Source organism: Mixophyes fleayi, chromosome 8 (genome assembly GCF_038048845.1).
Source record: "Mixophyes fleayi isolate aMixFle1 chromosome 8, aMixFle1.hap1, whole genome shotgun sequence".
NCBI classification, from domain to species: domain Eukaryota; kingdom Metazoa; phylum Chordata; class Amphibia; order Anura; family Limnodynastidae; genus Mixophyes; species Mixophyes fleayi.
Window position 1 is genome coordinate 118200923 of NC_134409.1, and position 288358 is coordinate 118489280.

Sequence of the window (288358 nt, forward strand, 5' to 3'; positions counted from 1 at the left end):
CCCATGCCGACCCCTGTCCAAGCCAAAAGCGCCTACAATGGGCATGTGGGCGCCAGAACTGGACCATAGAGCAATGGAAGAAGCTGGCCTGGTCTGATGCATCACGTTTTCTTTTACATCATGTGGACGGCCGGGTGCATATGCATTGTTTACCTGTTGAAAAGTTGGTACCAAGGTGCACTATGGGAAGAAGGCAAGCCGGTGAAGACAGTGTGATGTTCTGGGCAATGTTCTGCTACTTTGACACATACTACCCTCCAGGCACGGGCTGGCAGGTTTCAGCCCGGGGGGGCGCACAGGCGGCCGCATCACGTGACACGCATTATGACGCGGCCACATCGCGTGTCATGTGATGCGGCCACCTGTGCGCTGACGCGGCCGCATCGCGTGACAAGTGATGTGGCCGCCGGTAAAATTAAGCAATTACTGCATCCGCGGGGGGGGGGGGGGCTGGCCCGCTAGCCGTTAGACTGAGCGGCCCGCTGCCCCCCAGTCCAGCCCACCCCTGACACCCTCTGACAGTGTGGAAAAATTCCAAGTTATAAATAGACATAGCGCCTGTCATTTTTTCATTATGCCACAGGAGCTACTGCAGTCATGAACAGAAATTTTTATTTACTAGGTTCTTTTTTTGGGGGGGACAAACACGGACCCTGGGATTAATTTTGCTATGTATTTTTTTATGGACAGCCATGGGCCCTGGGATTAATTTTAATATGTATTTTTCTTTATGGACAACCACGGACCATTGGAATTATTACAGATGAAGAACCTGGTGGTTGGTGAGTATTAGTGGGGAATTTTATGCTGCTAGCACTAGAGTTAATCTGTTTGGGGAAGGGTAAGGGGAAGGCCTCAGGCTACAAGTTGGTGTTTATTTTTTCTTAATATTATCAATTTTGTGCCGGACCCTCCGGCTTTATGACCGTTGGGTCCACTGGCATTGCCTGTTGAATGTCCACATTGTGGTCAACGACATTGCTACTGTCGACAGTAACAATGTCACCAATTTAAACATGTCAACAGATTGAATATGTCTACATTTAAACTGTCACAATTTTGATGTCAACAGTATAAATGTCGACATATTCACCATTGCCTTATCATACCCAACCCAATGAGACGGGGGTTTGGCCTGCTAGGTACCACTTTTCGTCCATATTGTGTTTTACATTGCTTGGATTGGATTGTGTTAACCATGTATTTAGGTATTTTATGCTCTTTGTACAATTCTTAAATGTTGCTAGGTGGGGATGCCCACACTGCTACTATTATGTAAACATGCCTTTATTTGTGTACTGTACTGTTAGTTGTGTAATATGCCTCCTGGCTTTTGCATCTATACACCAGCAGCAAGTGCCCAACATGTGCTGGAATCAAACACTGCAGGCTACCTGTAAATGAGCTGAGATACTGGATAAAAAGGTCCACACACAGCCCTTGCTAAGTGGAAACCCAATTCCAGTTGTGGGTGTGGGCTAACGGAAGGCCCATCTGAAGACACCCCCCCATAGGAAATGGATGTCTTAAAAGATGCAGACACAGAGAGATGGGGGTCTCTCAAAAGGACAGTGCTAAATAGGAGTCACTACTCCTGTCATACTGGTTCAGGATCATGTCCTGTGTGGACATTGAAGTCTCTGCAGACTTTGTTTTCTTTATGAACCTGAAAAAGCATGATGACATTGAGCCCAGTCCTTACCACATGGGTAGAGGAGTGAAGCCTGGCTCAGCAGCTGGGATTGTGCATTGCAGTGACTAAGACAAAGAAGCTGGTGAAGTATAGGAGTGTGTAGTTTGCAGTCTGGTCTGAAATTGTTGCATTTTTGCTATTATTTTGTGTGCTTTGTGTATATTCTCATATATATACATATATAATTTATAAGGGCACATAATTCTCTAGGTGCTTCCCTTAGGTGATTTATTTAACCCATGTTGGGTTAAACCCTGGGGCTATGGGCAGATGAGTTGGCTGTCAGGAGAAACAGGGCTAAACATTACCCCACTATCCTCACAGCTCCTGCATTTTTTTTATTTTCTTTTTTTAATCTTGAAATTGAAATCTTCTTCCTTTAAATACTGACCAACTAAACAATACAATTCATATTTGCAGCACAGTGGCTGTAGGGCAGCACAGTGGCTAAGTGGTTAGCACTTCTGCCTCACAGCTCTGGGGTCATGAGTTCAATTCCCGACCTTGGCCTTATTTGTGTGGAGTTTGTATGTTCTCCCCGTGTTTGCGTGGGTTTTCTCCGGGTGCTCCGGTTTCCTCCCACATTCCAAAAACATACTGGTAGGTTAATTGGCTGCTATCAATTTGACCCTAGTCTCTCTCTCCATTTCTGTGTGTGTGTTAGGAAATTTAGACTGTAAGCTCCAATGGGGCAGGGACTGATGTGAATGAGTTCTCTGTACAGCGCTGCAGAATTAGTGGAGCTATATAAATAAATGGTGATGATGATGATATTTGTACTTTTGTTAGATTAAATCTTACCAGGTATTTTTATTCTCTGGAATTTAAAATGACTATATTTTGAGAAGTATTTAGTATTTCAAATGCTAAACTGTATAACCAAATTCAGTACATATGTCACAATGGGACTTGTAGTTCTCCAAGGTCGACCGATCCTGATCAGTTCATTACTTGAATCTCATTGTTTTGGTTTGTTGTAAACAAAGCACACATCAAATGGTAGTGAAATCCTTCCTGTTGTGTGAAATATTTAGTCCTGACTTTATTTAATTTTCTAGATCATCATTATCTGTTACACATTATAGAGATAAAGATAAGTTAACACGTTCAAGTTCAATTTGATCAGGACGTAAAAACTGGTGGTGTTTTGTCTGAAATCCAGTATGGTTCAGTGACACATTATCAGTGACAGTAATCTACTATCACACAAGTGCAAAATACTTACTGAGGTATCATGCATGGTAAGGCAGGCCAAGGTACAGTGGATAGGAATCACATTTCCAAGTAAAAATAAACCGTCAGAGTGCTTAATATCACAGCCCATATAAAGTTGCCAGAAATCAAAGTGCTTAAAAATATATTTTAATCAATATCAATAAAAATAGGCAACATACCATGTACTAGGAATAAGTACACTTGTGAGTCCCAACCAATTTTGCCATAGAGACTTGCAAAGCCGAATGGGTCGACTAGTGGCTGGCATGTGGCCTAATTTTAATTATGCTGAATGTGTATTGCATTTACCTAGGATATTGGCTTTAGTTGGTCACATATGAGCTGATCTTTGTGTTAAATGCAAACGCCGGCCAACGGGACCCATTCAGCCACAAGTGTGGTAGCCAAATTTTGTAGTTTGACCACACAGGCTGAAAGGTCGGATCACTTAGTCTGATCTATTAGTACAGTCAAAAGATGACCACACAAAGGCCTATAGTGGTGATCTATTGTCATCTTCCCTCCACATTTACCAATAATTTGGATCTGATTTTCAGCTGGCATCTTGGTCATTTTCGGGATAGGCACATTGTGCTAATTGGCTGATATCGGCTGCAATATTGCAGTGCTTTGCACAACATAACAGGTATATTTATATCAGGATATCAGTATCAATCAGTGTTTATGAGTTCAAACATTTTACGACAATTCTAAGGTCAGGAGCATAAGCCAGAACCATAAAATACAGGCTCAAAGTCAAAAGCAAATTGTACACAAGCATCAACTGCAGAGTTGCTCTTACATATAGTAATTTTGTTAGGCAGGTTGGTCATCTGGGACAAAACAACCAATAAACATCAATCAGATGTGAATTTGGATTAGACGAAAATTCTGACGGCCAATGACTACAATCTGCCAGTGTGTGCCGTATTCATCTCTCTGCATTAATATGCCCCCATGTGAATTGTTCTCTTGGGGATCCAAGCCCATACAATCTGTCCAATTCGGTCATCCCCCTGTGTGGCCTTATTATGCAAAGATTATGCTATTGTGCATTGATTGACATGAAGCCAGTCATGTCTCATCAAATATTATTAACTCAAAATGCATACACTCTCTGTGACGTAACTGTCCACTATGGCTTAAAGAGTGTAAAATTCAGTAATCAGAGTTGGCATAATGCTATAAATGGTGGTAATCCCAGGTAGGGTTAGATCACACTGTTTGGATAGTTCTCCCCAAGTTGAGTTCTTCTTCAATTTAAACAGATACGGTACAAGATGGGAATGAGCATGCACAGAAATAAAACTTTTTTTTCTTATTCCTTACAAAAATCACTTTTGGCTCAACCACTTAATGAAGAAGCTATGTACAGAAGGGTTCCCTGCTGGATCCAATTCATTTTGCTTGAAGTTGTGCTACACAAAGATCTCTAATAGACTTGACATTCCAGGAAGGGTAAACAACTTAAAGGCACAGTAGGTCTAAGTTCCTTAAGGGTTAATCGCTGTATGGGGACAGGTCTACAAGAAAGGGTTACATACCTCCAATGTCACACGAGAGACAAGGGATGCAACATTTTCAGAGCTGAATGCATCTGGTGTGACTTCTGCCTATCACTGCGGTAGCAATTAAGCTCTCACGATTGCAAGCTCTGGATAAGCGCAGCATCCAAGTGCTCTAGTGTGACTCCATCACAAGTTGATTTTGTCTGGAACCGTTTGTTAATTTGTCTCCTAAGGTGTAAATTATTTATTTTTTTAGCAGTGAAAACTCAAGAGGTTTCTCCACATGAAATAAGCAGAAAAGAATTAGGCTGGGTACACACTATTGTGTTTTCAGTCGATTATCAGGCAAGTCTGACGATAAACGACTGGTTGGCCCGATATAACAGTAGTGTGTACCCTGCAACGAGGAGCGATTATTGTTTCAAAGCACATAATATTGTTGAACGAGATTTTTAAACTGAAATAAAAATCTCGTTCAACGATGGAACAATGCAATGGTGTTCCAATTCTGCAGTTTGTATGCACTCTGCAGAATTGGAACGACAATTTAGCTGGTGTCCGGGGATTCGGTGCACTTATCAGTGGAACAGTGCAGTTTTTTCGTTGGCTGCAGGACGGAGGTGACCGAGGAACTGTTTTCTGTCAAGTAAATAAATTTGGGTTTACATGTGACACTAAAAGCCAATAGAATTATTCCCTCCAACCCCTGTAAATGACCTCCGGCTACCTATTGACACTAGAGGGTAAATGTATCAAAGTGCGAGTTTGCAACTCCAGCGATTTTCTCGGGAGAGTTGAAACTCGCTGATGTATGAAGCTGAGTTTTCATACAAAATCGCCAGAGTTCTGGTTCTGTCAAAATCGCTACTTGCAAAATCGCCAGAGATCAAACTCCCGACTGTTTGCCACTGCAGCTATACAAGTCTCCAATGTATGAAGCTGTGAGTTAGCAAACTCAGGTTTGCTTCTAAACACGCCAGATACAACACGCTGCTCGATAGCAGCGTGTTGTATCAACACATCACTGTTACACTGCCCTGGCAGTGTTAAAAAGTTTCAACTCTCCCGAGAAAATCGCTGGAGTTGCAAACTCGCACTTTGATACATTTACCCCTAGGACAGCTGTTACTTTGCCTTGCCTGAACATTCCGGGATGAGCTGCAGCCGTTGGTTATGAAAGGTGAAGAACAAAGATCTGAAGGTAATAGTGAATAGTGTGTACAATCTGCATGCTGATCGGGACTTTTACTGTCATTGGTAAAATCATTGTTGTTGTTAATTCCTGTAGCGTGTACCCAGTCTAAGATGTAATAATGACTGTGATCCCCTTCTCATATAAAAAGGAAACTGAAAAACAAAAATATGGAAACACCAAACCTTATTTAAATTTCTAAAAGAGTGTTATTATTCCTATATTTTCCACTAATGATATTAAAGTTTGTTTATATACTTGTTCTTATACAATAGAATGCTAACTAAATATCTACTTCTAAATTTTTAAAAAATCACTAATAATGTAATACAATAATAATAATCCTGTTGATTTCCTTTTGATCCTCCTGAACTCCAGATATAAATGCCTAATGTCACATGGTCATAGACGGGAAGGTTGTTTACGTTGCTGCTTTGTGTTACGTCTTCATGTTGAAAGTTAATAGGTTGCTCCCTATCATTCTTATATACCTTCACACTTTAAAGGTTTAATGACAGATGTATTTCTGCTCCTATAAATTGTTTTTCTGTTGTGGAGTGCATCTACATGTTCCAAAAAGCTTCCCATTGAGAGTATTTACTAACCCAAAAAATCTAAATTCCCTAACACACACACAGACAGACTAGGGTCAATTTGTTAGCAGCCAATTGACCTACTAGTATGTTTTTGGAGTGTGGGAGGAAACCAGAGCACCCGGAGGAAACCCATATACCTAACCCTTCCCCTCTGAAGATGTAGACAGTGCAGTAAAGGTAAGGGATGCATACACGCTATTAACTAGCAAAGGATTCTAAGTAGGATATGGTTTATATTTGCAAAATACACTACCAAAGTGGATTTTTCCTTGACATATATGTTTGTGAATGAAAAGCAGTGTTTGTACAATTTTCGAATGTAGGTACAAGGGAAGTCATTGTAATATGTGGGTTTGGCAGAATCTGTAGGGATATGATTATATATAGATATATATACAAGTGGAGGGCATACTGCAAAGTACAGGGCTGATATGGGTGATAGTATTACTGCTTTCACTGTTGAATAAATTGTAATGTGTAGGTTATTACTCATACAGGTAGGTGAATAATTAATTGTCAAGTGTGTGTGTTTTTTGTTATTATAACGGTTTGTGTATTTCTGTGTTAGTGCCATGTTTGTATATGTGTGTTAGTGGAGTGTCTGTGTGTTAAGCTGGGTACAGACTACAGAATTTTCCACCAACTTTTTATGCCGATCGATTTTACATGCGATCGATGGTCCGATCACTCGGTCCATGGACTGCATACACATTACCTTAGGGATAAAGGGAAGAGCGGCCGTCCCGTTAGCGACTTTTTACAGCCATGTTGTCGTGAGTAATGAATTTGATTTCGTACACACTGAAGCAACATTTGCGGGGCATGTAACGATATACCAAAGACATTAGCATAAAGGGGCAGAGCTTTCACTATAGTTAACACCCAAAACTGCATAACAAGAGAAGGCAACACTGTCTCTTCATTCATTCCTATTTTTTATCCTACAATGAATACAGTAGAAGAAGAAAAAGCAACTGCACTTTTTCATGTATGCACCAATCAGAAAGAACTTACCGTATATGTGAACGAATGTACAGCTATAAACGATTGTAAAATCCCTTCATATGTAATGGTCCTGTACGGTTTAAAGTTATAGCAAAAAATCTCTGTACAGAAGGTTATTATACACGAATAGGCATCACCCACAATGCTCCATTCTCTGCGGGCATCATCGCTGATTGGTCCACTGCAGAAACAAACGCCCATGTCTGAGTGTATAAAATTACAGAGGAACCTGTCTGGCGCAGAGGAACGTGAGAAAATGGCGGGTGAGGAGAAGGTGTCAGTGGGGGTTTCAGCTATGGAGACGGAGACAGAGTCAGAGATGGTGCTGGTGCTGGAAGGAACAAAAAATGTTGAAAAAGTTAAGGTGGGGGATGGAGATGCTCAAGAAGAGCAAAGAGCAAGGCCAATGAGCCCAAGAAAGGTGGAGATGATGGTAAAAGTACTGGACCAGTATGACTATGACATGAAAAAAGTGAGTAGCACGTGTAGTGTACCTGTTTGAAGTACTTTATGTATTTCATTCTAGTTTCACACGAAGCAATGCAAACGCCTAATTTGTAACATAGATTTTTCAAGTCAGAACGAAGAATTAATGGTAAGAAGGCCTGTTTAGATACCAATAATACCACTAAAAAATTGATGTTGAATACCAAGATATGAAAGAAGTTATACACAAAGGTATTTCAGTGAACATGTATATACAACTAAATGCTTTGGGCACATACCTGTACCGTTATAATAACCAAAATGGCGTCTGTTTTCCAGAATATATGGAGGTTAAGCCCGCTATTATTGCGATTGTGCCAGAGGGACCACAACATAAACTGATCTTGAGAAGTGCGCAAGGTGAGCAAATGAGAGTATTTCTGGTGTTGGATATAGATTACAGATATATAAGTTTAATAGTAAACATTTTTTATTTCCTTGTTTTGTAGGTAAAGAAATCAAAGAGAATATAAACCCAAGCAACATCAAGAAAAAAATTAAAAACCTTGAGAAAAAGTTTGTTGAAATGTGTATGCTGTTTGGAACTGTTCTGCCACAAACCACTAGCACTTTTAGGGGAGTATTCTATTGTTAGCGAGACTGGTGAAAATCCCGCGCTCAAAAAATATTACCGTTAATACGGTAATTACTCGCTGAATTTCAGCTGAAATGCAGCGAGTAAATTACCGTATTAACGGTATTTACGTGCAAAACGGTAATATTTTTTTGAGCACGGGATTTTCACCCATCTCGCTAACAATTGAATACCTCCCTATAAGTGTAATACTATTTTTTTCACTTGTCATATTCTGCAATAAATTTTTTGGTACTTTTTCATGCAATAATACTATTGCATTAACACTGTGTGGTTTATTGTGGGTATTTTACAAATATTAGTTAATAAAGGTTATTATGATGTAAGTTTAATAGTTTATAAAGGTATACGTTTATAAGGGTAAATATGAATAGGTTCCCAATATAGATGCAAAGGGTAATAACACACACTTTACACAAGTGTAATGGTCTACAACCAGACAGGTGCAATACACATGTATACAAAATACAAGTCAGTGATGTGCGGATACCGCACCATGGTGGACTGGTACAGGCATCACAAATTTACATACACACGCCCCCCAGGTCGAGGAAGTATTGGAGGATTGTCGTGGATCAGTCGGAAGTTTATACACACTACACAGCGGAAAGGATATTGGAACAACAATATTGAGCGGTACGACCAACCAAATGAGGGGACAATCATCCATTTGGGCAGACTTTCGACCATCGAGTCACTACACACACTGACCCGACTTTCAAATGAGCGGTCGCATGTCGGCTGGTTGAGCCGATTATTGGACAAAAACCCTGTAGTGTGTACCCAGCTTTAGTGAATGTCACAGTCAGGGAGCAGTTACTTGCCAGACAGGAAATTACTCCTTTACAGAGCAGGTGCTGTCTGACTTGATACACTCTGAGGTAAATCACCAGATTTAAAACAATCATAGAATTCTTTATATTCGATTCTAACACAAGCTATTTTAACATTATAAGCTAAAAATAAAATAATGAACATATCTGTGACAGCCTGCTGTCTTACTGAATACCAGGCAATAGAGGAAAAGTGTGTAATCCATTCACAAAAGAAGAGTATAATACAATTATAATTTTACGGGATTTGGAAACATTTACAAAAGTGTTTTGAGAGCTTAGATATGCTTTAATGTAGACCTATCATCCCATCTAAAAGCTACAAAATGTAACTGTCACGTGGATCTCACCCGCTTGCTCAATCAAAACAAAGATGATTCGATGTTGTGAGAAGTTGGCACCCGTAGTTCACTTTTGTGGCACAGTGCCTCCACCTCCCCCAGAGGAAAACTCTTGACAGGAAATATTAATTGTGAACAATAGAAGATTAAAAACATAAAGTGCAACTCCCATAGTGTATTATTGACTCATAATATCATCATATCATAGATATAAAAGTACCAGGTAAAAAAAAATATATCCAGGTCATATTACAGCTCCATCTTCAGTCTCTAGGAGATCTATCTGGATGATAAATCCTGTTCCCAGATATTGGCACCTACCCAGCATCCTTCTCACCAATGACTTGCGTTGGCTGAACAACGGAGTGTTTGTAATGAAAGCACCTGTGGCATAAGGATTAAAATAGGTTTTAGTTTCCTTCAAACAACTTGTATACTTTGATATGTACCTCTACTTATTACAGTATCAATTATTGCTTTGTCAGGAACATAAAGAGCTGCATTATTTGCCAAATTGTCACAAACTTGCAGGAAAAAAGCTCAAGGGCAATGTACTATAAACTTGGAAATCAAACAGAATTTCCAATACAACAACCAGAGACTCACATATCACCCAATGAAGGAAAGTGCTGGCATTGTCTAGCAACAAAAGTGTTGCAGAGAGGTGGAATCTAAACATGCACACAAGTGTAAATGTCACATCAACATCTAACCTCATACCATTTTAGAACCACCTCTGATAGGGGCTGATTGGGAACTTAAAGTGACTCTGGAAAAAATTATTGAAGTGGCCTCTTGTGAGCGGGTCCAAATCAACTGTGGGGCCAACACAAAAGTATGCAGGATTTTGAAGTACTGGAAGTTGGTTGTAGTAACATTTAGGAAAACCTAGATGTAATGATGCAATACTCAGTAGGTTATTTCTAAAGCACTGCAGGGCAAAAGCTGCCAGTCCTGTGTTATAAAATTACATGAATTCTTTTGCGTAATCTGCAACTGGTTTATGCCTCTGTGCTCCAACTTGTTTAGTTGCCTACACATCCTTCCAAAATTCCCTTCATAGAAACATATCTGACTTTTTTTCACAAGTTTAACTATTATGAAACATGTTGGCACAACCGTATTTGATCAGTCTGCCAGAGCAGCATATGACCACCGCACTGTTGCATCTTTCTCTGACATCATGAGATGTAAACTACCAGTTAAATCTCTTTAATATATAAAAATGTGTACTTTGTGTTTCAAAAAATGCATTTAAAATTATCCTTATAATAAATGGCTATCCAGTGCAAACACCACAAAGGTGAACCTCCCAACTGTCCTTTGAGTTGGACCAAATCCTGACTAAGTGAGACAGTCACCCAAATTCGGGACTGCCCAACTAGATACAGGACAGTTGGCAGACTGTACTACTCTCTCCTAGCTGTTCTTGTCACTTTCACCACCTGTGGCTGCTTGTCTGTATCCTGGAATGTTGGAGGCCCTATTTGAAAAAAAAAAAATGGGTACATGAAATTTAAAAAAACTCCAACCAGCCCCGGCATTAAATCAATAGCACCCACATTTAATAATTAGGCCTCCCTCCAGTCCCAGCATTAAACTAATAGTACATGCAATTGATGGATAGATCTATTATCTATCCCTCTAACCATCCCTGACATTAAAGTAATAGTATTCCCATTTAATAAAAAACCTATTTCCCTCCTTCCAAACAGCCCCAGCAATTAATTAATAGCATTTACATTCAATATAACAATTTCCTCACAACCATCCAACATTAAATAATTATTAATCACATTTAATAAATAGCCCCCATACCACCCCATCATTAAAATACACAGCCCACCAATAAATTAAATTCCTCCACCTTCACCCGACAAATACAATAGCACCCATTAAATGATTAGCCCCCACCTAAACTCCACCATTATATTAATAGCCTACCTTCCGCCAACTGCAATTAAAATTCCCCCACTCCCTCACACATTATAGTAACATACACCCCTCTTCCCTCACACATTATAGCAGGTACCCTTCCTTACAATATGGTATAGGCAGCCCCCTACCTATAATTGTGCATGGCAGCCCTCTCTCCCCCCCTATAGTTTTGGAAGGCAGCCCCCCTCTCCATCCCAGTAGTTTTGTATGGCAGTCCCCCTCTCCCTCCCTATAGTTTTATATGGCAGCCCCCTCTCCCTCCCTATAGTTTTATATGGCAGCCCCCCTCTCCCTCCCTATAGTTTTATATGGCAGCCCCCCTCTCCCCCCTATAGTTTTGGAAGGCAGCCCCCCTCTCCATCCCTGTAGTTTTGTATGGCAGCCCGCCTCTCCCTCCCTATAGTTTTATATGGCAGCCCCCCTCTCCCTTGCTATAGTTTTGTGTAACACCCCCCCTCTCCATAACTATAGTTTTGTATGGCAGCTCCCTTCTCCATCCCCATGGTTTTGTATGGCAGCCCCCCTCTCCATCCCTATAGTTCTGTATGGCAGTCCTCCTCCCTATAGTTTGGTATGGCAGACAGGAAGTGAAGACTTCCTATTTCGTGTTATTACATTTCTAGGCTCGCCCACTAACCTTCCCGCAAGGGGGAGATCCATCTCAGCGAGAATGCAAAACTGAGACGGATCCTTGGCTAAAAAAGTGCTTTTTGTGCTGATGAGTTGAACTTACATCTGACTCTAAATCAGGCCCGAAATGTCTAATTGTTTAGATAAGAACAGAAAGCCAAAATGCAAAGTAGTGGTAGGAGAAGAGATGCTGGCACAATAGGGTTCGATCCCTAGTAGATATACGATATTTTACAGGTAAAGATAATCAGTTTATTACTTTGTTGGTTCCAGTAAGTCATCTAGTTATTCACATATATTTTTACTTATTTTTTTGGGGGGTGTCAAGTTTTACGGCCTACAAACTGCCAATTTTGACAGCCCTACAAAGTAGACCTCACCATCTTTCATCCTCCCGTCTCTATCTCACCCACTCTTGCTTCAATAGCCCATTTAATTAAAAAACATTTTTTCTATTTAAAGTTATTATAACATAATTAATTTTTTTCACATTTTTAAACTATTTTTTTTATTTTTCCCCCTATTTTTTAAGTTAAATAAAAATCACCAATTGCTCTTCCAACAACGGTTTTCATTTAAGTCTGTCTACTGCTTGGGGGATCTTCTCCTGTCTGTCATGGTGGGTGCTCTTGCAGGTCCAGCAAATCAAGCTGGAGTGAGAGAGAGGAAGAGTGGAAGAAGATCTCACCTTGTAAATGTTCCACCTCTAACCCTAGAACCTGTGAGCCCGCTCGTCACCTTCAGGGTATCACACACGCCCATAGCCCACCCCTTGGCACAAATACGTATAGTAGTCAATCCAATATTTTGCATTCATTTGTCTAATTACCACTAAACTGATAAATAAATTTACAGTATCTGGTTGCAGTATATTATAGCACCTTTCTGATATTTACAGAGTAATTAAAAAAACTACATAGTATAATTAATTAACTAATTTATTAAAAATTAAATAAATATAAATTTGTCTCATTTGAGATCAGAAGAGATATTGGAAGTTATTGGAATGGAAGGCTGTGATAGGAGTAGCAAGGTCGGGGTGGTAGGGGGATCTAGAGGATTTTGAATGGTAGCTATATGTCCATTGCTTGATTCTCTATCTGAGCAATCTTTCTTGGAAGTCTCCCCAATTTCTATCTGTGTCTGGTCCCTTTTCATTGCAACATACTTAGTGCCCCTTTGACTTTCTATCTGAGCAATCTTTGCTGGAGGGGCGGATGTCTCCCCAATTTCTATCTGTGTCTGGTCCCTTTTCTTCGCAGCATACTTGGTCCCTTTGACTTTCTATCTGAGCAATCTTTGCTGGAGGGGCGGATGACTCCCCAAATTAGAGCTGTTCCAGGACTCTTTTCTTTCCAGCATTCATTTTGGCCCATAGATGGTGCGGATATCCCCAAAGTGTATCTGTGTTGTCTGTAACTATTGTTTGACCAGAAGGATCCTCTATTGGGGAGAGGTAAACTGGACAGCTTCTGTTAGAGGCCTTACACACCGACCCTGTGGTAAGTTTGCTAAAGTTGTCCTTGTTGCAGACAGGTCTTTTAAAAAGTTTGCGATAATGCTCATTCTGCTTCTCACTGTAGCTGACACACTGTAGCTGGCGGTAGCGTCTCCTGTTCAGCTCCGCCACTCAGAGTACAATGCGCACTGGCTCCTTATACGTCCGCCCTCTATCAGAGCTCTGACTGGCCTCATAGAACGTCTGTCAGAGTCATAACACCGGTTACCAAGGCGACAAGACTAGCGATATCTGCACGTGAATTATTATTGAGCCATCACCATGCAACCCTATAGAAATATTTATGAATGAACTGTGAAAAGCCAGGAGTATGTGAAACATCTGACACATAGCACCGCTTAGTTAACTTTCCCGGAGGTCTAAAAAAATGATAACATTTTTTTGTCAAACTTTAGTAAATAATGATACTGAGCAGTGCCCATATACTGTTGAAGCGAATAGCAATGCTTCCTTCCGTGGTGCAAGGACTTCCTCTAGAAATGTGCCATTTTGTGCTTTGTAAATTTCCTCCCCTAGGGAAGGTTCCTATATGGCCTTTTCCTTAATTTTCTTTTCCTTACATCAGTTATACACATCAAAATACAGAAGTGGAAGCTGCTCAATCAATTTATAGGCTATAGCAGGTGCGTGAAAGGGTGGGGCTATCCTAAAAGGAACAAACACACAAAATTTTCCCCCAGCACTCTGCTATAGCCAGAAAAAGACCTGGCATTTCTACTGTAAATAAAAATGCAAAAGTCTTAGGTGCACACATTTGCAAATGTATGTTAAAGCCACCCGCCACTCCACAGCGCTTTTGGTAATAGGGTGGTCCTAACTCTAAACAATGAGAGTCCCATATATTTGGGCCATACATATGTGTTTTTAAATTGAGAGCTAACTTACCAAAGAGGTACCCCAGAAGCCTCCAAACAGCAATTCAGTGCCAGTACCCCCTCTCAGCTACTGACGCCAACATGCCTCTCAGACATGCCTCTTATACACATCAGTCAGTTACATACATCAGTCAGTTATACACATCTGCGGGCAGCACGGTGGCTCAGTGGTTAGCACTTCTACCTCACAGCACTGGAGTCATGAGTTCGATTCCCGACCATGGCCTTATCTGTGTGGAGTTTGTATGTTCTCCCCGTGTTTGTGTGGGTTTTCTCCAGGTGCTCTGGTTTCCTCCCACACTCCATAAACATATTAGTAAATTAATTGGCTTCTATTATATTAACCTTTGTCTCTCTTGATATGTGTGTGTGTTAGGGAATTTAGATTGTAAACTCCAACGGGTCAGGGACTGATGTGAATTAGTTCTCTATGCAGCGCTGCGGAATTAATGGCGCTATATAAAAAAAATTGATGATGCTGATGAATTTGGATCTGTATATTTGTAAAATTCAGTGGTCTTCACAACTGTAGTCCCCACTTCTATTATAATACAGAATGCACAAGAGAAAATTTCCAAACACAAATTCAATGGCAAGTTTGAGGAGGAATTGCTAACCTGCTATGCTATTCTAATAATAAATTGTGTATTCATGATTAAAATGACCTGTTCTATCACACTCATCCTCTAATTACTAGAGCTGATTGGCAGAGAGAGGAGACTTTTGTGCCATGGAAAGAAGCAGATCATGGACATGTCATTGCCTTTTATATCACACACAGTCTATCCTCGACCAGATCTCTAAATGCACATGAACACGCAGGTATATATGGGTGCAACACTGCTCCCCTCCACCCCCTTTCCTTATGGCGGTCTGTTCCAGATACCGTCATTTTCTCTGGCAGTTGCTCCATCATCGTTTACTGATGTCTGTTAAAATAGCTGACTGGTTTTATCATAGGGAAACCCCATTATAATAAATAATGACCATTGATGATGCAGATTGCTAACTCCAAAACTGGTCTGTTATGTTATTGTATTTTAATAAACATATTTCCAATTATTTTACCTGCTTGTCTAAAGGAATTAACCTGAAAGATGAGCTTTCCGTTCAGTTATTCACCATTGCTCGGTAACATGTTTATTGAGATTGCTGTGAACAAGGGTATTAAAGACCTGAAAACTTTCCTGTTGCTTGGTGCACCCATTCCAAATTTTTCTAAAGATGTCCTGATTGCCACATCAGAGCAAATCTGGTACTAAGTAACACCTGGAAATCGAGTGGACTGATTTAAGAATGAAGGGTTCAATAAAATATTGATATTTTTCTTTATTTAAAGGGCCTGGCCACATTGCATCATTCATCACAAATGGATTGGATGCAAGCATCATGTGACCTCCCCTGGGACGCCATTTTGGTTAGTTGTACCCATTGCTGCTGAATCCCCTGGACAGACCCCCAACATTTTTACCTTGATACCTTTTTAAGGTATTTGTGTATCTCAGAGGTAGCTTGTTTACAGTTTTATGGTTCTACACTATGGAACACACATGGAGACTTTATTGACTCATGGACAATTGCCAATAATTGGCATCATTTATTTTTGAAGCCTTTCTTAACTTTTTTAGTAAACAAAATAAATCACACACAAATATTATGCTTACTTTATTTTGCATCGATTTGACACATAATACAGCAACAAGTGGCACCAGTTGCACATCATATAAATCCAGTGTGGGCATAGAAAGATGTGATAAGGGAGACACAACAAAACGGCCGCCAGCAACAACAGATCCTGTGTTATTTTGTTATTCCCTCAGAGGGAGTCGGAGGCAGTAATATGTCCTGTAATAAACAAATGTAAAAAACAAGTAAACCCACTTATTGAACACTAATATATAATAAAGTTAGCGTTTTACAATATATCCTAAATTATGGAAGATATGAACTCACTCTGTGAAACATATCTGTAGAATTGCTGCGACTTACAGTCTCCTTGCTAACAGAAGTGCATTACAGATTGGTGAATTCACCTATAATGATCATTAACAGGTTATATCATTTCCAGTTTGAGGAGGAATTGCTAATCTGCTATGCTTCGTTGTTTCAGCTTTTTTACCCAAGTCACCAGCCTTATAGTCATTAACTGTTGACAAATAATAGATGACATTATATTTTTGAATAAAAAAATAGATTTTTCTACCTGGGGAACCATTGCTGATTCAGATGATGAAGAATCCCCTCGTTTACTGGATCGACCCTGAAAATGTAAAATATTACCAGCTATAGTAAAAGTCACCTGGTAATTGCACATTGTATTAAATATTCTATCTATAAGTGTTTGACAAAGCCGTCGGCAATACTACTTTGATATTTGATAGAGATGGGGTGTGATATCTCAGGGGTTAATGGTACATTAGTGGATGTAGCCAGTTTAAGTTTCTCCAAACTTAGTCATTACACCACTACTTTAAAAGGTTATACTTTAATGTCAATTAAAAATTAATGTTTATATAGTAATTTACTTGGGACATGGTTAGGGAGAGTAAATGTTTAAGGGCCTGATTCATTAAGGAACTTAAATTAAGAAGTTTCTTATTTAAGTCTTCTGGACAAAACCATGTCACAATGCAAGGGGTGAAAATTAGTTTTCTGTTTTGCACATAAGTTAAATACAGACTGTTTTTTCCTGTAACACACAAATATCAACTTTAAATTTCAGTGTACAAATAAGCTATCAAGTGCTACATGAAAAAACAGTCAATATTTAACTTATGTGCAAAGCAGAAAACTAATTTTCACCCCTTGCATTGTAACATGGTTTTGTCCAGGAGGCTTAAATAAGAAACTTCTTAATTTAAGATCCTTAATGAATCAGGCCCTAATTGTTTAGATAAGAACAGGAAGCCAAAGTGCAGACTTGCATTAGCAGAACGGTAGGAGAGATGCTGACACAATAGAGTTCGTTCCCTAGAAGAAAAAGTTCAGATTACATCACAACATTTAGAATAGGACATGTCTTTTTTAGGATCCATGTTCTTCTTGGTAAGCCTTTTGATTGTATTCAGTCTCTGTCCCCCTCTATCTCCCACTGGCTGCTGTGTATTATTGGATATAAAGTATTTTATCCTCACCTGAACAGGTTTAATAGTGTATAGAAAACTTAGTGTAGAATAGAATAACAGAGGAGTGTGTAGAGATATTCATGTATAGCAATAAAAGTCAAATGTATCAATTGGTGGATGGCAGCCAATCGGGTTGTTGCTCCAAGTTAGATAGGGTATGAATAAAATGATTAGGGAAGTCCAAATGCGTCCTTTCCCCAACCAGGGAAACAGAGGAGGTCCCATTTTTGAGCAATGTGTTATCCACACATTGCTACCTGATGATATTTGTAGAAGGTAAAAAGATTGGTCTTCCTCAAAATTCTATTGCAAAGGCAATAGGCTTACTACGTACAATCAGGGTGAGACTAGCACACAGAAAGGTCGATATCACAAAGAAAAAAACTAGGTGAGATTTTGCTTTTCAAATTGTTGTCCAATAAGTACAACGTCAAAATATGTTATTTGTACAATGTGCATTACAATTATTTAGAACACAATTTTATTAAGTCACTTCTTGATAAATATGTGTTACGTGATATTTTCGCAACATCTTCAATCTACGTCACTGGATGCTTCTAATGCAGAGCTGAACTTGGCATTATATTATTAGTATATACAGGACTGGGTGCTTCTAGATGTGGGAGCATCCTGCTTCTGGTTACCACAATAACGAAGAGTAGGATTCTGCAAAAGTCTAAAAATCTAAGTAATCTAAGTAATTCTCTAGTAGCCCACTAAGAAATGACATTTTAAATGAACCAACCCTTAACTTCTGGTTCTCAATGGCATCACTGTCGTCCTCACGATCACATCTCCCAGAAGAACAAAGTCCGTCTCCACCATGTTTCTTCCCTACTATGGCCAAGAAGTCGGAAGCATCATATTTTTTCACAAAAGCTAATAAGAGATAAAATACTGCTTTTAGTTACAATTGAGAGAGTGAGGCACACTTCATTTATTAGAGGCATGTTAATTGGATATGGAATAAAAGGTAATATATATTTGTTTCACGTGCTAGAGACTCACCTACAGGAGATACCTTGTGCACAAAATTCTCCTTTATGTATTTGCTGACACATAGTGATATATAGATTGTTTGTTTTAGGGTGAAGGACTATTTTTTTTATTTTGCTTTCACATACTCAGTGGTCTTAATTGTCCTGGCTGCACTTTTTCAAATGATTTTATTTACTTGTACACATTTCATTAATTTAAAGGAGCACGTCTTGGTTCCACTGATTTCTAGTGTCTGAGAGACTCTTTGTTCAAAAGGTTTAAAAAAAAATTAAAATATTAACTCGAAGAAGTGACCTGGTCAGTGCATAGTTGCCCCCCCTAAAACAGGTTTTAAGATGATTCACCCAGAGTTCCAGCACAGAACACCAACCTACAGAGCTCCCCATTAAAATCCTTAACGGATGCTATTCCTTGCTAAGTGATTGATACAAGCCATAAATGTGGCAAAATTGAAAGGAGTTAATTTGCAAATATGGTGGTGGAGAAAAGGGCGGGCAGTACGACATCTACCATGCAACTATGGGACATCCGTAAACGGAGGGACAACCAAAACACACCCTGGGCACTCATATCTACCTTATTGGGACCATCTGTCCCGGGCACTACAGAACCCGCAAACCTTCTGGCCCAAAGGAACACAACCACCAGTAAACCGACAGGAGCGGTACTTGGATCAAGACTATAGTCGACTCATCGTAGAGAGGGGGGTTCAGCGTGCCCAATACTGTAATGTGCGCCCCAACCACTGACTGTCAACTGCACTGCTTTATCCAGCAAGATGCCATCCAGGATCTCCACCAGCATGCCAATATACCAGGAACTGTACACCGTTACCATAAAACAGCCTGAAAATCCATAACAGGCACCTGAAGTTCAGCCAACCGGGGAGGGTGGGCAGACAACTTCCTGAACTCAAGAGACTGATTTACTCCTTGTCCATCAACATTACAGACTATACCTAGCCCTCCCCTGTAATATCAGATAGGCATACTAAAGTTAAACTTTTGACCCTAGAGGACTAGCTACAGTTTAGTGACACAGCCTCAGATTTTAATTTTCTTCATGACTACTTCGGTCTTCAGTTCTTATTGTAAGCTCATTGAACTAACCTTCAATTTGCAGGTTAATTGTACAGAAATCCCATATCTATATTTTCTTGCACAGCCTTTCCACCCCCTTTGCAGGTCTGTTTTACACCTTTGCCGGCTCATCACAGGCTCTCACGTTTGCAGGCTTATTGACCAGACCACCCGCTATTTGTGCATACTTATTGCAGAAACTTTCCCCAGGAATTTGCTGGTTCACACCAGAAACACCCATCTACAGTATCATTGCACAGACCCCCCTCTATAGGCTTATTACAGAGACCACCACATTTGTATGCCTATTACAGACCCTCACCCTGTGGCTTCAGCATAGCGGGGTCAAACAAACTATTTTGATCGTAGGGATTACAACTTTACCTTTCACTAAAATATATATATTTTATGTTGATATATATTGTACAAATACTATATACTTGCAAAAAATTATGAACAGGTCCTGCTCTGGAAAAAGGCTACAAATTGCACTGGTCTGCAAATAGGATCTGGCGTGTGCAGTGCTAGAAATGGCTTTTTAAAAGTTTTTTTTCCATCTTTTAACAGTAAGACATCTATCCATCAAAGCCCTAAAACCGTCGATCTCATCTCTTATCCAATGTCCCTGTCAATATTGTTTGACTCGGTAACTGAAAGCTCTGCTAGATGATAAACATTTATTTCAAGACCCTTGGTACTGATCCTCTTAGGATACCACATGCATCTGCATTGCTAAGGCATATTGTGAACACGGTGAGATAACATACAGTAGACTAAGTATGATATAATAAAACGTATATATAATATTTATGCGAAAACTATTCTCTTATCATATCAGTAGCATAAAGGAAAGCAAGAAGGACATTTACATTACTAACCTGATTGTGTAAAATAGGAAACAAGGCAATAGCAAACACAAAGAGCCAACAGAAGCTTCATGTCTCCGTGTGCTGCTGACTCAGCTGCAGATCCTTTTATACCTGCTGGTATTCAGCCACCAGATATATGTAACTGGCTACGAGCTGCCAGTGACGTTGGGATTAAACTTTATTATGTTATCAATACTTCTTTGCACATACAGATTCCTCTGTTGAAGGATGAGGGATGTGTTTCAGAGACCAGGTGGATTTTACATTATATAAAGGCTGAGATTTAAATAAAAAAAAAAATACCAGGGAAGAAATTTTTGACTTCATGGTTAACCCATATATTTCACATATTTAACACTCAGGGCTAGATTTACTAAGCTGCGGGTTTGAAAAAGTGGGGATGTTGCCTATAGCAACCATTCAGATTCTAGCTTTCATATATTTAGTACTTTCTACAAAATGACAGCTAGAATCTGATTGGTTGCTATAGGCAACATCCCCACTTTTTCAAACCCGCAGCTTATTAAATCTAGCCCTCAGTCTTTAATTTTCACATGGAGCATCATTTTTTTCCCCCCAGAGTATCCTAAGCAGAGTTTATCAACATGTGGCACCCAGGATTAGACAGTTTAGAGGGATCCTTCAGTCTGTTACATTTAACTGACAATGGAGTAGTCCTTCATTGTGTATTTGGGTTTTATGCATGTTATATATGAATACAGTCGCGACCAAAAATATTTATTGTAGCTTATTCAATACAGAAATCCATAAGTGGCCGAACAAAATGTTTGGCACTTTTAAAAAGTAGTTATAAATAATTAGATTTCAGACAGGTGATTATTTTTCACATTGGAACTAAATTCACCTGTGGTGATTAGCAGGTGCCTGCAATATAAAAATCACTCAATAAACAAGGTTGGATACAGAGAAAGACTCACTCTCCGTTATGTGTCAGTAGGTGTACTGCAATAAGCAGGTAGAAAAGAAAGGAGGATTGTCTGAGGAGGTCAGACAGAAGACTGGAAAACCTTAAGGCTGAATTCCATCTCCAGAGACCTTGATGTTCCCACTTCCATATTGCTATGTTGTTACATCTTGCTTGTTGCACGCTAAATTATATTGCACCATGATTACCCAGAGATTTGGGCCCCTTCTTTGGCATGTACACAGCACAACCACTCACAGATAGGGCTAAACATCTTGTGAGTGAGGTCTGAGCTCTTATAACGCCAACTGTTCTCGCATTGCACAAATACATAAAATGTTTTTTTTATGCTGGCTACACATGTGCTGATTGGCCTCAGTGATCAGTGTCAGGATTTGTTTCCAATTTGGTTACACGTGTCGGTGGCCAAATTGGACAGATGCAGCCCATTGGTGGTGATGCTGAGGAGTGTCTTGATTACAAGAGGCCTATTAGTGCTGTGAGCAGATAATCATCATTTATTTATATAGCACCACTAATCCCGCAGCGCTGTACAGAGAACTCACTCACATCAATCCCTGCCCCATTGGGGCTTACAATCTAAATCCTCTAACATACACACACACACACACACACACACACACACACACACACACAGACAGAGAGAGACTAAGGGCAAATTAATAGCAGCTAATTAACCTACCAGTATGTTTTTGGAGTGTGGGAGGAAACCAGAGCACCCTGAGGAAACCCACACAAACACTGGGAGAACATACAACCTCCACACAGATGAGGCCATGGTTGGGAATCAAACTCATGTGCTGTGAGGCAGAAGTGCTAACCAATGAGCCACCGTTGATCACAAAACCAGCCAGACATTGATCACCAGCTGACTGTACTTTTGGGCTTGCCAGAAAATAATCTGAGTGATGGAGATGTTGCAATGTGTGGATAGCCCTAGATTTGTTTTAAATTTGACAATATTCATAAGAACAGATCAAAGAAAAAATATTGTCATATAATATTTATTTGATTTGTAGCTCATTAAGATTCTGGCAATAATTCTCTTCATTTTGACGATTGTTATCTTTTTGTGAATAAGACATTATGGGATGAATTCGCAAAAGTTTACTTTTTTAATAGTGTTACAATGGCTCTTCTGCTGTTGACTTCCGAAATAAAGAAAATCTTCATGCATTTGTTGTTTTACAAGAAATAGGCAGTTTATGTACATGTACGGAAGCAACCATTGAGTTAAAATAAAATGTATATAATAATATTCCACACTAAAAAAAATAAACATTTAATTGCAAGATTTTGTTTTTAAATCACAAGTATTCTGGTGGTGTTCAGGGGTGTAATTATGGCTATTGAATTCACATGAGGCTGGGGGGGGCTCAGTGCAAGTCTGAAATTAACTAAAGGGGGGGGGGGTGTATGGGCATGTCATGTTGTTAAACTGATCATATTTAATTAAAAATTGCAAATTACTATTTGCATTGATATATTATATAATGGTTATAATTTATTATGTAATGTAACATATCTTTAATTTTATGGCCTTCAATGTATATATTTTTTGCATTCTTATTATATAACAGTGGCAACTCTACATAGAAGGTTTATTTTTTTTCTTTAAATAGCATCATGCATCTGATCGACATTTTTGTTAGCTGTCCTTCTACAAATCATCATCTCTTTTTCAAATTCTCTCTAGAGTTTTGAAAATATGGCTGCCAGATTCACAGACACAGGGGCACATTTATCATTTATTGGGAAAAATGAGAAATACTTAACAATCCTTATCGCATGGATAAAGATTGATGTATTTCTCAAATTTCTGAAAAATGGAACACAGAAACAGCAGTTCCGAAAAACTGCTGTTTCTGGGATAAAACAAATCATACTTACCCCCCTCTTCGGGACGCGGTGTCTCCGGATCTCCTACTGGTCCTCTTCGTTCCTCTTCTTTCTTCAATTGGGAACGTGCAGTTCAAACAACTGCACATGCGCACAATGATCCCCGCTGTGTCTCTGCAACTATCGTTGCAGAGAGCGAACAGTGAGTGACAGGGAGGGATCATGTGATCCCTCCACACATGCGCTGTCCAGCTCTGCTCTACGGAGCAGAGCTGACAGCATTAGATTCTTTCAATTTTGATAATGTACGCCAGCTTCAGCTGTTACATGACAAGTGACTTGTTAGATTGCGGCCAGAGCAGTCACCATACTGCTGAATGGTGACTGCTCGCAAAAACGATCAGGAGTGTAAAGCAGCAGATATCCTTGATATCTGCTGCAATGCAACTTTAATAAATTTGCGGAGGGCACATCGGGACCTGATTTCCACGGTAAGTGCATGATAGTGCACTACCGTGATTTCTTAAATATGCCCCACAGTCTCACAGGTCTCGGCATTTCATGTGAAGGCAGAGATGGGAGAAGGAGAGGGAGGATTTTACATTACAAAGAACAGCCAGAGAAAGAGGGCTGTTCCGAAACATCTCTGCTCACTACATCACGTGCCATGTGACTGTGGTTGTCATGGCATTCCATTACACTGTGCAGAATTATAAGTCATTAATAGCTGCCTGAAGAAACAAACTGAGGGAAAATGGTAATTACCAAACTGCTTCTCATAGCCTGCCATATGAAGTGTGTTTTTTAAAACATAAATTACTGTTTTCATGGGACTGCTGCTTTAATTGTAATTATTATCTTCATAGTAAATATTTACTGGACTTTTATGCCAATTAGATTTTAATTCAATTGTTTGGGTAGATATCAATCTAATATGGTAGACAGATTTTTTAAAATTAATTTTCTGTACCTTATAATGTAAATTAGGTGCCTTTTGTGTAGTTATATGGTAATAAACCTGTCTATATTTTATTGCTGTAAAATTATGCTTCTAATTTAACACAATGTAACTTTGCATCTTTGTACAAATTCTCTACACTGTGACTTCTATCATTTATGGGTTCCAAATATTCAAACCACTAAGCCACCATGTTGAAAGGTGGCGCACAGGAACATACAAACTCCTCATAGATAAGACCATGGGTGGGAATTGAACTCATAACCCCAGTGCTGTAAGGCAGAAGTGCTAACCACCTAGCTACTGTGTTGCCCATATATATATATATCTGTATCTATATCTGTATATATATATATATATATATATATATATATATATATATATATAAATAAATTGCTCACAATTTTATTTTTAGTGACCTTCTGTATTTGTCATTCAAAAACTACTTTCTGTCCTGGTAAATAGGATTAAAGTGAGAGAAGATTGAGCAGAATTTAATACATCTTTATAATAAGGCTTGATTACATTGGCTGTATTACAGAACACAAGGTCCTATTCAATTCTGGATCTTCAGAAATAGAAAACGCGGCCCTTAGTTCTTTTCAGCTGTCTCTAGATACTTTATACCTCTGCAAAATTCAGGAGACACACTTAAAGTCTGATTAATTAAAGAAACGTAAGCTTTTCAGATAATCTCCTTATTTTCCGAATACCTTTTAATATTGTCTTGCGCTAAGTTCCAATGGATATATATTTACTGAGGCACCCGATTCCCGACTCAGGTAGCAAAGAGAATATAATAATGATCTGACAGACAGAAGATTGTTTTGAATCAGTCCAGTCCATGCATTACTGTTAAATTGCATTTTAGTATTCAAAGGGATTAAAAGAAAAACTTATAAAATACAAGTATTATACAACAATAATAGTCAACTGAGGGCATGGCCAGATAAGCGGTTTATCTCACTGCATGCCAAGGAGAGCACAAAAACAGGCAACAAGGCTCACTGGAATTGACAGCAATATGAGCAAGGATGGCATACCGAGAAAGGATAAAAGAGGGGGAAGCACGAGAAATTGAAACCGGAAAGTAACAATAAGGTAGAAAAAATATCAAATTCAGTAGAAGAAAGTACTTAAATCTTTAATTTGAGATCTCATTTATTAACAGTAGAAGAGGAAACACTACTTAAAATGGGGTTTAATTTTTACCTACACAGAACATTAATCAATTTGAAACAAATATGTTAGGTAATTCAAGGCAAGAATATGTTGAATATATACAGAGTAACCGATGATCAGATACAGAGGAAACACAGTTAGTAACTGATTAATGAGCACAGAACATGTCAAGTCATGGTAGTCTTAGACAGCTGTAGCAATTAAAAGATCTTCAGAGACACTAGCAGTATGTAGTACTTCAAACAGTAAAATAACAGTTAGTAGACAATAGTATGCACAGTTGCAATCTTGGTAATGGAGGATATCCAATATTTCTGATCACCTAAACGCAGCAAAAGTCCAAGGTCAACTGAGACAAGCCCAGAGCCACTCAGTGCAGTATCAGCAGGCAGAGAAATGTGGAAACATTTCCTTCCTAGCCAGCAAACAATTGTTTCATATAAGCAGTTCTATGGTCAAGCTGCAGTACTCACAGAATCAGCGGGCAAACAGAGATGTAAAATGAAGAGTGGAAATACGTCCCAGCTGTCCCTCATGCCGGGACAAGCTCCCGGATAATCAGGATAGTCCCCTAAAATCAGGACTATCCTGATAGAATCTGGACAGTTGAGTGGTAAAGGTGTATTATTTTAGTAACCATTGGAGGCAAAAATACAAACAATGGTTGAATATTTTTATTTATAAAGCGCTTCAACAGAAACATACATGAAAAATGAAAATTTTCTGTTTTTTAACATTCAACAAAGTACAGGGTGCTGAATAATTTAGAAAAATAAATAAAAAAAATAAAACTTGAATCTATATATAAATATATATATATTTTTTCAAAACATTTTTATTGAAGATGTTCAAACATTCATCATACAATACTGTTCGTTTCATAAAGAAAGAGAAACATTCAATAGTAAATACAATCAATATATATATATATATATATATATATATATATATATAAATATTGTTACATCTTTTATAGATTCTACTTGAGGAGGTTTAACAACACCACGTCACAGACACTCAAAGATATATGTCTCATATTAATATATAATAGGACTGTAACATGGAACAGGACAAAACTGCAATAGTGATAACATTAGTGATGAGAATAAATATGCCACCATCTCTCAATGAGAGGAGCATTCACAACATTACAGTTTCCCCTCCCCCAACCCATCATCAGGGTGCGGAGGGACCAGAGGAAGAGGACAGGCCCGCCCTATTATCCTGTACAAAAATTGGAGGGTCACGGAGGAATACCCTTGTTTCATACCACAGTGTCTGGTGAAAGCATTCATAAAGTTGATTTCGTAGTTGGGAGGGTAGGATATTAATATATCTTTCCCAAGTCTCAAAAAAATTTGCGAGTTAGAGTACTCTTCTGGAGAGAAGCCTCCAGCCAGTCCATTCTCAGGAGAAAGTACATTTTTTCTTTAAATAGTTCAAGTGTTGGACGGGAGTTCTGGATCCACATATGGAGGATCGATTTCCTAGCCACTGCAGATATTGCCATAAGCAACCTTCTTCTCCCTACCGAGGTTCGCGTATCAGAAGGCAAAATACCCAGTATTGCCCAATAAATATATATTTAAATATACTGTCTATTGTATGTATCTATATTGATCCTTATAAACATTCCATGTCCACTTTTATTAGGTATACCTGAACACCTGCTAGTTAATGAAAATATCTAACCAGCCAATCATGGTGCAGAAACTCAATGCATAAAAGCATACAGAAATCAGGGGTTGGCAGGGGCTGGAGGGCATCTGCTCCCTGGGACGATCCCATAGTGGGCTGGGTCACTGGGCTACCTGCATTTTTTTCCCTTTAAAATGTTCTTAAGAGGCTGCTGAGTCGAGTCTTGCCCCACGGGCTACAATTTGCCAGCCCTCCCCTGGCAGACATAATCAAAAATAAAAATTGTAGTTCAGACCAAAGGCCAAAATGGAGAAGAGATGTGATCTAAGTGACTGTTACTGTGGAATGATTGTTAGTGCCATACGGGTTGTTTCAGGACCTCAGAAACTGCTGATCTCTTGGGATTTTTACACACAACAGTCTGTAGAGTTTATAGAGACTGGTGCTCAAAACCAGAGCGGCAGTTCTGTGGGTGGAAACACCTTATTAATGAGCGATGTCATAAGAGAAAGGCCTGCCGGTTCAAGCTGACAGGAAGTTGACAGTAACTTAATTAACTAGATTAGCTTTTCAAATGTTGTCTTATACTATATCTGAACCCACTAGCCCTAGGCGTTCCCTTCTTCCCTCTTCCAGCTTTAAACAAACAAACAAAACAAAAGAGAAACACTTTCTAACTTAGTACTGAAAAAGTTAATGCTAACCATGATAGAAAGGTGTCAGAACACACAGGGCATCACAGCTTGCAGCGTATGGGGCTGCGTAGCAGCAGTCCGGTCAGAGTGTCCATGCTGACCCTTGTCCACCACTGAAAGTGCCTACAAGAGGCACGTGAGCACCAGAACTGGACCATGGAGCAATAGAAGGTGGCCTGCTCTGATGAATCACATTTTCTTTTACATCATGTGGACTCTTTCAGCAGGATAATACGCTCCGTCACACTGCAAAAATTGTTCATTGATTGTTTGAGGAACATGACAAAGAGTTCAAGGTGTTGAATTTGTCTCTCATTGTACCGGCTGGTCCTGTATAATTGAGGCACCCTTGTTCTCCATATTCAACTCAGTGAACTGTGCCTGAGACAGTCAATTCTCTGCTGGGGATTGGAGAACTACTACCTGAGTAGCAGAAAGGAGTAAAGATAACTCTGTCCAGGTTTGAGAGGCAGTAGTAGAGCTCTGGTTTGATTTTACAGGTAAACTTCCTTTCAGGGCCTTAAATAGGGCTGTGCGACAAGGGCGACCGCCCAGGGCGCAACACTGAAGGGGGGGCGCAATTTAGGAATATTTTAGGTGAATTTGGTTAAAATTGAGGGCCTGGGGGGGCGGCATTTGTCTTTCTCGCCCAGGGCACTAGAATTCTAACTTACGGCTCTGCTTCCTTTAGACTCTGATGACATTGAGAAACTAGGCTCATTGATGGCATTGAGAAAAGTCTCTGCACTAACATATCGTAAACTTTTGTCATAAATCTTCATCCTGTAAAATTATATTACAATAATTCGGGGGCACTGTTCCTACTGATAACTTTTTCACAACATTAGTAAATTTTGGATTACCAAATGCTGGACTTATCCTTATCTTATTTATATAGATTCACTATTGGTTTCAAATTCATTAGGTCTATTAAAAAATGCTACTACCCATTCAAACCATTTATCTCCCAATTACTAACTACTTGAGTACCTGTAAAATTTATACATATAACATTTTCATTAAACACATGTGGAAACAATTGCAAATGAGGTGGTTGTGTTTCATTATATTCGCCAGATGTGGGACATCCTTTTGGTAAATTAATTAACTCAGTTTATATTTAAAGGTGCACTTAACAATTCTAAATTTCCATGTCCATTTGGTGATTGCAAACATATCAACAATTAGTTTGATTAACTATTAGTCTTATCATATTATAATATAAATCTATAGGATGATGATTTGGAAATTGTTCTGGATCCTCCTTACGCATTTTACCCTTTATTCTTCAAGATGATGGCCACAATATCGGCAAATACACATTTCAATTGGCAGTTTTTCCCCACAATCATCCTCTTTACCATCAATTATCTCTGTTTACTCTATGATTATACATTTCTTGATCTAGTGGAAACCTTTCCTTTTCTATGAGTACAGTAGATGATGGAGGCAGATCTGGGACCTTATAATTACCTGTTGAAAATTTTTCAGTATCATTGCCAGGTCTTGCCATTGGGAAATTTTTAGCAAATGTCCATGGGAAAAAATGTTGGCGATAAATAGTAATGATAAAGTCAAACCACTCATAACAACTACTAGAATGTTAATGTCTCTCTTCTTTTCTTCACTCTTCTGGGTTAAATTCTTCTTTCCGCACCATGCCATTTTCAGAATCCTCAAATAAACTGGCTATATCAAGACCAACAACTTTATTATTTACTGCTTGCTCTTGGGTCTCCGTATCTGCTATCTGATGCGTGAATCCAAGAATCTCTTTCAGCAACTTTCAATGTTGTTAGCAATACTTGGAAAGGTCCTTCCCATCGAGTTGTGAAACAACCAGATTTTAAAAAGTATATTCTCCTGGCTTTATCTCATGACAGTTCTCAGTTGGTATCTGTAGTGCAATTAATTTCAATATCTCTTGTTGCTTCTATAACTGTTTACTCTTTTGTATCAGGTACTTCACTCTTGTGCACTTATAATGACATATGGCTGTGTTCCAAACAAAATCTCCTATGGCGAAAGATTAAATGGGCGCCTGGGAGTGGGTTAGATACTGAGCATTACCGGAGGTAAAGCTTCTGGCCAAGCCATTCCTGTGTCCTTTATTACTTTACTCAGTTTGTTCTTGATTATGCCATTAAATCTTTCAACCTTACCACGTGCTTGTGGTCTATATACCGATCAGCCACAACATTAAAACCACTGACAAGTGAATAACATTGATTATCTTGTTACAATTGGACCTGTCTTGGGGTGGGATATATTAGGCAGCAAGTGAACAGTCAGTTCTGGAAGTTGATGTAATTGAAGCAGGAAAAATGGGATCTGAGCGACTTTGACAAAGGCCAAATTGTGATGGCTAGACAACTGGATGAGAGCATCTCCAAAATGGCAAGTCTTGTGGGGTGTTCCTGATATGCGGTGGCTAGTACCTACCAAAAGTGGTCCAAGGAAGTACAGCCGCTGAACCTGCGACAGGGTCATAGGCGCTCAAGGCTCATTGACGTAAGGAACTGTGGTATACCATATCTACACATAAATTATTGTACTCGATTTTTTTATATGCATAGTGCTGTACAACTTGCAGCTTCTACCCAGCTAAAAAAACATGTGACCAGACACAAGAACATACTGCAAAGTATGACATTTTGGCATTTGAATAAAGTTAATTTATATTACCTGGAATTGGCCCTCTGCAGGAGGCATATGTGATGGTTCTACAGATATGGCTTTACTCGGGTTCTTCCTCAGGCAATAAAGCATGAAGCAGCCTCTTAACCTGCTTGAGAAGAGAAACCACGCACACACCAGTAGGCCGTAACAAGTCTACTCCTACCATCCTTGCCTAAATGAGTCAGACCAAGGACTGTTTTTGCCAGTACTGATAGGTAAGCCTTTGGGGCCACTGGTCTACCTTTACCATCTCTCCACATACCACTGGTATCTTGAACACATACCTTTAACTTCCAGAGGGCAACTTTCTGTGGATAACAAAATTCTGCATTCTGATTAATTTCTGATCAGTAATTAACTGAAGCAAGATCAAAATTGTGTCCTGTGACGAAATGTTAGTTAGTAATGGTCTACTTACTACATATTTTGCAACCTTTTATTACCCAGTACAATTGGATCAATATTACCTGTATGAGTTTGGCACTTAATCACTACTACATGCGATGGTAACTGAATACCATATAACCATTTCTTTACGTGTTAAGCATGTGCTATTGGAGTACAAACTCCAGTTGGAAAGCCTCTAAACTGCCACAATGCACCAAATACATACCTACTGCCTGTATAGATGTTTACTCTTTTACCTTGTGCCAACTGCCACACTCTTGTAAGCACTACTAACTCAGCTCTCTGGGCAGAATGTGGGGTACCTATAGCCTTCACTTCAACAATACAATCATCTGTTACCACTGCATACCCTGAACACAATTCTCCAGTCTCAGTTTGCCTTTGGCAACTACCATCCATATAAAAAGTGACATCTGCTTCTGGTAAGGGTGTATCCTTAATGTCAGGTCTTAAAGGTTTGGTCCAAAAATGTCAAACAGTCATGACTGGGCATTAAATCAGCAGGAATCTGACAATTCAGTGCACAACAAAGAAAATGGCTTTAAATAATCTGGACTAATTAATGCAGGGATATGTACCAAAGCATCAATGACTATAAAAGGTTAATTTTTCTGAAAAATAGATTTCAGTGGAAAAAAGCCAGCCAGAAATACAAGATGCACCTCAAAGCTTCCTAGAGAGAATTGCCTACACTAGCCTTAGACGCTTCCATTCGCAAACAACCTATTGGATCCTTTTCAGTCAGGCTTTCGCTCTCAATACTGCACAGAGACTGCATTGGCTAAGGTTGTCAATGATTTGATCACTGCTAAAAACAAAGGCCATTACTCTCTTCTAATTCAATTGGATCTCTCTGCTGCTTTCAACACTGTTTACCACTTTTTTCTTATACAAACGCTACAATCTTTAGGTCTTCAAGACACTGTTCTATCCACCCACCAACAGAAGTTACCCACCTGACATTTCTATTTCTGTTGACAACCTGACCATAAAGCCCAGCCCGCAAGCTAGCTGCCTAGGTGTGATCCTTGACTCGCAACTATCCTTTGTTCCCCACATCGACTGTATGTCTAAATCATATTACATAAATGTAAAAAACATTTCCAGAATATGCACATATCTCACACAAGACACTGCAAATACATTAATTCATGCACTAATCATCTCCTGCATTGACTATTGCAATTTCCTCCTTACTTGTCTTCTCCTAAACAGACTGAAACCCCTACAATCTATTTTGCACGCAGCAGCCAGACTGATTTTCTTTGAAAATCGTTCTTCCTCTGCTGAGCCACTCTGACAGTCTTTACATTGGTTGCCTATTTTTTACAGAATCTCACATAAAATTCTTCTACTAACATACAAGGCCATCAACAAATCTGCCCCAACATACATCTCCTCACCTTGTCTCAAAATATCTCCCAACTTGACAACTACATTCTGCACAAGATCTGAGTCTCTCATCCACTCTCATTACATCCTCCCATTCCCAGGTACAGGACTTTTTTTTCGAGCTGCACCCACTCTGTGGAATTCCATCCCTCGCACACAATAAGACTTTCCTCTAGTCTACAAACTTTCTCTGAAAACCCACCTCTTCAGGCAAGGTTATAATATTCCTCAACCACCCTCTTAACCTCACTAGGCTACCACCCTTTACACAATTTATACAAGGCAACTACCCTCTGACCCCAGATCAAAATTGCTTTGTGACTAGATGACATAGCATACAAATCACTTTTTATCCTTTGCAATCTGGCTGGACCATTATGCAGTATGTAGATTTTAGCTCATGTATCTGACACCCATTGACCCACAGATTGTAAGCTTGCGAGCAGGGCCCTCTTACCTCTTTGTCTGTTTTACCCAGTATTGTTTATTGCTGTTTGTCCCCAATTGTAAAGCACTACGTAATTTGCTGGCGCTATATAAATAAATGTTGTTGATGATGATGATGTACTGTTTGAAAAAAAAAAGCATAAATTTGTTTACCTTTTTCAAACAGTCAACCGTTCAACTTCCATCAAATATTGCAAAGCCAGCATCCAAAACGTATTCTTCCAGACAAAAACTGTGATAGGAAATTCTGGAAGAGCACCCAATAATTTAGACAATAATTGAATGTTCATACCAAAAGAATCAAAAGAAAATTAAAGTGTTATAATGGTTTTCTTTACAAAAATAATAGCGTGTGCATATAACACATGTGATATCTTGCTTCAATTCTGAATGCAATACTAGTTTTTCTATAAGCAGATACTTTTGAGAGAATCAAGAGAAAGGAGTGGTTTAAAATAAGACCAGTCTCATCATTTTGAAATATTCAAGGCTCATCCATCTAGGTTAACATCTGGGCTAGTCCTGTGGGTATGACTTACTGCTCGGCACTCTGGGAGATTTTTTTGAACAACGAATTCCTTTGTCCAACAGTTTCAGAACTGTCCAAAACCAGTTATCCTTGTAACATGTGGCAGTTAACTTCTCAAATCATTATAGACATTGGTATTAACATCTAGTGCCCTCTACTGTCCTCTTAATAAAATGCATACATTAAACATTTTAAAAAGTAACATATTTATGTTCATTCTACAATCTACTATTACATGTATATTTGAATAACTTCATTCAAATATAATTTTCTTTAACACCTGATACAGTAGATACAATATATCCACGTTTTGCCCCTCTACAGAATACAGGCTGATCTATAGTAACTTCAGTTTTTAATATTTAGCATACTGACCTTTCCTATAATGATGCTTACACTGGTAGTTTGAATTTTTCTTTATTACTTAAAGGAACAATATTCCTAAAATATAACTTAAGATCATATACAAGCAAATATAGATAGAATAAACAGCACAGGCTCTTAGTTTCAAAGCTGCCTATGTATGGTAACTCCTATCCACAACGGAGTTAAATCAAAGATACAATGGCTAAAACATAAATACCACACTTCAGACGGCGCTAAAAAACAATCCTAATTTAAAGTAAGTAATCACATATATAGTAGTATGTAATTCCCTTTCTAGAATCAACATGGAAGTCCAAATTATCGGTATATTGAAAACCGAGCTAGCTACAATATTCAAAGATAGAGCAGCAATATAACTCCCACAATAGTAGTCACTTTCAAATAATACGTGGATCAATTCTTCAAAACATCACGGTGTCCCCTTAGGGAATGCACTCACCAGACCTCCGTGATCAAACTGCGGGAAATCTTTCCACGATGACGGCTTCACTCCGGAGTTCACTCTCCAATGCTGTCACTGTTATCCGAGCTGCCCCGCTACTTCCAGGACACGATCTGAACGGACACACTCACCAAGCGGAGATGAGGCTCTCCCAATCAGTGATTAATCAATACCGCAAAAAGCTCCTGATGTATGAGAGCCAGTATCCGACCATATGATTCTTCTTGTAATCACTTTCTCGGTCTGTATTTCCTCAAATACACATATATAAGTTCCGCAATCTGACATCAGGTGCAGTCACAGACTCACTCTCTGCAAGGGAGCAGTCTGGAGACAGACATCTAGTTCAACTGTAATTCTTGATGGTAAAATAAACCTGCTCAGTATGTGTGTGCTACATGCAGAAGCAGGTAATTTTCCTTGCATGTAAAACAAGCTGCAGTTGCACCACTTACATCACATCATGGTTTGTCCAGGTGAAAATTTGTACCTTTTACTGAATATGCTCCTAGGTCTAAATGAGGTCCTGAGAGAGCAGGCTGATAGTACCAGTTACTGTAAGCTGAGCGCTCTCTATAAGCTTGGGCAGCACAGTGGCTCAGTGGTAGCACTGCTGTCTCACAGCACTAGGGTCATGAGGGTCATGAGTTTGATTCCTGACCATGGAGTTTGTATGTTCTCCCCGTGTTTGCGTGGGTTTCCTCCGGGAGCTCCGGTTTCCTCCCACATTCCAAAAACATATTAGTAGGTTAATTGGCTGCTATCAAATTGACCCTAATCTCTCTCTCTCTGTCTGTGTATGTTAGGGAGTTTGGACTGTAAGCTCCAATGGGGCAGGGACTGATGTGAGTACAGCGCTGCGGAATTAGTAGTGCTATATAAATAGCTGATGATGATGATGATATGCCTGGTGGAGATAATTGGCAGCAACATGGAGAGAGAAGGGGGTGTCTGGACAAAGTTATCCTAGCTCATGTTGCTGTGTAATATGGTGAACAACTAATTATGTTGTGCTGCTTTATATGCTGAATAGCAGCTATTTTACACAGCTCAGTTTCTTAGCAAAGCAAAATAAATAAAATACATAACTTGCTGCAATAGGCACTTTTTTTTGCCAAATTATGACAATGATTGTAATTGCTGTCTTAATGTCATATTTTTACAATTGCAACCAATGTAAAAAAATGTACATGACAAAGTGGGATGGCACAGCAAAAATATGCATACAATTTACAGAGAAAAAACAACTGTACCAAGCTAGTATGGACATAAATACACACGGTGGCTCAGTGGTTAGCACGTCTGCCTCACAGCACTGGGGTCATGAGTTGGATTCCCGACCATGGCCTTATCTGTGTGGAGTTTGTATGTTCTCCCCGTGTTTGCGTGGGTTTCCTCCCACACTCCAAAAACATACTAGTAGGTTAATTGGCTGCTATTAAATTGCTCTTAACCTCTCTTGGTTTGTGTGTGTGTGTATGTTAGGGGATTTAGACTGTAAGCTACAATGGGGCAGGGACTGATGTGAGTGAGTTCTCTGTGTAGCGCTGCGGAATTAGTGGTGCTATATAAATAAAATAGATGATGATGATGAAAGTATGTAAGTTGAACCCCCCCTCCTAAAAATAAAAGCAACACCAAACAAACAGAATCAAAGTGCGCTTGTGAGAATTAGATTTTTATTACAGTCATGAGAAGTATTCCTGGTAACAGGTCACAGTTAAAGCAGAATATACTCAATAAAAAATATGTACAACATTTATTTGACCTACCTGAACAAAATCTAACTTTTCAAATAATCTACTGTGCTCCTCATATCAGCCCAGTGACACACACACAGTACAAGAGCACACATGAAATGCCCTGTGGGCCTCTATGCGAGCGTACTTGTCCACACAGTGGAGACAGCCATTGTATAGGTCATACCGATCCATGAGAATGTAATCTATCGATTCACCTGGAACCAATGACATCACTGAGACAGACACAACGTGACATATTTATGAAAGGGTGAAAACCCCGCTGGCAATAGGGCTCATTTTCGGTTCAGCCAATTCATCAAAGCAGCTACCGCCAGCAATAGTATTGTTACCACTAGCAAATTCAGACCGAGTTAGGATTTCCCCCATGCCTTTGTCTTATTTGGAAGCCTCTTACCTGTTTTTTTATCTCCCTCTCAGAATAGCGAGAAGAGAAATTAATTAGAAAAATGTATCAGACTTTGAATTAAGCTTGTTTTTAAATGCATAAATGTTTTAAAATATTTTTTATTTTTTAAATACACTTTATTGCCACAATATTTTTTTTTGCTTATCACCCCGAACATTCTCTTAATAATGAATATGCCCCGAAGTGTCATCTATTTCAGTGATGTCACTAGTCCTAGTGTATCAATACGACAATATCAATGCCTCATATTATGTGTAGGCCAAGGGGTACACTTGAGTGAAAACATAAAAGACTATCTAAATATAGTAAAGGATTGATGAAAAAATACTTTATTACAAGCCACCAGTGAAAAAGGAGATACAAACATATAGATTTATTTTTTGTATTCAAGCTTAAGTTAAAATTTCACGCTCACGAGAGTTTAACAAATATATTAATGGTACATATGGCAGGAAAATCATATGCATATTTAAATACTGTTAATATTGGGCAAGACACATTTATATGATGTGCAAAAGATGATCATTTCGTACTACCTGAAGTATCATTATATGAGCACATAAGCATTGAGTAACATTTTTCTATTGTTGGTTTATCACAATTAACTGTGAAAGTGGAAGGTTTCCTATTATCACTATTTCACTAGTTCACTAATTGTGAAATGCTGATAATAGCTTAAAGGGCCACTACATGTAAATACCAGTTCATCCAATATAAAAAGCAATATTATACGATTACCACTGTAGCAAACCTTCCACAAATCATGGCAATTAGCTGCATGCTATTACCATATGTTATCAGCAGGCACACACATTTTCCCTGGAGAGTCTTATAAAAAAATATATGTCCCCACCTTCCCACCATTTTGTCAGAGTTCCTCAGTTCTTGTCTTAAGCAGCTAATATGTTTGCATATGTATTTGTGAATGTAGCTCATTTGAATAAATTAAACACTTTTTTTGTTAATGTGGTCCTATAACCCTCCCACCGGAGACCCAGGGGCTGCCATATGTAGCTGTTTATCTGTAACAATACCGCCAAATTAATTTTGCCAACCACCGTTAACTGGTGGCGGAGGAGGTGTGTAAGCGGGAGGTCCAATCACAATATTTGGCTAATATTTGAAAGCGCTCTGCTTGGTTCTAAGAAGAGCAAAGTGGGGTCCAGTTCTGAGCAGTCAATGCACAGTACCGTTCATGTCCAGATCAGCTTGGAGGCCCCGGGAGGCAACATTGGCGATGTACTGTTCTGTTTTTTAGCATGTACACTGCTTTCAAAAACATAAAGAAAACTCTCCCTAGTTCATGTTTGTTTTGCCATAGCCACCCACTGTGCAATGAGACTCATGCTTTATTAGTCATTAGCAAAGTGCTCTTTAACACAGAATAACTCACGGCTGGGATTATAGTATGATGCTATGTACACAAATATGGTGTAATCCATGGTAACCAATCAATTATTTGCTTTCAATCTACAACCCGTGCAAGATAAAAGACAAAATCTGATTGGTAGGTATGGGTCATAACACAATTGTGCTCATTACATTGTATTATTATAGCATAGGCAAACCGAGGGGGGGGGGTCCTAGTGCCTGGAACCCCCCCCCCCCCAGCCTGGGGCACTGTATAATTGAGGTGGCTGGACCCTGCTCTTGCTTCACACAGCTCTGCTTGAAAAGGGAAAGCTGAGTGCACCTAACAGTAGTGGACGCACCATTGCCCAAGTATATTATGAGGATAGGAAGAGTTGAAGAGCAGCCAAGCACTGTCTAAAATTATAGCCACGCCCCCATGCATGCTGGTAACGCCCACTGGTGGCATGGTGTGGAAACCAACCTCTACAAATCCTGCATTTGCCCCTGTATAGCTGCAACTACTGTCATAGCTGGATCATTTACGAGGAAATCTAGGCTATGGCCTAGGGCACTGAGTGGCCCAGAGTACCCTAACCCAATTTTATGTTTTTTTTAACCAATGAGTATGGGGGGCGCTGGGTCAGAGGGCCCAAACCAGTATGTTGCCTAGAGCACCAAGGAGTCTTAATTCGGCTCTACCTACTGAAAACTTTACTAGTATGCTTCTCTCCCTAGCCAGAGCCCAGATAAAGCCGTTTGAACAGGGGCTCTGTCGGCCATCTTGATTGCAACATGTAGATGAATCTTTTGCTCACACTCTTCCCCCCAAGCTTTCAGCCAGGGCTGTGAGAGGAATGGAGGGAGGAGCACGCTAGTAACAATTTTTCAGTAGCCGATAGTGAACCTTAAACAAGAACTCCATATACATTTTATATTTAATGGCTTAGCCCCCTTGCCCCTGGAACTGTCCAATCAATGCTATCAAAACACTTCGGTAACAGCTGTACCTACTGAACCCTCTCCAAAGTGACGAGTCCGGGAGAACGGATCGGTACCAGCAGCGGCAGTGTGAGTAACCTTGGAAGTGTGGTGGTGCTTGATGCAAGACCAGGGGTTCTGCTACTTGTGGTCCAAGAGGATTATAGCTAAAATAAATAATTTAACTGGACATTTTATTTAAATACATTCTTATATTTCTTTATTTCTTAATATACCAGTGGTACCATACAAGGCAGACATATTAAGGGAAATTACAAAAAATACATTGTTACTCTTAAAAAGTGCAGTTTAACCACAAGGTTTATGAAGGTGTGAGCCCTTAACCACAGATAATTCTTCATTTATAAGCAAAAACAAAAAAGGCATATAAGATCTGAACATACTGTACATGATATTGGCTGTTGGTCCAATGACAACCGCATGATGAAGATAATGCCCGTACATAATGTTATACAGTGTGTACCAATAAATGTCTTCCTCTCTGTACTAGATTGTTTGCGTTTTGTGAAAATGTGCATCAGTAGATGTCCCCTGGAAAGGGTTAACTTTTAAAATCCTTAACAATATCACATAAGTTGGCTTTCATTACTACAACTGAAATATTGACAATAGCATTATGTAGCATAAGAACATAGGAGTAAGTAATAATTATCATGAAACTGAGTAACATAAAACACTATTACACCGTAGATCTCTAGCCCTAAAACCCCCCCAAAACAAAACGAATAATCAACAAAACAAAAACAAACAATATAAAAGTACACAGGTACAAAAAGAACTTGTTGCTTAACATAGTTAATAATATTACAAGATCGATCATTAAACCAAAACCGCACCACAATATTCACAATAACAATAGTAGTAGTAAATTATATTGCAATCATTATCCTTTCATTCCCAATAGAATCTACATAGCTAATAAACAAAGAAAATCCAATCACCATTTAAGCTGACCATAAGTAATACAATAAAATATTGTGCAGAGCGGATAACAAAATATAGTTCTGGAGGACAAATACTGTTAATGATCATGGGTAAAATACAATATTACCTGACCAATACATTATGGTGAAGATAGTCTTTCCAAATTAAAAATGTAGCAGTGCATACTTTTGATGTTGTTTCTTAAATTAATATGTTTGGATGTTTGTTTAAAGATCTGTTTAATACATAGAAAAGCAGTAGTGTAATTTCTGCCAGATGTGCAATTATGAATGTAACCAGTAGATGGCAGCACAACTAAACACAGCAATGAATACATACGACTTAAAATACGAAGTGCACTGACTGCGCGCCACAGAATGTTTCGGTTTTGCACCTTTGTACCTAGATGCACTCCAAGGTGCCCACCTGTGCTCCGCTCTAGAGACAAGTACTCAACTAGAATTGTGTCTAGAAAAAACTCAAGAAACGCACTGTGCAAAAGTCACATCAAGTCCAACTTCCAACCACTTTAGAACCAATCAATTTCAGTAAATTCGTCTTTTCTGTACTTTTCCTAAAATACTGCTCGGTTTAGCCTCTTTCATGGCTTAAGTTAATCATGTGAGGGGACATCATGACTGTTTTTATTACATGTGGCACTTTTACATGTTTAAAGCTTTTGTATATTAGATAAAATATGCCTAAAAATGCGCTTCTCTGACGAAGTTCAACTTTAAGGTGCAAAATGCGTCAAAAGTAAAGGATTAGACCCAGGGCCGGATGAAGGGAATGGAGGCCCCTGGGCTAAGGGGGCCTCCATTCCCCAGTGAGGCCCCCAATGTGAGCTGCCTGCCGCCCCCCGCGAGGCCCCCCCCACGCGCTTACCTGTCAGTGCAGTCCTCCTTCCACGGCGCGCTGTAAGCTCCGAGATCTCCTCAGTAAGCAGATTTTCTGAGCGCCGGGGACGGATGACTGCACTGACAGTGCTCAGCAGCATTGATTGGGCTGGAGGCGCCCCCGGACCGATCAATAATGCTGCTGAGGACTTTGAAGGGCCCCCTGGATGCCCGAGGCCCCTGGGCTATAGCCCAGTTAGACTTCGGGTTAATCCGGCCCTGATTAGTCCTGAGGGAAAAACTTAAGTCCTTTAGTGGAATGGAAATGGTTGTGCGCTTTTCCACACAGCAAGAAACGCCCCTCAAAATAATCTTGCTACACAAATGGAACCTTGATTTTGCATTGCTCCATAATATTAGGCGCACTGAGACCGCTTACTCTGTACTTCGCAAGGAACACTTTCAACCACACAACTTCTCCCATGGACCGATGCAAACTTGTATACCATGGCAAATGTTGCCGTTTTACTCCGCAAACCAGTGTGCTTTGGTGTAAAACTAGGCACCCCAGCTCCACATGGGGGCGCCCAACGCCACAGTCGTTACACATTCAAAATAAACTCAAAAGTATTTCAGCAGTATAAGTGTTAATAGAAATGTAGAACATTTTACTTCATTACCTAAGGACATGATTGGAATATACTGGATTATTGTAAGTGAATATCCACTTTCAGTGAAAATGTATTTTAGTATTTACAACGCCAATCGAAATTTTTTAATAATATGTTATTAAAATACATAGGGGCTCATGTTAAGTTGAACGCAAATTGCGTTTCTGGCATGTAATGCATGTTATACCCCAGAAATGCAATTTGCGTTCAACTGAACATGAGCCCCATAATGTTTAGAGGACACTTTTGCGTCTTCTTTTCACAACAGACTTATCAGTCCTCAGCTCCATGGTGGAATTATCAGCCACCTAAGACTGACCAAAAAATAAATACAATGAGGAAGAGGTTAGTGTCAAACAATGGACACTGAAAGCAGAAAGCTCAGTCAGATCTTCTAAACTGTTAGGCTGGGTACACACTTCAGAAAATTTCTCCCGATGCGATATATCTGTAATGATTTTACCAACAACTGAAAATCCCGATCAGCAGCCGATTCCTGTGTACACACTATACACGTTTTACATGATTTACATTCAGATCTGTGATCTTCATATGTCATAACCATCGGCTGAAAAGATCGTGACTCTGTAAACACTATGGAGATCTGCCTACACAAGCTGGTTGTGAGTGCTTACACACTGCAGAATTTGCCCGACGTTGTTCCATCGTTTATAGAGATTTTTAGTCCGTTTATAAAATCAAATCAAACGATACGATGTGCTTGAAGCGATAAAACATGATTGTGCGAGCGTACACACTAATGCTATGCCGGAACTAGCTGTCGTTTATCGTGTGCAAAACCTGTAGCGTGTACCCTGCTTAAGTATTTCCAATAACATTGTTTTTGAAAGCATTCCGGGACGGAGCGGTATGTTTAACTGAGGTTGAAAATTCAGCTGATAAGCTGACGTCTAAAAAATGCCAAGAAAGTTATGAAATGCTAGATTTCTCATGACATCAATTTCATGTGTACAATTTTGATCTGAGATAAACATAAATTCATTAAATGCTGCTGGACATTCTAAGGGTGAAAGCACACTGGCCATCAGATCTATGTTCTGTTCAATAACAGTAGAATGGAACGAAATGTGACTCAAACGTAACTTTAAAAATGGAAGATAGTTGTTCCCTACACACAGAACTTTAAAAGTACATCATGGGCTCCAATGGTGATGCTCAGGGCCGCCGAGAGGGGGGGGGAGCGGGTACAGTTTACCCGGGCCCGGCCATGCCAGGGGGCCCGGGCCGGGCCCTCGCTGCTAATTAAATTTATTTTTATTTTTTTATTATTTTTCTCTGTTGCGCTATTTTTTTTAAAACTTTTTTTATTTATTTTTCCCGCGGGGGGGGGGGGGGGGGGGGGGTTCATGGGAGCTGGAAGAAAAAAAAATAAAAATAAAAAATACTCACGTGATCGCGCGGCGCCGTGTCCCTCCTCTCCTCCATTCACACTGACTGCTGGGCGTGACGTCATCAAGTCACGCCTGTCAGTCAGTGAGGAGCGCCGCAGCCAGCAGGAAGAAAGAAGACAGAAGAGGAGACAGAAGAGCAGAAAAGAAAAGAAAGAAGTTGACAAAAGGTAAGTAAAGAAACGGAGAGGCAAGGGGAGGAAAACAGGGAGGGACAGTACTATAAAGAAAGGGGACAGAGAAACAGAGGAGGAAAAAAAGGAGAGAGCCACAGAGTAATAAAAAAAAAAGTGGGAGAGAGGAACAGAGGAGGAAAAAAAGGAGAGAGCCACAGGGGAATAAAAAAAAATTGGGGAGAGAGGAACAGAGGAGGGAAAAAAAGTGGGAGAGAGGAACAGAGGAGGAAAAAAAAGTGGGAGAGAGGAACAGAGGAGGAAAAAAAAGTGGGAGAGAGGAACAGAGGAGGAAAAAAAGGAGAGAGCCACAGGGGAATAAAAAAAAATTGGGGAGAGAGGAACAGAGGAGGGAAAAAAAGTGGGAGAGAGGAACAGAGGAGGAAAAAAAAGTGGGAGAGAGGAACAGAGGAGGAAAAAAAGGAGAGAGCCACAGGGTAATAAAAAAAAATTGGGGAGAGAGGAACAGAGGAGGGAAAAAAAGTGGGAGAGAGGAACAGAGGAGGAAAAAAAAGTGGGAGAGAGGAACAGAGGAGGAAAAAAAAGTGGGAGAGAGGAACAGAGGAGGAAAAAAAGGAGAGAGCCACAGGGGAATAAAAAAAAATTGGGGAGAGAGGAACAGAGGAGGGAAAAAAAGTGGGAGAGAGGAACAGAGGAGGAAAAAAAAGTGGGAGAGAGGAACAGAGGAGGAAAAAAAGGAGAGAGCCACAGGGTAATAAAAAAAAATTGGGGAGAGAGGAACAGAGGACGGAAAAAAAGTGGGAGAGAGGAACAGAGGAGGAAAAAAAAGTGGGAGAGAGGAACAGAGGAGGAAAAAAAGGAGAGAGCCACAGGGTAATAAAAAAAAATTGGGGAGAGAGGAACAGAGGACGGAAAAAAAGTGGGAGAGAGGAACAGAGGAGGAAAAAAAAGTGGGAGAGAGGAACAGAGGAGGAAAAAAAGGAGAGAGCCACAGGGGAATAAAAAAAAATTGGGGAGAGAGGAACAGAGGAGGGAAAAAAAGTGGGAGAGAGGAACAGAGGAGGAAAAAAAGGAGAGAGCCACAGGGGAATAAAAAAAAATTGGGGAGAGAGGAACAGAGGAGGGAAAAAAAGTGGGAGAGAGGAACAGAGGAGGAAAAAAAAGTGGGAGAGAGGAACAGAGGAGGAAAAAAAGGAGAGAGCCACAGGGTAATAAAAAAAAATTGGGGAGAGAGGAACAGAGGACGGAAAAAAAGTGGGAGAGAGGAACAGAGGAGGAAAAAAAAGTGGGAGAGAGGAACAGAGGAGGAAAAAAAGGAGAGAGCCACAGGGGAATAAAAAAAAATTGGGGAGAGAGGAACAGAGGAGGGAAAAAAAGTGGGAGAGAGGAACAGAGGAGGAAAAAAAGGAGAGAGCCACAGAGGAATAAAAAAAAATTGGGGAGAGAGGAACAGAGGAGGGAAAAAAAGTGGGAGAGAGGAACAGAGGAGGGAAAAAAAGTGGGAGAGAGGAACAGAGGAGGAAAAAAAAGTGGGAGAGAGGAACAGAGGAGGAAAAAAAAGTGGGAGAGAGGAACAGAGGAGGAAAAAAGTGGGAGAGAGGAACAGAGGAATAAAAAAAGTGGGAGAGAGGCACAAAGTAAAAAAGAAGGGGGAAAAGCAGCATGGAGGTCGCAGTGTGAGCATAAGGGGGTACAGTGTAGTTGTGATGAAGGGGCACAGTATTGTGTGTGTGATGGCACAGGGGGCTTGTTGCAATGTAGTGTGTGTGAGGTAGGTGGCGGCTAATTAATGGGCGCTATTTTGTTTGTAGGGTGATGGTGAGGCAATTTAATAGTAGGGACTATTAATTTAAGATGGGGTGGTTTGGGGGCTATTGAATGTTGGGGTGAGTTTAGGGAGAATGAGGTCTATTTATTAAATGTGACTATGAATTATTTAATGGCAGTGATGGTTGCGGGAAATAGGTATTGCTGGGGCTGTTTGCAGGAAGGGAAATAGGTTTATTTATTAAATGTAAATAGTATTATTTTAATGTTGGGGCTGGAGGAAGGCCTAATTATTAATCGTGGGTGCTATTGATTTAACGCCGGGGCTGGCTGTAATTTTCTAAATGTAGCCATTTTTTTTTCAAAATAGGTCCTTCAACATTTCTGGATCCGGACAAGCCACAACTAAAGAAACCAGCAGCCACAGGTGGAGAAAGTGAGAAGAACAGGTAGGAGAGAGCAGCACAGTGTGTGAAATGTTGTGATTCTAGTAGGGACAATACCAATTTTTGGTGAATGTTGTGCCCAATGTAAGGTGTAGGCCAAGACTGAACTGTTTGTGTACACACTGCATTGTTTGTATACTACACTGTGGTGGTAGATGTCCTGAAAGTCAGGAGTGCTTGAACATATGTGACGCTCCGGCGAATTGAGAGCCTAGTGGTTTTTATGTTAGCCACGCCCCAATGGCACGTTTGCCACGCCCCAAAATGCATGACCACACCTCCCAAAATTTTTGCACCGCCGTTTGGCTAGCTACGCCCCTGAATGCATGACCATACATATAATTTTTTTTGCGCCGCCATAAGGCGGCGCAAAAAAATTTGGGGGTTTATCTGACTATGAGGGGGGCCTAGGGCCACTTATGTGGCCACTCGAGACAATAGCGAATGCTCGATGGAGCATGGCTGGTAAAAAAATACTGCAAGAGGCGTCTATGCCCTGCTGATAATTCACTCTGCATTGCCCTGAGTGGCCGTTTACATGTGATCACCATAGGGACCTATGATCCCATTTTAAAGTTCTCTTTGAGCTGCATTCTGTTCAGTTCAATGCGAGTTGAACAAAACGCAGATCAAGCGCAGGGACAACGTGGTGTTAGGGTCTATCAGCTATTAATAATTTTCATACGTGACTTGGGGCTAGATTTACTAAACTGCGGGTGGAGATGTTGCCTATAGCAACCAATCAGATTCTAGCTGCCATTTATTTAGTGCATTCTACAACATGACAGCTAGACTCTGATTGGTTGCTATAGGCAACACCTCCACTTTTTCAAACCCACAGTTTAGTAACCATACCCCTTGGTCTGCGATATGTAGCCAGTGAAACTAGCGGCTCCCAACAGATTTCATTTAATCAATTATTAACAGTAAACTAGAAGTAAAAATGTAATACGTGTTGTTTAATGTTAAATTAACTTGCCTTATTTTAAGGAAAATCCAAAGTTAATATGATGATTACCATTTAAGTCTACCCCCCAAAATTTATATAGAGAGAAAAGAAAACAAGCCACAGATCTGTCGCTAGATAAATCTTTACAAAATGTTCCTGTCAAAATCTGGCAATAAGGCACCTACGTTAAAATAATTTTTTCTTCTAATATGCATCAACCATCGTGTCCAATGAGATATAAAAATAAACTTATTTTGAAAGTTTCAGCCAATATTATACAGTGAAACCTCACAGCAGCCTATTGTGGTTTCTCAAGTTGCTCCATGTTAACCTTATGGCTGACGTTTTACCTTTGAGAAGTATTGATTTGTTAGCAGTGGGAATTAGAAACCTATTTTCAGAAATGCCAAGCCAATATAACGAGAGAAGTGATGGAATATAATACAATTACACTGAACGTTATCTATAGGTTATGTTCTTTTCTGAAGGAGGATATTTTATAGGTAAATAATATAATACGGATGCACCCAATCCAGGATTCAATTTTGGATTCAGCCAGATCCCAAGGATATGGGGCCTGATTCATTAAGGATCTTAACTTAAGAAACTTCTTATTTCAGTCTCCTGGACAAAACCATGTTACAATGCAAGGGGTGCAAATTAGTATTCTGTTTTGCACATAAGTTAAATACTGACTGTTTTTTCATGTAGCACACAAATATCAACTTTAAATTTCAGTGTACAAATAAGCTATCAAGTATCTGTGTGCTACTTGATAAAACAGTCAGTATTTAACTTATGTGCAAAACAGAATACTAATTTGCACCCCTTGCATTGTAACATGGTTTTGTCCAGGAGACTGAAATAAGAAGTTTCTTAAGTTAAGATCCTTAATGAATCAGGCCCAGATGGTGATTTAAATCCTGCACAATAGAATTATTACATCCATGGGCTAAAATTAACAAAATGTAACATTTAGGATGTTCCTGTTTATGTCTGGTATGAAAATGATGATTTGTCTATGGTTTAGCAGAATCTTTTAGAATAAGGGTTCAATATTTAGTCTAATTCTAAAGTATGCCTTTAGTGTATGCCTTATAAATGGACTAATCCCCATATGTTTCATAGTTAGTCAGATAATGGGAAATGTTAACCTTATCCAGATATTCTGGGAAATGTGTTAATAATGAAGACAAAAAGTTTGGTTTTCACAATAGGGGAGCTGCAGTTTAATCTTGTTTTAGGGTAGGTGCCTGTTGGGGGTTGTCTAATGTACCTCTCTTTCTGCCAGACACTAATTAGAACTTTCAATATAAACAATGTAAAAGCCACATTATTTGCTCATTTAGTCCCAATACTCATCTCTGCCCAAAATTTGTTCTAAATCTGGACACACATTCTGCAAAATTGGGCAATTGGTGTAACTCAAAAACAAGCACAATGCCTGATAGTGATACATTTGGTTTGGTTTGGAAGATTAGCTCTATCAGACTGGTTGAGAATAATATTTTGGTGGGTCCCTCTCCCGGGAATCCCTCCATTCTCAGTATTTAGAAGGGTCCTGACACTTGCATAGAACCAGGATCTTTGCCTTTATTAACACAAAGCTAATGTACAATATCCCATAACAACCAGTCAGCAATTGGCTGAGATCGATCAAGTGCAATTTACACAAGAGAAAGAAACTGTATGATTGGTTATTTGGGGCTCTTGGATATTTGTTAGTAACTAACCCCCAATATGGTGTTATTTAAAGACAAATTCCACGTTTAATTCTGGATGGAAATTCAATAAGTTCTGCTGTCATACAGAATAATACTAACCTGGGTACTGGTGTTTCTCTTGACTTTGCGCCCTCTAGTGGCCCAGAAATGATCTCCATCTAACTCAAGCATTGCTCCACCATTAGAACACTCTTTGTGATTGGTTGACCCCAGGTAAGAAATATCAATTTAGGCAACACACCTGTATAAAGCAAAATATTTCTACAAGCTCTTACTTTTATTTTTCAATAAATCTGACATTACTTGAGGATTTGTGAGTACGGGCTGCCACCTTCGATTCAAAAGAATCTTATTTAAGATGTAACCCCGCATTTGTGTTGATTCATTGTATTTGAACCCTAAGTAAGCAGCATTTTGTATTAAAGCATCATTTATTGAATTCCACCAAAAGCTTAAGTTTGCATTGAGTTATCCTTTGTCTTTATAATTACCTTTGAATCCCAATAATTACAATATTTCAGTAGTTGAATAAAGTCTGTCTGTAAGTATCTGGCATACAATTCTGAAGATAAAGCTACAATCATCCCATTAATACATAAAGTGCAATTTAGTATTTCAATGTCACAACCGGGCAAAATCAAGATATTAAAGGTCCAGTTTACTTCGTTAAAAAAATACTTTCTGATGTCTTTAATAAACTGTGGTGCAAATACTATATCTCTATTGATTTATTTTGATTAGAAGACTACATACAAAAATAGCCGGCATCACAGAGACACCAAAATAAATATATGTTCTATTTAATTGCACAGGAGTAAACCAAAATGTGATCGGGCCCTACTGTTAAAGGGGAAGGATCATTAAATGAAGCTCACTGTTGAGTGTTTTGATGGTACTGTCAATGCTAGGAGTGCTATGATTAGACGGCTGCATTTTTGCTGCACCAATGACGGCACTCCTATTGATTAACAAGGTCAGGGGCGCACGCAGGATTTTTAAGGGGGGGTTTCTACCCCCCACCAAAAAAATAAGAAAAGCGAGAGCTGCTGCGCGTGCGCCAGCACATGCCCAGCAGCTCCATTTCGGCAGCACTGTACTATACAGCAGACGCGGCGCTGTCAAGGAAGCATCCGCGGTGGTGCTGTATACAATATTCTTTGGTGCTGTCAAAGAAGCGTCCGCGGCGGTGCTGTATACAATACAGCACCGCCGCGGACGCTTCTTTGACAGCGCCGCGGCTGCTGTATAGTACAGTGCCGCTATGTAGGGGCACTTCTTTAGCGGAGGGAAGGGGTTTCTGGAGACCCAGAAACCCCCGCCTGCGTGCGCCCCTGATGGTGTTAGGGAAATTACAGTATGTTTGGTTGCCATACAATGCAAGAAATCTACTCACAGTATGCCATGTTATTAAGCCCCATAACGTGTTGCAGTTCAGATGCAAGAGTGGAGAGATTTCATACAGAAACAGTGGTACAAAACTTTGTCATTGAACTCCTTCGTTCTCCCAAAAAGGGAGTGTGAAATGTATATACAGAATAGCTCTGACTGGAAGTCAAGAGATGACACAATGTGGTCATGGGTTGGGGGTGGGGTGGTACAGGCCATTGAAAGGGGCACACTTGCCACAATTCAATGTTTATGCAAAACATCAAATCCGCCTGGTAGCTTCAACGAACTGTGAGGACAACACCCTCTTAGGCGGCTAAAAATGCATTTGCTGACAAAGTTTGTACAATTCATTCATTATTCCCTGTTCCACGTGATAGAAAGAGATCATGTGACCTCCTTGCGCTCAAACATATACAAGGGAACTGTGTTAGAAATCTTGGAATTGTTTGCACTGTGTGAACAGAACTTATTTTTATTGAATTGGGGAAGATTTGCTCTACTTGAATATATCTACTCACAGTAACTTCAAAATGGCCTTTACTGCATTATTAGACCTTTAAATATTCTGTTTACCTAAGCAAAAGAGATGCTAATCTAGGGCAGAAGATTAATGCACAATGGGCAGTGAGATAACTTTGTTATGGTATATAGTAGCTCTATAATGTTTAACGTGTGATGATCCATTCCCTTTACTGATATTTATTCGTTTTATATCATTAAGGCTTGATTACATACTGGCTTTATCAATGCCTGAGAAATCCTCCAGTGTACATCCCAAATTAAATTCAGCAACATCCAGTCATAGTATGACTTTAGGAAACCATATTAGACTTCCATACTGCTTGTTCTTGTACTAGTCACCTGCAAGGTTAAGAATGAGTACGCTTATTCACTAATACACTAAGATCCTGTGGTTGTTTTATGCAGGTAATACCACATTGTACTAATATGGTAATAGGAATGTACTAATCATGGGCTGGTAACCTTACAGCAAAGATGCTTTGTCTGGTCATGTGATACCTCACATGGCCGTTACAGATGATTGCGCAACACTCAAAGTACGTATCTTGGTATATGACGTACAGAACATGTATGCAGTAAATCCAGCCTACGGAAATGTATGTGTTTTGTTTCCCAGGCTCTGTACCAGGTGTCCCCATCACAGCTGTCACTGGATTTACAGCACACAGATTTCAGTGATCACCTACAAAGCAGCTGATGTCTCTCCATTGCTGAGGCACATGGAAAGTGAGGACAACACATTAGCTCAGCCATGAATCTCCGCAGCCATGTGCAGTTGTGTGAGGATATTGCCATTGGTGTTAGGGCTAAGCATCATGTACTAAACACTGTGGCAGGTAAGTACAGAGCGTTATATCACTTCTGTGGATACAATCTCGTGGGTGTTTTTGCAGTTGGGATAAGGGATCGTTCCTTGCAAAAAAACACATCTGTAATGTTAGCCAAGTACACAATTGCCCAGGTGCCGTCAGACATCCAGCTTCACATAGAATTGAATTCCCGGTTGGCAAATTTTACACTACTCTCTCGTCGCTCGGAAGAGTCGTTCTTCTTCTCAGGTTTTCTTTCACTTTTATAAACTCTGGCGCATGACCCTCTTCTTTAGGCTCCTGCTCCTCTTTTTCAAGCTGGTCAAAACAAGAAACAATAAAATTAACTCAAAGCAAACCTCATACCTTGTAGGGACTTATCTAGTCCAACAATACAGAATAAGTCATGTGACACAGGTGAGCAGAGTTTATTGAGTACACGAAGTTCACATAGATCAGCTGCCCCGGGGTGAAGATACAGGAGGCAATTTATGGATCATTAAACTGCCAGTGTAAATTCAGCTCCGTTTCCACCACGCGTATGGTTTTGCGCAAATGCGCCGATATTTCCCAAAAGAGCGTGAGTTTACAGAACAAAAGGGTAACATTTGTTGAGGAACAGCAGCTTGCACAGGCCAAGCGCCACGTGTTCTATTTCATGATTAATAGCTATAAATGAGGCTAAACTGAGCAGCACTTAAAGGGCTGATAAAGTGGGAGGAGTTTAAGCTTTTTTGTGATGTTTGCACTTTCGCCCAGGGCACCTCTTCATGTATTTCCACCACTCTGCACACACAGATGCACTTGTAGTTTGTGGAGAGTGGAGGGTAGGCGGCACCTTGATGCGCTTTGTGTGGACTTACAATGCACCTTGTAAATGACTTTTAATTTGTGAATTGTTAAGAGTCCCTTATTGGTCTGCCCAAAGCACATCAAGGTCCACCCCTTTCAAGAAATTAAACTATTCCATTTTCTCCTATAACAGGGCTCGGTCCAGACTTATATATGACTTACATGAATTGTGAGTGGACATTGGTCCTGTTTTATCAGTGTCACATTTGTGTGAAGCTTGTTAGTTACCGACTTTCTCGTAGTGCGTCTAGAAATGTACTTCTCTGCCGAGGTGCAACGTAAAGGTGCAAAGGTGCAAAGTGTGACCCATTAAAAATATTGGTAGGATGACACTTGAAGACTGCCGGCTCTGAGCTGATTCAAAGTTCAGGTCTATTTGCCGAGTGAAAATGGCCAAGCAACTTTCCGTACAGCAAACAAGGCCATTAAAAATAGCCCTCTCGTTCCCTTTATCTCTTTTCAATAATCCCATAATGGGCTCGGGGACACGGAAGGTAAATCTAGCCAATGGCAAAGCTGTCCATAGCTCTGCCATACAGCTCTATGGAACAGCTTAGTCCTCCGGAGAAGAGGAGCGGTACGAGCCAGCTCTTGGCTTCAGGTTTACTATACACTTATTTTAAATAACAATGGCTCCACTAAATCTGGAGTTGTCCTTTAAATAGCATCTTAATGTATTAATTTCTCTGCCCAGTAGCAAAAACATTTTATACCTTCCGTCACGAGTCGCGGTGGTGCCTCAAGCCGCCGCGACTCACTGTGCCCGCAGGATGCGTCCTGGCCGTCTTTATGACGACCGGGGTGTCACTTCCTGTTTTCGCCCCGGCCGTTGTCTAAGCAACGGTTGGGGCGCTGCAAACTTGTAGCGCCGCGGCGTTAAGGGCAGCCGGGCGCGTGCGCAACTTTAGGAATCCTCATTAATTAACCAGCCCCATAGGCTGATTTACCCCAGGCTGTATCCTGTTTCCTATTGCCAGTCTCTGTATATTAGGCAGGGAGGGCTTAGCCTCCCTGCCGGTTATAGTTTCCAGGGTCTGTGTGCTAGCCTGCTCCTGTGCTCTGAACCACTTTTGCTGTTGGGTTTCTTGTGTATGACCCTTGGCCCTGTTTATTGGATTTGATTCTTGCCTGTTGCCCTGACCTTTGCTTCGTTTCTGGATCCTCCTAGTTTGCTGCCAGCCCTGACACCTTGCCTGATACTGATCATGGTACCTGTTTCGGACCCAAGACCTCGGCCAGTTTCTGACCACGCTTGATTCTTCACCCCACTACTCTGCGCTACGGTACGTTCATAAACCTGTACTACTCTGAGTATAAGACCTGGGGGCATCCGAGTACCTGTGAGCATCCGTGTACCTGTGAGCATAACGAGCTCTACGGGAAAGGCGGCTGCTATAGGTGAAGACCTCTCCATCTTATTCTACTGGTTTATGATAAGACCGTTAGCCGTAACACCTTCTTGGCCAGACCAGTTTCCACATTAATAGAACATCAGTAATAATTCTAAGTGAATTTTGTATTGTTTTATTTTTAGCACAAACAGGGCTTTATTTTGTTAGCATTTTGTAATACAAATCTCTATATTTCATTTCTAATATTTATACCAGATAGGTGTAGTGCATAAGGGTTGAGAAGTCACAGGATGCTTACCACCCTATATTAATACAGTCACACCGTCTGTGTGTGTCTGCGTTACTATATAGAGTTATATGGATGGAGAATCGGGTACCTGTTCGAGCCTCTGCTGTCTCTTTAACAATTCCTGTTCAAACGGAGACTGCAGTTTCTTGCTCTCCTCTTCCTCCCTCTTCTGCTGGATGACCTTGTCTCTTCGCCGATTCTCCAGCACTCGCTGCAACTCTGGCTTTTTGTCAATGCTCAGACCTCTGGGAGGAACAAACGGGGGTTTGTTAGAAGAGAGACATGATAGAGACCCATCACATTCTCCTAGGCTGAGGTATCATGACATATCATAATAGACTTCAAAAGGAACTATCTCCACTGTTGGCAGCTCTTTATGAAGATGATGGCATAGAAAATGACTAATTATGTTCATGGTTTTATAAAGCAGTAACCTAAGAAAAAGACATTTCTCAGGCACTTAGTTGTATTCTACAAAATTACCTGTTAAATTAAGCAATATTTAAGACCAATTTGCATTATTGATATATAAAATCTCCAGGCTTTTGATGGTTATGGTGGGTAAAAGAGTTTAGGAAACACTATAATGACCATGGTCTGGGAATTGTGTTATTGGCTTTTGGTGTATGTAAATGTACTGTATGTCAGTTAGACAAGAACATAGAGCATTGCAGCAGTCTTGTATTACATTGTTCTACCACTAGAGGGTGCAACTACATAGTGTAACAGCACAACAGAATGTTACAGGTTTTATTTAATCACGACTGCGAATTATTCTTTTGATTGTGACAAAAACATTCCCTGTAGCAATATTCTATGCCCCTTTTGTCTGGGATGATGGGCCATGAGAATCACAATTTGACACCCATATAGATATATGAGGCAGAACCAAAGTACCACATGAGCTCTGTATTGTTGCTGCAATTAGATCTACTTAACTGCTTCACCGATGGAACAGCAGGGACTCTATATACCAGTGTTGGCTAACCTGTGACACTCCAGGAAACTACAAGTCCCAGCATGCTTTGCCAATATATAGCAGCTTATTGCTGGAAGGGTATGCTGGGACTTGTAGTTTCACAACATCTGGAGTGTCACAGGTTAGCCAACACTGCTATATACAGCAGCAAACCTGGTGAGAATATGGTGCTGCACCAAAGTTCTCAGTCCTTAGAAACCAGGACTCCAAGTGCAGATATTACCCCCCTCTTTCCCAGGCGACACCATGCACCATACTGGGGGTCCAGAAAAAATAGACGGCAACTTGGTACTCAGATATCGCAGACTTGCTTGGAAGACAGATCTGTAATTTATACTAAATGAGACCTACAGGACTCTGAGCTGTATTATTTTGCTACATTTAAATGTGAACATGTCAGGTGCAAATGAAAAGGTTACTTGTCAGGCAGGATTCCCAATGACCTTATTGCTTGACTAAACAAAGATCAATAATAAGCTGACTAATGCTTTTCTAAGACAATAGATGCCCCACGTTGGCTCTGGTAAGGATCCTGTACTGAACAGTCAATACTTTCACCCCCAAAACAGAATTATTATTATTTATTTACAATGCGCCACTAAATTACACTTTGCTGTACATATAATATATACATATAATATAATATAACATAAAATGTCATTCACATCAGTCCCTGCCGCATTGGAGCTTACAGTCTAAATTCCATAGCACGCGCACACTAGGGTTAATTCTGACAGCAGCCAATTCACCTACTAGTATGTTTTTGGACTGTGTGAGGAACAGGAAAAAACCCACAAACATCTAAGTTCCAAGTTAATCACAGAACAGTAAAACAACGAGAGTGAGATGCCTAATTTTTTACTTAAGCAAGGTAAAAAAAAGGGTGATACTAAGGGGAGATGGAGGGATAAGGGAGTGAGTCCTCTAAAGCAATGAAAAGTTGTAGTCTGACTGGGAAGAGATTGATCTTAGACCAACAGTGAGAGGGGATTGTTAAGGTGAGTCCATGGCCCCACATTCTGTGGATTGAAGCTGACAAAACCTCAGGACATTGGGGGTAGAAGGGGAAGTAGGAAATAGTTAGGTTGTGGAGGTTCCACATCAACTAGAGAGAATATAAGACTGCGAACATCCAATCAAAATCTCTGAAACGTTGGACAGGTCCACCAAATATGTAAGAAGGAGCCAGCCTCTTGACAGCCTCTCCAATAAAGCGGGGGTTAGGGTACATCTTCTGTAGCTTGGTTGGAACTAGGTACCAACAGTATAACAATTTATACACATTTTCCTTGATTTGAAAAGTGATAGAGGATTTGGCTGCCCCTAATCAGATGTCCGACCAGTCTTCCTCGTCCAGCTCCCCACTAAGATCCCTTTCCAAATTCACGAGAAGATTTTGCTGTTGTGCTTGCTGTTAGTTCTGTATGGTACAGGGATGAGATAGGGCCACTGGACCAGGGACTGCTCAGGCAGAGCTGTTCCAATGTGGTTAATGATCTTACAGAAATGAAAAATGTTGAATTTGAAGGTATTGATGGAAGACGTAGGTAGGGAGGTCAAGTATGTCTTGGAGATGTTCAAAAGTAGGGCATACTCCTCTTTGTGGACCATTACGAATCTAATGTTTGACCTCACCCAAGAGAGGAAGACGTTAAGGCCTGGGGGAAGTTGGGGTTGTGCCAAAGTGGAATGAGAGGAGATGGCGAGGGGGCTATATTATAACTCATATTGCAACAAGACCAGATTGTGAGGGACAGATTAATTGTAAATTGGAAGAGAGCTTCTGGGGACCAACTGGAATGAGTAGACAAAAGAATTGCAGATGTGTATGATGTAGGAAGGGAAGCAGATTCAATATTTATCCAATTCCGAGACCTGAGATCACTGGACACACTGAGCTAATTGTGAAGTATTTTTGAGATTAGCGGCAGCTAGTCCACCAGTTTATCCTGAAAGTTGCAGTATGCATACAACAGAATGAGATGATCATCATTTGTGAAGTCACGAAGGTCCTTGGAGGTATATTAACTGTTAATGGTTGAAATAAGTATAAAAACCTCAGGAGTATATTCATTTTAACTAAAGTCACTGGCCAGTACAAGAGATATATTATCTATCCAAGGCAGCAAAATCAGATTTGACAGCTGAAACAGAGATCCTGGACTCTTGGTGACGTATATTCCTAAATACTTCAATTTAGATGATTTGCCATTTGAGTTAAAAATGTATCTTTAATATTTTTTTTTGTGGGAGAAGGAAGAAGTTCAAGATCACTGTTTTGTCTGAGTTCATTTTAAAGTTTGAGAGGGAGTCGAATTGGAGCAATTCATTGAAACCGTCTGGGAGTGATGTCATTGGTTTTGCAGATAGAAATAAGGATATCATTAGCATATAAAGTTATTTTGTGCACACCATGTCCTACTTTAATTACTGAGATGTCATCATTCTGTTGGATCCTGGCGGCTAGTAGATAGATGGTGAGGGTGAAAATGAGTGGGGAACGTGCGCATCCTGGACGGGGTGCCACTTGTAATGGAAAAAGACGAGGAGAGAGACCCGTTGACTAAAACTGAGGCGGAGGGATTGCAGTAGAAAGCTGAAAACTCAGTGAGGGGTTCACCCTCAAATCCATAGAATTCTGAGGTACTCATCATAAAAGGCCAACCAATGCAATCTCATCGCCTAGGGCCATTAGTAGCGAGGGGGTCTTAGTGGAATTGATGTGGCGAACGAGACAGACCACTCTCTTGGTATTGTGCAGAGCTTGTCGTCCAGCAACACATCCAACCTCATCCGGATTGATCATTCTGGGAGCCGGACATTAAGCCTATTGGCAAGTAATTTAGCAAAGATCTTTAGGACTACGTTCAGAAGAGAGATCTGTAATTCCCACAGAGCGAGGGATCCTTGACTATCTTATGAATAAATGAAATAGTACTTCAACACAGCTGAAAACAAAACAAACACGTAATAATAATAATATATATATATATATATATATATATATATATATATATATATATAGATGGATAGTGTTACTATACTAGAAACCTTTGGAGCCAACTTAGAAGATCATCCATAGTGATTTATAACCAGACCCAAAAGAGGGTCAATCATACGAGTAAGAGGAAAAGGAGAATTTGAGTCAGTAAAAAGTGGGACATATTGAAAGTATGCCCATGTCACAAGTGTGCCACCAGACACACACAGAATTACATCAGAAGTGCAGACTGAAATACTGCACACTACACAGACGGGCTCTGGTACTTTATACCCACCTTACTTTCCTCTCTGCGCCCCTGTATGTAGGACGCAGGAACGTAACATAGTTGCCCAATGAAAATAAATAATAAACAAGAACAGCTGTGAGAGATCACATCTGATATGATGGGCAACTGATATGTGTACATACTAAACATTTATAAGAGCAGGCATCCTTTATAACCCCTTTGCTGACGGGGCTTTTTGCACAAATGTGCACATTTTGGGATAGTAAAATTTCAACATCAATATTAGTCATTTGTCTGTGCAGTACCTACACACATTATACCTTTATCTTTATAAGGCATCTTAGTTTCTGGAAGACTGGAATGCACAGTACTTTGCAACATGTGATAAAATAATGGAAAAACCACATTTTTCATACCAGATAAAAGTTTTGAGGAAGTTTACATAACATATCTACTATATCTGCTGAACAACTCAAGGTCTTCTCAAGGTGGTAACACATTTTTTTTGTATGTAAATATTAACCTATACAGGCTTTTTTAAGTCTTGTAGTGTAGTAGGTATACTACTATTATCATTATTATCGTAGATTTGTAAGGTGCCACAGTGCTCCGCAGTGTCATACAGTAGGGAAAACAGGACATACATAAAACAGGGACATACATAAAATAGGGACATACAAGGTGAGCAAATTAAATGCAGACATGAAAACAAAGAGTATGGAGAACCCTGCTCATTAGAGAGCTTACATTGTAAGTGGAAGAGGGCACAGCTGAAACAAGAGGAGCAAATGTGGCTCAGAGTGGAGATTGGGATAGTTGTGAGGGTGCATTAGTGTGAATAGTGTTATCAGAGATAAGGTCACCTCTGAAAAAGAGATCGGTTTTCAAAGAGCATCTAAAGATTTGAAGGCTGTGGGAAAGTCTGATTGAGCATGGTAGGGAATTCCATAAGTGGGGAGCAGCACAGAATTCTTGTAGGTGGGAGTGAGAGGTGGTTACCAAAGACGAGACAAGGCGCAGGTCAGAGGTAGATCTAAGATGGCGGGAGGGAAAATATTTTGATATGAGATTTGAGATGTATGCAGGGGTAGTGTTGTTGAGGGCTTTGTAGGTAAGGGTGAGTTATCTGAATTTGATTCTGGAGGACACAGGGAGCCAGTGTAGGGATTTGCAAAGTGGTGCAGCAGATGTGGAGCGGTGAGAGAGGAAGATCAGTCTTGCAGCAGCATTTAGGATGGATTGCAGTGTGGATATATGGGTGTCAGGAATGCCAGATAGCAGGAGGTTGCAATAGTCAAGACGGGATATGATGAGAGAATGGATAAGAGTTTTGGTAGCATGTTGAGTAAGAACAGGGTAAAAAAAGAAAAAATAAGAACAGTATATTGTGTTGAGATCTCCAGAAGGGGCTCCACAGTTGGAAAGGAGGGACTCCTCTGTTTCAATCACGGTAGGGACTTATCCTTGGGTTCTTTCCCCTACTGTGTGGACTGGTTCGGACTCTCTATGGCGGAATCACACATGTGTGTACAGTCCTTGCAGTAAAGGGGTTAAACTGTTTTCTAATATACATGTGATAAATAAATAAATAAATAATGGAATAATGCACAATAACATATATTCATAAACTTGTATGTGTAATAAAAACAATAAAGAAGCTAAAGTTCATCTGTGAAAGAAATTCCACTCAAAGTTAAGGTTATATGTAGTACGTAAAATGTTCTCCATGATTTTAATCTAGTTAATATTTGTGATTAAACAATCATGGCTCCATAGAGTGGTTTAATTTTATTTATCGGCCAGAAGAGATCTGGCACATGTCAATATATGGGTTGTCAACTGTCTCGATTGAAGGAAATTGAGGCCATAGAACAAAACATTATAACTGTTTTTAGTGCAAGTAGTAATAAATATAAGGAACGTGTAACTTGCAGCTACCTGAAGATCTCAGCATTGTTATTATTGCAGATTTGATCCCCACTCCAAACTCTCTATCTAATTTGGTGAGGCAGAGTTTACATACAAGCACAATGTTGTAGGTCATTTATCATGGGAAAGTAGGCATATGCTGTGTATGTTTAGTTTCCAATGCATTATAACACATAATCATGTACTGCCCATCTTAATCCAAGCCTGACTGCTCATAAAATATACCTTACGAAATAAAAATTTCTAAGGTGATGAATTAAAAAGCCAAGACCAGTGGGTGCTCTATGTATTCACAACGTTGTCAAACAGAAAGCCTACCTCCGATGGTTCATGAGTAGTTCCCGATGGAGCTCCTGATGACTTCTAGATGCTTTTACAGGATTCAGGAGCTTCTTAGGCTTGATAAGCTCAGTGTTGCCTTCAAGATAATCAGGATGAGCCAGAATACTCCCTATATCAGGTGGCTCCCTCTGTATATCAGAGTACATGGAGGCTGCAGAGAGGAAATAGATGTGAGATGGCAATGTGACAATATCGTAGCACTGACTGACTTACTGCTTAAAGGATAACTGCACCCATTAACTAATATCCCAGAAATATAAAAAAAAACACCACATACAGTACAAGTAATATACTGGTAGATCACTATTCTAAGGGGACCCCATGCTGCAAGTTCCCATGCTATTGAATTAGTAGGCATAGCCTAGTGCTGGTATTGGCATTTTCTGGGAGAACCCCGTGTTTTTCTCTCCTCCGATTTTGCAGATACTAGCCCTCGTTGGGGGTGGAACATTTTTTTAAATGTATTTATTTAGATAACATACACACCTATGCAGACGTCAGTCGTCATCACCAGATTGATAATGATGGGCCTGATTCATTAAGGATCTTAACTTCAGAAACTTCTTATTTCAGTCTCCTGGACAAAACCATGTTACAATGCAAGGGGTGCAAATTAGTATTCTGTTTTTGCACAAATACTGCCTGTTTTTTCATGTAACACACAAATACTTGATAGCTTATTTGTACACTGAAATTTAAAGTTGATATCTGTGTGCTACATGAAAAAACAGTCAGTATTTAACTTATGTGCAAAACAGAATACTAATTTGCACCCCTTGCATTGTTACATGGTTTTGTCCAGGAGACTGAAATAAGAAGTTTCTCAAGTTAAGATCCTTAATGAATCAGGCCCGATATCTCTTCCGAATGATATGTTTAAAGTATTTCATATGCTTACAGCGTATCATACGTATATCTTACGCCATTGTATGCAATTTACGTACTCTGCAGTCTCGCTGGACTCTTAAGATACCTGCAGCTCTGCATGCTATGCAAATGGCTTGGTTTTTATTTCTATTTTCCAATAATAGTGTTTATTATAAATTTTTCGAGTACAGAAAACAAAAGCAAATGGGCAACTTGCATGTCTTTAACAGACGCAATTTACGTTTTTTACGTTTTTGGTATAAATTACGTTCAACTCTACATCAAGCCCTGGCTTGACGGACCATGAACGCACTAGCCTACACTGATGGTCCATTAAAGTGTGTACTGACATCACTATATAGATCTCTCATTACACAGTGGTAGAAGCTGCAGCGACAGTATGAAAAAACTGCCTGTGTATATCAACAAAAAGACATAGTAAAACATCTTGTAACAGATAATATATAATAAAGCAAGTCTTTCCTGCAAGTTGGATATTTGTTTCCTTAAAGTGTGTGATATAATACAGTAGAGTACGGTTTTTAATCCAGTCTGAGTGGGCCCTTTAGCATCTAGCAATGAATTGATGCAATTTACATTCATCCACATTGTTCCATGAATTAAACATGAATTTCTTGTTAAAATTAACCTAGTGGCTGCGGTATAGATAAGCGTTATTCACTGGCAGAAACATTTCAGCAATACACAGGAGTATACTTCAATTTACATGTAATTAAAAAATAAATCATTCACTAACGAAAGCGAGCGAGAGAAAAAGTAGCAAGGCTTATGTAATACAAGTGCTAACTGCAAATGTGCAGTAACCAGCAGCAACCGGCTGGAATTTATTATAAATCACTTATTTTTTCAAATTCAGCTTGTTGCCTTTGCCATTGACTATGGCAACATTTAGGTGTGCTAGTAGGATCTAATTCAGGTAAAACAATTAGAAGTTGCTAAAATTGTTATAAATACAAGTATTAAACATTTACATAGTATTAAACAATTCAATAATAATAAATATGATACAGTAATATATATGATTGATTGTTAAAGGTGAAAGAAACTTCTAATTTCTTCTCTATTCAAATCATATTTCAACATTTTCACCTGGCCTACTTGTCTAATACAATTCTAAGCAGATAATTATATAGGTTTTCCACCGCTTAGCTTAGAAAATTATTTCTAGACCTATGATTTACTTCTTACACTCTTTTTACAATATGCTTTGCTCCTAGCAGGGGAAGGGGGGCAAATTTTAGCCTGGGGGCAAGACTCAACTAAGCAGCCTATTAGGAAAATTTTAAAGGAAAAAAAAATGCAGCCTGTCCCTGACTCCTAGACAAGTAGAGAAATATTATCCTGGGAGGTTCTTTAGTAATATTGGAAAGTAAAGTCGAATATAGCATCCCAGTGAACTGTGCATCATGCAGTATTGTATAATATTTATTATTCCTGAACTGACAGATACTATTTATATTTGCATTATCTATTTTACCTATGGATTGGATATATGTTGTATAACTGATATCCTAAGTTGTTCTGCAACATAATTTTATCAGATTACTGCCATTAGAAATTTAACAGGGAAAGCAGAAGCAATCATCACATTGTGAAATAGTATATATATAAAGCACTGATAAAGTGGTAAATGACAGACATGTATGTCCCAGGCTTTCGGTCTAATATGCTTTAAAACCCCAGGGAGAGCTTCCCAAACATTGTGTTCAAATGAAGGAAAAGCCGGTACAAGAGTCCCTGGGGTTATGAATGGAGAGAGGAGGTCGGGCTCCATTCCAGGGCTTCCATACCAGACACTCTGCTGGTAATCAGGGGTTGCACCCAATGAGGTGCTGTTAAAAGGCTGCATGGCAGTTTATTCAGTCTCTCAGCCTGAGGAGCAGGTCAGATGCCTGCGGAGAGGAAATTTGAAACCAGTAAGTGCTGTTTTTTTGTGTCCATACGACACAAGGTCCTTCACTTGAGAGAGGGTGTTCCTGTATATTAGTTAGACGCTGGACAATTTAGGATTTTGTTATGTTTTTTTGTTTATTTTTGATGCCGGTGAATAAATCTAGCTGAGGCTAATTGAACCAAGACACTGGATTGGTGCAATATATTCGACTGATGCGCGTAAAGTGCAGCCGCCTAACCCCAGGAGATGGTACCCGTAACCTGATCTATATATATATATATATATATATATATATATATATATATATTATATATGAGAAGGTTTCCATTCCATTTCAGATCCTGATCTAAGTTGTATGTCATCACAAGAAATGTTCACCCTTTCTAACTAATCTTTAGGAAGCATTTAAGGGCTCTATGTAACAGGGCAAAGACTCTCCTTCATATTGCCTTTAGACAGCTGTTTTGGATGGCTCTAGTTTGGGGCGTGGATGGGCAATTTAAAAAATGTGTTTTTTTGGAGATTCTTGCTACTTTTACAAAATGAATTCAACAATGATATACTGTATACCCTTATTTTATTCTGTGTATGATAACATTTACTGGGATACCAAATATGTGCACTTTATTCAATGTTTGGTGTAAGTTTTGAATCATACTATAGATTTTTTGCATTTTAATTTAACTATATTTTTCTTTATTTTTACTTGACATTTTATTGTAGGGTTTAAGTTTGACAAAACAAGTGATTGGACAAAACAAAAAATGCACATTGTAATTAATTTGAAGAGTAGTAGAACAAGTCTATTAAGGGTACTAGCATAATTCATAACAATAAGAACAAAATAATAATTAAATACAAATAACAAAGAAAGCAAGTGAAATAATAATAAGGATGAAGAATGGCAAACAGCGGGAGTGCTAAGAAATTAAGAAGAGAGACAAGCGGGTATAGACACAATAGTTCCATAGATGTCGTTAAGGGAAGTTCTCATTCCTTCCATAGGAGAGAGGGACGTGAGATGCCAAACGGAATGCTTGTTTTGGAAGATGTTCTGTGTAACAATGCTAACCAATGATAGAGTGGAATAGGGAAGCTCAACCCCCTATCCATAAAAATTGAAAATGTGTTCATGTCCACCACAATAAGATAACATCTACCACACAATGGAGAAGTCTTATATATATATATATATATATATATATATATATATATATATATGTTTGAATTGATATGGCACATAAGGTATCACGAAAACTTTGTAAAAGTTCTTTGTCCACAATGCACAAGGAAGATTTAGCCAAATTCCAAAGAATCCCTTACCGGTCTTCTGTAGATAGCTCTTATGAAAGCCTTGACCCCCATTTGGTCATCTGTTTGGTTTTCCAGACTGGTGGGTATATACGGCAATAAGGCTATAAAGCTAAAGTAGAGTCTTGTCCAGCATGGTGGCTTAGTGGTTAGCACTTCTGCCTCACAGCACTGGGATCATGAGTTCGATTCCCAACCATGACCTTATCTGTGTGGAGTTTGTATGTTCTGCCCGTGTTTGCATGGGTTTCCTCTGGGTACTCCGGTTTCCTCCCACATTCCAAAAACATACTAGTAGGTTAATTGGCTGCTATAAAATTGGCCTTAGTCTCTCTCTGATTGTATGTATGTTAGGGAATTTAGATTGTAAGCTCCTATGGGACAGGGACTGATATGAGTGAGTTCTCTGTACAGCGCTGCGGAATCAGTAGCACTCTAAAAATAGCTGATGATGATGATTTGGATGACTGTAGAGAGTTGTCATTAAAAGTTCTAAGCCTCTATAACATTTAGGAAGTTTTTTTTCACGAAAGGAACCAGCTGTATCGAAGCTCTTCAGACTGCGGTGAGATCAGCAGATACTTCAGATCTTGCAGTGGAATAATTTTATATAAATGAAAAATGTCTGCAACTGTGTGAAATTGTTGAAAAGACTGCCAATGGAAAGAAGAAAGATAAAGCCAAGGTGGAAAATGAGGGTTTCCAAGGTGTTCTATGTTGGTGTTGCGCAGAGCGGTGAAGATGACATCCCAAACGTTCTGTGAGCATTTTAGAGTAGGACAAGAGTGAGGATCCGGCACAACACAGGCTACGGACATCAGCTGGCAGTGCACCATCAACACTAACAACTGGAGGGCCATCATGTTACACAGCAAAAACATACTACACAACACAACAAAAACATACTACACAACACAACTCTCTCATATAACACTTACTGCACACTCACCACTTCTGCTTAATGCCAATGCAATCAGGATTCAGTCTTTATAAAACGCTTACTCCTACCAAGCTATGAACCAGCAAAGTTTCCATTTGTATTTTTGTGTTGGTGCTTCAAAGAATCTTGTTTTGTTTGCCTGACTTCAGCTTTGTCCCTCAGATTCCGCCTTCTCCAACCCATCGACTTCGTTCCTCATGACCTATCCTCTCAGGGCTAAGTAGCTTGGTCCAATGTGGTGTGCTTCTGATGACTACCCCAGCCAATTGGTTCTCTCCTAGGAGCAACCACCACTGCGGCAATTAGCATAATATGAGTGTGTTTTGTGAAGAGGCTGCACCCACAGATAATCAACTGACATTTGGGTTATAATTAATTTTCTAGCTGTACCCACTTGCAGGGGCATAATTGCATTTGCCAATATGTCAATTGAACAAAGGCAGCTTTGTAGCAACCCAAAAGTTAAGGAATGTTAAAGCTTCCCTCCTTCCTCTTGCAGGTCAGGACCTCCAGGCTAATGTAATGTTTTTTTTCCCCACACAAAGCCCATAGCTGAATGCTGGAAATGCAGAAGTAGACATGGCAAGATAACAATTTTGAAGGTGTTTATTTGGCCAAGATAGACCGATATCTCTCAAAACTGCAAGGATATTTGTTCCTCATGGAGATGCTATGATTGTAGAACAAAGTATTGATCTAGGAATTTGCCCAACATTATAGAGGGTATATAAGCCACATCTCCAGTATACTAGTGCCTGTTTTGTTATTTTTTAAATAAAATTAACTTTTTATCCTTGTCATAGCCTTTTAATCATCATTCATCAAATGAGCCATTAATTTGCCTCTTGGTATTGCTAGTTGTTTTAGGATACGATGACTGGAGGTTGTAGAATAGTTCTTAGATTGTATGCTCCTTTGAGCAGGGTCATCTCTCCTCCTGTCTTCACCACTTTTAACTCTGCTCTCCAGCTACCTAGCCCTCCTCCTCAAGGACCCTCTTCCCCCGTCCCCTCTCGCTCCCTCCTCTCCCCTCTGGGGGTCTCCCTGTCATCCGTGCTGTCTCACCTCGTATTGTAATTTAGTTTGTCCCTGTATGGCGCTACGGACACCTAGTGGCGCCCTATAAATAAAAATTAATAATAATAATAGTTCCTTCTAGAACGGCGATAATAGAGCTATGATCTTTAATTATTTGCATTCTCTGTCTTTGAATTCTGAACCCATGCTGAATTAGTAATCCTCTAATAACAGACTCGTGGGCAGCCCATAAGAGAGTAGTATAGAACAGCCAGTGTACAGTTAAGAAGAAATAGTCATCTACATCTTCTGAAACAGCTTGATATGGCTGGTTGATAATGGAAATATACATTAAGTTGCCATTTATCTTTTGGTTGGCCTCTCGAGCAATTAGAGAGAATAATTTCCACTATATTGTCATCAGACTAGGTAACTGGATGGACATGAGAGCTACAAAGATGAGAGAGGCCAAAATCATTAACAAATACATAGTCATTATGGCTACTGAAGTCAGGCAGAGCCGAGAAGAAGGTGTCCTCTATGCCAGAGGGATTAAGTAGAAGCCAAGTAGATAATATTTCAGAACTCGGGCGGTAAGCTTAGATATAGCAGATCTATCAAGGAGAGGATGCACATGTAGATGAAATGCACCTCCAAAGACTATAACACCTGCAAAATTAGTATCCAGTATGCAAACCATTTCTATAAAAAACTCAGAGTTTTCTGAACTCGGTAGCATATAAATTTACACTTTGTGTTAGCAGTTCTGTCAGAATTAAAGGACGACCTGTAGGCCATATTTTCATCAGACAGATCAGTGGAGCAGGATAGTGACACCTTTATTTTTGTACAGTCAAAAGCCTGGTGAACTCGGGAGCTGTATAGTGAGTCTGCTCTAGAAATACCATATCTTCCTTGATTCGAGTATAGCCATCGGGCACTTTGCAACTTCTGAGTATTATTTAGGCCTTTAACATTAGCGGCCTGATACAGTAAGGAACACAAATGCCGGTACGTGCCATATTTTGCGTAAAATCGATCACAAATTACCTTTACTATAGCCTACAAATTCATGGGCGGAACAGGGAGGGGAATGGGCGTATGCACGTAGTCAATGTACATTAAGGGAGCGCGCCAAGGTTGAGCGCAAGGTACATGTTTTTCTGCCGTATCACCGGCACCAGCTACAGGTCGGGTATAAGTGCCGATCACTAATGATGGAGGTCATGTATCAATGCCAGAACATATGTTTGCAATCAAGAACAACTGCAAAAATGCATTTTATGTACAATAGACATTCCTAAAATCCTCAGAAAGTAATTTATGGGGGAGAAAAAATTGAAAGAAAACTTTATTTTAATGTTTTGCCATTAATGACTAATGTCTATTATTAACTGGTGACAGTAATAATTGTTTTTTTTTACTTAATTCTTAATCTTTAATCTTTACATCCGCTTCATGTTGAATACAGACGTACTTATGCCCAATTTACGTGCGTTTTTTTAAAAAACGTTCATTTTGCGTGCCTTAATGAATCAGGCCCGATGTATGATTACTTTAACGGAATTCCATTAAGATCAACCATTCCATCAGAATCAATCACAGCCACGAGTGTAAGACTATGAGAAGCATCAAACAGAATTCATAATACTTTATAGCAGCGGTGAAGAGCTCACGTTAGTATGAACCAGTCCAGGGAAGTGATGACCATGGGAGGGTGGACTGGAGGGAAAGTAGTAGGTGAGTAGAAAGACAAACATGACTACGGAAGGAAAGATAGCACAAAAGAGAGGATAAAAGCGGAAGAAGAAACAAAAGAAGACGTGAGAAACAAGACAAAATCTGACAGATTTATAGGGACCTGCTTATAAAGACTTAAATTACAAGAAAGATAGATACCAAAAGGAAAATAGTTTAGCAGACTGCTCCAGTAAGGGGGGAGGTGACATCATGAGTCACGTAACATGTTCTGTATGTCAGTAATATAGAACAAATGCATAATAAGAATTTCCCAAAGAGAAGGACCTCTAAATAATGGAGGCAAAGATTGGCATCATACATAGAAAAGCAAAGTGGTTATAGTCAGTGGTGGACGTGGTTGGTTATACGGTGGTATGTCACACCGCCACTTCTCCTACTTCCTTCATTGTAAAACTATCAAATCCCATTCAATTACATTTTCCATACCGCCACCTCTAAATTTCCACTTCAATCACTGGGTATAACGGAATAAGGTACAACAAATATCAGATTAACATATTGTAAAACCAATCACTAGACATAAAAAAATATGTATATCCCAACAACTGCTTAATAAAACTATACACCTGTAGTGATCTGAATTAATCTTATAATAACATAAATGGAAATTCAACCATTGTATAACGAGCGGCTTATTAGGTAATAATGAATCAGTGAGCCACAATATACAGGGCTTATGTGTGATTAGTAACATTTCAATCAAAGTGACCAGGGTATAGGAAGAGGGGAGAAAGGGAGAGGCATAGAGAGAGAGTAAGGACGTAAAAAGAAGTAGGGTAAAAAGGCAAATAAGTGGAGCAGAATAAGGACAGGATAAGGAAGAGAATGGGAAAAGAAACGGAAGTGAAATGAAGAAAAAGAGTGGAGAAAGAAAAGTAGGGGAAAGGGGAAGGTGAGAAGAAAAAGGAAAATAAAATAAAAAGCAGCGGGCGTTGTAGGAAGGAAGTGGAAGGAGGGATTGAGAAGGGAAAAGAAGGGAAAAAGGAGAAGCTAGGAGGAGAGAAGAGGGTAAAAGGAAAATACAGAGAAAGAGAGAGGAAAAGAGAAGGATGAAGGTATATGAAAAAAAGGAAACAACAAGGTATTTTAAAAATAAAGAACATTATACATGAGGCTATAAAACAGGGTCAGTAGTTGACGTTATATGCAATACAAAAGTTATATGTCAATAACTGTCATAGTAAGGTGATCATCTTAATAGTAATGATCATGATACAACATACAGCAGGAATCTCTACTTCTGTAGTGGGGAAATCAAGAAACTTAATCATAACACTTGTTGTTGAAGCGTCAATGAGAAGGAATAAACTTTATGTCCATTTGAAAAATGTAGTTATGAAATTGATTAAGCAATTAATTCCTGAGATACACATTTGATTTTTAGTAAATTTGGGACATCTGGGAGTAAATGTATTAACATGCGGGTTCTTCAACACCCGCGAGTTCAGCGTCTTCGGCGATTAAATTTAAAGCGTCGCTGCATTGTAAAGGGAAACTTCCCTGCATGTAAATACATTTACCCCCTGGTAAGTTAGGAACGCCTACAATGCTATAGCAAAATTTATAATCATACTTGAAGTATTGACCTTGGCCCACTCTGGCTGCAGGAAAAAAGTCAACGCTGGTAAATCCTATAACAGCAACGCCCAGAGGCCAAGGAGGTGTAAAGAATGCTTTTGTTCCTTGAGACCTCCAAGATAAATTTCTTAGCTGTTGTGATCAATAGCATGTGGGAACAGAAAGTGGATCTGTCTTTCAGGAATTACATCAGTGATCAGGAATAGAGAGATCTTCTACTGGCCAATGTGGTAGGAGAAATATCAGAATAAATGTGATTTAGAGCTCGCTGGTAGGTATAATTACTCTCTGGTTTAAGATTAGTGAGGATAGTCTTCTACTAGTAGTAATGGAGACAGAGGGTAACGGTTGTGGGGGTGTCAACAGAGCATCCATTGCTTAGGAAGCTGGTGAGCCACTCTCCAAGGCTACTGGAATGCTTTGTTGAGTCTGAAAATGGGTGGCTTAATACAGATGGCAGGGCTAGTGATATAACTCCGAGCTAACTGACATGCTATGCTTTATTTTATAACTGTTTTGCCCTGTATTGAATCACATTAGAACAGTATCTTAAAGATGTGGGATTTGCCTTTGGTTCTCTATAATGGAGAGGGAGGAAATTCTCACTTCCATTTGACCAATACACTAGAGAACATCAGGGGATAGTTGGAGTATGAGTTGTGAAATCTGCCTTCATGCTTCATATATGAAATTTTCAATTTTGGTGTCTGGTTCACACTCCCTTTAATAACTAGGGTGTTTAGTTCCCCTCTAACACACAAGTCCGACAGGCCTTTAATTTGCTGTGATGCATTAATTATCGACCTCTTTATAACTTGAAACTATATTTGTCTGTGAAGTTTCAGTCATTTGATCCGTCTAAGACACAGCATAACAAAATACTTAGAGGAACCCAAAGGCCATTACTAAAGTCACCTAATACCATTACTTATTAACGGTCTCCAATGGATTGTGCTCTAACAAGCACAGTTATTATACATTTAATTTTCCATCTGGGTAGCAAACATGAATAATGCAGAGTACAGAGAGTGAGTAGGTGAAGCCGGCACCTACGGCTGTACAAATGCTAATACTAGACTGGTAAGCAATCACATGCATATATAAGATACTGTAGAATCTCTTTTTATTAAAGCAGACAAAACACAACAAATTCAATATGCAAACAGTAAGTTCAGTATTACTTGATAATATATGTTTTTATTCAAGGTGTCTTGTTTCAATGCAGTATTGATAAATATATTTTAAATATTATAAATATGAGTTTATTTTATATTGTTTGTTTATGGCTTTGTCAAGGCTTAAAATTATGTTTTTCTGCCAAATTGCAGCTTAGTCTCATACGTGACAAGAATTGACCTGGAATATGATACCATTAAAAAGATATCCATTTGGGGACCTCTTAAAGGGGCACTAACAAAATGTTCTGAAATTTATTGTGGGCAGCATGGTGGCTAAGTGGTTAGCACTTCTGCCTTACAGCACTGGGGTCATGAGTTCAATTCCCATCCATGGCCTTATTTGTGAGGAGTTTGTATGTTCTCCCTGTGTTTGTGTGGGTTTCCTCTGGGTGCTCCGGTTTCCTCCCACACGCCAAAAAAAAAAATACTGGTAGGTTAATTGGCTGCTAACAAATTAACCCTAGTCTGTGTGTGTGTGTGTGTCCTTCTGTGTGTGTGTGTGTGTGTGTTAAGGAATTTAGACAGGTACTGATGTGAGTGAGTTCTCTGTACAGCGCTGCGGAATTAGTGGCGCTATATAAATAAATGGTGATGATGATGATTGTGTGTAGTAAAATGGAATGAATATGCTGACCAGTGTTATGTCACCTCTAAGTATAAGCTAACAATGCTCAAAGTTTTGAAAACTGTTTCTCAAACCAGATCTAAAGTTTGAAAATTTGATGTAAATTCTCGAAGTTTCGATCAACTGAAAATTCAAGCTACATTCAAGCACCTCAAAAGAGGTTTGTTCACAAGCAAGCCACTTTGCATGCAGCCGAACCAGTTCAAATATGTTTGAGTTTAAATGGATACAATTTAACCTATTCCTAGGGGGAGATTCAATGTGGCGTGCGAACATCGCGTTGCGCACATTGACGGAAATTAGTAGAAATTTCTGCTCCTTTTCGGTGCGAGGAAAAATGAGTGTCGATTTCTATCAAATCTCCGACACAAGGTGTCTCGCGGACGTTCCGATGACACCTTGCGGCTAATTGAATATCCCCCCTAATGTGAGAATCGTTTTTTGAAGACAGTAATCTTTGCTGTTCAAATTAAAAAATGCTAAAATGCTATGCAATAGAGCCATTTAAGCTTAATTGGCAATGCTTCAAAGTTATTTTGACAATTTTAAAGCAAGCCGCAAATTTATAACTGCAATATCTAATCAGCCCTCGAAGTGGCGAAATGCAATCACATTTCAAACCAAAGTTTTTGAGCATGTCTAATACAGGCTATGAGCAAACGTAGGGAGTTGTGTCTTCCACCTGTCTGCTCTCAATCCTATTTTCGGACCTGTCCACACAACTAATGACATTATTCTCAAACTCCCAATGATGTCACACATATACACTGCCAATAGCCCCCAAAACCACGCTATCGTATGGTGAGAGGATTATCACGCCCCTTAATTAGATAGACAGGAAGGTTCTAGGGGGAGAAAAACAGTAGCTGAGAAGCAATAGCTGAAAACTGAATGGTGAGCTCAGCAAGAGGTCTTACTAGCACCATCACAGAAACTATATTAAGTCCTATATTAAGGACATACTTGCCAACTCTCCCTGAATGTCAGGGAGACTCCATGAAATAGGGGTGATCTCCCTCACTCCCTGAAGAGTCTGGCATTCTCCCTGATGCTGAGCCAGTACAAGACGTGGTTGGCTTCACCATCTGTGGTATGATGACACAGTTCAGAAATTGTGTCCTATGTCCATGTATTGATGCCTATGAAGGTGGCCATTTTCATGGAGACCAAGATCTAATCATAGACTGACAGGTAAGACAACATGACTTCAGTAATGGAGACAGAAATGTAAAAGACACTTCAGTCTCTAGAGATTCATTAGCTGATTTTCTTTAAGCATAGTTGCCAACTCTCCCGGAATGTCCAGGAGACTCCCGCATTTCTGAGAGACCTCAAAATGATGCGATTTGTCAAGCCCCGCCCCCTCACGCCCACCTCCCCTGGGATTTCTCTGAAGCCAACGAGGAAAAGTTGGCAAGTATGATTAAGGATCTTTTTATACATTCATCCCTAAATATTTACATCATGCTTACTTATTTCTACTGTTTCCAGAAGATGCGGAGGCAAGCTAAGAAATTAAGAAGTGGGCAGAGCTGGATCATGTGATTCTTGTCATGAAGTGGGTGGGGCAATTGTGTCATCAAGCCTGAATCAACTCAGTAAACATTGAGTGACAGGGGTATGATGTCACAGTTGTCGATATCATGTTCCAGACACTCTGGGTCTGAATGAAGTCCGAATATTTTTTAAAACAGCATGGAGCTTGACTGCAGTTCTGGCCATATTCAAATACGAGCGTATCTCAAGATTTGAATCTTGGTGTAAGTATGCTCTGAATAAACGGTACTTGCCGTACAGAGACAGACAGAGCAGACAGCAGTTAATGCACATGCATACGTACAATAAAAGGTAACATTACAACACAAAAAAAGTGTAATATAAAATAAAAGAATAACTCTTAACAGTGTAATCATTTATAGAAATTCTTTTTTTTTCTTTTATATTAAAGATGCATGCATTGCGTACTGTACATACAATGAGCCTGATTCATGAAGGAAAGTAAAGCTGAAAAATGAGTAACTTTGTAGATTGGCACAACTATGTTACAATGCAAGGGGTGCAAATGAGTTTATTATTTTGCACACAAGGAAAATGCTGGCTGTTTTTCATGTAGGATGCAAATACTTGGCAGCTTTATTTTTACACTGATATTAAAAGTTGATCTAGGATATGCCCTACCACAACTATAAATCTGTCCTCACATTTTAAATCTACCTCCCCCTCCAATACAACATGGTTTTGCCAAGTTTCAAACCTACTCCTGTTTTTTGCTTTACTTTCCTTAATGAATCAGGCCCAATGTGTTTTTATAGTCTGTGTTGCTTGCATACACAAGCAACACAGTGCTAGCTAGTGGCATGCATGTGTGCATTTTTTAAATAGTGATGACTGTCGTGGTAGTCATCACTATCAGTCGGCATTTACACCTACCCTGTAGTGGATGCAAATGATATGACTGCAGGGGCAAAAGCAGGATTTGTAGAGGGGGGTTTTCACACCATGCCACCAGTGGGCGTGACCAGCATGCATGGGGGCGTGGCTATAATTTTAGACAGTGCTTGGCTGCTCTCCAACTCTTCCTATCCCCATATATACACGGGCAATGCTGCATGGACTACTGTTCATCATTATCATGGACTACTGTTAGGTGCATGCAGCTCTCCCTTTTCAAGCAGAGCCGTGTGAAGCAAGGGGCAGGGTCCAGCCACCTCAATTATACAGTGCCCCAGGCTTGGAGGGGGGTTTCCAGGCACTAGGAAATAGAAAACCTTCCCAAATATAGTATTTTTTCTTATTCTACAGTGTACTTTGCCAAAGGTAAAAATCACCTATTGCCCTTTCCTTTCTGTGTAAAAACATAAACCACCTTCACCCAAATGTGTGGCATCCCCATATCTCCCAATAATCCTGATTTTTATGGGACATACCCAATTTGAAGTGACCAAAAGCAATGAAGAGGGGTTGAGCAGAGCTTGACAAAATATGGTTGCCACAATGACCAGAAAATACAGCCTGGTGACTGCTATACAGGAGGCACCTGGCCATCACTGGTCTCCCTGTACCGGTCCTGTCTGAGCCGTAGCATTGCATGCCTGGGACGGTTGGGAAAGGAGAAGGGAGAGGGCAGGTAGAGGTGTGACAGACAGTCTGGCAGCAAATAAAAAATAACCAGCTGTACATACATTTTCTGGAGCATACTTGCCAACTTTGGCAAAGAGTGCTCCAGGAAATCGGGGGCAGGTGGGTGTGTTGGTGGCAGGACCCAGTGGATCGCATCCTGCCCCTAAACAGCAATCACATTTTCTGACCAATTACAGCAGGGGGCGGGCCACAATGATGCACGAAGTCCTGCCCCCACCACTTTACTACTGAGGTCGTTAGGAACCGGGAGATTGCCCTGCTCTCCCAGGAGTCCGGGAGAACTTCCAGAAGTTCAGGAGTCTCCCGGACATTCCGGATAAGTAGGCAACTATTTCTTAGTGTCACAAGAGAGACATGACCATAGATTACCACCACTGCAGACACGGTTAAAGCTAGCTAGCCTGTTCTGTTTCAACATGGTCCTGCTCTCTGCTAGCGCAGCCGGCCCCTGGGAGCCACCTTACAGACAGAACAGGTTAAAAAAATAAATTCTTAGAAATTGTGGCTCCTAAGTTTTGGTTCTGACTCCTAGTTCTCAGAGAAGTCCTGTAATGTATAAAAGTCATTGGAGGCAAAATACACACAAACCTGAAAATCTACTCATCTAATCTGATGGTCATCTTTCAAAAACAAGTTATTGTTGTTTTGACATCATCTCCAATCTGTACACTGTTTGCACTTTTCTAATGTACCAGCATAGAATCTGCATGAAAATCATTCCCTCAACTTCTGGTTTGCCGTCGCTAAAGCTACTTATAACAGTGGATCTTTGTTTGACAACAATAGTTAAAACATTTGTATTCCTCCAGTCACCGGCTGAATGGTGTAATGCAGATTCCTTAAGGCCTGGCTTCCTATCTTAAAGAAAGCGTTTTTTATTTCATCATTTTCAATGGTCTGAGTGAATCTGTCAGAGATGAAGGCGGTTTGGCCGTGTATAAAGGAGCTGGCCGTGTGGTGGAGAGAGAACTCTGGCCCCAAGCCCAGATACAAAGAGAAAATCTCTCACGGGACTCGCTAAGCACATTGGTTCTGCCTGCACTGTGTACTTGAACAACACAGAACGGCTATAGACCAATAAGATGGACCTTGTATTGAGAGGACTTTCAAATACACCACTTGTGGGTGCTCTGGAAAAAGTCTGTTCTGACAGTCAATATTGAATTATGCTGATGCACTGGTCTAAAGCACTTCTGATGGATCCTTCAGACGGAGATTATAAAGAAATAAAATATAAATAAAATATCATTCACTTTACTGTTTTTTTTTTTAATATAAATTGTTTTTGATGAAGCAGTTGTGGATTTTCCTAGGTATACAGAGGGGTGGGGTACGTATACCCGATGACTACCACCCCGACAAGAATGGGAGTGCCATACAAATAACTATCACTGCGAAGGTGACTATACATCTATATACCTTTATACAGATGTGCAGCATTTGCGATAAGTGTTATAGTCGTCACGTGTGAATTGCAAATCAAAAGTACAAAAGTGTGTGGGCCACCACGGAGCATTGGCCCGCCACTAATAGGGGAAGGGTTAGTGTCTGCAGCAGAAGTGCAAGGCCTTCCCCCAGCCAACTCCCCCTCCACACTCCTCAGACATTGTATGAAAAAGATAGCGGGAATTATTTACAGTGAAATACATTTAAACCTAGTATGCAAAATGTATCTATTTTTTTTTCAAGTATCTGTCAGTGCTGGTTTGGGATACATATATTATAGCAGTTTATTCTGTACGTAGCATGCATTGCATGATAAACTTGTATGAAGGATTTTGCATGCAACCTTCAGTAAGAACTAGTATCACTCAGCTATTTTTAAAATCTACTGTAATGTAACTAGAAAAACATCATCCCCAGTGATCACCGTCATATCTGAAATATTTTCTGTTTTGCTATGTTGCCAAAATCATTACATATATATATATATATATATATATATATATATATATATATATATATATATATATATATATATATATATATATATTGTGGCAAGAGCCCGCTACAGGTGAAGCACACGCGAACAACTTCTTCCTTTTTATGGTTCTTTATTGTCAGGATGGTAATAATGTTTTGACACAGTATACTTGCACAGCAATTATGGAGACCCTATACGCTTACTATACATAGTCCAGCTCTCTGTCCAGATCAGCCAGCTAGCCCAGCGTTGATCTCCCTGAACAATGAAACAAGCAGGGTTTTATACCTGACACTCCTCCCACAGGCCTAGCTTGATGGGCAGGTGACACACCCACCTTACCTTTAAAAGGAAACGCCCATCCCTGGCTCTGTTTAGACTAAGACACACCCTGTCTGTTTGCTGAGAGGAAGCAGCTTTTAAATCCTGTAAATTAACACACTCCAAACTACACATATGTTTTTACCTGGTTTAACCTCCACCTAGGTACATAACTGTGCCAATGTTTTATTCTGTTTGTATACTTGATCTGCCTCTTGTCAGAAAAATGCCTCCCTTTGTTACAATATATATATATATATATATATATATATATATATATATATATATGTGTATGTATATTTGTAAAAGATATGAGCATCAAATGAGCATTTAGCAACTTGCATTTTAAGTCTAGTGTCTAAAAATAGGTCAATGATTTATATTACATAATTGCACATTAGAGTCTATGACAGCAGCTTGTGAGTCCAAAAACAATTTGAGACTAATACCATAAAAATTACAGCAAATGAACTCTATACAATGAAGACTATTCTGAACATACATTGTCACGAGATCCAGGCTGTGGTGTTCCTTGAGCTTAATGATGGTTTTTAGTCAAAAGCAAAATTATAGACATCAAACAGAGCTCTATGAACTCTAGTCCTTTGAGAGATATCTATAGCTCACAAGGGGTCTATTTATATTAGGAGAAAGGCCATAACTCTGGCAAAAACTGACTTTTCGCCATAGACTGGTCTTCTCTCTATCAAAGGCTACCACAATGCTATCACGCAGCCCCAGTGAGTGAACAGATTCACCATTCAAAGATTTGGCAAACCAATTTAAGGATAGTACTGTCACAATCCTCCTATCGCTATCCCACTCTTAGAATGGGTACACACCACAGTTTTTTCACCCGATTATCGTGCCAATCACGCGATAAACGACCGTAAGATCGATATTGCATTAGTACGCACCAACGATCATGTTTTATTGTTCCAAACCACATTGTATCATCTGATTTTATAACCGGACTAAAAATCTTGATGGAACAATGTCGGGAAAATTCTATGGTGTGTAAGCACTCACAACCAACAGTGTAGGCAAATCTCTAAAGAGTTTACAGAGTCACAATCTCTTCAGCCGATGGTTATGACAGAGGAAGAGCACAGATCTGAAGGTAAATCTTGTAAAATGTGTATAATGTATACACATGAATCGGCACGCTGATCGAGACTTTTTTATCCCCCCAGTCCTTGGTAAAATCATTAACAATATCAGGAGAAGTTTTCTGTAGTGTGTACCCAGTCTTAGGATGGTTATAGCAGAGGAAATTAATAAAAAAAATATGTTTTATTTATTTATTTATTTAAATAAAGCAATTTATTCTAATGGCTGCAAAGCATTAATTGTATTTAATATTTTTCTATATTTTTTTTAACATCTTATTTTATTTTTTTTCTATTATTATTTTTCTTACTAATCGAAATTGCAGCCCAATGCCAGTCAGTACCGCCGGGGAACTGACTATCACCCAGCTGTTTCGGCGATATTGTCAAAGTAAACTGCGTCAATAATAGATTTTGTTTTGCTATGAAAATCTTTGTTATCGCTGCATCGTAGTAATTAGGCCAGCAAACCTGGTACTGAATAGGAACTGCCATTTTAGCCAGATAGGCATACTTGCCAACTCTCCCTGAATGTCAGGAAGACTCCCTGAAATAGGGGTGATCTCCCTCACTCCCTGAAGAGTCTGGCATTCTCTCTGATGCTGAGCCAGTACAAGACGTGGTTGGCTTCGCCATCTGTGGCATGATGACACAGTTCAGAAATTGTGTCCTATGTCTATGTATTGATGCCTATGGAGGTTGCCATTGTCATGGAGACCAAGATTTAATCAAAGACTGACAGGTAAGACAACATGACTTCAGAAATGGAGACACAAATGTAAAAGACACTTCAGTCTCTAGAGATTCATTAGCTGCATTTCTTTAACGCATTGTTGCCTACTCTCCCGAAATGTACGGGAGACTCCTGCATTCCGGGAGAGCAGAGCAACCTCCCAGTTCTTGCCCCTGCAATAGATAAGTGGTGGGGGGGGGGGATGCTTAATGACACAAATATCGCATCATCTTAACCCCGCTCCCTGCTGTAATTGGCCAAAATTATGACAAACGCCCACCTCCCCCGGGATCTCCCTGAAGCCAACAAGTTAAAGTTGGCAAGTATGCAGTTAGGGCGTGGATTTTACCAGTACAAAATAACATTTGGCTGATTGAGAGGGCTGGTATTGTATGGGGACAAAAGGTTTGGTGATAATTAATATGTGATTATCCCACTCGGCCCATAAATGTCACAACAATATCAACTCATTTTACCTTCCAGCTAAATTCTAAAGTTTTCTGTGAAATGTCTTGTTATGCAAATGCTGGAAATATAAAGTAAATATGATTTACTGATATGGAAGCAGCCACCCTGGCAAAGAATATGAGTCCACAGAGCTGGCAGATATAACTGTTAAAAATGAACATTTGTTAGGATGTACACAGATGGCACTGTCAGTGCAGAGAGGATGGGGGGAGGGGGTCTGTAGGGAGATATACTAAGTGGGCTTAACAGCTACAGTCCAATGATTAGCAAAATGGTCCAGAATTTTATGTTCATTTATTTCTCAACAGCTAGGCAAGAGAATTATCCACATTTCATCAAGATAATTCTTGGCTACAGGGCTTAGTGGTTAGCACTTCTATCTCACAGCGCTGGGGTCATGAGTTCAATTTCCGACTATGGCCTTATCTGTGTGGCGTTTGTATGTTCTCCCCGAGTTTGCGTGGGTTTCCTCCTGGTGCTCCTGGTGCTCCGGTTTCCTCCCACACAATAACATAATTAACGTAGGTTAATGGTTTGCTATCAAAAATTTTTACTCTAGTCTCTCTCTCTCGCTCTCTGTCTGTCTGTGTATGTTAGGGAATTTAGACTGTACGCTCCAATGGGGCAGGGACTGAAGTGAATGAGTTCTCTGTACAGCGCTGCGGAATCAGTGGCGCTATATAAATAAATGGTGATGATGATGGTTAACATTTGGCTAAAATGTTCTCTAAGATGTTAATATTTGTTTTAATTTCCATGTAACTGTTTACAGTGAATGCTAAGTGATGGTGACAATTTGGTACCAAAGCTCTGTAATTGTGCAAGCACTGGTGAATGCTGCCAATAGTTTGGTGTTAGATCACCAGTCATGGCAACTGTTTGGAAGCAGAAGACAATTAGTGCAAAATCTTCAGGAATCTCCGGAATGACAAAGAGACTCACGAATTTTGACCACTGGGAGTGTAGGCCACACTCCCAGATCCCGTTTCTCTTAATTGTGAAGAGGGTGGCGGTCCTTGATGGCACGATTTGCATAAGCAGGTCCTGCCTCCATTGCGTGAGGAGGCAATTCTATGTCATGTCTTGCTGTTACCACCTATTCCTGGTTTATATCTCATGAGCTCTATCAATCTCCAAATGGCAGTGTGTCAGAGGGAGGGCTAATCACAAGACCACCCCCACCCCTGGAACAAACAGTGAAGGCTTTGGGAAAATGCCTGAATAGAGAAGCCCCCAGGGCTCCGGCTAGGAGCAGGGGCCATGTAGGAATATATTTTTCTGGTAATGCAGCTGTAAGGCATAGGAAATACTTATAAATAAGTTATACTTCTTATTAAGTTGGAGGTTCCCCTTCTACTGACTGAATTGTGGCATAACAGCCAGCTAAACAAAAGTCTAGAAAGTTGAGGAAGAGGAAGTGAAGGGGTCGGAGTTGGAGAGAATCTGGGGCCTGATTCATTAAGGATCTTAACTTAAGAAACTTCTTATTTCAGTCTCCTGGACAACACCATGTTACAATGCAAGGAGTGCAAATTAGTATTCTGTTTTGCACATAAGTTAAATACTGACTGTTTTTTTCATGTAGCACACAAATATCAACTTTAAATTTCAGTGTACCAATAAGCTATCAAGTATTTGTGTGCTACATGATAAAACAGTCAGTATTTAACTTATGTGCAAAACAGAATACTAATTTGCACCCCTTGCATTGTAACATAGTTTTGTCTAGGAGACTGAAATAAGAAGTTTCTTAAGTTAAGATCCTTAATGAATCAGGCCCCTGGTGTGGAAAGTGCGACAGTGCTGAGAGGAGCAGGCAGAGATCCTGAGCGGCAAAGACAGCCAGGAAAGAGGTTTATAGAAACAGAGAAAGAAGAACAGGAGAACAAGTGAGGCTGCGATCAGAGAACCAGTGAGCAGAGTACTAAGAACTGCTAAAGAAAAGTGGGGAAGTTTACAAACAAACCAGGGAAGAATACAAATGAGTCTTGTTGTGATGAATCTCAACAGATTAACAATCAAAGTCAGGACTGCAGCTAAATCAGAGAGTCCCACAGTGGTGAGACACACTGCATGTAAGCTAGCAAGCAAATTGCAGCCTTGAGAGAGAAACAGAGATAATCCCTAACAGTGATATAGTCTGTGTCACAATCTGCAGAAGAGCGAACGCTGTAAAAGGGAATTTGTTGCTGCAAGTTAGAAATCATTTCAGCAATTGTGAAACATTGAAGTTCTGACAAATGTGTCATCTGTAGACGTACTGGCTGCCTGAAAAGTGAAGACATGGAAACTGTGCTACTGGGTGCTGCATTGTCAGCAACAAGAGAATTCTGACAAGAAAACACAGAGAACATTTACGGCCTAAGTCAAAACCAGACCTAGTGTCCTCTAGAAGTCAGCTATATTTTGCCCCATTGCATCAGCCAGACATTTTGCCAAGCACTATCTAAAATTATAGCCACACCCCGAAGTGTGCTGGCCACGCCCACTGGTGGTGTGGCATGGAAACCCCTCTCTATAAATCCTGCGTGTGCCCCTGCAAAGGTAATATTTTGGGATGTATGGATAAGGGCTGGATGTATGAACTCTGTTTCAACTATAGGAGCATCATTTTTATCCGTTTTAGAGGAGCCTCATATCCCTATTTTGTTGCTTTTTAATGGTTTTCAAATATTTGATTAAAAAAAAATATAATATAATTTTCCAACTTACTTGAAAAACAAAACAATCTCACAATAGTGGAACTGAATGTTCCATTCTGGACTTCCCTGCGCATGCGCGAGCCAGCTAGCTACCTCATTAATGCACGTACCCCTAGTGACACTGCTCCAGTTTAGTCAAGGATGCTGATTATTACTTGGCTGCCCTGGTGATATCTTTTTGATAAATTGTGGTGTTAAGTGCTGGTGAGATAATCGCTGTTTTTGCCAGGAGTCCTGTTGATAAATAGGCCCTTGGGTCCTGGGCTCCACTAATATTTTCCATTCCAATTCCAATATGTTCCTCAATTCTCACACGAACGAAGCGAGGTATTTCTTTGTTGTCCCACAGCACTCACAGACCTATTTATGAAAGCCTCACCGCACATGCTCATTGTGCATTCTCTCCTGGATAAACCATTTAGAGAGCTGATAGCATTTCAGCACCTTGGACAGTGATGGTGACAGTGGGGTCTGACACTGGCTGACCCCTAAGTCAGCAGCACATGTTCCTGCAGGACCTCAGTAGTGATAGAGTTACGGTAGGTGATAGAGGAGGGGAAGCTGGTTGAATAGATCAGTTAGTAAATTATCAAGTTGCAAGTTTCCGGCAGGTTTGAAACGTGTAGATGTTGTTGCCTATAGCAACCAATCAGAGTCTAGTTATCATTTATTTAGTATATGCTACAAAATGACAGCTAGAATCTGATTGGTTGCTATAGGCAACATCTCCACTTTTCAAACCCGCCGGAAACTCGCAGCTTGATACATTTACCCCCGGATTTCATGTAGAAGTGAGTCAGCACCGCAGTACATGCAGAGGGTGTGAGCTCAGCATGGTGACTTATGTGACTTCAGTATGAGCAGGCAGAACCCCAATATTCCGGTGATATCAAAGGTTTGGGAGCTCATCAAGGTAAAAGAAGGCGATGAGGATTGAGGGCAAGGAGACATCATACAAAGCACAATTTACAACTTCCCAACAGCCCAAAATACCTTGTTGCACTTTAATATTCTGCACACACCCTGCTGCTCCCTAACAGATCCTGATGTTAGGCACATTGTACAATCTCCATACAGACCCTATTACTGGGTGATCCCTTGAACACTTATCTCTTGTATTGCTCTGCCTGACAGTGAGCACGGGATGGAGGGCGGGGAGCACGCAGCCTCTTCACTGATTCTCTTCTCTGGCGGGGCTCAAATCTATGCTGATGACTGGCTAACCCCATCCACAGATAGCATTTACTTTTCTAGAGTTAAACAAACCAAGCAACGAAAAGTTCACCTATGGAGACGGCGGTGCTAGACAAAAATGGGAATTAGTGCTGATCCCGGAGTTAGCCCTTTAATAAATCAAATGATGCTTTAAATAAGCCTTACCTCAGGCTTATCTCAGAATGATAAATAGACCTCTCATTGTTGAAACACCTAATTGGTTGCTATGGGCAACAGCAGCTCTTCCACACAGGTACTAGCAGAACTGTTGGCATATAGGAGCGCTAATGCTCCATCGCCTAATAAACTCGAGTTGACATGGTTACTGTTTCCCCAGTGGTCTGGAAGTGGGGCAGCCTTACAATGTCCGTGATGCGCTACTGCGCATGCGCGGGTCCTAATAAGTTTGGTTTTGCGCCGTTACTTCCAATACAGACACAGAAGAGACAAGTCGCAGCATTACTAGCTGCGTGCCACAAGTTATATAAGTCCCCCAAAAGCATATATATGTGAACCAGAGGCTCCCTACTCTGCCCACAATACACATTGCTGCCACAATAGACTGCACGGCTGTGCATTATAGTAAAACTGCCTCTATCTGTATATCATACATAAGAATGCATCTGCATACCAGTATATCTACAAGAGGATACAAGCATATACAAGTACTGCATGTAATCTGTATTGCCTGGTTGCTGCAACTATTGTTACTGCTGAATACTGCTGTACTACAAGCAACTGTGAGTAACTACATTCATCTGTTGTTTTCATCTTTAACTAAACAGCAACCTGTTTAAGTTACAAAAGCTTTGTTGCTTAACATCCGCATTAACACCGCTGAACACCTTTAGTAACACCAGAAAGTATAACCAACAAGAACAGTTTTCATAAATGTTCCCCGATGTCTCAACAGAACAATTCACTGCATTCCATCTCTAATGCAGCTTCCCAGTTCTTCACACGGTTTACATTAATAACTAGCATATTCTCCTCATTCTTATATGCTTGTTTCTGTACCAAAAAAAAATGGCATTTACTAATATAAGGCTGCATGTGAGCTTACTTTACCCCTGTTCTTTGTTGTATTTGCAAAATATAATTTCCATCACATGCTGTACTCTCTCTTCCAGACCTTGTGGAGTCTCACACGTCACCTCTATTTCATATATCACAATTACAGACCTAACATGTAGGATATGTGTCTTGAACTAAAAAAAAAAGCTCACTGTTCTCTGATGCTCTCCTTTTCAGTTTTATACTGGTGTTACCTTAGAGACTGAACTGGGCACACACATTGCAATATGGCAACTGGCATTGAGCAACTAAGAATAGGGACAGTTGGCAAATAAGAGATGACTCTCCAGCTTTTGTGGAACTACAAGTCCTAGCATGCCTTGCATGGCAACGGAACATGTATCTTCAGATCAGCTAGAGAGTCACCAGTTACCTGAGAGTTACCGGAGACTGACAGCTGCATAGCAGGGGCATACGTCATAATTCCCTACTCTCCCGGCATGTCTGGGAGACTTTTTGGGAGCTCTCCGTACTCCCAGGAGAGCAGGGCAAACGCCCGCATCCTGCCCGGTTCGTGGGTGGAGTGAGTGGGAGCGGGGCAAATTGCATCATCCTGGCCTTGCCCCTGCTATAAAAGGCCAAAATTGGTATAGTATTGCAGGGGGTGGGGCCTAATGATGCGATTAGCGTGGTCACGCCCCCAAGACACGGCCAACTTTGGAGATCTCCCGGAGTGGTGATCTCCAAAGTTGGCAAGTATGGTAAATTTGTGGAAAGCGTGACAATGCAATCATCATGGCCCCAATCCGAATCCATAGCAATTAAAGTCTTTTGCGCAGTGGGGCAATGACGTGATTTGTATGGCATTGTGTCATCGTGCAGTGGGGCTGAAACAACCTTCAACATGAAATTAAATATATAGTAATGTTTGAAAAACACAATACTCTTGAGAAATGACTTGAACTGCTCCAATTTAGGCACTAAAGTCCCGAATTGAGGGGGATGTCCAGACCTGCCTCGGGTCAGGACTTTTTCCCTCAATTCCACGGCAGCTTGGAGGTGTGCTGCTGACAATTGCCCCGTCAATGCCATGCCTATCAGTGGCAGGGGTGCACAGCTTTGAGGAGGCGTTTTGGTTGTTTCTAGGGGAGGGCCGAGCCCCCATGTAGCGTTACAACGCCTCCTTCTCGCACTTACGCTGCCACTTTGCGGTGTCCCGCACCCAATTTCCTGATTCAAAACATCTTATAGTTGGGAAGTACGGGATTCACCTTCATCACGTCATTATATATAGCATGGACATGTATGCTTATATGATTGTAAATGCAAATCAAACTTACTGCAAAATATCTCAGTTTTGATAAACACATTAACTTAATGTCTAATCTGCCCACGACACAGAAACCAAGAAGACTTCCAACCACTCCTAAAAGTCTAATACTTTTACTTATCTTGAGTACTTGATTTTGAAACAAAGAATGACTGGAATGTGACTTGGAAAAGGTAATTAACGAGCTGGATAGAATTTCAAAGTCACTACTCTCTACAGACTGGGAGATTAAGCAGCTGCTGCTGTTTCTTATACTTTTTAGCAAATAAGGATAAATATTGTGTGCACATATGATGTGAACTCTGTGGAGTAAATAAAGAAATATAAAATATATGTCATCTAGATGCTAAATTCCATGTTTAGATCTGGTTCATTTTCTTTATACTAAAAGCACAGATACCCAAGAGCAAAAAAAGTGTAAAAACACAACAAGTACAAAGGGGTGTGGCCCTCCTTTTGGCCCCTGGCCATCCTGCCATTGGGTTCCTTAGTGTTCATGGGTCTTCAGGCCCCTTTCTGAGGTTACCCTGGGGTGGGGGAATCAATTTGGGTATCCAACAAAGCTTTACCCACATAACTAAGGGGTTATTATATATATATATTAAGGGGCCACCTCCAGCAATAGTAGTGTCGGTGAAGAGCTTGGGGAAGCCTATTCACCAAGGATCACGGTGGTCACACATAATATGTACCGCCACATTACTTGTTATTTTATCGCCATCTCAGGAGAAACTGACTTTGAGTGAGAACCTTTGTCTCAGATACACATAAATGTAACGGATATGTATAATAATAGATTTAAGCAACAATGTTACTATTTATCTGTTGTACGTAGTACAAAACTTCAAAAATGATAACAAACTGATCAGATTATGAATATATAGGTCGTACTAGAAATTCCCAGGGGCACCGTGCAGCAAATCACATCATCACGGTCCGCCCCCAGTGCAGCGATTTGCATTATCGCATGGCGGAGCCTCCGCCCACTTCCCTAGGTAATCCGGGAGAGTTCCCAGGTCTTCTGGGAGTAGGGGAGAACTCACTGACAGTATAGCTACAGTATAAAGCATGTGATCATGTGTCATGTACTGACCCCATTTTGCATGCAATTATCACATGTCAGGAAGAACACATGAGAAGATTGGTTATCCTGAGCTTATGCTTTATAATGCTATATATATCAATCAGGTAATTACTGTACAGCTGAGATTTCTAGAGCAGGATTTTGTATTTAGGATTCCTTATACCATTTTCACATTGCCCCCTCGGCAATATCCCGGGTATATGAACCCGGGATATTGCCGGGGGAAAGAGCCTCCCACCCCGGCAAATTACCAGGTCGACCGGGTTCACACTGAACCTGGGTCTCCATGGCAACATCACAAGAGCAGCTCTGATTGGCTCCTCTTGTGATGTAAGTTTTTCTTTGTCTTTTATGTTTTCAATAGGTTTCGGTGACTGCAGGCTACTCGGCTCGGACCCGGGACTAACCCTCCAAAAGACCCGGGTCTAATTCCTAGGTCATCCTACCCAGGAATTAGCAGTGGACCCGTTCACACTCAGCCTCGACCCGGGTCGTCGGGGCTTGCCCCGGCAATAACCCAAATTTTTGAGGCAATGTGAACGGGGTAGTAGTAACATTTTAGTCCACACCCACTTTTCGTTATGACATGCCTCCTTTTCACCACACAATAACCCTCTATCACCGTGCTGTGGCAGCCAACGCTGCAATACAACTATGACAACTACGGTACAATATAACATTTGTAGAAGTATTATGCCGTTGTCCATATATAAATAATGAGATTCACAATTTCAGCATCATTGTACAATTGCATTGCCAGCTTCGTTGTCAGTCCACTGCATACACCCCATTGCATTTTGTTTTATAATTATGCCCCCTTATTTACCTGAAAATAATTATGCTCCCAGGCGGCACTGTAGTCCTTTCCTGTCACTACTCCTCTCATGTTGTCAGTCACTACACTACAATGATTAGATGAATGGAGTCACTTGGGGTCAGTTATTGCAGCTCGGCCAGTGACTGGAGTGCTGGGGGAATTGGGAAGATGTTAGTGGCTAAGAGGTGAGAAACTCTTCTTTGCCATGCCTGGGATTATGTTGCCTGAGATAAGATTCTCACCTAGCCTCACGGGAGGAGTGGCCCTGTGCCCACCCTCAGTTAAACCTCTGCCAGCAAGTATATACAACCGTCCCTGTTGAAAACAATAACTGTTTTGTCACATCCACCATCTGAGAAATCACAGCTACAGAGAGCAGCCTGGGGCAGGTTTACTGACATCACTGCTGATATTACGTAAGACTCATTGATTATTCTGGAACAACAACAATGTTTAAATAGTGCACTGCAGAACCACAGTCAGAATGTGGTGACCTCTGTTACAAGTAGTTACTGTAGTGCAGTTCTCAAACAATGATGGCTTCTACATTACAGATTTTACATTACTAAATTATTTTTATTATTATTATCATTTATTTGTTAGGCGCCACAAGGTATCCGCAGCGCCGCACACATTACTAACAGTAGACTATACAGGGTGAAACCATACAGAACAATGAACAAAAAGTACCAATACTTCAGAAAATCCGGCCAGTCATATGCAGTAAAGACGGAGCGGAAGAACAGGTATGGAGACTGGAGGGGAGAGGGCCCTGCTCATACGAGCTTACATCCTAAGGGAGGGTAAACAGACCAGGCACAAGAGGAGCCAGTTGAGGCAAGAGGAGAGAAGGGAGGACGAGCAAATTGTGGAGATGGGGGTTAAGGAGATGGTTGGTAGGCTTTGAGGAAGAGGTGAGTTTTGAGTGCACGTTTGAAGGAGGACAGAGTAGGAGAGAGACGGATGGAACGAGGGAGGTCGTTCCAGAGAAGGGGGGCTGCACGGGAAAAGTCTTGGATTCTGGAGTGGGAAGAGGTGATAAGGGTGGAGGAGAGGCGGCGGTCGTTGGCCGAGCGCAGGGAGCGGGCGGGAGTGTGAATGGAGAGGAGGTTAGAGATATAAATGGCAGTAGAGTTGGAGAGAGCCTTGTAAGTGGTGGTGAGGAGTTTGAAAAGGATTCTGTAGGGGAAGGGGAGCCAGTGTAAGGCAAGGCAGAGAGGGGAGGCAGAGGAGGAGCGGCGTGAGAGGAAGATGAGTCTTGCGGCCGCATTGAGTATAGAGCGGAGGGGGGAGAGACTGGAGTGGGGGAGGCCAGTGAGGAGGAGGTTACAATAATCAAGGCAGGAGATGATGAGTACGTGGATGATAGTTTTGGTGGCATCCTGAGAGAGGAAAGGATGGATGCAGGCGATGTTGCGTAGTTGGAAGCGACAGGCTTGGTCAAGGGAATGAATGTGGGGGGCAAAAGAGAGAGAGGAGTCGAGGGTGACACCCAGGCAGCGAAGTTGGGTGACAGAGGAGATGGTGGTGTTGTTGACGACAATAGAGAGGTCATCGTGCGATGGGTGTCTGGGCGGAGGAAAGACAATGAGTTCAGTTTTAGAGATATTGATTTTGAGAAAGCGAGCAGACATCCAGGAAGAGATGGCGGAGAGGCAGTCGGATACCCGAGCGAGGACGGTGGAGGAAAGATCAGGAGAGGAGATATAGAGTTGAATGTCATCAGCATAAAGGTGATACTGAAGACCGAAGGAGGAGATGAGAGCACCAAGGGAGGAAGTGTAGAGTGTAAATTCCTTGTGACTGAGACAAGTGATTTAATCTGACAATGTTTTTAAGACAGACCTGTTTGTCCACCTGTGTAACCATTTTGCAAACCTGGAAAAATGTGCTCTTTTCCTATTCAGCGTGATCAAACATGCAAAACAGTGTTTCAGTGGACCTTGTGAAACCAGTTCTTTTCAATTTGTTGTATTATGGCTTCTAAATTTCCAAAAATCTGCAGCATAATGACTCAAAGTGGTCTTGTGGTAGTTCAACTCCCCAGAAAGACAGTGTTAGAATATCACCGGGCCCCATGGCAAAAATTTTGAGGGGTTCAGTGATACGTAACCATCCATTCTGGAAGATGCCGCTCTGTTCTTCTAAGCATTGACCTCTAGAAAACCTGGCCAGTATTGTCAGGCAATCCTCACAGTTATGCCCCACAATGCATTGTCTACTCCGGCGGAAGTTACATCACTGCTTAATGGACTAACTATCCCCTCTCTATATTTCATAGAGAACTGTCAAAGAGAACTGCTTTCTGGTCCAAAGAGGGTGTTATATGATAGTGCTTCCAAACACCTGGCGCTCCCTATGTTCCTACATTCCTTTGATGAATCCTCAGGCCGATCGCTGTACAACCCAACAATTGGCTTTAACACCTGCTTTACACTATGGTGTGTTTCAACGCTTTATAAGAAAAAAATTCATTTGAATTTTCAGGAACTTACCAGAAGTAAAGATTTTTCTTTACTTTTTAATTCACTGTAATTCACTATAAAAGAAACGTAAAATCCCAACATCATATCTATAATGCTAAACTTGATATAGCAGAATTGAACAAGGTGAAAAATACTTATTTTACATTTACCCCGTTTTCTATGATTAATGTTATTACAGAAATCAAGAAAAGTTAGGACATATGTTTTGTTAGTGACCATACATGTAGTTTATGTTTTGTCAACATTTAAGTTTCCATGGAATTGAAATATAGAGATATATAACCGTTGTGTACATCTGGACAAAATGCTACATAAATATTATATTACGCTAAATATAGTTTTAGCAAAATAGTAGTAAACAAAAAAGGCCTGATCTATGGTAGCACAGACGTGTATTTGCATGATGTAAAGAGGTCTCTTAGAGCAAGATTAATGCCCTGCGCATGCAGACAACTTATACTTGCCAACTCTCCCGGAATGTCCCGGAGACTCCCGAAACCCGGGTAGGTCTCCCGGACTCCCGGGAGAGCAGACAAGTATCCCGCATACTGGAATTTACTTTGCAAAATGACGCAATTTGCGATTTGTCGCAGGGGCGGGGCCAAAATGACACAATTGACCACACACACCGCCCCCCTCCTGCCCTCCAACCACGCCTCCTGCCCCGGATCTCCCGGAATTCTGTTTTCAAAGGTTGGCAAGTATGACTTATGTCCATACTTAGAGTTGTCTTAGAGGTGTCTTGTACTTGCAGCTTCTTGTACTTGGAGAGTTGAATTCTTGAGGATTTACATGCAAGTGCAGTACAGTAAGGGTTTGAGATGTGTCTTATTTTTAGCTACATGGATCCAGATAACACGCTAGTTACCAGATGTATATTTTTCACCTGCATAAACCAAATCAAGTTTAGCAGATTGTTGCATCTTTGCTCGAGGTACTCTGTACTCTAGATTTACGTTTGCACATATTTTAAATTGCATATTCACTTATACATAAATGGGGTATCTTTATTTAACTCAAAACTTACATTCAACCCTAAGGACACATACTCACTGGTGTTTTACATGCGTTTCTAAGAGTAGTAAAATCTCTATTACAATGCAAGTAAAATTGCCAATGCTAGTGTAGACGTAGATACATGCATTTTACATAGGTCTGCTACTGGACCCACTAAGCTCTGTTGTCAGTGTCCTGGACCACGTGTGCAAGCTGCCTACTCTATTACCCCAGTCAAGGGTGCAGCAGAGGTGCAACAATCTGCTAATACTTCTAGATCCATCTCAAAACTTCCAATCCCTCCAAACTTATCCACATCTCCGCACTACCCTCCCTCCCCGGTTCCTGAGCACTCTCTAATGTGAGATCTGTTTGTAACAAACTCACATCCATCCATGATCTATTCATTTCAAAATCTCTCAACCTCCTAGACATTACAGAAACCTACATGGCTTACCACTGACAGCACATACCCTGCAGCTCTCCCCTACAGGGGACTGTCCCTCACCCACACTCTCAGACCCAGAGAGAGAGTAAGTGGTGGAGCAGGCATCCTAATTTCAGTACACTGCACCTTCAGAATCATGTCCCCAAAAACCTCCCTCACCTTCTCTTCCTTTGAAACCCACACCATCTATCTATTCTCCCAGGCCCAGTTTCCTAAATCCACTTCAAATTGCTCACCCTCACTTACAGAGCCTACAACTACACCACCCATTCATACATTTCATATGTCATCCCTCACACCCTCTCTGATTGGCTTATTAGCTGTGCCTTGCTTGTTAATTTTACTATGGTGACCCCCCCTGTTCGCTATATGTTACCGGATTTTTGGCTTGTCCTTTAAAAAAAAATAAGATAACAATACAACTTCATAGTTCAGACTTGGAATAGTTCTTTGGATAATGTTGGGCTTAGGTTTAAAAGTTGCAGCACAGACTTAGGACTTCGCAAAACATTAGTACTATATAAAGCAGGCCTGGTCAACCTGTGACTATCCAGGTGTTGTGAAACTACAAGCCCCAGCATGCTTTGCCAGTAGGTAGCCAGCCAATAGCTGACAGGGCATGCTGGAACTAGTAGTTTTACAACACCTGGAGAGCCACAGGTTGTCCAGGAATGAAAAGGATATTAATAACATAATAAGGTTAAGGTTAATATTATTTTTTTATATGATCCAGGAGATTTTAGGATCAAATAATTAATGTGGTGAGATGATTCACATAGGGGAATACCCCTATGTATAATAATACAGCCCTAGGCCTGTGTGGCCTGTCCACAAATTCGGGCCTCCTCTTTTGCCTTCCTAGTACCTAAGGGGTAGTGATATATGCACTCTCCTGTCCAGACTCCTTATATAGGAAGATTAATTGTAAACCCCCAATTTCTGGTGGCCCTAGGAAAATACCCCTCTTGCCCTTTACTAAGACGGCCTCGTAGACACTGAAAATAAACACAGTGTTTGTAACACAAACTTTCTCAATCATTCCCTCAAGTACTCTACTCAAGACAAATGTTTAACTTTAACACAGGTGACTGGGCCTGGAGTGTTACAGCGAAATCTGCAGAAAACCACCAGTTGTCCAGGCAGAAGCTTGAGAAGCTTAATTATTTATTATACAATAGAAATGATCATTTATATTACTAAATAAAAGTTCCATCTTATTCTGTGTTAACAGAGCAATCCATACCCACTCAGGCCACACAAAAAAAATTCAATTAACACAACAGCTCCTAAACATACGCGTTCTCTCCGTTACACAGAACAAAACTGATCCTATGTTACATTAAGCAATGACCCAGCAAGCTCTAGAGCTGAAAGCACCCCGTGGATTAAGTATGGTTACATTCAGGATTTAATTTAAGATGAAAGAAAACAACAACCAATTTTGCTGATTAGTTTTGTTAGCATAAAAACCTGCAGCACCGAACAAAAACAAACACTGCTAATGCTATCAAGATGTAAAAAGATGAGCAAAGCCAAAACAAGCAGCACAGAGAAATCCCTGGGACAGCCAGGGACCTTACACCCTGCTGACCTCAAATCTACTAAAGTAAACTGCACGTACATGGATTTCCAGTTTCCCTATAGAAATATCTGAAATAATAAGAGGATTTGCATACTTCTTTCCTATAATGTGTTATATGTGATGCTTAGAATTATATATATATATATATATGTATATATATGTATATATATATATATATATATATATATATATATATATATTTGTTTTTTCTTTATTTTTGCACAATGGCAAACACTTCAAACAGGGATAAGTGTCTATACTATAGTGACTTAGCAGCAGGTATGAGATTCAACAGGGATTCCCACTTCAAAGGCAGCGATGAACTATACTTCTCATCAGTTCTGATGCTACATTCTACTTCTCCCTTCTCTCCATGAAACATTTATCCGTTTTACCCCTCCACCGAGGAGCCCAGGTCAAGCCATCACATGCCTGGACAAAATCAGCATATTAAACAGGGGATAGCTTAATTAATCTTGCAGACCTTGGCACCAAGCATTAAGCAGCAATTATACATTCACTGTAGGCTGTGAACAGATGACTTCACTGGGAGCTGCTGCAAAACCACATGGAATCAGAACTGTCAATCACTATCCTGCTCAGTCTGGTATGATCTCATCATGAAGCTGGAGAGTGACAATAACAGTTGTGTTTCCCAAGGTGTTCTGCAGCAGCAAGACTGAGCCAGATCAGTGGGAATACAATGTCTTCTTGATCACAGAACAGTGTGTCCCAGGTTATGGGATGAATACAGAATGAAACACCTGCTTACCAGACTTGACCAGCATCGCTCTGTGCATCCCAGTCCCTGCAGAATCAGGCACTCTCACCCGGTCAAACCACTTCTGTGACATGACTGCACCCCCTTCCGTGCTCCCCCCCACCCCACACTATGGACTACTTCTTCTGCCTGCCTCCAGCCCTGCAGCCGTGTGCACGGTCAGTGACAGGGAACTGCAGAGCTCTCACTTGTGCAAGATGTTTTCTGTGAGAGCAGGCTGTCACATGACTGTGGTACTGTATAGCCGGAGCCCTCCCCTGCTGCCAGCATTCAGCTATAACAAAACCATTTCTCCGGGACTCTGCAATATTGCAGAATTAGAAGCCCACACAATGTGCAGATCATTGCATCCTTCCAGGGCTGTGTTGCTTCTTTCTAAAAATTCCTATCGCAGAAGCAAAAAGGAAACATCACACTTTGCAGATCATGTCATGATTACAGCTCACTGCTGCTACTTTCTAATGATTTATATTGTTACATCATAAGGAGACCACACATTGTGCAGATTATTGCATCCTTCCAGCTCTCTGCTGTTTCTAACGATTTTTATCGCAGAGGCACAAGGATCATTTCATCTATACAGCTCAGTGCTGTTACTTTCTAAGGGGCATATTTAACAATAACTATTTTTTTGCTATGATCATTTTCATTCCTTATCGCAATGATAAGGAATGAAGGATTGTGGCCATTTATTAAAAGTGTTTTGTGGGAACAGCAGACACAATAAATGGCAGTCCCTGTGATCACTACAGTTTACCTGTCCCCTATCTCCCCTATGGTCAGGGGCAGGCTGGGCTGGGGTGCCAGGGGCCAGTCCCATAGTGGGCTACTTTGAGCTGGGTCACTGGACCACTTGCATTTTTTTCCTTTGAAAATAGGCTGCTGAGTCAAGTCTTGTTCCCCAGGATGGTCACTATCTGCCTATGGTCACTATCGCAAAGTGGTCACCTTTGTATCTTTGTGATAGTAACCAGAGGGGAGAGCAGGTAAGCTCTGGTGAGGGATCTGAAGATCTCTCTACCACAATGCTCTCCCCATAGGCTTCAGTGTCTATCACTATCTTCTTTGATTTTCGGAACTTGATAAATCACGCAAAATAGCAGTCCCCATAGGTTTTGCGTACAAAGACAGTGGGACCGCAACAGATATCGGAGGATCGGAGATATCTGCTGCAATTCTATTTTTACAGACAACAGTGTTACCTAATAATGCCTGAACACTACAGTTTTCAGAGGATTTTCAGTTCTCTCACTTAAATAGGCCCCTTAGTGTTTGATGCTTTTGCGCTTTTAACATATGTAGGAAAAGATGCACGTAGCAAGGTGTACTTACCTGCATATTTTCAGTAGGACGCGCACAGTTGTCAATGTACATCTAGCTCAAAACAAGTACCGTTTGCATCAAGTGTATGTCAGACACAGTAAGTGTGTATACTTACGCCCTAGGTGTACGCACAGGGCGTAGGACGCCGTCTCTGTGCTTTTCAGCAAAATTACTGGTGCTGCCAGCACTCCAATGAGCTGACAGCGTCAGTGAGTGAGTCACTCAGTGACTCACAAGATGTATGGGCATCCCCTTCCCTTTGTGCCCTAATTATCTCCGCCCCCAGAGGAGCTGAGGACGGAACGGTAAGTTGTACATGTGCTATATAAAATGTGCTATATAATATACACCGTCCTTAGGGCACTTCTATTTGGCATAATAGGAATTGGGAGCACAACTGTGTGGCATAATATGAACTGGGGGCATTACTATGTGGTATAATATGAACTGGGGGCATTACTGTGTGGTATAATATGAACTGGGGGCATTACTGTGTGCCATAATATGAACTGCGAATAGTAGGGGGCAGCTCACATTCTCATTTGGTAAGTTCATTTCACCTGAAGGACCCTTTGCTTTAAGATGTTCTAAGGGCTCCTTTAAAATCTGCTCGGAAAACTTTTTACATTAACCTGGTAAACTAAATAACATCTTAATCTTTGGCAGATGCCAGAAAACACTCCCGATCGACACTGTGCCATGGCACAGAATATCCCGCTTTAGATTTCCCTGGGTGCACATCCAAAAAAAATTTGCTGCATACGCCTATGACTTACGTCCCACAATAGTGGTGAAAATGGGCAGAGATGTATCTTGACAGTGTTAGTAGTGAAAGCTAAACTCACATTACCCTATTTGTACATAATATAATAATGTAATGAACTGTCATATACACAACAAAGAATAGTATTTGGACAGTGTTATTAATAAATGTGAAATCTGCTTTTATCATATAAAGTATAATTAAATACAAACATCTGTTGTTTTTCCTATAAACCAACTGGGTATCTTCTTTCTTGCCGTGTCCAAATGGAAATATTAATTAATTAATGCAAATAGACAAGTGCTGCTTCATTTAGTATAGCAGCCACAGTATTGAATTATGTACTATCAGCAGAGCCGGATTAACAATAGGGCTAAAGGGGCTACAGCCCAGGGACCTCGAGCAGCTGGGGGCAGCTAACAGCAAATGTTATGCTGTTAGCTGACTGCTGTCACTGTAGGACTTACGCGGAGCGCAGTAATCACCTTACTGAGGAGATCTCGTGAGACTGAGGCTATGAGTTATAGTCTCACTCTCACGAGATCTCCTCAGTAAGGAGATTACTGCGCGCCGCGTGAGTGCTACAGGGAGTGGAACAACGGAAGGAGGTAAGTTCCCTTAATCCGGCCCTGACTATCAGTGGTAGAGGTTAAGACACAATCAGCCAATCAGAGGCTGCTGGCTAATACAATAGCCATCATTATCATTGTGTACATTTGTACCGGTGCTCCAGCACCTGCAGGAATGATGCCTCCTGACCAGCTTATCTGCAAATGCATCCACATTTAATTGTCTCACATTTACATGAACGCACCCTTAATGTACTCCGCCTAGGCTTTGCCCGCCGCTTGCCTCCCCAGTTTGGCATAAGGAGATGCAAGTCAAAGATATGCAAAAACTATATACAAACGTATGCATACATATATTTGGTGCTCATTCACAGCATAACAATGCGTAGCTTACGCAAAATACGTTCAACTCTAAATTAGCGCCACAATGTGTGGATCACTACATCTTATCAGGTTTGAATCCCTGCTTTCTAAAGATTCATGTAGCAGGAGAACTGAGCCCACACAACACATAGACCGTTACGTCCTTCAAGCCCTCTGCTGTTACTTTCTAGCAGTTTTATTAATCAAGGGAATTCGTAGCCCATGAGTGTGAGACATTTATGAACAAGTAGTGCAGGTCATAAGGCTTGCAAGCCTAATTGCGTTGTCACAATCGTTAATCGCAAGTCTGTTTTATATTATTACAGGTCCTTGCATAATTAATCATGGAAATATGGCATCTTTGTGAAATGGAAATATATTTGATTATATTGGGAGCTGGACCTGGCTGTATTCAAGGTCATTCCTTCTCCTTATGCAGCCTGAGCTGCTTTTTCCTGTTGCCCCTTGACCCTCCGTACAAGGCATTTGTCCACTTCTCTCAACATTAATTGCTGCACTTCTTATATAGGGGCATATTGATTAATTAACAGGGTTTTGCCCCATCAATTAGCATCTGTCATCTCAATGATGAAAGATGATTTTTCCGGGACCGCGCTTCTGATAGGAGGCTGTCCTGATGATGATTTCACATACCTTAAAATTCTCGTTGTACGTCTCTTCTCTCTGGTCACTATGGCAACGTTTCTTGATGCATTCTTGACCTAAGGACCTAAGATATATTTGCGAAAGTGACCAAAGGGGGGAGCAGGTAAGCTGCGGTGAGGGATCCGAAGATCCCTCCTTAATTTTCGGAACTTGGTAAATCACTCAAAATAGCAGTCCTCATAGGAACCTATAGGGACTGCTTTTGCGTACGATAACAGTGGGACCACAGTAGATATCGGAAAGGGGCATCCAGCCTGCCAGGGAGGGATCAGAAGACCCTCTCCGGAGGTGGTTTACAGGTAAAAGCTACTAAAGCCATCTTCAAATGGTGTTAGCAATTGAAGAGAAGCTCAGAAAAGCTAAGCTTGTAAGAACATATTTAATTGCCCCATTTCACCCTCCCCTTAGCTAACTATGATTTTTACTTAGGTGAATGCTCTGCGACATCTCTTGCATTGCACTATTGATAAATAAATTTGCCACAGTACGGCGAAAACAGACATTTTCACAGGATCTAAGGCTGAGAAAGGAATGATTAACAGGCCCCTATATGAGAAGTGTGTAGTGGAAGACAGTGGGAGTAGAAAGGGTACAGGAATGGGATATATCCCCTCTTGTGCCCCATACCTCATCCAGTCCATTAGTTGTCACAGCGCACTCCTCAATCAATACAGCATGGTGCACATAATGGTCACTGTTTGTTCCTTCTTCATTTGAGGGTGTTTGTTATGGAATGTTGGATGCACTGGATTAGAAGATTTTATTTTGCAGGGTGGGATGTTATAAGCTGCACGGGGAGGAGAGTACACATGTTTGAAGGCGTGTTTTTCAGGATTCCTTACAGCTTTTTAAGAGCACCAACGCTACAGAAATTTACAAAAGTGGCTTAAATCTTACTTGGTCCTCATATCTACATTCAATGCAATGCTGTTTTCTCAGTCTAGGTGCATTAAATAAGTATATCAATGTATTTAAAACATAAATTTATGGCATTTGAAGTAAAAGCAGCTGTGATGTCCATTTACTGAGGGAACCCATTACACAGCTGATTTATGTCTGATTTGTGTTTGAACACACTGATAACGTACTTTGAGGTGGAAGTACGAGATTATGGAAATATTGTAGTGCAGAGAATTATAGTAGAGGAATTAGGTAAAAGAAAGGCTGATGTAACACCATTAAACTCCACCCTTTGGGAGGGGATCGGGAGTAAGTGGCGGGATTGGAGGATTAATTGAAAAAAACTGATACATCGCTGACTGAGATATAACCACTAAATTAAAATGAAACAATCCTAATTGGATTATGACGTTACACTAGAGGGAAAACAAGTGACAGGATAGGAGGATTAAAATAGAACTCGGTCAATAAAGTAGTGAGTTTATTGAGAGGAATTCAATAAATTCCTGTGAGATGCATATATGGTAAGATGATAAAGATCTTTGCTGGTACACTGTGGTCTGAACTCGATAAGTTTACCCAGTTACATAGACCTGAGACATTAACGGGTGAAGAAAGAAGTGTCCGTGTTGAGTCCAAGACCTTTGAGTCTGGGCCTTGTCCAGCAACTGACTACGGTGTGAAAGGAAATCTGATATTTGATGTGCCGCCAATTGGCATGCTAGGCAGAGTTCCAAGACAGCAACTAGTGAGAGCTAAACTGAGTCACAGAGACAGAGAGTGCGTTTAGGAGTATACTGTGCCCCAAACTGGAAACTCTCTATTTGTATTATAGTGTTTCCACTTATCTCCCCATTTTTATTATTGTGATTCTGTTAACCATTGTGCAATGCTACATTCTTTCATAATAAATTGACTCAAGCTGCGAGTAGAGTCACATGAACGGTAAGAGCGGGGAAACTGTAACATAAGTGTTACTATGTTCAGAGGATGAGAGACAATAAAGTTCAGTGTAAATGACCTGGAAATGTAAAGATCAGGAGAGAAAGCTGCTATGGGGCAGAGTAAGAGTGATTGTGGCAGCACGGTGGCTTAGTGGTTAGCACTTCTGCCTCACAGCACTGGGTCATAAGTTTGATTCCCAATCATGGCCTTATCTGTGTGGAGTTTATGTGTTCTCCCTGTGTTTGTGTGGGTTTGCTCCGGTTTCCTTCCACACTACAAAAACAAACTTGTAGGTTAATTGTCTGCTATTAAATTGACCCTAGTCTCTCTCTCTGTCTGTGTGTGTTAGGGAATTTAGACTGTAAGCTCCAATGGGGCAGGGACTGATGTGAGAGAGTTCTCTGTACAGCGCTGCAGAGTTAGTGGTGCTATATAAATAGCTGATGATGATGATTATCCTCAAAGCATCAAGTGTTAACTCTGGGTAACAACATTATTGTACAGCTGCATTTTATCTTTTATCTTTAAGCTTGTGCAGGAAGTGTTTAATAAAATTTTATTGAGACATGGTCTGTCACCCATGATTATACCAACTATATTGAACTGACATACTTATTATAGTCCATTATCTAAATGTTTCCAAACACGCATGTGCAAAGAGCCCTTTTCTAAGAAGCCACGGGCCGGAGCTAGCCTGAAGATACCCTGAGCAGAAGACAGTGGCTCCTAGGGTAGGTACATGTTCCCTGGGGGCCTCAGGTGATCTTTCCCTGTTGGACAACCACCCCCCGTTGGGCCCAACGCCATAGATGCTGCTCCCCTGCTTCTTACATTCTGTGGAGTGGGGCGTCATCTTCTCTTCTTGGGAGTGTGAAGTTGGGTTATGACATTGTCGCACTCCCAGATCATTACCGTCATGGAGAGACAGCAGCTTGGAGCTTCACAGGTAAAAAGCTGCCGGATGCAGGTGTGGCCGTGAACCACCGTGAACATAATGCTACATATCAACTTATCTTTTACAGAGTTAACTTATCTGGATATGGAAACATGTTTTGCTTTAATTGAATAAGATTAGGTTGGTCTTTGAAAGATTTGGCCTCATGGTGCTTTTCTATTTTGGGTCAAACTTTTGCATAAGGCTTCCTGTACACGTGTGCGTACTAATTGGTGGTGTTGGAGTGTTCTCCACAGAGTAGGGGAGCTAGACAGGTCTGACTGCTAATACCCTTATTGATAACATTAGTGACAGAACCACTGTCCATCCTAAACTGGTGACATAGTGAAAGATTGCCATTGTGTTAATATAACAAGCTTGTCTATTTAGCAGATATACAAAGATAGACAAAGATCTTGAAACGATTGAAGCCATTGGAAAGTTCTCTAGTCCTAGACAGCACAGGTTGAAGTCTGTCCTATTTCCCTGAGATGCGTTGGACCAGATACACATCTCCATGCTAGAAGTAGGTGACGTTTACGTATGTAAGCACAATCATCCACTAAAATCTCAGACAGTTCACAAACCTGTTAAGTCAACTATTGACAAATTAATTCACAAACTCTACCCCTGTCTTAAATATTTTTATTATTTTAAAACTCTTCCTCCTGTATAGAACTGCCCTTTTGCGTATCCTGTATGTGCCCGTCACAGATCTGCATAGGATAAACTTGCTATTTTTGTGGGGTTTATCCACAACCCCTCCATCCTGATTGGAGAGAGCCACTCTTAGGACATCCAGGGCAAGAGGAGGTATGGTTCTGCCCTAATTACAGCTTTATTACATAGCTGCACATTTGATGAGTCCAGGCACACTTTTCTGACACCTCCTGCTTAAAACCCAAAAAGTCAGAAGGATCGTGAGGCCCCGCTTTCACGGTCTGTATTTATACTGAAAATCAAGATCAAGCGAGCTTTTGCACTTCTACTTCTGATGAGTCCAGGCAGACCCTGATAGCCCTACTAATCTCATGGAAGCAACCTTAATTGGATCCTATGTCGCACTGGAAATTTGGTGTATTGCGATACAGGGTATGTGCTAACCATGGTGGCGTAGTGGTTAGAACTTCTGCCTTACAGCACTGTGGTCATGAGTTCAATTCCCGACCATGGCCTTATCTGTGAGAAGTTTGTATGTTCTCCCCATGTTTGTGTGGGCTTCCTCCGGGTGCTCCGGTTTCCTCCCACACTCCAAAAACATACTGGTAGGTTAATTGGCTGCTAACATATTGACCCTAGTCTGTCTCTCTGTCTGTGTGTGTGTTAGGGAATTTAGACTGTAAGCCCCAATGGGACAGGGACTGATGTGAGTGAGTTCTCTGTACAACGCTGTGGAATTAGTGGCGCTATATAAATAAATGGTGATGATGGTGACAATGATGAATCATTGCACTAGTTTTATTCCAGCGGTCATACAGATGATTATACCAAGCCTTTTGCTACAGGGGATAAGGGACACATTTAATCAATATATATTCTATTATGGAGAAATTATTGGCTTCCAGAGACTTGCATGACTTTGAAGTCTGGTCTCGGAGTGGCATTAAGTAAAATCAGTAGATATTTTTTTTAAAAAAACTTTCATTTTCTTTCTCAAATAGCACTAAATGAGATTAATTTAGTCTGTAATCATACTAGGGAAGCCTCTAGATGGGTACCCCTTAAAAAGTTTGTGTCTACATTTTACCAAGCTTTATAACAGCAATTTTCATTCCTATTAGATTAATTATTTGTAAAATGGAAGAGAGAATCTCCAATAAGAAGGAGGAGCTGAGTGAGGACACATTCTCATACTTGCTTTCTAATGTATATAGTGCTAGAATCCTGATACAAGCCAAGTGGCTTCAAAACCTTTATTAAGCATCCGCTAAGTTGAGGGATGTTATTTATAGAAATCTGTGAGCGATGCAAAATTGAGGTTAGTTCTTTCATCCATACAGCGTTGGAATGCCATGCTACAAATTCTTAAATTGAGAAATGGTTTCCCAAGAATTGTATCTCCAGAGATCGGCCAGTTGGTGTTAAAAAATTATTTGGAGTGGGGGCAACTAGGGGAACTGGCATGTGAGCAGATGCTTGCAACCTGAGATGCAATTCAGTTCCAAAACACTGGGATCACACAGGGACCCAAACAAGTGCAGTTATGCTGCCCAAAAAAGCAGCAGAGCAGAGTAATCAGCCACAGAAGATCATCAGGCGTGCTGAATCTGGGGAACAATCGGTCATCTGGCCCAGACATGAGGCTGAGGACTCTCATTGGGCTGCAAACACTGAGCCCTCAATCACAGATGTGCTATAAGCTATATTTCAGCATGTTAGTTTGCATTGAAACAGCACAATAGGCCTTATATTACTCAGACAAGACATAGGTCATGCTGGCAACAATCAGCGAAACCTCTAGTAATTTTCAGAAAAACATCCTACTTTACTAAATAAAATTGGTACTCAGAGAATTGGCTATAAAGGAACAATTTTTGTTTTGTTGGCTTTCCAAAAAGAGCAGTCATTCAAGCAGAAGATAAATTCTTTACCCACATTTTCTCAGAGAAAATAGGTCACCTTGATACCTGGGTGATCGACTACCTTCAATATTGCTATACTGTGTACAACCATCTAAGCCGGACATGATAATGCTGGCTCAAGGATCATTGCATCTCACTAATGCGCTTAATTTTGCTGAATAAAACTATTTTCAGTTATATGAAAAAATGTGTTTTTCCCAAAAAGTGGAGGCGTTGCCCATAGCAACCAACCAGATTCTTGCTACTATTTATCTAGTACATTATAGAAAAATATAGCTAAATTCTGATTGGTCGCTATGGGCAACACCTCAACTGTTCCGTTTTAGAATGTTCAATCAATCTACCCCCGAATCTTAAAAACTTCTCTCTTGGAACAAAGTACTCATTTGTATTATTTGCAATAGAGATAAAACTCATTGCCTAACTAGAGCGGAATAAGAAAAACATAGTAGGATAGTGCCTTGTTGAAATGGAAGAGATTTAAAAAAAAAATAAAATCTATGTATTTAGATGCTATGTTAATATATTTAGTGCAACTCCAAACATAGTTGCAGGACATGCTAGGAGTAATGAATCAATTTGGAAAATACTCTTTTCTAAAAATCAACTTGGACAAATCAATTTTATTTTGAGTAGATACTGGAATGCAAATTCAATATTTCCTTGTAATCTGTTAAGGACACATACTTTTAAATACCTAGGCATAACTTTACTACAGTTCTAGAACCTATGACCTATCACCTGACCTATGACCTATCCCCTGAAAAAAAATCCAATTGGGACGATACACCTGATTATTCCATTACCCAAGCTAAATAATAATTTCTATCATTCACCACCCCCATAATTAATATTTAAAACAATTTGTAAGCTGATTACCCAACTAATATGGGACGTGTCTCAACTCAACTGTACAATGCAGTGAACAACCGCTATGGCAGAATTATCACTGCCACATTATCATCTATACTTTTTAACTGCCCAGATTCACCATGTGTGTCACTGGCTACAAGCCCAGGCTGAGACATCAGCTGTGGCATCGGAGGAGCCAATTGCTGGATCACTGAATGCCACGGACGAATCTCTTGTAATGTGCTCCTCATCAGCATATAAATATATCACGCTCAATGGGTCTGTTTGTAGTGCAAGGAGGGATGCTTATAAACTGGTATACATCCATAGGCATTAATAAACCTTTACTCCATCATTATAGACATGCCTGAATTAGCAATACTTCTGAATAAACCTTGATAGGAGTGCCATGGTATCACCACTGTAGGAAATTTGTACAGGGATGGGAAACTAGATGACTAGATGACTTTGCAGCTGAATTTGGAGAGCCACTAGCCGCCTTTCTGTAGTATGCTCAAATTAGCCTTGCTCTGGCGGCGTAACTTAGAAATATAACCCCCACAATACAGACATTCAGATTGGAGAATTCTTATCATAAGTCCTAAAAAATTAAATTACTTTCACCTGCAAACAATTGGTCAATAAATGGTATAAGGCCCCATGGGGAGAAGAGGAATGGAAAGAGGTTTTGGAGCTTCCTAAGAGATTAACCATCAGTGCAAGAAATCAATATATAACAAAGAGACTTTATAAAATTAAATGAATAACTATCTATGCATGTGAGAGAAGCCTGATTAATACTAATACCTTTATATACCGCCCATGGGACTGTATACACATCCAAACACACTGGAGAGACAGACTTCACAGATTACATCTAGAAATACCCTTCCTTAAAAATTACATACTTTCACAGAGGATGTTTTTCCAAATTCAACAAAACTTGGGACCCATGCATACAAAGTACACATAGGGGGAATTCAATCCCCCCCCGAAGTAGCGCAGTGTTAAACCTACTACCGTTATTACGATAAATTTAACCCGGCTTTCTGCTCACAGCTCAGGAAGCCGGCGTTGAATCTACCGTAATAACGGTATTTAAGCGCACTATTAAGTTATAACGAATAATAGTGTGCAGGCCGCGTTACTTTTTACAGTAACGCGCCCAATTGAATTCCCCCCATACAGTTCAATAATGTATAAATGTCTCCATGTAACAGTTTAAAATGATTAACTTAATGTGCAATATATATAATGGCTAACTAAATGTGCATTTTATGGACACTGTGAAGCCTTATAACGTGTAACTTTATTTGATTATCATAATTCCATTGGAAACTGTTAGTTATTTGGGATTTGGTTCCTTGTTCAAATTATACACTTGTTCACAATTACATTATTTATTGTTATTATACTGTGTAAAATGTAAATAAGAGAGGAAGAAATGGATGTTTCCACATCTTGAAATTACATATTTGTGGGCAATACCCCCCAAAAATTAAATCATTGGTTGTCGATTGAGGTGTGAATGACCTATATGGTTTACTTGTCTTTTTATGCATTATGTTAAAATGTTATAGATAATAGCTATTAACCTATTCAAGACTGGAGGTGGTTTACATCTCTAAGACCCATATTTATGGTTTTGTGGAGCATTTATTTATCACTGATTACTTTTCTTATTTCATATTCGACTCAAGCAAGTTTTTTATTGTTTCAGGAGATCTATGTTTTTTTTGCAGCATATTGAAATATATAGCTTTTTATTTTACATCCATTACCTGGGGAAAACAGATTAAATAAATAAATATACTTTCCCATCATTTTTCCAGTGTTACTTTTAAACATTCAGAGCGATCCCAACAGTAATCCTGAAATATATTAGTTTAGCTTTCTCGAGTACAGAGACACCAAATAAGTGCAGTTATAATCAAGTCTAAGGGAGTTATAGGGAGAGTATAATATACTGTTTATATTATTGTACTTTTTCTTTTTTCACAATTAAATTAGTTCTCTCCTATTTTATTACTAATAAATCCAATGCAATCTGGGTCCATTATTAACTGTAATGTCAGTTACTATTAGATCTATGTCAGTGTGGATTTAATAGTCATCATACTATGGCAGTGGGGAGCATCAGACAGCCCTAAGAAGCGGCCCTCCGAGCCTTTGCCTGCGGCTCACAGCTGCTCCCTGCTTTACTGTCAGATTTGTTTGTTACAGCTGGTAACACGTGCTTAAAATCCCTTCTGATGTGTTATTACAGATAGGTGTCTCTTATTCAATAACTTATTGCTCAGATTAAGGATAATGTGTGACCCCTTGGAAAGTTAAATAGCCGCCAATGTAGCCCCTGAAGTGTAGCAGTTTGCTCTATTGAAAGTTTAAACTTTCAATTTCCAATGGAATCATAAACAAATAAAGATACATGTTATAAGGCTTCATAGGATATTAATTATCCATCTTCGATTAGAAATGAACATCAGTGCACCCGGAGGAAACCCACGCGAACACGGGGAGAACATTCAAACTCCACACAGATAAGGCCATGGTCGGGAATTGAACTTATGACACCAATGCTGGGAGGCAGATGTGCTAACCACTGAGCCACTGTGCTACCCAAGCATGCTCAGGGCCTCGTGTTTTACCCCTGCTACCTACTATAACCCGCCAACCAAGTTCTACTATGTAACTGTCCTTATTTAATGAGCACAATACGGCTGAGGCACAAAACAGTGCCACGGCAGCACGGTGGCTTAGTGGTTAGCACTTCTGCCTCACAGCACTGGGGTCAAGAGTTCAATTCCCGACCATGGCCATATCCATATCTGTGCGGAGTTTGTATGTTCTTCCCGTGTTTGCGTGGGTTTCCTCCGGGTGCTCCGGTTTCCTCCCACACTCCAAAAACATACTTTTAGCTTAATTGGCTGCTATCAAATTGACCCTAGTCTGTCTGTGTGTGTGTGTTAGGAAATTTAGACTGTAAGCCCCAATGGGGCAGGGACTGATGTGAGTCAGTTCTCTGTACAGCGCTGCGGAATTAGTGGCGCTATATAAATGGATGATGATGATTTGCGCAGGTGCCCCAAGGTTTCTGCCACAGAGCAGTACATAAACGACATTTCATTTTGTGGAGTGAGCTAATAGAAATGAAGCATAGGAGAGGTGAGGGTACATTTTTAGAGGCATCCCTTGTCATGTGGACATTCAGTTATTTAAACTCCATAAAGGATTTGATGTTTGCACCACTTACCCTATATTTTTAACGGAACACATTTTGCACCATCCAGTTGAATTTTGTCAGCAGTGCATTTTTTCGGTGCACTATTCCCAACATAAAAAAACAAAAGTCCTGATGTCCTCATTACTCTCACATACATGAGGCTACACCGAGCATTTTCTTATGAGAAAAGTGTGAACTAGAAGAATGACGTGGTTCTAAAGTGGAAGGAAGTTGGACTTTTGTGTGACGGTTACATTTTTCACTTTCCTGCCTCTCCACAAAGCTAGACACACTTCTATTTTGTGGAGGTGTCTTCTGAGAGCAGAGTAGAGGCCTCATTTTCAGTTAGGAGCAAAGCAAAGAAAAGGAGCAACTTTGCACCTGGACAAACCGTGTTACAATACAAGGGGTACAAATTGACTTATTTTTTGCACACAAGGAAAATACTGGCTGTTTTTTTATGTAGTACAAAAATACTTGATAGCTTTATTTTTTTACACTGAAATTAAAGTTGATCTATGATATGCCGTATCCCAACTATAAATCTGTCCCTACGTTTTAAATGTACCTCCCCCTCTAATGCAACATGGTTTTTCCAAGGTGCAAATTTGCTCCTTTTCTTTGCATTGCTCCTAACTCAAAATCAGGCCCTAGGTGTGCACCTTGATAGGCACTGAGCACACCATCTGGTTGCACTAGTGCAAAACCAAAGTGTTCTGTGCAGCCCATCCAGTAATCTTCATAAATGAGATCAACAGAGGGTGGTCAATGAGGTGTGATTCTGCAGCCCTTCTCTCCTAACAATACATGTATGTAACATTTGTCCTGTCATTATGGCCTCAATCCAGCTATAGCTACATTGCAATTGAAAGGCTTTATAGTATGCTGGGAAGGTCTTCATAAAAAATAATAAGGCGTGTCCTGATAAAAGTATTGTCAATTAACCAGTCTATAATTACATTGACTCAGTGCCAATTATACTGTGATTATATCCTAACACAAGGAAAGCAAGATAGAAAATATTATGGAAGAATTCTAAATCTTGCCTGGCCCTGAAACTAGTGAGAAGCCACTCGGTGGTTATGTAGGTCTACCATCTGCAGACCAATGTTTTTATCCTTTTTAGAAAACTTCTAACATGAAATATTTCCACAATAATGGGGTATGTGTTGGAAATGGAGAAGTCTACTACAAGAACAAGTTTGAAAGTAATATATATCAACGGCTGCATATTACCGACCTCAAAAATATAGATATAGTAAGGTAAGTGTTTATACTAAATGTTCATCTTGTCACACCCCTGTGAGGGGAACAGGGGTTCTAGAGCAGGCCTGTCCAACCTGTGGCCCTCCAGGTGTTGTGAAACTACAAGCCCCAGCATGCTTTGCCAGTAGACAACCAGTTGATAACTGGAAGGACATGCTGGGACTTGTAGTTTCACAACACCTGGAGGGCCGCAGGTTGGACAGGCCTGTTCTAGAGCATCTGGGGGTAAATTTATCAAGCTGCAGGTTTGGAAAAGTGGAGATGTTGCCAATAGCAACCAATCACATTCTAGCTATCATTTATTTAGTACATTCTACAAAATGACAGCTATAATCTGATTGGTTGCTACAGGCAACATCTCCACTTTTTAGAACCCGCAGCTTGATAAATTTACCCCTTGGTGTACTTAAGCAGATCTTGGTAGAGGTCGGATAGAAGTGGACATGGATTCTGGATGAAGTTTGTTTTTCAAATGTTGGGAATTATGGCTTTGCAGCAGATTGCCATGTTCAGAGTTAGCCACTTCTCTGTGTGAACAGGCAGAGCATGACTGACAATCCTGCAGAATTACTCTGCAGAAATGCATTGTGTGGCTTCGGTGATCCTTTCATTGAGGCAGGATCAGTGATGTCACAGTTTTTTTTTTAAATATATCAGATAGAAATTTAAATTACATGTTCATATTTCAAAAAAATGTTTCCAGTAAATTTTCTTTGACCATGAGGGAACAGAGTTTTCTTGGTGACGCATTAGCTCTTCATGGCTGCACTGGGCACCAGGAATGACATTGGAATAACAAAAGCACAAGTAAGATCTGTAGTTCTGTTTGTGCAAATCTTTTCTCTCGCCTGTCAGTAGCTTGTACATGCCAAGGTACAACTTGTTCTCATAATGCTGCTCAGTATAGGCCCATTGCCACGGCAACGAGAATAATTACATGCCATTGGGAAGCCTCTTAATATATATATAGCAGGACTGGTGGGCGAGAAGTTTTTCCCTGTTGATTGACAGCTCTGTGCTACAGCTTGGAGTTGCTAAGGATTTATTGAAATCACAGGTCATTTATTGCTGTTTATCTGTTCATTATCTTCACACTTCGTTTGCAATTATTTTCTGGGATTTTCTAAAAAATCAGCTTGGTTCAGTATTGGAAATAATGCACCAGTGTTAGATTTCTGAGAATGGTCTATTTTTGGTAAAGCAGATTTCTGTTTTGCCAAAACAGTTTATAATATCAGTAGCTTGTGTGTCACCCTGCACTAAGGGTGGGCATTGATGCAAGTCAGTAGAAATGAAATACTGCTAGTAAGCTATTTGCAGGAACTGAGTTCCCTTAAACAAATTTTAAGATGTGACTTTCCTTACAAGGGACAAACGCAGGATTTGAGGATTTGTAGAGGGGGATTTCCACACCATGCCACCAGTGGGCATGACCAGCATGCATGGGGGCAGGGCTATAATTTTAGACAGTGCTTGGATGCTCTCCAACTCTTCCTATCCCCATAATATACATGGGCAATGCTGCGTGGACTACTGTTAGGTGCACGCAGCTCTCCCTTTTCAAGCAGACCTGTGTGAAGCTGGAGCAGAGTCCAACCACTCAATTATACAGTGCCACAGCCTTAGATGGGGGTTTCCAGGCACTAGAAAACCCCCGCCTCGGTTTGCCTATGCTCCCATCCCCTTATGACACCCCTCTCCCCAATACGGTCTTTTTGTTGTTGCATGTTGCTGTCTTAACAGCAACCAGTACTAATCTCTACATACACGTTATCATGCCTCTCTATTACATTGCAATGCAGTTTTACATAACACATTTAGTCACATTTAGTACTATAATGCATGGGGCAGGCTAGGCAGGGAGGCAGGGGATATCTGCCCCCCGGGCCGATCCCATAGTGGGCTACCTATGGCTGGGTCTCTGTGCCACCTACTTTTTTTCCTTTAAAATATGCTGCTGAGTTGAGTCTTTCCCCCCCGGGGCTAAAATTGGCCTGCCCTCCCCTGCTATAATGTACTATAAAATCAATTTCCATGCAAGTTGTATATCTGTCAAAATTCCAGTTTGTAAAATTAGGACAAATTAGGTTAATCCTCCTTAACAACTCAATATTCTTTCAAAACCATGCCTGATACACCTGATACACCAAAACCACCTTTTGGTTGTTAACAATCAGGATCGTTGGCAGCTAAACTATTACCAGAAACCAGCTGCCTGAATCTATGCACCAATTAATCAGAGCTAGATTCAGGGGTCTTAACTACTGCAATTTAGGAGGCAGAGTGTCAGAATAAACCCATTTTAGGACTTTTCCTGATCCTATGTATGAAATGTTCTGCAAAATACAAATCAATCTCTAGAAAGATTAATAAGTCTTATCATATGTAATGGTAAAAGGAACTCTACACAAAAAGGATTCATGTGGGTTTGGTTGGAATCTTTTAGTTTACATTTGTATCTATTTGAATCTATTTCTGATCAGCAGTCCCCAGTTTTAGTCCTTTTCTCTGTAGCCACAATGTTTAGGATAGAGGCCACAACCTGATCAAAATATGGGGTGTAGCTTTCTTTATTGTGACTAACTTAGGCTTAAGTAACAAAACAACGGAGTCCTGCTTGCTCCCATGGCCCATGAAAATCCACTTTACTATTTTCACTGTTACCCTCCCTTTGTCTGTTTCGTTAATTTTATATGTTATGGAATATAGAGGTGTCCAGCATCCCGTTTAGCACAGGTCCTGGAGCTTATGGTAATGTCTCTAACACATGGTTTGCAATCATACTGGAGATTTCTTGTCCAAACCGAGTAGAGCTCTAGAATAAAGAAATATATTGATAATCATCTCTTGGCTGCTGTATGTTCTCAGTCTAAGGAGAAATTATCTCTTACACACATCTAACTAGATCTTCGCCATTCTTGTTCTTGTTCATTGGACTCAGTGGTCAAAGTGTATTGGAATGGAATGCAATAGTTTTGCAATGAAGGCAATAGGAATAGTACTGATTGCACTGTAATATATGGCTGCATGGTTTATAATGAAGAGTGAGAATGGTTACAGCCTTGATCAAATGATTAATTTCCCTGCTATAGACACTCTGGGGTATGTTTACTAAACTGCGGGTTTGAAAAAGTGGAGATGTTGCCTATAGCAACCAATCATATTCTACATGTCATTTTGTAGAATGTACTAAATAAATAACAACTAGAATCTGATTGGTTGCTATAGGCAACATCTTCACTTTTTCAAAACCGTAGTTTAGTACATATACCCCTCTAGCTTATATTAAACAATGATATATAAAATCTTTTCCATAGCCTGCTTATGAAATGAAGTAAGAAACAGACTTTTACTAACCACATTATAGTATATGAAACTATATAAACGTATATAAACTTATTATAATAGGCGTAGTATTAAGTTCTGAAATAAGAGTGAAAAAGAGTAATGAATTTGTGACATTCATGTAGAGTACAAAACTAACACTATACGGCCAAAAGTATGTGGACACCAAAACATCATTCTTAAAACATGGGCATTAATATAGAGTTGGTCCCCCCTGTTGCTATAACAGCCTCCTCTCTTCTTGGAAGGCTTTTTCTACTAGATTTTGGGACATAAGTGCAGGGATTCGCATCCATGCAGCCACAAGAACATTAGTGAGGTCAGGCACTGCTGTATACCATAATACCTGGCTCGCAGTCAGCGTTCCAATTCATCCCAAAGGTATTCAATGGGGTTGAGGCCAGAGCTCTGTGCAGGCCAGACAAATTCTTCCACAACAAACTCTGGAAATGATTCTTTGATGGACCCTGCTTTCTGCATGGGGGCATTGTCCTGGTGAAACAGGAAAAGGCCCTTCCCAAACTGTTGCCACAAAGTTTGAAGCACACAATTCTCTAAAATGTCATTAAGATTTCCCTTCATTGTAACTAAAGGGCCCAGTTCAGACCATGAAAACAGACCAGGCCATTATTCCTCCTCCACCAAACTTTACAGTTGACAGTAACACCTTTTGGTAGGAAGTGTTCTCCTGGCATCCACTAATTCCAGATTTATCCATTAGGCTGCAAAATGCTTTAGCGTCGTTTGTTACTGCAGAGAACATATTTCCACTGCTTCAAAGTCCAAAGGCGGTGTGCTTTACACCACTCCAGTGGACGTTTATCATAGTGCATGGTGAACTGAGGCTTGTGTGCGGCCATGGAGAACCAATCCATGAAGCTCCCAATGAACAGATATTGTGCTCTGGCTACTTCCAGAGGCAGTTTGGAACTTGTAGCGTTGCAACCGAGAACAGACTGTGAGCTTGTGTGGCCTAACGCTTCGTGTCTGAGCTGTTGTTGCCCCTAGATCTTTCTTCTTCACAATAACAACACTTATAGTCCACTGGGGCAGCTCTAACAGTGTAAAGATTTGCTGAACTGACTTGGAAAGGTGGCATCCTATGACTGTGCCACGTTGAAAGTCACTGAGCTCTTCAGTATGAACCATTCGACTGCTAATGTTTGACTGTGGAGATTGCATGGCTGTATGCTTGATTTATGAACCTGTTATCAATGGTTGTGGTTGAAATGACCAAATACACTAGTTAGAAGGGGTATCCATATATTTTTGCCCATGTAGTGTATGTGCCATCTATCTGTCATGAGACTGCAACCCCTTAGCCAGCTCCAGCAACCCCTATGTTCCTAAGCGGTAATTCCACTCAAAATGGAATTTTCAAAATATTAGAAGTTATACCACATCCCAATGGGGCCCATTGTAAATGTGGTTTAGTAGGTCGCTGGTTGTTTTGAGCATACAATGAGTCGCCCTACTGGTTCCTGTTCTCCTGCTTCTCAGAATACCTATAAACCACCCTAATCTGCCCATTATCCAACTGAAATGTATTAGCATCAGCAAAAAACGGCATCTTCATGCATATAGACATCATCTACACAGAACCAGAAGACACAACCGTAAAGACTTACAATACAAATGATCACGTGCAAATGTTCACATTTTTGAACTTATACTTTTTTCAGTCTCTTACATTTCACCAGTAAGATATATGTTTTCAATATGTATACAATTATTTTAACAAAAATCAGTTTTCTGATACTTTTCCTCATCAGAGATAACTGAGAGCAAATCATTGAAATTCATTGAAATATTTACACTTTTGCTGAAGTAATGATTCTTTACTGTAAGAGCAGTAACACAATTGACTCAATAAACTGGTGTTGATGGTATATTACAGTGAGTAAACCTCTGGCCTATTTTAAATTGATTTATAAATGTTTCTAATATTTTTATGAAAACAATTTGTACTGAACACATGATGATGTACTACAATAAATTAATTAGAGCATCTTGTATCCAACCAACCAATATCAAAAGATTACCAAGCTGCACAGTGAGGCCAGGTAAGCAAGAGAGTGCCCAAATAAAGCTCTAAATAATTATCCAGTGTTCACAGTGCAGTAATGAATACTAAGCCACTATAGCTTTATTCCACAAACTCTTACCTGAGCCATTTATTACATGTTTTCCATAGTCATTATGGAACTTGGCCTGGAGAGAGTATTCCTTCTGTAAAAGAGCAGACGTATGCATTTAATGGTTTTCAGTTCACACAAAATTATACTATAGAGAGATTATTATTATTATTTGCAATCTGAAGTCTTTTTCAATGAAAAATATAAATTGTACCTGTCACCCTGAATAAAATTTCGTGACTCATATATACGGACATAGATCATACCCACTGTTTGTGCAGGAAATGATTACTTTCCCAGTTATCACTCTATGGGGGGAAATAAATTAGCAGCGAGTTTCCTCCGAACATCGTGACTACGTTCTTTTTCCGGAACCGTAACACCGTAGATTTCTCCTCGTACCCCTATGGAGGGTACCGCGGAGGGCCTTCGCTACCGTTCCGGAGGCACTCCAAGGCTAATAGAATATGCCCCCATGTTTTAATATGCCTCATCTTCATCATCATCATCATCATCTATTTATTTATTTATATAGCGCCACTAATTCCGCAGCTTGCAGTTATTGCCTGCCTTATTCTAATAGTTCCACTATGCAAATGAGAGAGGTTTATAGCCTCTTGTTTATAGCGAATAATACCTTCTAAGGGGATCTTCACGCAGCAAACCCATTTTACATAACATGCTGAGTCGCACTTATCTTACTCCACATGTTATGGAAAATGCAAGCATTTTTTGGGCACACTTTACCTCTGCGTTTTTTGGCAGAGCTTCTAAAGCTGGAAAAGCGCCCGTGTGACAGCACCCTAAGTCAATGTTTGCTTCCAGAACCTGTTCGTTACCTTGATACTTTCGCTGACACAATCTACCCTGATAATGAATGTCACAATCTGAAGTATCACAGACCCATTCATTGTCCACAGAACACTGTTAAATATTAGCTGGAGAGCTAGCGGCCACCATATAACAAATAAATCAGAAATACAATATCAGTGTGCTATATCTTGTGTTAACAATGCTTTAAAACTCAATATTCATACAGGTGTGATTAGGGAGGTCATAACTATTTAATGACTGCTCCACTATCCTATTGCACTAGTGAAAAATAAATTATTTTTGATGTGTTATAAAGGACGCTGAACATTGCAAACTATCCGTTTGCAGTCAGTGTGAATTGGATCTAATAGTAGTTTGTGTCGATAGCATGATATTTACTAAAGACAAATGTTATGTGTCATTGCTTTCGTGATGAATTTAGGCCATCAATGAGGATAAACCAAGCAGTATTTTAGGAGAAAAACACTTAATTGGAAGAATAGGGAAGTTTCTAAGTGACCGAAGATTGGACTTTTTCTATCATCAAGTGCATGTTGTTAATAAGGTCCAGGGATGCAGATTAACCCCCTTGACACACTAAAATATGCTTGAATAGAAAATATGACTCAGAGAAAACAGTAATTCAGATGATAGAAGGAAAATGTGCATAAGTTTAATCCTTAAAATTTGCAGCCCCTAATTTCTCCTGCCTGAGTCTGCCTAATTATACAACAGTCTCTGCTTAATTCATGTAATATTGTACATGTCTTCTTGCACTGGCTATGTACGTGAGTGCTGGATCCAGGGCCAGATTAATGGAATGGAGGCCCCTGGGCTAAGGGCGCCTCCATTCCCCCGTGAGGCCCCAATATGAGCCACCCGCCGCCCCCCCCCAAGCGCTTACCTGTCAGTTCAGTCCTCTGTCCCCGGCTGGCTGTAAGCTCCTTACTGAGGAGATCTCGCGAGAGTTCACTCGCGAGATCTCCTCAGTAAACAGAGTACTGAGCGCCGGGGACGGAGGACTGAACTGACAGTGCTCAGCAGCATTGATCAGGCTGGGGGCGCCCCCGGACCGATCAATAATGCTGCTGAAAACTTTGAAGGGCCCCCTGGATGCCCGAGGCCCCTGGGCTATAGCCCAGTTAGACCTCGGGTTAATCCGGCCCTGGCTGGATTGTATCATACCATTCAAAGAGATATGTTTCTATATAGGGAGTAGAGATCGTGTTAGAAAGTGAGTTTCAGGTATCCAAAATTAGTTAATTAATTTCAGTGTTTAATCTTATCTGCTTCAACATTTTTCAAAGCATAAAAGTATGACACCGGAAAACTTGATGATGATTATGTATTATTACAAATGGATCATATACTAATTGTACTTACAAAGTAGCGTGTAAATTACAGATTGGATACATTTGCTCATTAGATCTCCCCCATAGTCATATACAGTTACAATCCAACTCCCCGGCTAGCTAGGGCTCTGATCACCAAACTGATTGTGATTGGCGACAATATGGAACTGTGTGTGCAGTCTGTTCAGATTAATGAGTCAAGTGAAGCAAATCTGTGCTGCTCTCTGAGTACACATATTGCTGTCATCACAAGTCACTGCTTATATGGAGACATCTGCAAAGCCTCTTCTCATTAACACTATCCCTGCTGGAGCCAATAGGTGGCCGCGTGGGTTATCCATGGAACTGCTACTGAAGCGAAACCGAGTGTCATCTGAACGCCATATGAACTAAATAGTTATTTTTTTTATTCTAATTAGAATGAATAATGTTTTGTTGAGCTGTATTCTATTGACATAAATTACTTTGACATTCTCCATATGTACACATTTTACTTGTTTTGAACTTAGGAAGGGCCATTTATAAAAAAAAATATGTCCATGCAATGCATATGTCGTTTTGTGATGTCATCCACCTATTTTCTGCCCATTTACACAGGAATCACATGGATCTACAAACCATGGTAGTAGTATTTGTGGGGCTGCGAAACCTTTATATCTTTTGATGGGGAAGTTGGGTGGATGTGGGAGTTTCCAGATAAATGTGTGATAGGTTATTCATGCAGAAATACAATCTATTTTCCTGGGACTAGGTATTTAAATGAGTTTGAAGGCAGAGAATTCATTTAAGGGGGCGTTTCCTAGACTGCTTTTTTATGAGGGCTCAGGAGCAGGGCCATCTTAACAACATTATGGGCCCCCGGGCAAAGTAGTGTACCGGGGCCCCTACCTACATACACATATATAGATATAGATAGATATAGATATGTATATCAAATCACTTTTTTAAAATGTACTAGCTCAATGACCCTTGAAGTACAGCAACTAAAAAATCAAATCCCCCCTACACTTACCTTTTAATCGCTCTGTTCTCCGATTGCACCCCTTCTTCTCTTCTTTTTTCTTATTCTGTGTCTTTTGCTTCTTTGAATCCTCGCTGTTGCTTGCTTTTCCGTTACTTCTCGCATCTTGGCTCCTCTGTGCTTAGCTCCTCAATGTAAATGTTGGGTGTGATTATGTCACATTCAGAGCGAGCGCAGCACAGAGGAGAAGAACAGGGAAGGAGTCGGATCGCCACTTGACCTGACCGCGTGACCGCAAAAGGTAAGTTTCATTTTTGCAGGATTTTTTTTTTGCAGGATTATTTATTCTAATTTAGAACCCTGCCTATGGGACCCCCTTGCCCGTGGGGCCCCCGGGCACCTGCCCATCGTGCCCAGTGGAAAAGACTTCCCTGCTCAGGAGGGTTCAGTAATTCACAGTCATCCTACACTTGCAGAAGTATGTCTTTTTTTTTTTACCAACCAGGTCCATTTGATGCAGGTAAGCACATTTATATGAGCACAGATACATATGCAGCAGGCCCAACTCTACCATTAGTCAGCTTTAGGCAGATGCCTAGGTTGCTGGGCTCTAACTGGTCACCCTAGGTAGTTGCCTAGGGTCGGCACTTATTCAATCTAATGCTGTGCTGCGGCCGCTGAGCTTAACTTCCACAGCCGCCGTCCGCCACACAACTTTAGATCCAGGGGAGGGGTGGCATTTGGAAACCCCTCTCCCCCAGGCACACTGCCGATGTGACGCACTGTCCTGCTTGCCCCACCCCCCCTCTTCCTCACTGACTGTCGGATGTGACGTCATCATCACATCCCGACGCTGTCAGTGAGGAGCTAAACAGAGAGGAGCCGCTGCCTGAAGAAAAGACATTTGTCTAGGGATCCAAAACACCTTGCACCGGCCTGTACATATGTAAAACCTTCAAAAACATAGATATAATCCATATGATAAAAAGAGTCCCAATGCCCACAATAATGAAAAAAGTAGGTGCTTTGCAATTTTACAGGGGAAGTTTCCAAAACTGGAACCTGGGAGTTGACCTATGTATGTGTTAGGCACACAAATAAACTAAATATGCTGCACATTCTCACATTCTGATAGTTTGCTGTTAGTAAATGACTTTTATGCATATTTGTATGTAATATTCTTGACTCAGAGATGCAGTGTTCAAAGATTCTTATTTGGCAATTCCGAGCAGCATTTTCTACTTGTCGTTAGTATTTCCTTGTGAGGTTAATATGTCATCTATTTCACTGGGGGGTTATTTTGCCTGCCTTTATATCAACAATATTTACAAAAGGCTGATGGCAAGTTGAAGAGAGCACGGCTCAAGCAAATGGGCAGCGCAAGTTGTATGCTGCAGCGCAAGTTGTATGCCCTCGTGCATGCACACTTTGGGTGTATTTTAGCCCTGGCAGAGGGGCCAGGATAATGATCCCTACTGTTCTGCTAATCAGGAGATGTTTAGGCTATACCAGCTGTCTGGCACAACAGCGTTTTCTTCCACACTAGAGTGCAATTGATTGTCATATGATCAAACTTTTGTTTAATACAATCAGCAGCCTGTAATAAATAATTGCCTACTCTCCTTGAATACCCGGGAGACTCCCAAATTTTGGGGAGTCCTCACAGATGCTCGGGAGTCACAGTCACCCTCCCACATCACTAGAGAAGTGGACGGGAGACATGAAGACGTGAATCGCTGTGAAACGCGTCATCATGGCCCCACTTTCTGCTCCATGATGATGTGATTCGCTGCATTGCTCAGTGGGTGGGGGGCTGTGATGATGTGAAACACGTCACCACACCCCCTGCGCTTGTCACTTGGACCTCCCTTCAGGGGTTTCCTCGTGGGTATGTCAAAATACTGTATTTGTATGTTCTAACATAGCGAAATGGTAGATGGAGCACCACGGTGGCTCAGTGGTTAGCACTTCTGCCTCACAGCACTGGGGTCATGAGTTCAATTCCCAGAGCCTTATCTGTGTGGAGTTTGTGTGTTCTCTCCGTGTTTGCGTGGGTTTCCTCCTGATGCTCCGGTTTCCTCCCACACTCCAAAAACATACTAGTTGGTTAATTGGCTACTGACAAAAAATAACCCTAGTCTGTGTTTGTGTGTGTGTTAGGGAATTTAGGTTGTAAGTCCCAATGAGACAGGGACTGATGTGAATGACAAATATTCTATGTACAACACTGCAGAATTGGTGGTGCTATATAAATAATGATAATGAAGGAGCAGTGTATAATCCAAACTATTCCTGTTTGTTCTAAAAAAAAAAAAAGAAATTGAAAATAATTGCATGCTATGCAATGTCTCTTGATGGTTTTCTAATAATATGCTTCAGTTTTACTGACTGGGATAAAGTATACCTGACATACTGCTTCTAGACTGACTTTGTCATCTACATTACTAAACAGTACGTGTTAAAAGTAAGAGAAACAAACAGCCTTTGTATTTCTCCATTGCTCCCTGAAGTCAATTTACAGAGACAATCTGGTTGCTAGGAGATTTCTCATGAATAAGTGCAAGCTCCATGTGGTTCACAAACTCCGTCATTTATTAGCAAATTATAGCAAAGAGAAAAAAAAATTAAACATTTTGGAAGTATTTCCCTTTAGTATAGAGATATACAGCATATTTGTGATTTATTTTGGGACTCGGCAAAATAAACTCCCACTGAGGACCGCGACAGGCATCTTAGAAGAAACAAGAGCATTTAAACTTTTCTCAGAGATGGTTACTAAGGTATATTGTATCCTGATCTTAGAAAAGCGAGTTTGGATTTGATTCAAACACAGAACAGTTCATTTATTCAACGTACAAATTGGCTGATTTGGCCAGCCATTTGGGTTATTCCAGGATACGCATTTAGTTAAAATAATGTGATGAGGAAATTAAATGATCAGAAATTAAAACAAATCTTTTTTTTCCATGCAAACAGATTTGTTTAATTCTACATCTGTGTAATATTCTGACAGCAATTATATGTATGGGATAGTGCACTTACTACTATAAATTATATACATATTAGAAGTTACTGAGGAAAATATAAAGCCAATAGCCTGTAGTACGAGTGCTTTATTGTAGATTGCAGTAATACTGTTTATATTCCTAATAATAGGAGGGGGGGGGCATTGTCCCTTATAATACACAAGTTTCTTAGTAAACACTGGTGTGACTACATCAGTCATTACAGATATTGGGGTTAATTTAGTGGTGGACATATGTTTGTTTTTTTGAGTAAAATGCGCATTTCCCTGCTATACAAAAATGCATACAGACATATGCAAATCATATATAGACTCAGGCGCGGATCTAGATGTATACTTAGGGGGGCGCTGACACTGTGATTGGTGGGCCACACCCCATCTTTTTTTTTTTATTTTAACCAAAATTTGTATTGAAATTTTTTACATTATTGAAAAACAACACACCACACCCCCTCTTTCACTTCTAGCGGGGGTTGGCTGCCTGCGGCCACACACTATGTACGATTCTCGGCCTGCCACTCGACCCCAAGGCCCATGTACATAGTCTGCGGCTGTAAGTGGCCTGCCCCTGCTAGGGGAGGTGGGGGTGGCGATTGCCCCCTTTGGATCCGCCACTATTAGACTATTGTGTATCATTGACTTGCGTCTCCTTACACCTGGAGCGTTGGTACAGGGATGGGCACATGTAGACTATGTAAAGCAGGGGCGGATTGGCCATAGACCTTACAGGGAAGTTTCCCGGTATTGATGGCCTAACGAGGCCACCTCAGATTTTCCCGGGGGGCGCGTTTGGATGCGGTGGGGGGAGGCACGTACAGGAAAGCAATCTAAAATATTGGTGTTAAGTGGGCAGCAACAGGCAGCCAATTGCTAGGCTCCCATGGTGCTGTTCGGCAGACAGGAAGTCTGACTTCACTTCCTGTCTGCCTGATGTGAGAAGAGACGCTGCTCAGAGCAACTGAAGGTAAGTGAGGGGGCTTAGTATACTATACTATACTAAGGGGGGTCCTATACTATACTAAGGGGGACTACCTATACTATACTAAGGGGGACTACCTATACTATGCTATACTAAGGGGGACTACCTATACTATACTAAGGGGGACTACCTATACTATACTAAGGGGTGGCTGCCTATACTATACTAAGGGGAGCTACCTATACTATACTAAGGGGGACTACCTATACTATGCTATACTAAGGGGGACTACCTATACTATACTAAGGGGTGGCTGCCTATACTATACTAAGGGGGGCTACCTATACTATACTAAGGGGTGGCTGCCTATACTATACTAAGGGGAGCTACCTATACTATACTAAGGGGGACTACCTATACTATGCTATACTAAGGGGGACTACCTATACTATACTAAGGGGTGGCTGCCTATACTATACTAAGGGGGACTACCTATACTATACTAAGGTGGACTACCTATACTATGCTATACTAAGGGGGACTACCTATACTATACTAAGGGGTGGCTGCCTATACTATACTAAGGGGAGCTACCTATACTATACTAAGGGGGACTACCTATACTATGCTATACTAAGGGGGACTACCTATACTATACTAAGGGGGACTACCTATACTATACTAAGGGGTGGCTGCCTATACTATACTAAGGGGGGCTACCTATACTATACTAAGGGGGGCAACCTATACTATACTATTGGGGGGCTACCTATACTATACTATACTAAGAGGGGGCTGCCTATAGTATACTATACATTTGCCCTGCATGGCTTTAGAGATGACCCACTGTGTGTAAAGTCATCACATCTAGGTTTTCCTGAATGTTACTACAACCAAATTCCTGTAGTTCTAAATCCCGCATACTTTTGTGTTGGCCCCACCTACAGTTATTTTGGTCCCGCCGACATGAGGCCCCTTCAATAATTTTTTCCAGGGCCACTTTAAGTTCCCAATCCGCCCCTGATGTAAAGCAAGGGTGTGTAATTGCGACACTATTAGATGTTGATGCATATATGCTTTATAGGAGGGGTGTCTCTTGTGCATGACGTTGGGCTTGTACACTGATTCGCAATGACGATAACTCAGCAGCACTATCTAGACACATATGACTGGTGCATTGTGGATATACGTTTAGCTGATAGTACTTAAATCATTACTGTTGTGGCTATATTACATCAAGTTGTAGCAGTCTGTTCGGATTACTTAATTGACATTTCCATTTGTACAACTGCAGGAAAGATGATTTTCATTTGAATTGTAAAAGGGAAAACAACAGATGTCTGTATTTAATTTCATTTTTATATTTGTATTTACTATTTGTTTTTGTATTTAACTAATTTTATATGGAAAATGCAACTTTTACTTTTTTTCACGTTTATTAATAACTATGAAGACACTATACTCTGTTATTCATATGACACTTTGTTACATTGTTATATTGGGTATTAGTGTAATGCAACTTTAGCATTTAATACTAACACTGTACAGTCACAGTTATATGCCATCTTTATGCCTTCTCTATGCCATCAGTATACCCACTTGTTCGCGTGACACACGTCAGAGACAACTGTTACTGTTTTTAAGCCGGGCGCATCTTCAGATGCGTCAGACTCAACGTAGGAATGTAAATACGCTTCTATTTAAAGTAGTGGCTGGACTTTGTGTTTTATAATGAGTGTGTGATATCATTTTGGGGGATTTTAGTCATTACTACTAGAGATGGGCGGGTCCGGTTCTCCGAGAACCGAACCCACCCGAACTTTGGGTATCTGAGTACCGAGCTGAGCAGCTCGGTACTCTCCCGCCCATTCCGAATCCAAATCGAGGCCGAACGTCATTGTGACGTCGTCGGATCTCGGGACTCGGTTCTCGCGATACTTCAACTTTATAAATACACGCCTCCACAGCAATCCATCGCCATTTGACAGAGGGAGAGAGCAGGGTGTAGTCATAGGCTAATTAGAGCAGGGACAGAGAATACCATATTGTTCTTGCAATTGCTCTAACCAAAATCGCTAGTGCAGAGAGGAGGATAGAGGTTTATTATTTTTTCTTCATATTTGGCACTCCCCAGCGCTTTTGGGGTGTCCCCCATAATTGTGCATTAATATTTCTGGCTGTCAAAAGTCATATCTGTCAGCAGTATCTACTAAATAATTTGTAGCACACCTCAGTGTTTTTGGGGTGTCCTCCCTAATTGTGCATTAATATTTCTGGCTGTCAAAAGTCATATCTGTCAGCAGTATCTACTCAATAATTTTTAGCACTCCTCAGTGTTTTTGGGGTGTCCTCCCTAATTGTGCATTAATATTTCTGGCTGTCAAAAGTCATATCTGTCAGCAGTATCTACTCAATAATTTTTAGCACTCCTCAGTGTTTTTGGGGTGTCCTCCCTAATTGTGCATTAATATTTCTGGCTGTCAAAAGTCATATCTGTCAGCAGTATCTACTCAATAATTTTTAGCACTCCTCAGTGTTTTTGGGGTGTCCTCCCTAATTGTGCATTAATATTTCTGGCTGTCAAAAGTCATATCTGTCAGCAGTATCTACTCAATAATTTTTAGCACTCCTCAGTGTTTTTGGGGTGTCCTCCCTAATTGTGCATTAATATTTCTGGCGGTCAAAAGTCATATCTGTCAGCAGTATCTACTCAATAATTTTTAGCACTCCTCAGTGTTTTTGGGGTGTCCTCCCTAATTGTGCATTAATATTTCTGGCTGTCAAAAGTCATATCTGTCAGCAGTATCTACTCAATAATTTTTAGCACTCCTCAGTGTTTTTGGGGTGTCCTCCCTAATTGTGCATTAATATTTCTGGCTGTCAAAAGTCATATCTGTCAGCAGTATCTACTCAATAATTTTTAGCACTCCTCAGTGGTTTGCGCTCAGAATGGATTCAAAGCAGTCCACATATGATCTAAATGAGCAACCAGGTTCTGTCACCAGTCCTGATGTTAGTGTTCCCAGTACGTCATCTGGCCAAGGCGATGTCAAACAACAGAGTGTTTTCAAATTAGTGCAAAAAACAAAAACCAAAAAAAAATTTACTGTATTGAAGCGAAAAAGAAGTGTAACTGAGCAAAAGTTAAGTGACGATAAAAAAAAAATTGCAAGCATGCCATTCTACACACGCAGTGGCAAAGAGAGAATGAGGCCTTCACCTTTGGCTATTAGTGGCAGATCCCAAAAAGTTACCCAGGCTACAATTGGTGCACAACTACTGTTACGCGTCAAAGCTGAGCTGCAAGATACCAGTGAGGCATTACAGGAGAATATTTGCTCTGATTCACAAATGACAACAATCCCTGTGGAGAGTCCATCCAACAGTGGGATGTCTAATCGTGAGCATTCTGCTGATGTGTGCCTTAATAGCCCGAGTGTAGCCGGTGATACCCAAATTGAGGATGCCACTTTGGAATTAGAAGAGGATGAGGGGGAGATTTGTGTAGGCGACGAGGGCGCTAATGAGGATGTTGATGAGGATGAGGTTGTTTGTGTAAGTCCTGCACCAGTGGCAGCAGTTCTGGCACGTGACAAGAAAAAGGCCATTGTCATGCCTGGGCATAAAACAAAAAAATCCACTTCTTATGTGTGGAATTATTTCTACCCAAATCCAGACAACAATTGTATAGCCATTTGTAGTGTATGTGAAGCCACAGTCAGTCGAGGGAGGGACCTTAACCATCTTGGAACCTCGTCTATGTTACGCCATTTAACGAGAGTTCATGGCAAAGTGTTGGGAAAAGCTGAAAGTTCTTCCCAAAAGAATACAAGCACTCCCTCATCAGCTAAGACCCTCCGCTCACCGACATACCGACGGCTACAAAATACACCCACCACACCATCCTCATCAATATCCTCAGTAGCGCTCGGAGTTAGCCCGGCATCCCACTTAAGGCTGGATGACTCCGGCACTATTATTGATTCCTCTGAAGAAAGCGTTAGTCCTGCTGCTGCTGTTGCTGCTGCTGGGGGTGAATCGTCATCCCATAGGCAGGTGAATAAAATGAGCAGTCCTACATTTCAGCAATTAACTGTGAAACAATCATTTGCGAGGGGAAGCAAATATGACAGCAGTCACCCAGTCGCCAAGCGAATCACAGACGCCATGGCTGCCATGTTAGTGTTAGATCTGCGTCCAATCTCCACAATAAACGCAGCTGGTTTTTCACAGTTAATTGAGGTTTTGTGTCCGCGTTACAGAATTCCATCGCGACACCATTTCTCCCGTAAAGCTATTCCACAACTATACCAAAAAGTGTGTAAAAATGTAGAGATTGCGCTAAAAAATGCCATTCTGCCCACTGTTCACTTAACCACAGATATGTGGACAAGTGGAAGTGGCCAAACCAAAGACTATATGACTGTGACAGCCCACTGGGTTGGTCATTCACCTTCACCAACAGGAACAGCAGCAGCATGTACACCACTACTTAACATTTGTCACAGGCAGGCCACTCTTTGTATCACCGGCTTCACTAACAGGCATACGGCTGACAATTTGTTACGCAAACTGAGAGATGTGATTGATGCATGGCTTATACCACTCGGACTCTCCCCAGGGTATGTCATTTCAGATAACGCCAACAATATAGTGCGAGCATTACAGCTGGGTGATTTCCAACATATTCCCTGTTTTGCTCACACCATCAACTTGGTGGTGCAGAGCTTCCTACGAAATAACCGTGAGGTGCAGGAGATGCTTTCGGTGGCCCGTAAAATTTCAGGCCATTTCAGGCATTCAGCCACAGCATGTAGGAGATTACAGCAGCTCCAAGAGCAGTTTAACTTGCCCTGCCACCAACTTAAGCAAGAGGTGGTAACTCGGTGGAATTCCACCCTGTACATGCTTCAGAGGATGGAGGAACAGCGCAAAGCCATCCAAGCATATTGCACAAGTCATGACATTGGGAAAGGAGGGGGGATGTATTTCACTCTTGCACAGTGGGGAATCCTTTCAGTGCTGTGCAAGGTGCTGAAACCATTTGAAGTTGTGACATGTGAGGTCAGTGCTGACTCTGCTAGTTTGAGCCAAGTCATTCCTTTAATTAGACTATTGGAAAAGCAGCTTGAGAAAATGAAGGAGGAGCTGAAAGCAAGCAATTCAGCAAAGTATGTTGGCCTTGTCGATCAAGTACTTAATTCGCTTCACAATGATCCTCGAGTTATTAAGATCTTGAACTCGGATCAGTACGTTTTGGCCACTGTGCTTGATCCAAGGTTTAAAACCTACATTGAGTCTTTACTTGTAAATGAGCGAGATGTGAACTTTTGCAAGGAGCTATTGCTCAGCAAGTTGGCCGCTGAACTGGGCCTCGGCTTGACGACGTGTCCTCCTTCACTTTCTCAAGCTGTTGCTCGTAAAAAATTAAATTTCCAAAAAAGAAGCAGGGAAGACACAGGGGGCAGACGAGAACAATTTAACATCTGGGCTGGTTTGAAGGATTTTTCAAAAAAATGTGTCACTTTGCCCATAACTCCATCCAATATGAGTATAAACATGCAAAGGATGGTGGAGGATTACTTTCAAGAGGTAGTTGATATGGAAATGTCAGACAGTCCCTTTCCTTACTGGGAAGAAAAGCAGGCCATTTGGAAACCCATGTACAAACTTGCTTTGCAATACCTAAGCTGCCCACCCTCCAGTGTGTACTCTGAACGAGTGTTCAGCACAGCAGGGAACTTAGTCAGTGATCGCCGTAGAAGGTTACTTCCCAAAAATGTGGAGAAAATGATGTTTATAAAAATGAACTACATCTTCCACGAGGAAGGCCTTCACCATCCAAGACATCCAAGCACTGACTGTTCTCTAATGGCGGATTCAAGCGGCGATGAATTGATAGTCTGTGATGATGACGTACACACTGATGAGGGTGAGGATTAAGCTGAAGATGATGCCGATAACATCTTTTTAAAACTTTCTATGTAAGTGTAGGGTGCAATCTACCCCCAAAGAGGAAAGGGACTTGTGGCATTTCCATATCACATACCATCTTGAAAGGCTGCTGTTAGGGCAATTTATCCTTAAGGGTAGGGTGTCATAGACAGAGTGACCCTAAACTGGCTTTGTCCATTTTTCATAATATTGTACAGTCTATAATGGCTGAATTTTTGGGTATTTTATACAAGTGGAGGGGGGCCTAGAGAGACAGAAACCAAACTGGCTTTCTCCATGTCAATTAATATTGTACAGTCTATAATGGCTGAATTTTTTAGTATTTTATACAAGTGGAGGGGGGCCTAGAGAGACAGAAACCAAACTGGCTTTCTCCATGTCAATTAATATTGTACAGTCTATAATGGCTGAATTTTTTGGTATTTTATACAAGTGGAGGGGGGCCTTGAGAGACAGAAACCAAACTGGCTTTCTCCATGTCAATTAATATTGTACAGTCTATAATGGCTGAATTTTTTGGTATTTTATACAAGTGGAGGGGGGCCTTGAGAGACAGAAACCAAACTGGCTTTCTCCATGTCAATTAATATTGTACAGTCTATAATGGCTGAATTTTTTGGTATTTTATACAAGTGGAGGGGGGCCTTGAGAGACAGAAACCAAACTGGCTTTTTCCATTTCTTTACATATTTAACCATAAGTGTAGGGTGTAATATACATTCAAAGACGATGGCTGCATTGTCAATATGCATAGATGGAGAGGAAGACAATCTGTTTTGTGTGTAGAATAGGCCTACCAACGAAGAATTAAACTGTTTTTTTGGATGATTTATTACCTCAACAATTAGATTACTTGTCTCTAAAACAGTTGGAGCACTAAATTGGGTTAATTTAGGCCCAAAAACATGGATTTTCCCAAAAAATAGCAAAACAAAACCAAACAAAACCAAAACCAAAACCAAAACACGCAATGGCGGTTTTGCAAAACCAAAACCAAAACCAAAACACGACGGTAATCCAGATCCAAAACCGAATCCAAAACCAAAACACGGGGGTCAGTGACCATCTCTAATTACTACACAGACCAGGCTGTTTTGTATTGATTAACCCTTTACCACCCACTTGTCACGCATGCCCAGGTTCATCTTGTCGTGACACCCATTAAAGAGATTGTAATATATAACACAGGTTAAGCGCTCATTGTCTAGTGAGGGTACTTGCCAATGATCAAATGATTCTAAGGGGGGTATTCAATTGTTAGCGAGATCGCTAAAATACTCGCGCTCTAAAAATATTACCGTTAATACGGTAATCTGCGCGTTAATACGGTAATTTACTCGCTGGATTTCAGCAAGTAATTACCGTATTAACGGTAATATTTTTAGAGCACGAGTATTTTAGCGATCTCGCTAACAATTGAATACCCCCCTAAGGATCTATAAATGCTTGTTGATACACTTAACTGTAGCCGTGTGTCCTGATATAAACATGGAGGACCTCTAATATTAAAGGAAATTGCTTTTAATAAATACTGATAACCATACATACACAGTGCTCCAAATTACAATCAATAAAATTAAATATCTAAAAACTTCTAAAACACGTGTACAAACGCATATAAAAAGGAAAGGATCAAAAAAGCGCTCCCTGTCACAGCTGCCTAATACCTAAACAAATGCCACTACATTCAGTTACCACAAATAATACAATACAGGTATATAGGCGCATATAACAAGTTCACCACAGAGTAAAAAAGTCCATAAAATGTCCGCGTGAATCAAACATTTCTTATAAGCCCAATCTTTTTCACAGATGATATCGAGAAGCAGATGCCATATGGAAGGACTAAATTTTGTCTTTTATAGAACTCTCCAAATGTTGCAATCCACGGAGATAAGAAAAGAGAGGATAAATGGATATCGAATTAGTATTTCAACTAACAGAAAAACCACTCTTCCTTAGTCCCTTATCCAAAGAAACATATATCAACTACACCGTGTATAAGTTAACGGTTACTTAAAACACCACACGTGTAGAGTGAGTGAAAAAATGTACTGAATAACTTACACAGTGAAATTGATCCACTGATTGATAAAACACCACGCCTGATTCCGTTGTCACATGAAGCTCAATCGTAGTATATATAACGAGAGGAGCATACAAAAAGAATCTGGCATAATATCATCAGGGTTTTTTTATTTTACACAATTTAAAAGCACCACAATAAAATCTCCTTATCATGTACGGTATCCCAACATCAATAACAAATGGACTCGTACCGGACTTAAGTGAAGAGTCAGCGTATCGATTAAACAACTCCCAGGCAATCGCCGCTAGACAGTCCTCTCTCCTCCGGCTCGTGGTACCATCAGTATGAAGACATATGTGAATAATTTATAGAAATGGAAAGATGATGTTTTATTTTTGTAAACCGGACTATCCGATTGATGATTGGACACTTTAGGTTTAAATGGAAGCTGAACGGACTCTGTGTATGCCTTGACAAAGACCCCAGAGGCGGGGTCGAAACGCGTCGGTTAACACAGATCTGCCCACTCAACAGCAGTGTTACATGAGCCGGAGGAGAGAGGACTGTCTAGCGGCGATTGCCCAGGGGGTTGTTTAATAGATACGCAGTTGCCGGGTACCCAGCAGTGTGGAGTCCATATACATATAAATCCTAAATAGTCTACTTAAATGGCAGTGGGTAAATTCCAAGGTGATTCTCCAGATATTCCACAGTTAACGATATCTCACTGATTGGATAGCAGTGTTAACATCAAGTCCATAGTGGGGTTAACTAAGAGGTAAATATCCTGTATGGTAATCACCAGAGTGATATACTCATGGCAAATAAAGTCCCGACTAGTATGTTGCTTCAATAAAATACTTGCTGTTTGATGAATCTTAGCAGTTGCCGGGTACCCAGCAGTGCTGTAGATAGAGAATATGCGGCTGCAGTCGCTGTTTGGCGTTGTGTAAGTGAAAAGGCATTTTGCGTTCCACCGTGGAATGCATGCGTCACTTCCGGTTTTGCGTGTATCCAATGGGTAATCTGGGGGCGTGGTCCAACGCGTTTCATCCGGAGGAGGACTTTCTCAAGGGAATATGAGTGTGTGAATCCTTCGTGGCTTTATATCACTGGTTCCCAACTCCAGTCCTCATGGACCCCTAACAGTGCATGTTTTCCATATCTCTTTGCTGGAGCACAGGTGTATTCATTACTAACTGACACACTTTGAAAGATCCACAGGTGGTACTAATTATTTCACTGGTGACCTGGAAAATCTTCACTGTTAGGTGTCCCTGAAGACTGGAGTTGTGAAACACTGCTTTATATCATACTTCCACTTGCCATTCGTGTCTAATGAGGGGGTTAGGTGGAAGGTTGGTAGGCTTTTTGGAATAGGTAAGTTTTGAGTGCCCGCTTGAAGGAGGACAGATTGGGAGAAAGATGGATGGAGCGAGGGAGGTCGTTCCAGTGAAGGGGGGCAGCACGGGAGAAGTCTAGGATTCTGGAGTGGGAAGAGATGATCAGAGTGGAGGAGAGGCGACGGTCATTGGCCGAGCACAGGGAGAATTACATTTGACATAATGTAATGCCAAAATCTAATGTTTTTATAGTGCATATAGCATAAAGTAACGCCTCTTATCTCACAGGGTAATGAGTGATGTTCCATATTTTACGTAAGATTTTGACAGATTCCCCATGAGTTCAATAAGCATCCACAATGGTAACCTACCGCTCTCTACAATTAGACCGGATGGCCCCAGCTTAGAGCCCTGTGGGAACAGGTGCCAGTGATATGAAGAGTGTAGGGCAGACCCTGTCGCGTGTTCTGCAATAAAAGGGTTAAAACAATCTAAGCTTCATAGAGCTTTTGTTTCTGAATAAAACATTAATATCTCAAACTTCTACTACCTACTGCCGTGGCAGCCTGTGCATCCACTTCAAAGGCCCCTACTCTGCTCTTCTCTTGCTAATGCACAATGGACGCTGATTGTGATCAACTGTGATCATGGAACTGAAAGACCAAACATGGCTCTATGGCACATGTTCCATCTCTCGAAAATGACCCAGAAGAAAGCAGGGCAGGGGCCCTTGGAGTGGTTGTAGCCCGCAAATGCCAGGTTATAGTGATTTACTACTATGCATCCCATGAAGTCTGCATTTTTCCCTTTGTGTTTTTTTTTGGCACTGGTCACTAGTAAAGGAAGCTCGATACTGTAAGCCAAGATGTGAGCTGAAACTGACAGTTTGTTTAACAAACCCTCAATTGGGGTGTGAGACTTGGAAAAAGTTCAATAATGCTCCTCCCTCCTTTTTTTCATTGCTCTACCCCAAACCGCAAGAACCTACACCCCCATTAGTCTTTGTTCTGTTTCAGAAGTTCTCCATCCCCTCCCCTTCCTCCTCGCCCTCCCTCTATCACACCAAAAACCAAGCGCTTCATTCTGCTCACTCCTTTGCTACATGTTTTGTTTTCTTCATACTGTGCCAATTCCACTGCGAAGGATGTGAATTCACTTTTGTTTTTGTTATTCACTTTGATGCTTTTAATAAAAAGTTATTTTAAAAAAGTGTATAATTACCATTGCAAAACTAATCTAGTAAATCTAAGATGGAGATCTGACAAACTTCTCCGCTGCTCTATTTCGGGAGCCTCAGTAGATTGAACTAGTGCCTTTGTTCAACATCAACGGTAGGCACCTTGAAACCTGGACAGTCTTAGATTAAAGGGGCCCACAACAGCGGAGGTCATCTACAGCCTGCTGGGTGGGTTCCTTAGGCTCATAACGTTTGGCTGACTTTTATTACAGCGTGGACTAATTTTCTGGTTTGATACTGAGCGAGACTAGTCAAATTGTTAGTCACTTTTCACCCATTTTGAAGTGTGAAATAGATGATATGGTACTGGACTGTGGAACTTATAACACAGGAGATGTGGGAGACTGAGTGCATTGCATGGACTGGTTAACACCCTAGTGGCGTAAAAACTGTGGAATGTAACTCACTAGTCCTGGAGGAGTAAGACCAAAACTGGAGGAGAAGACTTATCGCTTGATGAGGACAAGCACATGTTATACCATGTTCTATAATAATGTGTCCACCAAGGGCACTGTACCATAAAATTCTAGGGCTGCTATTTTTAATGTTCATTGTAGTAAATAATTTGACATGTCCCATTTACATATGTATCAGCGTGTACAGGAGATAATTGAAGGCATCTGGCAGAATGACTTAGGTCAGTATGAAAAAATATCTAAGATCAAAGTAATACATACTGATTAACAGAACATATTTCCTGTAAGGAGCAAGGAGTGGTAAGGTTTCATGAGTACTCCCCTTAGGTTAGCCTGATATTGAAAGATGATGAAACAATTGAATAGCTGGGTTGTGTAGACAAAGGTGATAGTCAGAAACAGCAGCTCTAGAAGTGCTGAACTGTTAAATATACCAAGCATTCTAAAGGGGTTCCAATAACAAAGGTCTTTAATTACTAGCAGTCACTGCTAACCTATATTCATCTCATGCATTGCCCCCACTTACGGATTAGCTGACATGTAATTATCTGCTCTAATTTATGGCAATGTGCTTTCAACGTGAGTTCATAAAACACGACTCGCCAATATACTACAGATATATATTCTACAGATGTAACTGTCCAGGAGTAACTATGTATACTTAAACATGTTTTATTTCACATAGTTCATTAGTAACAGAACATTATTTATCAGTATATTTGCAATCACAGATATGTTTTTCAAGCTTTGGTACCTATAAGTGATAAAATAGACCTCTCTAGTAATAATTAAAATTAAATAGTCTAGAAATCATTATTTGGCTCAGGAAAAGTGAATGCAAAGTAAAAATGCCTACATTAAAAGAGTTCATAAACAGATGCAAAATCATGCTAAATAAAAATGGAGCTTTAGGCTATAATGCACAAGGGGTTCCCACTTTTGGATAACACATCATGTTTTCATTCCTTGACCCCCTCATATAGCTGTTTGCTAAGGGCCCTTCCCCAGGGGAACATAAGCCAGAGAGCGCCATCTATGGCAAGGCAGCTGCTGCAGTTTGCAGAACAGGAGGATTCGCTTAGATAGGAACTTCTAGAATACAATCAGGAGCCCCATTTGTGTCCTCATCCTGTCCTGGCTGCTTGAATAGCCATGGGACGATGAGATTCTTCTGTCTATGCACTAGCACTGTCAGGTGTCATGGATGTAAGAGTTATGTTACATATCATTTGAGACCAAGGGGTAAATGTATCAAGCTGAGAGTTTTTCGGCAAGTTTGAAAAACCAATCAGATTTTAGCTATCATTTATTTAGTACATTCTACAAAATGATAGCTAGAATCTGATTGGTTGCTATAAGCAACATCTACACTTTTCAAACCTGCTGGAAAACTCTCACCTTGATACATTTACCCCCAACTGATTGATTGTGGTCACTATTACTGGTGATCCGATCACTAATTTGACTGCTCCAGGCCCCTTCTAGGAGTGAAAGAATAACCCTCTGGTTATAAAAACTAAACAAAAGATACCAGCACCAGTTGTGTCTATTATTTATACATTCATTTCTGGTATATGTCCCGCTTTCATATTTTCATCATTTCATAGGGGGTGTTCTCCCAGAACAGTATCCATATGTTTTTAGACAAAAAGATTAAAATCTGGAAAAAAAAATAATTGTTATCCCTTTATTGGTCCTTCGTGTTCTCCAAATAACAGTGCATATTAGCTTATTTATATAGATTATTTATTGTCAGTATATTGTATGTTGTACAGTATTCAATAAAAAAGAAAAGGAAGTTTTCTCCAGAATTGAATCTATAATTCTCCATACTAATTTATTTATTTTATCCTATATTTCGCAACATTAAAATATTACCATATTCAATTAAAACAGTTTTTAATATATGAAATAAAAATTATTATATTAATTATACCTATAATTCAATATAAGATAGAGTCTATATTCTGGCATATAGGTAAATGCCTCCAATATTGGAACTTTCTTTTCCTTTTTCTGTCTAATAAACCTGTGATGACTAAGGGCCAGTAGATAGATGCTACCTCCATATCACCCAGTAGCCCTTGCCCCTGGTGACATTAGAGAGCCAAAAGTGATCTTAGTCCAGTGTTGGCTAACCTGTGACACTCCAGGTGTTGTGAAACTACAAGTCCCAGCATGCTTTGCCAATATATAGCAGCTTATTGCTGGAAGGGCATGCTGGGACTTGTAGTTTCACAACACCTGGAGTGTCACAGGTTAGCCAACACTGACTTAGCCTGTCCTCTGGGGAGTGAAAGGATTTGGTTGTCTCTTCACTCCCTGGGCTTATCAATGAGAATAGTTTCCTTTTGATAGTCAGACATGGTAGACAGATCCTGTCCCTTCTTATAGTGCTAAAAATATTATGATAAGATTCATTTTAAAAAAATGGTTCCCAAAATAAAAATATGGATAGATCTTAAGTCATCTGATCGATTGGGTATAACCATAAAATTGGCTTGTGTTGGCTTTGATGCAGAAAACAGCTTTCCCTCCCATAAAACTTTGGTCACCTATTTTGTTTTGTGAACCTAATTTTAGACTCTCTCTAATAGGATTGAGTCTTTGTTCTTGCCCCTCCTGTATGTTTATATATTTTCTCCCTTTTCTATAAATTGCAAAATTTCCCCTTTTTATGTTCCTTTGTAAAACAATAAAAAATAATAAAAACAAGAAGTAAAATAGAAAGCTTTATGCAAATTCCAAAAACAGAACACATATACATGATTGCCACAAAGATACAAAAAAAGCCTCTAAAAACGTTCACACATTCATTATCCCTATAAACGTAATACACAAAATAAATGTAGGGACATAATTTTAGGGTAACATTAAAGGAATATAGGAAAAGACGAGATCATGGTTTAGAGTAATTTTCCTGCCTATGATTTTGCTTGTATGTACTTTTCATTGTTTTGTGAGTGCACACATGTTTAATATTAGTTTATGTAGTACTTATAAATGCTACACACATTAAGGTCTTTCCTTTAATCAAATTCTATTTATTACATTTTTTTGGATGTCTAATTTCAGAAAATATATTATTTTCGGGGCAGGGGGAAGGGGAGGGCTGCAATGAATTTAGGAGTGTGTAAAAAGTCAGTGGAAGGATTAAAGCAAAGGATCTCAGGGATTGCTATGGGTTACATCAAACTTTGTTTAAAACACAATCAGAGTGGCTGGGCAGGGTTCTGTCTGCCTGTATGTGCCGACAGCGACTCTAACCTACACACAGCGTGCAGCCGCTGGGACCATGCCCCTGCTAGGGGGGTGCGATTGATCTGATCGCCCCCCCTGAATCCGTCACTGCCTAAGGCTGCATGTGAGCCCTCCAAAGCTGCACCTACTGCACCCATCTCCTTCCTGCATTCTTATTAGACTTGTTTGCTACAGGTTGTAAAATTTCTTTAAATAACTCGCTGTAGCTTCAGTAAGAGGCAACCAGCTCCTCTAAATGGCAAGAAAAAAGAAAACCCAAAGAGCACTGCAAGGAAATTCCTTACTTCACTTTATTAAAACTAAGCTATATAAGAATATAAAGATAAGTACAAATATTTAGCTACAAACCATAACATAACAGTGCCCTCAGATGATAAAACAAAGTTCCAAGCTGCAAATTTAGTAGCTTATAACAATACAAGTTAACCCATGCATGATACTCATGCATTCTAGTCAAATCAAGCTACTTAAGGTGTTAAAAAGGTTCTTGTCATGCATTTGGGCCATAGCCCAGGCCTCAACCACTCCCCACTGTCACCCCCGGCAACCACCAACCACTCCCCACTGTCACTTCTTCTTCAAGAAATATATATATATTTTTTTTAAATCTTTATAAACACTTAACAATTAACAAATTAAATTAACAAATTAAAAACATCTTAGTATACCAAATTTCAGCCCTTTCTGAATTTTTTTTTCCACACACACCAAGAATTTAGTAGGTCAGTGTATAACTCCGCCCAGCAGGTGGCGCTGCAGCTTGGTTTTATTTTTTCCACACACACACACAGACAGACTAACACACGCCACTAGACATTTATATTATAGATTTGAATGTATCAATCTATACAAACAAATGTTCTTCTGCGCACAATTACTGGTGGAATTATCCGCAGTGTATTAGGGGGGTATTCAATTGTTAGCAAATTTTTTTCCCCCTGCTGCTTAAAAAAAAATGTAAAAAAATCTCCCGTGGATTTTTGACGGCAATAGCGACCGTTTTGAGTTAGCGCAGCGGGAAAACTTGTGCAATTCAATTGAAAAATAGGGAACGCTGCCCCCGTGCGTTAAAAATTGTGTTTCTGAGATTTTAGGGGAGTGAAGGGGAGTTTTAACGCGGTCATGTATAACACAAAAAAAGATTTAAATACATTACATTGCATTACACATTGATAATATCTACATTACAGTACTTTCTTTAGCATATTTTTTAATTGAACTATTTTTTTACCATACAATCATCTATACCATGTCAAAACACATTACTACATTCATATTTGTACAAAAAACATACATAAATATAATTAATTAGTGATTTTATTTTATTTATTTATGTTTTTTTTATTTCATTATTTTTTCAGAAGAAAATCAACTTACACAAGTTAGGCATTAGTTATAAACATAAGTTTAACTTTTTTTTCCACATTATTACTTGATTTTAAATACTATTCAGAGGTTTTTTATTTTTAACACACCCCAAGGAAGTGTGAGATAAAACAGCATATTTTACAATTGAATAGCTTTTAACGCGGCTGCCTCTCGCACACCCTATACTTTCAATAGAACTTCTACTGGAGCGCGAGAGGACTGTTTCATGAAAAAAACCGAAGCGTTAAAAATGGAATTGAATTGCGGGTAAATTTAACCTGCTCGAAAATGATAAAAAAGAGCGTTAAAATGACTTAACACGGTCAAAAAAAAACCTCGCTGTCAATTGAACACCCCACCTTAAAGTTTTTTTAAAACTTTTTTTAATTCCCTTTTGAAGATGTTGCCATCTATTTAATCAGTTCCACAACTTAGATAATATATCAAAAAGTATGCTGTTGAAGTGACTATCCACAATTTGAAGTTATTCTGCATGTTGTTAAATGGACATTTTTGAACGTGGAGTATATCAAATTGTAGATATTCACTTCAACTACATAAGTTGTTAAAAATGCCTGATGGAATGTTATTGCAGATAGGCTTCCTTTTCTTTGATTAAATGTATAGTTTTAACCTATTATTGAGATTAAGGGTAATGTGTGGCCCTTTTGAAGATTAGAGAGCCGCCCACATGGCCCCTGAAGTCTATCAGGTTACCCACCACTGCACTATATTATGAAATAAGCCAATTTCAACTTAACAGGATCCCTAGTGTCACAATTCTAACGGAGAATGGTGCATTACTAACTTTAATAAGCAACAACTTTTGAAGCATCACATTATTAATTTAGCATGTGAGTAGCCTTGTTTTTTTCCCCTTAAACAAGGACAGCTTTACATATTGAAATAGCTAATATTTGAGCATTAGTTCATTGTCACTATTCTTCTATTAAACATTTATTTTTTTATGCCACGTTAGAGAAGAAGGTAGATATTTTGCAGAGATGTCACAAATCCAATGGTTATTCTGCGGTCTGCTCTGACACTGACTGACGGGGAGCATGGTCTCCGGATCTTATTACTAGAAAGAGATCATGTTACCTCACTCCCAGTCTTCCAAGGATGCCAGCCATTCATGCACTTAAGTTATTCAACTAGAAAATTCACATAGCTCGAAAATAGCTCCCTGTATTATTTTATTCATAAATAAAATAGTTTGACACAGCTGAATGATGTTCCTGTCCTTCTCGTATACAACGCCGTACACATGTCAGTTTATGCCAAAATATCTCAACAAGTCACACGTGGATGACAGATGGGACATAAATAATCTGTGATAGAGACATATATAAAATCAGGGATGAGAAGTGTCCATGGAAATGATTTATTATGTGGTCTTTAGAAAACTTGAGGTTTATTTAACATACAACCTAACATACTAATTAATCTAATATGAAAAGGCTCTAAAGGTCACCTTCATATAATGCTTTATTTATTTATTCTTTTGAATAAATTTACAAGTAACATAGAAGCAAAGAATTTGACTGCACATAAGAACCATTTGACTCTAGCCTGCCCATTTTTTTAACCTCCGGCTCTGGTAGGCCCAGCGGATGGGTCAGATCACAATCTCCGTTCACCTAATCATCACCACCAGGCCTCCATTGGTGGCCCAGGTCTGGGTACTTTGTAAATCTTCTACCCACCGTGAACTTTCCATCACTGTTAATAACACTACCATCTCTGCTGTTCCCCAACTCCGCTGCCTGGGTGTCACCCTGGACTCCTCCCTCTCTTTTGCCGCCCACATTCGGAATATTGCCCGCATTTGGCCCTTCCTGTCTCAGGGGGCTGCTAAAACCATCATCCATGTTCTCATTATTTCCCGTCTCGATTACTGCAACCTTCTCCTCACTGGCCTCCCTCACTCCCATCTTGCCCCTCTTCGCTCTGTTCTTAAAGCGGCTGCGAGACTTATCTTTCTCTCATGCCGCTCTTCCTCTGCCTCCCCTCTCTGCCTTGCCCTTCGCTGGCTCCCTTTCCCCTTCAGAATCCTTTTTAAACTCCTCACTGTCACCTACAAGGCCCTCTCCCTTTCCACTGTCACTTATATCTCTAACCCATCCACACTCCCGCCCGTTCCCTGCATTCGGCCAATGACTGTCGCCTTTCCTCTGCACTGATCACCTCATCCCATGCCAGAATTCAAGACTTCTTCCGTGCTGCCCCCCTTCACTGGAACAACCTCCCACCTTCCATCCGCCAGTCCCCTAATCTTGTCTCCTTCAAATGGGCTCTCAAAACCCATCTGTTCCTTAAGGCCTACCAACCATCCACATAACCTTATCGTTCTCATCACATCCCACTTTCCTGTCTCCTCTTGTACTTGAACCCCTCTACTGACTCCCCTCATGCCTGCTGTCTGTTTCCCCTCCCCTTAGTATGTAAGCTCTTATGAGCAGGGCCCTCTTCCCTTCTGTCTCAATACCATTTCTTCTACTCCTACACCACTCTACTTGCTATGCCTGGAGATATTGAAGTATTGGCTATACCTGTTCTACTCTGTACTGTCGTACCCTTGTATACTGTCTGTACTGTATTTTTGTATTTTGTACTGCGCTGCGGACACCTTGTGGCGCCATATAAATAAAGAATAATAATACTACTAATAATACCCGTCACCCCATACTCAGCGACCCTGCATGTGACACAGAGTTTAGAACTGCGCCACGTGGTCAGACATAACAAGAAATCATCACATGGTGATCTCAGATCAGTAATAAATAAAATAACATGAGTACGACGTATAGATTTTGGTCTGTGATTGCTAACTCTATTTCTAGCTGATGTCCAACCATAATAATTCATTAAGGCAGAGGTGCCCAAATTTAGTCCTTAAGAGCTTCCATCAGTTCATGTTTTCAAGATTTCTTTAATCATGCACAGGTGAGTCAATGTATTTGGCTGGGTCAGTAATTATCCCGCCTGTTTCTACAGACATAAATTCTGAAAACATGACCTGTTGGTATCAGGGCCGGATTTACCGCTAGGCAACCTAGGCACCTGCCTAGGGCCTAGCGGCTCTCTGGGGGCCCAGATGGGGGGGACAAGGGAGGAAAAAAAAAGTAAAAATAAAAAGAATTCGGCCCCTCCCCTGATTCGCGGCAACGGGTGTTAGAGCTAGGGGTAGAGGCTGTAGTGGCTAAATCCCCTTCAGCCTAGGTACCTTGGCACATCAATATGACATCACAGTGTCATGTGATCGCAGCGGTCACATGGTACACTGTGTTAGGCGGGCTGCTTGAAGTCTATGGCTGCTGTGCAGGAGCTTCCATCATTTCTGTTCCTGTAAAAAAAAAAAAGGTAAGAACAAGAAGGTGTGTGTGTGTAGCTGCGTGTAGCTGCAAGGCACAGGGGGGCATGTGTGTGTGTGTGAAGCTGCAGGGCACAGGGGGGGCATGTGTGTGTGTGTAGCTGCAGGGCACAGGGGGTGCATGTGTGTGTGTGAAGCTGCAGGGCACTGGGGGGCATGTGTGTGTGTGAAGCTGCAGGGCACTGGGGGGCATGTGTGTGTGTGAAGCTGCAGGGCACAGGGGGGGCATGTGTGTGTGAAGCATACTTGCCAACTCCCGGAAACAAGCTTCCGGGAGAGGGGGCGTGACTGGAGGGCGGGAGGGGGCGGGGTGAGGCCAATCGCGTCATTTTGGCCCCCGTTGCGACCCCGTCGCGCGGGGGGGGGGGGGCAAAATGACGCGATTGGCCCCGCCCTACAAAATGACGCGATTCTCAGTGAAACCTGGGATGCGGGAGAAATGCCAGCTCGCCCGGGAGACTGACCCGAATTTTCTGGAGAGTTGGCAAGTATGGTGTGAAGCTGCAGGGCACAGGGGGGGGGGTCATGTGTGTGTGAAGCTGCAGGGTACAGGGGGGGCATGTTTGGGTTAAGCTGCAGGGCACAGGGGGGGCATGAGTGTATGAAGCTGCAGGGCACAGGGGGGGCATGTGTGTGTGAAGCTGCAGGGCACGGGGGGGCATGTGTGTGTGAAGCTGCAGGGCACAGGGGGGGCATGTGTGGCTAAAGGTGCTGTGCAGAAGGGGCATGTGTGAAAGTGCTGGACAGAGGGGGGGCATGTGAGTTAGAAGTCTGTTCCCCACACGGCCCCTCCTCAGCCAACAATACCCTTACAACACTCACTATCTTTTCTTTGATATTCCCCATGATACGTGCTCATTATCTATTCCCTCACATGACCCGCTGCCTCAATCCTGACACCTCTTACTTCAAAATGATAAGAGGCACCCTTTATATTAATATAATATGTGTGTGTGAGGGGCCAGTGTATGTATATTATGTGTGTGTGAGGGGCCAGTGTATGTATATTATGTGTGTGTATGAGGGGCTGTTTGTGGGAGGGAAATAGGTTTATTTTTTAAATGGTAACACTATTAATTTAATGTTGGAGCTGCTTGGAGGGAAATACGTCTATTTATTAAATGTGTATGCTATTAATTTAATGTTTTGGTTGGAGGGAGGTCTACTTATAAAATGTGGGTGCTATATTGATTCAACACTGGGGCTGGTTGTAGTTTACTAAATTTTGTGTACCCATTTTTTTTCCAAATAGGGCCTCCAACATTCCAGGATCCAGATAAGCAGCAGCTGATCTAAAGACACCAGCAGCCACAAACCGTGAAAGTGACGAGAACGGGTAGGAGAGAGCAGTGTGGGGAACTGGGGGGGCCAAACCAATATCTTGCCCAGGGCACCAGGAGGTCTAAATCCGGCTCTGGTTGGTAGCTCTTGAGGACTGTATTTGAGCACCTTTTGTATTAGGGAGAACAACCTAAGCACTGTGAAACCAGTGACAGCATTAAAGTGAGTTTACTAATTTAGCATATGTGAAGCTTCTTTAGTCATATGAATCACACTGAAATAAAAGCTTTCAAGTTGACAGGTATTACCAGGCATACAGTGCAACACAATGCATATCTAAAATCATTTATGTCAAACACCAGTACTTTGACAATGATGATTAATGCCCTATGAGGTACCATTTGTCAACAGTTTAGTTTGCCTACTAGACCATTTATCTGAATTAAACATACTAAGGCAACTAACACAATTCATTTTGGAGCACAAAAGTATGAATTGGGCCACACAATTCCACAAATTTTATACAAACATGATGACTTTGTAACACAAAAAAATAATAATTTTTTTATAGACATTGTATACATTTTTTATAGTGTTACAAAATGGTATTTTCTGATACAAAATCAACTTTGTCATTTAAAAGTATTGTTTTGCAACACAAATTTTATTTTGTGGCACAAAATGATCTAAGCAGTACAAGAGCAATTTTATGACATGCAAATAATGATTTTGTAATATACAAAATTGATTATGTAGTGTAATGTGGATTTCAAATCACAAAATGGATTTTAGGGCACAAAAGTGATTTATATTTCGCAAATTGCTTTAGTGACACAAAATCTATTTTATAGCGTACAAAAATTATTTGGCTAATAAAAAATTACTACCACAAAATCTGTTTTGTAATACACAATCTAATATGTAACAGGAAAAACTGAATTTTCTGACTTAAGTAGACTTTGTGTTATAAACTTGTTTTGCAACAAAAGAAATCTATTTTGTGACAATAAGAGATGCATTTTGCACATCTTGAAATTTTTATATGGTAGAAAATGAATTTGTAACAGAAAGATTTATTATTAATCAATTATTCAGGTTGCTTGCCTAGTGTATGTAGACAATATGTCTGATTAATAAGCGGCAAATACTGAACCTGTCTTCTGCAGGCTAAACCCTTACCTTACTAAACCATGTCTCCAAATAGTAAAGCGTTAATCTCAAATTGTACTATTCTATATACATTGATTGTGGTAATGGGCAGCACTGTATTTTAACAGAAACATCATTAGTCTAGAGGAAATTGGCTCAAAATTCTCTGAATAGGTTTATAGCTGAGTATTCCTCTACACCAGTGGTCAGGGAACAGGCGTAAATTACCCCATATGGGGTAAAAATGAAATTCCTGGGGGTAATGTTGTCGATTCACATGCTGTCAGTTGGATTGTAGACCCCTTTAAATGTGAAATTGCTGTTGTGCCAGAAGAGCCTCAAGGGTTGGCAGAGGCACTTCTTGAGCTTCGATGCAATAATGAAGCACATATTGATTTTGAAAACAAAGCAGATCTGTCATATTTTTGGATGTCAACAGCTGCAAAGGCATCAAAATTGCACATGAGGAGGCAGTCAAAAAGTTGCTGCCTTTTGCAACAACCTACCTTTGCGGACAAGGATTTTCCACTCTAACAAACATAAAAACAAAGCAGCAAAATCGATTGGACGCTGAAGACTGTATCCAAATTGCTCTGACATCAAAATGCCTTAATATTGATGCTCTCGTATCAAGAATGAAGCAACATCATTTCTCCAAAACCTGAAGTTTTGAATAGATTCAATAAAATTTTGAATTACAATAATTATTAATATATGATTTCCTTCCTTTCAAATCAAGGGGTTAACATCTGAGTATCTAAATATATTTTGGGGTAAAAGGTAAAAAAGTTCCCTGACCCCTGGTCTACACTGACATTCTCGTGCATGTCTGCTATGCTTCTTAATCTCCAGGACTTCTAATATAATATATAGGGGCATATTCAATTCCGATCCCGATTCGCGGGATCGCGCTGGAACGTGCGCGAACCTAATCCGCGGTACCGCAATAACGTGGATTTTCGTTCGCAGCCCATAGGGCTGCCTACGAAAATCTGCGTTATTGCGATACCGTATTACCGGCAGTAGTGCGCATTTTCCGCGGTAACGCAAATTGAATATGCCCCATAGAGTGTTAAAAAAAGGATAAAAACATACTTACCTTCTTTTCATAGCTTCGTTAAGAGAGAAGGAATGAAAAGTGGCTGTGGACGGGGCTTAATGATGCCATTTGCGTAAAGTGGGCAGGGCAAAGTGTATGACACAAATCATAGAATCAGGCCTCCGATTATTCAGTTGGTTGGACTTGATAATGTGGTTTGCGTCATTATGACATTCACGCCCTCTTTTAAGGAGTTCGCATGTTCTCCCCGTACTTTTGTGGGTTTACTTTGGGTGCTCCCACACTCCAAAAACTGGTGGGTTAATTGGCTGCTAACAAAAACATTGACCCTACTTTGTGTGTATGTTAGGGAATTTAGACTGTAAGCTTCATTGGGGCAGGGACTGATGTGAGTGAATTCTCTGTACAGCGCAGAATTAGTGGTGCTATATAAATAAATAAATGATGATGATGATGCCAATTGCCTATTTCCCAAGAGAATCCAGGAGGTCTGTCAATAATCTAGACAACTATGGATACAATTCTTCGGTACAATATAATAAACCATTGAATAAGTTTTATTCTTAAATTCCTTGTTCTGTAAACACTCTTTTCCTATGCTGTTTACAGGCCTTGGTTGTCAAGAACAGAGCTAGATTGTCAGTTGTCACCTCCTTTTAAGTGATCACGATTGAAAGTCTTGGCTCTCCACTAATCTACTCCATACTCGTCTAACATGAAGTAAAGAGAGATGAAGGACCAAAGAGACTTAGCTAGGATAAAGTTATTTGACATATTGCAACAAAACAACATTAAGATGGACTTAAAAGTGTTTTTTTTATTATGAATATGAACTACATAATTAATGTAAGGAGTCTGTGCAATTATGAAAATAGTTATCTGATTAAGATCATTGTTGCCAACTCCCGGAAACTTGGGGGCGAGACTGGAGGGCGGGAGGGGGCGGGACGAGGCCAATCGCGTCATTTTGGCCCCGCCCCCCACAAAAACGTAATTTGCGTAGCGGGGGGCGGGGCCAAAATGACGCGATTAGCCTCGTCCCGCCGTGATTCACCGTTGACGCGATTCTCTGTGAAATCCGGGATGCGGGAGAAATGCCATCTTCCCCGGGAGCCCAGGAGACTGACCCGAATTTCGGGAGTCTCCCGGACTTTCCGGGAGAGTTGGCAAGTATGATTAAGATGTGGTTGACTATTTTGGTTAAGGAGTTTGTTGCGGCACATTGTCACAGACACGAGTAGGTACCCAATACATAGAAGTCAAGAATTCTTAAATAATATGTACCATCACTTCTCTACCACTTCTGCACAAGGTCTTGCCAACGCATTGACTAGGATTAATACAGTCTATGAAATGACAAGGTATTTAGCTCATTCTATTCTCCGATATCCACTTTTCTAAACATGCTCCACAACAAGAACATTGTGCAACTATGAAAGCAATTGTTATAATAGGGATAGCTCAGATTGGTTCCTCTACAAATGTAGAGGAAATTGCATGTGTGAAGCCAGGTTGCTAGGCAAGTTGCTAAAAATACCGAGCAATGTCATTGACTTCAAGGTAGAGGTGTTAAACACACTGTAATTCCACATACAGTAGATTCAATTTGCATCAATGAAGCTAAATCAGAAGCATGCTGCCCTCTTGTGGTTAATATAAGAATTATTATTCTGATACTTGTGTATGGAATTTTTAATGTAAGGGATCTAGCTCTACTGCTATAAATCACATGACAGTTATTTCATTTACTAAAACAGGAAGCAATAGTACACGGAAACCTATGAAAACGTTCACATGAAAGTTAAGACTAATCATTAGTGTACTGGCCAATGATCTTGTAATCTTCAATCAAAAAATATTTAAAATTAAATGCAATTTAAAGTGGAGATGTTACCTACTCTCAGAGGAATAAAGGATTGTTAGATAACACACCAGTCGTGAGGGGTGCCATGACCAAGGAGAGCTTGCCCACGGAATAACATGTAATGGAATCGCACACCCTATTAAATGCAAATGAACAATTGTCGTTTCAGAGTGCTTGGAAAGCCTAGAGGAGCAGTAACAATAACTACAAATCACACATATTAATAACACAACCCCCCTATCCACTGCATTACACTATTTAATCCATAGTTGCCAACATTGGTAACTTGTGTTCTGGGAGGTCCGGGAGGCAGGTGGGTAGGTGAGGGCGGGGCTCGAAGAATTGCATTGTTAGCCCCACCCCAAAGCTGTCATCACTTTTTTGGCCAATAAAAATAGGCACCACTAAGCCCCGCCCCCACCGCTTAATTGTAAAGCCTGCCGGGAATTGGGAGAATTCCCTGCTCTCCCGGGAGTCCGGGAGTCCGGGAGACCGACCCGGATTTCGGGAGTTTCCCGGACATTCTGGGAGAGTTGGCAAGTATGATTTAAACTGCAAGTTTAAATAGTGTAATGTATAAAGTATAGAAATAAATAAAATATATAAAATCCTGTGTTTGCCCCTGCCTTCACAGCGCTAGGCAGCCCTCTGGGGCCGTGACAACTCCCCTTTCTCACAGTGGCCATGCCCCTTTATGGTGTGGCCACACCTTCTGCCCTGCTGCCGCGGACAGGCATGTTGGGAGGTATGGAGATATGAGACAAGAAGTAAGAGAGACATGGGGGAAAAATTGGGTTAGACATTAAGCATTGGGGCAGACAACAAATTTGTGGGTTGAGATTCTGCAATTTAGTTCCACCTTTCCCTGCTCTGCCTGACCTCATTACACTCTGTGCTTTCCCACTTTATAAGATTGAGAAGCTTTTGGTTGAGTTCCCTGGCAACAGAGAAGCTATAGAGCTGATTGGAGGAGAGAAAACAAAGAAGAGACACTGTAGGAGCTGCAGTTTCTCCCAGTAAACAGTCAAATTCTCCGAAGCTCTCTGAGACTCTCCACTTTAGCTCTGTCTGAGCAACCAGAGCTACAGAGGCAATATAAAACTTATTGGAGCAGAAACAGCAGTTGACATTAAATGTTTCCCTACATTGGACTGGCTCACAAAAAAGTGAAAAAAAAAAATTGTATCAAAAAAGTTCCACACAAGTTTTTTTTCTCTTTAAATAACACGTTAAGTACCTTTTAAACATGCATTTGATTTGTCCTGGATATCCTCCTACAAATCATTATCTCCTTTTCAAATTATCTCTGAAAGGAAACTAAGTATGGGTGCCAAACACAAACACAGTAAGTCTGCTACACAGACACAGGAGTCAGAGGGGAAGGGGGAGAAAGAGAGGAAGGATTTTACATTGAAAACAGAGGTCAGAAGGGCGTTCCAAAGCATCTCTGCTCACTACATTATGTGAAATGTGACTGTGGTTGCCATGGTACTCACATTTCACTGTTGAATGCAGAATTATAAATCATTAATAGCGGTCTGCAGAAACAAACCAATGAAAATGATAATTACCAAGCTCCTACTTATAGCCTGCTACAGTGATTTATGTTAAACATACCTCATTTGTACAAGGGATTGCTACCTTAAGCAGGCCACACTTGAAAAATGAGCTTTAACCGTGAATGAAAAATGCAATGGAGAAAGGTTACTGTAATGTTCATTTTTCTTACACTTTTAATCAGATTTTCATGTATCCAATTTCCCCCTCTAATTTTCCAAAGTTCTAAAGTAGAAATGTTAATTAGTTCATTTATACATAAACTTTAACAATTAATCGCATTATATTCCCATAATACATTAATACACACAGTAAAAATACTAATATCAATTAAAAAAATCTGGGTCTGTATCCTCTCCTCTGGAGTATTCTGTGGCCTATTTTTGCTGATGTACAGCAAGTCTCTGCTAAAGACTTAAACTGAGCCAAAACTGCTCCAAAGTGGCCTTGTTGCTTTAAATTAATTAGGTTTGTGTTCCCAGTCGTGGAACGCGGAGTTTGCCAGTTTGTGTTTCCTTCTTTCCGGTCACTGTCCTGTTAATGACATTACGTTGGTATCAGATGTCTCTCTCTGGGTTCAGTGCCAAGCTGCAGTCTACTCCCTGCTCCGCGCCTCTGACTGACACCCTGGGTGACTCTTATCAGAATGAGACGACTGCAGTTACACCACCTACTAAGCAGAAATCTAAGCCACAGAAATGATGTATTTGTAGTTGTTTTAGGGAATCAAACACATTCAGTATGCGCATTAAATTGACAGTAAAGGTTATTATCACAAAGTCTGTGGGCGCACAGTGCATTTAGTTTTGCACTAGTGTACAATTTGCAATCTACCTGTGCAAATGCTCTTAGTGACTGTGGGGCTGTTGTATCTTGCGTGAGATTGCACTGTGCATGCCCAGAACATGGGCGTACGGATATGCACACATGCAGGTTCGTGCAATGTTCGCTCTTATGCCCACCTAGGCCTGTAGGGGTAGAGCAGGGATGGGGTGTTTAAAGGTTGACTGTGTACAGTAAAGGAATGTTCAGACTAATGTGGCTAATGCACACCTGCATATACGCCTTTTGCACATGCTATAGGGAAGGTGCAAATACTCACTGATTATAATGACTTGACCTAAACCAGGAGCATAGGCTGCCGATGCAGAGGCGGACACATCTGGAGATGTATACGGCTCTGCATATATGGGAGGAAATACACTATTCTTCTGTACTCTTATTTTAAGAGAAGTATAATCCATATTTACCAACACTGAGTTTTTGTCCTTCGGGAGGGGGGAGTGGTGTGGGGGGTGAGGTCAAAATGATGCAATTCACCGCGAACCGTGTCATTGAGGCTCCCACCCTGCCCACTTCACTAGGAAGCGTCCAGGATGCAGGAGAATTGCCTGGTCTCCTGGGAGTCCGGGGCAAACCTACCCGGAATTCGAGAGTCTCTCGGACATTCCGGAATTGTGGGAGAGTATGGTTTGCTCCCATTTTACCACCAATTCTGCATCAGCTGCTGTGTGTGTGATTGTAGGCCAAATCCACAAAGAATAAAACTGTCACTTCAAAAACCTGCCTACTGGCACTTTTGGACCACATTTAATTTCCTCCTAAAATATTGCTCATTTAAATTTTTGTTTTAATTGGTAAAATTGCACCTGTAAATGTGCAAAAGGCATTAAGTAGAAAGAGGCTAATGTATAGTTACTGGCGCCTTCCAGGATGTTAAAGGATCTTTGTGGGGTAAAACAGCTTTGCCACAGCCTACTAAACCATACCTCCCAACTGTCCTGATTTAGGTGGGACGGTCCTGATTTGAGGGGACTGACCCAAGTTTGCTCTGACTTGCGGGAAGGTGGGAGATATGACATCACCATGGTGAGCAGGAGCCATGCACACTAGAGGTAGGTAGCTCTGGTGCCCGTGGCAATTGAAGGATGCTTTAAGGGGACGTGGCATGACCTACCATGGTGTGATCACAACTCCTTGTACAAGCCGCTGTATCATAAATTGCTGTTAAAAAGCAGTTTAATAATCCAAGCCAGTGACTTAGGGAGTGTATTGGGTTTTAAAGAAATATAACAGCTTTGCTGAACCTATAGTTCACCATTTTCTACAGTGTATAATATACACATATATCATATTATTATTTTCCCTTATTATGTAGTGCCAATGTATTATGCTCCGCTGTACATATCAGAGAACATTATACATACACATCAGTGACTGACCCACTGGTGTAAAAGGTTTAATCAGCCATACAGAAGAACAGATGATCTGATGATGAATTTCTCAGTCTGACTCACTGGAACTACATTATATCTGGATTTATAACCCCCGTGGGCAATTTCCTTGATGTAATTTCTGATCCTGAGCAATTTCATGAAACATGTCTCCATCGTCTGAGTTGCTGTGATGTTTTCATATTCAGCATTATTTCAGTAGGAGGTCAGATGAAGGTACCTGTGTTACTCAATACAAACCACACTGCGAGTTACACAAATATATTAATAGGAATTCAATCCGTCCATCTGTTCTTGTCTCAAGGCAACGGGTAAAGGAGCCTCAGCTTTACTCACACAACCAGAGGTAGTTTGTTATATGAAACAATAGTTTGGTTTCTTAAAGTGAAGTGATATTTTAAATGATATCTCGCTTATATATATATATATATATATATATATATATACCTCTAGGAATGAATATAGTGTTGCCGAAGCAGGTAAACAATTCAACAACAAAGTTTACCTAAGGATTACTCTGCTGAAAATATTACTTCATGTGTCACTAGCACAGACATGGCTATTTGTAATATAAATTGACAAACTAAGTAAATGCCTAAAGCAGAACTGTTCACATAACACAAAAAAGGTTTTTATTTATTTATTTATCTATTTATTTATTAGGCACTTGCCGCTTACCCAACATTTGGGTAAGCGGCATCGGGATAAAGGGTGTGGTCACATCACACTGGGGGCATGGCCAAACTCCTGGGGGCGTGCCTAACGATTTTGAAGTGCTAGGCTGCTCTGTTCTCTCCACCCTTTCACCGCTCCTCTGCTATACACAGAAGCAGTGAACAGAATACTTCCCAACTTTCCCACCCGCAGGGCAAGGATGTCCTGATCGGGATGGCAGGATATAGCCATCAAATCGGGACTGTCCCGTCTAAATCGGTTTGGGAGGTATGTGTTATGCACGTATTTGCACTAGCCCTCTGGCACCCACAGCAGACAGGGATCCTGACCGGAGTAAATACGTCTCTGAGCAGGTCTGCCTCAATTACGTGACCATGCCCTTACTGTAGTCAGCCTGTGATTGTGCGCTTCCTCCTCCCTCGTCCCTCCTCTTCCCTCCCAAAGAAACAAAAGTTTCAGATGCAAGCACATCTGCCTAGGTCTGTATGCATATGTGTATTTTTTTCACATGCGCAGTAGTAATTTACTTATTCATGCTAAACAAAAGGGCGTAGGCCCAACTCAGCATGAGGCCCTATAAAGTAGGGGTGTGCACCGGCCACTTTTCTTTTTTTGGGTTTTGGGCTCTGATTAGCTTGAGGTTTTGGGTTCTGATTGGTTTTGCCAAAACACCCCACTAAAGGTTTTGGTTCTGATTTTTTTTTTAAAAAAGCATAAAAACTGCTAAAATCCATATTTTATTTTTTTTCACTCCTACACTATTATTAACCTCAATAACATTCATTTCCACTAATTTCCAGTCTATTCTGAACACCTCACCCCTCACAATATTGTTTTTAGGCCAAAAGGTTGCACCGAGGTAGCTGGATGACTAAGCTAAGCGACACAAGTGGGCGGCACAAACACGTGGCCCATCTAGGAGTGGCACTGCAGTGCCAGACAGGATGGCAGTTTGAAAAACTAGGCCCCAAAGAGCACATAATGCTAAAAAAAGAGTTGCAAGATGGAATTGTCCTTGGGCCCTCCCACCCACCCTGATGTTGTTGAAATAGGACATGCGCACTTTAACAAACCAATCATTTCAGCGACAGGGCCTCCAAAACTGTGGCTGAAATGATTGGTTTGTTTGGACCCCCACAAAATGAGCTGGCAAAGAAAAAAAAGAGTTGCAAGATGGAATTGTCCTTGGGCCCTCCCACCCACCCTTATGTTGTTGAAATAGGACATGCACACTTTAACAAACCAATCATTTCAGCGACAGGGCCTACCAAACTACTGTGGCTGAAATGATTGGTTTGTTTGGGCCCCCACACAAAAAAAGCTATTCATCTCTCCCTGTACAAACTAAACTATCCTCTGATTCCTTGTCCCCTTCAGTGTGTACTTCCTCATCCTCACAGTAGAAATTTCTTTTTACTGCAGGAACAGTGAACGTAGTTAGATATTGCAGTACTATTTTTTTTATACTGCAGGAACAGTGAATGTAGTTATATATTGCAGTAGTATTTTTTTTATACTGCAGGAACAGTGAACGTAGTTAGATATTGTAGTAGAAATTCCTCTTTACTGCAGGGACAGTGAACGTAGTTAGATATTGCAGTACTAATTTTTTTATACTGCAGGAACAGTGAACGTTGTTAGATATTGCAGTAGAAATTCCTTTTTACTGCAGGAACAGTGAACGTAGTCAGATATTGCAGTATAAATTTCTTTTTATTGCTGGAACAGTGAACGTAGTTAGATATTGCAGTAGAAATTCCTTTTTACTGCAGGAACAGTGAACATAGTTAGATATTACAGTAGTATTTTTTTTATACTGCAGGAACAGTGAACGTAGTTAGATATTGTAGTAGAAATTCCTCTTTACTGCAGGGACAGTGAACGTAGTTAGATATTGCAGTACTAATTTTTTTATACTGCAGGAACAGTGAACGTAGTTAGATATTGCAGTAGAAATTCCTTTTTACTGCAGGAACAGTGAACGTAGTTAGATATTGCAGTATAAATTTCTTTTTATTGCTGGAACAGTGAACGTAGTTAGATATTGCAGTAGAAATTCCTTTTTACTGCAGGAACAGTGAACATAGTTAGATATTACAGTAGTATTTTTTTTATACTGCAGGGACAGTGAACGTAGTTAGATATTGCAGTAGAAATTCCTTTTTACTGCAGGAACAGTGAACGTAGTTAGATATTGCAGTACTAATTTTTTTATAATTTTTTTATAATTTTTTTAAATAATTTTTTTATAATTTTTTTATAATTTTTTTATACCAATGGACTTAGCAGGACAGAGCACAGGACACAGCACCACTGGACTCACCAGGACAGAGCACAGGACACAGCACCACTGGACTCAGCAGGACAAACCACTGGACAAAGCACCACTGGACTCAGCAGGACAGAGCACAGGACAAAGCACCACTGAACTCAGCAGGACAGAGCACAGGACACAGCACCACTAACAACACCAAACCTCACGCTACCCTGATCAATACCCGAGTGAAGATGGCGGCGGCAAGCGGGGAATTTATAGAATCCGAGTATCGCGAGATCCGACGGCGGGATTTGGAGTCAGAGCCTCGTTTTCAGTGTATCTTACTGCCGGAAATACCCGAACAGTGCTCGGATCGCCCTCGGATCCGCACTGTTCGGGTGGGCTCGGATTGCGATAATCCGAGCCCGCTCATCGTTACTATAAAGTCACCAAATTCAGAATTTACAAATACAGCGCAAAAAGCCATTCAGCGTAACGTTGAAGCAAAAGCAGACCTCGAAAAAATTGTATCGCACCTCTGTGAAATGACCTAGTACGCCACAAAATTTGATTTGTGTGAAATCTCTCTGCAATTTTGCTCACTTCTACAGATAACATTGTAAATGTATCTATTTAAGATGAAAAGCTTTATGTTATAAATTATTTTTATTATTATATTGTATATGGTGATAGTTTTCTTCAAAAGCATAGAAAGATGTTTATCTAGTTTTAACAGTTGAACACCTTTAAGGGATATTTTGGATGGTTTGTTATTGCGTTATCTTACAAATAAAGTTTAGGATATACAATAATGTTATTGCCTTCATGTAAGGAAGATACAGAGGTTATTTAGGTGTATTAACATTACCAGACGGTGCAGAGGATTAAGATTACATCCAAAGCAGCTTGTTTTTAAGTGGTCGCCAGTCTTATACTTAGCACTAAATACAATCCATTACCTGTCGCCAAACTTCATCTAACACAGAAGTGTGCAGCACTTTCCTTAGGTTAAACTGATCAGCTCATTTCACAGTCACCACACAGAGAATTTTTCTGGAGTCAATGCCATAAATTGTATATATGCCCCTAATTATGCAAATTTGGAGTTTTTATTTGTATATTATCAATAATATTTTTACAGCCTGACACAAAAGATAGTGGGGTAGATTTAATAGACCTTCTAAAAGGAAAAGTGGAGATGTTGCCCATAGCAACTAGATTCTAGCTGTCATTTCCTAGCGCAGTCTAGAAAATGATGGCTTTAATCTGATTGGTTGCTATGGGAAACACCTCCACTTTTTCCCTCTTTAGAAGCTTTAGTAAATTTACCCTAGTGAGTCCTGCTCAGTAACAGCTGCAGGGTATTGTAACTTTTGAAGGCTTTAATCTGAAAAATATCTCCTCTGCTGTGGTTTTGTACATTAATACGGTGTAACTATGAAACAAAAGATCATCATAATATTTATTCTAGATGTTTTATTTTGTTTGTTTATAAAAATACAAAAGGTAAATAAAATAAATACATTTAATGAATAACAAATATTTACCCATAAAATTGAACAATTATTTTTGTATTATATATTTTTTTGCTATCCTCCTTTCACCCCCAGCATGGTCTACCCAACAGATTTGCATAGCTGTCAGGTTCACCTGGTGATATCTCTCAATAAGAGATGAGCAAAGTTGCAGAATTTATAGTCAAATGGAACTGGGACAATGATGCTGCTGATTCCATCTAATTTTTGTTGTGGTTGGGGTATAATATGGGAGAATCTGGGGTGCAACAATAAATGATTGGTGAATTGTGTCGAAACACTAAAGGCCAAATTCCGCCAGAGAAACTTACGGAATTCCCCAGGAAATGCAGAATGAGGCAAATATCACTCTAAACAGTATTGAAAATTCCATTCTACTCTTGATCCATTCACTCAGTTAGGGTGTGTCAGACAACCTAGGTCATAGGTAACACTAACACCATACTTGCCAACTCTCCTGGAATGTCCGGGAGACTCCCGAAACTTGGGTCGGTCTCACTGACTTCCGGGAGAGGTGGTGATTCTCCTGCATCTGGCCTATCTGCTCACTTCAATAAAATTAGACCCATTGTAAAAAGACCCAAAACAGGCATTACATCACCAGGGGCGGGGCCAAAATGACGCAAATTGTGAAGCCCCGCCCCTCCGCCCATACACCCCTCTTACCCTCCAGGATCTCTCGGACCCGGCCAACATAAGGTTGGCAAGTATGACTAACACCTAACTATTGCACTGCAGTAAATTCTAGCAAACCATTGGACCTGTAGGTGAAAGGCTACAAAGATAACATTTGCAGCTTCATGTATCCCAGCAATGATGAAGCAGAAATAAAATCCTGCGTAAATAATGACCTACGCATAATAACTGTCCTCCTTAAATCTGGTGTAACCTATATTGATGAAAGTTCCCCTTTAAAAAGGTTTATCATAGCAAATTCCTTTCAGCAGATACTAAACTGGTGTAAGAGAATATATATTATCCATTTATCAATTATATGTGATTTTCGTGTGTTGTCTTTTTTAAATTTACTAACATTTTAATGTTGCCCAATTCAGTAAATTGTTGTTGTACTTGTGCACTGTTCTTAAAAGATACACAAACCAGTATCGTAAGCGTAAAAATGTATCATAATTACTTACTAGATGACTGTTTCTGATGTTTCAAATATTTCTTTTCCATGTGAATTACTTTGAAATATAACCATAATGTTTGTGACCCAGTCACATCAGTAACTTTCATAGTAAGCCTTGAGAAAACTCCCACATATGAAGGAAATCTTTCTAAGCAGCCGATGAGATAACCCTACTCTTTCACATGGAATAATAGCTCTCTGTCCTCACTCAACACTGCGCTCTTGTTCCTGGTGTTTTTAATTACAAAATGAGCAGCAAAGCATTTCCAGGATTCCGATCAATTCTAAATGCCGGTAGATCAAGGTCTTTATTCCATATTGGAAAACATATTTTAATCTGAAGCGCTTGGATACGTTCGTATTTACGGCTGAGAGGACTGGCAGAGGACTAGCGACTAATAATCGATCATGCAAGAATTCACAAAGGACATTAAAATGTTCCTATAAGAAATTCAAACAAAAGTCAATTTTTCCATAGCTTTCAGATGTCAATCCCACTGCACTGTCCTTTTGATGCTACAAAATAATAGTTGATCCTCAGTGCAAGTAGCAGGGCAACATTCAGATGTATTCTACAAATGGAAAATGAACAATGGTCCTGACACTGACATTTTGGGGAGACCAAAGCATAGACTATTAAAAAAGTTCTCATATGCCCTGAAGGATGTCTTAAAGACATTTAATTATGGGAATGAAATTATTAATGAAATGATGGGAGCCATAGTAGAAGGGGCGATAGCACACGTTAACTAAGTGTAGGTGTGTCTCTATTGGTGGGCTGGGTGGGTTTGGTCAAGTGGTGGAAACGATTTGTCAGTGCCATTGTTCAGGTTCCCATGGCAGGTGTTGGCATGACACAATGGGCTAGTTAGTCCACTCATGTCATGCTCTTGCGACCTTTTGGAAACACTTATACATGGCACAGAATGCCTTGCTTTTGCACCTTAATGACTAAAAGGTCCACCAAATGCACAGCAAGGTGCTTGTCTACTCAACACTTGTGGGAGACATTTTCACTACCTAGAAGTGCCGCTAGTTGTACAGAAAAAATTGAAGAGATGTCTTTGCAAAGCATAAATGTCCCATCAAAAGTCCAACCTCCTAAATTTTACAGTCACCCTTTCCATTAAAAAAAATATAATTTTTTTTCTGCTAAAGGGTTGCTCTGTTTAGCCTTATTTATTACAAATGGCACTTTTGTGTGTTTGAAGATTTGTAGATCTGTGTCTACAACTATGTCTAAAAGTGTACATAGCTGTTGAAATGCAACTGGAAGACACAAGATGCATTACATTTTAGGATGAGAAGCAAGCTCAGTGGGGAGTGGGAATGGCTGTGGGTACCTCCACACTGTAAGGAAAGCATGCTATTTGCTCTTTTCATCCCTTTATCTCCTTTCAATAAAATCACTCCGTAAAAGGAAATTAAGATTTTGCACTGCTCCGCTACACTAGGCTCAGCTGTGCACCTAGTCTGTAGTCTAAAAGGAACAATTTTACTCTGCCCAACTCTTCCCATCGACTGCAGCAAGCTTCTGCTCCTCTCCACCACAACACCACCATCTTGCTCTTTGGAGGAAATCTAGGTGAACCTGAGCCGAGGAGCACAGGAATACCAAGTAGGATTTTAAGATGTACCTGGGCTACTTTGCACTTCGCAAAATACCTCCTCTACTTGTATAGAGCAACAGAGTACACAATACAAAGGATCTGTCCATGACTGGGGGCTTCAATCAGGCCCGGCGCTCCCATTTGGCAACCTTAGGCAGTTGCCTAGTGCGCCGGGACCTGCAGGGCGCCGCTGACTAGATTTTCTAATCTAGTCAGCGGTTCAGCGGCTTGGGAGAGAAGTGCAGCGGTGGCGGGGTGCCGCCGCTGTTTTTCAATGTCCGCGGCGCATCTCACGTCAGTGATCATGTGATAGTCTGTCCGGCGGCGCCTCTGAAGTATCACACTGTCTGTCACTGACAGATAGTGTGAATAAAGTTCTTCCCGATGCCCCCCTCCCCTCCCCTCTCAGCATGCATCGCGAGGAGCAGCTAGAGGAAGAAAAGGTAAATAAAATCTAATTAATTTTTTTATTTAGTGTGTTTGGGGGGCAGTGGCGCTGGCAGGGGCGTCGGCGGCGAAATTTTGCCTTGGGCGCCGAGAACCCTAGCACCGGCTGGTATCAGCTGAGGAGATCTGTGTGGAGAGAGAGGCCAAGGGACCCAGAACAAAGGGGAGGAGGTCATGTGATCCCACTTGTAATCTGGGGAGCTGGTCAATCGCCTCCTGTCACTAGGGTAGGTGTGTCTCTATTGGTGGGCTGGGTGGGTTTGGTCAAGTGCCATAGTACAAAAACACAGACATAATACTAGTGACATGGGGCAGATTTCAGGGATAAGTTACTTCAGAAAGTGACAGGATGATAGATAGGAGGGGCAGCAAACATTGAAGGGGTTGAAAGATAATACCCCCGCAGAGGCGGGGCGAGAGATATAACACCCTCACAGAGGTGGGGAGAGAGATATTACCCTCACAGAGGAGGGGTGAGATATAATACCCGCCACAGAGGATGGGTGAGATATAATACCCCCCACAGAGGATGGGTGAGAGGTAACACCCCCGCAGAGGAGGGGTGGTGATAATACCCCCACAGAGGTGGGGTGAGATATAATACCCATGCAATGGAGGGGTGGTAATAATACCCCCACAGAGGAGGGGTGAGATATAATACCCCCCACAGAGGATGGGTGAGAGATAATACCCCTACAGAGGAGGGGTGAGTGAATTGTGCAGGAGGGGACAGGACATGTATACAGGAACTGTACATATTTACTTTATCACTGCAACCGTTTAGCAATGTGCTGGAGTGAAGAAGGAGTGTAAATAAAGAGTTTATTTTGCAATATAGAGATGGTCTGACAAGTTATTGAGACATCTGATTGCTGCACCACCAAGTTACATCACCTGTGTCCCAACATCTTCACAGAGACTCTGTAAAAATAACCTTTATGTGTGAGGACCCTCTGGTCATCTACATCCACGCCAGGAGCTAGCCAGGGCTGAGAAGGAGGTGCTCTGCCTATATATATTTTACTGTCGCTAAGAGCTCATTTGTGACTGGAGCTCTTAGTGAGTTAGTACTTTGGTGTCTACCCTCTACCCAGCCACACACACACACCCAGACACACTTGATTTATGAATATATTATTACCGTATTTTCCGCACTATAAGGCGCACCTAAGAGCCTTAAATTTTCTAAAAAAACGGCCGTGCGCCTAATAATCCGGTGCGCCCTATGTGTGCACTGAGTTCCAAAATCTCTTAAAATGTTGTTGTGCGACTTTGGTAAGCGCTCCGCTTGATTGACTGTCGGACCATTTCGGCTGACACAGGGATGTAATACGTACACTACGTACGCTGGTTTGTCTTAGGGCCCCGAAAATGGCACCAGTGAAGAGATATGCCTACGAGGCACAATTCAAACTACAGGCCATCAGTTACGCGGTTGTAAATGGGAATAGAGCAGCTGCGAAAGAATTCAACATAAATGAATCTATGGTTCAGAAGTGGAGGAAGCAAGAAAATGAACTGGGCCAAGTTAAGAAGACGAAACAGAATTTCCGCGGGAACAAAGCGAGGTGGCCCCAGTTAGAAGACCAACTTGAGCAATGGATTATTGAACAAAGAACAGTCGGGAGAAGCGTCTCTACAGTCACCATTCGACTGAAGGCAACAACGATAGCACAAGACATGAAGATCGAACACTTTCAAGGAGATCTGTCTTGGTGCTTTCGTTTTATGAAAATGCGTCATCTCTCCATCCGCGCAAGGACTACCGTGGCGCAGCAACTGCCAGCGGATTACAAAGAAAAGCTGGCCATCTTCCGCACCTACTGCAGTAGCAAGATTACCGACAGAAAGATCCAGCCCAACCACATCACCAACATGGACGAGGTCCCCCTCACTTTTGACATCCTCGTGAACCATACTGTGGAGAAAAAGGGGACCAGCACGGTATTGATACGCACCACGGGGCATGAGAAGTCGGCTTTTACTGTTGTTCTTGGTTGCCACGGTAATGGAGAGCAACTACCATCTATGGTAATTTTTAAGAGGAAGACGCTGCCAAAAGAAAAGTTTCCAGCCGGAGTCATCGTTAAGGCCAATCAAAAGGGCTGGATGGACGAGGAGAAAATGAGAGAGTGGCTGAGAAAGGTGTATGTAAAGAGACCGGATGGTTTTTTCCACACATCACCGTCCCTGTTGATCTGCGACTCCATGCGCGCCCATCTCACCGCTACTGTGAAAAACCAAGTGAAGCAAATGTATTCGGAGCTTGCCATCATTCCGGGAGGTTTAACAAAAGAACTCCAACCTCTGGACATTGGTGTAAACAGGGCGTTCAAAGTGAAGTTGCGAGCGGCGTGGGAGCGATGGATGACAGACAGTGAACACACCTTTACTAAGACTGGGAGGCAGCGCCGGGCGAGTTACGCCACCATATGTGAATGGATTGTGGATGCCTGGGCTAAGGTATCTGCCTTAATTGTTGTCCGCGCTTTCGCGAAAGCCGGCATCATTGCTGAACAGCCACCTGACAACGAGACTGACTCCGACAATGATGAGAGGGAACTCGGCATGTTTGATGGCGAAATTGCCAAGCTGTTCAATTCAGACACAGAAGATGAGGAGTTTGATGGATTTGTGGGAGAAGATTGATTTAAAAATAATGTGAGTGTATTGTTAATAAAGTTCAACTCACTCACTGTATTGCCTCCGTTACCTTTTTTTTTTGTAGAGTGTAGAATTTTGTATGTTTTAGCATGCGCCTTATAATACGGTGCGCCTTATATATGTGTTAAGTACAGAAAAAGACCCCGTAATTGAGACTGCGCCTTATAATCCGGTGCGCCTTATAGTGCGGAAAATACGGTATATGTACAGCATATTACATATATTTATTTATATTTATATGTATTTATAATATATATGTAAAAGCCCAACCAAACCCTGAGTACCCCCAGGGTTTATACATGTCACGACTGGTAGTGGGTGTATGACTGGTAGAAGGTACCTGCTGTTGTTGGCGCAACTCAGAGGAAGGCGCGGAGTCTAACGTGCCCCTGGTATTCACCAGGAACCCCCGCAAGGAAGTATGGACTCCGCTGCAGGGACACGCAGGTCGCGGTCCTTCCTAGAGTCCACAGCGAGATACAAGGGGTTGTCAGACAGGCCGGTTCAGCAACGTTCAGGTAGAGGAGGTACAAAGGGAGATCCAGAAGAATGGTGAGGCAAGCCGGGTCGGTAACGTTCAGGGAGTGCAGTACAAAGGCAGAATCCAGATAGGGGTGGTCAAACGGTCCGGGTCAAAAGGGTCACAAGCAGCACGAGAAATGTCAGGGACAAATACAGCAACTGGAACACACAAACGCTGGAGACAGGAAGACCTGATACTCTGGCACTGATTAGAGGGCAGGAAGAGGTTTAAATAGTGTGGAGGTCCAATCAGCATCAGCGCTGCAGCGCTGTCATACCTGCCGCCGGGAATCCTACATAGCGTCCCGTTGCCTAGCAACGGGGCGCGTCATACAGCAAGGGGTCAGGCAGGGGGAATCCGGAAGTGATGCGTCTGGTTGCATAGCAACCAGACGCGCGGTCAGGCAGTCAGGCGGCCGTCCGGACGGCGCCTGACAGTATACCCTCCTCTTCTTCCTCCTGTTTGAAGGAACTTTTTGAGAATTCTAGGAGCGTGAAGGTCCTGCTTGTCCACCCATGATCTCTCCTCTGGGCCAAATCCTTTCCAATGGACAAGAAATTGCTGTTTGCCACGAAGAATGCGAGAGGCCAAGATCCGATTGACTTCGAATTCAGTTCCAGAAGAGGTTTGTATTGGTGGGGGACGACAGGGAGGTCGATAGAATTTATTGAGTACCAGTGGTCGTAGTAGTGAGACATGAAAAGTATTATGACATCTCAGAGAAGGAGGAAGTTTCAATTTAAAGCATACAGGATTAATGACTTGCATGATGGTGTATGGGCCAATAAATCGAGGAGCCATCTTCATAGAAGGAACCTTTAGTCTTAGGTCCCGGGTGGATAGCCATACTTGGTCTCCCACCTTTAAGAGAGGAGTGGCCCTCCGATGACGATCTGCAAAGATTTTGTGATGCTGAGTAGCCTTGAGTAAAGCCATCTTAGTCTTGGCCCAAATGAGAGAAAACTCCCGATACAGAGTATCTACGGCTGGAACCGGTGAAGAGGACACTGGAAAAGGATCCGGAAACACAGGATGACTTCCATATACAATAAAGAAAGGGGAGAATCCGGTAGACTCATGAATGTGTTGATTATGGGAGAACTCCGCCCAAGGAAGGAATTGAGACCATTTATTCTGGTTGTCGGAGGTAAAACAGCGGAGGAATGTCTCGAGATCTTGATTGATTCGCTCCGTCTGTCCGTTGGTTTGCGGATGATATCCCGAAGAGAATTTCAATTCTATGTTCAATCTCTTACAAAAGGTTCTCCAGAAATGGGACGTGAATTGGACTCCACGGTCCGAAATGATCTCCTTCGGGCAACCATGTAGTCTGAATATCTCTTTGATGAAGATATCTGCCAAACGACTGGCCGTGGGCAGTCCAGTTAGAGGAATAAAATGTGCCATCTTCGAAAATCGATCAATAACCACCCAGATAGTGGTAAACCCTGCACTGAGGGGTAGGTCCGTAATAAAATCCATGGCCACACTTTCCCAAGGAGCATCGGGGATAGGGAGTGGACGAAGAAGGCCTGCCGGAACTCTTCTACAAGTTTTGTGTTGAGCACAAGTAGTGCAGGAAGCAATAAATTTACCAATATCGGCACGTACATTAGGCCACCAGAAGCGTCGGCAAAGCAGCGATGTTGTCTTCTTTATTCCAGCATGGCCGGCAATGCGGGATGAATGAGCCCACTGCAGGGTCTTGAGCCGGAGATGGGGTTCCACGAATGACCGGCCTAGAGGAGGAGAGGACGTTTTGGTCCTAGTAAGGGCTACGATATTAGCAGGATCAATAATATGCTGAGGAACCAACGGTCTTAAACGATCGGAATCGTCAAATGAGCGAGATAATGCATCGGCACGTCCGTTCTTGGCTCCCGGGCAGAATGTGAGCTTCATGTTAAATCGAGCGAAGAAGGATGCCCAGCGGGCTTGCCGAGGATTAAGGCAACGAGCCTCTTGAATGAACACTAGGTTCCGATGGTCGGTAAACACAGTAACAGGAAATATAGCCCCCTCCAACAGATGTCGCCATTCCTCCAGAGCCGCCTTGATGGCCAGTAACTCCTTGTCCCCTATTCCATAATTACATTCACTAGGAAGAAATCGTCTGGAGAAAAACCCACACGGGTTGTGTGAGCCAGCCGGAGACTCTTGAAAAAGCACCGCCCCAATGCCTACAGAGGATGCATCTACCTCTAAGAAGAAAGGTCGTTCTTGATCTGGCTGGGACAGAACTGGGGCTGAAGAAAATGCTTTCTTTAACATTATGAAGGCAGACACTGCTTCCGAGGACCAAACCCTGGGGTTGGCAGTCTTCCTGGTTAAGGCTGTAATGAGGGCTATAATGGTGGAGAATCCCTGAATAAATTGGCGATAATAGTTTGCAAAGCCGATGAACCTTTGAATAGCTTTAAGGCCTTGTGGCTGAGGCCAGTCCAGAATAGCGGACACCTTGGTGGGATCCATACAAAGACCTTGACCCGACACGATGAAACCAAGAAAAGGTACCTGGCTAATCTCAAGCACACATTTCTCCAGCTTGCAGTAGAGGTGATGTTTCCGGAGTCTACGTAAGACCTCCTTTACTTGTTCCCGATGAGTCTTCAGATCTTTAGAAAATATTAATATATCGTCTAAATACACTACCACAGAAGTGTACAACAGGTCATGGAAGATATCGTTAACAAAGGTTTGGAAGATGGCTGGGGCGTTGCAGAGGCCGAAGGGCATCACCAGGTACTCGAAATGTCCATCTCTGGTGTTAAAGGCCGTTTTCCATTCGTCTCCTTCTTTGATGCGAATCAAATTATAGGCCCCACGGAGATCTAGTTTGGAAAAGATTTGAGATCCACTGAGTTTGTCAAAGAGGTCGGAGATGAGGGGTAGTGGATATCGATTCTTGACAGTGATGCGGTTGAGAGGACGATAATCAATACAAGGCCGAAGAGACCCATCCTTCTTCTTGACAAAAAAAACCCCTGCACCCGCTGGGGAAGTGGATTTGCGGATAAATCCCCGTCTCAGGTTTTCTGAAATATATTGAGACATGGCTGACGTCTCTGGACGAGATAAAGGGTAGGTCCTTCCTTTGGGGATGGGTTGGTCAGGAGAAAAAACAATAGCACAATCCCAGGGACGATGAGGAGGCAAGATCTCCGCTTCCACTTTACTGAATACATCTTGGAATTCTATATAGGCCTCAGGAAGGTGGGTTAGCTCGGAATGAGCCATTACTTGACATTTTGGAGGCAAGACTCTAGACAGACATTTAAAGCGACATCTTGAACCCCACGACATGACTTGAGCGTGGTCCCAATCCATCTGAGGAGAATGTTTTCTCAGCCACGGTAGCCCCAAGATGAGGGGATTAATGGACCTCGGCAACACCAAAAGTTGGATCATTTCGCTATGAAGTACTCCTACCCTCAACCGAACAGGAGACGTCACGGAGGAGATGGAGCCGTGAGTGACACGACTTCCGTCGACTGCCGTCAGAGATAACGGTTGGGGCAATGGGTTTAGAGGTATTTGGAGCTGCGAAGCTAGATCTGCCGAAATGAAGTTCCCGGAGGAGCCGGAGTCCACAAAGGCCGTGGTGGAAAAGGTACCCTTGGGGGTGCTCAGGATGACAGCCATCTGAAATTCTGGGGAATTTTCTTTAGAATAGGGAGCAACTGTGGATTCTCCTAAAACGGCCTCCCCGCCACCGTTTAGGAGGAAGAGTTTCCCGGTTTCTTGGGACAAACTCTTAGCAGGTGTCCCGGATCTCCGCAATACAGACACAGGCGTTGTTTGAAGCGTCTCTCCCTCTCTTCAAGGGATAATTTAGAGCGGCCTACTTGCATTGGCTCGTACACTGGCAGGATGGGATTTTGGAACTGGGGTGCTAGCCGTGGTATGAACCGTTTGCCGGGAGAGCGTTCTTGCGTGCGCTCTTGGTAGCGCAAATCCACCTTGATGCACATGGAGATGAGAGGATCTAACTCAGCCGGGAGTTCTCTGGAAATTAGCTCATCCTTAATCCGGTCCACCAGACCTTGCCAAAAGGTTGCCACCAGTGCTTCGTTATTCCATTTTAACTCGGAAGCCAGGGTTCGAAATTGAACTGCGTATTGCCCCACGGACAGGTCACCTTGGCGGAGGTTTAACAAGCTGGTAGCTGCAGAAGCAACTCTTCCGGGATCATCGAAGACTTTCCTGAAAGCTTCAATGAAAGAGTTGGAGTTGTTAAGAAGTGGACCCCCTTGTTCCCATAAAGGTGAGGCCCAGGCAAGGGCTTGACCACTGAGGAGGGAGATGAGAAAGGCTACTTTGGTGCGTTCTGAAGAAAAGGCCCCTGGGTTGCACTCAAATTGAATGGCACATTGGTTCAAAAAGCCCCTGCACTTCTTGGGATCACCGTCAAACTTTTCGGGTGTCGGGATGCGTACACCGGAGGCCGCTGTAGAGACCGTAACCACACTGGATGCTGTGGATGCAGCAGAGGTTATGGCTGGTGTAGCGGGTGCAGCATTCTGAAATGTATCGAAGCGGGAAGCAATCCCTTGGACACATTGTAGAAGATGCGCTTGGGCTGCTTCTTGTTGCTCCACTCGTTGAGCCAAATGCAGGAGTAGGTCACGAGCAGACGGTTCACCAGACCCCTCCGTTGTCATGGCCAGAGTATACTGTCACGACTGGTAGTGGGTGTATGACTGGTAGAAGGTACCTGCTGTTGTTGGCGCAACTCAGAGGAAGGCGCGGAGTCTAACGTGCCCCTGGTATTCACCAGGAACCCCCGCAAGGAAGTATGGACTCCGCTGCAGGGACACGCAGGTCGCGGTCCTTCCTAGAGTCCACAGCGAGATACAAGGGGTTGTCAGACAGGCCGGTTCAGGTAGAGGAGGTACAAAGGGAGATCCAGAAGAATGGTGAGGCAAGCCGGGTCGGTAACGTTCAGGGAGTGCAGTACAAAGGCAGAATCCAGATAGGGGTGGTCAAACGGTCCGGGTCAAAAGGGTCACAAGCAGCACGAGGAATGTCAGGGACAAATACAGCAACTGGAACACACAAACGCTGGAGACAGGAAGACCTGATACTCTGGCACTGATTAGAGGGCAGGAAGAGGTTTAAATAGTGTGGAGGTCCAATCAGCATCAGCGCTGCAGCGCTGTCATACCTGCCGCCGGGAATCCTACATAGCGTCCCGTTGCCTAGCAACGGGGCGCGTCATACAGCAAGGGGTCAGGCAGGGGGAATCCGGAAGTGATGCGTCTGGTTGCATAGCAACCAGACGCGCGGTCAGGCAGTCAGGCGGCCGTGCGGACGGCGCCTGACAATACACTTAGCTACATTTATCTCACTGCATAATTTGCTGTAATCACCTAGATTATCTATTGCAATTGCTTATGGAAAACTGATTGTGTGTGTGGGTATCTATGCCTGGACTGGACTAGGCTGGCTGGACAGCAGCTCAATTTTGGCGGGAAAGTTCTGGATTTCAAATCTGAGGGGTGTAGCTGCCGTTTTGATGTCTGAGGTGACAGCTGACAGCACAGGGACACACAGCTGAGATCCCCCAGCAGTGAGAACAAAAGCACCGGGAAATGCTCAGGATAAAGAAGGGGAATTCCCTTCCCCTGCAGCAGAGTCTCTGACAGACTGCAGCCCATGGCTGTGAGTGAGAAGAGGGGATTCCCTGCTGAAAGATGTTTTATAAGGAGCTTCAGTGGAAGACATCCAAAGAGGTCTGTAAAAAAAACAATCTCCTCATAGATGTCAGCTCTTCTTTATACTCTCAGTTGTCAGTTTTAGTCATACTTGCCAACTCTCCCGGATTGTCCGGGAGACTCCCGCATTTTGCGAGAGTCTCCCGGACGAGTGTGGCAATCTCCCTGATAGGAAGTGGGAAAAAATTCAGTTTAAACGCCGTGATTCACCCGGAATCGCGGCGTTTAGCCCCGCCCCCGCTGTAAAATGACGCGATTTGCGTCATTCCGTCACGGGGGCGGGGCCAAAATGACGCGATTTCGCCACCCCGCCCCCTGCACGCCCACGTCCCAGCCGGCATCTCCCGGAAAAAGAAAAAGAAATGTTGGCAAGTATGGTTTTAGTGTACCACTGATTCACTAACTGTGAAGTGCACATTAGTCTCAGTGACATGGATGACTGTGCAGAGCTTGGTGCATACATGAACAAAAATCTATTTACATGGACTGTGAACGGAGACATAAAGAGCCAGGCATTACATAATATTAAATACAGATCTGTTTTAAAGCAACATCAGTGAATTTAATCAGTCAGATATTTGACCCTAGATAACTTATTCCCATCTTTTTAGGAAAAAAAAAATCCAAGGCAGACAATTAAAACTGTAAACCGCTATAGATAATTCACGCTAGGTAAGGAATGAACTGTTAAAAACCTCTATGCAGTCGGATGAAAAGTGTCAGAATTAATTAATTACAGATATTGCACCAAGAATCCCCATTATATAGCACCTTCAGTAAAGAGTTCTACTCTCCAAGTGTATAATTATTAAATTGCATGTTTCTCATTGACTTAAAAATAGAAAGCTACCCCAGGAAACAAAAAGAAAACTTGGCAATATTAAAAACACCTAGGGCTAGATTTACTAAACTGCGGGTTTGAAGAGGTGGAGATGTTGCCTATAGCAACCAATCAGATTCTAGCTTTCATTTTGTAGAATGCACTAAATAAATGACAGCTAGAATCTGATTGGTTGCTATAGGCAACATCTCCACTTCTTCAAACCCGCAGTTTAGTAAATATACCCCCTAGTCTGTGTGATACCAGTTCTAAAGTGTAGAGAAATTACCCTCACCTCGAGCTACAGAGTTTTACTTACCAGCAAGCAGCTGTAACGCTAGGTAACTTAAAAATTAGAAAAGTACTGAACTATATACTGGGGAATAAATGTCTAAGTTGATATTTACTGTGCAGTAAGTTGCACATAAACGGGGTCTTATGGTTATCTTGACAATCTATTATTTGATGTTTTATCTATACCGCATTGGGTTATTGAATCTGAATGTTATTGATGTGTGCAAACAATTTTGATAAATGCATCATTTAGTATTATGCAATTATTTGTGCAAGGGTTAACGATTTATTTTGGAATAAATATCCGGGAACGCAGAGTTTAGTATTTTAGTACTACAATTGTTAGATTATATATATATATGTGCGTAGCAGACTAATCAAGCACATTCAAAAAGACCTCATCACCAAAAGAGGTGGGATTGATTTAGCCAGAGAAATTATGCTAGAGATAGTGTTTTTTAGATGTAACAAGCAGTGCACACCGTCCCCGCTTGTGTGTATAACTGCGTACCAGATATAACATCTTTAAGGCTTATCTGTATAAAATCCAATGTTCTGTATCAGGACAAATTTCCTTCAGGTCCAAATGGTAGCTTTGTACCTTAATGGGAATAATCAGCATTAATTTGACTAATATCTCATTTAAAAACATTATTAATGTTTTCCCCTGGTTTCTGTGGTGCCCCAGTTACCTAAAACTGGCTAACGGAAGCGCCGGGCCTGTGCATATCTGTGGCTACTTCTACTTCAGCATAGTATGTAAGATTGTTAACATGCCATTACTTTACTAAGCTCATCCATTACCTTCCCCATTCCGCCTAAGTATAGTGAGAGCAGACTGAGACGTATCCATGGCATTTGCACATGCGCATTTTTAAAAATTGCTTTTTGTGTTTACGAACCGGACTTACGTCCAACTGTGGAGATCATTTACGAACTGCAAACGTTTGCTGTACAGTGGAAAAGCAGCTTTGCACCTGCTGTGGACCCTGACTTCTGAGGTGGTGTTTGCAGAGTCGCAGAAGTTTGCACAGAAAGAGGGATGGCGTAAAGATGTTCCTAGCACAATATGGAGAACGTGCCTCGGTGCGCTACATTTTGAGGAGCAGAACAGATGGAGTGAGATTATTGAAACTGAGAGTAACGAAGAGGGGGTGTAACTTGCTGCGAGGAAGGGAGCACAACCTTTTCCACTATGCAAAGGGAATTGAATTTTGCAAAAGCTCTTTGGCCTTTGGGTCTCATCTTATATTTTAATGGAACACATTTTGTGCCTCCATGTTGCAGCTTGGCGGAGAGCTGCATTTATAGGCATAATTTAGCAATGTAATTAAAAGAGTCACAAAAGTGCCACATGTAAAAGAAGTGGGTGGATTTTATGATAACATTACATTACAGGACTTTGATGTGACATCCAGGGGCCTCTAAGCAACATTATGGGCCCCGGGCAAAGCAGTGCACCGGGGCCCCTATATATATATATAAAAAAAAAAAGTGGGAAAGAGGAACAGAGGAGGAAAAAAAGTGGGAAAGAGGAACAGTGGAGGAAAAAAAAGTGGGAGAGAGGAACAGAGGAGAAAAAAAAGTGGGAAAGAGGAACAGAGGAGGAAAAAAAGAGGGAAAGAGGAACAGTGGAGGAAACAAAAGGAGAGAGGAACAGAGGAGAAAAAAAGGTTTGGGGGCTATTGAATGTTGGGGTGAGTTTAGGGAGAATGAGGTCTATTTATTAAATGTGACTATGAATTATTTAATGGCAGTGATGGTTGCAAGAAATAGGTACTGCTGGGGCTGTTTGCAGGAAGGGAAATAGGTTTATTTATTAAATGTGAATAGTATTATTTTAATGTTGGGGCTGGAGGAAGGCCTCATTATTAATCGTGAGTGCTATTGATTTAACGCCGGGGCTGGCTGTAATTTTCTAAATGTAGCCATTTTCTTTTCAAAATAGGTCCTTCAACATTCCTGGATCCGGACAAGCCACAACTAAAGAAACCAGCAGCCACAGGTGGAGAAAGTGAGAAGAACAGGTAGGAGAGAGCAGCACAGTGTGTGAAATGTTGTGATTCTAGTAGGGACAATGGCAATTTTTGGTGAATGTTGTGCCCAATGTAAGGTGTAGGCCAAGACTGAACTGTTTGTGTACACACTGCATTCTTTGCATACTACACTGTGGTGGTAGATGTCCTGAAAGTCAGGAGTGCTTGAACATATGTGACGCTCCGGCGAATTGAGAGTCTAGTGATTTTGATGCTAGCCACGCCCCAATGGTGCATTTGCCATGCCCCCAAATGCATGACCACACCTCCAAAAAATTTTGCGCCGGCGTTAGGCTAACTATGTCCCAACGGCGCATTGCCATGCTCCTGAATGTATTACTACACACCAAAAAAATTTTGGGGCTTACTCGACTATGATAGGGGGCCCCATGAATTTGTTGTACCCGGGCCCTGAATTCCTCTTGGCAGCCCTGGTGGTGGGTAGGCAGGCATGCACCTACTGGAAGTACTACCCAGGTGCATGGGCTAAAAGCCAAGCATGTTGTGCCTAATGGACTTTTATTACTTAGAAAATCTAATCTTTCCCTTAAATGTTATAGGTGTAGCGTCATCGTACTATGGGGCCAATTCAATTTTGCCGAGAATAACGTAGCGTTCACAGTGTTACCGTTAATACGGTAAAACTGTGCATAATTACCCTTAATACGGTAATTTCAACGGTGGATTTTTACTCGCGGCTCCCTGAGCTGCGAGATGAAATCCAGGCTAAAATTACCGTATTAACGGTAATACTGTTAACGCCACGTTATTCTCGGCGCAATTGAATTGGCCCCTATAAGTACAAAATATCAGGAGGAAACAGGTTTCTACACTCTTCAGTGGCAATAGACAGATCTCTTGGAGAATTCTGAAAAGTGGCAGCACCTCATTGAATGGGGATATGAAATCAGGTATCAAATCAGGTACCTTCAGCAACCCAGTGTGTCCCATTCCATTTAAAAGTCTATTTTTTACGTAGCTGTCTTGTGGGGACAGGGAAGAGGAGCTTACAGTATACTAAAAAACACATGGGGTAGACTGCTTAAAGTCAGGTTGAAGAGTCACCTCACACTTACTGGCTTTTCCCATGGTATTTGTTCCCATGTAAGCTTGTAAATCAGTAACTAAAGCCAAGTCGAAGGTTAATGTTGCTATGACCCATTGGAAGCTGCCTCAGTTGAGACCCATTACAAAAGCAAAATGTTTACGGACTGTATTTGTCATTTTCCTCATGAACATTAGAGGGTTGAAATTGTCAGTGGAACATTGTTTATGAACAATTACATTACACCTCACATATTGTTGTGTTATAATACTTACTGGAAATTGTTGAGAGAAATTTGAGAGTAGAGGAAAGGGAATGTTGTTCTAAACCGGTTTTTGGAAATCAATATGGCTTTTCTAATCCTGGCATCACATTACATAACGTAAATATAATCACTCAACCATTTAACCAATTTAAGTTGCAATTGAATTTCTATTTAATATGGCTGTTACTGTGGGAGAATTCAGAAGTTTTAGGTGTAGGCCTGAAAAAAACCATTGCCATGCAAAGGCGATATACCAAGTTGATAAAACGGTGGATACATTTGTAGTGAAGGGACGGTGGGACTGTAAAGTGTTTTAGAAAGTGTGTGTGACAGTCAATTTACAGGGAACATTTTGGAAGGTGGCCAAATCAGTAAATCAATACATTAGCTATGAAAGCAAAGTGAGTCAGCACTGATTTATTTAAAATGCAGTTCAGTAATGTGAGCCAAGAGATCACTACCAACAAGAGGGCACATTGTACAATATCTGCATTTCTGATCTTTAATGTGATCAGTTTAACAAGGGACAAGGCATTTTTAATAAAATTCTATTATAATATTCCCTGCCACAGTTTTACTGCATATATAAAGTTACTTTACAAGATCTTTGGACTTTGCAAGGTATTTATTGGACAGTAGAGTATTATTCTAGGACTGAATCCCATCTACTATAAATTGCTATGAGTCTGGAATTTATGTTTGTGTACACAATATATCTGTACATACAGATATCTGAAGCAAAATTCTTTTAATTGAACAACATGCTCCAGCTGTCCTGTGCAGAGTAGTGCTGAATTGCCCTGTAATAGCCCTGCCATCTCCATAGTGTCACTATGGGAGTGTAGCATGGCTAAATGTTAGCAGTAGGCCTAGTAACAGGCTCCGGATCACTCCATTCATCTAAAAAAAGCATTTACTCCATTCGAGTGAAGTATATAATGTGACAATATTATTTCCAGAAAGCAGAGGTGGAATCCTGTTTCTTTTTCCATTTTTAGTTCGCTTTTCTGCATGTGTATAAACAATTTAGTTATGTTGCAGAGGCTGAATCACATTGGCGGTTGCTTATGAAGTGCAAAATGGAAGGTCCGTAGCACAATGCAGTTTTGGACCGATTGTGTGTCTAGATTTGTGCAAGAGTGCATGGATGTCTGCCAGGGTGCATAGGTTTGCAGAGGAAGATGGCTGCGTTTGAAGAGGGGCAGAAGGGGAGGCATTGGCCAGAGGGAAGTATGGAGAAGGCACACCAGTGCACCTTTTCTGGCAGAGCAGTGCAGACATTAGATTTAATATTGTAGATTATTGTAGGATACTATAGTAATGAGATAAAGGGGTAGATGGGGTATATTTTCAGGGACAAGCATGGCCATTTCCATTCTGAACGACTTGAATTCGGCACCAGATCAGGAGTGGTAGACATTGGGTCACAACACACTTTTTAAAATTCTTTGCTAGAGCTGGCTGTTTGTGATTGGCTGCAGGTGAAAGGGAGTTCCGGCAAGCCAATCACAGGTGTGCAGAGTGGAAAACCACTTATTAGTGGCTAGTAGTGCGGACTTCCGCTTAATATCATTTAGCCTCGGTCAGCTGTAATGTGCAGGTGGGCCTTTTTAAGGGGATTTTATTTGTTTGTTTTTCAAATGACAGATTAAAAAAAGAAGAAATTAAGATTTTATTTTCTATTTGGTCTACGACTGATCAAAAAATTAATAAAAGTAGATTTTATTTGCTTAATAAGAAGTAGTTTTGAATTGGGGTTTTAGGGTCTCTTACATTTAATAAAAGTATATTTTAAAATTGTTTGTCACTTATATACTCTTTGGTACAATGAGCAACAGTCCTACGTATCACTGTCTGTTATACTGGGACTATCATATGTAGTGTATTACACTACTTCGAGTACTGCTGAAACGTGTTCTATTAAAAGTATGGTACAATTTCTGCCAATCTTTGGTGGAGAATTGTCACATTGTCACATTCACGTATTTAAAACAATCCCCTCACTCACCATTTATTTAAACCATAAATAAGACTAAATCGTGCACTATTTTAAAAGAAAAACTAAAAGTTAATTTAATTGAAATGTGTGGTACTAAAGGGGAAGGACTTTGATGGGACATTTACACTTTTGCATGGTGCATCTCCTATAGATATTTCCACACATGGATGCACACTTTTGGTTTACTTTCTAATGCACAGAGTAAGTGTGCTTCTTGATATGCGCTGGGTGGACTATTTAGGCACTTATTAAATGACAAACACTAACTTTGATTACAACACAGTTCTGTTTACTCAAGAAATCAGTGATATACTCACTACATGCTGCCATAGAGCCTCAAGTACTACATGACATTGGGGTTATTGTTTTATAATATAAAAGTGAATTAGGATATACAGTAAGTGGAATAAAATATAGTTAAACATTAAGAAAGTGTAACATTTCTACAATATTTGATATACAACATGTCTTAGAGATTAAAAGCTATTATTTTTCAGAAATAATCTTTTAATGTACTTAAATTAGTCATTCAATCCACCCCCCCCCCGACCCCCTCCCCCCATATCTTACTTCTAGGGGTGATTCAGTTCAGCGCGGGGTGTCTCAGGAACGTTCACAGAGACACATCACGTCAATGTTATGGCAGGTATCTCCGCTCATTTTTTCTTGCACCCCATAGAGATGCGCAGGAAAATAAGCGGATATTCCTACCACAATGGCTGCTGTGTGCTGCCGGACATCGCAGACACCGCACGTCACATCGCCAGCAATTGAATCTCCCCCTTAAACTAAAAGACAGTCCTAGGTCTAAGATATATATTTTTGGAGCAAGCTTTACAAAATATGTGTTATTTTACAAAACATTGAATCATACAGTTTTCTTTGCTTTCAGTATATACAGCACAGTAGATGGTGCAGCTAGAAATTAATGTGCTTTATAACAATATTTAATGAACGGATCCATCTTCCAAGCCACTAACCACTTATGTTCTATCTCACACTCACCCATTAAGATCTGTTGTATCCAAAAAGAGTATTTGACATGATAATTACTTGTTTACCATTATGAAACATTTGTCTGAGCATTATTTACCAGAATAAATCAGCCTCCAATCTAACAAGCTTTCCAATAAGTTTTAGGCCCTTGTTCAGTCACATTGGATGTTATGGCTGCTATTAAAAATATTAGCTACCTGTTACCATTCAACATGGACAGAACTGAAAACCTCAAAAAACACTTTTGTTTGCCCATGGCAAAGCACCGTGGCCTATCAGATCAGGGCATGGTCTCAGTGGGTAATGGCTGGGTGGATTGGCAGCCTTGTTGGAAAGATTTGGACCTGGTCAGTTTTGCCCTGATTTATTTTATTCAGATATGTTGATAAATATGGTGCTGTATAAAGACCTGCATTCTGATCGGTACCGCATTTTTCAGACTGTTGCTTAACTTATCTTGAGTTGACAACGACTTTGCCTTCTGTGTCTCTGATTCTGGTGCCTCTTAGTGCTGCAAAATTTACTTTAAAGGGAAAGAATGTTGCTACAGGTGAAAAACATGTTAACCTTGCCAATGGTGTTTTTGGGCAGGGAGTGGGATCAGATTTGTCCTCTGTCCAGATATCACTTGGAACTTTAACCAGCCAGCATTGTTGCTGCTAGCTAACTATAATACAGCACTTGATATTCTGTATATTTATGATGCTGACCTTTGGAAGAAATATTTTTTCTTTGTGCCTCAATAGCTGGGGCTGCTAATCAAGTCTTATAATTTATTGTATTCATTCTCTGAGTAAAAGTAATGTAATTTCTGTACAAATTAAGCATTCTGAGACTTATTTATCCATCATCTCAGTATTAGTATGTTAGTATTATTCAAGTTTTACAGAACAGCAAGCCACTTTTTGCTGTTTATCTGGACCGCACACCAATCAAACTAATGCCAACACAGAGGACACACTCTGTCCCCCATAGATTTCCTTCATTATTCTCACTGTATGGGAATAATGAAGGAAACCTTTATTTTTAACCAAGGAACACCTTTACAAATTTGAATAAACTCATAGGTATCCCGTGTTATCAGCACTAATAGATTAAGTGTAAACTGGATCTAATAGTAAGAAGTGTCTCAGTAATGTCACCGGTTGGTAGAGAATTGAGAGACCACCTTTTTGTTAATATTGGCTCAGTCCGCCAAACAGCGGTCTCTATTGTGTAGGGGACAGGTGCATGTTCTCTAGGGTTACCACTTTATGCAGAAACTAAACTGTGTAGGATTACTGTTGTGGTAAATAATGTTTACATTTTTGTATGATGCAATGAGAAAAAAGGATACAAGGCATTTTTATCGTAGGCTTGGCTGCACGTAGAATCACCAGCATGGGGTATGTATTGTATAATAGTCATCAGAATGGCTTCTTTTCAAATAATAGTCAAAAGAATGGGCTCTGTATTGTATGTTAGTAACAGAATGGGATTGGTAAATGGAGCATCCTCCAGTTTATATGATGTAATGTGTCTGTGGTTGGCTGTTTGTCTTGTCTTTTACCTTTTAGTTTTTCACTATTTTTTAAAAACTTTACTTTTTTTTGGGGTATTTCATATAAATACTGGACAGCTTTATTTTTACGCTGCAACTTAGAGTTGATCTAGGACACGTCCACTTCCATCTCCAAACTCTAAATATATCTGTACATTATAAATTTGCGCCCCCTGCAGTGCGACAAGGTGCACATTTGCTCCATTTTCTTTTGCTCCTTACTCAGCATCAGACCCCTTGTGTCATTGTGGCTATGTACACCACTATAGCTCTAATGCTGTTTCACTCATTGTGAAGGTCTTGTTTTGGGTCCAAAAAGTATGACTGCATGTCATCCTGTGGCCTGTGTGTTTGCCTGCTGCATGATTAACAATTATACTTTTGTGTCAAGTTAGATGGTAATGGCCTGACCCCAGAGAGATATTCTGTATTAAGACATTGTTTTCACAAATGATTACAAAATATGTTTAGGTCTATAAATGCATAGTTAATGATTTTATTTATCCCATATATTGCACATCACTGATACATGGACCTTGTCATTTATATGCCCTTGCTCTATAGCCGGATTATTCATTAGGCAACCTAAGCTCCTGCCTATGGCCCAGTGACCACTGAGATGCCCAGTTCACCTTAACTTGTTTTTATGTTTTGTTTTTACAAATGGAGAGGAATGGGGCCCAATCTAGTGTGTTTCCTAGGGCCCCTTGGTGTCTTAATCCATCTCTGCCTTGCTCCCATTCCCTTTACCCTTTAATGTCAATAAACACACCATTCTTTACTGTCCTCTTAACGCTAGTATTTTTACTTGGTTACATGGGTGAGACAGGAAAAAATTCATCCAGGTGGAGTCCTGATGGATGAAATACACATCCAACATCTGCTACAAGACCATTTAAGACTAGGTCTAGGCGGAAACACTGAAAATGTTAACTGTAAGTGGATGTACAGTTACCATTTCACACTGCTGGGATCTACCTGTCCAGGGGTTACACTGTGATACGTATTCATTAAGTATTTTAGCTGCACAAAATTGGTGACAATTGCAGGGCTACTGTAAGATATAAGCCACTGAGCAAAAACTATATGTGTGTGTATATATATATATATATATATATATATATATATATGAGAGAGAGAGAGAGAGAGATTAAAATCAGTGTCTTCAAAAACAGCTTCAAATGTCAGCCAGGGTCAGGAGAAGAATCGAACAAACAATGTATCCAAAGACAAAGTAGATTAGTATCCAAAGACAAGTTCTGGGTTCAACAAGGGTCATCAACAAATCAGGCATACAGATTCCATATCAGAATCCAGAGAGAAGACAAATCCAAACAGGGCAGAGGGCTGGCAATAGCCACTCAGCGTATAAAGGTAGGCTAAGGTCAAGACATGAATAACACAAAAGTTTGCACCCAGGTATCCAGAAAGAGAACCATGAACCATTCGATTGTAGGCACTCACTGAAGCTGTATTTTAAGAGGATGCATCAAAGTACTAATCGTCATTTTAATGAGCAAATATCTGCTCATATATTTTGGAGGAAAATGTTCCATCCACAACCAAAATAATTTTTATTGATACATATTGCAAAATTGTGCAAAAAAAAAAAAGCCCATGAGATTGCACAATGTAACCTTGTGGTGTACAGTGTAAAACAGTATGAAAACTTGTACTTTCAGGCCAACAAAAGCACAATTATTTCAGAAACATCAATACCGTACTTTTATCATTTGTGTCACACATTCCTAGACTTTATCCAGGTGAAGTGTACATTTTTGTTGGAACATTACAAGAATCTGTAAAAGAGGAACCCATTTAAATTTCTCTGTTCTTTATTTTTAATAACCCAGTACTAAGCGGACAGTATGACACCTAAATAATCCTGTTACCACACTATCCAGTCAAACAGGGTTACTGGATGAACCATAGTAGTTCATTTTCATAATATATATATGTTATTTGTTGCTTCTTATTTCTAGTATAAATTTCATGTTGCATAACCAGAACATGTTCCAAATTTTAGCAATTTTATGTTATAATTTATGTTATAGAGTTGTGAACCGATTGGACAGATACACAGTTTAATTACAAATCTTAGCATGTACTAGGCAGGGTGGCGTGTTTTAACCCTTGAGTTCACTGTACAACTTTGAGGGTCACATTATCAGCCAGAGTGTCTTCTGTTTCCTGGTTTGAAATAATTGATGTGGATGTGTTTGTGTTCATGCAGGTTTTCCATTGATTATGAATATGTGTGTGTATATTTGTGTGTTTGAGAACAACTGCCTGCTTCTGTAAATCACAGTAGCCTATTTCCTAGTTTTAAACACACCCACATTTTTTGGGACAGGTGAGGGGGACAGTGGTCCTGTGCAGAAGTGGTGGGAAGGGTAGTGATGCTTTCCCCCTTTTTCCCCCCACAATTGTGTTCTTTATTTGGGGGAGAGGGGGCAATGCCTCTCCTTACTCATATATCTTTCCGCTCTCCTCGCTTAATACTTGCTGCACACAGTCATTTAGGCTGAGTTATCTATACTAAAGCAAGCTCAGCAAGTAAAAGTACAAGATAGAAGGCTTTGCAACATTGTATCTTACAGGAACTGAAGGACATCATAACATAGCACTGCCACAAAATCCAGAATTTGAATGTGCCCCATCTAAGATGTTGAGTATGCACCCATGGACGCGATCATTGTAACGTAGCAGGGAGTTGTATCTCAGGGAGAAAAGCAGCGTGTGGCATACACAGCTGGGAACAGAGAACGAGGTGGCTGGAAAAAAGGGAGTCTCAGAGGCTGGCATAATATGAGGTGGGATGCAGGAGGCCATCAGATAGTAGTGTGAGGCTTCATGTGGGTAGCAGAAGACTGGAATAATGCTGAGTACAGGAGGATGGCATATAATAATAATGTGAATCCTAGGAGTCTGGTGTAATGTTGAGAGCTGTCAGCTGCATTAATGTGATGTGGGCCACAGAGGCTGGCATAATGTGATGTGGGCCACAGAGGCTGGCATAATGTGATGTGGGCCACAGATACTGATTTAAAGTGATTGCGGCACACAGAAGGCACAGGCTGGTGAACCTATATTATGTACACATGCTGGTGAATTGTGTTGGGAACAGGATGGTGAGACATGTTGAGTGCAAGCTAATGTAATGTGTTGGGGACAGGAAGGTTTAATGTGATTGGGCACTGGCCAGTATAATATAGGGACAAACATGTGATATAGTAGTCATATGGGTCAAAGAGTAGTAAAGTGAAGAGACGGGTATGTAAGAAGCAAGATAGATGAAGCAGAGGCAGAAACAACATAGGTAAACAAGGTGACGGATATGAGGCAAGAGGGCAGGGATGATTTATTAGAAACCAAGAAGCCACAAGACCACATTTGTATATAAAAATTGCCCTCACAAAAAAACCTACTATAGTCAGTGCACGGCCCCTGCTTATAATAAATGCCAGTGCCATGAAGGTGCTCTGGAATTAGTAATCCTGGCCCTTGGAGCCATGCACTATGGTGGATACTGGTGCTATAATTTATTCTAGGAAACATGCAGCATATTTTATATTCATTTCAATGGGGATATATTATATTGTGTACAAATGAAGAGCTGTATAATAAGCTGAACAACTGGGGGTTTATTATTTTTTAATTATTAGCAGTAAAAGTTCCCATAGCAGCTCATCCTGGCATCAGTTTTTGTTTTCAACTCCCACTGACTATGCACAGGCAAAGCCCTTCTTAAAAAATGTGCTCAACCTATAAAACATATTGCCTACATTCCGGGAGACTCACAAATTACAGATAGTTCTCCCAGACCCCCAGGAGAGCAGGTCTTTCTTTACTAGGAAGTGGGCGGGATGGAGCCACAGTGACTTGATTCACAGTGACACGTATTATTTTGGCATGGCCCCCGTGGCATGTGTGCAGTATTTCGCTTCAGGAGCGGGATAGAATAATGAAACTTTCGTCACCAAGCTGCTTCCTCTGGAGGGGAGCTCATTAAATATGACAAGTCTGATATAAACAAGGCCGCTAAGAGGATTCTCAGGCCCTGGTGCTGCTGCTTATCACGCCAAGACTGCTCCCGCTCTGCAAAGGCAGGTGTGTGACCGTACAGACCTGCTCTGCAAAGGCTGGGCCCCCTACCACTTATCTGATTCTCTTATTTTGTATATTTAATGTAGTTTTCACTTCAGGCTTTATAAGTTGATAATCATTATTATTATAAGCATTATTATTATTATTAAAGGTGCAAAAATAAAATGAATAAATACCAGTTATTGCCAAGTTTAGTACATCTGTTATGATAAGGATTGTGTTACACAAGATTTACTGAGTCAATACAGTACATGGTGTGATTAGATGTACCTGCTCAACAGTAAAGTGTCCTTGTAAATTATTTTAAAATGTTGGCTACTATTTTAAAGGTGAAGGTCAAGTGTGTCGTTTAATGCATACAGTATGTATGTAATAATATTTATAATATTTGTTTATTCCTGTATTTAAGTTAATGCATATTTGAGGCCGCCACAAATATATTTTTCTACTGAATATACTTTCTATATTTAGGGGTCTATGCATCAAGCTAATTTTCCACTTAAAAGTTTTAAATACGTTTGCTATGCATTACATGCCTAAGGCTTAGCCGTTTAGGCTAATATCGTGCAGCATTGCAGTCCCCATAGATTAATATGGGGAGTGTGATGTTCTGCAATGGTAACACCATCTCAGGATGGCATTACCTGTCATTTCCTATGGTATTCTGCTGAAGCCTCTCTGGCTTTGCAGAATCTGATACAGTGAAAGTGCGCACAGCACTTCCTCCTATCACCGGCAGCACTAAGCTGCCGGTAAAGAGGAAAATGTGATCGCATCAGAGGGGTCACTTCGCTGGGGCTCCCAGAGTAGCCCCGGCATGATGCATCTTACCGGTGCATAAATATTCATCACTGCGATGTGCAGCGATGCATATTTATCAGCACCGCATCTTATGATGCATAGACCTCTCAACCACTACATGTTAGATTTCATATACATATATGCAGATGTGGCATGCCTCCCTACTGTCCCGATTCCAGTGGGACAGTACGATTTCATTGGACTGTCCCGCTATCCCGTCTGACTTACTGTTTGTCTGGATAAGTGAGGAGAGTGTTTTTTTTTCAGTGAGTGCTATGGACAGCAAAGTATCTGTTAATTGCACTATTGGTATAAATTGCTCTGGTTACAAACCAGACTTTACATAAACTTGCCATGAACTCACACAATGACCTGTTACATGGCCTGCAATTATGTGACAGGAATTACTTATGGAATTCCCATTCCACGCTCAATCAGACTTTCCCACAGCCTTCAAATCTTTAGACGCTCTTTGGTAACCCATCTCTTTTTAGAGGTGATCTTGTCCCCGATAACATTATTCACACTAATACACCCTCACAACTATCCCAATCTCCACTCTGAGCCGCTCCTCTTGTTTCAGCTGTGCCCTCCTCCACTTAGAACTTAAGCTCTAAAATGAACAGGGTGCTTCATATGCTTTATTTTTATGTCTGCTTTTATTTTGTCTATCTTGTATGTCACTGTTTTATGCATGTACTGTTTTCCCTACTGTACAGCGCTGCGGACGACAGGCAGGCTGGCCAGGCCGGTCCGATATTGGACTACCTTGGGCTGGGTGACTGGGCCACCTGCATTTTTTTTCCATTAAAATACGCTGCTAAATCGAGTCTTGCCCCCCGGGCTAATATTTGCCAGCCCTCCCCTGGCTGTGGAGCACTGTGGAGCCTTACAAATCTACGATAATCATAATTATTACTTGATAAACAGCATCACTGGTAAAATGTCATTTTACACATACCTATGACATAAGACAAAAGTAATTGTACAGGGAATATAAAGAAGGCAACAGCTGATCTTCCTGACCATGGTTGTTTTACCAGTCTATAACTACCCACGTCGCCTCCTTTATCAGAGGCGCATAGACTTTTGTGAGATGAATCTATTTTTTCTACAGTCTGTGTATGTTGATATGTTGATCTGCCAACTCATTTAGTCCTTAAGTCAGGAATGTCCTGGTGTAATCGATTTAATGGAGTATATCAATCATGTGGATCCATATACCCCATGTACCCCACCAACCTAAAATCTCCTGTACATCATATCTCCCAATGGTCCCGATTTTGGAGGGCTCTTCCGATTTGCGTGCCACAAAAGGGGCTTAACAGGAAAGTGGGTGGCATTTTTAAATTGCTCATTTGTGGGTAGAGATTGGGCTGAACGGAGCATGGCTTATTTTGTCTCACTTTCGGTACTCTAAATGTTGGGAGGTATGTGGGATCTTTTATCTGGAAGCCTTTTATCTAGACAGTTCTGAAAACCAAAGGAACAGGAAGTGACAAAAAACATAGGGAGGAGAGAGAGAGGTTTGGAACATGGCAATCAAGACTACAATGCTGGGGGTAACTGGAAAGGTGACTGGTAACTGCGGGCTGCCACGCAATGCCCAAACATAGCCCCCATGCTTAACAGTTGTCAAGTTGTTGTTTTCTTAAAACACTTCAGCTGTTTTTCTCCAAAGGTATCTTTACTGATAATGGATCAAATGTTCAATTTTTGTTTTGTTTTATCAATCCATAATTCCAAAAAGATTAGCATACTTAAGGCATTAAATCATACTTGCCAACTCCCGGAAACTTGCTTCCGGGAGTTGGGGGTGTGACTGGAGGGCGGGAGGGGGCGGGGCAAGGCCAATTGTGGCATTTTGGCCCCGCCCCCACTAAAACGTGCGTCGCGGGGGGCGGGGCCGCCCCCTCCCGCCCTCCAAAATGACGCGATTCTCTGTGAAATCTTGGATCCGGGAGAAATGCCAGCTCCCCCGGGAGCCCGGGAGACTGACCCGAATTTCGGGAGTCTCCCGGACTTTCCGGGAGAGTTGGCAAGTATGCATTAAATTTTGTTATGAGGTGGTAGGAAGGGTCCCCCTCTGACAACTCTTCCATGCGGATTATTTTTATATCAACAGAGCAGGGTTTTGCTTTGCAAATCTGACCAGTTTAAGAGCAGTTCTATCAGAGATTTTCTGGGTCTCCCATATCTTGCCTTAACTTCAACAGTTTGCATTAACTACCATTTTTAATGATGTTCCATACAGTAAAAATTCCAACCTGGAAGCTTTTAAATAGTGTTTTATAGCCTTCTCCTGCTTTGTTACAGTTCATATATGTGATATTTTTATGTGCAAATCCTCAGTCAGCTGAGCCCATTGTTGTTGGGAGTAGAACAAAATCCTGAGATGTTACATTCAGAGTATTTGTTCAACTCTGGAATTGTCTTCTTCTGGCTTAATTTTAGACCTAAAAAGTCATTCATGTTTTGATGCGAAAAATATTATTGAATAAACTGGAAGGGCGGCCAAACTTGTGCACATGCCAGTTTCATTGTTTTTGTTTTTAAAATTTTTTAAATATGCTAACTTCAGCAAATAAACAGTAGTTGGGCATTAAAAGGTGCAGAAATGTCATGGTTTGCTTTCTGCAGAATTTGACATTAATTTAACAAAAGGCTAATGCAGGAAATATCTGAGCTATCACCTGCAGTAAGCAAACTAATACTGAACATAATATTCAATGGGAAATGTGATCTGGAGTGATTTATCATAGTCTATAGCTAATGTCATCCGTGGATGGCAATAGTAGCTGAATTCTATGGCCTCAGTACTGCAGGAGTCAATGACGTTTTCAGCACTTAGGGGCGCACGTGCGCAGTTAGCTCAGCCGTTTAGAGCTGTCTTTTGCCGCTGCAATCAGTAAGTAACAAAAGCTAAAATTTCTGTGTAGCGTTATCACTGGGACAGCCTCTTATTGGAAGTTCTGTCCCAACATGACTTTTATGATAAATTGGACCCAAATGAATCTCTTATCGCTGCAAAAAACAGCAATAAGAGATGGTACTTTACATGGAAAAAATTAGATCAACAATAAATAGGCCCCCATGATGTCTCTGTGTATCAGATTATCACTGACTAGCAGCAATTATTTCCCTGTTACTACATTCTGGATTTTGGATCTTTCTGAATAATGGGTTTATGGTTACCTATACTGTGCATATAAATGTCTGAAATAATCATTAACAAATAGCGTATTAATCATACTTGCCAACTCTCCCTGAATGTCAGGGAGACTCCCTGAAATAGGGGTGATCTCCCTCACTCCCTGAAGAGTCTGGCATTCTCCCTGATGCTGAGCCAGTACAAGACGGGGTTGGCTTCGCCATCTGTGGCATAATGACACAGTTCAGAAATTGTGTCCTAGATGAGACCAAGATGTAATCAAAGACTGACAGGTAAGACAACATGACTTCAGTAATGGTGACAGAAATGTAAAAGACACTCCACTGACGCTTTTCTTTAACGCATAGTTGCCTACTCTCCCGGAATGTCCGGGAGACTCCCGCATTTCTGAGAGACTTCCCGCGAGAGCAGAGCAACCTCCCGATTCTCGCCCAGCAATAGATAAGTGGCGGGGCGGGGCTTAATGATGCAAATATTGCATCCTCTTAGCACTGCCCCTGCTGTAATTGGCCGGAATTGTGACAATCGCTTAGGGGGTGGGGCCAAAATAATGTGATTCGTCAAGTCCCGCCCCTGCACACCCACCTCCCCCGGGATCTCCCTGAAGCCAACGAGGAAAAGTTGGCAAGTATGGTATTAATGCTAAAATAGTAGATATGCATTCTTTTTTTTATTACAAATAACAGTAAATAAAAAGCTGAACAGGGCTTTACACAAACTTATAGGCCTTATGCAAAGCCCACACTACTTAATCTGTCAAATATGATAACTGAATGGAACAGAGCAACATATTGTGACTAAACATTATAGAATGACACAAAGCCACATATGTTGTCATTGAAAAAACAAAATGGCACAAATCAACATTGGGTATCACTGAACACTACAAAGCAGAATATAGTAGTACAGGGCATCATATGACATAATATAGTAGTACGGGAAAGCACATGACATTATATAGCAGTATGGGGCAGCACATGACATTATATAGTAGTACGGGGCAACATATGACATTATATAGTAGCACAGAGCATCACAGTGAAGAATGAAGTCTCGCAGTATTTAGTAGCGCAGGACAGCATACAGGATTTCAAGCAGAATTTGAGGTACAGAGTAATACAGGGGACTGTAATTTATCACAAGGCAGTATGTTACCACAATGCGGTATATTCTGTCAGAGGACATCAGAGACGATTATAATGTGTCATAGACTAGCAGGCAATAGGATAAGTATGAGAAATCAGCATATAGTCTGGGCCTACTACGGTTTGTGAGACAGGTAGGAGTTGCATTACTACACCTACACTATATTCACATCATTAGTTAGTGCAACTTAAGACCTATACCTGTAATAAACATTTTCCATCATTACGAGTCACGCCATTACTCTATATTATCACCCTTCTATTGTATTAGATATTAACATGAACTCTTTATTCCAAATTAACAGGTATGGACTATTGTCCTCAATGAAAGGTCTGTGTTACTCTCTCAACAGCTCGTAGCAGACTATACATGGGTTCTAACAGCATAGTCATTCATTTATTAAACCCTCTTTGAAAGGGATTTATGATCTCTGCAGGTATCATCAGTGCATTGAAAGAAGAAAACCCTTCATTAAGATGGGAATGTAAATAATCCCCATACCTTCTTTCCATGAGCCGCTCCCATGCTATGAGGAGCTAGAAATCCAATCTCCCCCCACGGAAAATGCTGCAGCTCCTTACAATTAGGTCCTTGACTTTCCGGGAGTTGGCACTTTGCAGGGTGTGTATTGTCCACCCAGACTCCAGAAAGACACAGACTGCATGAGACAAACAGCCGCTGGCACACTGACAGGACCAGTTTATTACACCCGGCAAGAAAGAGAAATCAGCAGCATCTTAAAAGAGATGGACATTTTCGCTTGTCTTTTTGCAGAAGAGGGAACAATCTTTTCTTTAGTTGAGTGTTCATGCTATGCACAATAGCACCTTTCATACAGACCCTGCTGTTAAGCCGGGCTCCTGACTCAGAAAGGCTGGACAAGATTAGAGTAATTGCTCCTGACAGCCCAACATGTCACAGAATGCCAAGCAGTTTTGTAAGAGATTCAGGAAGCGTTTGTAGCAGAGACCTAGGAATGCTCATATCTGAGTGTTGCAAATCTGAGTGTCCACAAAAAATGTTTCAAGCATGACCAACTTGGTTCATTAGCATTTAATTGTAAGACTGTCATGCATAGATTGAAAGCTCTTCAGGATAAATCTCACAATATCCAGGATTTTTTATGCATTCAACTAGTGTAGACAGGGTAATAGACCCTGAGCTGCGCTCCTATCAGTGGCAGCTGAATCACTTTCTGGGAGACACACACCTCCTAGATAACACAAAATAAAAATAGATGGAGAAAGTTTCCAGCGCTACTGACCGTATAACAAATACATAAATATAGTCCAATGTGTAAACATAAATCTAATAACAAATACTTATGTTTGTAATGGCGATCTATCCTCTTCTCTTGTGTTATTGTTCATTCAGAAATATATTTTCATAGTGATAGACATGTGAAAAAAGAAAAAAATATATATACATAGCTTGATACTGTATAAATGCAGAATGTTACACTCCAAACAGTGTGATTATTGTCATAAATGTTCCCAGTATTCTTTCGATTTCTTCCCTCTATAGGGAGTGCACCTACAAAAGAAAAATATCTCTGTGCTTATCATACACCTTGTTTACCAATAATTGTGGATGCCACTTTCACCTCCAGACTCCCATTGTGTGTAAACTTACAGACAGTTGTACTCCTGAGAGCGTTGAATAAAAAAAAATGTTCAGCAATCAGGTACCCAGTTGTTTAGTGGTGAGTATCTCACCAATAGGTGATCAAGCATAAAAAAGAGAAATATATTTCTAGTGTGATATTGTAAAACTTCAGCTTTAATGGCAACAAATAAAAACATAAAAATAGTAATATCCTAATTCACAAAGAATACTGATGGATTCCTACCAGATGGAGATTGTAATCCACATAGTGCAAAACATTAGGATTCCCGGGATAATCGCAATGTTAGAGCCTCTATTTGGTCAAGTTTCTGGTAGTGGTATTCATATATGTCATTAGGAAAAAGAACCTCCACATCTGACACATTTCAACCTTCAAATTAGGTCTTTTTCAAGGAACTTTGATAAGCTTGATATAGACCACAGCAGAAACTTGACCAATAACTTGAACTATAACCAATAGATTACTTTCTATTAAAATCCAAAGTGTTTTTCTACTAGTCAAAGCAATTTTTGTGAGGAGGAGTGAGTGACATCTTTATTAAGCGGACAAAAAACCGGGTGTTGTTTGAGTGTGAGCAGTAGCAGCATCCCCCAAATAACACTTACATTTCTTAATTTCTTTGTTTTGAAACTGAAAGTGTTTTTCTACCAGTCAAAGCAATTTTCGTGAGGGTCTGTCAGTGACATTTTCTTTATTAAACTTTTATTTTAAAGAACCTGTTGTCTACATTTCAATTATATAATTTTGAAGCAGTGTCAAAAGAATTGTAAGGTAAAGCCCTCATTTCCCTATCGCATTGGGCATTCTCCTGTTGCGGTGGCAGCTACAAGTACCATTACTTCTCTTGTCAATGTCAACCATGGATCATTCTAATGATCAGGAGCATCCCAGCACCAGTACTGACAGTAGTAATATGTTTTCGACCTCTACTAATAAAAAAGGTTCTGCAGGAACAAAGTGTACGAAAGCGTCCTCAAACTCCAAACATGGTTTTCAATCTCAAGGAAAATATCAGCTCTTGATGGAAGGAGGAGGATTAAGAGATAATTTTCTTATGAATGTAGTGATTAGTCCAAAAAAGGGAAAATAGCTAACATTCCATACACCAGCTGCAGTGGCAAGACTCAGACCATGTCCACTTTTTGTTAGTAGGGGCCCTACTACTGCTAGTAATGGTTCACATACTAGAATGACTATTGCAAAAGAGTGTCCAACTTTCTTAACTTCCCATGCACCACCTTCGAGCTCAGTGTAGGTTTGTCACTTTCACCTCCAAAACAGCCAAATCAGTGCCTGAAAATAACACTTAGGCTGAAGAGCAACTTGGGCACTCACATAAGTCAGAGGAGAGTCTAAGAAGGGTATCCATCATTACAATACTTCCTCATCCTCACACATTATCAATTCGTCCCCGCTGGACTCCACAACCACAGGTCCCTCTGTAGGATCTGCAGGCCAGTGCTGTATTTGATTGAGGAATTGATAATTCATTTTTATGAACATCATTTTTTCAACGTTCTGCGGAAGCAACCTCTTTCGCCGCTCACTGACCAGGTTCCCCGCTGCACTAAAAACTCTTTCCGAGTACACACTGGAGGGGGGCAACTCAGGTAAAATAGAGCCAGTTTGTACAGGAGCTTCCAAACTGCCTTTTTTTCCTGCCAGTAACAATATGGACTGTCTGACATGTCTATTTGGATGGTGTCAGAAAAATAATCCTCCACCATTTTTTCTATTGTGACAGCATCCAATGCAGCGACAGTAGACATGTCTGCAATGGTTAGCAGGTCCTTCAGTCCGGACCAGATGTTGTCTACATCCCCGCTAGTGGGTCTTTTAGGAAAACTGAGCTTTTTCCTCGCAGCCTTAGGTGTGGAAGAAAATGAAGGTGGAGCTGTTGGTATGTCACGGTCCTCTTCAGAGGACAATTTCCTGACCAGCAGGTCTTTGCACCTCTGTAGACTTGTGTCCGCCGGAAACAGAGACACAACATACGCTTTAAACCGAGGATCGAGCACGGTGGCCAGAATGTATTCCTCTGACTTTAAAAGAGTGACCACCCTCGGATCCTGGCAAAGCGTATGAAGGGCTTCATCCACAAGAGCTACATGCTTGGTGGAATCGCAATGGTTTACCAGCTCCTCCCTCACTTTCTCTTGTAATATAGATTGCAGTACCTATTCTCTGGAACTGCTTAATAATTGAACGTAGTAAATGTAATATAGATTGCAGTACCTATTCTCTGGAACTGCTTAAAGAATGAACATAGTAAATGTAATATAGATTGCAGTACCTATTCTCTTGCACTGCTTAAAAATTGAACGTATTAAATGTAATATAGATTGCAGTACCTATTCTCTGGAACTGCTTAAAGAATGAACGTAGTAAATGTAATATAGATTGCAGTACCTATTCTCTTGCACTGCTTAAAATTTGAACGTATTAAATGTAATATAGATTGCAGTACCTATTCTCTGGAACTGCTTAAAGAATGAACGTAGTAAATGTAATATAGATTGCAGTACCTATTCTCTGGAACTGCTTAAACAGTGAACGTAGTAATATAGATTGCAGTTCCTATTTTTTGGACTGCTTAAACAGTGAACGTAGCAATATAGATTGCAGTTCCTATTTTTTGGACTGCTGAAACAGTGAACGTAGTAATATAGATTGCAGTTCCTATTTTTTGGACTGCTTAAACAGTGAACGTAGAAATATAGATTGCAGTTCTTATTTTTTGGGACTGCAGAAACAGTGAACGTAGTAATATAGATTGCAGTTCCTATTTTTTGGACTGCTTAAACAGTCAACGTAGAAATATAGATTGCAGTTCCTATTTTTTGGACTGCTTAAACAGTGAACGTAGTAATATAGATTGCAGTTCCTATTTTTTGGACTGCTTAAACAGTGAACGTAGAAATATAGATTGCAGTTCCTATTTTTTGGACTGCTTAAACAGTGAACCTAGTAATATAGATTGCAGTTCCTATTTTTTGGACTGCTTAAACAGTGAACGTAGAAATATAGATTGCAGTTCCTATTTTTTGGACTGTTTAAACAGTGAACGTAGTAATATAGATTGCAGTTCCTATTTTTTGGACTGCTTAAACAGTGAACGTAGAAATATAGATTGCAGTTCCTATTTTTTGGACTACTTAAACAGTGAACGTAGTAATATAGATTGCAGTTCCTATTTTTTGGACTGCTTAAACAGTGAACGTAGAAATATAGATTGCAGTTCCTATTTTTTGGGACTGCAGAAACAGTGAACGTAGTAATATAGATTGCAGTTCCTATTTTTTGGACTGCTTAAACAGTGAACGTAGAAATATAGATTGCAGTTCCTATTTTTTGGACTGCTTAAACAGTGAACGTAGTAATATAAATTGCAGTTCCTATTTTTTGGACTGCTTAAACAGTGAACGTAGAAATATAGATTGCAGTTCCTATTTTTTGGACTGCTTAAACAGTGAACGTAGTAATATAGATTGCAGTTCCTATTTTTTGGACTGCTTAAACAGTGAACGTAGAAATATAGATTGCTGTTCCTATTTTTTGGACTGCTTAAACAGTGAACGTAGTAATATAGATTGCAGTTCCTATTTTTTGGACTGCTCAAACAGTGAACGTAGAAATATAGATTGCAGTTCCTATTTTTTGGACTGCTTAAACAGTGAGCGTAGTAATATAGATTGCAGTTCCTATTTTTTGGACTGCTTAAACAGTGAACGTAGAAATATAGATTGCAGTTCCTATTTTTTGGACTGCTTAAACAGTGAATGTAGTAATATAGATTGCAGTTCCTATTTTTTGGACTGCTTAAACAGTGAACGTAGTAATATAGATTGCAGTTCCTATTTTTTGGGACTGCAGAAACAGTGAACGTAGTAATATAGATTGCAGTTCCTATTTTTTGGACTGCTTAAACAGTGAACATAGGTATTGCAGTACTAATATTTCAGGACTGCAATAATATATTGCTCTAGAATTTTTTTTATACTTTTTAAATTATTTTTTTATATTTTTTTTAAAAAAAATTTGTATAATTTTTTTTTTTGCAGTTTTTAATAATTAGACAATTACTATGGACTTAGCACAAAAATGCACAGGACTAAAGCACCACTGGACTCAGCAGGACAGACACTGGCCAAAGCACCACTGAACTCAGCAGGACAGAGCACAGGACAAAAGGACCACTGGACTCAGCAAGGACAGGCACTGGACACAAGCATAAAGCACCACTGGACTCAGCAAGGACAGAGCACTGGACACAAGCATAAAGCACAACTGGACTGATCACGCAGGAGCACCACTACCCTACAACCTCCCTCTACCCTGATCACAGCCCAAATGGAAATGGTGGCCGCTAGTGGGGAATTTATGCAATCCGAGTCTCGCGAGATCCGACGCAAGACTTGGACGTCAGAGCCTCAGTTTCATTTTTTGGCGCCGGAAATACCCGAACAGTGCTCGGATCCCGTCGGATCCGCACTGTTCGGGTGGGCTCGGATTAGCGGAATCCGAGCCCGTTCATCCTTATTATAAACTGACATTTTCATACAAGTCAGGCAATCAAATGAATGGAAAAGGCGTGTTTTTGGAACCAGTGTGAAAGGTCGAGATCAAGTCAAACGGAAAAGAAAAGTGCCTAACAAGTCTGATGAAATTTTAGGCGTTAATGATTTCTGAAGATACTAGTGTCAAAGTTATTTTTGGATGAAGCTAATATATTAATAAGAAATATATATAAAGAGATTGTTTTTGTCTTGTTTTATTTTATGTGTTATTTTTTGATCTGTTCATGTGAGCTGAGGACAGAGATGTGAGCAGCACTGGAAAGAGTTAATTCGAAGAACAGATGTTTCTAATCAGTGTTGTTGAACAAACACTTTTTAAGAATTTCTCCAAAATCCTCATTGTATACAGGAGAGCCTAAAGGACCATAAAACTCCTATATGCCGGCTCAGCCAATTCTAATATGACATTTGTGAATTGTAATACAACCTACTTTTGTTACTGATAAAAGAACTGTCTGGTCTTTGGACGGGCAGAATTTCAGAGATTGAAATTTGGACTGATAATATTATCACAGTGCAAGCTTTTATTTTGCAAATAAACAATTATACTTTTTTATTCTTAATATTTATTTTGCTGAAGAAATTCAATTATTACTTTAACACTAGATATTATAGATTCTAGTGATCAGCAAATATAGGAATAGCAAAAGTTTTCCTTTCAGCAGATGCCTCCATTTTTAAAACCAGTCTTAAAGCCAGGAGATCCTGGTCTCCTATTGAATCATTATTTTTGGTGTAATTTCTTGGAAAAAGATCCACAAGGATACCTTTTGCCGGTTTTATTGTGCTGAAACAAAACAGCACCAATGATGAAGCATTCTCTTGTAAAAAGAATGGGCAAGATGGATACGGATGTTGCAGTGCTGGAGCATCAATTTTTTAATAAAGGAAAACAGAGATTGCTCAAGGTGGCCATTTATGAGGCTTAAACTCTTTTTTATTGAGAGATGCTGTGGAGCAATAACCAATAAGTAATTTCTGACAATATTTAAAATAACCCAAAAATCTCTGCATGGTTGAGACATGCAGACCAGAGGCAGGCTGGGCTGGGGGGTAGGGGGGCATCTGCCCCCGGGCCAGTCCCTTAGTGGGCTACCTTGAGCTGCCTCATTGAGCCACCTGCATTTTTTCCCTTTAAAATAGGCTGCTAAGTCAAGTCTTGCACCCCGGGCTAAACTTTGCCAGCCCTCCCCTGATGCAGACTGATGCCAATTCAAACTAAAATTTCAAATAAGTAGATAATAAAGAAATGATAAAGAAGATATAAAAAAATGTAATTAGCAAAATATTGAAAAACTGCATTGCAAAGCCTTATGAGTTACTCATAATGCTTATCCCATGTTTTGGATTATATGCATTAACCTCTTTTCATCTGGAGTAAGTTATATGCTCTATGTAATTCCAGCTTTGTAAACACTGAAGCTTCATTGATATGGTTTATAAGAGAGTTGTACTTTTTTCCATGAAGGAAAGGGGACGAGAGGAACCAGACAAAATGATCAATGGTACAGTCATATGAATGACGAGGAGGCAGAATATCAGCTTTCTGTTTACTGAAAATGGCAGTGTACTAAGAGTATTAAGGAGGCAGATTCTGAAGGCTTTCCACCAATGCCACAGACACGGAGGTACTGGGAACAATTCTCTCCAGGCAGGAAGTTAAAAGTAAGGATTCCAAGAAAGAGTTTGTTCATAATATTTATCAAGAACTCAAGTAAACTCTGAAGCCAGGGTAGGCTTAGAAGCAATAGATTAAGTATGTTACAAATAACAAAAAAGGAGTTATGCTTTTTATGTAGAACAAGTTAACCCGTGCATGTTACTCATGCATTCTAGTCAAATCAAGCTACTTAAGGTGTTAAAAAGGTTCTTGTCATGCATTTGGGCCTAGCCCAGGCCTCCTCAAGGGAAGAGCGTTACTTCCCGACGCAAGTGCCCCTTTTTAACGTGGTTTTGTCCACATGTCACCACCTCATCATTTTTCTCCATCACCTCGTCCTTCATCTTCATCGCCACATCCTTCATCAAGCTACTTAAGGTGTTAAAAACTCCCCACTGTCACCCCCGGCAACCACCAACCACTCCCAACTGTCACTTCTCCTTCAAGAAATATATAGGTCAGTGTATAACTCTGCCCAGCAGGTGGCGCTGCAGCTTGGTTTTTTTTTTACATACACGCCACTAGGCATTTATAAAGTAGATGCCCACTTGAACAATAAGTGGGACTGTACAAAATTGAATAGAGCCTTGAAATTTTTGAACATATACTGTAAACTGTATCATGACTGCATGTTTCTCTTTCTCTGTTTCACCATCCCACAGTCAATAAAGCTAAAGGAAAGGAAAGTGTTTGCTGCCTCTGAATTTATGCCACTCTATATACTCAGGGCCAGATTAACAATGGGCCTGATGGGGCTGCAGCCCAAGGCCTCTCCACAGAAATAGGCCCAGGCTAGCCAGGTAGCCAGGTGTTAAAAAAATTTTTTTTGAGGGGGTACCGGGCACGGGGAGGGGGGTTCGCGGTGATAAGCGGTGTGGGTTGGTGAGGCTTCCTGGTTGCCAGAGGGCAGTCCCATTATTGGAGAGCAACAGGCAGCCAATCGTGAGGTTGCCTGTTGCTGAGTAGGGTGGGGTCTGCGCCTACAGAGGCTGTGTGTGACACATGCTGTGTGACTTGTGCTGTACCAACTTCCACCCAGTCCCAGACGGAGGTCAACAGGGCTCAAGACAACAGGTAGGAACAATTTATTTTGAACAGTGGATATGTGACATCAGGGGATATGTGACAATAGGGGATATGTGACACTAGGGGATATGTGACAACAGGCCTAACAGGGGATATGTGACAACAGGAGATATGTGACAACAGGAGATATGTGAAAATATAATATACATATGTGAATGGCCCGTGTGTATTAGCATAGGGATCAGTTCCTTCTCTTACAACAAAATTACTAACTTTTTCAATGGAGATTATACCCTGGAGCCACTGATAATTAACTGTGTCTGACTGTTTGTATTTTGAAGTCTAGTCTAGATGTATGAACACTTGAAGAAAGAAAAGAATAGTTATATATAACAAATCTTTTACATTCCCCTTTGGCCATATGAGGTTTTAGGAGGTATGAAAATGACCAACATCTTCTAATCATATTCTCACAGATTAACTGCATAGTTTGTTTGTACCAATAAAAATCATATTTTGCTCTCTGTATTGGATGGCGGTCTCATGGCTACCATCTGTATTGTGTGGCGGTGACAAAGTTGCCCTCCTGTAGTAGTAATGATATTTTCCTTTTATTAGGAAACAAGATGGAGTCTATCATTGATTTCTATGTGTCTCTTTATGAACAGATACTAAGGGCTAGATTTACTAAGATGCGGTTTTGAAAAAGTGGGGATGTTGCCTATAGCAACCAATCAGATTCTAGCTTTCATTTATTTAGTACCTTCTACAAAATGACATCTAGAATCTGATTGGTTGCTATAGGCAACATCCCCACTTTTTCAAACCCTCATCATAGTAAATCTAGCCCTAAGTCTGTGATGTTTCTTCACATTATTTACTTGTCTTTTATGACCATGTTTTCTTCAAAACAAGTGCAGTGGACTATGCCCTGCAAACTCAGCTCTTTAAGTAATTTAGAACTCAGAGAGGCAATGGTTATTTACCAACAGACAGATATAAGTATTTGTGTATTCTTAAGTATACTTTGTAATGTTGTTTTATAAGCAATATATAAATGTAATTGTTTAGTTTGCAAAATTAACTGTTTTACTCAGAATGATACTGTCATCAATTGTATGTATTACATCAGTATTCACTTTAGCCATCTAGCTGTTAATGATTCAGTTGGTCTTGCAACATATGGCCTTAGAACATGTACACAATGTGTTAGGAGTATGCCCTTAGGGCATGTGCACCTGGGACGGTGGCTGTTCCTGCTTACTATATAAATTTAGGCAGGATAGGACTCAGTAGCCTTTTCCCTGGAAAAACGCTGACTGAAGAAGTGCCAGGGAGCCTGATTCCTATTTTAGCCTCACTGATTGACTGAGGAGGGCTCCTAGAATTGCTGATGCGATTGCTGTACTGGACATATACCTATGAATTGATCAACACTTGTAACTAAGTATATTTGAAATAAATCTTTATGTTCTGCTAACTGAATTGTGTCGCTTACTTGGGATTATACATCTGAGGTCTCATCGAACTTTAATGTCCAACCGTTTACACCTCCGTATTGTGTGGCAGTGACAAGGTTGCCCTCTGAATTGTGTGGCGTTTACAAGGTTGCCCTTTGTAATGTGTCGCTGTCACAAGGGTGCTATGTATTGTGTGGTGGTCACAAGGGTGCTCTGTGATCTTCTGCTGCTGTAGCACATCCAGGTCAAGGTTGGATGTGCTGTGCATTCAGAGATGCTCTTCTGCATGCCACCCATGGTTAATTGAGTTACTGCCATCTTCCTGTCAGCTGGAACCAGGTTGGCCATTCTCTTCTGACGTCTCTCATTAACAAGGTGTTTCCACCTACAGAACTGCCGCTCACTGGATGTTTTTGGTTTTGGTTTTGAGCACTGTTTTCTTTAAACGCTAAAGACTGTTGTATGTAAAAATCGCAAGGGATCAGCATTTTCTGAGGTACTCAAAAACCCATATGGCACCAACAATCATTCCACAGTAAAAGTCACTTAAAACACATCACTTCTCTAATCTAGTGCTTGGTCTGAGCAACATTTGCAATTTTTGACCATGTCTGCATGCTTTCATGGATTGAGTTCTTGGCCCATGAATGACTGATTAGATATTTCATTAACTAGCAGTTGGTAAGGTATGCCTAATAATATATATCTTTATATATATATATATATATATATATATATATATATAAATATATATCTTTATATATATATATATATATATATATATATATATATGTATATATATATGTGTGTATATATATATATATATATATATATATGTATATATACAGTGTATTTGTATATATTTATGCATAGATTTTATTTATTTTATTTTTCTTAAGTTTTCAGCACCCTGTATTTGTTCAGTGTTAAACCTGAAAATGCATTGCATTTTTGTCTTCAATGGTCAATAAAATAACATACCTTTACCTCTCAACTTCCATCAGGATAATTCTGATTTTAGGGGACTATCCTGATTAGCCAGGAGCTTGTCCCTGCATGAGGGACAGCTGGATCGTATTTCAACTCTTTGCATTACATACATGCTGTGTGAGCCAGTTAGTGGTGCACTCTTTATATAAGGGAAGATGGGAGGGAGATGTACAGTAGGTGGCTGGAAGGAAGTGCAAGCTATGCCCTCCAGGGTGCTGGCCACACTCACACCCAGTTAGCCACACCCCACAAAAATGGCTACACCTCCATTGGGACGGCACTTCTCACAATAGGCCTGTCATGGAATAATTTGGACTGAAGGTTACTCGTTGGTATTGGCGCTGCTAAGCTAGGGGGTGCGGAGTCTAACATGCCTTCGCCAAGGACCCCCGTAGGGGAGTTTGGGGTTTGCTGCAAGAGATGTGCTGGTCTCGGCACTCCAAGTTAGCCACCAGTGAAGTAGTAGATGAACAAACGTAGTCGTGCAAGCTGAGGTCAAACCATGCGGGTAAACGAGGTACCAAAGGAGCAGGCAAAGCGGAGTCAGGAAGCCAGGGGTCAAACCAGGAGATATAATCAGGCCAAAAGGGATATCCAAAAGCAGAGTCAGGAGAAGCCGAGTCAAAACACAGGAGGTCAGGCAGGATACTGTAAAATGAGCAGGAACATTGGAGGATAGGGAGACCTAGATGCCAGAGCCTCCCTTATATAGAGTAAGAGGGCTCCTGATTGGTGGGCAGTAGAATCGGTGGTCAAGAACAGCTGACTGCCGACAGGAGAATCAAACAGCGTGCTTTTGCCTAGCAACGAGGACGCAATGGGCTGCGCTTGTGCACAGTGCCGGTTCGACAGGAAGGAGAAGGAGTCGTCCCGTTGCCTACGACCAGGATGTGCGGACCAAGCAGGAAGGCTGGCATCTATGGAAGCTATGGAACGTGCGGTGACGGCACCTGACAAGGCCCTTTATAATTATCAGCCCCAGGTCCATATGGCCCTTAACCTGGCCTTGTATATACCAGAAAGATATAACATTGAAAAAGCATTTTCTTTGAGGGCAAGATGTTAGAAGACAGATTCAAAGAGTTTCAGCTATTAAAATATAGCACATCTCAGAAGTTAGAAACAACTACAGTAGTCTAAACACAGACAAGTTTATCCATCATCACGGTTGAAATGGCCAAAGTTTTTGTTAAATTATTACTCTTTTTCTATCTGAAATTATATATTGTAAAGTAGATCACACACAAATGTTTATGTTTAATGACTTTATTGTTATTTTTATATCTCTTGCATTTTGTCGATTGCTATATGTGACTTTATCTCCCTCTGCTGGTCAATCATGTACCATGTTAATACAATTGTTCTTTGTAGGTTATTTTACATGACATAAGATACCTTACCTGACTTCATGTACCTTACTTGACTTAAGTTGCCATATTAATTGTGTGTTAGGTTTACCACAACAGCCATTTTAATATGGACAAATTTGAAATACACAAATTGCCTTCGTCTGTTAAATTTGATTACTTTGATCCTAATGAAAACTGTGGGCGTGTAGCATGCACGCATACTGATTGCTATTCTACCATGCAGCATGTATTGTTCATGTGTTTCCAGATTTACATGAGCGATCTGATAACCCTACTCTCTGCTTTGAAGAATATTGCAATCTATATTCATTCAGTCATATACATGTCTTTAGTGTTACTGTTAGTATGTAGAAATTAATTTAGTACTGTAGAAGGTCACTTTTCTAAAGTTTGGCAATGACCATATTTGCAGTGGCGGAAGTACTACTGCTGCAGAGGGTACAATGCTTCAGGATACTGGAGAGGAGGGTGGCCTGTAGCCACGACACACCCTGCACCAGAAGTAGTTCTGCCACTGCCTACACCCACTATCATCACAGCACGTGCACAGGCCCCTGTGCATGCTCAGAATACCAGAGTGAGGGCCCTGGGAAATACTGCTTAACGGGCACAGCAACTTAGTGTTCTGAATTTGCTGATTTGTGAATATTGTTTTAGAAGTTGCAGCATAAACTGTATCATGATTGTATGTTTCTGCTTCTCAGTTTCACAGTGATGAAAGGGGGGACAGCATGACAGGGTGATGAAAAGGGGAGGGAAGCAGCATGACAGAGAGATAAAGGGGGAGGAGCAGCATGACAAAGTGATGAAAGGGGAGGGAAGCAGCATGAGAGAGTGATGAAAGGGGGGGAGCAGCATGACAGAGTGATGAAAGGGGGGGGAGTAGCATGACAGAGTGATGAAAGGGGGGGAGAAGCAGCATGACAGAGTGATGAAAGGGGAGTAGCAGCTAAGTGTGATCATAAGGTGGCACAGCATGGTGATGAAGGGGCACAGTAATGTGTGTGTAATGGCACAGGGGGCTTGTGGCAATGTAGTGTGCGTGAGGTAGGTGGTGGCTAATTAATGGCTGCTTGTCAGGCGCCGTCCCTGTGCCGCGTCCTCCGCACAGGGACGGATGCCTGTCTCCGCCCATGAGCAACCAGACGCACTTCCGGGATCACGGCAGCCACGCCATCCATAGTCTCTGGCGGTGGTGTTCAGCGTCACCACCGCCGATAGGTCGCCCGGCCCCCTTCCTCTATAAAATGCTGACTCTGGCACCTAATCAGTGCCAGAGTATTAGGTCTCCTGATCTCCAGCGTTGTCAGTATATTTCTTGTGCCTCCCAGTGTATTGACCCGGCTACGTTCCTGACTACCCTTTTCTCTGGATTCCACGTGTATTGACCCGGCTATGTTCCAGACTACCCCTTTCTCTGTATCCCACTTGTATTGACCCGGCTACGTTTGACCACTCTCCTGTCTCCAGCACTCTTGGAACCTGACCCGGCTTGCCATTGACCACGCTTCGGATTACCCTATTGTTCTGTTTGATACGCACGGCTTGACCCGGACCACCTGACTCCTCTTCCATCTCGCACGCTTCACTGGATGCTCCCTCTGAGGACCGCGACCTGCGTGTCTCCCGCAGCAAAGTCCACACTCCCTTGCGGAGGTCCCTGGCGAAGACCAGGGACATGTTACACTCCGCGCCTCTTTTGTGAGTAGTGCTAAAACCAGTAAGCCATGCACTCCTAGTTCCGTGACACTGCTATTTTGTTTGTGGGGTGATGGAGGGGCAATTTCATTTTATAGTGGGGACTATTAATTTAAGATGGGGTGGTTTGGGTGCTATTAATTGAATGTGGGGCTGAGTTTGAGGCGCATGAGATCTATTTATTAAATATGAATATGAATTATTTAATGGTAGTGACGGTTGCTGGAAATAGGTATATTTATTATACGTAAATGCTATTAATTTATTGCTGGGGCTGTGTGGAGGGAGGGAAATAGTTTTATTTATTAATTGGGAATACTATTATTTTAATGTTGGGGTTGGTTGGAGGGATATAGATCTATTTATTAAAATTGAATACTATTATTTTAATGTTGGGGCTAGAGGAAGGCCTAAGTATTAATTGTGGATCCTATTGATTAAACGCTGGGGCTGGTTGGAATTTCCTAAATGTACCCATTTTATTTCCAAATAGGGCTCCCAACATTCCAGGATCCAGACAAGCCACAACTAAAGAAACCAGCAGCCACAGGGGTCGAAAGTGACAAGAACAGGTAGGAGAGAGCAGGATAGTCTGTCATACGTTCTCATTCTAGTGGGACAATCCCGATTTTTGGTGACTGTTCTGCCCAATCTAAGGGCAGGTCAAGGCTGTGTATTCTTTATATACTGCACTATGGTGCTAGCTGTCCTTCGTGGGCTTACCACACCCCGGTTTGGTTACGCCTCTCTAGTGACTGGCCACACCCCCTCTGGTGGGCCCTTCATGCCCCAGTCTGACACTGCAGTCACGGTAATGTTTATATACAGTCGGGTAAAGACACAATCAGCCAAACAGAAGGGCCAGTCGGCCGTCGTCTTCATCAATGCCTATTTTGCAACAGCCTTTATCAGGAGCAAGTGTTGCATCTTCGTACAGCTGCATATGTATCTTTATCCAGGTCAGACTTAGTTGATTATGAAAAGACACCCTTAATGTACTTCGGATGCGCTTACACACCCCTTTCCTCCCCATGACCGCCTATATACAGGGGTTGCAAGTATAAGATGTGTCTGTACATATGGTGCAAAATGCATATTTTATGCAAAAATACATGCTTACGTCCAACACTACATGATCCCCTGAATGCTTGTATTTATTTTACTAATTAGAAATGTATATGTACCCATATTCTGTGTTTGGTTTTACTGTTATGCACGTCTCTACAAATTTTAGCGTTCAAATGGGTACAATCAAAAATACTTTAAGGGGCATATTCAATTGTTGACGTTATAGCCAAAAATCTCGCGGCTGTTCTGTTAGACACTATAATATATATTTTGATACTTGGACCAAGACACAGTTCAGTCCACTTCTCAAAATGTAATATCTAGTATTTGGTGGAGTTCACTATGTTCACCCAATAAGTCAGGTTCGTTGAAATCTCAAATTGACTTTATAGACTAGTTCTGCGCATTGGGTTAAACAGGCAGCAATGTTGTTGGATTACTTTTCGTATGTACTTGCCATTTACACAAAGAGGAGATATTGACAACACTGCTGACTGCATGAATCTGGTTTTAGGGATTGGTGAAACAACGTTAATCCTGTAGAAACATATGATTAGAGCATATATTGATGAGGTCAAATACATTGTATTTCAGCTGCACATATCTTAAGTGTACGTTCAAGCTGCAAAACTGTGGCCTACTGTAAATTAGGCCCAGTATATTTACATGCAGTATAGTCATGGGGCGAGTATTATTTGTTCTTTTTAAAGGTGTATTTGACTAGGGTCTGAGCATATTTTTGTTATCAATCTTCATCTCCTGCTTGTTCAGGATTACTTCAGTTTGAAGGTGGCTGGAACAGAGCAACCTGTAGCCAATTAGATAAATGCAGATAATAACAGAAAGTATGAATGTGCTGATCTGGGGGGGGGGGGGGGGGCAGTGAACTGTCCACTTGTGTGATTGTGTTAATCAGGGTAGGAATGGATATAATAGAGGTAGTGAAATAAACTGAGTAGGGGAATGGGGAGAAGTGGGAAGCAAAAGAGTGAGAGTTAGATAGAGCAGCACCCATCAACAGCAGAGTAGTAATATTAAGCTCCCCATGTGAAAAGATTGGTGTATTAAATGAAGTGCATACATTCAATTTATTACATACTTACCTACTTTCTTCAGCTCCCTTCCGGGAGCCAGCCAGTGGAGGGGGGCGTGAAGGGGCGGGGTGGCCGAAATCGCGTCATTTCGGCCCCGCCCCCTGTGACGTCATGACGCAAATTGCGTCATTTGACAGCGGGGGCGGGGCCAAACGCCGCGATTCACCGGGAATCGCGGCGTTTGGGATCTAATTCTGCCCACTTCACTAGGAAGTGGGGCACTTCCTAGTGAAGTGGGCAGAATTCGGGAGATTGCCACACTCGCCCGGGAGTCCGGGAGACTCTCACAAAATGCGGGAGTCTCCCGGACATTCCGGGAGAGTTGGCAAGTATGATTTATTTTAAGTATTTTTGGAGCACCTTTCTTGAGATTGTTCTTTATAACTGACATCTTAAAACTACATACTGTGTGGGTCAGAAATATGGCACTGCAAAGGTTATCGTGTTGAAATGGTTTGCACTGACCCTACAATTACACATACTGGGCATTTCAGTTTAATGAAGGTTGATGATGCATAGGATGAGGTGAGAGGCCACAGCAGTAAAAATGAAAAGATAGAGTTGAGCTTACTGTCAATATCAATTTGAGATATCTCTTAAAACGCCACTTAAGGTACTTCACAATTACAGAAATATATGGAGACCTATGTTTTGAAGAAGTTTATGCAGAGCAGTTGAATAAAGGCATTTAAATACAACAATTATTGGCAGGTCAACTACGTAGTTATAGATCTACTGTAAGTTAGAGATAGTATCCCCAAATAATTGTTACAGATCTAGTAAGAAACAGGGAAGCACCCCATATAAAAATCATGATACCATAGTTTACAAAAACTTACTACAGGATAAAATAAAAACACATAGGGACTGATTCCCGTTCGGACGCAATCTGAGATCGTGCATGGTGTTATATATACCAGTGTTTCTTAAACTTGGTCTTCAGGACCCCTAACAGTGCATGTTTTCCATATCTCCTTGCTTTGGCACAGGTGTATTCATTACTGACTGACACATTGTAACAGATCCACAGGTGGTATAATTATTTCCCTTGTCACCTGGAAAACCTGCACTGTTAGGGGTCCTGAGGACTGGGTTTGAAAAACACTGATATATAGCAATGAAGGGTGATGAAAGTAATGTGATTGCAATGAATAAGATTTACAGACAACTAAGAGGCTGCTTAGATCGGCATATAACTTTAATAACATTTTAATAACTTCACTATATTGCTGCAAACTGCAGTTGATTCTATAGTGTTATAGCTAAATAGATAACTGCACGAAGTCAGTACATTAGACAACTAACAGGTTCACAATTAATAGAAATGATACTCTAGCTACCTCAAGATCTAAAAGATATTGTTAGATTATAACACAACATTGCAGTAAGACCTCATTGAAGGTTGAAGGTGGTGAAACAGGTTCAAGACATTACGTAAACTGTGTCAGCCACTACTAGCATATGAGGCTGGATTAAAGGGGTATAAATTCTGCAAATTTTTGAGTAGTCAATACACACAAAAGGGAGCATCAACGTTCTGACTCCATTGTTTTTAGATTTCGCTTATATGGATTTTAAATAATTGCATTAAAAGTTATATATATTTTCTTTTTTAAACTTTTTATTTATAACAGCAGGTGATACCAACAAAGGTCATTGAATGTGTTAAATGTAATTGACAAGATATACAAGTAAAGAGCATAAACAGGGTATACATAATATATGATGCTAAGATTAATTCCACAACGATGTAAAACTCTGGTGGTGCTGGATGTTCGTGGCATAGTATTGTCATATATTAGAGAAATTTATAAAACCAAAATAGAGACACCGTGTAGAGACAGGGACACCAGGGATGTAAGAGAGACTGCTGTTTTTTTTATTTTTTGGGTTTGAAGGGAAGGGAACGTGGGAGAGTGGGATATGGGCGCTAGTACTAAGGGGGCATGTCCCCTCTCAGGGGACTGCCATCCCCGGATGACATGGGGGGGGGGGGGAATGTCAAGTAAAGTATTAAGAGAGGTAGATAGGGGGAAATAGGTACAGCGTTGTCTATAGTGAAAGTGGAGAGCACCACTAGAGGGTGGGAAATATTTTCAAACTATAGAGAGCAGGAGGTGAACACAAATAGAGAGGAAACACAGGGGGCTTAGAGATTACCAGGAATACTACTATCATTATAGGAGTACAAGGGGTCCCAGACTTTATGAAAGGCAGAAACAGTGTCATGGATGGAGAAGGTTCGTCACATATTCCATGGAGGCGGTGTACCAGATTCTATTTATGACAGCCGCTTTAGAGGGCTTAAAGGCTTTCTTCCAGTCACTGGCTATCTGAAGTTTAGCTGCGTTATATATGTGGTAGATAAGCTTATCAGATGATTTGTGAACTCTCCTGATAGGTTAACATAACAGCGCAAATAGATGATCCTTAGGCACATTAGTTGTGGTAACCCGATTAATCAAGAGTAAGACATCATCCCAAAATCTAGGCATGAGTGGGCACAAATGTGTAGGAAGGTTCCTGTTAATCCAGAGTTGCACCAACGGAGATCAGTGGTGTGAGGGTACATAGAGTGCAATCTCGTGGGGACCATGTACCATCTAGTGTAAATTTTATAAGTATTTTCCCGAATAAATATATTAATTGAAGATCCTGTAGTCCGCTGGCAAATGAGCGACCATCCTCCCTCGTCCAGCTCTCCTCCCATGCCTGTTCAAATGGTTCTGTGAGGGGGGATGATGAGGACAGAAGAGAACTATATAGAATCAAGATATAGCCTTGTCGCCCTGGGCTATATATTCAATGGCATTCAAACTGCATTGGGGGACGAAGTTTAGATGATTGTGACTGGGCTTGTATGAAGCTTTTCATTTTGATATAATGGTAGTATAGGTTGCTGGGAAGGACATGCTTCTCACGCAGATCCACAAAGGATCGCGGTGCACCCATACCTTTCAGATGAAAAAGAAATGGTCCAGGTCTGCCCTCTCCCAAGGGTGACCAAAAGCTCTTATACAACCCAGTGAAAATCAAGGGTGCCTCCAGAGTGGGGTAAGTGGGGAAGGGTAGGGGGCCAGATGGAGGGGATAGTGTAGGCTGATGCTCCTAGGAATCCAAGGTAAAAATCCCACCCCCAGTTCTGTGGCCAGCGCTTCTTCGATGTCCACCCATTTTATAACCCCTAATAGTGTCAGCCAGGAGATATGGTGGCTCAGTTGTGTGGCAGGATAGTATTTACCAAATAAAGTAAGGCCTAATCCTCCATTGTGTTTAGATTTAGCCAGACAGAGCCTGCTACGTCTAGGTTTTTTACTGTTCCACAGAAATTTGCAACAAAGAGACTGAACAGAGCATAGAAAATAGTCTGGGACTTTAACATGTATCCTATAAAATATAACCTAAAAGTTATATTTTATAGGATTGAAGGAGGTCCCTAAATAGAATTTCTATATGTGTATTATATACAATATAGCTCTAGGAGTGCCTCCAACATAGTAGTTGTTTTTCTTTTCTTTGTAGATGCTCGGTAAGTACACTCTGCCTAAACGATAATTGTCGTATATTATCAGACAGAACATAGTACAGTATACGCACAAGCAAATGCGCAATATATCAGAATGCATACAAAACAATTTCAATTATAAAATAAAAAATTCTAAACAGTATAATCATTAATAAAAATATGGATTGTTAAAAAATAAAAATGATAATTTTGTTAACATTAAATACATAAGTCAAGGTGTTCTTAATATGTACTGTACATATAATGCATTTTATGGTCTATCTTACTTGCATATACATGTTCTGTGCTAGCTAGTAGCATGCATACATGTGTAGTAGATGTTAATACAAAGACGATGCCGCGTCAAGCCTCACTATCAGTTGGCACTTACACCTGTCCTGTAGCTGGTGCAATTGACATCGCTGACAATAGGCATACTTGAGGGAAACACAGAACTTGAATCAGCCGCATCTGTACATTGCCTACGTTCATCTGCCTCTTATCTCCCCCATTCCGCTTCTCAAGTCATAAGCAGAGGTAAGGGACATTTGCGGTTGGACATGAATTGCATGCAGTTACGTTCATTGGTGTAAGGTCCGTTTCTGGGCATGCACAGAGCTATTTCATGCAAGATGTGGCATGTAAACGGACTTACGACTGAACATGAATCAGGCCCGTAGTCCTTTGGATATGGAATATTTTGCATTTGTTTTTTATTTTGTGACAGGCCTATCAAAATGGCCACTGAACTCCATTTTGTTGTATTCATACTTTTCTGTGTGTATTGTAAAATGCTTATTTGATCAAAGGCTGGGCTGAAACATCACCACATATTATTCCAGGGTGATGTCTCAGATGCTTCTGCACATGAGCGAGAATATATTATTTCTTATCAGTAATGTACCAATAGAGAGTCTGAAAATATGTTTATACTAGAAATGGTCACTGACCCCCGTGTTTTGGTTTTGTTTTTTGTTTTGGATCTGGATTACCGTTGTGTTTTGGTTTTGCAAAACCGCCATTGCGTGTTTTGGTTTTGGTTTTGGTTTTGTTCGGTTTTGTTGGAAAATCAATGTTTTTGGGCATAAAATAACCAAATTTAGTGCTCCACCTGTTTCTTGGATAAGTAATGTAATTGTAAAGCTAATAAATTATCAAAAAAACAGTTTAATTCCTGGTAGGTAGGCCTTCATTAATTCTACACACAAACCAGATTGTCTTCCTCTCAATCTATGCATATTGGCAATGCAGCCATCGTCTTTGGGTGTATATTACACTTATAGTTAAATATCTAAAGAAATGGACAAAGGCAGTTTGGTTTCTGTCTCTATAGGCCCCCCTCCACTTGTAGAAAATACAAAAAAAAATCAGCCGTTATAGACTGTACAATATTATTTAAAATGGACAAAGGCAGTTTGGGGTCAGTCTGTGTATGAGACCCTACCCATAATGAGAAATTGCCAAGACAGCAACCTTTCAAGATGGTACGTGATATGGAAATGCCCCAAGTCCCTTTCCTCTTTGGGGGTAGATTGCACCCTAGACTTAAATAGAAAGTTTTAAAAATATGTTATCATCATCATCTGGAGCTTCATCCTCACCCTCATCAGTGTGTACATCATCATCACAGACTATCAATTCATCGCCGCTTGAATCCACCATTAGAGAACAGTCAGTGCTTGGATGTCTTTGATGGTGAAGGCCTTCCTCGTGGAAGATGTAGTTCATTTTTATAAACATCATTTTCTCCACATTTTTGGGAAGTAACCTTCTATGGCGATCACTGACTAAGTTCCCAGCTGTGCTGAACACTCGTTCAGAGTACACACTGGAGGGTGGGCAGCTTAGGTATTGCAAAGCAAGTTTGTACATGGATTTCCAAATGGCCTGCTTTTCCTCCCAGTAAGGAAAGGGACTGTCTGACATTTCCATATCAATTACCTCTTGAAAATATTCCTCCACCATCCTTTGCATGTTTATGCTCGTATTGGATGGAGTTATGGGCAAGGTGACACATTTTTTAGAAAAATCCTTCAAACCAGCCCAGATGTTAAATTGTTCTGGTCTGCCCCCTGTGTCTTCCCTGCTTCTTTTTGGGAAATTAAATTTTTTATGAGCAGCAGCAGCTTGAGAAAGTGAAGGAGCACACGTCGTCAAGCCGAGGCCCAGTTCAGCGGCCAACTTGCTGAGCAATAGCTCCTTGCAAAAGTTCACATCTCGCTCATTTACAAGTAAAGACTCAATGTAGGTCTTAAACCTTGGATCAAGCACAGTGGCCAAAACGTACTGATCCGAGTTCAAGATCTTAATAACTCGAGGATCATTGTGAAGCGAATTAAGTACTTGATCGACCAGGCCAACACACTTTGCTGAATTGCTTGCTTTCATCTCCTCCTTCAGATTCTCAAGCTGCTTTTCCAATAGTCTAATTAAAGGAATGACTTGGCTCAAACTAGCAGAGTCTGCACTCACTTCACACGTCACAATTTCAAATGGTTTCAGCACCTTGCACAGCACTGAAAGGATTCCCCACTGTGCAAGACTGAAATACATCCCCCCTCTTTTCCCAATGTCATGGCTTGTGCAATATGCTTGGATGGCTTTGCGCTGTTCCTCCATCCTCTGAAGCATGTACAGGGTGGAATTCCACCTAGTTACCACCTCTTGCTTAAGTTGGTGGCAAGGCAAGTTAAACTGCTCTTGGAGCTGCTGTAATCTCCTACATGCTGTGGCTGAATGCCTGAAATGGCCTGAAATTTTACGGGCCACCGAAAGCATCTCCTGCACCTCACGGTTATTTCGTAGGAAGTTCTGCACCACCAAGTTGATGGTTTAAGCAAAACAGGGAATGTGCTGGAAATCACCCAGCTGTAATGCTCGCACTATATTGTTGGCGTTATCAGAAATTACATATCCTGGGGAGAGTCCAAGTGGTAAAAGCCATGTATCAATCACATCTCTTAGTTTGCGTAACAAATTGTCAGCTGTATGCCTGTTAGTGAAGCCGGTGATACAAAGAGTGGCCTGCCTGTGACAAATGTTACGTAGTGGTGTACATGCTGCTGCTGTTCCTGCTGCTGAAGGTGAATGACCAACCCAGTGGGCTGTCACAGTCATATAGTCTTTGGTTTGCCCACTTCCACTTGTCCACATATCTGTGGTTAAGTTGACAGTGGGCAGAATTCCATTTTTCAGCGCAATCTCTACATTTTTACACACTTTTTGGTATAGTTGTGGAATAGCTTTACGGGAAAAATGGTGTCGCAATGGAATTCTGTAGGGCGGACACAAGACCTCAATTAACTGTGAATAACAAGCTGCGTTTATTGTGGAGATTGGACGCAGATCTAACACTAACATGGCAGCCATGGCGTCTGTGATTCACTTGGCGACTGGGAGACTGCTGTCATATTTGCTTCCCCTAGCAAATGATTGTTTCACAGTTAATTGCTGAAATGTAGGACTGCTCATTTTCTTGGCCTTCCTCTGGGCTGACGATTCACCCCCAGCAGCAGCAACAGGAGCAGCAGTGGGACTAACGCTTTCTTCAGAGGAATCAATTATAGTGCAGGAGTCATCCAGCCTTAATAAGTGGGATGCAGGGCTAACTCCGAGCGCTACTGAGGATATTGATGAGGATGGTGTGGTGGGTGTATTTTGTAGCCATCGGGATATCGGTGACCGGAGGGTCCTAGCTGATGATGGAGTGCTTGTAATTTTTTTGGAAGAACTTTCAGCTTTTCCCAACAGTTTGCCATGAACTCTCGTCAAATGACGTAACATAGACAAGGTTCCAAGATGGTTAAGGTCCCTCGCTCGACTGACTGTGGCTTGACATACACTACAAATGGCTATACAATTGTTGTCTGGATTGGGGTAGAAATAATTCTACGCATAAGAGGTGGATTTTTTTGTTTTATGGCCAGGCATGACAATGGCCTTTTTCTTGTCACGTGCCAAAACTGCTGCCACTGGTGCAGGACTTACACAAACAACCTCATCCTCATCAACATCCTCATTAGCGCCCTCGTCGCCTACACAAATCTCCCCCTCATCCTCTTCTATTTCCAAAGTGGCATCCTCAATTTGTGTATCACCAGCTACACTCGGGTTCTTCAGGCACACATCAGCAGAACTGCTGAAAGGGCCCCTCTTTATGGGTACACTAACAGAATGCTCATGATTAGACATCCCACTGTTGGATGGACTCTTCACAGGGATTGGTGTCATTTCTGATTCAGAGCAAACATTATCCTCTAATGCCTTACTGTTGTCTTGCAGCTCGGCTTTGACATGTAACAGTAGTTGTGCACCATTTGGAGGCTCGGTAACATTTTTGGATCTGCCACTAATAGAGAAAGGCGAAGGCCTCATACTCTTTTTGCCACTGCGTGTGTAGAATGGTATGTTGGCAATTTTTTTCTTATCTGCAGTTAACTTTTCCTCAGTTACACTACTGTTTCGCTTCAACACGGTAAAAAAAATTTGGGTGTGTGTTTTTTTGGCTGATTTCAAAAGACGGTGTAGTTTGACATCGTCTTTCCCAGATGACGTACTGGGAATACTACCATCAGGACTGGTGACAGAACCTGGTTGCTCATTTTGCTCACATGTGGACTGCTTTGAATCCATTCTGAGCCCAAAGCACTTGTAGTGCTACAAATTGTTTTTGACACTGCTACAAAATAGGACTTTTTTGACAGCCAGATAAATTTCTGCAAAAGAATGGGGGACACCCCAAAAACAAATGGGAGTGCTAAATATATTTTTTTTACACTGCTGCAAAATAGGACTTTTTTCACAGCCAGATAAATTTCTGCAAAAGAATGGGGGACACCCCAAAAACAAATGGAAGTGCCACATATATTTTTTTTTACACTGCTGCAAAATAGGACTTTTTTCACAGCCAGATATATTACTGCAAAAGAATGGGGGACACCCCAACAGCACTTGGAGTGCCAGAAACTGAACAAAAACCTTCCTCTCTTCTCCTCTTACTACTGTAACAACTGGTATTAAGATTTCAATGGTATTGAATACAATCAATCACTGTCCCTGCGCTGATATAGCCAGTGTGACCTAACCCTAAAGCAAATAAATGTGTTTATAGACATAGTTTGTGGTAGCAATAATTGCTTTTGAGAGTGTATAGCCTGGAGATATCTGAAGAGAGGTCAGAGAATTCATTGTCATAGAGAACTGCATCTGTTTGGTTGTGAGCTTCTCCCAACTAATCAGATTCCCCCCTCTATGGTATTGAATGCTCGTTTACACATCTCCAGGCCAATTGCTGTCCAATACAGTGGTCGGCATCTATAGCACCTCAAGTTATAAGTCTACAACACCTTTAGGATCCCACCAATCATTGTATATCTACCATTTGTATTTACTTCTACGTATATTATGTATCATTAGTATAAAATGGAAATTGATTTTATAATTGTCATTTATTCGGTATGTTAGTTTTACAATAGAAGCATATCATGATCTTTGTTGCTTATTTTGTGATACATACTAATTACATTTTTTTTTTAATCAAATGTTTATTGACGTTCAGATAACATACACAACTAGAATCAAATACATTTTACATCACGTAGAGTGCATTAGTTGAAGAGCTCCCCGTAATCCAGAGAGGACAGAAATCAGATTCTTTTAAAGATATGGAAAAAGGACGACCGGTAGTTTTCTAGAGTTAAGAAATTAACAGAGCAAGAAAGGAAGAGAGAAAGAGAGGAGTAAAGAAGTAGTCAATAAAAGAAGATAGGTAGGAGGATGGTGTGGCAGGAACCACCCCGGGGGTAAGAGTGGTAGGAAGTAGGATTGTAAAGGAGGGGGTGGATGAGAGGAGGGTGTGACCCGAAGTAAAGAAGGAGCGATACTGGAAGTAGAACATCCAAGGATCCAAGACTTTGTTAAAGGTTTTGGAGGAGTTACGTATAATGCTGGTCATGTACTCCATGCGGTGAGATTGCCATATCCTGTTAGTCACAGCGGTCAGCGAGAAGGGAGCACTAATTCAAATTTTACATACAGGCTTTAATCAGCATGCTCACTTTTGAGTTTTTCAAATATATTGGATCACTATAATTTCATTTGTAGACATTTACATAAGTGTATCTATCTCCAATATGGCATCCTGCTTACTTATATGTTTCCACTGTGAAGGGATTACTCCCTTAGCTGCAAATCTTAAATTATAATGTTTTTCGAATTCAGACTGGAAGTGGCAGGTCACCCATTTCCAGTAGGATAATGAGGAGTTGTCTGGAGTAATAGACCAGTTGTTATAAGGAGGTCCAGCATCACTGTAGGTTTTGAAGGGAATCTGATTGTCTTCACTAAGTACAAATAATAGATCACTGGATACAAGAGTGGTGCATATATCTGTTACAAAGTGATCTGTTTTGTGCCATTTACCACCATCAATAGCACGAGGACGATGAAACTTAACACTGTGCTTTTCATCATGATCAGCCATAGTATTTATACAACCTGCACCACAAAATGGACACTTTTGCCAGCACCCAGGAAACCCATTAAATAGTATTACAAGAATCCTTTTCTTCAAATTGGTCAGATCACAACTGGAAAAATCACATTTTAGTTCTTTCACCACAATTCCCAAAGCCTGTGTCATTGCCTCTTTTAGAAAATCTATATCAGTTATGTTCTGATATTTCACACTTTTGAGGTCCGCACATGTCAGGTTCATCTCACTACCGAGCCCTGAGCAGAAAGTATCTATCCATGAGCTGACATCACCTTGTTTATCTTTAACCTTTACAGGCGATATAGCTATAGCCTTTATTATAATGTGTCTGAAGTGATCCACATTAATGTGTAGAATGTCTGACATCTTGGTTTCATCTTTACAATGCTGTTCAATACATTCCTCAATAAAGGCTTGAACTGCTGATTTAGGATCTGTGATATAATTCATATAACGCTGAAAGTTTTCTTTCTCTGCCAGTGACTTAAGCAGACAGAACTCTAGTTTTGATCTGTTCCCATTCAAAGCAGGATGGTTACTTTTTATGTCTCCAGCTAATTGAATTGCAGACCTCTCATTCACTCCTAGCTGGATGGAGTCTTTTAATGTGTTACACAAAAAGTCAGCCAGTGATGCGATTTGTTTTTTTCCTTCACAAGAGATTTTAAAACTCTGCCAGAATTGTGTTCTTTTACTTTTTAGATAGACAATAGGATCATTGGCTTTTCTAAAAGCATTAGAAATCTGGAGAAATCTGCGGGCAGCTTTATGGCACAAGAACAGAGACACATACAGTGTGTATTCACGCATGAATTTAAACTTACTATCTAACATAACGCTTGCTTCTGTTTCTAGCATGTTCAGAATTTCATAAAAGTATATACACTGATAATCCATTTTTTCCTGCTGCTTTTGATCAATATATTCATCCATTCGCTTGTTTAAAGCCTGGGTTACGCTTCCTATTTTTCTCCGGTCCTCATCTGAAAGCTTTTCATGGAAAACTACATATTTTGATTTAGTTGAAACATACTTAGAGAACACCTGAGGTAAGTTTTTCCATTTATAAGAATCACTGATTGTACTGACTAGATTGGTTTCTTTTTTGAAGCGTTCTAGAAAAACATTTTCTAAATCTCTTTTGATTTGTGGTGGTTCAGGAGTACATATCGCCTCAGTTGCCCCAGTAATTAAGGTATTCCACATTTTATTGAATATTTCCTGTAAGTCTTCATCATTTAAGTTTTTTCCTTTCAAGTCCAGGGCCATTTTTCTGCTTTCTGCATATATTGTTTCCTCATATTTCTCTCTCATTTTATTTATTTCTGTATTGTTCTTTTTTAATCTAATTAGTTCCTCTGCCTTTTTCCTTATCTCTTCTATAAGGTCATCTTTAATGGTAACAAGTCTGTTTTCTGTATTCACTCTCCATTGCACTAGTAACTCCCCGTCTCTTTCATCATTAAAAAACACTTTCAAGTCTTCCTGGATTGTTTTATATTTTTTTTCAAACTGCTCATTTAGAAACATTACACCTACCGACTTTATTTCATCCTTGTGAATTTGGTTATTGATTTTGTTTTGTAGTGTCAGCATGTGTTCCCTTAATGTCCATGCCCATTGACTGTATTTAACTTCCAGTTTGTTGTATGCTGCAATCTCGAGGGAATTCTTAAAGCTGAAAACAAAATTCTCATTAAGTAATGCATTCCACAGGTCATTAAGACGTGTTTTGAACATTGAAATACTTAAAATATTTTGTTGTGCTTCCTGTTTTGCTGAGTTGAGTATGACCCGTCTTAGTGTTTGCACATTTTGGCTGTAACTTGGGTTCGGTGGAGCCATGGGTGGGTCCCCTTCCCAGAGGTGGGAAAAGTAGTGAATATGAGTGTTTACATCAAATTTGATGACATCATTAAAATAGGTTACATCACATTGCTCTTGCTGCGCAGCACACAATGTCATTTCATCTAGTTTTTCCTGAAGTTTCCTTCTACCCTCCATATTTTTTTCTTTGGCTGTGATTTCTCCAACATTTTGATGAACAAATAGACAGCTGGGCTGTAGATTGACTTTTTTCATTCTCAGAAATGCTTGGACAGCAATCTGTAGGATATCTTGCATTTCAGAAGGATTTTCCCCAAAAATGTTGATTACCGTAAGGTTACCTAGGCCAATTACAAATGTAGCCAATTCATTATCATGATTAAGTGCATTTTTGTTTGACAACTCTACAGCTCTTAGTCCCTCAGTATCTACAACAAGAATATAGTCAAAGTTCATTTCAAGTCTAAGTTCTTCATCTACCTCAATAAGCTGCATAAATGCTCCTCGAGTACATCTTCCGGCACTCACTGCAAACTGCAGGCCAAACATAGCATTGAGCAACGTGGATTTACCTGTACTTTGTATGCCCAGTACAGAGAGGACATAAAGCTTCTTATCTCCTAGTATTTTTATCAGTTCATCCAGAATAGATCTAATCCACCTCAGTGGTACATGTGCAGCATCACCATCCATCAGCTCAACTGGATGCCCTGCAATCATGAGATTTGCAACAATTTTTGGAAAAGTGGAAAAACTTTTATCCTTTTTGGGGAAGGTTTCTAATGCTTCATAGATTTGCCCAAGTTCTCTTAGAATGTGCTCAAGCCCAAATGTTGACTTATTGATCTTATTTGATAGTTTTTCTAAATCTTTCTCCATTTTTTCTATAATTGGTTTATTTTTACCTTTTTGCTTTTCCTTCTTTACATTGGACCACACATTGTGGTACTCCTGGTACAGCACTGAAAGCGTATTTGAAGACAAGTCATCCAAATACATTTTAAACCACTGGAGAAAATACATTTTTGACCATTGATCATTTGAGTGTAGATTCTGTAGAAATGATTTCATGAAGTCATTGAGAGGAAATGCTCTTTCTAGTTGTCTATTTCTTATTGTATGTTTTTCAGACTCAATGTCACTTCGTTGTTGCTCAATACTCAGGTTGTTTTTTCTCTTGAGTCGAGTCAGTTCTTTGTCTTTCATGCACCACCTGTGCCAGAGATCACCTTGTAAAGGAAGAAATTCATTCTTTGTGGCTAATACATATTTTCCTTTTAACAGGGAGAGTAGGATCTCAGCTTGTTCTCTCCCTTGCTTACACTGTTCTCTGTCTTCATCAACCATAAATCCATGAGATCTGGCAAGACTACCACATTTGTTAAGGGAAAGCCTTCGTTTTGAAGTAAGTAATAATGATTGGATCGCTGCTGTCATTTCTTGTACCAATTCTGCTTCATTTCTATTTTTTATACCTATTTTTCGTTTCAATCCAGATGTTGGTGGACTACGTTCTGTGTCTGCAAGTAGACATATTAATGGTATGGGGGATTTCAATAATTGTTGTAGCACTATTTTCCCCTTTATATCTAAGTCAGTGAACATTACTACAATGACAGATGAAATTTGTTGTAAGAATTGTACTTGATGATCATGTTCTCTGGCATCACCATGAAGATTAGTGAATGCGATACAGTCATCAAACGTGTCATCCTCCTTCCCACCTGGACAATACCAGGCAATCTCTGTAACTCCATTCATCAGCACAGAGTTCTTGGTGCTTCCTTTGCAGTGACGGTGGTAGAATATATCATGTTTTTGTTTACTCATCAGCCAATTGATTATCTGTGATTTAGAGGAAGTAGATGGGCCAAGACGAATGAAGGATATAATGGGAGTTTCTGCTTCCTTAATAAATTTGTCATTAGATTTATCATTCTTGGTGCTATCTCCACTTTTAGTTGTCCACTTCTTTTTAACTTCTTGAAAAGACCAAAGTGGGAACTCAACATAAGTTGTGCCAGGATTAGTTACCAAAAGTGGTACAGCAAACTGGCAAAATGATAGTTTTGTGTAAATGTATTGTCTCATAAAGTCATTAGCACAATGATAAATTACCATCTGGACCTCCATAGGGTGGATAGATTGTTCACTATTCGTGGTGTGATTTTCAATATCATTATTAAATTCACCAAGGAATTTTTCTAAGAAATCTTCAGATATGTCCATTTCATCATCTTCATTGATTGTCCTTGTGTTCACCTGAATGGGATCAGCATTGCGTTTACACTGTACATATCGTGCACGATAGTCCAACATGAGCAATTTTTGCAAGAAATGAAAAGGAAGATGTTTTTCTTCTGTAAACAGATCTTCAGATATGGAAGATCTACAGATCTTATGAAAGTCAGCAGTATTCATTTTTTTTGGATAATACTTTTCCAAATCCAGTCTCTTCAGCAATTGTAAAAAATATGTGTCTATGTTGCTGCAGTCCATTTCTTCATCAGTTTTTATAATTGGTACTTCTTCTTGGCATATATTATTCAGCTCCTCAGCAATTTCACCTGTTTGGAATAGTTTTTTTATGTGTCCATAGCTATATTGTCTAAGATCATCTTCCATTTTATTCCAATCGCAATATTTTGAATGTTCTTCAATTATACCAATGACTCTGGGTGAAAGACAATCTGCCAGGTGATTTTTCATAAAACTCAAACGTTCGTTTTTTTGTTGCAAAGAGATTTCTTTATATTCACCTACAGATGTTAAACCTGTGTACAGGACGAACGCTTGAGCCTGCTGAACACTCTGACTTCTGAGGTTTGTGTACTCCTCATAGGTTTCTTGTATCTGATTTTTCAGAAACTCAATATCTTTATATCCCAGAAGGTTTCGGAAGTTGTGATTTTCTATACAATAACCGGAGTTGTTTGCAATGCAGAGTACCAGTAATTCTGTGTCATTTTGTTTCATCTTCCGCATAGTTCTCAGGAAGGAATATAATGAGAGACTAATGTGTATTGTAGCTTTAATCTTTGCTTGGTGGTGTTCTTCTGTGGATGACTTCAGGGCAACACTAACATGAAGAACGTCTTCCATTGATTTCTGTAAAACATCAATAAGCTCCTTATAGTCAGACACAGAAATGTGATCAAGTTCATCCTTCTCGGAGTCATAAATCCATCTCATAATAAATGATGCACTGGGGAAGTTATCAACTAAATAAATATGAGATGTGACTAGCTGTTGCAATGAAACTTTTATGAGATATGTGTCTTGTTCAGAATCATCTTTGTATTTCTTAACAATGTTCACTAAAAATTCTTGTAGACTTTTATCTGACAAACATAAAGTCACCCAGGCACTATAACTTCTTGTGGTTTCATTGAGTGTTTGTTTAAAATCAGTCAGTGCTTTTAAATGTTCTCTGCAGTTGTCAATGTTCCAGGACTTCATGTCTTCTAAGAACAGCTTTGTTTTTTCCAGAGCTATTATTAGATGTTCTCCAATCATAATTTCAGAGGTGAGACCAATCACTGATGTGTAGTATTCAATTAGGCAGGAGCTAAGTTTTAAACTGTCTGTAAACTCATCCTTGTGATTGTCTACAATGATCTTCCATATTGGTATCAGCTGAAATCCTCGATCTATGACACTCCAGGTTTTATTACTTATTACAAGTCCAGATTTCCAGTGGGAGAGAGAATCAGCTTCTGGTGGACCCCCTGTTTTAGTAACAGAAAACTGAATATCTTTCTGAAATGTTGATTTTTTAGACTTGTCCACCGAACCCTGTGTATTTGTTATCGACAAGTCAATGTCTCCACCGCTTCCAGCATAACTAACACCCATATAGAAGTTTAGTGCTTCATATGTCATATTTTTTGCTTGCTGCAGCTGACTGGTAGTAACTCCTTGCATGGAAGCTTTCCACCAGTATATTCCCCCAAAGTGTATAGGGCCTAGGTTGGCATGTGATCCAAACCTCTGGAAAAATTCAGCACATCTTGTTGCTAAAATCTGTTCATTTGAATTTATGTCAATTAACTTTTCAATATCTTTTAATGCATTTATTGCAGCCTGTGAAAGTTTGAGCTGGTCCTTTGTAAAATAACAGGAAGCTAATGGGATGTAGTTGTATCTGGTTGTACAAACATGAGTGTGCTCACGTGATTGTTTGGTGACTTTGTCAGATTCTGAAGATTTCCTGTAATTAGTACTGTTTTTTAGACCAAACCCCATAAAACCAGCAGTAATTAAACTACTTAAACTTAACCCAATCTTTTCAACAATTCTTTGAAATTTCGATTCCTCTTCATGAGACGTAAATTCCTTTTGGTGATAAACTGGACTTTGTTCTGGTCCAACAAGTTTGAAACCTTCTGGAATACAGAGAAGTGGTTCACGTTTCTTAAACACATCTTCTATGTGTTTTGTTTGGAAAATTCCCTCAAGTGCCAGCCCTCCAGAAGCACATTTAATGATCTCTTCATCGTTTAAATTCTCTCTTTTTAAATATGATTCATCTCTGAGGTTAATCTGATTTTCAAAGTAGTTTATCAGATCCACTAATGATTTTTCAGGTGGTGCTGAGCTTTTACTAGGTATCTCCAGAGCTTTCCACATTTCTTCTTCACTGTGTTTGACAAGTTCATCATGTCGACTTTTCCCTTCAGATCTCAATTCTTTTAACTGTATTAGTATCTTAGAAGCTTGTTCATTTTTATTTTTCAGTAATTGACATTGCTTCTCTTGTACTTCAGCAATCTGTACACTGCTGTCTGGTATATTAAATAGTTTATGTAATGCTCTTTTTTCCCAGGGATAACGAATCTTCTCCTCTAGTACTGAGCAGTCTTCAGGAATTACATGTTGTAATGATTGAATATTTTTAATGCCCAGCTTATCTTCTAGCACATAGAGCCAATGCTCAAGATCCAAGCCAGTCTCTTTGAGTTTATTGGCGAGCTCATTAGCAGCAGAGAGTACATCTGGTTCATGGCGTTCTCCAGACATTTCTGCAGAAGAATCAGAAACAACGTGTTACTAAATTAATTCAACCTCATAAATAAGAAAACTTTATCCCAACATTAGAATGTACCAAATGTATCATCCAGTTTTGTTGTCACCAAATCATTGTGCAAATTGTTTTTATTTGAATATTAGTATATTAATAGAAACATCAGTCTATCATAAACCTACAGGCCACCCAGCATATCGGAGATGGAACAGCTTTCACCCAGGACACATAAAGAAGTCCATCATTTACAGCCAAGTTCTGAGATACATTCGGATTTTTTCAGACAGTGAAGACAGAAAACAACACCTGCTATCACTGAGGAGTACATTCCTACAACAAGAATACCATCCAATAGTTATAGATGAACAGACCCACAGAGCCATAAGGATCCCAAGGAGTACCCTCCTAGATTACAAACAGAAGGAGTTTAACAGCAGAGTGCCCCTAGCGGTCACTTACAATCCCCACATGAACATCTTGGGGAAAATTGCTGCTGACCTTCAATCCATGTTTCAGAAAGACAATAGACTGAAGGAAATATTCCAAGATTTACCTCTCCTTTCATACAAACAGCCTCCAAATTTAAGAAATCTCCTTAGAAGTTAGAAGTGCCCTTTCATCACTATCAGAGACTGGCACCTTCCCTTGCAAAAACAAAAAAAGTATATTAATTGAATATTTTTCCATGTGTATATAATGGTTTCTAATGGTCATATACAGATATTAATATTGTGAGTCTAAAAAATAACTCCTCTTTAGCAACAGATCAAGTCCCATTTACTACTACTACTATTATTACTATGAGTAATAAAGTAATATTGCTACAAAGAAATAACAAAACTAATGACTTATAGATTTTCCTGGTATGTATATATGGCATTCATTATATGCTGTATTTAAAATGTATGAAGTTTTTACATTAATGGCATATGAATAATTTGGGAAATAGCATAAGTGCAATGTCCCTGTCAAAATCCTGTGTCTTCTCCTGGACATAACTGACTGTTATTGCTCTTTCAAGGCAATATTAATACCAAAGATGTCTGAAGAGTAACCGGTACTGGCTGTTGCTTTTCACCTCTCCATGAATGTAATGTAGTGGAATAGCCTGCCTTTGCCACTTCCTTCTTGATTAGCTGAATTCTCCAACCTATAGTGAGCCTTGTTGCTGATCTCCATTTGCTTCATGGTTATTTAATGTAGTTGAAGCTGTTCTAGGCCTTATGGCTTAGCGAGCTGGGGATGCATCCACTGATATGGAAGGTAATATTGCTAACTAACTTAAGTATTACTTCAGCAGTAGAGCCAATACAAAAAGTATTGTAGACTTCATACTTGTAATAATTTTGTACAAGCATTGAAATTAGCTCTTTATAAATTCTTAGTAAAGCAGCATATTTTTAAGTTCATAGTTAGGAGACATCTCACTTGATGTTTTACTGCAAATAAGTGGTACAAGATTGGCTGCTGCCCCTACTCTATATCTTGCCAAACAGTGCCAAGGAGTAATAATACCTTGCAACTAAATGGCTAAGTCCCACCCATTCAGACCTAAAACATGAAGGCTAGGAGGGTTATGTTATAAAGACATAGCAATGTGATGTTCTATAAATCCCTACTAATAATAAGATATCTGTATGATTGCAGAACACTATTATTTAGAATTTTTGCTTCCATGCACCTACAGGTCTCTGCGGCAAGCATATATCAGATATAGTTCACTGTGTCTGCCATATGCATCTTTCTGATCCTTGTGAAACATCTGAAACTGCCTATATGTGCTCAAAACAATTCAGCCTGTTTAGTAAATAATGGAAGTGTTCTAGTTTTGGATTCCCTTAGGAGCGCTGTGCAGTATTGCCACCTTTGAAAGCTTCCTACAACTGCTAAATAGGGTGCCCTGTTCCTGCTGAGAGTAGCCTGGCTGATCCAGTACCTGAGCATAAACATGTAGCATGGTTTGGACAGCTCTTCCTGACACTACGTCCACCTAGTTTAAAGACATCCCAAGTATGCCTTTAGCATTATGTAATGTCCCCGCTGTCTTCCAAAGTTTTGTTTATTAAATATTTTGTGATGTACTCTACTGATTTGTCATTGTATATTTGGACAACTTATTGATTTTTTTCCAGTATATTGAGTGTCACAGACTGTCCGGAATAGCCACCTCTAGCCACTCGCCGATTTAATATCTTATCATATATTCACACAGTCAAGCAATATATCATCTCTATTTTGTCAGGAAATCTCTCCTAACTACCTTGACCAGTCACAAGCAGCACTATGCGCACTCATGACTTGCAATGTTACTGTAAGGGAACACCCAAGATTTCAGCCTAAACCTCACACTCACCTCTCTCTTAGGCTAGATTTAGTTGGTCCCTTTCCCAACACAGACACACGCTTCCACACTTCTTTGCAACTGCCACCAGCTACGTATATGGCCCGTAGCAAACCTATGAGTTAATTATCCAATTGTGCACACTCTGTGTTCCGGTAGCTAAACAGCTAACACTTCACACACTGGTATCTAAAGAGTTAACCCAGCCAAACAAACTCTCTCTTCTAAACAGGCAGTGAATTCGTTTAGAGCAATAAGGACATCACTTATTCATGTTTAGATTTAATATACAAAAAGTACAATATTTACAGGTTATAAAAAAAACAATTAATAAACAACTGACATGGCATACATAAGTAAAACAGATTTGAAATAAAGGGATTAAATTAAGAGTATAATTTACAGACAAGTTGGTATAATCTGTGCCAAGGGAAATTGGCTTGAAGATGGACAGTTTATCATTGATGATTGCTTTCCCAAAAGACTGACAATTTGTCCCTTCACAACACAGGTTTTAAAGCAAAATCAAATGGGACAGCTTTTAAAGGGGCAGTGTGGATGCTAATGTGGGGGCAGAAATGGGAAATGTTCCCTGGGTGCCACCTAGGGTTTGTTCAAAACTATTCCTAAAGTTTTGACATGTCTTAACTTTTCTCAGATATATCCCAGAGAATAACTCCCCCGTCAATAAACTGGTCATAAGCTCCTGCACATTTAAATACCAAACATGATGGAATTATACAAATATGACATACCATTCCCAAAAACATATGACTACAGCTTTTCCCTGGTACCTATAATTCACAATTCTGGTGTGGTTTTTTCCCCTTAGTATGTAGTGGCACATGGATTTCCCAAAATATGAAATATGAAGGCATTTTCTTTGAAGTTCATATTTCTATATACCTGCATGGGGCAGCACAGTGGCCTAGTGGGTAGCACGTCTGCCTCACAGCACTGGGGTCATGAGTTCGATTCCCAACCATGGCCTTATCTGTGTGGAGTTTGTATGTTCTCCCTGTGTTTGCGTGGGTTTCCTCCAGGTGCTCCGGTTTCCTCCCACACTCCAAAAAACATACTTGTAGGTTAATTGGCTGCAATCAAAAATTGACCCTAGTTTCTCCCTCCCTGTCTGTCTGTGTGTGAGTGTGTGTCTATAGTAGGGAATTTAGACTGTAAGCTCCAATGGGGCAGGGACTGATGTGAATGAGTTCTCTGTACAGCGCTGCGGAATTAGTGGCGCTATATAAATAAATGATGATGATGATGATAGGTAGCCTTCATGTGTTGCCTTTGCCTACATTAGATACAGCAAGTCATCTAAGATCACAAGCTGTGAACGGCTCCCTCCTATCTGTCCAAAATTTCCTTAGGTGTCAAAAAACTCATCTATGTCAGGATGTAGCTCACCCCAGGGGCCTTTGAAGCTGACTCAGGTGACAATGTTATCTTGTAACACAGGACAGTTTTTCTGGCCTCATATTTTACACATGGAATTAGATCATTACCCTTGGAGAGCATTGCTCCGATTTGAAGTTATTCGCATTTGACTTGCAGAGAAAAACATTATAAACGGCTTCATTTGATACACAGTATTTACAATGCAGTTATGATTAAGCCTTATTCCCCACAATATTGTTATGGGTTAATCCTTAATCCTGAATTTGTCATAGACCTATTTGTAAATGTATTTGCTCTTTTATGTAGAGGAACTTATTTTAGTTTTAATGCTTCTATTGAAGGCATGGCCGGATTAAGGGGGGGGCACAGGGGGCACGTGCCCCGGGCCCCCCTCTCTCCAAGGGCCCCCCGCCGCCCGCATACCCTCACCTGCTGATAGCAGCCGCGGTGCTGCTGACAGAGAGTGGATGCATGCATCAGTGGGGATCCCGCCGGCCGCCGCATCTGACAGCTGTCAGTTGTTGTCTGACAGCTGTCAGTTGCTGTCTGAAAGCTGTCAGATGCTGTCTGACAGCTGTCAGATGCGGCAGCCGGCGGGATCCCCACTGATGCATGCATCCACTCTCTGTCAGCAGCACCGCGGCTACTGGACCATCTAAAATGGCCGAAATGGAGCTGCTGTGCATGTGCAGCAGCTCACCCTTCACATGAAGGAGAGAAGGTGAGTCCCCATAGAACAAAAGGAGAATCATATATAAATAAATATGCCATTCACTATGAAGGGTCTTCTTAAATAAGTATATACATATGATTATTTATTTTATGTATATACATATTTATATTATTGAACCATAACTGATAAAATAAATAATCATATGTATATACATATTTAAGAAGACCCTTCATAGCTTGATTATTACTTGACTGTTTGATTAAATATGTAGCCACCTGCAGTAGTAAGAGTGTGTGTATATATGTATATATATATATATATACATATATATATATATATATATATATATATATATATATATATATATATATATTCAGGCTACATTTGACATATTTAATCAAGCAATAGAGTATTAATCCTGCTATGAAGGGTCTTCTTCAATATGTATATACATATGATTATTTATTTTATCAGTTATGTTTCAATAAATATACATTGAACATTAATATTAGACTGGTAGCGCCAATGCCCGATTTTATATATATATATATATATACATACATACAGACACACATAAATTTGTTTATATAAATAAATAAATAATCTAGATAAATAATCTAATTAAAGCTTTAAAATAAGTGGCAGGCTTCGATAATTACTTTAATAATGATTAATAAAGTAGAGGGTCCTGCTACATAGCTGCACACACACACACACACACATATATATATATATATATATATATATATATATATATATATTTATATATATATATATATATATATATATATATATATATAGACATATATAGTCAAAATTGGTGTTATGTAATCAATGTTTATTTTTTATGTTAGTTTTAATGTGCGGTATCATTGCTAGTTTTAATGTGCATTATCAATGGTATTTTTAAAGTGCGGTTTCAATGCTAGTTTTAGCGTGCAGTATCAGTGCTAGTTTTAGCTTGCGGTATTATTGGTTGTTTTAGTGTATGTTATCAATGCTATTTTTAATGTGCGGTTTCAATGTTAGTTTTAATGTGTTGTGTCAATACCCATTTTAATGTGGGACTTTGATGATTGTTTTAATGTACAGTATTTTAGTTTGTGGAAGCAATAATTTGTCTTATGCAGACAACCTAAGCGAGCCCTCTGGGAGAGCTGTAAGTGTCATACTGTGGGCTGTAGGTGATGTAATGCAGGATGTGTCAATGCCTATAGCCTTATATCCAATGGCGTTATTTTACATGCGTTTTATACAGAGGTGCTTGTACAATTTACAAGTACCTGTACTAATATTAATATATATATCACGCTCGACATTCAGTGAGCAGCGGCAAGGAGAGAGGATGCTGGGTCCCAGGCACCGCCAAATTAGTAAAAAGAAAGAAGAAAAGACAGAAGAAATAAAAGAAAGAAGGTGAAGTATGGTAAGTAAAGAAACGGAGGGGAATGGTGATAGGAAACAATGGAGGGGCAAAAGAATGAAGGAGGGGGCAGAGTGAGGATGCAGATGGGCACAGAGTGTGTGGAGATGATGCAGGGGCACACAGTGTGTGGATGCAGAGGGGCACAGAGTGTGTTGATGATGATGCAGGGGCACAGAGTGTGTGGATGACTCTAAGGGTGCCGCAAACTGCAAAAGTTTGGGAACCACTGCCTTAATTTTTGATCTTAGGGGCCCCCTTGTCTTAAGTGCCCCGGGCCCCCTAAAGCCTTAATCCAGCTCTGATTGAAGGGCACATTAGTGTAACGGTTAACAGTATTATCATGAGCTTGTAGAACAGTAGAAGAGGTCTTCACCTATAGCACAAAAACTAGAACAATAGTGGGCGCTAAGTAATCTACAAATATTGATATTAAATACAGATGACCGCTGCTACCTCTGGTTAGATAGCTGGTTCCAACTCGACAATGTAGATATAGAAAAAATAGAGGATAAGCGCTGATTCAACTGTAAAAAATTTAATTGATATAAACAAATTAAAGCCTAAGAGGCCTTGGCATAAAAACACCACAACTGGCTAGCATACATAGATTAGTTGATAATTCAATAAAGATAGGAGTAACACCACCAATAGGAGGCTAAATGAAACATAATGCCCATGATAAATTTTGCTTTTGGTAAGCTGTGGGTGGATATTATGTGTAGTAATATCAGACCCACCATATCTTTAATCAGAAGTTCATTACTGCACAACAACAGTTGGAAAAATGAAAAAAAAATAAAAAATACTGCTCTGACACTCCTGAATGCAAATGAATGTAAACAATATAGTACAGCCACTTTCAAGAAATCTCAAGTCTATGCTCAGAGGCATACAAGTTGGTAAAAGTCGTATAGAAGAGTTTGTTCAGTTTATTTGTTCTGATATACACTTCATTAGCCCATTATAAATTAAATAAAAAAGGCATTTGTTATAAGGACAGAGACTTTTTGAGCATTTATAAGTGCATTTTTAACAGCAACTGAATTAGCACAATCATAATGCCTAAATCACAAGAGAAAGGCTTAAGATGTATCGCTGAAAGGACAATTTTCTACATTGGCCTGAAATCACTACGTGTGTAAGCCCAAAATAGTTGTCGACTCGTGTGTGGTCATAGGGCAACTGGAGAAGTTGAACACTTGTAATCTGTTTGATCCACCCTCCCATTGAACAGCTGGAAAGGCGCCCAATTTGGCCATATATAGGTGAGCCAAGCTTGGAAACATATCTTGTTGTTTGCAGCTTGTACCAAACAAACAAATCTCAGCATGTGGGAGAATCTTTACTTAAGGACATTAGTAGAATTTCTGACCCTAATACAAGAATAACTATTTCCCAAAACTACAGTGTAGTGAGTGTTCATAAGATATCAGTGTCAGTTCTGATGTATGTGGGGTATCTTTCCCCTTTAAGGCTAGGGATAGATTTAGAGCTTAGGTTTCAAGTTAGGTTTTGTCCTTAAATTTAGTTGTAGAACTACTGTAGTTTTGGGTAAAGCTTAAAGGATTAAATTCTGTGCCAATGGCTCAACTAATGTTCATAGTTATTCAAAATACAGCTGAGGCTAGTATTCTGTGTTTTTTTTTTCTTTAATTGCACTGTGGAGAATCAGGAACACCTCATTTGAACAAGATTAAGGTCAAGGTAATATTTTAAACATTTTAAAATTGACCCTGGAGTTGATGATAAGAGCCTTATGTCATGCTTGGGTACCTAAGATGAATACTTTTTGGTCGCTTTTCTCCATCTAAGGTAAATTATTAAGACATTTAACCTCCTTAAAATCGCTTCCTGATTGGACAGGAAAATACACCGGCAAATTTATCAAAGCAGCCAATAGTGCTATTTAAAAGCAAGCTACTAATTTGCCATTAATGTCATTGAAACTATCATGGCAGGCCTCACTCATGATTAGAACATGATTTATCTAATATCTGTAAAAAAGACTAAAGATTCTGAATATTTCCCTTTAAAACTAGTGCCACCCGAGTCTCTGGATTGTGATTGTTTAACAGTTTCATACAGTTTATTACATATTTTAAATTCATTTTTCAAATCATAGGGGCATATTCAATTAGGATGCCGGTGCGCGGAAGCGCACGTTGCTGCGGAACCTGCGCAGTATTGGCGGTAATACGGTACCGCAATAACGCAGATTTTCATACGCAACCCTATGGGGTGTGAACGAAAATCCACGTTATTGCGGTACCGTGGATTAACTTCGCGGGCCGTTCCGGCGCGATCCCGCGGACCGGAAACGTAATTGAATATGCCCCATAGAGTGAAATGTAAAACAAGTGAATTGTGATAATATGCCTTACATTTTTTAAATTTTTTCATAAGGATACATACATGATAATTTTATATTTTTCATATTGATACATCATGAACGGAATGTCTTTATAATAAATGTCCCTCCGTACAACTCATATGTGCAACTATTAACTCAAGCTATAACATGGGCATCACAAAGTTTAGTTAATACCTAAGTTTAGTTAAAGATAAGAAGGTACAGTTCGTGTAAATTTAAAGATAGAGACCACAAGCAGTGGTCGAAGTGGGGGGTGTAAATGGTAGTATGCTATACCGCTACTTCTCTTACTGCCTTCATTGTAAAACAACTGAATTCCATTCACTTACATTCCCATTACATTTTTCATACCAAAATTTCTAAATTTTCATACCCCCACTTCTAATTTTCCACTTCGACCACTGGTTTTGTAAGAATATGGGTATTAAGTGTAAAATTTCCACAGCTACCACCTGCATTCTCAATGGGCAAAGAGAAAGGATTAATCAAGAACTAGAAAAGTTTTTAAGGATGTACATTTCTGCTAACCAAGATAATTTACCTGATGTATTAAAGATAAACTATAAACAAATATGGGCGCAATATGGACCCTAATATATTAATACTATGCTGCAGCTCTCAAACAGCAGGATCTGAACCTGCCAGAAGGAACAAACAAAGATTTACAGAGAGAGTGCAAAGCATGATGTATACAAAAAATATAATTTATTGCCCTTACATATAATAGATATCAAATGAAAAAACAGATTATAAAAGTGATAAAAAGTACTAAAAAATAGTCAAAAAACAAAGTCCTCTGTAGGATTCCGGTGTATCTAATGTGTAGGATACTTTATCTGGTTCTCCTTGTAGTATAAGCAACCTCCAGAGATACAATTGCCAGTACTTCTCCACTGGGACAGATTATTAAATGAGACAGTTCATTTCTTAGCAATGAGAGACCATTACACTTGCGCTGAAAGATTAGCACACTTGGTGCAAAGAACACAGATCAGTATTCATATATGATGTGTTTCCATCAATATACTTTTCTCTTCATATGTGGTGCACTTCTATCGACATACTTGTCTCTTAAATCAGCCTTAGATGTCAAAAGCATAGGCAATTAGTCCCAGTATGACAATCCAGTATGTAATAGTGTCTTTGTTGCTATATTCCTATAGAGAACCAAACCCCGGCGTTAGTTGAAAAACTTACACCGAACGGATCCACAGATCACCTGACGCATTTCTCGTCTGATAGCCGTTTCATCAGAGGTATGTGTAACAGCATCCAGTACGGACTGTGTTTATATAAGGATGGTAACGATCACGTGAGTGTCAATCACCAATCAGGATTCAATATGTCACCTGGGCGGAAAGACCAATCAAGGCTCAACGTGAATTGAAAATTTAAGTCACTCAGGGTCACCAATCTTTACTGAAATTATTGCCTGTGGAATCATTTGGCTCCTGTCTTGAACTTTATCCATTAAAATATATTTTATTTTTGAAATATTTGTTAATCTTGATTCAAGTCTTTTTCTGAATCTATTTCAGTCACTTTCATCATTAGGCTGCGGTCCTGTAAATTCTATGAACAGGTTGCCTTCAATCTCCCTCCTGGGGGACAGTGACATCCAGTCAATCTTCAATAATGTTAGTCCAATTTGTATACCAGTGTTTTCTATGACTTCACGTAGTAATTCCTCTTGCAATTTGTAGAGGACTCAAACAGAGTTTTCTGCTTCGATAACAGGACAAATAACATCCAGCTCGGCCTGTGTGAATCTATCACAGAGACGGATCAGGGTTTTTTCATTCAGCCTTTCCAGTCTTGCTTTTTTAAAAAGCCTTGAAAGGCTGAATAAAAAACCCCTGATCCCCTGTGTTTAGACGACAGCTTATTTGACCATTTGTCATGGTAAGCTGGAATACTAGACCCCTGGCCTGCCAATACTAACACTCACCGGAGGCGCGGAGTCTAACGCAGTGGCTGGTCTTCACCAAGAACCCCCGCAAGGTGGTATGGACTTTGCGGCGGCCGCTACACAGGTCATCGCCCTATGGGAGTGGGGCAAGGCCCGCGGAGTTCAGCGAATTAAAGATCTGCGGACTACAGGAGTTACCGCTGGGATAGCGGAGGACAGCGTGGAGCTGTGATGGCCTGCGGATTGCAGGAATTACCGCTGGGATAGCGGAGAGTAATGTGGAGCTGTGACGGTCTGCAGATTGCAGGAGAACAGCGTGGAGCTGTGGCGGTCTGCGGATTTGCAGGAGAACAGTGTGGAGCTGTGAGGGTCTGCGGATTTGCAGTAGAACAGCGTGGAACTGTGGCGGTCTGCAGATTTGCAGGAGAACAGTTCGGAACGAAGGAGACGTCCACTAGTACATACACAAAATGAACCTAAGAACAGGCTCAGAGGGGAGAAGGAGGCTGCTTTAAATAGTAGAGGGAAAATCATCATCCAATAGGAAGGTAGAGAAGGTTTTTTAAAGAAATCAGGTCTGCGTATGCGCAGACCCGTATCAAAGATGACGGCCGTCAGCGGGGAACGGATGGGGCCGGCAGGCAGGTAAGTGAGCCGGGTCTCAGTCTAGAGATACCGAGGACCCGGCGTATGACACCGTTCTTCAAATGTCTGATTGCGCTCCATACTCATTACCATCAAGTTTGCGAGTACCAGCTTGACATACCAACAGGCAGATCAGAAGACTGCGACCTGCAAACTGCATGCAGTGAAGCCTGTACTTCCTTGTGGGGTCCCTGCTGAATACCAGGGGGTCCATTAGACTCCATACTTCTTTACTTTTAACAGTTTTTTCCATTTGGGATTGTGGTGTGATTTCATCTTATATTATAATGTTTAGTTTGATGTTACACACTCCATTACTTCCTTTCAATACATCTATTACAACCTCAAAATTGTGCTAGTTTATGTTACTTTCCCATAACCTTATGTATCAACTAGTTTCAATGCTAACAATGCTAACATAATGCCACATATCTTCTTCTCTTCTGCCTCTGTTATGCCATCTGATATGAAGTCATTTTTTAATGAAAACCCGCCCTAGCAGTTTGTCAATTGCAATGTTCTGGTCATTTTTTAACTTTATTTCAACTATGCATCTTAGATGTTGTAGTACAATTCCACTTGTAAGTGTGACTGACCATAGTCAACCCTTTATCTGTTTGAAAGACAATTACCAGGAGAGAGCAATTATCACAGTGATCAGTAGGTGGGATAACCAATAGCCAGTTGGGTGAGATATGAATAACAAGTACTAGTTCATGTGGATATATATCTATGTGTGTGTGCATGTTTCTATGTGTATCTACACACACCAATCAGTCACAACATTAAAACAACCTGCCAAAGCAGCTCTGTCCTGCTGAGCCATGAACTCTACAAGACCTTTGAAGGTGTCCTGTGGTATTTGGTACCAAGATGTTAGCAGCAGATCCTTGCAGTCCTGTTAGTTGCGAGGTGAGGCCTCCATGGCTTGGACGTTTTTCAGCACATCCCACTGATGCTCGACTGGATTGATATCTGGGAATTTGGAGGCCAATTCAACACCTTGAATTCTTTGTCATGTTCCACAAACCTACCATTTTTGCAGTATGGCAGGGCGCATTATCTTGCTGAAAGAGGCCACTGCCATCAGGGAATACTGTTGCCATTATGGGGTGTACTTGGTTTCCAACAATGTTTGGGTAGATGGTACGTGTCATAGTAACATCCACCTGAATGCCAGGACCCAAGATTTCCCAACAGAACACTGCCCAGAGCATCCGCCGGCTTGTCTTCTTTCCATAGTACATCCTGGTGCCATCTCTTTCACAGGTAAATGACGCACATGCACCCAGCCGTCCATATTATGTAAAAGAAAACGTGATTCATTAGACTAGGACACCTTTTTCCATAGCTCCAAGGTCCAGTTCTGGAACTCAAGTGCTCATTGTAGGCACTTTTGCTGGTGAACAGGAGTCATCATAGGCACTATGACCGGTTTGCGGCTACACAGCCCCATACACACTACAGTTAAGTAGTTCAGAAGGTAGAACAGTCAGATTAGCCAAGGTAAGCAGGATGCAGATTAAAGGAACAGAATCGGAAAGCAGAGCAATGGTCTGGGAAAGCCTGAGGTCATAACCAATCTGTTGGCATAGTACAAAGTCAGGATCCAGGTCTGGATCAAGACGGTTCAATAATCAGAAATTAAATACTAAAAAAGATAATGGCAGCTCAGAACAGCAAAGCTGCAAATCTGGCAGGGATTGACAGACAGAGCAGATTTGATTACTATTTGTGAGTTGAAACCCTGCCCCCCTATGTGATGTCAGCTATCACCTGATTGCATCTCATTAAGCATCAGCTGTGCTTTCCATACTGTGAATTGAAAGTTGAATACTGTGTCTTGCTTCTAAATACAGGATCCTGACATGCATAATAGGACACAGAAGTGGAAGTTGCTCAATCAATTTATAGGTTCATAGCAGGTGTTTGAAAGGGTGGGGTTATCCTAAAAGGAACAAACACTGAGAAAAATCCCCCAGCACACTGCTATAGCCAGCAAAGAGCTGCCATTTCTACTTGTACATAAAAATGCAAAAGTCTCAGTTGCACACATTTTCAAATGTATGGAAAGCCACCAGCCACTCCATGGTGCATTTGCTAATAGGGTGGTCTTAACCAGTGTTCCCTCTAAGCTGAGCAATCTGGAAAGGAAAGAGTTAAAAGATCATTCTAATGAGGGCTCCACCCGAAAGGTTTGCATTCACAATCTGCAGGATGTTTCCTAGTAAGATACAGGTTTAACTCTATCATTTCCAGATTGCTCAGCTTAGAGGGAACACTGGTCCTAACGCTAAACAGTGAGAGTCCCATATATTTGGGCCATACATACATGTATTTATAAATTGAGAGCTAACTTACCAAGAGGTACCCCAGAAGCCTCCAAATGGCAATACAGCGCCAGCACGCGACATCAGCTACTGATACCAACATGTCTCTCAAACAAACAATACAGAAGTGAAAGTTGCTCAATCAATTATAGTTTCATAGCAAGTGCTTGAAAGGGTGGGGTTATCCTAAATAATAGGATGCCTGGCTCAACTGAGCAGTCACCCCCACTTTGACAAATACACAATATTTTATATTTGTACATTACATCAAATATATCAGCAAAATGATTACAACTCAAATTCATCACACGACTGATTAAAGCATCTATGCCTCTTAGGATGTCGAAAGGTTTTCCTAGAACCTTCTGTGGTCAGACAGTTTGCAGAAAATTAATCTTATCCTAACTAAACAATTTATGGAATGGAATGCACTGGCGTAAGCAGACCCATTTTATGCAAGCCAGCAAAAACATTTAGTGAAGGCAGTAAAAATGAATATTGCTTAACTTTTATGTTTTTAACCATCTTGTCTACCATTCAATCATTTACTCTCATAGAGCGATTTTACTTTCACAATACAATGCACACAAAGAGGTGGGTTGTATTTCAAAATGTCACTAAAATTAAATTAAAATTTCATTAACTGTATCACTGTTTATATATATATATATATATATATATATATATATATATATGTATATATATATATATATGTGTGTGTATATATATATATATATATATATATATATATATATATATATACTGTATATATTCTTTATTTTCCATTTTTAGTGTCAATATACAGAATAGCAGCAGTGAAAGGTTACAGGTGTAAAATTGCATGTACAAAGCTGTTTTTGGTAACCAGTAGTATCAAACAAGCACATACGACGTAAAAGGAAACAACCAGGGGGGAGGAGCCTGGTTTACACCAGAAGGTTGAGAAAGGGGTACAAGAGGGAAAGGACATGCCAGAAAAAAGGGGAAAGGGGGAGAACATAGTACCAAATGGGGAGTTCGGCAAATCATCTTAATAAACTTAACAAGTGGGGCCTATCATCATCATCAACATTTATTTATATAGCGCCAGCAAATTCCGTAGCGCTTTACAATTGGGAACAAACATTAATAAGACAATACAAACCAAAAAGCAGATTGCGCATGAGATGTTCAAATCAAATGAATACACATAAAAAATATAAAAATATATGAAAATAAATGTACAAACAGCTCATAATATAGTAATACCTCTGTTTACTGAATACAATGCATAAATAAAATCAATAATCACATAAAATGATCCACAGGCTCATAGGGACCTATATATATATATATATATGTACACAGTGAGATAAATATCTCTATAGAGTAACATAAAAATAGGCTTTCAACGATTGTCTCTATAACCAGAAGAGTGGTAACTCTGTATTAATGGTGGTAACTTCTGGTTATAGAGACAATCGTTGAAAGCCTATTTTTATGTTACTCTATAGAGATATTTGTCTCACTGTGTACATATATATATATATATAGGTCCCTATGAGCCTGTGGATCATTTTATGTGATTATTGATTTTATTTATGCATTGTATTCAGGATTACACCTAGGCAACGAGCTTGCGGGGTGGGATTTATGGTCATGTTATCGACAGAAATAGAAAATGTCAGGCAGGAAGCTTCTGTTCTTGGGTGGGAATATTATTAATTCAGTTTTTGAAAGATTAAGTTTGAGTTGGCGAGAAGACATCCAAGATGAAATGGCAGAAAGACAGTCAGTAACGCGAGACAACACAGATGGTGAAAGATCAGGAGAGGATAGATAAATTTGTGTATCATCCGCATAGAGATGATACTGAAATCCAAAGGAGCTTATTAGTTTTCCAAGAGAAGTGGTGTAGATAGAGAATAGCAGAGGACCTAGGACTGAGCCTTGTGGAACTCCAACTGATAAAGGAAGCGGAGCAGAGGTGGATCCAGAGAAATTAACACTGAAAGAGCGATTAGATAGGTAGGATGAGAACCAGGATAGGACAGTGCCTTCAAGACCTAGGGATTGCAGCGTTTGTATGAGGAGAGAGTGGTCAACAGTGTCAAATGCAACAGAGAGATCCAGGAGAATTAGAAGAGAGTATTGGTTATTATTTTTTGCTGTGATCAAATCATTGACAACTTTGGTCAGCGCCGTCTCTGTGGAGTGTTGAGAGCGAAAGCCTGACTGAAGAGGATCCAATAGGTTGTTTGCTCTAAGAAAGTGTGTGAGGTGTATGTAGGCAATTCTCTCGAGAAGCTTGGAGGGGCATGGGAGATGGGGCGGTAATTTATGAGAGAGTTAGGGTCAGAATTCTGTTTTTTTAAAATGGGAGTAATCACTGCATGCTTGAATATAGATGGAAAAATACCAGTAGAAAGAGATAGATTACAGATTTTAGTTAGAGGGGGAATGAGCACAGGAGACAGGGACATACCCATTTGTGAGGGAATTGGATCAAGAGGACAGGAGGTAGAGTAGAAAGATGAGAAGAGAGTAGAAACTTCCTCTTCATTTGTGGGATCAAATGAAGAGAGAGTGTCAGAGGGTGCTACAAAGGAATTGAGCAGATTGCTTGTCAAGGGAGATACCATTTCAAGCCTGATCTTATCTATTTTGTCCTTGAAATAGGAAGCAAGATCCTGTGCACTGATGTTAGTTGGAGGATTTGGGGCGGGAGGATTCAGAAGAGAGTTAAATGAGTTAAAAAGGCGTTTGGGGTTAGAAGCCTGAGCATAGATGAGAGATCGGTAGTATATTTGTTTAGCAGTGTCCAGAGCATTTCTGTAGGAGTGGTAGATATCAGTATATGTGATGAAATCATTAGAGGCACAAGATTTACGCCAGTGACGTTCTGCTTTACGAGAAAGTTTTTGTAGAGTTCGTGTTACTGTAGTGTGCCTTGGTTGGCAACGAATTCTACGCGAAGTATGTAGTGTCGCTGGAGCCACTTGATCCAGAGCAGTTGCTAGGGTTTCATGAAAATGGGGTACTGCCCGATCAGGGGAGGAGAATGTAGAAATTGGGGAGAGAAGGTGTTGGAGAGAGGTGGAAAACTGTTGAAAATCAATAGCGTTGATATTCCTGCGGGTACGAGGAGGCTTGGAAGAGTTTGACACCAGGGAGGGTAAAGAACTGGGGGTGAGCGCGTAGCTAATAAGGTGATGATCCGAGAGGGGGAAAGGAGTGTTAAGGAAATTAGAAACTGAGCATAGTCTAGAGAAAACAAGATCAAGACAGTGGCCATCCTGATGAGTAGCAGATTCAATCCACTGGGAGAGGTCAAGTGAGGAGGTTAGAGAGAGTAGTTTGGAAGCAGCATTGGAACGTGGATTAGAAATAGGGATGTTGAAATCACCGATGATGATGGTGGGGATATCAGTAGATAAGAAGTGAGGAAGCCATGCAGAAAAGTGTTCAAGAAATTGTTGGTGTGGACCAGGGGGGCGATAGGTGACAGCAACACGCATAGAGAATGGGTTAAAAATCCTAACAGCATGTACTTCAAAAGATGTGAATGTGAGTGAAGGGATACTTGGTAGAACTGTGAATGTGCACTGTGGGGAGAGAAGTAGTCCAACCTCCCCTCCTTGTCTGCCTCCTGGTCTGGGGGTGTGGGTGAAATGGAGATCACCATGTGAAAGGGCTGTAGGTGAGGCAGTGTCTGAATGCGTGAGCCATGTTTCTGTTATTGCTAGAAGGTTGAGGTTGTATGAGAGGAAGAAATCATGTACGGAGGTAAGTTTGTTACAAACAGAGCGTGCATTCCAAAGGGCACATCCAAAGGACTTTGGAAGAGAGGGGAGACAGGTGATGTGTTTGAGGTTTGCTAGATTTCTGTAGTGTTCAGATATATGTGTGTGGGAGAAGTGAAGGGGACCTGGATTAGGTGATATATCACCAGCTAATAGAAGCAGGGAGGAAGAAAGGTAGGAAAGATGATTGTAAGATGTGTGTCCTTTTAGTTTCTGGCGCAGGGTGAGGCTGTTAAAGTTATTGAATTTAAATAGCAAAAGAGTTCATGAGTGTTAACTAGAGGTGAGTGAAGTAATGAAGGGGCAATGTGGACAGAGGTGTGTGTTGCAGGATGGGTGAAGGATGATATAGTCCTAAAGATAATGCCATGAAAAGAGAGAAAGAAAAATATTTTGGCAAGCATTGGGACTAGTAGTCAAATAGCAAAAATGAGGAATTAAAGGAATTGCCTAATTGCAATGTCCAGTGTAATCAGATAAATAGTGTAGAGCTAGGCTGCAGCAAATGTAGTGTATTCCTGGATGTCTGGATAGTATAAAGTAATGATGTGGGGAGCCATGTGGGGGAGTGGGTGGAAGTGTTGAATGGAGAGTAATAAAGAGACGGTAATTGAGTAGCTGAGATTTCGCAGACTCATGAGAGAGGAGATTGGTTGAAAGACAGTATAATTTCTTCCTACTTGTAAAGGGAGACAAAACTTAAATAGAATTGAAGTACAGTGGTGAGATAGGTTACTGAAATAACTGTAGCATGGGTAGGGAGTGGTTGAGCAAGTAGTACAGCAGTCTGATTAAACAGAGTGGATTTTGCATTGAAAACAAACTGACAAATAGAACAAACTTTCATGAGATGAGAGGAAAATGAGATCAGAGTCCAAAACAGTCCTCATGTTGCATGTAGCTTGTAGCCAGAGAAAACATCAGAGGTAGAATATGGAATTTCAGGTGAATACTGACTGTTGTCCTTGTGAAGCTGTGTTAATAGGCAGAATGTTCTTCTCCTGTTTCATCCAGTGTAACTCCGGTATAACTCCGAATTATGCTGTTTAAATTTTTTTGTTTCACACTTGTATCTATACACTTAGAGCTATACACACTAACTAAGCAGCCTTCACTGGCTATCATGATGAAGAACAAGTGAAACTAAACAACTGTTTCATAAGTAAGAGAGGGAAAAAATGCTTTGTAAGTAGCGGTGTTCTTATATCATCATCATCGTTTATTTATATAGCGCTGTACAGAGAACTCACATCAGTCCCTACCCCATTGGAGCTTACAGTCTAAATTCCCTAACATACACACAGACAGAGACTAGGGTCATTTTGATAGTAGCCAATAAACTTACTAGTATGTTTTTGCACTGTGGGAGATAACCAGAGCACCTGGAGAAAACCTGTGCAAACACGGGGAGAACATGCACACTCCGCACAGTTAAGGCCAAGGCCATGGTCGGGAATCGAACTCATGACCCCAGTGCTGTGAGGCAGAAATGCTAACCACTAAGCCACCATTCTGCCTGTGCTTATTTAATTTTTACATATACATATATAAAGCAAGGCTTTTCCGCACCTGTTACATTACATATATAAAAAAGACATATACACATTATAATCTTATAATATATAACTTTATCTTATTAAAAATTGTACGTTATAAAAAGTGTTAGATGGTTCCAGAGGAAAAAAGAGTACAAAAATCCTTGCACACCAAAACAGGACATAAGACCTACTATTTGATTGGAAGAAAGTATTTTTCTATACAGACTTTGACCTTAGCAGGAAGTTTTAAAATAAAATATTTTTATGTAGCTAGATGTAGTATTAGTGTCATCTACTGTTAAATCACATATTCTATGCTTATATGGAGTATTACTGACATGTAATATCTTTGCTATGATTACCACTATAAAAGACTAGTCTGACCAGAAGTAATTTAAAATATCTCAGTCAGGCACCCTTGTACTCTTCTACTAATGTGCATTTTGGGTGCATCCCGTGGAATCTGGGATTTTCTTCACTGGTCCTAAATGCTTGTACCTGTTTGATGTTCTGTTGCCAACTTTTCGAGATCAAGTGACTAATGGGCAGGGTGTGCGGTGACGCAACTGTCACCATTCACCCGCTCTCTGACATTATATATCGCTATTTTCTGTATTTATACAACATGAGCGGGGCTTAATAACGCAAATTGCATCATAAGCCCCATCTCTGCTCAGGATCCAGGAGGGTGTCTGCTCTTCCGAGAGGGCTCCCTAAAAATTGGGAGAGTAGGCAAGTATGTGTCTGTTATCATTAGAGATGAGCGCACTCGGATTTCGTGAATCCGAGCCCACCCGATCATTTCCGATCCGAGCCGGATCCGAGACAGATCCGGGTATTGGCACCAAATGAAAACCTAAAACCGAGGCTCGGAGTCATAATCCCGCGATACTCGGATCCTATAAATTCCCCGCTAGTCGCCGCCATCTTCACTCGGGCATTGATCAGGGTAGAGGGAGGGTGTGTTAGGTGGTCCTCTGTCCTGGTAGATCTCGTGCTGTGCTGTTTAGTTCTGTGCTGTGCTGTGCTGTGCTGTGCTGTGTTCTGCAGTATCAGTCCAGTGGTGCTGTGTGCTGTGCTCTGTCAATTTTGAGTTCAGTGGTGCTGCTGGGTCCTGTGCTGTGTCCTGTTCAGTCCAGTGGTGCTGTGTCCTGTGCTCTGTCCTTCTAAGGGCATAGCTATTTCCCCATTATTCCCCATTTTCAAAAAAATAAAAAAAAGTTATAAAAAAAAATACAAAAATTTTTTTTTTAAAAGAATTAATTACAACAAAATTTGCAAAACCAATCCTGCAGTATAAGTCCATTGGTACTGCAATATTACCAAGTTCACACATTCAGCAGTAAAAGTCCAGTGGTACTGCAATATTACAAAGTTTACACATTCTGCAGTATCAGTCCAGTGGTGCTGTGTCCTGTGCTCTGTCCTTCTGAGTTCAGTGGTGCTGCTGGGTCCTGTGCTGTGTCCTGTTCAGTCCAGTGGTGCTGTGTTCTGTGCTCTGTGCTTCTAAGGGCATAGTTATTTCCCCATTATTCCGAAGTTATTTTAAAAAAAAAAAAAACTTTAAAAAAAAAAAAAAAAAAAAAAGGAATTATAACAAAATTTGCAAAACCAATCCAGCAGTATAAGTCCATTGGTACTGCAATATTACCAAGTTCGCACATTCTGCAGTATCTTGTGCTACATATAATGGAGACCAAAAATTTGGAGGATGAAGTAGGGAAAGATCAAGACCCACTTCCTCCTAATGCTGAAGCTGCTGCCACTATTCATGACATAGACGATGAAATGCCATCAACGTCGTCTTCCAAGCCCGATGCCCAATCTCCTAGTACAGGGCATGTAAAATCCAAAAAGCCCAAGTTAAGTAAAAGTAGCAAAAAGAGAAACTTAAAATCATCTGCGGAGAAACGTAAAGTTGCCAATATGCCATTTAAGGCACGCAGTGGCAAGGAACGGATTAGCCCCTGTCCCGTGTTCATGACTAGTGGTTCAGCTTCACCCAAGGAACTAAGCCCTCCTCCTCCCCCCCCCTACAAAAAATTTAAGAGAGTTATGCTGTCAGCAACAACACAGCAAACAACTCTGCCTTTTAAAGAGACATTATCACAAATCTCCAAGGCGAGTCCAAGGGTGTTGGTGGTTGTCAAGCCTAACCTTCCCATCACTGTACGGGAAGAGGTGGCTCAGGAGGAGGCTATTGATGTAGCTGGCGGTGTGGAGGAACTTGATGATGATGATGCTGATGTGGTTATTGTAAATGAGGCAGCAGTGGGGGAAACAGCTGATGTCCATGGGATTAAAAAGCCCATTGTCATGCCGGGTCAGAAGACCAAAAAATGCACCTCTTCGGTCTGGAGTTATTTCTATCCCAATCCGGACAACAATTGTATTGCCATATGTAGCTTATGTAAAGCTCAAATAAGCAGGGGTAAGGATCTTGCCCACCTAGGGACATCCTCCCTTATACGTCACCTGAATAACCTTCATAGTTCAGTGGTTAGTTCAGGAACTAGGGCTAGGACCGTCATCGGTACAGGGACACCTAAATCCCGTGGTCCAGTTGGATACACACCAGCAACACCCTCCTCATCAACTTCCTCCACGATCTCCATCAGATTCAGTCCTGCAGCCCAAGTCAGCAGCCAGACTGAGTCCTCTCCAATACGGGATTCATCCGAGGAATCCTGCAGCGGTACGCCTACTACTGCCACTGCTGCTGTTGCTGCTGTTAGTCGGTCATCTTCCCAGAGGGGAAGTCGTAAGACCACTAAGTCTTTCACAAAACAATTGACCGTCCAACAGTCATTTGCCATGACCACAAAATACGATAGCAGTCACCCTATTGCAAAGCGTATAACTGCGGCTGTAACTGCTATGTTGGTGTTAGACGTGCGCCCGGTGTCCGCCATCAGTGGAGTGGGATTTAGAGGGTTGATGGAGGTATTGTGTCCCCGGTACCAAATCCCGTCGAGATTCCACTTCACTAGGCAGGCGATACCAAAAATGTACAGAGAAGTACGATCAAGTGTCCTCAGTGCTCTAAAAAATGCGGTTGTACCCACTGTCCACTTAACCACGGACATGTGGACAAGTGGTTCTGGGCAAACGAAGGACTATATGACTGTGACAGCCCACTGGGTAGATGCATCCCCTTCCGCAGCAACAGCAACAGCTGCATCAGTAGCAGCATCTACAAAACGGCTGCTCGTGCAAAGGCAGGCAACATTGTGTATTACAGGCTTTAATAAGAGGCACAAAGCTGACAACATATTAGAGAAACTGAGGGAAATTATCTCCCAGTGGCTTACCCCACTTAGACTCTCATGGGGATTTGTGGTGTCAGACTATGCCAATAACATTGTGCGGGCATAAAATATGGGCAATTTCCAGCACGTCCCATGTTTTGCCCACACCATTAATTTGGTGGTGCAGCATTACCTCAAGAGTGACAGGGGTGTGCAGGAGATGCTTGCGGTGGCACGCAAAATTGCTGGATACTTTCGGCATTCAGCCAGTGCCTACCGCAGACTAGAGGCACATCAAAAAACCATGAACCTGCCCTGTCATCACCTCAAACAAGAGGTTGTGACGCGCTGGAACTCCACCTTGGAGTTTGCTGCAGAGGATGGAGGAGCAGCAAAAGGCCATTCAGGCCTACACAGCCACCTACGACATAGGCAAAGGAGTGGGGATGCGCCTGAGTCAAGCGCAGTGGAGACTGATTTCCGTGTTGTGCAAGGTTCTCCAGCCGTTTGAACTTGCCACACGAGAAGTCAGTTCCGACACTGCCAGCTTGAGTCAGGTCATTCCCCTGATCAGGCTGTTGCAGAAGCAGCTGGAGAAAGTGAGGGAGGAGCTGGTAAACCATTGCGATTCCACCAAGCATGTAGCTCTTGTGGATGTAGCCCTTCGTACGCTTTGCCAGGATCCGAGGGTGGTCACTCTTTTAAAGTCAGAGGAATACATTCTGGCCACCGTGCTCGATCCTCGGTTTAAAGCGTATGTTGTGTCTCTGTTTCCGGCGGACACAAGTCTACAGCGGTGCAAAGACCTGCTGGTCAGAAGATTGTCCTCTGAAGAGGACCGTGACATGCCAACAGCTCCACCCTCATTTTCTTCCACATCTATGGCTGTGAGGAAAAAGCTCAGTTTTCCTAAAAGACCCGCTGGCGGGGATGCTGATAACATCTGGTCCGGACTGAAGGACCTGCCAACCATTGCAGACATGTCTACTGTCGCTGCATTGGATGCTGTCACAATTGAAAAAATGGTGGAGGATTATTTTGCTGACACCATCCAAATAGACATGTCAGACAGTCCATATTGTTACTGGCAGGAAAAAAAATCCACAATGAAGTACAGCACTGCCCTCCAGATAGTACAGAGGGACCTGTGGTTGTGGAGTCCAGTGGGGACGAATTGATAATGTGTGAGGAGGAGGAAGTACACACTGTAGGGGGAGAGGAATCAGAGGTTGAGGAGGAGGACGACATCTTTCCTCAGTAGTGCCTGTTTAGTTTGTACAGGGAGAGATGAATTGTTTTTTTGGTGTGGGGGCCCAAACAAACCAATCATTTCAGCCACAGTTAATTGGTAGGCCCTGTCGCTGAAATGATTGGTTTGTTAAAGTGTGCATGTCCTATTTCAACAACATAAGGGTGGGTGGGAGTACCCAAGGACAATTCCATCTTGCAACTATTTTTTTGGCATTATGTGACCATTCAACAGTCGTTTGCCATGTTCAAAAAGTAAAACAAAATGTCAACAAATTCAAAAAATTAAACCAAAAGTAAAAAGCCCTGTCATAATTTAAAACAAGAGGTATTGACGTGCTAGAACTACTGTAGTGTTTATATGTTATAAACACTACACTTGGAAGTTGGAGGAGGTATTGTGGCCCCGGTACCAAATTTAGTACCGGGGCCACTCCACTATGCAGTCCAGATAGAGGTGTATCAGATATTAAACAACGTTGACTGTTGCTGCAAAATTTTTAAATAATATTGTGGGGAACACTACACTATGCAGTCCATAAACTTTTTTGGTAGAATTCAGACCCGTGGAGGGTATTTTAATTATATTGTGGCCCCGGTAAAAAATTGTGTAGCGGGGCCACCCCACTACGCAGTCAAGAAACTTTTTTTTGGGAATTCAGACCCGTGGAGGGTTTTTTAATTATATTGTAGGGACCACTCCTCTATGCAGTCCAGATACAATTTTTGGTGTAATTAAGACCAGTTGATGGTTTTCTTATTATATTGTAGGGACCACTCCTCTACGCAGTCCAGATACAATTTTTGGTGTAATTAAGACCAGTTGATGCCGGTTTTCTTATTATATTGTGGGGACCACTCCTCTACGCAGTCCAGGTACAATTTTTGGTGGGATTCAGACCATTTGAGGGTTTTTAAATTATATTGTGGTGACCACTCCTCTACGCAGTCCAGGTACAATTTTTGGTGTAATTAAGAGCAGTTGATGGTTTTCTTATTATATTGTAGGGACCACTCCATTACGCAGTCCAGATACAATTTTTGGTGTAATTAAGACCAGTTGATGGTTTTCTTATTATTTTGTAGGGATCACTGCTCTACGCAGTCCAGATACAATTTTTGGTGTAATTAAGACCAGTTGATGGTTTTCTTATTATATTGTGGGGACCACTCCACTACGCAGTCCAGAAAGATACCTCGTTGCAACGTTTTGGACTAATAACAATATTGTGAGGTGTTCAGAATACACTGTAAATTAGTGGAAATGATTGTTATTGAATGTTATTGAGGTTAATAATAGCGTAGGAGTGAAAATAAGCCCAAAAACTTGATTTTTGAACTTTTTATGCTTTTTTCAAAAAAAATCCGAATCCAAAACGTTAAATCCGAACCAAAGCCTTTCGGCAGGTGTTTTGTGAAACAAATCCGAACCCAAAACCTCAAAACAATCCGAATCCAAAACACAAAACACGAGACACCAAAAGTCGCCGGTGCACATCCCTAGTTATCATGTGTTATCTGTGTTAACATTTCATGATTGTGTAGGCACACATCAGTTTATGAGGTCTATTTATTAATCTACTTTTTCTTTAAAATATTTCGGGGGATAGCCGAATTTTGAACGATCAAATCAATTTATAACTAGGGGATTACAGCAGATATCTGAGATATCTGCTGCGGCCCCAGTCTCTTCGAATGCAAAAGCAGTCCCCATAGGACTGCTATTTTGCATGATATAACAAGTTCAACTTGTGCCCGATGGCTAATGTCATCTAAAGATGGCGTTAGCCATTGAAGTCTATGGGGAGAGCATTGCAGTAGAGGGATCCTGGATACCTCACCGCATCTTACCTGCTCTCCCCTCTGGTCACTATCGCAAAGTAGCCACTTTGCGATAGTGAGAATATTCAATATGTGGGATATACTTTTACTTTGTGCAATAGGCATTTTTGTGGGCTCATTTGGAAATGTTATTACATTTGCAGAGTACATTATAGTTGCCGTGTTATAATATTGACTCTTTGTTTTTATCACTATTAAGAAAAGAGTACAGTAGGTTTAAAAAGCTTCAAAAGTGGATATTAGGGGTGGAAGAAACTGTGCAGTCAACTCCTGATTGCATCAAATCCAGCCCATAATCCAGTACTGTGCAGGAGTTAATTAAGAAACAGACTTGTATATTTTTAGCTAATGTCCTTAAGCAAGTGCAGCACTTAGAATGGAGAGTGAGAGCATCAATTTGGTGGGTCCTGACTATTATGTCTGAGGGAAATTAAAAGCTGAGATGTCTGTTTGCAACTGTATTTGTCCCCTCTCTTAAGGGGTAAAGTGGGCAGCAAAGTGAGCCTTGGGTATGCCCATGTTGTGTCACTGAGAGGTTAGTTAGGCCACATTATAAATTTCCCTGACAGGTGGTGCAGGACTCTTAGTCTGCAGGACAAGTTGCCCGCTCTTCCTCCCTGATTTTGGAGCTTCTTTGCAGGTGATTTGTATGCCAACACTAGCCCAAGGTGTGTTTAATAGTGCCCCTATTGGGATGGCTTCGGATTTGGGTTCCATCACCCTTCGGCTTTGCTGCCTGGTGCTATGTTACTCCCGATGACATTTTTTGGCAGGAGCTTTGGGTGCCAACACAAGCTGGCATGATGGTAGCATCTGCCGAAATACATTGAGCAGTTGGTGGCCAATGCTTGGTGGGTGCACATTAGCTTAATTGTATGTAATGGTAGAACCCGCCTCCCTTCAAAGAGTCAGGCTTTGGTTTCGGTACAGGCATCGCCCTTGGGGGTGGGTTAATTGGTTGCATTCTGACAGCTCAGAAGCTCATAGATCTTCAGATGCTTGGGATAATGGATACCTAAGTTTAAAAGATAAGGGATGTGCCCAGGTGAAATGGTTCCCCATGTATTGATATCGAGAGGGCAAATGACCCTCACTGTGATGTAAGGATCATTGGTCCTAACTGAACTGCTTATCATTTTCTTCTCCACCATACGTTTGTATTTTAATAAACTCCAATTATTTGCCAAGCTCTGTTTTCGTGTCTTTTATTTATTATTAGGATTTTAAGAAGGATTGTAAAAATGGTGACTTATGTGAGAACATCAAGTGTTAAGCATTTTATAAGCATCTCTCATTGTAACCTGTCTATTGCAAACATTCATGGGCAGCCTAGTGGTTAGCACTTCTGCCTCACAGCACTGGGGTCATGAGTTCGATTCCCGACCATGGCCTTACCTGTGTGCAGTTTGTATGTTCTCCCTGTGTTTGCGTGGGTTTCCTCCGGGTGCTCCGGTTTCCTCCCACACTCCAAAAACATACTGGTAGGTTAATTGGCTGCTATCAAAATTGACCCTAGTCTCTCTGTCTGTCAGTGTCTGAGTGTGTGTCTATAATAGGGAATTTAGACTGTAAGCTCCAATGGGGCAGGGACTGGTGTGAATGATTTCTCTGTACAGCGCTGCGGAATTAGTGGCGCTGCGGAATTAGTGGCACTATATAAATAAATGATGATGATGATGATTCAATGTTTATCAGTAATTCAAGTATAAGGGCTCAGAGGACTACACACTCTGGCACACAAGTTACAAATACATATGGCAGCAAAAAAAGCCTGGATTTACTGTAGAAATGCTATTTATTGGCCTAGGCAATGTTCCCCATCTAAATTGACTAACTTCAAGTTTTGTCTCTGTGACTTCTCTTTCAGTGCTAAGAGACCACAGTCCATTATACTAAGACCAATTCTGAGTGGCATAGTTGCCAGTCCAGGGTTCCCAATCTTGTTTATTTACCCTGCCCCAGGGAGGGGAGGGGAGGTCAGGAAGAGCCCCAGTGGACATGCATTATTTTCCAGTCTCCCCTCCCAACATAGAGGGTTTCTCGCATGCAGCCAATCTATTTAACCTATTCACAGATTTTGCATGTAGAAAGCTTATTTTTTTCCTGTGTGAAAGATGACAACATCCTCTGGACTCTTTCATAGCTTTCAGAAAAAACGTAAGAATTTTTTTCAGATTCAAAAAAATACACCTACAATTCTGACCCCAAGAGCATGCAGACGCATTGTTGCAATCCAATTGTGGATGTGAATGCTGACTGATTGGTCAGGTCATGCGGAATGGGACCACCAGGCACCCTGCTCAGAAAAGCCACTCAATACAGCCTTCAATAGAAGGCTGTATTGAGACTGAAACGCACATGTATTGTTTGGGTATGCAATCATTTCTCATAGTCACATTATTCATTTTAAGTTAATTATATATACATTTGTAGCTCACAGATGTGACATCAGTTCCAGCAACAATAACACCATATGAAAATAAAAACTATTTGCATACCTAAAGGCGACAAAGAATCTTCTGTATCACAGTATTCTGATGCACTCCGTTGGTATCATGAACCTTCAAGGGAGAGTAATAGAGAGAAAATATTCATAGAACAATATAACAAATACTGAAATGCATTTAAACATACATAGGGCATTTTCTGTAATTTATATAAATTCAGACACAGAACAGTCCTTAGTCGTCCCTTTGTAGGGACAAGGGGGCATCTGTCCCCTGGGCCGGTCCCATAGTTTTATGGATATGCCTGACAAGTTTTTTATCCGGTACGCCTAATATTTACAAGTGGTGATCACACCTGGGATAACAGTGTGTTGGCACAAGTGTCTTTTCTGATCACTATTTGAAAATCACAACATTTTAAATACATATTATATCTCTAGTGTGCTTCCATCTTTGTCATACTCTATCCTTTTCAAGCATTTATTATATTGTGGTAATACACTATGTGGCGCCCTGTTTCTTCTACCCTTCTTTTTTAGATAGTCCAGATTCACCATCTGTTTTTGGAACTGGCTGCCTCCTGCAATTTGGACTTTGTGTTTACTTTTTTAATGTCTATCAGTAGATAGTGACTTTGTACACAGAAGTGGGTTACGCGCCCCCGTATTGGGTATCTGTGGTTTTGTGTATATATATATATATATATATATATAGAGAGAGAGAGGGAGAGAGAGAGAGAGAGAGAGAGAAAGAGAGGGAATATGTGATGAAGAGGGACAGGGGGAGGGAATATGTGTTGAAGAGGGGCAGGGAGGGGGAATATGTGATGAAGAGGGACAGGGAGGGGGATATGTGACAAAGAGAGACGGGGGGGGGGGGGTGAAACTGTAATGAAGAGGGACAAAGAGAGAGAGAGAGAAAGAGAGGGAATATGTGATGAAGAGGGACAGGGGGAGGGGATGTGTGACGATGGGAGACAGGGAGGGGGATATGTGATGAAAACGGACAGGGAGGAGGATATGTGATAAAGAGGGACAGGGAGGGGGGAATATGTGATGAAGGGGGACAGGAAGGAGGATATGTGATGAAGAGGGACAGGGTGCTAAAGAGTGACAAGGATTGGGCAGGGGATGTATAATAAATTACATGCAAAAATACATTTGTGAGTAAGGAAAAGAATGTTTAGGTTGGGAGTTCTGATGAGCATGTAAGGGGCATGTGGGGATGTCTGAGGGGCAGATAAGGTGCATGTGTGAAGATATGAGCGCAGTTTCATAGTACATATCAAAGTCTGAGTACATTTGAGGCTATTTTGGAACATGTGGGAGGTCTAGGTGGCATGTGTGGGCATTTTCGGATGAGTGATGTGGGTGTCTTTAGCTTATATTTTCAGTCTCAAAATTAAGGGTAATGTTCAGCCCTTTTGAAGGTAGGATGAATGTATTATATACTGTTACGTACCCTGTTTACCTATTGCTCAGCTTTCCATATTTCATGTACACACACCTCCGCACATCTACACCACACACACACACCTCCGCACATCAACACCACACACACACACACACACACACACACACACACACACACACAAACACACCTCCACACATTCACACCACTGCAAATCACCCCCACACACACTTCCACAGATTTGGTAAAATGTTTGCAAATGACTATTCCTACTGACTAGATGTTCATCATTTCTTCGGCTTCTTTGGCCTGGTTTATTTACATTTTTTGTGTTTCAGTTACCATTTAAAATTAGCTTTGTTATTCAAAATTGACTCGATTTTCTATCCATTCGTTTGGTCCAACATGATCTTTTATTTTTTTCCGTCATTTTAACGGGCTTTTAAGTAGTATATATATATATTCTTAAAGATATTATGTATGAGCACATGGCAAGAATTATGTAAGGTGAGTGATTCAATATAGGATATTAATTTAATAGTGATCATAATTTGTTTAAAAATATCAGTTTTTTTTCATCATGCTTATTTTATTTTAAATTTTCAATAATGCATAAAAAGGTCAAATATTACAGATTACGTACTATACATTGGTCTAAAAAAATACAATCAGAAACAATAATAGGATAAACAAACAAGTTTTTTAAATTTAGCCAACAGGAAGGAACTGCATGTAACAATATACAATGTATCTATAGTTATAGTAAATTGAAATAAACGTAGAACAGAATAAATCAAAAGCATTTAAAGAACTGAACACTTAGGAGAACATTCAGATTCATCATTACCACCATCTAATTTTATGTAATCCATTTGGACCAAATTCTTGAGATTTTGGATTAATTATTTCTGCTAATATATAAAAATATAAACAAAATGTTACAAGTTGTTAGAATATTGAAATTCAATGTTCTTATTCCTTATACTTTGATACCATTAAACACAACCAATTGTCTTAAATCTTTCGTTATATATGAAGTTAATAGCATAAATAAAAAATAAATGTTTTTCTTTTGTAATTTCCCAGTATAACATACCTTACCCCGGAATGTCTTGATGATGTCTGCAGAGCTCTGTTACATTCTTAGTGGGCAAGAGCAACTCACTCTTATTTATAGAGGAAATTCCTTCACTAGTTTCAGTTTCACTCTGAGTAATATAATATAAAGCATTGAAATCATCCCATTTCCAGGAAATCACAGGGTACATAGCTGAAACGAAACTAGGTTAGAATATGTATAAAGGAAATGTAATTGCAGTCTATATTGTATAGTATTCACTACAACATTTTCTGTATTGTACATCAGTCACTAAAACAAGCTCTGTAAATAATACAATGGTCAGATGTAGCTGTATTATATTTGACTTATAGTGCTTAGAAATACATTTTCATATGGACAACTATATATTATGTTATGTGCGTATTGTCGCTAATCAATAACGATTGTCGAATCTCGATTTGTGTTTCCAATGCACAAAGATTTATTCTCAAAAAGTAGCAGTAGATATTCAAGCAAAAATTATAATAAGTACAGCCGTTACTTATCGCAGGCGCTCTGGATCCAGTGTACAGTCATTCAATCCTGAAGTCTGGGGACAAGATGTCTGAACACTAGATGAGGAGCTGCTGCTTATAACGTGAGTTCATAAAACACGACTCGCGAATATACTACAGATATATATTCTACAGATGTAACTGTCCAGGAGTAACTATGTATACTTAAACATGTTTTATTTCACATAGTTCATTAGTAACAGAACATTATTTATCAGTATATTTGCAATCACAGATATGTTTTTCAAGCTTTGGTACCTATAAGTGATAAAATAGACCTCTCTAGTAATAATTAAAATTAAATAGTCTAGAAATCATTATTTGGCTCAGGAAAAGTGAATGCAAAGTAAAAATGCCTACATTAAAAGAGTTCATAAACAGATGCAAAATCATGCTAAATAAAAATGGAGCTTTAGGCTATAATGCACAAGGGGTTCCCACTTTTGGATAACACATCATGTTTTCATTCCTTGACCCCCTCATATAGCTGTTTGCTAAGGGCCCTTCCCCAGGGGAACATAAGCCAGAGAGCGCCATCTATGGCAAGGCAGCTGCTGCAGTTTGCAGAACAGGAGGATTCGCTTAGATAGGAACTTCTAGAATACAATCAGGAGCCCCATTTGTGTCCTCATCCTGTCCTGGCTGCTTGAATAGCCATGGGACGATGAGATATTATGGTTCCTTCGAAATTCCCATTTCAGTTGCAGAATTTCATCCATCTTCCGGTCTATAACCTCCTTTGGGTCATCCGTATTATTGGTGATGTACATGCAACATTTGACACCGAACTGGGTGGCCAGTGTTACACAGTACCCACCAGTAATAGAGGTGAGATAATTTAGTACCAGTCTATGTTGCCCCAACTCCTTCTTGTACGCTTGTAGCTCCCTTCCAGTATACCTGAAAGTGTCATCATACATCTCGGTGATATTATCTATTAATTTGGCTAGGTCTTGGATATACTTAAAGTTTAATGTTCCCCGAGCAGTCCTGGTGAGATCTAGAGCAACCATAACTTGAAAACCAGCGGTTTCACTAATCAATTTTGTAGCTATGGGTTCCTCACCAGGAATCATATTTCTCTTGCCACGGTGTTCATACTGTGTGTGTATGTATGGTGGGGATGTAGTCTTGTGAATACCAACCATTTCTTCATGAGTAACAGTCATGATTTCAGGAACCAGTTTAGCTAAGAAACACAAGCCCTTGGAACTCGGAGTAACCCAGGAATAAGCTTTCCTCCCACAAACAAAGTACACATCATCAGGGAGAACATAAGGAACAGTATGCCCATTAATTATATCGCACAGAGTTTTGATAAAACTACCCATGTCTAGAGTCTTAGGGCTAGATTTACTAAGCTGCGGGTTTGAAAAAGTGGGGATGTTGCCTATAGCAACCAATCAGATTCTAGCTATCATTTTGTAGAAGGTACTAAATAAATGAAAGCTAGAATCTGATTGGTTGCTATAGGCAACATCCCCACTTTTTCAAACCCGCAGCTTAGTAAATCTAGCCCTTAATTTGCTCAAGACACGTGTCATCATGGATGACATTCTCACAATTATCTATAGAGACTTTACCAATGGACACTTTCTTATGTTTGGTTGTACGCCCTAATTTGTAACTTCCATCAACATTCTTGCCCATGGGTGACTTTGTAAGTCTCCCTAAAACATGAGCGTGGCGAACCATTGTCTGATCTTATGGGTCAGCCTCCCAATTCTCCAGACGCTTTGCATGAGAGATATTTAGGCACAGCAAAGATCTGTCTACGGAGTATTGTCGAAGCGTCAGACTAGGGGACCTAGTGTTATTGTACCTCCCTTCTATGGGCCTCCCACCCCTCAATTCAAGTACTTTAGAAATGTTTAAAGGGAATGGCACTAGTCCTATATTATGCTGCCCCTGCGGCACGTGAGAGCACACCCAGCACTCGGTTTGATTTAGCACCTTACCCACCAGGGAGTGATAATCCTCCAAAGGATGCCCGCCCATATTCAGATTACCGGTAGACTGGCATCGCTGGATGCATCTCTCTTCAACTAGGGAGTCACAGAACTTGCAGATACAATACTCATCAGAAAATAGCCCCTCACACTGTCTCCGAGTTCCTGAGATAGCAGACCTTTTCATAATCCCTGGACCAAGCTTGATAATGGGCTGCTCTGAGTATTCTAATAACTTTTCCTCAGCCTCCATCTCATCCGCATCACTACCAGAACCCTCCTCCGTCCTCCATCCTCCTTCACAAAAATAGAATGTCCTAGAAAAAGTAAAAACAAGGAAAATCCTGGAACAAAAGAAAAACAAAAACCGCCACTCCATCGCTGGAAAGGTAGTTCTGGGGCAACGTCTCTGGTTCAGGTGTCTCGACTGCAGGCTTTAGGTCTCCCGGAACAGACTTACAAGTGACAGATCTATGTCGTTGGTCTCAGTTTTATCTTGCACTTTCTCCGGGTTACGGACTCTCCTGCAGTGGGTGGAATGGACCCAAGTGTCTCTCTCTGCAACCTTCAGTGATGTAGTACTGGTCAGCAGCACTTGGTATGGGCCTTCCCAACGGTCTGTTAAACAACCTGAACGTAAGAAATTGCGGATTATAACATAGTCTCCAGGTTCAACATCATGACAGTTTGTTTCTGGCATACTGTCACAGAGGTGACTTTAGTTCCTGCAAGTATTGGCTCAGCTAGTCAAGGAGGCGCGGAGTCTAGCACGCCACCGGTATTCACCAGGGACCCTCGCAAGGGAGTTTGGACTTTGCGGCGAGCGACGTGCAGGTCGCGGCCCTCCCAGGTAGCTACTTGCGAGGTAAGGGCAAATCCGTAGACGTACAGGCCGAGTCAGAACCAAGCGGGCAGATAAGGTACAAATTCAGGAGGCAGAGGATAGTCAGCAGGCCGGGGTCAAACCGAAGTAGCAATGCAGGACACAGGGAGAATCCAAAGGCGAGGTCAGGAAGCCGGGTCAGTAACAGGAATCAATAGGATGTATACAAGTAGAATGTATAGCTGGAACGCTGGAGGCTAGATAACTAGTTGCTCTGGCATCCTAGTGATGTCAGAGCAGGATATATATAGGAGGTCCTTCATGCTCATTGGTGGACAATGATTCGGCGGTCAGACAGCTGGCCGCCGACAGGAAGCTTCAGCAGCGCGTCCCGTGGTCATGGCGACGGGCGCGCATGCGCACACCGCCGCCGGAAGATGCGTCTCCGTTGCCTAGCAACGGGACGCTCAGGGAGAGTCAGATGTCCGTCCCTGCTTAGCGTGGAGGCGCGGGGACGGCGTCTGACAGTACCCCCCTCCTCACAATCGGAAGACCCATCTGGTAAAGAGCGCCGTTTAAGAAAGGCGGATAATAATCCTGGGGCATGCAAATCTTCTTTTAAAACCCAAGACCTCTCTTCTGGACCAAAGCCTTTCCAATGTACCAGGTACTGTAACCGTCCTCGAAATTTACGTTCCTCCAGGATTTGACTAACCTCATATTCGTCCCCCATAGTGGTTGGAATGGCATGAGGAACAGGGGTGACCTGGGAAAACTTGTTGAGTATCAGAGGTTTAAGGAGGGAAATATGGAAGGTGTTATGGATCTTCAGAGCCAGAGGAAGTTGGAGTCTAACCGTAACTAGGTTAATGATTTGAGTGACTGAGAAGGGTCCAATGAAGCGGGGTGCCAGTTTCATGGAGTGAACCCGAAGTCTCAAATTCCTAGTGGACAACCAGACTTTGTCCCCAACCTGGAGGACTGGTACGACTCTTCTATGATTGTCAGCGGAAGTTTTATAATGACGTCCAGACTTGAGAAGATTCTGTTTGGTGGAAGCCCATAGTTTAGCCATATCTTGAGTCATAGCGTGGGCGGCAGGGACCGTGGGGGGTGGGAAAGAAAACGAGGGAAGAATGGGATGGGTCCCATATACAGTGAAGAATGGGGAATATCCAGAGGAAGAATGATTATGGTTGTTGTGGGCAAATTCGGCCCAAGGTAGCAGAAGACTCCAATTGGATTGGTTGTGTGAAGAAAAACAACGAAGAAACAATTCTAAATCTTGATTTACTCGCTCTGTCTGACCGTTGGTTTGTGGGTGGTACCCAGAGGAGAATTTAAGACTGATACCTAAGTCCTTGCAGAAGGCTCTCCAGAAGCGAGAAATAAACTGGACGCCACGGTCCGAGATTATCTCTAGAGGACAACCGTGGATGCGGAAGATCTCCTTGATAAAGATTTGTGCTAGTTTAGCTGCAGTTGGAAGGCCCTTTAGGGGAACGAAGTGGGCCATTTTAGAAAATCTGTCGACAGTGACCCAGATGGTGTTGTAGCCATTGCTGGGTGGTAAATCAGTAATGAAATCCATTGAGATGCTAGACCAAGGGTGGTCAGGAATTGGAAGAGGTTGTAACAGTCCAGCGGGAGGTTGCCTAGGTACTTTATTCTGAGCACAAGTAGTGCATTAGGCTACGAACTCCCGGACGTCAGTACGGATGGTGGGCCACCAGTATTGCCGAGAAAGTAATGAAAGAGTCTTCTCTGATCCGGCATGTCCAGCAAACTTAGAAGTATGTGCCCAACGGAGCGCCCTCAGACGAAGGTGTGGTTCCAGAAAGGAGCAACCGACAGGCGGTGTCCGAGTGATTGCCACAATGCAAGAAGGTTCTAAGACCAGTGGGGGTTCTACTGAGTGAGGAGTATCAGAGGTATCGAAGGAACGGGACAGAGCATCAGCCTTGGAGTTTAGTGAACCAGCATGGTAGGTGAGTCTGAGATTGAACCGAGCAAAAAATGAGGACCATCTGGCTTGACGGGGATTCAGGCACCGAGCCTCCCGAAGGTAGATGAGATTCTTGTGATCGGTAAGTATGGTGACCGGGTGGAGAGCACCCTCCAGGAGGTGACGCCATTCTTCAAGTGCAGACTTTACAGCTAATAACTCTTTATCTCCGATCCCGTAATTAGACTCAGAAGGGGAAAATCTCCTAGAGAAGAACCCGCAAGGTATTAGTCTCCCAGAATTAGTTTCTTGCGACAAGACTGCCCCGACACCAATCGAGGAAGCATCAACTTCGACTAAAAATGGTTTATTCTGATCAGGTTGAGCAATCACTGAAGCAGAAGAGAAGGCTTTCTTGAGGAGTTCAAAAGCGGAAATAGCTTCCGGAGACCAAACCAGAGGATTTGCTGTTTTTCTGGTCAGATGGGTAATGGGTGCAATGATGGAAGAAAAGTGAGGTATGAACTGTCGATAATAGTTGGCGAATCCAACAAATCTCTGAATTGCCTTTAGTCTTTATTTAATTTATAGTTTAATGCCGCCCGGTGGCCAGATCTGTTATTGCTGTGGTGTCCAAAGAGGGAGGGGAGAGGTAGCTCACAGGAAGTGTGAATCAGCTGTGGACCCTGTGACATCAAAAAGTAGTGGAACGGGTTAAAAAGAGGAGGGTCAGGACCTTATCTAAAATCAGGAGGGGGTCTCTCCCTGTTTGCTAACTATTGTTCTAGCAAGTCTGCAACACAGTCCGAATGGCACCATCACCGCAGAGGGGGGAGACCACTGATGTCATGCACTATTTCCACCCCTGTTACCACCCAAACTCTTCACACCACCAATCACAAGAGGACAATGAGTGGGGGGTTGTGGAAGGAACAAAAGGGAGCTGTATGGGGGAGGGGGGGAGTTGTTGGAGAATCTTGAGACAGTGAGGACTTGGACTGTTGGAGAGTAACCGTATTCTCGCAGGGCCTTAAAGGAATGCTTAAGGCAGGAGCTTCTTGACAGAGATCGGACAGTGTACCTCTAGGACTGATTCTGTTACCACTCCATCGGGAGACACTCACAGATTCTGGGGAATTGGTGAGCCTACATCGGTAGGGAGACTATACCCAGGGTCCCACCAAGCTGGTGGAGAGTTGGCCGAGCGGCTGGGATCAGCAAGATACACAGACCCACCTTAAGGATCAGAAACCGTGGCCCACTTGGATTGTCAGCTGTGGATTTTATTACCAGGAGTTTGGGCCTGCTAGGACTCTGTGCTTGGAGGTAACCTGCTGGGGACTTTGTTGGGGAGTTTTTACTTGCACTGGTGATTTTCTGACAATTGATATATTTGGTGGGGGAACAAGTTTCTCCTTGGGGAGCACTGTTGTATTTTACTAAGTGTGTACACTTTGTTTAATAAAAGGGATTATTATTTCTTTCCTGTCTCCTTACCTGTGTGACCTGTGAACCTAGAGGACAGGGTATCCAGTGAGCTTTGGTTCTAACCCCGGTGTCCTCACACCCCGCATTGATGAATTAGTGGAAACCTTAGCCAATAGTGGGTACCTTACAACATTAGATCTAACCAAAGGCTACTAGCAAATTCCCCTAACACCATCTGCACAGGCTAAGACAGCCTTTTCAACCCCATGTGGGTTGTTCAAGTATAAAGTTCTGCCTTTCGGGCTACATGTGACAAGGACAAGGGCAGGTCAAACCCCAGGTTGATAAAGTAAAGGCTGTCAAAGATTGGTCCAAGCCTGTGAGGAAGACCCAGCTAAGAACTTTTCTGGGCCTAGTGGGCTACTATCGCCAGTTTATGTCTAATTTTGCCACTAGGGCTGCTCCTCTTAAAGAGCTCCTAAAAAAAGCTTGTCCAGACAAGTTGGTCTGGTCGGAAGCAGCGGAGGCGGCCTGGCAGGATCTTCAGGTGGCTCTGTATTCAACACCAATACTCCAAGCGCCGGATTTAAGCAGGAGATTGTATCTCCAAACGGATGCCACTGGAGTAGGTTTCGGTGCTGTGCTGTCGCAGAAATTTGATGGTACAGAGAAACCCATCCTCTATCTGAGCTGCAAACTTCTGCCCAGGGAGAAGAAATACTCCACGGCCAAGCAGGAGTGCTTAGCCATCAAATGGGCCTCTGAGGCTCTCAGGTACTACCTCCTGGGTAGGGAATTCACCTTGGTCACTGACCATGCACCACTGAAGTGGATGCACAGGAACAAGGAGGTGAATGCCCGGGTAACTAGGTGGTTCCTGGTGCTGCAGCCCTACCACTTCACAGTGGAGCATAGGCCAGGGAGTCTGCACACAAATGCAGACGCCCTTTGCCGCCTGGGTGTGCTCTCTGCAGTGTCAGCATCACCAAAGTTGGCGACGCTAAGGGGAGGGGTATATGGCAAATATGAAAACAGTACCCACTAGGGGGTTGTGGCGCACACTGGAGAGAAATGAGGAAGTAATAAATAAAAAATAATCGAAAAATGTAAAAATATGAAAAAAGAGACACACTATATAGGCAAGGTTCTCAGCTGCTGCAAACCTGTGGTTAATTGCATGAAACCACCTTTAACACTAGGTTGAAACATAACAATGAAAAAGAGGGGAGGAGGGTTGCGCTGCAGAGACACCTGATCTAATAATTAACGTAATAAAGATTGTATATATGCACACAAAATGTATCACTGGAGTAATTGTCCGGAAGAACAGGAAGAGAGCTTCTTCAATAAACGGTGATAAAATTGACCATTTATTAAAACAGCATTTATAAAAACATACAAATAGACAGCATAATGAACTCAACCATTAGATGTCAAATCACAATATATATCTCTCATGTACATTGTATCAATTAAACCTTCAGTACTGAGGTAATTAAACTAAGCAACCGTGGTGGCAATGACATGTCCATGATCTGCTTCTTTCCATGACACAGAAGTATCCTCTCTCTGCCAGTCTGCTTTAGTAATTAGAAGATGAGTATGATAGAACATTTCATTTTAATCATGAATACACAATTTATTATTAGACTCTAAGGCTGGTGGTGACTTTGGTTAAAAAAAAAAAAAGCTGAAATAGCAAAGCATAGTAGGTTAGCAATTCCTCCTCAAACTTGCCATTGAATTCTGTGTTTTGAATTTTCCTCTTGTATCTTCTATGTCTTAATAGAATTGGGGACTTCAGTTGTGAAGACCACTGGATTTTACATACATACAAATTTAAATAAAGAAAAAGGACATATAGGCACCCTCTTAGGGGAGGTAGATTACAAAGCACAAAATGGCACATTTCTAGCGGCAGTTCACGCACTACAGAAGGGAGCATTACCATTCACTTCTCCAAGGACTTTCCTATATTTTTAATGTTGCCCTTCAATGGAGAAGGGCATTTCTAAGCTGGTACATTCAATGTAATAATGATTTCAAACATTGTAAGGCTAAACAAGCCCATTAGGAGAAAAACAAAAAATTGTAATTTACTAAATGTAGGTGGTGATAAAATGGTATGAGGTTAGATGTTGATGTGACATTTACATTTTGTGCATCTTTAGATTGCACCCCTCTTCAAAACTTTTGTTGCTATACAATGCCAGCACTTTCCTACATTGTTTAATATGTGAGTCTCTGGTTGTTGTTATGGAAATCCTGTTTGATCTCCCAGTTTATAGTAAATTGCCCTTGAGCTTATTCCTGCAAGTATGTGACAAGTTGGCAAATAATGCAGCTATTTATGGTCCTGAGAAAGCAATAATTGATACTGTAACAAGTACAGTTGCATATCAAAGTATACACATTCTTTTAAAGGAAGCAAAAAAAACCTATATTAATCCGTATGCCACATATGCTTCCATTACAAACACACTCTGTTTTTCATTCAACGCAAGTCATTGGTGAGAAGAATGCTGGGTAGGCGCAAACAGGTACGTGCAGGGCGGTAGAGGGGTACGACAAAAAAAATAGCGTCAGACTGGCACCACCCGCTCCGTTATTAGGGCTGTGAACATCTGGTGACCTGGCCTAAACTTTTTCTAAACACAGAGAGCTGATCTGCACCTGTGCTGTTAAGTTGTTGCCGTTCAGTCATGTGAGATTATGTGGGATCATGACTGAACCACCCATGAAGGAGGAGCTGCCAACATTCAGCCGCCCAGAGGAGCTGCACGAAGGCCGCAGGAGCCATTGTTGAGCAGGTAAGTAAAGCGCGCAGCCTGTCATTTCAACAGAAACGGATGAGGGGAGAAGGATGAGGGATGACTGAGATAGGAGAGATGAGGGATGGCTGAGACAGGAGGGATGAAGGATGGCTGAGACAGGAGGGATGAGGGATGGCTGAGACATGAGGGATGAGGGATGGCTGAGACATGATGAATGAGGCATGAAGGATGGCTGATCTCAGTAACAATGTTTCAATCTGCTAGTGATCTGTAGAACAGTTATTACAGACTTTTCAGGTAAGACATAAATAATAAATATTATTATTAATAATAAATTAAAGGTTTGTGAAATACTTGTGTTACAAATATAGTAAAATTAAATCTATGGTTTGTACTTTTAATGTAGTAATTTTCCTTTTCCAACTTATTTCCTCATTTACACCATTATAACAAAATTGTCAGTATTTAAAAACAGCTATTTTAAAAACAAGGGGTACAATTTATAGAAATGGGTTCAAAAGGGGTACACAAGTTGAAAAAGGTTGGAACCCACTGTCCAAGAGACTGAAAATGGAGTTGTAATATGACCCGGCAAGATATATTTTTTACCTGGTACTTTTATATATATTTCACATATAATGATGTTATGAGGCAATAATACACTATGGGGGTTGAACTTTTATGTTTTTGATCTTCAATTGTTTGCAATTATTATTTCCTGTCAAGAGTTTTTCCTCTGGGAGAGGAGGTGGTATACGAACTGTTCTAGAACATGCTATGAAAGGGTTCATCAGCACAGCTCTGGAGCTGAGGGGGTTAAATGTTGCAGAATGTATCTGGTAGACTGGATTCCATCATGTGTGCATCCTGGATTCAGTAAACCTAATATGCATGTCACCTAAAAATGTCATTAGAAAGTTTAAATGTTGCAAAGCTGTTATCCTACAGTCATACAACGCTGTGTGAGACCCGTGCATAAACATGGGGATCGGAGAAACCAAGCAACAAATAACTACTAACCTCCAAGATAATTAATACCGAAAGACTTTGCTGAGTTCATTCACACAAATAACACACATGAGCTATATAATCATGGCAATATATTACCAAGACAGTGCGAGCATACCCCATCTGATGCACTATTTATACCTCTTCTAGGATCAGAAACTAACTTTACGGATGTCAGGATGAGAGCATAAATCTGATATAATGAAATGAAATAGAATATTAAATGCCAGGGCCCAAATAAAATTGCATTGATACATAGAAATGAACCTGATTTTCAACTCAGATAAATGTTTGACCAGATATTTTTTAAAAGGAACCAATTAGCCCAGTAGCAGGTAATTAGGTTGAGCAAACCCTTGTGTGAAGAGAGAAAAACTGTGGTATGCGTATTTGCACATCCCAGTGTGAGATGATAACCATGTAATAACGGCGATATAATTGTTAAAAAAACAAACGGACGCCATTTTTATTTGTGGAACTACAAGTCCCAGCCAGCCAGGTTGCCCTAAATAGTGTGGGCATGCTGCTACTTGCACCAGCATACACATGGCAGCCAGGGCATGTTGGCACTTAGAGAACCACGAGTGCCAACATGCCTTGACACCCAGGGCTGGCTGGGACCTGTAGTTCCACAAACCAAAATGTTTACAAATCCACAACACCCTCCTTAAAACCACTAACATTTAATAAAAATAATTAACCCACAATAATGACAGTAAACACCCTCATTTACACCATATATTTTTATTAAAAATAATAAATACCCTATACTCAATTACTGATGTTTTCTTCTGTCGTCAGCAGCTTTTAATCCAAAAATGACTGTCAACAAAGTCCAAAATAATTTTGTATCCCACAGTCCGGCTTGGCAAAGTCCAAAATAAATTTGTAATTCCAAAAGTCCTGCTTGTAATGTCTTCTGTTCTTCTGGCCATGGGGCCCCATTGTTGATTGCAGTCTTTTGTTTTTCTGGCCAGTGGGCCCCATATTTGTAACATCCCCGATTCTTCTTGCTTGATTGAAGGAAAATAAAAAAAGTGCAGGACCACCGCAAACAGCTTCTACTCAGTAGAAGCTCCGATACGCAATGAGCTTAGCTCATTGCACTAGGTCCTTTTATAGTATTAGAGGATTTTCCCACTAGGTTGGAAAAATCACCATAGACTATAATTAGAACTACCGCAATGAGCTAAGCTCATTGCGCATCGGAGCTCCTACTGTGTAGAACACAGTGTACAGGCAGTGTAACAGTGATGTGTTTATACAACACGCTGCTACAACACAGGAGAGTTAGCTAACACAGGAGTGTTTTACATCGCAGTAAATTGCCAGACATGACCAGCGATTTTAAAGATCAGGGTAAAAAACGCAACTTCATACATTTGAGAAATTTTTGACTGAAACCTCAATTTTAACACACTGAAAAAATTGTAAACTTGATACATTTACCCCCTGGACTGTCTGTATTATAGATGTCACTTTTGTGTGTTTGAAAGATTTCATTACATTGCTTGAATTGTGCTTATACATGTGCTTTCCTATAATAAGTGTATTTTGAAGGACAAAAGATGTCCTATTGAAAATCAAGGTCGAGGTCTGGTTTCTACCACTTCTTGTAACATTATTGCATAAAGGATAAGATGTTTCAGTGATTAAGATTTTTTCCAATGCAATGTTTTTATCAATTCTTATGTTATAGAGATTGGTTTGATTTGGAAAATTCTTTAATTGGTCCGGACCTTTTATGTTACGCAATTGCTTTACTATATGTGTTTTATTCTGATAATAAACATTGTCACTTAATATTATCTGTATCCTAATCATCCATAAACTGATTGCATAATTATCATTGCACCAGGGAAAACAAAACTATTACTGCATTTTTTCTCTAGAGGTAAGTGACCCACTTGTATTCATTTAGGTTTTTTCCACAGAGGCAGCACTGTCCTCATCACATTAAGGCAAGCGTGGTTTCTCCCACCTTTTTTCATTGGTCTACCACTTCTTAGACCTTTTGTGGGTAGAACAATGCCCGGTGGACCAATGCTAACCAGGGAGCAACCCCTAAAATGTGCCTTCTACACTAAATAATCCTGCAAAAAAAAAATGTCTGTTTCGCATGTGGGTAGCATAACACAACACATGCATACTACATATGGTTAGAAGGGTGCCAACCCACCAAGTTTCTCTCATCAGAAGATGATGTGGATCTCACCAAAAAGTGCAAGATGCATGCTATTAATAGTTCAGGTTCACAGACAAATGTTGCTTAGCTCCTAATTTCCTGTTTTGTGAGCTATGTTGTTAAAATACTGCCTAGCTTTTAAAAACATAAATATTGTGACTTTTCTTAGGTACTGTATTAATAAAAATGGATTTATCACCAACAATTGTATCTTTTAAAACACTATTTTCTTATGATAGGGGGCAGAGAGCTCTACTGTCATTGTGTATTGCAAAATGCTAGTATGCTCTCTCTTGTGAATAGATCCATTTTGAATACAAAAGCATAACATCTAAACAAGTCAGCACACATCTTCTTTTGTGTCATAATTCCACAACAATTTCTGTGTTGCCTGTGGTGCGATGCTGAACAACTGATCTGGAGGGAACCAGTACATTGTATTGTCTGAGCCAACGTAAACGTGCCAGACTAAGTAAGAGAAGCCCTTTCTGTATGGATGTTGCTTCAGGACTGCCCTTGTCTCCCGACAGCTTCCAGATCCTGCAGCATTTGATACAATAGTTTGTCCTGATTGCACTCTTTTTCTTAAGTATCTTGACTATTTTCTTTTGATATTGTATAGCATGTATGTATGTATGTATGTATGTATGTATGTATGTATGTATATATATATATATATATATATATATATATATATATATATATTTATATATATACATATATATATATATACATACATACATATATACATATATGTATACATATATATATATATATATATATATATATACTGTCGAAGTCGTATAATTGGATGAACGAAAGTACATTGGTTAATATTGTTTTATTGGTCAATTGCACTCAGTATGACACGCTACACGTGGCATACGGCGATCGCAAGGTAAAATATGCACGTACACACTCGCATTACAACATTTAGTTATTTATGTAATTCATATTCATATTGGTTCCGTTACACAGTCATTTATGAGCAGATAGTATTTAGTTTATTATTAGTTTATATAATATGATTAAATGTACACTTCAGTGTTATTTAAGGTTCAGGTTATAGGAAAGGTGTCATGTCTAGTATCATGTCTAGTATTAAACCCCTCTTCATCAGCAGCTGTCCGGTGCATTCGGCGAAGAGAACGCACATTGCATACTCTAGTTATTGATTTATTGAACTGTTAACTATTTACATCTGCTAAAATAAATCACTTTGTGCGTTAGAAACACATACAATCGCTTGGGCAAGGCTTATTTGAAAACAATAGAATTACTTTAATAATACGTATATGTATATGTATATATATATATATATATATCTACTATATAAATTCCTAGTGGCGTGTGTGGAAAAAAAACAACCAAGCTGCAGCGCCACCTGCTGGGCAGAGTTATACACTGACCTATATATTTCTTGAAGGAGAAGTGACAGTTGGGAGTGGTTGGTGGTTGCCGGGGGTGACAGTGGGGAGTTTTTAACACCTTAAGTAGCTTGATGAAGGATGTGGCGATGAAGATGAAGGATGAGGTGATGGAGAAAAATGATGAGGTGGTGACATATGGACAAAACCACATTAAAAAAGGGCGCTTGCGTCGGGAAGTTACGCTCTTCCCCTGAGGAGGCCTGGGCTAGGCCCAAATGCATGACAAGAAACTTTTTAACACCTTAAGTAGCTTGATTTGACTAGAATGCATGAGTATCATGCACGGGTTAACTTGTATATATATATATATATATATATATATATATATATATATATGTATATTTTATATACATACTTTTGTATTGCTTATTGAAGTAATTATTTGATCAGTAATGCTGTTCAGAAAAAATAAGTTGTAACTGCTACCTGTTAGATAACGCACAAATTCTTATGAGCTAACCTAGTATAAATCTTGGGCTTTATATAGAAGCTATAGGAAATATTAAACTTTTACATTGTTATGTTGTCAGATGTAGCTCTACTGCCACCTACTGTCTTAAATCATAACTTGTGTTCTTGTGTTTAAAATTAGGAATAAGATAACTGATTAAGTACAGCTTTCAGTGCAAGAGAAACTCAGAATAAATATTGCATATTACCTGTTGCATAAGCTGTATGTGTAATATCTTCTTCTCTGTCAACTTTGAACAAATAAACTCGTATTGTCTAAGCTTGTTACAGCCTCCTTCTCAAACATTGCAATTTTACCTCATTTAGGAACATTGCATCAACAGTTCCATTTGCAAATTTGTAAAGTGAATTAATTCAATGTAAAAATGTAAACTTTGAATATTTAATAGAGTTATTATTTGTATTAATTCAGGATATTTGAAGCCTACCCATGTGCAAAAGCTGATGCTACAACAGCAGCTAAGAAACGATTGAAGAAATTCCATACCAGGTTAAGTATTCCATTTATCTATCAGTTCTGACCAAGGCACATACACTTTACAGCAGTGGTTCCCAAACTGTGCACCTAGGCTTCCTGGGGTGCCTTGGAGATCTCACAGGGGTGCCTCTGCCAGGGCCAGTGGTAAGCAAGGCAGGGGACTACTTGGTAATTATTTTGGCTTAGGGATGCCTTGACAAAATTTTGGAGACCCTAAGGGTGCCTTGAACTGAAAAAGTTTGGAATCCACTGCTTTACAGGACAGGTAGATCAATTTGCGAGATCTAGACCGGGAAGTCTTTAGATTCTTTAGGACTCATTGGGAGTTTCCTCTATACATTTTGTAATTTCTATATCAACAGGATGCGTCACCCTCTGATATTCATCTTCCTGAATACTCTTAATAGAGGGATAAGTATAAAGCAGCTTTCTTTATTGTCCTTCCAAAGTGACAGATAAGGACTGGTCCCTTCAATGAAACTGCCTTTTTCTGAAGCGCCTCATTTTCCAGGCTTTGCCGGTTTACATATGTGCAGTGGAAGCAAAAACCCTGATTTGATTCCAGTTTTACTTAAAATATATGTAAAAAAATTAATGAATTGTTAAAAAATAATATGTAAAAATGTTTTATTTATTTTTTAAATCACAAATCTTTGCAGACAGTTTGAATAGAAAAAATATGTTATTTAAATAAATAAAACATTTTTTAATATCAGTTTTCTCCTCATCCTGAGGAATACTTTTATCAGTATTTAATAAATAGGCTTCCCGGTAAAACTCTTAGCTGGCGGAAACCTTTTGATAAAGAATTTACGCGGGAGAAATGATCTGTATGTATTCGTTTTCTCCATTTATCCTGAAATCGCTTGGACCGAATACACTCTTGCGGAGAGATTCATTCATGTTTTCAAAGACTTCAAGTAAGGTTTACTGTCTCTTTTGGGGGTATACCATAAAACAGAAATCATTTCAAACCCATTGACCCCCTTTGTCCTTCTGAACTTATTGCTTATATGATTTTTTTTTTATTAGTAGTCATTACAACCAAAAGAAGGGATGCAGTCCACGTTCTTCACATCTCAGAACTTCAGCTTGTGAGGCGTAATGTGGATTTGATATAATACCCCATAATTCACTCATTGCCACTACTCAGACATAATATTGGGTGGCCGTTACTATGAATTTATGTTTAAGTTAATTTGTTAAAGTAAACCTGTCATCAACATGGAAACAATAGTTGTCTATTTAAAATATAAAATGAGGAGTGAGAGGATTTTTGGCTAATCCTGTGATAACGATAGATTACAAGCTCATCTGGGCAGGGCCATATTTATCTCCTGCGCTACATTACATGTTGATGATTTCTAAATAAAGGAAAATAATAATAATAATAATGTGGTGTGAGCCCTGAAGTGCGGCTTTAGTCTTATTGAAGGGGCGATATGACAGGATTAAGGCAAGGAGCAGTTTCTGATATGGGATAAGGGATCTGGTTTGGCTTAGGAAGGATACTAGTGCTTTAACAAATTACCACTTGTGATGTTGTATCTTTATCAATGCTGTTACCGTAACCTTAGTAACACTGAGCACTGTGGGAAGAAGATAAGGTAAGGCAGAAGATACTGTTAATACTAGCATTATTAAAACTAAGGTCTTCTGTACATATTTTAATGATCACTTGGAACTTAATAAATATAATTCATAACAGTTTCATTATAGTTGAGTTTAGTTTCACAGGGAGTTAATCAAATCACAAGGAAGATAGTGAGGCAGAGAATATCCTACTTTTGTTTTTGTCATTTTGTTACAGCAGTATTGCCGGCGTTCCGGGGGGATGTCAAGGTTCTCCTATCTATTTTAGGATAGAAAGTGTTTTTCATTGTACGTTTACATTTAGGATCCTATGGGTAGTGGGTGGATATGTTTATGGCTTGGTCACTACATGTGGTAGCTGGTTACCTTTAGGACTTGGTCCCTACAAGTAGTCATGATACAGCTCATGCCCTTGAACCTGTGAGTATTGAGGAATCGGGGACAAAAGGATGGTTGCCATCATGCAGAAGGCTGTTAGAGATGACTGTAGTTTAGATCAGCTCTGTGCCCTGCCTCCTACATTTTCATCTTCTGACAAATATAAAATCAGTTCAGGTTTGTGAAGTCAGTGGGAAATTACAAAGTGGTGCTGAGGAATGTCATCACACCAAGGACAAGGTTGTTTAGAAGATCTACTGGAATGCTATCTCAGTTCAAATCCTGAACCCAGAGAGTTCTAATGTCATTGCTGTTGCCATCTTTATTCCTCCTTTTGTGATCTCTGCTGGCTCCTTGGTGACAGCAGCTGCCATAGATTATGGGGAACGATTGTCAAGGCTCTTTTTCAGCAGCGAGCCTGACACTAAAGTAAAACATCAGACTAAGCACAGTTACTGAAAACTGACAGATAACCGCAAGAGTGCATGTGGAGAGTGAAAGGAAATGTTTCCTCTAGAACCAGGAGGATGCTTAGTTGCGATGGGCAGTGGAGGACTATTGTAGCTGCCAACAGCTTACTGTTTTGGTATCTCTGCAGTGACTGGTTCATGTTTAGTATTTCTGCCTTCCGCTGTCTCTCCTCGTTCCAACCGTGCTGCTCCATCGGTAGCTGCGCAGAAATGCCAGCTGCCAATGACTGCTAACAATAGCCACTCACACTTTCCCACCAATTGTTATTCTGCTAACTTCTGTGGTAAGGGTCCACCTTCACTTGTGTCGCAGAGTTTCTACGTTATTTTATGGGGATACCGTCCCCTATTATGACGTTTGAATTTTTTTTTAAGAAATGTAAACATTTAACGCACTATTAGCATGTTTTCTGTCTTTCATGCAATTGACAAATGGAAATGGGAGGATTTTCTATTGAAGTCTGAGAAGATGCATTATATCTGATACTCAAGGCTGATTTGCAATCAACACTCCGTATGTGCAGCCACATAGGGATGTGGAGTACCTCACATGGTATAAAGATTTAATAACACTGAATTATCACTACCAGTTCTTAATGGGAAGAGAATATTTCTATTATATTTAGAAGGGTTTTTTATATACAGAGTTGCATTGTGGTCTGTTTATTTATTGTTTTTTGCATATACATGCTCTTTTAGAGTAGCTATTAAGTAAGTTTCACATTTTGGATCTTAGGATTCCTTGAAATAGTTGATATATAAGTGGAAGGACTATGGGCCTGATTCATTAAGGAAAGTATTCATCTTTTTTACTTAAGTTTTCTCCTGGACAAAACCATGTTGCAATGCAAGGGGTGCATTAGTTTATTATTTTGCACATAAGGAAAATACTGGCTTTTCCCCCCCTAGATCAACTGTAGATTTCAGTGTACAAATAAGCTATCAAGTATTTGTTTGGTACATTTAAAAACAGCCAGTATTTTCTTTATGTGCAAAATAATAAACTCATTTCCACCCCTTGCATTGCAAAATGGTTTTGTCCAGAAAACATAAGTAAGAAAACTTACTCAATTTCTTGCTTAACTTTCTTTAATGAATCAGGCCCTATAAGAACATTTTGACAAGTACTATATGATATTTGTTTCACCCACAAAATATATAACGGGTGTGTTTGTGGAAACAAAATAATTGTATATACAGCTTATGTTTATAGCCCCAGCTCTGTCCCCATATATTATATCTTCATTAGTGATTGTTGGGCTTAGATATGGATCAGGAGCCTGGTGATAGATGGCTGCTTTAGATTGTTTGCGCTATTTGTAAGTTCTTTTATTAAGCTCTCCATCGTGTGTTCCCCATCGAATCTCCAAGATTGTAAGCTCAGCTTAACCTTCTGGTCCATGTCATTGTATGTAATTTGTTTGTGTCATATCATGATCCCCTCAATATACAGTGCTACATAATATGTCAGCAGTTTATAAATAAATAAAAATATTATTATTCGCACTGTAATATTTTATATATTATTTAATATTTTGTTATATTAATGCATACCTCCCAGCTATCATGATTGTGGCAGGGCAGCCCCTTTTATTTCAGCTTTTCCCTTTATTCCTGCAACCACTGCGTTATTTTTCCAGTCTTTTAACTGTCTGTAACTATCTACTGCTGTCTGTTCTGTCTCTCTGACCGTTCCTTCCTTGCTCTCAATCAACCCTGTATTATTTTACTTTTAGATCTGTTCCCTCTTTATCAAAGCTCTGTCTCTCCCTTTCCTTTTTACCCGTTTCTCACACCTTCTATTCCTTATTCGTTGTAATCTATCAGATTTCATCCATATCGTCTCTGTCTTTCCCTCAAACCGGCCCTTTCACTCCCGATTCTCTGTGCTTCTGTCTCTTTTCTGTCTCTCCATGCCCACTTCTCCATTATTTTACTCATTCTCAATAGTGTATATAAATGCTACTAGTGTAATTTACAGTTGAAAAGATCTATTGCACAGACTTTAGTAGAAATATAAGACTGCGTGGAGTAACCTCAAAGTTGTTTCATTCATTAAAATTCATGGAAAGATAAGACAATAAAGTTCATTCTCAGAGACAGAGTGGCAGGGGGGCATTTCCCCCACGGTCCAGTCTCTGGTGGATAGTACTGATCCTTCACCAGGCTGTTAGGGAGGTCTTATATATACATTAATCAGGGTGCTGGAAGCCATCTACTTTATATGATATTTTATTTATTATATTCTTCTGGCAATGTAAAATCACATCCACATTAGAGGAAACAGGCCCGCAGGTTTTTGACAGCGTCCTATTTTTCCAATGCAACACATTGCTGAAAGAGCCTGGAACACTTATTTGTATTAGCTACAGACCAAAACTTTCCAGTGTTCCCTTGAGAAATCTACACAATATATCAAACTATGTTTGGGCTTTTATTTCAAATTAAAGGGATGCACCCAGCACACAGTGTAAATACAGGTTAAACCGGCCTGATCTTCATTTCTGTTATTTTATAAGAGTAATAATTTCCTTTGCCAGTTTCCCAAATAATTCCGTCTGCGTAGCTGGCATGTTTCCCTCTCAGATACAGTCCATTCAGGTTGGCATTATGGCAGCTTCCATGCCACCAGGCTCCTTTAAAAACGTCTGCACAGTTACTTCCATATTCATCATTGTCCCTGTCTTTAGTCGTGAAGGGACGGTTGTTATGATAGCCAAGAGAGTCACCTGCATATATAAAAGAAATAGGCAGAAATTAGTACATCAACTTTTGTTTTATTTTTAATATTTTACAGTAGTCCCTTGGTCCTGATGTCCATAATGAGACACATTGAGGCAGCTGTCTCAGACATCCCGTTTTTGATGGCTCCAAAATGTACAGTATTCATTTTTAAGATGCTGCTATTCTTTATTGAAAATTCTGCATTTGGGGTTTTTACCTTTTGGTATTTCTAACAATGATACAAGTGATAATATCAGTGTTCTATATGGTACGTTACAACAATACAAATAGCAATGATAATTTGTATGAGATGAGAGACATCCCTGCTGCATACCCCCAACAATTGTGCTCCCAGAATCGGGATAGGGCATAGCCCTATGAGAGCCGTCCTAGCTTTCGTATAGTGCTAGGCTGCCCTTTAGCCACTCCCCCTCCAGTTCAAACGGGGATACAATGCCAGAGGCACAAGAAGCACCACTATGCAGAGAACATAGAAAACAGGCTTTATTGGGGTCCTTACAAAGAACCACCATGGTACTCTGCTAATGATCTGCTGTGTTATCTCCCACACTTTATTATCAGTCACCTGATGGAAATGGACCACAAACTGCACAGACGTGCCTCCGTGTGCACAGCGGGTTACTGCATCAGGCTAGTAACTCTTTTGCTTGAGCCTTTAGTAAGGCACCATGCGGGATAGGAGGAACAGGCAGAGAGTATGGCTTTTAATTTATATTGGATATAAAGTATATTAAAGCATCAATTAAAATACCATGTAAAATTACTCGGTTATGTCATTTGAAACGCAATAGATCATAGAAATAATGACATAGGGCATGATTCATTAAGGATCTTAACTTGAGAAACTTCTTATTTCAGTCTCCTGGACAAAACCATGTTACAATGCATGGGGTGCAAATTAGTATTCTGTTTTGCACATAAGTTAAATACTGACTGTTTTTTCATGTAACACACAAATACTTGATAGCTTATTTGTACACTGAAATTTAAAGTTGGTATTTGTGTGCCATAACTTTACAGAGAAATGGAATGATGACACCTACCTGCAGTGCCTCCACTAAAAGCCCCAAGGCTAAGCTTATATTTTTCATCTTCTCCTAATATGGCAAAGGAAGCATAGGTTGCGAAACTATAGTTGTTTTCATAATCTGTCAGGTCAACTCGAAGCTGATGGGTTCCTGAAAGTGTAAACACATAGAAATGAAAACACCATTGTCCAAACACTTACAAAGGAAACTGGTGGATTATCAAGATTTCACTGTTCCGTTACACCAGAAGTAGGCAACCTAGCTGTCATGAAACAACATGTTCTGTCAAGCTATCAACTGAAACTTGTAGTTCCAGAGACTGGCAGTGTATACTTAAGCTTGAAGTTCTGCCATAGCTGTCAAGACACAGGTTGCCTGTTAGACAATAAGGATATTAGTAAATATAAGTCTAAGTAAATGGTGATGATGATGATGATGATATTAGACAATATGCACATTCATGAATTAAAAAAAAAAAGGTGATTGAAGGTGATGGGTCAGTTACCTGAAGATGTCAGACTGTGAATGTTCTCATTTCCTAGCCAGAACTCGCTCATTTGATTGCCAAACCCTCGCTTGTAGTCAATCCAATCTCTGAAAAAATTGACGGTTCCATCGTATCGTCTCTGGAAAACCTAAAGGTTCAAAAGCAGGTTTAGGAACCATGTAAAATAAGGATGGTATAATAAGCATGCAGGACTTTTGGAATTACAAAAGGGGTTCTTTGGACCAGAAGATAAGATAATTTAACTAGACTTTTGGATACAATTTTTGGATACAATTAATTTGGGACATTTTCCTGGTCCCTTTGGAGTATAATTTATTTGGACATGGTTTACAAGCATAATTGGATTGCAAGCTTCTAAGAACAGAAAAAGACATCTCTTGGTAAGTATTTGTTGTTTTTTTTACTTTAAATAAATAGATGTAGCTATAAAGAGGGTGTTGTATTTTATTTAAGGGGTTTTATTATTTTTATTAAAATAATGTGGTATTAAAGAGGTTGTTGTGGTTTATTTAACATTTTACTTTGGGGCACTACAGCAGGTCCAGGTTGTCAGGGCATGGTAGCACTTGGTAGCACCAGCATGCCTGGACTGTTAAAGGCAGCCCGGGCTATCAGGAAATTGTAGTTCCACAAACTAAAATGTTGTTTTCCTACTCTTTCTTTAACTTTCTTGTGCCGTTATTACCCTACACCCACCGCACAAGAGGTGTAGGAAGAGCCCTAGTGCTTTCAGCACTGGGCTGGGTGTTCCTAGAGTGGGGGTTCACATAATTCTTTTGCGGACCCCACTCACTAGGGAATCCAGCCCAGTGTTGAGTAGCCTGAGGTTGGTTGTCATTATGGTAGGGGGATTCCCTCCCTAGTGTTCCCCTGCTATAGTGCCACCTACCCTGGCTGGTTTGTGTTGGTTGTGATTTCGCCACAACCAGCAGTAATAGTGTTTATAGGGGGCACCCCCGCACATTTTTATTGTTCCTTCTTACTGTGTTTTTTACTTTATAAAAAACACAGTGCTGGCGGGTGCTGCGGCTGTATAGCCGGAGGACCCGCTCACATTGCCCCATTAATGTCGGCAACGTGAGTGTCGCATTTTAAGTGCTGGCAATCACACTGCCGGCATTTGTTTGTGTCGGCTTTTCTGGAATGGCTGTCGGTAATGTGGTGTGTAAGTTTTTCTGTAAGTCGCTATTTCAAACATGCCGCCATTGTCTCAATGATGACGGCATTACTGTTGCCGGAATTATGACTACCACTTGCTATGCAGCAATGAGTTGATGGGGGTCCGCATTCCCTGTCACAGCCCCATGTGTATATGTAAGTTTTTTCACCATTGGGCAGTACATGGAGGCCTTTATAAAACTTTGCTATGGGTCCACAAATGTCTAGTTCTTCCCATGTACGTACAGTATATTAACATTAAATGCGTATTTATGAAATTACAATTTGTTGAAGCAGTTTGCAAAATGCTAAAAGAATGCATTATAATCAAGTTTTCACTGATACATTATATTTAATTTAAATTATGATGCCATTATAAGTATTGTAGTGCCCCGAGGCTCAAATTGAGAGTAATCAGCTTAATGTGATAGGTAAGTGTGTAGTGAAGGAGGCGTTTCCCATATGGATTCTTTTATTATTTTTTTGTAAGTACAGGTCAGAAAAAGCAAATATCTGCCAGCGACATGCCTCCCAATGTGTTTAGGAGTAAAGAATATTGAATAGGGATTGAAGGTAATTGTAACACTTATGCATTAAATATGCTTTATTACTGAACATATTGGGCCTGATTCATTAAGAAAAGTAAGGCAAATAAAAGAGTAAATTTTCTCATGGACAAACCATGTTACACTGCAAGGGGTGAAAAGTTGTTTATTATTTTGCACATAAGTTAAATACTGGCTGTTTTTCGTGCAGCAAACGAATACTTGATAGCTTTATATTTACACTGAAATATAAAGTTGATCTAGGACAGACTCTACCTCAACTACAAATCTACCATCACATTTCAAATTTACCCCCCCCCCCTCCAATGCAACATGGTTTTGCCAAGGTGCAAAGTTACTCATTTTTTTTGCTTTACTTTCCTTAATGAATCAGACCCATTGTATTTAAGCAAGGATATTGGAGGAGACTTCTGAATGTTCTCACACTGATTATAGATCTTTTCTCACTTACAATCCATCCTCCTCCATCTGTGTCCATGTCACACAAAACTGTAAGAGGTTTTTCCCCATCCGGATATATTTTGTACCACCCGCTGAGGAGAGGCCCCAGGTTCTGCAGCTCCTTGCAGTTTCGTGCAGCTGAAAGAGAAAGTTCAGTAACTGACACTACATATGCACTAATGCGGATATTTGTCCAGGCAAACAGGATTAACATGGAATTCAAGAGAACAGATTTGATCACACATATTACAAGATCAGGCCAAGTTTGTCAAAAACTAAATAAGACAATAGCGACACAGTACAGGCTCAGATGTTATGTTTTTGCTGCTCTAGGACACTTTTTTGCCCCCTATCATATGGCCATACAGTAAGACTGTAGATGCCAATTTAGAATCTAGCTGGAGAGTAAATCAAATGTACAGGACTTTAATACCAAACTAGTCGCAGTTTTGGCATACTAGCAGCGTCGGACTGGCCCACCGGGATATCGGAAAAATCACCGGTAGGCCCCGCTGCCCTACGGCCACACCCCCTTCTGAAAGTGGGCGGAGCCCATTAAACTCACCTGGGGGTCGATGTCCTTGGCGTCCCCGCTGTCCTCCTGGACGTCCCCGCTGCACTCCCTGGCGTCTCTGCTGCTGCTGCAGATCACGTGACCTGCCCCCTCCCTCTGTCAGCTGACTGTGATGATCCCACCGCTGAAGGACTAAGGAGCAGAGGGGCTGCAGCAATGAGGATATGGGTAAGTAGATTATTTTTTTTTATTTAATATTATTGCTTATATCTTAATATTCACCAAATTCCAGGACTTAATATATACAATCCCACAGCGCTAAGAGGATAAAAACAAAATCAAACTTGTATGTACCATAAGGTACAATTGCAATTTAACTCTCGTACAAACACCTGGAGACTAATATGTAAGCTGCAGTTAATACAATTACTTATACCACGCTAATCATTTCAGTATAGGATGAAAAGTACATGCATTTGAAAGTGTGGAAGGAATAACACTCCAATTCAACTGTCAATGATAGATGGAATGTGCATTTTTTTCCTCAACTTTGGGATTTTGGGAGAATCTCCCTACATGCAGCTTGTAGCAGGTTGAGTCCTGATTGGATTTGAGCGCTTATCCTTTCTTTTTCTAAATTCCAGGACATGGCACAGAATTATCTTATATACATCTGTGCTCTAGCTGCAGGGAGAGCAGAGACTGACTGCAGAGTATATATATATATATATATATATATATATATATATATATATATATATATATATATGTTACTATTCTAGATCTAGAATAAAAATACCTATTTTGAGACGAAACATCGGCCATTTTTGAGTGCAAAATCCGCCTCTTTTGGGTCTGCGATGTGGTATTGTCCTGCTGAAATCGGAACAGTAGGAGGTATGCATTATTTACTCAGGGCACCATTTCACAAACTTATACAATACTGCCCTGGTTTGCTTTAAACCAATTAGATGGTTGGATCCTGGAGAAAGCAGCATATTCTTATAAAGGGCTCATACTTTGAAAGAGAAAATTCCTTTTATTTGGGGTTTTATATTTGTGCTGAGCTGATATTATTGATGAAATTGACAGGTAGAGCTATTGATCATTTGATATTTTAATAAAACAATTTGCCTTTAATTTTCGTTGTCCTTTAGCATTGTGTATGACCATGCTGTAGGTTTACAGTGATACACATTTGACACATACAGATATTTTGATTATACAATGAGTCAGATGTGTGCATGTGCTTGCATGCAGGTTGCTCTATTAAAGTGGCTGTTCCTTTTCTCACTGTATTTATATAGGGCCTTAAATGATGAAAATATACAAGCCCTAATTCAATATAATGTAGATTGCATTAGAATCAATGTACAAATGTGTGTGTGTGTGTGTGTGTGTGTGTGTGTGTGTATGGAGAACACTATTCCATGGCATATGTGAATTGGGGGGCACTATTGTGGGCATAATATGAATTGGGGACACTATTACGTGGCATATGTGAATTTCAGGTACTACTGTATGGCATAATATTGTTTTGGGGCACTACTATGTGGCATAGGGGGGCTGCCTATCTATACTAAACTATAGTGGGGGGGCTGCCTATGGTAAACTATAGAGAGGGGGGCTGTACAGAGAACACTATAGGGAGGGGGGTGATGGGACCTTTAATTTAATGCTATCTATTAAATGTGAATATTAATTATTTAATGCTAGGAATGGTTGTGGGAAAATGGATGTATTAAATGTAAATGCTATTAATTTATTGCTGGGGCTGTTTTGAGGGAGGGTAAAATGTTTATTTATCAAATTTGAGTACTATTACTTTAATTTTGGGGCTGGAGAGAGGCCTATTTATTAAATGTGGGTGCTGTTGATTTATTAGCGGGGATGGTTGGAGTTTTCTAAATGTATCCATTATTTTTTCCAAATAGGACCCTCAACATTCCAGGATCCAGACAAGCCGCAACTAAAGAAACCAGCAGCCACAGGTGGTAAATGTGACAAGAACAGGTAGGACAGTCTGTCAATTGTTCTGAGTCTAGTGCAGGCTTGGCTAACCTGTGGCACTCCAGGTGTTGTGAAACTACAAGTCCCAGCATGCCCTTCCAGCAATAAGCTGCTATATATTGGCAAAGCATGCTGAGGCTTGTAGTTTCACAACACCTGGAGTACCACAGGTTAGCCAAGCCTGGTCTAGTGGGACAATCCCAATTTTTGGTGACTGTTCAGCCCAATATAAGGGGCAGGTCAAGATTGTGTACTCTTTATATACACACTACATTCTTAATATACTACACTATGGTGATAGCTGTCCTTTGTGAGCTGACCACTCCCCCTCTAGTGTCTGGTCTCGCCTCTATGATGGCTGGCCACACCCCCTCTGGTGGGCCCCTAGATTTGCAGTCCCCCGGTGGGCCCTTCATGCCCCAGTCCGACACTGCATACTAGCATCACTTGTGAGTAGTACTAATCTGCTGCCTAAATTAGTAATAACAGACCAGGAGTAAGGAGAGATTATGGCAAGAAAAGGAGTGAAGTAGAAGAGGGCATTGGAAAGTTGTGAGAAAGGTTTGGGGGTAGGGGAATTTGGAAGGTGGTAGAGAGGTTTTGGAAGAGGATATCTTATCTGTCTGGAGAGTCAGGTAGGTCTGAGGAGGCCTGGTGAGACTGTGAGAATGGTGGGAAGGAAGGGTTATCTGTTGATGGCACGTGTTTGTTGGAGTTATGTCTCCATGGCCAAATTTATGCCATGACACGGTAGATCCTTGATTTTCTGCACTTTGCTTTAGTAATATCTGCACTTTGCTTTAGTAATATGATGATTTCCCAGTGTAGTTTTCCTTTAGGCGTTTCACTTACCATAAACTGGGTCTGGGGTGGGAGTGTCTCCTTTCTCTCCTAAAGGGGAAAGACAAATGTGAGTAGGGGAGGCATAGTGTTCTCAGTGCATGCTATGGGATTGACTGCCTTGCAATATGCAAACTACGGGTTGCTAAAAAGAAATATTAACACGCTAAGACCTAAATATGTGGCTTAGCGTGTCTAGATGGCGACCACTTCTGGAGGGCAAATGTTTGCTCCTTCTAATTAGGGTATTCTTTGCTGAATGCAAGCTGACCCCAGTAATCCATTTGGTACTGTAATAAACAAGATTAACAAATATATGGGGTGTTCCTGATGGTTGGCCAAAAACCTTTTTTAGCCCTGCAAAATGACTTTTACATATCTGGAGAGGTCCTGGATATCAGGTATTGGTTATTATTTTCATTGGACCACACTCTATAAGTGAAAGCGCATTTATATGTGAACAAAGCTCTTTTCCAGGCACAATTCTATCAGAGTAATAACAAATATTAGCAATAAACAGATACAAATGCAATACACATGTCATGACAGTAATTAGACATAAACGAGGCTACACAAGCAGGGAAGTTGTAATTTATTAAGGTGGTTGTGATAGCAGGCAGGACTCTTGCAATTGGTTGCAAAAACTATTTGCACAGACGCAATTCCAAAACTCAAAACCAGTACCTGTACCTATACTCCACTCCACTGGAATGTCTGGGAGACTCCCGAATTCCGGAAGGTCTCTCGGTCTCTTGGGAGAGTAGGACATTCTCCCACATCTTACCCACTTCCTAGCGAAGTGGGCGGGATGGGGCCTCAATGACGTGAATTGCAAATTACGACATTTTGACACCCCCCCGCAGCAATTGCCGCACAACCCCCAGGGCCGGATTAACCCTAGGGCTAACGGGGCTACAGACCAGGGGCCTCGGGCATCAAGGGGGCCCTTGCAAATACTCAGCAGCATTATTGATCGGTTGGGGGCGGGGGAGACCCCGGTGCGATCTATGGTGCTGAGCACTTTCACTGCGGTCCTTCCCCGGCGCGCTGTAGTCTCCTTACTGAGGAGATCTCATGAGTCTCACTCTCACGGGATCTCCTCAGTAAAGAGCGTACAGTGCGCCGGGGAAGGACTGCAATGCCAGAAGAAGAGGTAAGTGCCTTGGGGGCGGCTCGGCTCACCTGGGGGGGGGGGCCTCACGTGGGGAATGGAGGCTCCCTTAGCCCAGGGGCCTCCATTCCCTTAATGCTGCCCTGCAACCCCCCCTCCGTAATTTAGCTTCATCTCCTGGAGGAGATTAAAAATATGTTGTCAAGTATGATGTGTATTGTTTTTAACTCTGACTTTTACAACCTGTAGGTGTTATTGATGTTATTGCTGTTCATGAAGAGCTATGTGGCTAAAAGCTCTGTGCAGACATAATAGAGGAGGAAAATCAGAACAAAACACTAAATATCATTGAAGCTAAATAAGTGTTTCTAATGAGATAATTTTCAGTGATAAATTATATTTAATTTAAATTACGATGGTTCTGTAATTAATTCCATTCTTGATCAACTCACCTTTTTGTCATTTTAATCAAGGAGAACCTGCTGTTCCTGTTCATAACCAAATATATGCAATGAAATAAAAATAAGTAAATTAATTATACACTACAATACTTTATACGGGAGTGCTGGTTGATCCTTTTATTTTGTATATTTAAATTCGCCCTGTTACTAATCCTTGTGTTTGCTGGACATTTATTGGGCTGGTAATGTCACAAAGGTACATTATTTAGAATACTGTGATTATCCAGACAGCATCCTGTGGTTCTCACAGAGATATGCAACAGTTCTCATGTCACACGGAAATGTTTTATGCAGTGATCTCACAGGTAAAGAGCGCTTCCCATTCATCAGCAGGTGATGTCACAAGTGCACTGTGTTCTAATACACCTATGTCACATTAGTTTAAATCTGTACAGATGATTGCATTTGTCCTTACATTGACGCTAAGTACAATTGTTTACTGTCAGTGGGGAACAAACTATATTTGAAAACTAAAAGAATAACAATTAATGGCAATATCCCTTTAAATGGGATTTACATTTTTTTACAAGCACCTTATACTTCTCTGTTTCAGAGCTGTGTTTTTCCTATTTCATCATCATCATCACCATCATCACTAATTCCGCAGTGCTGTACAGAGAACTCATTCACATCAGTCCCTGCCCCATTGGGGCTTGCAGTCTAAATTCCCTCACATACACACACACACACACACACACACACACACACACACACATACACACACATACACATACAGACAGAGGGTCAATTTGTTAGCAGCCAATTAATCTACTAGTATGTTTTTGGAGTGTGGGAGGAAACCCACGCAAACACGGGGAGAACATACAAACTCCTCACAGATAAGACCTTGGTCGGGAATTGAACTCATGACCCCAGTGCTGTAAGGCAGAAGTGCTAACCACTAAGCCACCATGCTGTGTATCATGAGAAATCAAAAGGGGGCAGTATCCATATAGGAAATTGGCAGCATCATAGTGTATTGATACTCTGCAATGCACATGCTACGGCTCCCTACTACTGCTTGGCCTGGAACCTGCCAATGTTGCTGCTAAACTTCCAAGATAGTCCACTTAGATAGACAATCAATCCAAAATTTGGGTTGCTCAATCTTGGAGAAGGTTGGAGTTTTAGGGATTCCCAATGTTCTACTGTCTGGGTGTAGAAAAGTGCAGGTATTAGACATTTATGTGGGCAGCAGTTTTAATATCCCTAATACATGATTGCCATAGACCATTGATTCTTTTTTGGCTGATAGGAGGGCTCAGTGTGGATGTTCCTGGCATCAATAATAAATAACGGTAAACAACCAACCTGTCTGCCCAGTAGGTCCAGCTTTCCCAGGTTCTCCTTTAGATCCTGAAAGGTTTAAAAATAGTAATGATCTAGTTTAATATTTAGTATCTGCATTTGCCCAGGGTCTACCAGGACAAGGGAGCAACTATTACAATTTATCAATTATGTGAACTGTGAACAGCCTGCTTTACAATGGAATATGCCGTTTCAGCTGCCGAGATGTAGTCATTTCGGAGAAGGTGAATTTGTCGACACTTATACTGTCCACACCAAAATGGTGACAGTGTAAATATTGACATATTCATTCTCTCATCATGGTTAAAATGGTGACATTGTTACAGTCGACAGTTGTAATGTTGACAGTCACAATGTCGACATTCAAAAGGCAACGCCAAAGGCATCTGGCAGAGCCGTCGGCTGACCCGCCAGAATTGCAGCCAATAAAATAGTTAATGTTAAAAAAAAAAAGCGCACACAAACATGAACCCCAAACCCCTCTCATCCGAACACATTAACCCTAGTACTCCTTGGTGGACCCGCTGGCAAAATACAGCAAAGAAATCATTTTTGAAAAACAGCAGAATGCCCACCCCCCAAACAAATTAACCCTAGTGCTGCCTAGTCCCCCCGCCCAATTTTACTAGCACCAGGACTAGGCTTTGACAGCCAGGGTTGGTGACACTATACCAGGGGAATCGACAGTGTGGGTTCCCCCTGCCATAATGACAACCAGCCCCAGGTTGGTTGTCATTATGCACGGGGTGCAATTCCCTAGGGAACAATAGTCCGTCAAAGCAAATGCAGACCCCACCCCAGGGAAACCCAGCTCCGTGCTGAAAACACTAGGGTTCTTCCCACACCCCTAAGCAATGGATGTGGGGTCCATTATTTAGGGGTGCAACATATATATATATATATATATTATTTTTGTTATATATACTATACCTTCAATCAATCTTTATTGTTAAGATTATATCAATCCCCAATGATTCTTGCTATGTAAATTCTCTACCACATCAATATTAACTAGAGATGGGCGGGTCCGGTTCTCCGAGAACCGAACCCACCCGAACTTTGGGTATCCGAGTACCGAGCTGAGCAGCTTGGTACTCTCCCGCCCATTCCGAATCCAAATTGAGGCCGAACGTCATTGTGACGTCGTCGGATCTCGGGGCTCGGTTCTCGCGATACTTCAACTTTATAAATACACGCCTCCACAGCAATCCATCGCCATTTGACAGAGGGAGAGAGCAGGGTGTAGTCATAGGCTAATTAGAGCAGGGACAGAGAATACAATATTGTTCTTGCAATTGCTCTAACCAAAATCGCTAGTGCAGAGAGGAGGATAGAGGTTTATTATTTTTTCTTCATATTTGGCACTCCCCAGCGCTTTTGGGGTGTCCCCCATAATTGTGCATAAATATTTCTGGCTGTCAAAAGTCATATCTGTCAGCAGTATCTACTAAATAATTTTTAGCACTCCTCAGTGCTTTTGGGGTGTCCTCCCTAATTGTGCATTAATATTTCTGGCTGTCAAAAGTCATATCTGTCAGCAGTATCTACTAAATAATTTGTAGCACTCCTCAGTGCTTTTGGGGTGTCCTCCCTAATTGTGCATTACTATTTCTGGCTGTCAAAAGTCATATCTGTCAGCAGTACCTACTAAATAATTTTTAGCACTCCTCAGTGCTTTTGGGGTGTCCTCCCTAATTGTGCATTAATATTTCTGGCTGTCAAAAGTCATTTCTGTCAGCAGTATCTACTAAATAATTTTTAGCACTCCTCAGTGCTTTTGGGGTGTCCTCCCTAATTGTGCATTAATATTTCTGGCTGTCAAAAGTCATTTCTGTCAGCAGTATCTACTAAATAATTTTTAGCACTCCTCAGTGCTTTTGGGGTGTCCTCCCTAATTGTGCATTAATATTTCTGGCTGTCAAAAGTCATAACTGTCAGCAGAATCTACTAAATAATTTTTAGCACTCCCCAGTGGTTTGCGCTCAGAATGGATTCAAAGCAGTCCACATATGATCTGAATGAGCAACCAGGTTCTGTCACCAGTCCTGATGTTAGTGTTCCCAGTACGTCATCTGGCCAAGGCGATGTCAAACAACAGAGTGTTTTCAAATTAGTGCAAAAAACAAAAACCCAAAAAAAATTTACTGTATTGAAGCGAAAAAGAAGTGTAACTGAGCAAAAGTTAAGTGACGATAAAAAAAAAATTGCAAGCATGCCATTCTACACACGCAGTGGCAAAGAGAGAATGAGGCCTTCACCTTTGGCTATTAGTGGCAGATCCCAAAAAGTTACCCAGCCTACAATTGGTGCACAACTACTGTTACGCGTCAAAGCCGAGCTGCAAGATAACAGTGAGGCATTACAGGAGAATATTTGCTCTGATTCACAAATGACAACAATCCCTGTGGAGAGTCCATCCAACAGTGGGATGTCTAATCGTGAGCATTCTGCTGATGTGTGCCTTAATAGCCCGAGTGTAGCCGGTGATACCCAAATTGAGGATGCCACTTTGGAATTAGAAGAGGATGAGGGGGAGATTTGTGTAGGCGACGAGGGCGCTAATGAGGATGTTGATGAGGATGAGGTTGTTTGTGTAAGTCCTGCACCAGTGGCAGCAGTTCTGGCACGTGACAAGAAAAAGGCCATTGTCATGCCTGGGCATAAAACAAAAAAATCCACTTCTTATGTGTGGAATTATTTCTACCCAAATCCAGACAACAATTGTATAGCCATTTGTAGTGTATGTGAAGCCACAGTCAGTCGAGGGAGGGACCTTAACCATCTTGGAACCTCGTCTATGTTACGCCATTTAACGAGAGTTCATGGCAAAGTGTTGGGAAAAGCTGAAAGTTCTTCCCAAAAGAATACAAGCACTCCCTCATCAGCTAAGACCCTCCGCTCACCGACATACCGACGGCTACAAAATACACCCACCACACCATCCTCATCAATATCCTCAGTAGCGCTCGGAGTTAGCCCGGCATCCCACTTAAGGGTGGATGACTCCGGCACTATTATTGATTCCTCTGAAGAAAGCGTTAGTCCTGCTGCTGCTGTTGCTGCTGCTGGGGGTGAATCGTCATCCCAGAGGCAGGTTAATAAAATGAGCAGTCCTACATTTCAGCAATTAACTGTGAAACAATCATTTGCGAGGGGAAGCAAATATGACAGCAGTCACCCAGTCGCCAAGCGAATCACAGACGCCATGGCTGCAATGTTAGTGTTAGATCTGCGTCCAATCTCCACAATAAACGCAGCTGGTTTTTCACAGTTAATTGAGGTTTTGTGTCCGCGTTACAGAATTCCATCGCGACACCATTTCTCCCGTAAAGCTATTCCACAACTATACCAAAAAGTGTGTAAAAATGTAGAGATTGCGCTGAAAAATGCCATTCTGCCCACTGTTCACCTAACCACAGATATGTGGACAAGTGGAAGTGGCCAAACCAAAGACTATATGACTGTGACAGCCCACTGGGTTGGTCATTCACCTTCACCAGCAGGAACAGCAGCAGCATGTACACCACTACGTAACATTTGTCACAGGCAGGCCACTCTTTGTATCACCGGCTTCACTAACAGGCATACAGCTGACAATTTGTTACGCAAACTGAGAGATGTGATTGATGCATGGCTTATACCACTCGGACTCTCCCCAGGGTATGTCATTTCAGATAACGCCAACAATATAGTGCGAGCATTACAGCTGGGTGATTTCCAGCACATTCCCTGTTTTGCTTAAACCATCAACTTGGTGGTGCAGAGCTTCCTACGAAATAACCGTGAGGTGCAGGAGATGCTTTCGGTGGCCCGTAAAATTTCAGGCCATTTCAGGCATTCAGCCACATCATGTAGGAGATTACAGCAGCTCCAAGAGCAGTTTAACTTGCCCTGCCACCAACTTAAGCAAGAGGTGGTAACTAGGTGGAATTCCACCCTGTACATGCTTCAGAGGATGGAGAAACAGCGCAAAGCCATCCAAGCATATTGCACAAGTCATGACATTGGGAAAGGAGGGGGGATGTATTTCACTCTTGCACAGTGGGGAATCCTTTCAGTGCTGTGCAAGGTGCTGAAACCATTTGAAGTTGTGACATGTGAGGTCAGTGCAGACTCTGCTAGTTTGAGCCAAGTCATTCCTTTAATTAGACTATTGGAAAAGCAGCTTGAGAAAATGAAGGAGGAGCTGAAAGCAAGCAATTCAGCAAAGTATGTTGGCCTTGTCGATCAAGTACTTAATTCGCTTCACAATGATCCTCGAGTTATTAAGATCTTGAACTCGGATCAGTACGTTTTGGCCACTGTGCTTGATCCAAGGTTTAAAACCTACATTGAGTCTTTACTTGTAAATGAGCGAGATGTGAACTTTTGCAAGGAGCTATTGCTCAGCAAGTTGGCCGCTGAACTGGGCCTCGGCTTGACGACGTGTCCTCCTTCACTTTCTCAAACTGTTGCTCGTAAAAAATTAAATTTCCAAAAAAGAAGCAGGGAAGACACAGGGGGCAGACGAGAACAATTTAACATCTGGGCTGGTTTGAAGGATTTTTCAAAAAAATGTGTCACTTTGCCCATAACTCCATCCAATATGAGTATAAACATGCAAAGGATGGTGGAGGATTACTTTCAAGAGGTAGTTGATATGGAAATGTCAGACAGTCCCTTTCCTTACTGGGAAGAAAAGCAGGCCATTTGGAAACCCATGTACAAACTTGCTTTGCAATACCTAAGCTGCCCACCCTCCAGTGTGTACTCTGAACGAGTGTTCAGCACAGCAGGGAACTTAGTCAGTGATCGCCGTAGAAGGTTACTTCCCAAAAATGTGGAGAAAATGATGTTTATAAAAATGAACTACATCTTCCACGAGGAAGGCCTTCACCATCCAAGACATCCAAGCACTGACTGTTCTCTAATGGCGGATTCAAGCGGCGATGAATTGATAGTCTGTGATGATGACGTACACACTGATGAGGGTGAGGATTAAGCTGAAGATGATGCCGATAACATCTTTTTAAAACTTTCTATGTAAGTGTAGGGTGCAATCTACCCCCAAAGAGGAAAGGGACTTGTGGCATTTCCATATCACATACCATCTTGAAAGGCTGCTGTTAGGGCAATTTATCCTTAAGGGTAGGGTGTCATAGACAGAGTGACCCTAAACTGGCTTTGTCCATTTTTCATAATATTGTACAGTCTATAATGGCTGAATTTTTGGGTATTTTATACAAGTGGAGGGGGGCCTAGAGAGACAGAAACCAAACTGGCTTTTTCCATGTCAATTAATATTGTACAGTCTATAATGGCTGAATTTTTTGGTATTTTATACAAGTGGAGGGGGGCCTAGAGAGACAGAGTGACCCCAAACTGTCTTTCTCCATGTCAATTAATATTGTACAGTCTATAATGGCTGAATTTTTTAGTATTTTATACAAGTGGAGGGGGGCCTAGAGAGACAGAAACCAAACTGGCTTTCTCCATGTCAATTAATATTGTACAGTCTATAATGGCTGAATTTTTTGGTATTTTATACAAGTGGAGGGGGGCCTTGAGAGACAGAAACCAAACTGGCTTTTTCCATTTCTTTACATATTTAACTATAAGTGTAGGGTGTAATATACATTCAAAGACGATGGCTGCATTGCCAATATGCATAGATGGAGAGGAAGACAATCTGTTTTGTGTGTAGAATAGGCCTACCAACGAAGAATTAAACTGTTTTTGTGGATGATTTATTACCTCAACAATTAGATTACTTGTCTCTAAAACAGTTGGAGCACTAAATTGGGTTAATTTAGGCCCAAAAACATGGATTTTCCCAAAAAATAGCAAAACAAAACCAAACAAAACCAAAACCAAAACCAAAACACGCAATGACGGTTTTGCAAAACCAAAACCAAAACCAAAACACGACGGTAATCCAGATCCAAAACCGAATCCAAAACCAAAACACGGGGGTCAGTGACCATCTCTAATATTAACCTACCATTCTGTTATTGTACTGTGGGAGGAAGCCAGACATCCCATAGGGAACCCATGCTATCTGTCTATATATATATATATATATATATATATATATATATATATATATATATATATACACACTATACAAAATGCACACAGATAGTACCCTGGTTGGAATAAAATCCAAGGCCCCAGGGCTGTCAGGTAGCATAGCTATCCACTATGCTACCTGTTTCAAAAAGTTTTACAATAAAATTCATATTTTTCCAAACCATGAAATCACTTTATACTATAATACTGATGCTATAAGTATGGCATATATCCTCACACTGATTAACACTAGTTAATGTATATACACACCCATACATACACACCACACATGCTCAGTTGGCCCTCACTATAAGCTCCTCTGCTGTAAAAGACAGTCAAATAATCACTCACCTTTCTCTCCGGAGGGACCAGGTTCTCCTTTTTGGCCAGTAGATCCAGGCAGCCCAGGACATCCTCGAAGTATAGCCAACTTCTCCGAGTCTCCAATCCCCACCAGCTTTACATCTACAAGCAAAGATGATAGTGGAGGGAAGTAATATACATAAAGAGAGAGTCAGCTTACAAGGACGGTCACTGCTGATAAATGACCTCTCTCTAGATGATTTCTATAACATCACATTACCCCACATTTTTCGTGACTGTTGTTCCTAGTGAAGAATTTTAATAAACAGTCACGATATTCCAATTCTTATCTTTGTGATAAGGATTGAAATTAATTGTGTTTACGATTCAGTTGATAATAAAAATGCCCCTCTATGTGTATCAATGAAAGCCTGTTTTACAGGGAGATAGCAGATACTTACCACACAAGTTCATAGCTGGCAAAGCAGTTGCAGTCTGGCAGGAAAGCCAGACAATTTACACTCATCACCATTTATTTATGCTTATTTAATACACTATATTATTCCCTGCATAGCTCTGTCTTCTGATTCTAGTCCTCTTTTGTTTGCTTTTAGCAGTGTCTACATTTCAGATTATATTAGTATAGATATCAATTGCTATATAAAAGATTACACAAATGATTCTTATTGTCATGTTCTTGCACATCTGTGGACCTACATAATTGTATCACTTTAATTCTCTCCACAGTACACAGGTATACAAGGCGTCTAGCACCAGCTATAAAATAATTCCTATATCCTCGTTAAAGTAGCCTTGTCTCCAAGCCTCCAGGCACCAGAAATAAATTTAAAAGGAAAGCTGTTAAAAATAATCCCAAAAATTTTTTTATATAAGAAATGTGCAAACCATTTTGGATATGTCAAGCTTAAATTGATTTATTTTAACTGTTTTCACAAAGTGCAAAATGTAAACAAGTAGTAGTAAAAAAATGTTTACTTTTTAAAAATATTGTTTAGTATATAAAAATAAAAGTGTTTCAAAATAATGGTTTGATTGTGAACAATGAACCAAAAATTGTAATAGTGTAATTTTCATTATTTTTGTCTGTTTTGCCTCAGTTAATAGATGTCAACTAAAAAGTTAAATATTTCAGTATGCTGCCAAAATAAACTCCTAGATGTCCTGAAAAAAACAATATAACATTTGCTTGGGTAGAATAAAAAAATTTAATTTAATTTGTAGTGAAAACCATGATAAAAGGTCAGGTGCCTCTAATGGACAACTTAGAGACATTTGGAGGTAAATTTATAAAGCTGCGTGTTTGTAAAAGTGGAGATGTTGCCTATAGCAACCAATCATATTCTAGTTACCGTCTATTTAGAACATTCTACAAAATGACAGCTATAATCTGATTGGTTGCTATAGGCAACATCTCCATTTTTTCAAACCCGCCGCTTGATAAATTTACCTCTTAAAGTCTGTACGATATGTCTTACCTGGACATGAGTCTTCAGCGTGATTGAGAGCACTCACCAAGCATAATACAGCAACCACCAAAGTCCACATAATAACTGATGGATTGTTACCGTCTGTCCTTCGGTTGACTGCTTGAATGTGATTTCATCTCTGATTCTACTTAATAAGAGATCCTTTAACTCCTCCCCATGTAAACACTTCTCCTTCTTGAAATATAGTTATTCTTGCGCAATTAAAGTAGACACCAGTCTTTGTTCCTTATTTAATCTTACACATGTCTTGAGTTACGACACTAGCCCATTAAATACAATCTTAAGCTTTCAGTTCCACTTAGTTAAAAATTAATAAATAATTGTAAAAACATAGATCAAAACATGTAAAAAAAGATGTAAAAACATATTGACAAGTGAAAAAATATTCAAAGCAAAAACTGTTTTTCCTTAATTTTCTTCTGTTGCTGTCATCTTAAGATGGAGAAAACAGAATGAACATTGCAGCAGCATGTGTACCGCTACGATGCTTGTTAAACAGACTATCTGTTCGCAAATGCACGATCCGGTCAACCACGTTTCACCTCGCTCGATGACGTGATAAGCAGCGATAAAATAATCTTCAAAATGGGGGGTCATATCCTGATGTTTTATCATAGTTTTATCTTTATGCTTTGTTTTTCACCTCTTTTGTTGCCCTTTATCCCTCCCACAATGCTTACAATGTCTTCTTACTCGTTATGTATAAAGAATTGTACAATACATCATCAGAATTTAATCTGTATTCTACACTTAGCTGTCAGTATGTGTTCATATTCTGTATGTTTTTAGGACTTCTCACAAAATCACTTCCTCTTTTCTTTATATGCAATATTAGTTGCTGTATGTATTCTTATTCCACACGTCTGGTCTATTCTCACAACATCCTTTATCTTTCTCTGTATTCAGTGTCTTCTCCTTAAACCAATGTCAAATTGTCTGCATTAGAAATTGGCGCTACTGTCAGCATTCAACGTACTGGATCTGCTTTTCCAGACAGACACTTATGCTCCTTTGTCTTAGAATAGTACACTAATACCACTTTCAGATTGCCACCCCTGTAATATCCAGGCAGATTCCCGGGTAAACCGTGTTCACACTGAACACGGGTCTGCCCGGGTTTCCCTGGCAACATCACAAGAGGAGCTCTGATTGGCTCCTCTTGCGATGATGATGGAAAAACCCGAGTCTCACCGTTCATACTGGCGGCTACCTAGGCTGGGCCTGGCAATAACCCTGCAAAAAACCCGGGTCTAATTCCCGGGTCATCCAACCTGGGTAGATGCCCCTGGACCCATTCACACTGAGCGTTGACCTGGGTAGTCGGGGCTCACCCCGGCAAAAACCTGGGTCTTTCAAGCAATGTAAATGGGGTATTACATGTTTCTTCATGTTTATATTGACAAATTCCATGTCTAGTATTTTTTAACACAAAATGAATTGCCTGTAATCCCCAGTAATATTGAGTGACCAACATTATTTACATTTCTTAATTGGAAAAAGCAATTACACATATACTGCATGTTCTAAGCACAGTAGAATTGATTTGTTAGAATGAATTACCTGATTATTGATTCAAAATAAATTTCCACAAGGTCTCTTAATTTGACAGAACCAAGTATACAACCATTGACAGGTAAAGCCCCATTATATTTAGGTATATTGAGATATCTTCTTATTTTAAGTGCTTCCTACTAACTATATAATATCTATCTGCCCAACTGACAATGGTGTTTACTATTGAAGCACTATACACGCCCCCAGGGGATGTCCCATACTCAGTATGTGACACAACTGGTTCCCCAATGTGACGCAGTACACTCCCTTTTTGAACCTAGATCATACCAACAATTCCTAATTTGCTGGTACTGTCTTGATTTGTCTCCAATATAATGTGGGCATGGTTTGTGCGTATCTGGTGTGGGTGGGCAGATCATAGGGGGCACCTATCCTTTCCCAAATTAGCTTTTTGAAATGTTGGGAGATATAACCTAGGTGTTAATACTTACCAACTGTATAACTGACTCCTGCAGGGAGCAAATGGTTGCTAGGCAATGTGAGTTCAATTGGTTACCTGTAATTTCTGTTGTTCCTCTTCTTGGATGTGTTACTTACATCTCATGTACTCTAAATACTGTTGAGCTCTTGTCCACCATATGTGTCCGTCTATCCTTATTTACATAGAACCTAGACTTACAGATCAAACTTCTGACAGTTCCTAGTAGAGATGTTCACATCATTTTCATACACTTTCAAACAAAGACTGCAGCAGTTCTTGCCAGTGAAAAGAAGAAGGCCAATGTCATGCCTGGGCATAAGACCAAAAAATCCACATCTTATGTGTGTAATTATTTTTACACAAATCCTGACAACAGTTGTCTAGCCATATGTTGAATTGTAAAGCCACATCTAGGAGCCTCATCCATGTTACGCCATTTGAAGCGAGTTCATGGAAAGCTTTTGTAAAAATCAGAAACTTATGCTAAAAGATAACAACAAGCAGTCCAGCATCAGCTACCGCCCTTCTCTCAGCTAGATCCCAGCACCTGCAATCTACACCCTCATCCAAGTTTCTAAGGTGAGATGACTTCTCCCCTATCCAGGACTCCTCAGAAGAATCCTTGAGCGTTAGGCCCACTGCTGCTGCTCCTGCTGCTGGGGATGGATCTTCAATCCAGAAGCAGACCAATAAGAAGTCTACACGTAATTTACAACAATTGACTGTTAAACAATCCTTTGCAAGAATGAAAGCTGTCACCCAGTCGCAAAACGGATCACAGGCGCCATGGTGACTATGCTAGTATTAGATCTGCGTCCAATATCCACTATTAATGCAGCTGGTTTTAGACAGTTGCTTGAGGTCTTCTGTCCCTGTTACCAAATTGCATCACAACACCATTTTACTAGAAAAGCTATTCCTCACCTCTACCAGAAGGTTCCATAAAATGTAATTATTGGGCTACAGAATGCCATTCTACCCACAGATATGTGGACAAGCGGAACTAGGCAAACTAAAGATTATATGACTGTGACAGCCCACTGGGTTGGTGAATTGCTTTCAGCTGCAGGAACAGCAGCAACATGTACCCAACAACGCCAGATTATTCAGAGGCAGGCTACTCTGTGTACCAGCAGCTTCACTAAGAGACATATTGATGACAACCTGCTTGAAAATCTAAGGGATGTCATTGCAACATGGCTTATCCCGCTTGAACTCTCCTGAGGATATGTAATTTATGTCAGGATCTGCCTGCAAGCGTTGCTTTGCCTGGCAGCTCCTGCCTTTTGGACTTTGTTATATATATATATATATATATATATATATATATATATATGTATTGTGGCAGTACCAATGTTCACCAAAGGTGCTGCTGTTGCGCCTTCCTTGTGTGTATTAAGGGTTAACCTGTTCACTAATTATTCCTTGCACCTGGGAGTGTCCTTCTTATACTTGTCTCTCCCAGCATTCATTGCTGGTTATTGTTGTTACGTTCTGTTGTTCCTGCCTTCTGCTATGCTTCTGGTTACTTGCTGCTTGGGATCTCTCCATACCTCCTGCTTCCCTGCATCAGTCGTGTACCTGGTGTTTTCTGCAAGTTAATATTACCTCCTGCTTCCTGCATCAGCTTTGTACCTGGTATTTACTACAAGCTCATGATTACCTACTGTTTGTACACTTCAGCAAATAAACATTGAGTGTTTTTTACCATATTCGTGGCTCCTTGCTGTATTCCTGCATTTAACCGTGACAATTTATGATAATGTCACCAAAATTGTGAGAACATTACAGCTGGGTGAAATCCATCACATTCCGTTTTGTTCACACAATCTACTTGGTGGTACAGAGTTTTTTGAAAAATGACAGGGACGTGCAGGAGATGCTGGTTGTGGCCCAAAAAATTTCAGGATATTTTCGTCATTCTGCAACAGCATGTAGGAAATTGCAGCAGCTGCAAGAACAATTTATTTTGCCTTGCCACCAACTGAAGCAAGAAGTGGTAATAAGGTAGAATTCCACACTTTATATGCTTGTAAGGATGGAGGAACAGCGAAAAGTCATCCACGCTTACTCCACAAGCCATAACATTGGGAAAAGAGGGGAAATGTGTTTTAGTCCTGCGCAGTAGCGAATAATTTCCGTGTTATGCAAGGTGCTGAGACGATTCAAAGTAGTGACCTGTGAACTGTTTTCAGACAGTGATAGCTTGAGCAAAGTGATTCGCTTAATTAGTCTTTTGGAAAAGAACCTTGAAAAATTGAAGGAGGAGATGAAACAAAGAAATTACGCTAAGTATGTCGGACTTGTAGATGAAGCATTTTAATCGCTTCGCCAGGATCGATGAGTTATCTACTTCTGGAAATCGTATCATTACATTATGGTGACTATGCTTGATCCTAGGTTTAAGAGCTATGTCTTCTCTTTATTTCCCACTGTCCCAGATCACAAGAGACACAATGAGCTCTTGGTAAGCAAGTTGACAGCTGAAGTGGTACCTGACACAATGGCGCCCCCTCCTTCAGTTTCTCAGGCTACTGCTACTAGGAAAAAACGAAGCTTTTCTAAGAGACCCAAGGAGGATGCATATGATTCAGCAGAACATTTTGACATTTGGTCTGGTCTAAAAGAATTGCCCAAATATCGTGACAGCTCTGTCGTAAAATAAACTACAAATTCCACGAGGAAGGCCTTTACTGGCATTTAGATCAAAGTACAGAGACTTCTGTAATGGTGGATTCCAGCAGGATTAATTAGTATTGAGTGATGATGATGTACACACTGATGAGGGTGAGAATGATGACAATGTAGATTGCACGTGCTGGGATCTAGTTGAGAGAAGGAAGCTAGCTGATGATGGAATGCTTAATAGTTTTTGGGTAAAATGACATGTTGGCAGTTTTATGTTTTTCTACAGTAAAGTTTCTCCTTTATTAAATATGT

At 40.7% G+C, this 288358-nt stretch overlaps 2 protein-coding genes and 1 pseudogene across 6 annotated transcripts; all 3 read right to left on the reverse strand.

Annotated features, from left to right (window-relative positions):
* Positions 1 to 16078: 16078 nt before the first annotated feature.
* FAM107A (family with sequence similarity 107 member A) lies at positions 16079 to 183567 on the reverse strand. 4 transcript variants are annotated; one of them, XR_012678586.1, is made up of 7 exons: positions 182800 to 183567; positions 112354 to 112417; positions 59091 to 59265; positions 52723 to 52879; positions 18297 to 18430; positions 16630 to 16686; positions 16079 to 16271 (listed from the first exon to the last, which is right to left on the reverse strand). XR_012678586.1 is itself a non-coding variant. In XM_075183302.1 (5 exons), exons 1-5 carry the CDS (start codon positions 182821 to 182823, stop codon positions 50346 to 50348), a joined length of 534 nt encoding a protein of 177 aa, XP_075039403.1. In that variant the 5' UTR covers positions 182824 to 183562; the 3' UTR covers positions 49232 to 50345. The 4 variants fall into 4 exon arrangements, 2 of the variants coding, with proteins under 2 accessions (XP_075039403.1, XP_075039405.1); XM_075183302.1 differs by lacking the exons at positions 16079 to 16271; positions 16630 to 16686; positions 18297 to 18430 and adding an exon at positions 49232 to 50459 and having other exon boundaries at positions 182800 to 183562; XR_012678587.1 differs by lacking the exons at positions 52723 to 52879; positions 112354 to 112417; positions 182800 to 183567 and having other exon boundaries at positions 59091 to 59173.
* A 24234-nt stretch (positions 183568 to 207801) lies between these two features.
* Positions 207802 to 245504, reverse strand: LOC142099645 (interferon-induced very large GTPase 1-like). 2 transcript variants are annotated; one of them, XM_075183305.1, is made up of 3 exons: positions 245424 to 245504; positions 242969 to 243031; positions 207802 to 215714 (listed from the first exon to the last, which is right to left on the reverse strand). In XM_075183305.1, the coding sequence occupies exon 3, from the start codon at positions 215710 to 215712 to the stop codon at positions 208480 to 208482; it is 7233 nt and encodes a 2410-aa protein (XP_075039406.1). In that variant the 5' UTR covers positions 215713 to 215714; positions 242969 to 243031; positions 245424 to 245504; the 3' UTR covers positions 207802 to 208479. The 2 variants fall into 2 exon arrangements, with proteins under 2 accessions (XP_075039406.1, XP_075039407.1); XM_075183306.1 differs by having other exon boundaries at positions 245429 to 245474.
* A 19784-nt stretch (positions 245505 to 265288) lies between these two features.
* Positions 265289 to 283748, reverse strand: LOC142099647 (ficolin-2-like; annotated as a pseudogene).
* Between the last annotated feature and the right edge of the window lie 4610 nt (positions 283749 to 288358).

Coding starts and splice junctions, on each gene's coding strand:
- FAM107A (XM_075183302.1), bottom strand. CDS start 182,823: ATGGGAGCGGCTCATGGAAAGAAG. Junction 112,418..182,799: donor GAGCGGCTCATGGAAAGAAG/GTATGGGGATTA, acceptor GCTCTTTTACAG/AAGGAATACTCTCTCCAGGC. Junction 50,460..52,722: donor GACAGCAGAGGCTCGAACAG/GTACCCGATTCT, acceptor TGTTTTGACCAG/CTTGAAAAAGAGGAGCAGGA.
- LOC142099645 (XM_075183305.1), bottom strand. CDS start 215,712: ATGTCTGGAGAACGCCATGAACCAGATGTACTCTCTGCTGCTAATGAG.